General features: G+C 45.6%; 4 protein-coding genes across 4 annotated transcripts; 2 read left to right on the top strand and 2 right to left on the bottom strand.

The window, feature by feature from the left end:
* Positions 1 to 599: 599 nt before the first annotated feature.
* Positions 600 to 34,226, top strand: DYNC1LI1 (dynein cytoplasmic 1 light intermediate chain 1). Its single transcript, XM_045857230.1, has 13 exons — positions 600 to 874; positions 1,060 to 1,133; positions 20,833 to 20,949; positions 21,684 to 21,914; positions 23,783 to 23,952; positions 26,501 to 26,594; positions 29,312 to 29,447; positions 29,954 to 30,065; positions 31,607 to 31,666; positions 31,767 to 31,811; positions 32,485 to 32,605; positions 33,340 to 33,495; positions 33,993 to 34,226. The coding sequence occupies exons 1-13, from the start codon at positions 729 to 731 to the stop codon at positions 34,103 to 34,105; spliced, it is 1,575 nt and encodes a 524-aa protein (XP_045713186.1). The 5' UTR covers positions 600 to 728; the 3' UTR covers positions 34,106 to 34,226.
* A 14,156-nt stretch (positions 34,227 to 48,382) lies between these two features.
* CMTM6 (CKLF like MARVEL transmembrane domain containing 6) lies at positions 48,383 to 65,837 on the top strand. The gene is made up of 4 exons (XM_045857377.1): positions 48,383 to 48,609; positions 57,893 to 58,069; positions 60,477 to 60,575; positions 63,125 to 65,837. Exons 1-4 carry the CDS (start codon positions 48,472 to 48,474, stop codon positions 63,260 to 63,262), a joined length of 552 nt encoding a protein of 183 aa, XP_045713333.1. The 5' UTR covers positions 48,383 to 48,471; the 3' UTR covers positions 63,263 to 65,837.
* Positions 65,838 to 78,122: 12,285 nt separating this feature from the next.
* CMTM7 (CKLF like MARVEL transmembrane domain containing 7) lies at positions 78,123 to 123,361 on the bottom strand. The gene is made up of 5 exons (XM_045856994.1): positions 123,150 to 123,361; positions 88,903 to 89,076; positions 83,053 to 83,151; positions 80,337 to 80,418; positions 78,123 to 78,780 (listed from the first exon to the last, which is right to left on the bottom strand). Exons 1-5 carry the CDS (start codon positions 123,306 to 123,308, stop codon positions 78,767 to 78,769), a joined length of 528 nt encoding a protein of 175 aa, XP_045712950.1. The 5' UTR covers positions 123,309 to 123,361; the 3' UTR covers positions 78,123 to 78,766.
* An 11,668-nt stretch (positions 123,362 to 135,029) lies between these two features.
* On the bottom strand, positions 135,030 to 214,561 carry CMTM8 (CKLF like MARVEL transmembrane domain containing 8). Its single transcript, XM_045857388.1, has 4 exons — positions 213,674 to 214,561; positions 141,681 to 141,854; positions 138,435 to 138,551; positions 135,030 to 135,461 (listed from the first exon to the last, which is right to left on the bottom strand). Exons 1-4 carry the CDS (start codon positions 213,818 to 213,820, stop codon positions 135,378 to 135,380), a joined length of 522 nt encoding a protein of 173 aa, XP_045713344.1. The 5' UTR covers positions 213,821 to 214,561; the 3' UTR covers positions 135,030 to 135,377.
* Positions 214,562 to 235,815: the final 21,254 nt, after the last annotated feature.

A 235,815-nucleotide genomic window follows, 5' to 3' on the forward strand; every position in this document is an offset into this window, starting at 1 on the left:
GTGCCTATCATTTCAAGTGTTGAAGAAAGGGCTATTGACTGAACGACTCACCTAGTGGGGCTTTTCGAATCTCATACGGAGCTTCTCATATAAAAATCCTGACCGTTAAAACAAGCCCTGTCAACATTCTTTTGTCTCGCAGCTGCTTAGGAGCTGGGGAAACCTGCTTCTAATAGGGGACAAAGGTTTGAGGAACGTCGCCACAACGGCCTCTTTAGCAGCGGAGCGGCCCATTTCCATCTAGGCGCCGGTGAAGTACCGGAGGCGCGGGACCGGCGCTCAGCTTGAATGGTGGTGGAACGGCCAGGACAGCGCAGGAATTCCACGCACGCCGACTGCGGGATTTGTGGACCTGACCCAAGATTGGGAGGGGGCACCGTTCACCTAACACACCCCAATCCGCTCTGCTGCAGCCCTGGTTTACGGGTGGGGCGACAGGAGGCAGTTTAACGCGCTGAGCTCAGCTGAGCCGAGGTTGCAGATCAGCCTACCCAGCCCATCGCGCACGCGCATCCCCTAGTCGCCCGCCAGTCTGCAGCGCACGCGCAGTCCCTGCTCGCACGCTCCGTCAGTCCCCGCAGGGCCCGGGGCTCCGCCCCCACAGGCTCCGCCTCGCTCCCCGTGCGCGGAGAGCTCCATATCCGGGTTCCCGCCGCTGCTGCCGCCGCCGCCGCAGCCACCGCCTCGCTCATTCAGCTTTGCGGGGAGTGTTGTGATTCCCGACCAAAATGGCGGCTGTAGGACGAGTCAATTCCTACGGCTCTTCTCCGCCGGGATTAGCCTCGACTTACACTGGCGGCTCCTTGGCCAACGAGCTAACATCGGGCAACGGTGGCGCTGCAGCAGGCGACGACGAGGACGGGCAGAACCTTTGGTAACAACCCCACCCCTCCCTGGGTCCCCGCTAGCACTCCCGGCCCTGCGGCCGCCTCGGGATCTGTGCGCGCCGGAGCTCGGCACCGGGCCTCAGCCCCCGCCCAGGCGCGCCGAGGCCGTGCCCATCCCTCCGGCGCTGCGGCCCCGGCTCCCGGCCTCAGCGTGCGCCTTGCTCCCCGCTAGGTCCTGCATCCTCAGCGAGGTCTCCACCCGCTCGCGATCCAAGCTTCCCGCGGGGAAGAACGTACTGCTGCTGGGTAAGTGTGCCCCCATCTCGATGCACCCTGTCCCGCCCGGCCCCTACCCAGCCGGAGTCCGGTCCGCCAGGCGATCGCCCGCTCGCTTTGTGCGGACTGCGGACCCTGGCCCCGCCCCGCTCCGCGGCTCGACCTGTCGCTGACAGCTGGGGGAGAAGGGGAACCGGGACAGTTGCCCGGGGACCTGCTGGGACCTACCCTTTCCAGAGCTGTCCCTCCTCCCCTGGTTGTCGGGAGGCCCTGACAATCTCCCCTGGCAAGGACAAAATATGATAGCCCATCCGAGGGATTCCAGTGGCTTGGGGTTTACCTAGAAAATAAGGACGTTTTTTCTTTCATAACGAAAATTGGTAACAGGAGGCTCTTTCTCAAGAACTCCAGTGCAAATGGCATCCATTAATATTTAATAGCTTACTCTTCGTATAATTGACAAAGAAGCTAGAAATGAGACCTGGTAGTCGTGATAAATGTTCTTACTTGATTCAGCTTTTTTAATGTACAATGGACTTGTGCTGCAGCTGCCTTTTTAACTGTCACTTATAATCCTGAAATTTATAAAGGACAGTAGAACACCTTTCTAGTTCAGTCCTTTGGGCCAAATGGATGTAATAAGGAGAATGGTCTACTGTCTCTATTCTGGTGGTTCTATACATTTTCTGCTCTGGAAGTTTTGTATTGTTCTTTTACTGATTTTGAGGGTGGGGCAGAGGACAGCATGGGACAATTCACAGGTTCATATTTATGCAGACTTAGTTCCTGAGTCATTTACACGAGGTATTTCTTTCCTATTTAAATATGAGCTACTGCAGTTTGGCTTACAAGATAATGGTTGAAATATAAAATTTTAGTATTGATATCTCAAGACTTTTTGCTATGTGCATCTAAAAATAGAAAACAAGCCAAATCTATTTGACAGGATCTGCTTTTAATAGGCATGTTTAGAAAGAAACAAACGATGTGTTTTTCATAAACTGCCAAGCTAGAATGTGATTCTTGACATTATTAAAGATACATAGAGCTAGTTGAAAATTAGTGTTTACCTTTGTTTTTAATGTGATTGAAAGTGTCCTCTGCAAATTAATCTGGGTTCAGTCATGGCCCTATCACACACTAGCCTGGTGATCCTAAGCAAGTTCCTTTACATCTGTAAACCTCATTTTCTTCGTCTTTAAATTGGCTATTATAGAAATAATGCCCATCAACTAGAGTCCAGTGATAACAGCACAGTGACTTTTTATGGTGGATTTGACTTACCTGGATTAGAAAATACTTGATCAGCGCTTTCTTTTTAAAAATTGATTTAGTGCCTACATCAGTGATATTTATAGGCAAGGATAGATTAGTACCCAAAGGCAAAAAAATTCCAGAAAATGTTTGAAATTTATTAAACAAGTTACTATTGAGCAGTAAATTTGAGTGGACTTAAGACAAGGTGCCCTCATTGAAGTGTTTTATATTTTAATTAAGTTAAATAAGATTTCTTTTCAAATATTGCCATTGTAAAGATAAGATTTCTGAATTTTGTTTTCATTGTGTAAATTCCTTACAGTTACTCCTGTGTATCAGATATTACTTAGATGGTTCTGTTTGTAGTGAAACAAAAGTGACAGTTTTGTTCATTTCTTGATGTTTCTAATTTGCTGAAGTTGTACTGTTTTTTTTTTCTTCTTTTTCTTAAGCATACTTTTTTAAAAACCTGCTTTTGACTCTGGATCAGTGTATGTGACTGAGTGTACTTAGAGGCCTCAAACTCTTCCATTCCTTCATACTTAGGATAGATTAAATTTCTCTTCTTACGACCTTAATAGTTCATAAAGCTCCATTCAGTATCAAGTTATACAAGCTTGAAACTAAAATGTTTTATTTGATGACTATTGGGATGTTCATCAGTCCTTTTCAGCTTTGGAAGGAGCTAATAGCAGATTTTTATACTGATTATATAAATAGGATTAATTTTCTAAAATACCTCTAAAGATTTCTTAAAGACATTTTGCCATCACATGTTATGGCTGAATTCAGTCTATGCTGGTTGAGGGAATAAATACATAAATAGGGGTTGTGGTTTTCTTTGTTACGACTTTGAAGCTGCTAGGCAGGAGGATGGTTGGCCCTAGTATGCCTTGCATGGATTATGGTGATTTCTGGAGGCCAATATTACAAACCAAATCTGAGACTATAACAAGGTGTTACATTTCCAGAAACATTCCTAGAATAGGAATGATGATCAAAGCTTAATGTACCCCAGACATAAATTGTAGTTTAACCTTAGCTTGTTCTTTGGCCTCCTCTCCCATTGCCTATGGGAAGAAAGGGTCAGGACTAGCATTTTCATATAAATCTTAGTTATCTCCTCATCCTCCTTCCCCAACTCAAACCTGGGAAATAGATGTTAGCACCAGTTTTTGGATGAGGTAGTGAATTTTATAGACCTTTTAAGAGAGTTTTCCAAGGTCACATAGCTATAAAGATCCTGTGTTCTGTTAGTTCCTGAAAGGGAGAGTGCTATGTACTCTTCTGAATAACTTGTATTCTACTGAACAGCTTTTTAAAAGGGCTGTCTTTGAGTGAAATTGAAATCCACATATTTGTTGAAATTGTAGGATATAGCTTATAAGGGACCCCACTCTGGCCATGGCATTTGTGTTAACTACCTAGGCCTGACCTCTAGTGAAACCCCAAAACACTATGACATTAGTGTTTAATCATTGAGAATGAACTTCGGTAAAATGTGTTTTTAACATTAAAGGCAAAACTTTTCCTGCATGTTTTCTGTGTATGCATGCATGTATTTTAAGTAGAATTTAACTCATAAATTGTCCTTTTAGGAACTATTTTTCTGTCTTTACCCTTTATATTAAATCAGTTTTTACTACAGTGATTGTAATTTTATATATATATATATATATATATTTTTTTTAAAGATTTTCTTTATTTTTAGAGAGGGAGGAAGGGAGGGAGAAAGAGCAGGAGAAAGAAACATTGATTCGTTGCCTCTCATGAGCCCCCAACCATGGACCTGGACCACAATTGCCCTGACTGGGAATTGATCCCGTGACCTTTCGGTTCTGCAAGTCGACGTTCAACCCGCTGAGCCACACCAGTCATGGCATGTAATTATATTTTAATAGCTGCTTTTAAGGACACTTTCATCATATCTTGGTAACTTCCCTGTTTTGATAAGAAAGCCCCATATAAGAGAAATAATAATCATAACTAATATTCATTAGAACAATTACATCTACTAGCCATGTAAGATTGTTTACATACTCTGATTATTCCTGTAGTCATCAGGAAATGGACATAGAACTGTTAAGTAAATTGTGGTGGGGTTGCACAGCCAGAAAGAGATAACATAAGCATTCTAAATTGTAAGCCCTGGCTAGCGTAGCTCAGTGGATTGAGCATGGGCTGCAAACCAAAGTGTCACAGGTTCGATTCCCAGTCAGGGTACATGCCTGGGTTGCAGGCCATGACCCCCAGCAACTGCACATTGATGTTTCTCTCTCTCTCTCTCCCTCCCTTCCCTCTCTAAAAATAAATAAATAAAATCTTAAAAAAGAAAAAAAGAATTCTAAATTGTGCATACTAGACCCAGAGTCAGTATTCTTAACCTATATAGTGGGCTGTCTCCCTAGAGGGAAAGAGAGCTTTCTTTGTAGGAAACATAAGAAGGTGTTTAGCAGTTATTAAGGAATTTTATCTGATTCTTCTGATGTATCTGTTTCATTTCAAAAAAAACCTCATTGATTTAGATTGATTGAATTCATTGTCTGCTAGCATACTTATGGAGACTTGGGCCTCAGTACAGTGCCTGGCTTCTAGATAGGACACATCAGTATAATATCCGCTTTGAGGTCAACGTGAATTATGAAAACTAGTTGGTCCTTTTGTAAATCACATAAGTCTTATCTTTCTCATCTGTAAATTAAGATATTTAGATTTAGTGATTTCTAAAGTCTTGTCTGATCTGACAGTCTATAATTTTTTAAAAATTCTAAAGCTTCTGAGTTATTAAATTTTTTAAAGAAATGTTTTAAGACATAATTGGATTTAAGTTACTAAAGTATTTTCTTGTACATGTGGGTTGTTTGATTGCACCCAGGAAAGAAGTCTAGAACCTCTCTATTTTTCCCTGAAGGCACTGGATAGAATAATGTGCAGCCAAAAAAATAAAAAATAAAAAACATCCCCCATAATGCTGAGCATCATCAGGAAGTATGTTTGAAATGGTCTTTTTTCTTATTCAGGAATAAAACTAGCTTCTGGTTATGCCTGATTTATTTCAAGTAGGAAACCTCAACATATACACTGTAGAATTAGAGATCTGTTCAGAGAAAGAACTTGTTGAGGAAGTGGATGGTTTTGTATGTGAGGGCTGACTCTAAAGAAAATGGGATTGTTCAGTCTGAAACATAATCTTGTGAGAAGCTGGGATTAAAGACCATCAAGGTAGAGTGGAAATTCAGCTGCTGTGAAGTCCGCATATGAGAGAATGTCAGCAAAAACACTTGAAAATGCAAAACCGAGAAGAGCCGTGAGTTAGGAAAAAGAAAGGACCCATGGTTAGCATGGGACTCTGTCTGTTTTTAATGAGTGACCATGAGCTAACCTTTTGGGGCCTTATTTTACAAACAAAATCAGGGCAGTGGCTGTTAGAAAGACCTCACAGGTTACCTCTTTATTCATTTATTATTCATCAAACATCAGAACGTGCTGTGCATAAAATACTTCGCTGAGTCATGGGGAAAACAGGTCCATGACTCCGTCCCTGCCCTCCAGGAGCTTATGAACTCCTGTGGGAAAGGACTCAAAGTAGTAAAAATCAAATATGTCAGTATGAAATAATTGGTAAAAAGGTCACATAAGATTTTATTGAAAAGATTGTATCTGCCCTGGCTGGTGTGGTTTATTAGATTGAGTGCTGGCCTGCGAACCAAAGGGTCGCTGGTTCAGTTCCCAGTCAGGGCACATGCCTGGGTTGCAGGCTAGGTCCCTATTTGGGGGCGCATGAGAGGCAACCACACATTGATGTTTCTCTCCCTCTCTTTCTCCCTCCTCGTCCCTCGATCTAAATTAAATAAATAAAATCTTTAAAACAAAAAGAAAAAAGTTTGTATCTGAATAAAATTTTTCTAAATAGAGTGGGGAGGAGAGAACACTGTGGGCTACAGACAAAGGAACGTGATGCAGTAGTTAAAGCTTGGTGAAAAGGGCTATGGCCGCTCAGGTTTGGTGGAGTCCTTGCCTAGAGTTACCAGGTTCGGGAGTCAGCCTTTTCTCCCATTTGAATCTGAGGGATTGTGGGCAAACAGCAACCTCCTGACCTGCTAATGGAGATTATTGCATACTTCATGGGATTAAAAGACCTAAAGAAATTATGCCTAAAACATCTTCATCTCAAAATCAGGATTCATTATTTTAAATTATGAATGAATTACACATTTCTTGCCATAGAGAGAAAAAATGAAAATATATGATCCCACCATCTAGAGATAATCAGTGTTCATTTTTTCTATGCATATATTTGTATTTTAAACAAAATAGGCTCATACATTATATACTGCTTTGAAATCAGATTTTTTTTTTCACTTTTATGTATCAGAGGGGTTTTTTTATGGCAGGAGACACAGATTTCTCCCTTTTAGTGACTGAATAACATCAAAGGCTATATCATAAGTTTTTGATATCAATCAAAACTTTATCAATCAGTAGATTGCTTGGTAGATTATTATAAGTTGAATTGCTACATCAAAAGTATGTATCTTTTAAGCCTTTCTAGATACTATTCAACAGTCCTCTAAGAAAGTTGTACCATTTGCATCCCCACTGTCAGCACGTCAGAGGACTTGTTTGTCTAGCCCTATTGCCAGTACTGAGGATGTTCACTTTGATATGTGCCTGTCTGCCAGGTAGGTTAAAAATTACCATCTTAACTTAAAGGCAACTTAACTACAGAATATATACCATCTTTGTTGATTAGGAATGATTGCTTTAGTGTGACTTTGACCTTCTGGAGCGTAGGAACTGTTGATAACCATTTGGATTAGCATTTATTGGTCTTCATAAATGTTTATTGAATGAAACTCAGTTGTTTTCAGTTCATGTCTAGTCAGTCTCTGAGAGTGAGGGAGATGATAAGGGACAAGTGTTTATTTTTTTAAAGTAATGTGGATTGCTGAATGATGATATTAAAATACAAGTTTTTGACCAAGCAGTGGGATATGAACATGTATTATGCCTGTCAGTGGGTGTTCTGGTAGCTGTTTTATTATGTAGCATGTTCACTATTTTATAGAACAGCATTTTGAGTTCCAGACTACACAGCTGAGCTAGGATTCAAAGTTGGGTTTGTCTAACTTTACAATGCATAGGCACCCCTTAACATATTGGCAGGATGTAGTCTTCAGCAGCCATGCCTAAATGTTTATCTGCAACCACCGGGTGCACATGCTGCAGCTGGTTAACAACAGCCTCTCCCAGCCTGCCCAGCTGAGGCAAGGGGGGAGATGCTCCTGGTGAGATGGGGGGCAGACCAAAGCCCCCACCTTGCCTGGGTCATCCAGATAACCTCTGGGAGGCCATGCAGAAGGTCTGAGCTGAAAAGTAGTTCCAGGGAAGACCCCTTATGGCTCCTGTTACCAGAGCTTTCAGATAAAATAAAATGGTTTATTTTACGTTATGCAAGGCCAAATCAAGAGTGTCAACTTTACAATGTTGGTATCTCAGTTGGATAAAGAAGGAATATGGTAGGCTAGAATTCTCTCTGTTCTGATTATCATGATGCTGTGAATCGCGATGTATCCAGCAGAGGTGTGGAAATGTGAATCAAAGCTCTGGATAGAATGTAGGCATCAGGCACACAAACCTGTGCAAAGCAAGAAGAGTACAGTACTTTAGCCTTCCAGGACTACAGGAGAGGAGATTGGGAGAATAGGAAGGCAGAGTACTGCTTAACTTTACATTTTGTCATCCCCATTTATCTTGAGCCCACGAAGACCAGGAGCGGCTCCAGGAACAATGGCATTGTCTATAGTGTTTCGGAGCATTGCTGGATTCAGCTCATGTCCTTTCCTTAGCAAGTTGCTTAATCTTTCAGATAAGAATGTTTTCGTTTTAGGGTTATCATTAGGATTATATGAGATGTTTGTAAAACATTTCCAGTTGTGGCATACATTGAAGTGTTAAGGATAGCTATTAATGTATTGTGCTCTTAAGTATTTTGCTTTGACTGCTCATTTTCACGTGATGAATGTTTTTATGTCTTCTTTTTAAAACACTGTTGACTTCTTATAAAGAACTTTTATTTCTAGTGCATCACTGATCAAGAAAAAATAAATGGTAATAGTCATAGAACTTTATCTTTTTAAAGATTTTATTTATTTATTTTTAGACAGAGGGGAAGGGAGGGAAAGGGAGAGAAAATCAACATGTGGTTGCCTCTGGCACACCAACTATTGGGGATGTGGCTTGCAACCCAGGCATGTGCCCTGACTGGGAATCGAACCGGCAACCCTTTGGTTCACAGGCCAGAGCTCAATCCACTGAACCACACCAACCAGGGCATAGTCATGGAACTTTAAATCCATCAACATAGAGATTGTTTTATTGCCTCTGTTTAGAAGATGGAGGACAAATGGAAGTACTTTTTGTCCAGTTTTAATCAAATGATGGTGACAATGTTGCAGTTAGAAATTATATCTTCTAAATCTTCTCATTTTTAATCTGTTAATCAAATATCATTTTAAAGTTTATGGACATTACATCCTATTGTTGAACTAGAAATCTGTTGGGGAGATGAAGCAGTATTATGAGCACACCTTTACATCTACTCTGTTTTGGTGACTTCGTTTAAGGAGATTTCCTTCTGTAATCAATTTGGTTTCAAATTTGAGCTGAGAAGTGAGAATTGATGGCTGTTACTGCTTTATTGCAAAACTGCAGTTGAGTTCTTGGATCTTAGACTTGGCTCACAGAGAGTGACTTATTTGGACAAGGTTCAGACAAGTAATTTGGAATACAGATTTATTTGCTGTGGAGAATTCCACTGTAATCTGATTAACAAATCTCTCCTCCTTTGGTCCATCCACTGGGACAGCGTTTGGCTTGTGGACTGTTTTTGGGTGGCCAGCAGGCTAAGAATGGGGTTTGTTTATTCACATTTTTTAAGAGTTGGGAGAAAAACAAAACACAAAGATGAATGTGTGACAGATACCTTATGTGACTCGCAAAGCCTAAAACACCTACTACGTATGTAGTCCTGTACAAAAAAAGTTTCCCAACACCTGGATGAGGACATGAAAATGGCTTTATTGTGATAGTATTTGATCTAATGAAGTGTTTTGATTTATTTTAAAGATATACCCCCTTTAAGAAAATTTAATGTAAAAGTACAAATTTAGATAAAATATTTAGAGAGCAATTTTAACACCATCACCAAAGGGTTCTTTACGTTGTAGAAGGACTTTCACGTTAGTCTGTTGAAGCAGGAACTCTGTCTACGGGTGTAAGTGTATGTTCACAGATCACTAACTATTTGGCTGGCACTTGTAAAGCTGGTGTGTGTGTTTCACTGCCAGCTGAAGGCCAAGGAATGGAAGATAAACTTCCTTATAGTTTATAGATGATAGGTACGTGAATCCTTTTCTCATTGTTCGAAGCCACATAGACTCCATTGCCCATGGTTGTCCCTTTAGGTGTATTAATTACATCCAGTGTGGCACATACGTAGCATTTTAATTTTTTTATTTTACTCCTGAAACTATTAGGTGCTATGTGTTTTCCAAATATAACTTGGAATTTAGTGACTTTTGTTTCTTGAATGGTTTGGCCATTAAAAATGATTTTTAAATGTCTATCAACGCCAAATACCAGCATCCTGAATTTTAACATTTTTAAAATTCTTCTAATTGCATAACAGATTAGAGAGAGTTATTCATGGTGTGTTTCTTAATGTCTTCAAACGTCCTTCCTCTTGGCTGTGGCAAGGCAGCCAAGTACCAACAGCTCAGTCCAGTGACTAGAAACTTTTCCTAAATTTAGTGAAGGAGGTATATATTATGAGCTAACACTACTAATTGATCTGTTATTGATGAGAGGTAGCCACTTTAGTTTTATAAACATGAATGATGAACTGTTTTAACAGATTGTGGTAAATGACTGGGACAAGCAATTACAGATGAGGTCTAGGTATGAAAATAGTGACTGTGGTTGTGATTAAAGATGAAGAATTTGGTGAAGCATCTTCTGTGTATCCGCTAGGTGCTATAGAGTAAATGTGTACCCACCCCCACACACACACACCAGTTGTATGTTGAAATCCTAATTTTCAGTGTGATGGCATTAGGAGGTGGGGCCCTTGGCACATGAATAAGTCCTGGGCTGGAGCCCTCGTGAGCAGGGCTAGGTCCTTATAAAAGAGACACCAGAGAGCGCTCTTGCCGCTTCAGCCCTATGAGGGCATGGTGAGAAGACGGCTGGCCGTGAACTGGGAAGTCAGCCCTCCCTAGACACCGAATCTGCCAGCGCCTTGGTCTCGGACTTCCCAGACTCCAGAACTATGAGAACTAAAGGTCTGTCTTTTAAAAGGCACTGAGCCTATGGTACATGTTTTTGTCGTAGCAGCCCAAAGAGACTAAAACAACTTGGTTTCTGTGTTTGGAGAACAAGCAAGCACCATGTCTGTTAAGGATAGGATAACGTCTTCTCTGTAAGCACCTTAAAAGGTAGAACTTTTACAGTTAAGAGACCTTGCCCAAAGAATGTTGGTTGAGCCCTGGCTGGTATAGCACAGTGGATTGAGCGTGGGCTGTGAACAGAAGAGTCGCCAGTTCGATTCCCGGTTGGGGTGCATGCCTGGGTTGTGGGCCAGGTCCCTAGTGCGGGGTACACAAGAGGCAACCACATATTGATAGTTCTCCCCCTCTCATTCTCCTCCTCTTCCACTCTCTCTAAAAATGAATAAATAAAATCTTAAAACAACAACAACAACAACAGAAAAGTAGCTTTAAAAAAAAGATTGGTTGAACAGAGGGGACAGACTTGACACACGCAGTCTGCTGAAGGAAAGGCACAAGTACGCCGACACACAGACACAACACTGAAGTGTCTCAAGTGTGCAGTGTGTTGTTGGGAATCACTTAACCAGACTTGTGGAATCAAAGCTTCCTAGAGGAAATTAAATGAGACTGAAAGAATAAGGTAGGGTTCTCACATGTGGTGAGGAGAAAGGAAGAATATTCCAGAAAAAAGTGACAGCATGTGTGAAGAGTTAGAGTTGGGAGACTCGGCTGCACTGGAAGAAGCAGTGAATAGCGGGAGCCTAGCGTCCGGGCGGTGGGACATGGTGAGAGATGGGCAGGAAAGGCGAGGACCGTTGGCCTTCACAGTTTGTCCTTCAGTGCCAGAGCAGGACGAAGACCCTGAGGGGTTTTTTCTGACATCTTATGAAAATTCCAAATATAGAGAAAAGTTGAAGTTTCACAGTTAATATTTATACTCAAACTGAGATCATTCCATTAATATTTAACTATATTTTCATTATCACATGTCCCACTATGCAACCTTTTTTTTTTAAAGAATGCATTTCACAGTCAATTGCAGATATGAGTGTATTGTCCTCTAAATACTTCAGCGTGCATATTATTAACTAGAATCCCCTGAAGGGTCTTCAGAGGGAGAGGGGCCCGATGAGATTGTTTCAGGCAGATCACTCAGCTGCAGGATGGGGAGTGGATTGGAGTGTGGTGTGAACGTGGTGAATGCTCACTTTTGAGTGGCATGTTTATATCGTGAGGAGAAGAAAACTGGCAGGGGGCACAGGTTAAGTGCCTAAAGACATAAAAAGAGAAAATAACAGCCTAACAAATAATGTGAGTAGAAGATGTGTATAACCCTGCAGCAAGACTGTATCTTTGCAAATACCTCACTCAGATCAAGATTCCTGGGAATAGCAGGGGACACATGAGATTTTGTTTGTAGAATATGACTTCATTGGCCTTTGTAGGCCTTTTTTGAAATAGGTCTATTTTCAGAGGTCCATATTTGCCATCAAGACAAATCATGTCAGAGTTCATTTATGTGTAGAAAAAGTGACAGTTGCAGAAAATGGTTATTATAATGGAGCTTAAGACTTAAAGAAAAAAAAAGCACAAAACCCATTACCCAGAGAGACACACATTTCTGGGAGTGGGAGGGGCATGGAGACCTTCAGGTTGGGCCAGGAGACTCCAGAGCCAGCAAAGACTTACGAAACAAAGAAATAGGTGCTTAATATATGTAAAATATGAATGTTTAATTTTCAACCAACTATAACTTTCAAATGTTATTAAAGGCTAAGATGGGAGAAGACTGGTTGCTAGAAATTTGGTTCCCAAAAAGATTTTGTTTAAATAAGCACAGTGCCTCTCTAAGTAGCTTGAGAATCTTTGCTGTGCCAACCACTGTTAGGTAGTAGAATATTCTTAATAATAAGATATTCTTCTGTTTTCACCCCTCTTCTCATTTTCTCTGAGGATAAAGGGAAATGGCCCTTTTGAGAAGGTTGACTTGCGTTCTGTGGGGAGGCTTGGATTATGGCCCTGCTTCCACATTTCTTGTGGTTGTGGCCTGGCCTCAGTTTCTTCATCTGCAAGTAGAGGGAATTTCATTGGAGTTCCTTATAGTCTGTGTATATTTATGAAAAGTTCTTTGTTCTCAGTGTGAACACTCCTGATTTTTGCTGTAAGTGAGAAATTTCAAAATCACAGGGTGGGAGAAAAAAACTCACACCACCATATTCACCACATTACATATACTTGACAGAATGTTCTTTTTCAGATTTAATGTTGTAACGTTTATCTTACAGTGGATCTGGGAGGTGCTGAATGTTAACAGGCACAACTGTCTTCATCTAAAATTTCAGGAAATTACCAGTATAGAAAACAAACTGCATTCTCAGTTCTTAGAGGTAGAATCAGGAGGATAGGAACATAACCCCCTATCACTCAGAGGCAGCCCATAGAGGAAAACACATTAAATCATTTTCCTTTTTCTTCTGAATAGCAGTGATCCCCTGAAAGCAGAAATACTCTTTTCTTATGTGAATCATAATACAAAAATAATAGACAGTATTGTTTTGGTGGCTTTTAAAGATAGCAGCAGTGTTGTACATTGGAAAACATATGCTTTGGAGTTAAATTCATATGAATTCAGATCTGGGTCCTGTCAGTTTCTACGTATGAGACTTTGGATAAGATGCTTAACTTTAACAGTTTTAAGTCCCAATATCCTTATCTGCGAAGTGGGAAATAATTATTATCCCTCAGAGTTGTGGTCGTGTTAGAATTACTTTGAGGTGAATGCATGCAGTAGGCACTCAGCAAATGTTTGTGGCCACCACTGCTCCTACAGAGCTGGAAGTGGAAGGTACCGATGATTCTGTTTGACTAGGCTATGGGGAAAGGGAGGTGAATTCGGCCTCTTGTTTGTGGAAATACTTCCACAGATTTGAAATTTCATCCTTTTTAAATAAAATATTTTATTGATAGTGCTGTTACAGTTGTCCCAGTTTTCCCTCTTTACTCCCCCTCTTTCCTCAGGCAATCCCCCCGACCTTTGTTCATGCCCACGGGCCATGCATATAAGTTCTTTAGCTACTCCATTTCCTGTGCTGCACTTTACATCCCCATGGTTATTCAGTGACTACCAAATTATATGTCTTAATCTCCTCACCTCTTTACCCATTCTTCTAAACCCCCTCCCATTTGGTAACCATCAAAATGCTCTCTGTAGCCGTGATTCTGTCTCTGTCCTTGTTTGCTTAGTTTGTTTTTTAGATTCAGTTGTTAATAGGTATGTGTTTATTGCCATTTTATTCATAGTTTTGATCTTTTTCTTAATAAGTTCTTTTAACATTTCATGTAATAATGGTTTGGTGATGGTGAATACCTTCAGATTTTTCTTATCTGGGAAGTTCTTTATCTGCCCTTCAACTGTAAATGATACCTTTCTGGGTAGAACAATCTAGGCTGTAGGTCTCTGCTTTTCATGACTTTGGGTATTTCTTACCAATCCCTTCTAGCCTGTGAAGTTTCTTTTGAGAAATTGGCTGACAGCCTTATGGGGATTCCCCTGTAGGTAACTAACTGCTTTTCTCTTGCTGGTTCTAAGATTCTCTCTTGATCTTTAACCTTTGCATTTTAATTATGATGTGACTTGGTGTAGACTTATTTATGTTCATTTTGTTTGGAACTGTCTGTGCTTCCTGGTCTTACATGTCTATTTCCTTCACCAAATCAGGGAAGTTTTTTTTAAATTATTTTTTAAAATAGATTTCCAACTTCTTGCTTTTTCTCTTCTCCTTCTGGCACCCCTATGAGGTGAATGGTGGTTTGCTTGAAATTGTCCCAGAGGCTTCTTAAATAGCCTCTTTTTTTTTTTTACTTCTTGTTCTGCTAGGGTTTTTTGTTTGTTTGTTTGTTTCCTTATGTACCATTATCATTGATTTGATTCTCGACTTCATTCCACTGTACTCTTGGTTGCTTGTAAATTGTTCATTTCTGTGCCTGGCTCTGTTGAAGTACTCAGTTCCTTGAGCATCCTTATAACCAATGTTTTGAACTCTGCATCTGATAGATTACTTATCTCCATTTTGTTTAGTTGTTTTTCTGGAGTCTTGATCTGTTCTTTCATTTGGGCCATGTTTCTTTGTCTCCTCATTTTGGCAGCCTCCCTGTGTTTGTTTCTATGTCTTAGGTAGAGCTGCTATGACTCCCTGAGTTGGTAGCGTGGCCTGTAGGTTCCAGTATACAGCCTTCCTGATTACCCAGATTGGGTACTTGAGGTGCACCCTCTGTGAGCTGAGCACACCCTCCTCTTCTAGTTGAGACTTGATGGCTGTTGTCAGGTCTATGGGAGGGATTCACCCAGTCCGATCAGCTGTAAGGACTGGCTGTGGCCACTGACCACCAGCCTCCACCTTTCGTGGAGCATCAGCTGTGCTGGGGCAGGGTGGTGGTGCTCCAGCGTGGTCTGCAGCTGTCCATGGGCGCTCAGGCTCTGGGGTTTCCCAGCTAGTGCAGGCCAGGGTCAGGCATCACCTGTATTCCGCCTGGGGCCACCAGCATGAGCTACAAAGCAATCTGCAGGTGGCTGCAACTTGTGCTGGGCTTGGAGGTTCCCAGGTATAACCAAACTCATCCAAAGATGGCTGCAGCTAGTGCTGATCCTGGGGCCCCTTAGCCCGAGGTATGGGGGTGGGGACAGGCCTGTAAGTTGGGTGGAACAGAGCCTCAGTTACATGCCAGGGCAGGGCAAACAGTGTAAGCCAGGTTGATGGAGTCTCAGATATGGCTCCAGCCTGGCAGTTCCGTGGCTCTTGGGGGTAGGGAGGTTCAAAAAATGCACAATGTCTTTTTCCCGCCTTTCTGTCGGGGAGACAGCTGTCCCCTAGCTGTCACCCTGATACCAGACACTTCAGTTCCTCCCCATATGCCACCAGTGCCTTTCAGGCTGCCACGCTGGTGTTGCTGGAGCTCAGAGGGAGTATGTCTGAGTAAGGTCAACACGGACCCTTTAAGAGGAACTGCCAAGGAATCCAGTAGTTTCTTTTCATTGACTCTGATCCTGCTGGTTTTTACAGCCAGAAGTTATGGGGGCTTCTCTTCCTGGTACTGGTACCCTGGACTCTAGGGAGTCTGGTGTGGAATTGGGATCTCTTGCTCCCGAGATTGCCTTCTCGAAATTTTATTCACCACACTTGGGTGTGGGACCCTCCTGTTTGGTGTCTCCACGTCTCTGCTTCTCCACGTTCCCTTCCCCCCTGAATTGATGTGGTTTCTTTAGTTCTGTAGTTGTCAGATTTCCATTCAACTCAATCTCTGACAATTCTGAGTGATCTTTGGTCTGTAATTTAGTTGTAATTTTGATGTGGTTTTGTGAGGAGGCGGACTGTGTTTACCTATGCCTCCATCTCGACTGGAAGTCCCGGTCCTTTTTTTTAGGCTTTGTATTTCAAACCCATCAATACACAAAGTTTTAAAATACCCCCAAAGTGGGTAAGGGGACAAAATTTGTATTCTTCATTCAGGGATTTGTGAATCTCATGTTCATAATACTTTTGCACATTTTTTGTTAAGACAGGGTTGTTAGTGACTGCTCGTAGGAAGCTTGGGAACACACATTTCGCTCTGAAAGGAGCAGTCAGTCGGCACCTGGGTCACAGGCCCTCTCTGGGCACTGGGGCTGCAGCAGTCAACACAACACAGAAATGCCTTTTCCTCTGGAGCTGTTCAGGGAGGGAGTGACTAAGTAAAATTCATATTCTGATAGTAAGTTCAATGGAAAAAAAACAAAAACAAGAAGGAATAGGTTTGCTGGGAGGTTGTGATTTTAAATGAGGTGGTTAGGGACAGCCTGCCTGAGGAAGACATAGCTGGGGAAGAGGGGAAGAAGGTTAGGTGACATACACTGTAGATTTCTAAAGAGGGCATGTTCTACATGGAGGGAACAGTGGGTATGAAGGCCTTGAAGTTGGAGACTTACAGTAATAATTACATAAGTGAGTGTGTTGGGGAAAGGTGGCAAGATAATGACATTGCTTTTGTGTATGTTGAAAGTTGAGGTATTTATGGGACATCCAAGTAGAGATGACCAGTAAGCAGTTCAGGAGAGGCTGAGGCTCGAAGGAAGTCCGTAGGTCCCTGGAATGTAGGTGCTATCAAGGTCACATGTGGAGATTCTGCTGGAGTTCCATACGGAGTGAGAGGAGTAGGGGGCTGAAGAGGGAGCCGTGGGGAGCACGAGCATTGGGTGGGGATGCAAGAGCTGCCTGAGGGAAGGCTTAGGGTCAGCCCCCTGAGCAGTAGGAGAATAGGAGAGCAGTGTTACGGAAGCTGTAACAGGGGAGAGTCTTCTCTGACTTCTGTCTTGCTCATTTTCGCTACTTTCCAACCTTTGAGTATAGATGCCCCACCCCATGGCTAACACCTTAGCTCAGGCCTACTTCATTTCTTGCTGGGACTCCAATAATAGTCTATTATCTCGTCTGCTTACTCCTAAACAGCCCTTTAGTCCGTCTTGCACACTTTGCCCTAGCGGTTTTTCTGTAACACTGACACACTGCCAGTGGCTTTCCACCGTCTTCAGGATGAGGTCTGACTAACCATCTCAGCCCAGCGTAGCGTGCCCTTCATGATCTGACATGGCATTTGTTCTCACTTTTTGGCTCATTTTCCCTTTACATTCTAAATTTCATGCATTCAGATTATTTGTCCATTCTAAAAGGACTTCTTTGCCTCCAGGCCTCAGTATGCACTTTCCTTGCTTCCCAGAATGACGAACTCTCCATAGCTCATTAACACTACAAGATTTGGCTGATGTGATACCTTCTCTTCAAAGCCCTTTCTGAGCTCCAAGCAAAGCCAGAATTTTCCCTTAGGCCTGGGTTCCTAGTTTGTCACTTATTTCTAGTGTAGTGCTGATGATAATATCTTGAAATTGTCTTCTGTTTGTTTTCCCTTTCCAATTTACGAGCTCCCAGAGGACAGCAACTTTGACATACGGGTATTTGTATTCCTAGTGCTTGGCTCCGTGTAGTAAATGTCTAATGCACTCGTTTTCAGAGTGGTCCCAGGCCAACAGCATCAGCAACCCTGGGAAGTGGTTAGAAATACAGATTCTTGGGCCCTGCCCCAGGCCTACCGAATCAGGAACTCAGGAGGTGAGGCCCAGCAATGGGTGTTTCAACAAGGCCCCCATGTGATGCATATTTTGAGAACCATTACTCCAGTGAAATGAAGGATGGAAAACTTTCACTGGGAGGAATAACCTCTGACCTTGTGAAATGAAGGATGGAAAACATTCACTGGGAGGAATAACCTCTGGCCTTGTGAGCATCTCGTATTCAGCTCTAGAAAAAGGAAACACCTATGCTCTGGCAATGGCTGGGAGAGCTTAAAATAGTGAGCATGCGTGGTTAAGACTGACAGTGTTTTTGATGTCACGAATTTGGGCTCAGAATCTGTTCTGAGCCTATTAAACCTTTAAAATTGGGATTTGCTTAAACCAAAGGAAGGTGCAAAGTTGTTATTTTAAAGAACCACTCATAATGTCGTCATCAGAGATAACCAAATTATCAGTGGTTATTTCTAGCTGATGTTATGGTTTTTATTATTTTATGCTTAGGATTATCTACAAGTATGTATATTTTTTATTCAGAAAATTTTTTTATTTGAATCATTTGAAATATTGAAAGTAAGTTGAAATACACTGGTCTGAAATTTTTTTGCCCCTAAAGTATATATTTACTGTCTTTTTTGTGTGTGTATATTGAAGTACATTAGTTTCAGATGTACATGGTGATTCAACATTTGTATACGTCATGAAGTGATCACCATAATAAGTATAGTGACGATTTGTCACCGTACAAAGTTATTGCAATGTTATTGACCATATTCCGTATGCTGTACATTACGTCCTCAGAACTTATAACTGGAAGCTTGTATCTCTTAATCCCCTTCCCTTTTTCTGTCCACCCCTAATTACCCCCTTCATCTGAATTTTTTGACTCTTTTTAAGGTATCTTTTCATTTTCTAACATCTAAAGTGAGAAGTAAGGTAAATTTTGTGTCATATTAAATGAAGTTTTATGTGTTTACCGCCTATGTTTATGGATCTGTATATGCTTTAGAAAATTCTTACTGAACATAAGCCTCTGTCATAAGTCTGGGGACTGCGTTTTTGCTTATGATACATAACATTGTTTCTGTGGGGCGGTCACTGTTCATCTGGGTCATTTTTCCTTAGAGGACTTCTTTCAGGAAAGTAGTCAGCCAGAAAAGAAATCTCGGTTCTTTTTTTTCTAGTTCTAGAACAGGCTCAGAGACTTTCAAGTTCATAAACTTTATTTTTTAGAGCAGGTTTAGGTTCACAGCAAAATTCAGTGGGAAGTAGAGAGTTTCTGAATATTCCCTATCTCCACAGTTGCAAAACCTCCCCCACTGTCTATCAGTACCCCACCGGTGGCACGTTTATTTCAGTTATTACAGTGGACGAACCGACACGAACACGGTGTCACCTGAAGTCCACGAGGGTTCGTTCTTGGTGCTGCACATCATATGGGTTTCACAAATGTGTAAGGACGGGAGTCTAGCACTGTCGTACACAGAATGGTTTCCTTGCCATTGGAGCCCTCTACCCTGCTTATTCTGACTCTCTTTAACAGGTTTTCGTAGGTCTCCTTGCACAATGATTGAAGTTATTTTTATATCTCATGCTCATGCCTAGTGAGGTGACTAGATAGGAATTCTTGAAATTCTTTTTATATGCAGTTCTTGAGCAATTACAAAACCAAAACAAATGATAAACTAAATGCCATAACAACTACACAGCTGATAAAATTCACATTAGCACTCAATATAACAAACGATGTTTTACTGAATTAAATGCTATTTAGGTTTAATAGTAGATGTAAGTACTTATGCATTTTGTTTTTCACTGGTTAAACTTTATTTCCGCTTTAAGCATGGTGGAGTATCGTGACAGTCCTTGTCATTATCATACATATCACTGTTTCCAACCGAATCTGTTCTTTTGATGGATCATTTTAATAGTACACAGCAAAAATCATACTGAAAAATGCATACTCATTTAATGACAAGTTCTTTATTGCCTATTTAAGGCTACGCTTATTACTATGAAGTGTTGGGAAATCGTTCATAAAAAGAACCAGCCTGGCCAGTACGGTTCAATATAGAACTGACCGCTCTGTGATACCTTTTTTGAGTTTTGCGTGCTTGTTCTGTCTGCATCGCTTGGCCTCAGCCTGGCACCAGTGGGACTAGAAACACCAGTGCGGAGGTGGGTACTGCAGTCTTGTGGCTTTGATATAAAGATTCAGAAGACCGAAGACATATATAATTTCTTCAAAGCTTAACATGAAAATGAAAACAATTTTTAAATTCTCAGAGAACTCATGAATCTCTACGAGTAAGTCCTTAGATTTAAGAAATGACTATTAACATAGTATTGCTAATAATGAAATAAGTTTATGAAACAGTACCATGTAGTATTAAATACATTCATAATATTAAAAAATCCTCACCAAAACATTGAATAGCTAGCCTAGTTTTAAACTTTTTAAACTTGTGCTGAGTTTAAATCACATGATTTTTGCTGTTAATGTTTTTAAAGTCTGCATTTTATTTTTGTCTATTCTGCATTCCCTGTACCCTTTTTCTTACCCACTTTCCTACCCCCAGCCTCCACCCCTCTCCCTTGCTACACACTTCTTGTGGCTCCGTGGTTTCGGCGAGGCTGCCGTCGCCGTTCCCTGCCCCGGTCGGCTCTGACGTGCCACCCACCACCATGAGTAGCCACTTAAGAGTGTTCACTGCAGCTTCTTCAGACTGAAAGCTGAAAAAGAGTCTTTTGTTCCTTGTAGATTAAAACTGTGGTGCCAAAAGAGTTGAGCTTCCTGAAAAATACCCACAAAGGAAGCCATTTGTGACAGGATAGAACAGGAGACTTAACAAGAGGAAGAGACCCGAGGAGAGAAAATCCTGGAGGTGAAGTCTGCATCTTCAGCTCTACGGTTCCCTGGTTACTGCCGTCCGATGACCCTTCTGGTTGAAACTAGTTCTAGTTAGGTCTTCACTTGGCGCTAGAAAGCATCCACGTGTGTGTGTTCCATATTACCATTTAAAAGATTTGTCCTTTTTTACAGGTGAAGATGGAGCTGGGAAAACAAGCTTAATAAGAAAAATTCAGGGAATAGAGGAGTACAAAAAAGGAAGAGGATTGGAATATTTGTATTTAAATGTTCACGATGAAGACAGGGACGGTGAGTGTCGTCTGTTTGTAACCTGAGTTTCCTGAAGTCCTCCCACGGTGCACTGCTGCTCCTCTTAGTCTTCGGGTCATTTTCTCCTGGGAGTCCTGCCGTGTCATGCCAGTCAGTAAATAGTCACGCTAGGCATCCTTTTAGTGGTTTGGGATTGGGGTTCATGTAGTGATATTTTAAACATCTTAAGATATTTCGCTGTGTAGACTTCAGCTTTCTTGCTGATTGTCAGTTTTTGAAGAGTGTCGATTTTTCAGTTCATTTTCCCCTCAGTGAAATAATAATAGTATCCCATGATTGTTTACTGACTCCCTATTACCTTTTATCTGCTTCTCACTTTTTTGACATAAAAACTATCTCCCCAGCTTTTCTTATGTGATCAGCCATTTTTTCTTCTACAGACCACTTGCTTTCTCATTTGTATATATAATATCTTGAGTGTGCCTGTCTCTGTCTGCCGACGGTAAGGAAGGACGGCAACGTGTTCTTCAGGCTGTGGTCCGGGACTGAGAAGCATGAAGTAGAGCATGCTGGTGTCCCGTGTGGGCCGTTGAGTCATTTTCTTGAATGTGGGTTGGGCCCTTATTCAGTTGGTAGATGTGACATAAATAGTTGAACCTTGTCGAAAGAGGCATCTCCTGTGGAGATGGCCTAAAATACCAAGTGGTGCTGTTCTTTGAATGATGAAGTAACTTAATCCTGTTGCCTTGGTAACTTTCCTCTGTTTGTTGTAGATCAAACAAGATGCAATGTGTGGATTTTAGATGGAGATTTGTATCACAAAGGCCTCCTTAAGTTCTCACTGGATGCCCTCTCCCTGAAGGACACTCTAGTTATGCTGGTTGTTGATATGTCAAAGCCTTGGACTGCTTTGGATTCTTTACAGAAGTGGGCAAGTGTCATTAGAGAACATATCGACAAACTGAAAATTCCTCCCGAAGAAATGAAAGAAATGGAACAAAAGTGTGAGTAGTCTAGAAATATTAATAGGGATTTCAAATACAAATTTCCTAGCTGGCTATCATAATGGTTAGGAATTTTTGACTTTGAACAAGGTTTAATGAGGAGAACATCATGTGAGTACTGTTTTTGAAATTAAATTTAAATGATGTGCTAGGTTTTAATATGGCTTTAAATTGGAAACGTGTACATAATGGCAGACTCTGTCACGGAGGTGCCTTTACTCCTTTGCCAAAAGGCCATATGTGTTCATTTTGAAGAGTTGTTTTTCAAGATAAAAAAACATGAATCTTTCTTCAGCTGCTCATTTTCAGCAGTTCCATGTCTTGATAAGCAGATCAATCTTATCAACTTTGTCAAAATGAAACATGTCCAAAAAGATGGTAACAACATAAATACAACGACGTTAAACTGGTTTTATGATTCACAAAGTACATAATGTATTTTGTACATGCCCATGTAAGTTGGACATTTTCATGGAAATTATGAAAATGACATGGGTCATTTCTAACAGGTTGTAAGCCAGTTGTCACAGTTCTTAATTTCACGGAGAGTACTTCATTTGCCAATGTTGTACTGTGCTTAAGAAAATATACAGATGGAATGCTGCTTTTCCTTGTTTTGTTAGCTCATAACTTTTTGAGGAGAAGTGACAGCTTACTGGAATTTATGTGCAAGGAGACAGTAAAAACTTAAGAGAATATATGTACTAAATCATTGACAAAGGTGTCTAACTGCTCTTAATCTATACCTTTCGTTCCCTGTTAGCCATTGCCTCTGGAGTTCCCCTGCCCCCTCTAAATTTATACAGTAGCAGTGGTCCCGAGACTAGCAGCATCCCTAGCAGTACAGCTGGGAGCTGGTCAGAAATACCCATTCTCAGGCCCTGCCCCAGACTACTAAATCAGAAATTCAGGTGCATGCTAAAACCTGAGAACCACTGTTAGATTTCAGCCTCTGATTTGAAGGGTAGCAGCTACCAGAGCTGCTAAGGGTGTATGCATGCCCCTTTGTTCTTGGAGGAACTGTGCTCAGGTTTCATGATTTCCTCTTTCTTGACCCCCTGTAAGTTCAACACATTTTCCTCCTTCATGTTTCTGTATAATATTCCCTCATACTGTTTTAATCCTGTGCTGTGGTTAATGTGTTTTCAGATTTGTTTTGCTTTTAAACACGAAAAGCAGTCTTATACGGAAATCCCCGTGTGTGTACGCAATACTGGTTGTTTCTTTGAGAATTTCTCAGAGGAATTACTGAGTCAAAGGACACATTGTTAAGGTTCTTGATACATTCACTTTAAGTACTTTTAAGTGAGGGTTTTGACGGTCTTGCAAATGAGTTCTAAAAATTTATGAGTGTTGGTAATGTCTCTAATTCTCACCAGGGTTACAGAATTAATGTGGTCCAAGATTGCACCTGTGTACCAAGGAGACCCAAGCAAAGAGTTTAGAGAAAGGAAACTAATATTTAGAAAGTCATCTAGGACTGTCTTTAAGTTGTGGAAGTCCCCCTGCTTTCCCCCACACATTTTTCTTGTATCCTTTTTCAGTACCCTCTGTGAATTAGAGAAGATAGAGACAAAGCTAGGTTACGACTAGCCCAAAGGACTTGCACAGACTAAACCACACCTGTGTTGAACACCACTCTTTAGAGCCAATCAGTGTCGTACTCTGCCTCCTCACAGTTAACGTGGGTCCAGGGTTTCGGCACTGTCCTTGACATAGATTTCAAATATCCTTTTTGCTTCTTCTCTTACACAAGACAAAGTGTAAACTCTAGTAAAATATATATTGAGATTATGGCAGAAAAAGCTACCTGCTGACATAAAGCATTTTCTAAACTATGCATTAAATTATTTACTTTGATTTTTCAGTGATTAGAGACTTTCAAGAATATGTAGAGCCAGGAGAAGATTTCCCAGCTTCTCCTCAGAGAAGAAACACCATGTCACAGGAAGACAAAGGCGACAGTGTGGTTTTACCTCTGGGTGCGGACACACTGACACATAACTTGGGCATTCCAGTACTAGTAGTTTGCACAAAGGTTAGTTTGCGTCCAGAGATTCTGTTACTGGTGTTAACCAAGGATGAGCAACTGTTTTCTTTCCCAGACTCCTTTTGGAGCTGACACATTATTTTTCCTGGATAATTTTGCTTAACAAATAGAAACAATAGTTTAAAATATTGAATGATATTCACATGTTGGTTTTGTGTGTGATCTTAATCATAGTTTTTTTGAAAGAAATGTTGTTTCGGATATTCTGTTTGTGATTGAATATCATTTTCCAGATTCCAATTAGACTTCATTATACAGTCAGCTTAGCAGAAATAATTACAGGCAAGATAATTTAACTATTAATTTTTGTAATTTTTTCATATTAGATTTTGGTATGCTAATACCAAACAATTATGTATTTAAAATAGAATAGACTTTTACACACCTACTTTCAACACCTAAAATAAAAGACTTTTAAGCACTCATTATGTAAAGTTGATATGTGGTTATCTGGGGCTTTTTATCTATTAAAGAGATTCTGATAGGATTACTAAAATTAAAATTCTGTTCATTTAGTCTGTCACTATATACTCTTTGCAATCAAATCAAATTTCCTTTAAAAATAATTTATGCTTTGCCTTGACCTGCATGGCTCAGTTGGTTGGGCATCATCCTGCAAAGCAAGTGGTCACGAGTTTCATTCCTGGGCACGTGCCCAGGGTGCAGCCCGCGTGCAAGAGGCAGATGTTTCTCTTGCACATTGATGTTTCCCTGCCTCTCTTTGTCCCTCCTTTCCCCTCTCTCTAAAAATAAATAAATAAAATCTTTTTTTTTTTCCTTAAAAGATTTTATTTATTTATTTATTTTTTAGAGAGGGAAGGGAGGAAGAAAGGGAGAGAGAAACATCACTGTGCGGTTGCTGGGGGTTATGGCCTGCAACCCAGGCATGTACCATGGCTGGGAATCGAACCTGCGACACTTTGGATGGCAGCTCAGCCAGGGCCAAATCTTTTTTTTTTTAAGACATACTACTTAGGACCAAATGGGAAGAAGATAAACTTGAAACATAAATTATTTATATGTATATTTTTTAAAGATTTTATTTGTTTTTAGAGAGAAGGGAAGGGAGGGACAAAGAGAGGGAGAGAAACATCGATGTGCAAGAGAAAATTTGGTTGGCATGCTCCCCGCCAACCCGACACCTGACCTGCAACCCGGGCATGTGTCCTGACCCGGAATAGGGCTGGCGAACTTTCAGTGTGCAGTACAATGCCTAATCCACTGAGCTACACCAGTCAGAGCTGAGTGGTATGTCTTTATTGTTTGTTAAGTCATGGAGTAGGTAAGAAAATGACAGAACATATAAATCCTTTTGAGATCTAAAATTGTTAATACTTTTTGTAATATATAGTTTGCACATGTAATTAAAGGAGGGTATGGAATTTATTCATCTTTAGGATAAAATGATAAAAAACTTAAATCTAGCTTAATTATACTTTAAACACTACAAAATTTATCAATAACAATTAGGGAAGGGTAGCATTTAAGTCAAGTCTATTATCTGCTTTTCAAATGATGATTCTGGTTTAGTTCGTTGTTACATCTTTTCTTTAAAACTGTTTTTAAACTGTCACATTTTCTGTGTTTTGTTTTTGTTTTGTTCAGCAAAGAGCTGTTTATTGGCAGGTATTTTCCTGTTTCACACTACAACTTGCCTCACAAATTTTCAAAGGAAAAATACTAAGTCAACAGTATAATAAGTATCTTTGATAATTTATTTAAAATAAATGGACATGTTCTATGAGTGGGCAAATGTGCTACATCATTTTGGTACAAGGAGATTCTGTTCTAGGATGTATATGTGCATAATAAAAATTACATATGAAATTTGACGCCACACTAATATTAGGTGAATAATCTATATTATTAAGTGTTTATTTTTAGGTTTTATACCTTCGATTAAGAAAGGTTTTGTTGAAGTTATTTGGATATCATGATGTTTGAACATGCATTTTTACTGTAGCAAGTAGAATTCAGGTTTGTTTCATTGATTATACAGGTGACATTTTAAAAAATAGCCTGTAATTCCCCACCTTTTTTATTTTTATTTTTATTTTGCTATTGGTGAAATTGTAGTGAAAGGGAAAAAGCACCGGAAAAGAAATGAAGGTCAACAGAGTTGTCAGATAAACAGAGGAAAAAAGAAGAAATAGTGAGACTTTCAGACTGCTTGGATACACAAGAGCATTTTGTAGAACTAGAATAGATTTTAGATCTTAAAAGTTTTGTTCTAGGACATGAGTAGCTGAGTTACCAGTATTAAAAGCTTGTCCTGTTATTCTTCATTCCTTTCTGTACTAAAACTTCCCCTTTAGTGTTGTTATCACATTCAGTATAACTTAGAATTCAAAACTTTTTAAAGAAATGAAATTATTCAGTAGTCTTTAGATTCCAGCTGAATGTTTCTAGACAGGAGTAATTGATATTCTTGATCCTGCTGTTCATTCGCCCAAAATTGATCTGTTTAAATCATTGTATTTAATTTTGATTATTTAAAGTTAATATTGTATTTTTAAAAATTATTTTAACTCAACAGTGTGATGCCATTAGTGTATTGGAGAAAGAACATGATTACAAAGATGAACATTTTGATTTTATTCAGTCACACATCCGGAAGTTTTGTTTACAGTGTATCCTTTTAATACAGTGATTGGTGCAATGTACCTTACCTGTTCTTGTTTGTTTATTTGTTTTGTTTTGTGTTTTGAGGAAAGGAATTAAATCGATGGACTTCAGAAATCTCATAAGCTTTGTTCCTTCTACTTCTGGTTGGAAATTTTATATTCTCAAATCATTTATATCTGGGTATTTGAAGATATAAAAGCAAGTATTGAAGTATATAAATTTGATTCGCTGTGTTTAAAATATTTTGCTTGATGCAAAAAATTTTTAGTCTTATGTGAAAAATTCTAAAGAGTTGGCATTGTAAACATTCTGATCAAAAAGTGGTGTTCATATCACCAATGTTTATATCCTAAAATGCTGAGATGAAATTGTTGTCAAGCCAGCATGTATTGTTATCTTTTTTAAAAGGCCCAATTCTGAGTCATAAATAGAATAATTAATATTCTGAGAATAATTAATAATCGTGTAGCTGGTCAGTACACTATTGACACTCTGTTTTAGAGTCTGAATAAATGAAACCAGACCCCCGTCCCAAGAGTGGAGTTCATTGATTGGGTGGGCAGTGGGGCAAGATCAGCATTTAGGGTTGTGTGTTCTCATTTCCAACGCGTTTAGTGCGGTGTATTATCTCCACAGGCTAACACACTGGTTTCAAAATCTGTCTGTGCCCATTTAGGACTTAACTGAGTTGGAATAATCCAAGGTCAGCTAGAGAATCTATACTTTTGAAAAGTTTTCTGGCCTGATTTTAATGATCACAAGGTTAGAAAAGCTATCATAAGGACTCTTGTCCAGCCTAAGTTGCAAGGGTTCGATGAGCCAATGAATAACGTAGAAAACTAAAAGAAGGATAAAGTAAGTAAGGGCTAGGAGTGAAAGCTTTACCACGGCTTACGTGCGCTGGAGAGAGAACATGGATCAGATGATTTGCAGTTTCATTCTCCAACCAAAGCTTTTGGGTCTGAAAAGTGAAGAAATGATATTAGAAGTAGGTAAGAAGAGTAAGTAACATACACAATGCCTATAGTATCTATAGTTTTTCATTTTCATTAGTGGACATTTATTTGAAGGACCACTTAGTAGAAAGTGTGGCTGTATAATGAATAAGATCACTTGACACTGGTGGTTTTCCTTTCCTTTTTCCTTCAGTGCTTCGTCCTTTCCACGGCCCTTTCTCTTCTCTTGTCACATAATGGGTGAGTTAGGTTGAATTAAAGGGCATTGTCTACCTAAGAGTCTTCTAGAAGAAAACAAAAAGTGGAAGTAATTGAAGTAGTTTTGTATAGCCTTTTTTTTATCTTTGAAGGTTACCAAATTTGAGAAGTCTTTTTTTAACATAGAGTTAATGCAGTACTTGAAATGTCCATGCAGAAACATAATCAGGAAGGAGACTGCCTGCTGGAAATAATTACAGACCTTTAGTACAGCTAGTTGTCAGAATATGTGACAAGTCACTTCAAGATGGTGTGTATGTGTGTGTGCACGCGTGAGGGCAACAGTTCAAAATCATCTTTATTTTTTAATTGCCACATAAAGTTTTCAGCTGTAGAAATCTTTCCAATTACCATAAATTGGTTCTCACAAGAAAGATCATTAGTGTAAAATTTACACAATTAAGCTTTTACTTAAAATTATGCTAGTTGTTTCTACCAAGTTTTATGATATGTAGTATTTAGCAGTAGCACTTTTAGGTTCATGTCCTAGAAAATACAACTATTCCAGATCAGGGGTCAGACCATTCCCAGCATTTCTTTCTGGCCCAGGTTACCACCTCTCTTGGGACAACATGGCTAGTGCTGGGCAGTGGTCCTCACCAATGGTCGGAAAGTTTCTGCTGGCCACTCAGACCATGTCATCTGTCGGTAGTCACCTTGACCCTTCTCCACAGGCCTCTTTTGATCTATGATGTTGTTTGGATAAAAGTTAGGGTCTGCTTTAGTCAGTATAGCATCATGTGAGGTTGTCTTATCCCGAGTTTTGGTCATGAAGTCCACCTTGGATCATTTCTGAAAGCCTCCTGTTAATTTCTATCGGTTCATCTCTCTTTTGTGAGCCTCCCGAGCTTTGCCCCCGAAGTTCTCATTCCTGGAACTAGTAAAAACCATTAAGAGATACCAGTGCAAACCAGTTTTGTTGAAAAGGCAAACAAAACAGTTGCTGGTAAATAATGCCCCTCCCTGAAGTTGAAGAAGCTTAAAAACAAATTGCCTCTTCATGTGCTTTAAATATAGGTAGTAGTGGTGTCAGTTTTACTAAATCTGCCTTTTCGTCTTGGCTTAATGAAGCTTTCGGTTTTATTTTATTACCTATAGCTTATTATAAAATCTTTATTTGCGTTTTAACCTGTATGTGTTTTATACTTTGGATATTTTTTATTATAGTTGATATACCTTTAGAAATGACTTTTTTTTTAAAGATTTTTCTTATTTATTTATTTTTTAGAGAGGGGAAGGGAGGGAGAAAGAGAGAAACATCAATGTGTGGTTGCCTCTCACATGGCCCCCACTGGGGACCTGGCCTGCAACCCAGGCATGTGCCCTGACTGGGAATTGAACCTGCGATGCTTTGGTTCGCAGCCCGTGCTCAATCCACTGAGCTACACCAGCCAGGGCTAGAAATGACTTTTGAAACTAATCATGTAGCTGTGTTAGGCTGAGAACAAGAACTGAATGGTACCTGTTTATGGAATTTGTTCGGAAACTTCTTTAACAGTGTTATTCAGATGGTGCAGCACTTATTTACACTTCCGTAAAAGAAAACAAAAATATAGATTTAGTATATAAATACATCGTTCAGAAACTGTATGGATTTCCATATAAGAATCCTGCTGTTGTTGTGGAAAAAGATGCAGTATTTATGTAAGTATACACTTAAATATATTAGACTGTTTTATTTATAACCTGCCTTGCCCTATTTTTCGTTGTCTTTTAGATTTACTGTCGGCCTGAGCTCCTTTTGAAAGTCCTTGTTGTTATAGCTGTCTGTTGGGTGTGCATGTCAGTGTATCTACTTACTCTTTAACTGGTTGTGATAACATAAAGCCCCCAGTGTGTAATGACACATGCTTTTAAAAAGTTATCTGAATAAAATTGGGAAGTGGTAATCATTACCACCACCACACCCAAAAAAAGCTATAAAGGCTTTTTTTTTTAATCAGGAAGATTGATAATTATTTTTTTGATAATTATTTTAAGTAGAAATTAGTAAACCATAACTTGAGCACTATAAAAAAAGTTGATTAGTTTTTTTTTCATAATTGGTCAAATTTATTTTTATAAATGTGTTCCCTTTAATGGAATCCTGGTTTGAATAAAAGAATGACTATGTAAATGCTTGAAAATTTCTCGTGTGTCTTTCTTTCCAGTCCAGCAGGGTGGGATAATGATAAGAAAATAGGAATATTACATGAAAATTTTCAAACATTAAAAGCAGAAGATAACTTTGAAGACATTATAACTAAACCACCAGTTCGAAAGGTAACAATTTTAGGATATAGTTTTAATATTTAGGCTTTCAAACTGAGGGGGAAGTCCATAATTTTAAGATTGTAAGGTAGAAAGATAGAGGTGTTTTTTCCTATCAGAGGCATTTCCAAGTGTAAGTTGAGTGTTGCTAATATAGCACTCAAAATAAAGATCTTTTTTTATCAAAATATAGATCAGCTATTTAGTTACTGCGTCGTGACTTAGTCTTTGGCATATTTATATTAGAAAATATTAGTTCAGAGGCCCTGTTCTAAAGGAAATCATAGGCTAGTGTAAGGGAGTTTGTGGATCTTAAACAATTTGAACAGGTAGAAGCCGTGAACTTTCTAACCTAGAGCTCAGCCCAAGCCAAGAAAACCTGGCTACAGTCGTGTTAGCAGCATCTGTCTGTTGAGGCAGATCCTGGGTCTTCTCCACAGTCTGTCAGTTTCCCAGGCTATCCAGGAGCTCCCAGTTTCTTTTATTTGGACTTAGTCTTGATTGTTCCATGTCACTCTTATGCCTGTTAAATCCGGTTCCAGAAGGTACTTTTTCTTCATGTATCTTCATTGCCTGTTAAGCAGTACATACATGGTGTTCCATAGTTAGGTTTTATAGATGTTTCTGGAAAGGTGTATAAAAATGAGTGTTTGCATATAGTATTTCTCACTGGCCTTTAATTTGGACATGTTTCAAGAAAAAGTAATTTTGATTTAACATATAATAAGAGTCCCACTTAAGAATCCATTCATATTGAATATCTGTCTTCTGTTTCTGGGTAATCAGAAATATGGAAAGTAATGTCAAATGAAAAATCAGTTGGCATGGTATTGGGTGTGGATGTCTATTAAAAGCAATGCACACATCAAAAAAGCAGTGGTTTTCCCCAGTCTCTCTTTTTCCACAACTTTGCTTTGTTTTAGTTGTCCTTACTGAGCCATTGTCCAGGCGCTAGGTGCTAACTGGAAGGGTGTGAAACAACAGTAGTCAACATGTGGGCCACCTCCCAAGTGGTCAGAAGTGCTAGGGAAGTGAAGCAGAGAGGGCTGAGGACAGCAGGGAGGCGTGCTGTTGCTGGAATGGTTAGGGAATGTCTGCGGAAGAGGGGAGACTGCGAAGGTAGAGGGGACAGGAAGTGCATGTGCCCTGAGGCAGGAATGTGAGGAGGCCAGAGAGGCTGAAAAAGAGCCGTGGTGGGGTGGGGTGGGGTGGGGTAGGGGCAGAGCGGTAGGAGATGAAAGGTAGAATTCAAGTCTTGTGGGGCCTCACTCAGGCAGACGGCAGTCAGGACTTTGGATTTCATCCTGAGAGGGATGGAAAGTGCTTGGAGGGGGAGTTTCAGCAGGGGAGTGATGTAATTTGACCTAACCTTTTAAAAGGATCACTCTGGCTACTGGGTGGAAAATAGACTGGGAACTTGCTCCTGGTTTCCCTGAAATAAAAACGTAAGGGCTCTCCTATCTACTGAATACTTAGGAAAAATTAGTTGCAAATGCCCCACTTCTCCTGTTTCTAGACTTGCTCGTTAATGCATTGCTCATTGCTCATTTCAGTTTGTGCATGAGAAGGAAATTATGGCCGAAGACGACCAAGTGTTTCTTATGAAGCTACAGGTATGAAATTACATCAGAGCTGTTATTGTATATAATTTCTTTAAAACTACAGCAGTACCCGTTATGAATATCTAACCTTGGATTCTTTGGTGTTTTTCAGACCCTTTTAGCAAAGCAACCACCAACTGCAGCTGGAAGGCCTGTGGTTAGTATTACTAATTTTGACAAAAATTATTAAAATGGAGTGCATATTGCTTTAGTTCTTTATTTCTTAATCATATATGTGTCTCATATGGGTACACTTTCATGTAAACTTGAATTAAGAATTCTTCTGGAATTTGTGAGATTGTTAAAAGATAAACTTGACTCCTTTTAAGATGACTAAAATTGTAAAGATCTATTTTGCAGTGTTTGTCGTGCATCAGTTACTGTGCCAGACCACTTACATGCATTATTTTATAAATGCTCACAACAGCTTTGGGAGGCAGGAACTCCTATTAGCCCCATCTTGCAGTTGGGGAGGTGGAAACCTTGAAGGACACGGAGGCTTCCCTGCGGTTGCACGGCTGGTGGGTGGGGGTGCACGTGGGGACCCAGGTCTGGCTCTCCAGCTCCTGCTCTTCACCGCACCTCACTGTTCAACGCAGTCGTGTTCTTCCACTGAAGGGAGAGTTAGTGTTCCAACGTGCGATGGGTCTGGTGTTTTCTTACAACGAGGACACGCCTGCTAAGCATTTCCGTCAGTGGTTTGCAGTGTAAATGTCACAGTAGAACTGATGGGGTATGGTTGCCAAGTAATTTCTTTTTATAATAAACAATAACGTGTGAAGTTGGGAGTTTCCAGTTTTTATAATTATGGCTTTCTTGGTCTCACACAGGACTCCTCACCGAGAGTCCCAGGAGGCTCCCCTCGAACACCGAACAGATCAGTGTCATCCAATGTCGCCAGTGTGTCACCCATCCCTGCCGGGTCAAAAAAGATTGATCCGAACATGAAAGGTGCGTTTCTCTCCCTCTCAGAGAAAGCAGCGCATTTTACAATAGAAAGAACTCTCCCGAGACTCCCCTTGTACCATAGCTATTTTCATTTTTGCGCAGTAGCCTCTAGTTGTTGTCTCTGTGGTTATAATCTCATAGTTAATCAGCCTGAGAACCATTTTACAGTATCGTCTTAATATGTCACTTCTAGGGTGTAAACTTCATGAAAGCTTTGGGTTTATTTAGTGATTCTGCTGTGGTAGGTCATTGAAGAAATTCATATTTTTGTGATAATCGGTTACATGCAATTAACAAAGAAAAAATGATATGTAAAAAAAGAAAAAATGACATGTTGTGTAATCATAGAGGGGGATAAGTAACTTCGTAATACTTGAGGCACATGTTTTTCACGAACTCCTTTCAAAGCAGAGATATATCAGCATCCAGCATCTGTTTAAAACGCCTTTGCCTTCTTAAAAATAACATTCTGATTTTTAAATAATTATCTTACACTTTTAAAGGTTGCCTATATTTTGTTTTGTGTCTGAGTAGATTAGAGAAGTTACCCAGCCTTTAAAGATCAAACATACAGCTCTTGAATTTTTAGCTCTTAGATCTTTACATACAGCTCTTGAATTTGGAACGTACAGCTCTTACATTTTAAGTCTACTATTCTTCTGGGTGTGATGACTAAAATGATGATTTATAGAACAATCTAATGTTCTGATCGAAAGTTTTTGGTTTTTGTTCTACAGCTGGAGCTACAAGTGAAGGTGTGCTGGCAAATTTCTTCAATAGTTTGCTGAGCAAAAAGACCGGCTCTCCAGGAGGCCCGGGTGTCGGCGGGGGCAGCCCGGGAGCTGGGGCTGGAGGCGGAAGCAGTGGTTTACCGCCATCCGCCAAAAAGTCAGGTACAGTTACCTGGAGCTTTTTTTAAAAACACGGCTTTATTGAAATATGATTTACATACCATGGAGTCCACTTATTTAAAGTGTATAGTTCAGTAGTGTTAATATACTTAGAGTTATATAAACCATTACCATATTTAATTTTAGAATATTTTCATCTCTGCAAAAAGAAAACTTGAACCTATTAGCAGTTACTCTTTCCCTCCCCAGGAGCTGCCAGTCCTAGGGAACACTGATCTGCTTTTTGCTGTCTTTGCAAACAGTTGTTTGGGATACAGTGCTGCTGTAGGCTCCGTCCGAGGTTGTTTTGCCCTGTTTGAACATTCCAAAGGTTGGAGGCATCCTCCAGGATGGCAGTTCCAACTCCGTCTGTATTTTTTTTTTACATTAGTGTGCTAGATAGAGTTGATGAAACCATTGGCAATTTTTTAATGAAGAGATACTGGTATAAAAAATACTTTGACCTATACCTAAATCTTCCTTCTTTTCCTTCATTGTAGGCCAGAAGCCTGTCCTGTCAGATGTTCACGCGGAACTGGACAGAATTACACGGAAACCAGTTACGGTTTCTCCTACAACACCGACATCGCCTACGGAAGGAGAAGCTTCTTGAAGATACCAAATAAAGCCATTTCTTCAGTTTTCTGGGATAATGTAAACTTGCCTCTGCCTTTTCCTTCAAGAGTGGAATTAGGGAGCTGGAGTGCTTTTTCAGATGGACTAAATTTGTCTCTCTTTTTGGTGGTTGCCCATTTTTATAAAAGGGAGCAATACAGAAGAAAAATTGCTCTTCATTATGTAGGATTGCTGTTTGCATTGTCATTTTGCATAAGGAAGTAATTTTGGATTTTGAAAAACTCAAAATTTATAGATCTAAAATAAAGCCATGTGATCATATCCTAAAGGCTATTTAAAACATATTAGAAGGGTTTAGGGAAGGGCAGAAAATAATATGCTTTGGGCATTTGACAGACTTGGAAGTCCAAGCTATTTTAGTTGAGACTATTAAAATCATTTTTTAAAATTATGTTTTACTGGAAAAGAGAAGATGGTTATCAGATTTTTCACCTGGACATAAATATACCACCACACATGGAATATGCTGAGAAAAGGATCACATAGCATTTGATACACTAGTTAGTTTAAATTCATGATCCTGTAAGTTACCAAAATATGATTTCGAAATATTGGCAAAGATTTGTTTCTTTGACTGAGAAGAAAAGAAAGCACACTGCCTAAATATGTAAAAGAAAAATGCAGAGGTTATTAAAAAATGTAAAGCGGTAACAGTCTTTGGATTTGTCTATATATATATGTCATATATATGTATGTCATATATATATGTATATGGCTCTGCCTTAATATACCCCTTTTTGTTTGTGACTTTCAACTGTAATCAGTTAATAAAGTATTTATTCTCTGCATTCAGGTTCAAATAATGTGTTGCATTCTCTTATATTTAAATTTGTATTTATCAGATAATGAGTAAGATTTGTTAGTATTTTGAAATGTTTGACTTAATAGTAGTATTAAGCATTCTGATCTTCTTACTAAGAGATCGAGTACATCAGATTCACTATGCTGTAAGTTTCCTTAAATCGGGAGTTTACCTTGATCAGCACATCTTCCCCACATGTCTAGATCTGCAGAACCCTCCTAGTAGATAGAAATACAGCCTTTTATCATTTAATGGGCAGAAGCTATTTTTAAAAGCTTGGCAAATGCACTGACACGTAGCTACTCTCTCACAGGTAGGAATACCCGTTAGTAGTTCCACCTTTCCTATACCTAGTTTTCAGTGCTAGTTAGAATCTGCATCAGAACAATTTCATCATTCAGCTAAAAAACATACACATATCACTTGAGTCACTTCAGATCATTGGAAAATGTGGTTACACACTTTAAATTGGTCTTTGTTACTACTTTAAAATGCATATTCCAAAGATTTTTTAAGCAAAATGTTTGAAGACAATAAATACATCTATTATCTCACATAATACTTTTATTAGAACCTTAAGATGTTTAGTTTTCTCATAGTATTTGGCTCCTAATAGTTGAATATAAATGCTAAAAATATATAAGGGTAATAATTTGTTTCAATGTGGAAAAAACTTAGGGTGTTCACAGACATGGAAAAATTTGCAAAACCATTTTGTTTGATGAATATGAGATGAAAAATGCCATTGATAAACTCTTCTTCCAGAAAGGGTCCTCTACAATCATATTGTAAAGACCCAATTTTTCTAAACTAGGACTTGGTGAAAGTAACGAAGGAGAAAATTGTAGCCTGTTCATCACGCCATACTTTGCTGTATCTGCTGTGCATGCATGTTTACACCAATTCACTTTTCCCTGTGTGACCTTGGAGATGTATTAGAAAATTCTTGAAATTAATTGAGTTGTTACCTGAAATAACTGTAATAGTTCATTTTATATGGGATTCAGTTTTAACTAATCTCAAACCTTGTGTTTACCATGGTTAAGCCTAAAACCTATTTTTGCAAGGAAATTTGTTTTTAAACTTTTTTAAAGCACTTTTTATTGAAGTGTACGCTCCAGAGAAGTGTACCAGTTGCAGGTTTGAAACTGGCTGCAGTACCGCACAGCGACCACATACAACCAAGCATCGAGATCCAGAGAGACGACAGTACTGGCGCCCCTGTGTTTTTTGCGTGCCTCCTGGTCAGAACTTTCACACACCAACTAAGCACTGTCTTAATAACTTCCAAAGCTGTAGATAAGTTTTATTTTTAATCTTTATATGAATGGAACCTTAGAGTTTATATTCTTTTTTTGTGCCAGGCTTCTTTCAATATGACTTCTGTGGTTCTTGCATTTTGTTGCATGTAGCAATAACTGCCCATTCTCATCGCACCATTACGTTCCATTGTGCAAAATACAATCTATCCATTCTGTTATTGATGGGTATGTAGTAGTTTTGTTATTTTGTTTACTTTTTATTGAATTTATTGGGGTGACATTGGTTAATAAAATCACATAGGCTCCAGGTATAGAATTCTGCAACAAATCATCTGTATATTGCATTGTGTGTTCACCACCCCGTGTCGAGTATATTCGCATCCTATTGCTGCTGCATCAAATTACCAACATTCAGTGGCTTAAAACAATGCACATTTAGGACAGAAGTACAAAATCAGTCTCTAACTGGGCTAAAGTTAAGATGTCAGCAAGACTGGTTTCTTCTGGAGGCTCCAGGGAACATCTTTTCCTTTTCTTCCCAGCTTCTGGAGGCTGCCTGCACTCCTTGGTTCGTGGCCCCCTTTCCATCCTCAAAGCCAGCAGCATTGTATCTTCCACCGTCTGCTTCCATCGTGTTGCTTCTCACTCTGACTCCGCTGCCTCCCTAGTACTGGATCCATGTGACCCAATCGGGCCAACCCGAGTAACCCCATGCGCCGCTCCCCTTCCTTACTTGAGTCCTTGCTTGCCTGGCTCCTGGAGAGAAATCAGATGTAAAATTTATCTTTGTTTCCCCACAGGTGTTTCCCTCCACTCTGGCTTCTTTCAAGATTTTTTATCTTTAATGAAATTTGAGTATGATATGCCTGGGTGTCATGTTTTTATTATTATTATTTATTCTTAGTGTTCTTAGAACTTCTAGATCTATGGTTTAGTGTTGGACATTAACTTGGGGGAAATTCTCAGTCATTACTGCTTCAAATATTCCTTCTGGTCCTTTCTTCTGGTATTCCCATTATGTGTATGTTACATGTTTTGTAGTTGTCCCAGAGTGTCTGGATATTTGGTTCCTTTTTTCCTCCCTTTTTTTTTTTTAACTTTTGCCCTGCCTTTCCTCTTTGCTTTTTGGTTTTAGAAGTTTCTATTGATGTATCCTTCAGCTTAGAATTTCTTTCCTCAGCTATGTCCAGTCAACCAAATAACCTATGGAAAGCATTCTAAATTTCTGTTAGTTTTTTTTTAAATCTCTATTATTTCTCTTATTCTTCCTTAGACTTTATTTCTGTTTATACCATCCATCTGTTCTTACATGTTGTCTACTTCTTCTGTTAGAGCCTTTAGCATTTTAATCAGTTGTTTTAAATTCATGGTTTGGTAATTCTAACATTTGCCATATATAAATATGAATCTGATTCTGATGCTTCTGTGCTGTTGTTTTTCCCCCCTTTTGCTATGCCTTGCAATTTTCTCTTTTTAAATAGTTAATTTTTATTGTATCTTTTCCATTACTATTTGTCACCCTTGTACCCTCGTCCATCTCCACCCACTTCCCTCCTCCCCCTGTCATTTTCTTTTGATAGCTGGACATGATGTGGTGGGTGAAAAGAATTCTAGTGAATAGGCCTTTAGTTATGTGCTGGGGGCAGGGGAAGCATTCTGCAGTCCTATGATTAGGTTTCAGAGAGCCTGTGCCCCTGGGCTGTGAATTTATTAACAAGTGCTTCTCAGTCCCTCACCCTTTGGTGAGACAGGGTGGCTAGAGGGTTCAGAAGTTGGGCATTTTCTTCCTGGCAGATTGCTTAGACTGACAAAACCCCTGTAGGTTAGGCTTTGGTGAAATACTTTCTCTTGAGGGCAGGCCTTGTTAAGAACAAAGTAATCTGGCCTACTTGCATATTTCAAAATGGTCATTTTCCTCCTCCCCCTGCCAGAAGCTGCAGAGGATTTTTCTCTGGTCTTTCCTTGGAGAACCTGGTGGAGCTCCTAGAGATGAAAGAGTGTGGGGATCCCACTAAGAGTGGGGTTTTGTAACTCAGACTTGTCTGCTACTCTGAGTATCCAGTAACCTGTCAGTTACAGTTCAGTCACCTGTCAATTACAGTTCAGTCACCTACCCATGACTGGCTCCCTAAGAGGTTTCTGCTTCCATAAGTTGTGATTTCCAAGATCTGCCTGCTTTTCTCCAATTTTTGGAACAGTAGTTGGCCTTGTGAACTCAGTTTCCTGAGAGATTAAAGACGAGTTTTTGATTTTTCAGTTTATTTAGCTTTTTGCTTGTTAGACTGGAGAGATGACTTCCAACCCACTTGCTGGACTGGACACTGGAAGTCCTAAGTTTCCCCTCTGAAAATCCTGATCACACCTGCAAAGTCCCTTTGCCAGGTAAGTACAGTGACATTCAGAGGTTCCAAGGATTAGGACTTGGGGATCTTTGGGGGACCAGTACTCAGTACCACAGGTTCTTTGGGTGCTTTTCAGTTTTTCAGACGAGATCAGTCGCATTCAGGGTGGTATGGCCGCAGACAACTTTTCGGTTTTTCAATTGCTATTATGAATTGTGCTGTTATCAACACTCAGATGTGTCTTATAGAAGACATGTTCTCATTAATTTGGGGTATATTTGTAGACATGGATTGTGGAGTCCAAGGCTTTAGTAGATAATGACAAACAGTTTTTCCTAAGTAGTTGTAAGAGTTCTCATTCCTGGGAGAAAATGCAAACTATGTATCTCACAAGTAAAGGTTTAGTGTCCAGAGTGTTACTGAAAGGAGTCCTTGGGGTGACCCAGATACTGTGACCAAAACAAGCTCCCACCCCTGGGGTCTTTCTGTGCTATGGTTCTTCTGACTGCCCACCACTAGGTGTTAGGAACTGGCTCTCAATGCCCGAGTTTGGTTAAAAGGAAAGGAACTATTTATTCAAAAATTCTACAGGTCTAGAATAATGGCGAATGTCAACGTTGATATCCCAAAGTCCCTTTAAAACACCCACAAACACACACACAGTCCTGCCTCCCCTTGCTAAACCAGGCCAGTCAGGGGTACCGCATCTCAGGAAAAGAAATGGAAATTCATAGCTCGGCTAGACTCCCGATTCCTCCCAGTAATCCCTGGTCGGCTGGGCAGGTCTCCCGCCGTCCCCAGCACCATCAGCTGTGTTGCCAGGGTCTCCGGTTCTTAATCCAAAACCACGTGGCACCTCATGGCCCACCCTGGAGAGTCCTTCCACCCCTTTCCTTCCTGCATGGTCTCACGTTGTCCTCCCACATGGTCTCCTGGTTGTCTCTCCTAGTCCTGCACTGTCTCCATTGTCTCTCGTCCCACTTGGCGGTCCGTCTTTCGTTTAAATCCCAGCCTGGAATTTCTGTAACCCCATTTCCGACTCCTACCACAATGGGCTACACCTGCCAGCACTCCTGTATTTTCAGCCTTTCTTGGCTGCCACAGTAAGTCAGTGCAGGTGTGGCCCTGAGCTGGATGTGGAGTGAACCATCTCCAAGCTCTAGCGCAGGCGAGGGAAGGGGAGATGCCTGCCAGCAACATCACAGGTCAAAGTCACCCCCAATTCTCTAGTTGGCCTGCTGTTAACATGCAAAATAACCATTTTGGCACATGGGTATGAAGCTAGCCTGCTATTATTAATATGCAAATAACTCTCAGTGGCCCTGCTCCATGTCTCCTATCCCCCAGCCAGACTTGTGGGGGGGCAGGATACCCTATATTTCCAGACATCCCAAGTTCTGGACCCCGTTACAAATCCCCCCTTTGAGGGGCCCTGGGGCCTCCCAACCTACACCCCATTACAAGAATATATAAAGAACTCTTACAACTCAGCAGTAAGATGACTGAATGCTAAAACGGGCAAAGGATTTGAATAGACATTTCTCTGAAGAAGACATACAGATGACAAGCACATGAAAAGATGCTGCATTATTAGTAATTGGGAAGTGTAAGTCAAAACCACAGTGCGCTACCACTTCGCAGCAAGAGTGAAACATTTGTTAATGAAGAAGATACGGAGACCCTAGAACCCCCACACGTTGCTGATGGGAGTGTGAATCGGTGCGACCACTTTGGAACACAGGGTGGAAGTTCTCCATAAAGTTAAACGTGGCTACTACATGACGTACGAGTCGTCAGTCATGTCAGGGGATTCTGGCTAATACATGTTTTTCAAAATTCTCTTTTCCTGGAGAATTCAAATGTTATCAGTGCAACAGATATTTGCTGTCAGTTGCCTTCCTTGTACTGATGGGCTCACTTCATCCATTTTTTGAGAACATTCTTACCAAATACTAAGGTCTGAAAAACCAGTTGGTCTGTAAAGTAATTCAAGTAAACACAGAGAAAAAGGTGGTTAGTTCAGCTGTAACTCGACAGCACAGACGCTTTTCCTCAGAACACACACTGTACTTCATGTGCAGCAGGAGGGATACCTGTGTGCCTCTCAGTCCTTACTCAGAACTTTAGGAGGACTGGTACGGAATGGTTGCAACTTCATCAAATAATGGTGTCTACTTCTTCCTGAAGAGAAACCTTAAGTGAAAACAGCTTTCTTTTCTCCCACCTACTAGCGAAGAATACGATGACCACAAACTCAGCTGGGGTCCACCACCGCCATGCCAACAGTTTTACTCCACCAACCTGGTGGAGAAGGAGCAGGAGAACGGTTTGTACCTCCCAGAAGTCCTGCGAAGGGCTCAAGAACCCGGGGGCGGGGGGCCTCTGATGGCACGTTGAGGGCTCCTGTTGTGATCCAATAGCCAAGTTAGCTGTTTGACTTTGCCACATGTTGGCTCAGAATTCACAACGGGGCTTTGATTCAGAAATTGTGACTGACACACACACTGTGGGATGTGCCTCTTTTAAGTGTTTTCTACTTGGTTTCTGTCTGTTGCGTGCTCCAACTTTACCACGGCCAGCAGAGCAGTCTCGTATTATTCTGTGTTTTATTTGTGTCAGGCTGGTCTCTCCGAGTTCTGCTCAGAGGGGAAATACTATTTAAATAGTAGATGATGACCGCCTCTTTCGCTGGTCTCCTAAAGCCCAGTATAAACGGCTCAGTGGTATTTGAACCCTGTCAATGTTCAAGTAAAAGAGAATCACAATCCAGCCTGGCCTTGCAAGATTCTTGAGTGTCTTAGCCACATCCTTCTCCCTTAAAATAAAGCCATGAGACTCTTCATGTGCAAGATTTGCAGTGCCAAGATGCTATGGAAGAAGTCGAAAGAGCCAGAAGAGCTGGGCTGCTCTGCCTACTGATAGCCTGATTCTGGAAGAGTCACTCTTGCTCTGCAGCCTTAATCTCATCCTCTGTATAGTGGTGAGGGACCTGGTTAGGGGCAGAGTTATGCATGAGGATGAATGAGATTGAGGATGTGGGGATGCTTTCTAACCTGCAAAGTGTTACAGAAATGCAAGTTTTTATAGCCACCAGGGAAGGAATTCAATTTATATAATTGTCTTAAATACTAGTCCCATGAGTAAATAACTCATGCAAGCATATTTAGCTATATACGCTAAGTGATTAGTGTAACTGGACTACTTTTGAAAATCCTGCTGCCTTATTTCTACCAAAAAGTTTTATTTGTATATATATTAAATATATATAACAGTCTATATATGTTAAGTACATATAACAGTATATAATATATGACAGTTTTAACCAACAGCTGGCTATTTGAAAGATAAAATTAGATCCATACCTGACATCAGTCATAAAAATAAACTCCAAAGGCACCAGACCTAAATGTAAAATAGGAAACCTTACAAGTGCTAAAAGAAAATGTGGGTAACTTCTTATGTACATGAGTGGGGAAAGACTTCCTCATTTTAATTCAATCCATGCAATAAAGGAAAAAATTTAAATTCAACTACATAAAAATAATTTTTAAAAAATCCAGATACCAAAAAGCACCCTAAGCAAAGTAAAACAAGAAAAAGTTGAAAGAAGCCCTGACCAGTGTGGCTTAGTTGTTTGGGGATTGTCCCTCAGAACTCAAGGTCACCGCCCCGACTCCTGGTCAGGGCACTTGCCTGGGTTTCCGGGCACATGGGAAAGGCGACTGATCAGTATCTCCCTCTCTTTCTTCCTTCCCCTCTCTCTAAAAATAAACAAAGTTTTAAAAAGCTGAGAGAAAATATAACATATCACAGATAAAAGCCTAGTATTCTTAATATGTGAAGAACTCTTAAAATAGAGGCGGGGGCACCAAACTCCCTGTAGAATACAGATGATGAGGCAGCAGACACAGAGTCGCAAGTCGAAGGTAATGCAGAAGTGCCTTTGAACCCGCGATAACACGTCCACCTTTCCTCACAGAGGAAGGGCAAATTAAAAGGACCCTGAAACATTATATCTCCCTATTCTAATAAAAAATATTTCAAAAGCTTGACAACACACTCCCCTGGAGAGGTGATGGAGAAGTAGCTGCATTCATTCACTGCTCCTGGGAATGCACACCAGCACAACCTGTCTCGAGAAATTTGCAGTATTTAACAAAACTACACGTGCAGAATCAGTAATCACATGCCTAGGAACTTACCTTAAAGGTACATATCTGACAGTAAAAAAACAAACAAACAAACAAACCACAAATCACACAATTATTCATTGTGGCATTATTTGCAACAGCAAAATATTGGAAACCTAAATGGCTGTACATAGACAATAGTTGAATGAAGTGTGGTACAGCCACGCAATGGGGTACTATGCAATTGTTTTTAAGAAGAAACTGACTTCTATGATATGGAGCTACTCCCAAGATAGTTAACTGTCTCTTTTCACTAAAGGAAGGCAAGGAAAACAAACAAAATTCGTTAACCTGCCCAAGGAGGTTGAACAGGGGGGAGGCAAACTGAGTGACGTATCTCGAGGTGTTGCCTCTTTGTGTGTTTTCATGTGCTTCTGGAACCTTTGTTAAGGTTCAAAAAGGTTCACTTTCAAAAAAAAATAATGTTTAATCGACCATGAGGGAAGAAATTGAAGCCTTTTTTAAATATAATTTTTACTGACACTGGGCTTTGTGTCAAGGATGCCTGGTGATGGCAGGGTTCCCTGTTACCCAAATAGCAATCCGGGCCCCACCCAATCCTTCCCCAGGAAATCAGAAGGTTCCATCTGTCTTCATCACATCGCTCACGCCAGCAATCAAACTGTTGTGGACTAAAGGGCAGCCCTGGCATGTGGGACAACTGACTGATTGTAGAAGTAAGGAGGCTAAGTGATCCCTGGTCTTCACCCTCCTACCCCACTACCCTAAAGACCGCTTAGGAGTCAACTCCTCCCGCCAAGTGCAGAAGAAACCCTAGAACAAAAGGCATTAGTAGCATTCCTTTGCCGTTGCAGCCCTCTGCTGGTGCAAACGAAATGTGGAGATTGTCGATTTTATTTGCTTATCCTTAAGACTAGTTTAACTGGGGAGAGGAGCTTTGATAAGTTCTCATCCCTGGAAAAACTCCGATCCAAACTTCTCTTTGTTTATCTGGCACCCTCGTCCACTCTGAGGTGTTTGGAACTGCTGACAAGGAAAACTTAAGACTTTTCCTTCGCCTTCCATCACACTCTGTCCGTGTTCTCCTCCAGTCTCCGAAGTTACAAATGAGGATAATAAACAAGATCAAGAATGAGGGGGGTGTTCTCTAAACTGTAAAGTGTTACAAAAATGTAAGTTTTTAAAGCCACCAGGGAAGGAGTTTTAATTTTAACTGACATGCCGGTAATTTAACTACTAGTATTTAAATACTAGTCCCATGAGTAAATCACTCAGGCAAGCATACTGTCAATGTGAAAAACATCCAAGCCTGTAGGGAATATTTATGAGTTTATTTGAGCCAGGTAGGCTGGGGAGTGAGATCCCAAATGCTCCAAAGAATAACAATGTGGCAGCTTCTTTTATGCATTTGATATTGAGGAGGGGATGTAATGAAGATTACATGAAAGTGGAAGGAAGTAAGGTGGGGACTGCATTACGGAACAGTGAAGGTGATGTGCCCTCTTGAGGGAGGTCATTTCAAAGGTGTGTGAACTGAGACGTACAGTACAGAAACAATGGAGGGGCTTTGCATAAGGCAGTGATAAACCCTTTACTAAAAAGTTATAGGCCTGGGGCATGACTGCCCACCATGACCTGCCTGCCCAGTTAGGAATTTATGATCAGATCACCTGTGAGATTACTTTCCATAGAACCCCCTTTTTTGGGTCCACACCACTTAGCTGCCTACTCTGAATGTAGCAGTGTCATCAGGCCACTTGTGGAAAGCCTACTGCCTTGCGTGCCCGTTCTCAGCTCCCTCCACACTCTGCGTCACACTGGAGCCATGGTTCTCACACTGCGGTCCTGGACCGGCAGCAGCAGCGCCACTTGAAAACTTGTTAGGGATGCAAATTCTCAGGTTCCACCCGAGATCTACTGAATCAGAAAATTTGGGGCTGAGGCCCAGGAATCTCTAGTTTCACAAGCCCTCCGTGTGATTCTGATGATCACTCAACTCAGAACTGCTGTGCTAGAACAGGATCGGCAGACTGTGGCCGGTGGGCCAAGTCCAGCCCAACGCCTGTTTTCGTAGTTTCGTCAGAACGTGGCTGCATTGTGGCACTTATTTCTGTGTCATTTATGGTTGCTTTCTCTCTACAACCGCAGACTTGAGCTGAGTAGTTGTGACAGAGACTGCATGGTTCCCTGAGCCTAAAATATTTCCTATCTGGCCCTTTACAGAAAAAGTTTGCCCACCTCTGGACTTGAGCATCATTCACCAAACCCTCCTAAGGGTCACTTTTGGTCTAGGGAAAGGTAATTTTACATGACTTACTATTTTTCATCAAGTTGTGCTGAGTCTGTAAGTTAGGTGTCAGTTATGAGAGGTTGATAATTTACAAATTACTTTTGTCTGATAATGATTTTCCTCTGCTGGGATTCATCATGAAGGCAAAAATCTTATTGTCCTGTAGAATGTTAGCTAGTTTGGGATCTAACCTAGCAATTGTATACCTTTTGATCTTATTCTCTTGTTATCACACACACACACACACACACACACACACACACACACACACACACAGAGAAACCGTGGTCTCTTTCATCCTCCTCTGACCCAGTTTTACCCTCTTCTGGTTACTAGTAAGTTCAACAAATCTTTGAAACATGCTCTCTCTGTACTGGCCCGAGACTCATCTTTTGAACTTCTTGAAATGTATACTTTGATACTGATGACAGTTAATTCCTCCTATATTCCCCATCTCTGTCATTATCCTTCTTCCATCTCCTAGTTACCTGGGTGTGCAACTGTGCACCTCTTCTGATTCTTTGCTTATTCTTCAAACAAATCAGTCTCCAAATCTCACTGGTTTTATCTTGTTTCCACAACTAATGCCAGAGTTTAAGTCCCGACTCCCCCTTTTCTGAACTGTTACAACAGCACCTACCAGGCTCTTTGTAATCAATTGTCTACACAAGGCTGCTGGAAAAATATCCCCAGGGAAGACCTCAGGTCATTTCACTTCCCTGTACAAAACCCTTTTGTGGTTCCTCACTGTTCAGCAACAAGGGAAAGCCCCAGGTCCTTAGCCTGATTTTTCAGCCTTCCTGCATTTGACCCCAAGCTTATCTCCCCTATTTGTCCTTAATAATAACCTCCATCATCTGGGCCTATATGCACTCTCTCATTGCCTTCCTTCCTATTGCCCCTCTGCCTGTAATACCCTCTTTCCTGTTCCTGCATGTCCAAACTAAGTATTCTTCAACCCCCAGATTGAAGCTCCCCACCCCCCATGCTGATCCTTTCATCCTATGTCATTTCTCTCTGCTGTAAATTCCCAACTCATTTAATTTGTATCTCTCTTCTGGCACATATCACTTTCTATCTTGTGACATGGTCCTTTACGGACTTTTCTGTGTTCCCATTGTAAGACAGCCTCAGGATTCAACTTGTGTTCATACTGTTATCCATCTGTGCTAAGATTGGTAAGAGCCAGGGAAATTTTTGAGTAGGGGCTGCCAGAAAATGAAAATCTCAACTGAAAAAGTTGAGATTTTCAAACTTTTTCAAATTATTTCAAAGTATCAAATTATTTTTTGAATGTATAAAATCTCATCAAAGTGTATTTTCCTACACTATCTTTTCGTGACTATTTTCTTTCCCTCATTTGAAAATATTAACTATTTAATATTGAAGGAGGAAAATGAATATTCTTCAAAATTTAAACGATTCTTCCTTTTTTCTGTTTGGTGTATCTTTTCTCCATAAGCAAGATTTCACATTTGAATGTGGCAAGTCCCAGCATTTACTTATTCAGTGTTGTTTATGCATTAGTGAAGATGATAGTTTTCTGTGTGGACACATCATCAAAAGGGCTCCCTGATACAACTGTTTCCTTATGAAGTCCTAAAATCTTTATTTGGTCTTTTAATTTATTAAGAAAACATAAGCGACACATAACGTTTTTTTGAACTGGGAGGGATATTAGTGTCTAAATTTTGGGTACCCCAAATCAATCAAGGCGAAGCAAGTTATGGCACATCTGCTGCCTCCTATCCAATGGTGTTCATTCCCATCACATTATAATACAGTGTTTCTCCATATGAATGGATTTCTCGCCAGCATCATCTGGAGAGCTTGTTATAGAAGTATTTTCTGGAGCCCTACACAAACTCAGACTCTTTGGAGCTGGATTTCTAAGAATCTTTATTTTTTATTTAAACTCCCAGATGATTCTTATGCACCCTGGTTTGTGAGTCACAGGCTAAATTGTTACCCTCTTCTAAATTCAGACAAAAGCAGAAACCCCTATAGAATTGCCCAAATGCACCTAAAACAAACCAAGAGGTTTGAGAGATTTTGTTCATCTTCTCTCCTGTCTCAAAGTGTCCTTTTTCTTTATAACTTTACCTCATTGTTTTATTTTGAAAGTATTTGAACACACAGAAAAGTTGACATAATTGTACAGTGGACACTCAGATACATACCATTAACAGGTTAGTTGCTACAATTGCTTTACCACAAGTCTATCCTTCTATCCACCTCTCTATTCATCCACTCATCGCATTTCCTTTGGATGAATTCCTAAGTAAATTTCAGATATCAGTAGTATCTCATTTGGGATGGTGGTGACTTGAAGAACAACGGACAGTGAATTCCTTGCAGCCCTAGTGAAAATACAAGTGGCTTCATTTTATTGGACAGAGTTGGTGGCTGCTTGGCCTTGGCAGCACATTTAGAATGCATTTAATCAAAGACAGAAGGGTAGTTTTGGCTGGCTGTAGACAACGGGCTGATGTCTCAGGGACCAGCAAAGTCCTGCAAAGTAGTATCTAGTTGTCTCTATTCATTTGAATGAGAGCCTTTGTTTTGTTTCTGGAGGAAGAAAGGGAGGTTTGGGAGAGAAGATAAATATGGAAGCAGGTGGAAACAGTAACCCCTCCCCTCTTCCACAGGTTTCGAGTCCCTAATGGAGAGATGGGTTAGAAGCTAAGGTTTGCTGGTTTCACTGAACCAGCAAAAGATCTCAAGTCAGATTGTCTAGGCTTGCATTCCAGCTGCCTCTGGCTCTTTGACCTACGATATAACCCTCACCCTCTTGGCCTCAGTTTATTCATCTTAAAAATAATGCTAGTACCTAAATTGAATTATTGTGGAGAAAATATATGTGCCTGACATGTAATGCAATCAACTTCAGTTGCTAAAATATAATTATATTCCTTGATGAGATTCCACAAGTTCACACAAAATTAACATGCGACTGTAGCAGCTGAACAAGAGACAAGGAAACTAAATGAAGTTGATAAAACTGAGAGATGCAAAAGGCAGTAAACCTCAAAATCCTTGCAGACAACCCATTGCACTTAAAATGAAATTTAATTTCTTCCCTTGCCTTGTAAGGCCCCTACATTACCTGGCTTCTGCCGGCACCTCCAATCTCATCTCCTCTCCTCCCTTGCTTAGCCCTAGTTACACCAGTCTGGTTTCAGAATGAGCCAAGCTCATTTGATTCTCAGGACATGTGTACTTTCTGTTCCTTTACATGAAAGTATTTCCCCAGATATTTACAAGGCCTGTGATGTGGTGGGTAAGGGCTACCGGAGACAGGCGCCGGGGCGAGGAAGGGGCGGGACCAGGGCGGGGCGGGGGCTAGAGCGGAGGCGGGGCCAGGGAGGAGGCGGGGCAGGGCGGAGTCCGCCGGATGTCAAGGCGGAGGCCCAGGAAGTGACGGTCCGCGGACTTCTGGAGTGGGTGAGCGCCGCACTGCCACCGCCGTGGTCGCTGTGTTCCCGGGCCCTGGGAGATGGAGAACGGAGCCGTGTACAGCCCCACCACGGAGGAGGATCCGGGCCCTGCCAGGGGCGCTAGGAGCCGCCTCGCCGCCTACTTCAACCTGGGCCGGCTCAAGTTGCCTCAGCGCGTGCTAAAACTCTTGCAGCTGGTGAGTCCGTGGCCATGGCGGGCGAGCCGGGCCGGGGAGAGGGGTCTGGTCCCTGGGGCATCGGCCTGTGGGCTTGGGAGGCTGCCGAGCCGCCTCTCTTCAACGTGGTTGTTCAGGAAGCGGTCGTTTCCACACCCCCCAGTTCCTTCCCTCTTCGGCAAAGAAGGGGGCGTTACCCTCCGGCCCCCACCTCCTCCCTGCGGGCCGCCCCCCGTCCCTAGATCTCTTTCTGGCCCGCACCCGGATAGCGATGGAGGGCCACCGAGCCTGTTAGGTGGATTCCAGGAAATGCGTCGGAGCAGACCCAAGTGAGACACTTAGACTCATTCCATTTACTCCTCTGTAGCCACCTTCGTTTCTTCTCCCAGCTATTACTCTGCATTATCTCCCACAGTTCCCGAATTTAGACTACAAAGTGCTTTTTTGTTTATCTTTCCCTGGTTCCTGCGGTTTTCCTGGCGCGAGTCCTTGGGGGCAGTTTAATTTGGTGGACAAAGTCTTCCGATACCGCGCACTGGCATTGAGATGTGTACATTCAGTAAATTGTCTCCCAAGAGTTTTATGTTAATTGGAAAACAACTATTTCCGAGTGGGCAACATATATGTGCGAAGTGCAAAATCAAAAGGGCGTCTTTTTGTGTTTTGAGTGCTGGCGGCAAAACTAGGGCACGGTATTTTCAATTTCATTGAATTTTAGTTTACTGTAGGCAGTGAAGGTATCTTTCACCTGTTGGTGAAAATATCAGAACAGCTTTGAGATTGAAATTTTAGTTATCAAATTGTTTACACGCATATTGAGCTCTTATATTCTGTTTTAACCAATGATGAGCGACGTTTTCTGCAAGACGAAAAATAAGACTGCCTAGAGTAGGTTTATGGATTGGTTTGTTTCTTCAAACCATGCCAAGTGAAAATAACCAATTAGTTTCTTTGGGAGGAACTTAATAGAACTCAGATAACCAGAGCTTATGTTCTTAGAACTGAGATGACCTACTTTTATGAAAAAAAAAAAAAAAATAGCAGTCAGGAAACTGGCATTACTTTAAAGTCACCAAAATCACATCTGGGAATAATTGGGAAATCACTTGGAGGCAAGTGACATTATGGCCTGTGGAGCTCAAGAGAGTCTGGCTCTGTCTGTCTGTCCAGCCTTTTTTTTAGGTAGTTCCACATTTTCGTCTCTTGGCAGGAGGGGTTCCCCGTGTCTTTCTTTGCATCAGCTATTTCTTCTACCCTGGAGTGATTCCTTCTATGCTTCCCTTGTTAGCTCTCACGAGACTTGTAGATTTCAGCTGTTTCTCCACAGTAGAGCTAAAATGTTTCTACTTGAATTAAGAACTCTTTAGAACAGAAAAGAATATTAATCTAAAGCATTCTTACTGCTTAAAAAACATCATTAATATTCACCTCTTGCCCATTAAACCTATTTTCAGTTGCCTGTATTTTTCTTGCTAATTAGACACAGCAAAGCTAAAGTAAAATTTTTCTTTACCTTATTTATAGGTCAATAAACTATAGTAGTGTATCTTTAGAACAGAATACAACTAGAAATTTGGAAGTAGACTTTACTTAGGCTTACGGAAGAGGGGAAGGTGAATTTGCCTTGCAAAGATTGTTAGACTATTAGTCCTGCTTGTTCTCCATCATCCATAAGGAGACAGAGGGAAAGGATAAAAGCTGATGTCTCTTTTGAAATCTATGTATTTGTTTATGGGGAACTTCTAATGTTATAAGAATGCTTTCTTGAATGTATATTTTAAATTTTTTTCATAGTTAGTGCCTTTCATTTTGATGGTTGTCTTTTTGTTCCTGCTTTGTTTATTTTAATAATGTCTTACCTCTTCCCAACTGTATATTATGGGGGTTACCCAGAAAGTCCCAAGTAAATTAAAACTGTCATCCCACCTGGGGCAACAGGCAGTTTTCTTTGCTGTAACTCAAATTCTGCCTTTAGGTTGTTTTACTTTAGATGACTTATTTAAAAAAATTAAGTAGAATTTCAGAGCTCCAATAAGAAAACCATAATCAGAAGAGGAGGTACTTTAACAAGGGACCTGCAAGCCCTATGATGTTTTATTCAAAATGTAGTGTGTGTCTGTGTTTGGGTATGTTATTCTGAACCTACACATCTTTACAGATTCTCAAAGACCCCAAAGAGAAAGGAATCTTTTTCTAAAACTTAAAAGTCAGAGACTGTATGCTTAGGAAATCCTTAGATTAGAGTACTAGGAAGCTGAATTGGATTTCCTCTGAGAGTCTTTCCAAGATTTTTACTAGTCTCCGAGGTTCTGTGGCGTGTGTTGGTGCAGAACTGAACACCAAAAGGGCTAGAGACGAGCCTGCAAACATGGAAGGGGAGGTCAGAGCTAGAAGAGTGTAGCTGGCTGTTGAGTTCCATGTATGTAACTCTTGAGTTGGAGCTGTCTAGTTGTATCTACCGTGCAGGTGTGACCTTAGTTTTGTCAAAGGCTTGTTCAAAACCTAAGCGTCCTCTGACTACTACCTACCCTTCCAGAGCTGAAGAAGAGATAAAGGTTCAGCTAGGAATTCATGTAAGGAGTTTTTGCAGTCCTAAATTTGTGCATTCAGTCTATTATCAGCTTATTCTATCCTTAGATTGCTCTTTAGGCCCATGTATTTTTACTTTGTGAGGTTTTTTTGTTGTTGTCGTCGTCGTTATTTTTGAGGGAATTTGTTTTTGTATTAAGGGGTGAATTAGCATTTGGTAACCTGATTCTTTGCTAGAAAGCTGGTGCAGTGATCTAAGTATGAGTATGATTCTCTGCAACAAGCTGGCATTGTGTTTATGGTACCAGGTGAATGTCCCGATGGCTGCACAGTACTGTGATTATGATAACTCTTCAAGCAAGCAGTTTGATTTGGATTCACCAGTGATTTAAATTTATTAAATTATATATAATGTTACTCTGTAAGCGCCAAGAAACAAATCACTTAGAAGCAATTTATCTTATATTGGTGCTTCTTTCATTACTTAAATGTGAAAGTTGATATGTACTAAATTAAAATGCTCTGTTTTTACCTTGAGGAAGATCCATAATGTCAGCAAATTTTATCTTTGAACCTTTGTGAGTGTAAATGTTTGCTTAAGGCAAGGGAAACCTGGCTGGATGTCAGGCTGACAGATGTGTTTACTCGAACTGCATCTCACTACAAGTTCATTAATTCACAAATTCATATAATTTTGTAGATGGGGTTTTATAATGAATGGGAAACATTAGAAAGCTATTTTTATAAGAAATGTTTTCGTAATAGACTGTTAAAGACAAATGATGGGGAATTAGTATTTAATACAATGACTGTTAATTTTAAAGAAGACTTGAAGTTTCAGAAAAGGCAGTGAAATTGAAAGAGAGAGAGAAAGACACAGGGTAGTAATTATCTGAATGTTGAAATCATTAGGACTGTGAGTAAGACCGTCTTTTAGTCACTAAGACTTCCCAGATATGTTGACCCTAGCAAATTGCTTTTAATGTATGGTTTAACAGCAAAAGGGGAAATGCACAAAACTACAGTTGTAACCTCAAAAACCCAGTTCTACAGGGGAAACCTGCACGAATGTACAAAGTTGTAAAATAAACTTAATAAATAGTGTTTTCTGGGGGGAACAAGTACAGAGAAGGGAGTCAGGAGACCTGGGCTCTTGTATGTGCCTCACTAACTGCGGACTTGCCTGCCAGAGATTAAGTCCATTGTTTGTAAACACGAAGGTGGGAGACTGTGCCCTCCAAAGGCCTCCCAACTCTGAAAGTTTGGTAATTCCTTTAGTTACATTTGGGTAAAATTTTCTGTCATCAGAAGGAGCCGCACTGGTGTCCTGTCGTTAGGTAGTGAGCTTCATATTTAGTAAGCAGTCCTTCGTGTCACGTCTTCGTGCATTGGGAATAAATCTGTTCACCAGATGACAGTAACCGAGTCTTTTAACTTACGGGTTACCTTCACCATTATCTCCTTATTCGATTCAGTGGCCTTATCTCTTTTTCCTTTCCTTGGTATTTGGTGCTGGTGACTACTCATTTCTTGAAATTCTTCCTTCCCTTAACTTTTATATTTTTTCTTTTTTTAATAAAAAATTGCTTACAAAAAATCAACCAAAAATATGATTAAAGTAAAATAAGCCACACTATACCCTTCACACTCTTACATCCCCCAGCATCGCTGTTCAACAGTTGGAGTATGTTTACTTGCTTTTCAAAAGAATTTCCCTAAGAAGTGTTAAACTTGTGACTTGCTCGTCTGGTGTTCCTTATTCTTCCCCCTGTATTCTTGAGCTGTGATATTCCTTCGGGCCCCACCCAGTCCTTTGTTCCTTGTTTCTTCTATCCAAGTCAGCCAGGCAGGCCGTCCTGTTGTGTGCATCTGGAAGTCCAGACTCCCTGGCATGACCTTCACAGAACCACACCCAGCACCTTAACCATTTTCTCGGCGCTCCCCATCCAGTTCGGTCGGTTGCCTCGTTATCCCTTCGGGGCTTCCCATGCAAATGCTTGCCTTCGCCACCTGTTCTTGTTTGTCCCCCTGCTTGGCACGGCCTCTGCCCACCCAGACCCTGTGTGTCTCTTGGCTCTGGTCTGAGTCTCGCTTTTCCGCCCACCCTTCTCCAGCTGCTCTTCGTCCAGGTGGATCCGAACATTCTCCTGAGATTTCCTGAACTTAGACATAATGAATGCTCGACTGTGAGGTACAAAATAATTGTGTTCCTGCTGTTTTTTGTACACTGCTCTTACTGCTCTGCCATTACATGTTCCTGTGCGTATTATAATGCTGCATGCATAATACCCAGATACACTTCATTATTTTTTTTATCAAGGTATAATTGAATTGTAACATCACTTTCAAGTGTCCACCATAATGATTCATTATTTGAACATACTGTGACATGATCCCTTTATTTTGTACTACAGACTTTTTAGTGCTTATAAAGGAACTTAATAGCATCAGAGATGGCGAGTCAGAAGAACATTTCATACCACATATAGCTTTTATATAGTGCTGATTTCTTGGTCTCTAACTGGGAATAGGAAGTAGTAAATTCCCAAATTTGATATGATACCCCTTCAGTCTTTTAGGATGTCCACGCAGAAACCCGCCTTTTGATACTGCTCTGAGGCTTAAAGTTAGTAAGAATGCTTCCTGTTAATAAGTTTGGAGTGGGACTTTTAATGACTTAACATTGATTGCTTCTGGCCAAGCTGGATTCTGCCCTCTTCTTACTGAGAATTAGATAAACAGTCTGTATTTTTACTAGAGATAAGGTTTTTTTTTTTTGTTATATAGTCTACACAGATGAGTGTTCCTGATAATCTAATTAATGTAGTAAGAATGCTTCAGCTGTTCTCAACCCCATTAGAGTTTTAGGCTGATATCTTCTCATAGTTAATTGACTTTTATGCAACAGGTACATTTTGCAAACTTCTCATGGAAAAGCTCCTAAAACTCCTAAGATAGAGGCAACTAGAAGCAAGAATAAGGCAAATGGAATATTAGGCAGTACTTTACTATACTATATTCTTGTAAAGACTCACCCTGGAATAATTATAGGAGACTAAGGAAGGATCTTTACCCAGTGCCTTCGGGAATTTGTCTCGGTGTGTCATTTTATATCCCATGGTCTGTGATTGGGAATGCCTCACCTACCATCTGTCTGAAGGCGGTTGTTCAGAACATGCTGGACAGTTTTATACTTCATTAACAGGAACTCATAGCAGTAGGATCTATTTTCATTCTTACATACATTCTTTTCAGTTGTAGGGATATATGAACTTTGTATTGCTCAGTAACCTTAAAGGGGGATAACCTTAGAGGCTTAGATACCAATTTAGATTTTACCTTTTTTTGAAAACCTTTTATTCTGAAGTGATTGTAGATTCATAGGAGCTTGGGAAAAAATGTACAGGGAGGTCCTGTATGCACTCACATGCATGCACGTGTGTGGATGTGTGTTACTGCTCTGCAGTTTTATCACATGTGTAGTTTCCTAGAAGCACTGCCACAGTCAAGATTCAGGACTGTTCCATCACCACAGGCTTCCCTCCTGCTTCTGCTTTATAGCTGTTTTATAGCCACGCCGCTTCTCTCTCCCCCGGGCACCACTAATTTGTCCTCCACCTCTATAATGTTTGCTTTTTGAGGAATGCTGTATAAATAGAATTATGCAGTCTGTAACCTTTTGCAATTGGATGTTTTTCACTTTGTATAATTCTCTGGAGATTCATCCAGGTTGTTGCATATGTCAAGTTTGTTCGTTTTTGTTGCTAAGTAGTATTCTATGGTATAGTGTACCTACCACAGTTTGCTTGACCATTGAAGGACATCTGGATTGTTTCCAGTTTGGGGCTATTGTGAATGAAATTGTTATGAACATTCATGTACCGATTTTTGCATGAACTTCAGTTTTCATTTCTCTTGGTTGGATGTGGAATGCAGAAATACAGTTGCTGGGTTCATGGCAGTTGCATGCTTAGTTCTTAAGGAAACAGCTAAACTGGCCTTGGCTGCTGTGGCTGAGTGGATTGGGCATCATCCTGCAAACCGAAAGGTCACGGGTTCCATTCCCAGTCAGGGCACATGTCTGGGGTGTGGGTGTGTGAGAGGTAGCTGATCAATGTTTCTTTCACACATTGATGTTTCTCTCCCTCTCTTTTTCTCTCCCTTTCACTCTCTCTAAAAGTAAATAAGTAACATCTCAGGAAGGGAGGGAGGCAGGGAGGGAAGGAAGGAGGTGGGTAGGGAGAGAGAGGGGGGAGGGAGGGAGAAACTGCTAAACTGTTTTCAGAGTAACTGTACCATTGGCCATTTTGTGTGAAAATGTTTTGTAGGATAAGATTTTTATTGCATACTGGGAAGTGTATCTGTTGACTTTGGTAGCAATTTTGTTGCCCTTAATATATCTGGTTGCTTCTACTGGCCTGACTTGGGTGAAATGGCATTTCCCGATGTAGGCATCTACTTGGGTCATCAGTTATTTTGATTGTTTTAACACTCAGAAGGAAACTCCCTCAATTTCCACAAAACCCACACTAACTGCCCGAGTGAAACTCTTCACTTTCTTCCCTCCTGTTTCTAGAGAAGAGTTAGCCCCAAACCTGAGCTCCGAATCCCACCTTTAGAGAACCTCTTTTCTTCCTGTCCTTAGACCTGCCCATCTTCCTGGTTTCTACCTAAGCATTTAAACACGCCCAGTTCTTTCCCATCTAGAAATTCCCTTCCCTTGGACCTCCTCCACTTCTGCCCTAGCTGGCCACTGTTCTGAAACCACGCTTCTTGCCTATGCTGTCTCCATTCTACTGCTTTGTCTTCCCCTTACTTCCCAACATGCAGTGCTGTCATCTAAGCTTCCCTGTATGACTACCCTGACATCGTCTTGCTGATGTCATCAGCAGCCTTCCTGCAGCTTAGGCTAATGTAAGCGTTTCAGTTTTGTTCTTACCTGACTACTAAGTAGCATTCAGGACTCTGGATTCCTTCCTCTTTATAGAAATACTTTTTTCTTGGTCTACTGCCCCTCGGACTGTTGCTTCTGATTGTCCTTTGCAGGTGTCTGCCCCTCTGCATATCCCTTGGGTTCTTCAGAGTTCTGTGTGAGGCCACCTCTGCTCATTCTGGGTGGTCTCATGGCTGGCCCCCACATCTCTAGCTCCACCTCAGGCTGCCCGCCTGAGCTCCAGGCCTGTATATCCATTCGCCTCCTAGGCATCTCCACCTAACTTCCCCCAGCCCCCTCATACACAGCATAGTTAAAACTGAATTCATTCTCTTCCTAACACCCTTGCCTCTTAAAAAGAACAAAACAAAACTCTTATTTCTGCAGTGAAGCATCAGTATGTTAATGCAGTGGGAGCACTGTGAAAACCCACTTCCATTTCAGTTGCTGGATCCACCAGACCTAACCATCCTCTGTTCAGTGCAAAAAATCATTCTGACCTGAGCCTGCCCGTCACAGACAGCCATGGCCGGCCGGCCCCTCTGCAGACCTCTTCGCTCTCCACCTCCGCCATCGGTTGACTTGTGTTGGTCCCGTGCTGGTTTATATGAACGATGCTTTCTATGGCCAGGCATTTAATTAAATATTACGCGAACTAAAATTGAGTGTGAAAACGAATGGCTTCTATGAAAACTGAATCGAATGCTTCGGAAAGATGGAAAAATAAGTTACTAAAATACTTGCTGTGGAATTAAGTAAGAACAAGGCAACTGTGAAAGGCTGGTGAAACCAGTCCCACTCTAGAAGGATTCCGTACTCTGCTAATCAGCGTCCAAGACCTTGCCGCAGTTCCAGGAACCTCAGTGGGAAGTGGTAGTTGTAAGTGAGGGAGGTGGCTAATGCAGAAAACCTGGTGTGGAATTCCAGCGTTGTGGGCTCGCACCCACCTCCGATGAGTAGTGAGTGAACGCGCCATTTTGTGTTAGGTTAAAACGTTTCAGTACATGTGTATTACCTTGTTTCCTACTCTGTTGGTATTCATTTTTTCTAGTAAGGGCTTCTACTGCATTGTTTAGTAATTAGCCACTCTCTCTATTACCGTGGCTATCTGCCCTGGCCACTCTCTGTTCCCTGATTTCCTACGTCAGCTTCCCGTCTAGATGTCTGCTCCAAGTTTTGCCCTTCCTCCAGTCTCATCTGCATATTGTAGCTAGTGAGAGCTGCTAGAAGCATGAACTCGGCCATGCTACCCTTTGCTTTAAAAACCCTTAAAACCCAGAGTCCTTAAACTAGTTAAAGAGACATTTAGATCTGACCTCGGCTTACCTCTCTAGTCCCGCCGCATCGTTTTTGTGCTGCTGTCCCCTCCTTCACACTGGACACTTGAGCCACGGTGACAGCTGGTTCTCACAGCTCACTGGCGGGTGGTGGGATGTGCGTGTGCTCACCCGGGTAGGAGGGTGCTGGGCTCCCCACCGCTGGGTCTTCGTGTGCACCGCTTCTCTGCCTGGAACTTGGTTTGCTGACTTTAGCCCCCCAGACTGACTCTACTGCCCTCCAGGAAGCCTTTCCCGACACCCCAGGTTCAATGGCTCTTCAGTAAGCTTTCATAGCAACACCCAATATTTACCCTGTTCCACAGTACATGGCGGGTGACTGTGTACCTATCTTCCCCTCAAAGCACCCAGACGGTAAGTTCTTTGTAGATCAGCCGTTCGGTAAGTGTGTTTGCCATCGTCTTGTCTCCGCTTCATAAATATTTGAGTGAACAGATGGTGTTTTCTGAAAACTGTAGGTTTCTCCGGAAAATCACTGAAGTAAAATGCTTTGTTTGTTTTGCAGTTGCTGTCTCTGCTGGCCTTTATCTGTGAAGAAGTGGTCTCCCAGTGCACCTTGTGTGGGGCGCTGTACTTTTTTGAACTCGTCAGCAGCAGTGCCTTCCTTCTGAGTCTCCTTATCCTGATAGTGTACTGCACTCCGGTCTACGACAAAGTGGATGCTGGGAAAATCAAGTCATCGGTGAGCACGAAAAATATTGTCCTTATATTAGGAACATAGAGATTTTGGAATCTTGTAGTGTTTTGTTATTCAAAGTAGTAACGTTTTCAAAAAACTCAGTAACATGAGAAAAGTTGTTCCAGTTCTGCCTTTAAGCAACTCAATTTTCCCCGCCAAATGGCAGGATAGAAGGGGAAAGTGGAATTAGAATGAAAGTGACAACACTACCCATATTGCACAGCAACTGGTTGTTTAACCTAATTCACATTAGATATTTTTAAAAACTAAGAGTTTGTCACTTTCCATTTCTCACATTTTAGAGTGTCACTCATTGGTTCTACAGTTTTTCATTGTGTGCCTATTATATGTGAGGCATGATGTGAGACCCTAGAGATGGAGTAATGAACTAATGTGCTGTATTTCTGGAGCTTATAAATAAAATGGCACGTAATTCCACTTTGTTTTGATTTCATTATGAAAAAAAGTTGTCTGTAAGTGAATTAAGAAGGCATTTATTAAAAGACTTAGCCCGCTGAACCTGTGTTTTTATTTTAGTATAAGGATTCATTTATTCATTTATTTTTAGAGAGAGAGGAAGGGAGGAAGAAAGAGAGGGAGAGAAACATCAGTGTGTGGTTGCCTTTTGCATGCCCCCCACTGGGGACCTGGCCTACAACTCAGGCATGTGCCCTGACTGGGAATCAAACCAGCTATCCTTTGGTTCATAGGCCGGCACTCAGTCCATTGAGCCACAGCAGCCAGGGCTTAATTTTTTTTATCTTAAAACAGCTTTTGTAAATATTTTACTATATTTCTTTTGGGCCTTTGTTTCTCTTAATAGGTAATTTTAAAATTTAAAATAGTTGTAATCATAGAATATATATATTCTGCTTTGTACTTAACTATATAAGGATTTGTTTCAGTGGTTTAAAAATCACTTTTACTGTGTGCATAATTACTTAAATTTTAAATATATCTTCATGTAAGGGAGGTTTTCTGATTTAGATAAAAGGTTTTGAGTGTGTGGTGGCGGTGTCGAGGGTAGAAGGAGAATCTTTTACAAGAAAGCATCTTTTCTGTTCTGTGCCAGTGTGGGTTACATTCTATCCAGAATTACAATAGCCAATGTTTAGACATTTATTGTGTGCCTGGCACTGATCTAAGCACTTTCTATGGATTAACACTCATCTTTAGAATCATTTTATAAAGAGGATACTGTTATTATCTCCATTTGCAGATGAAGAGACAAAGGCACACAGATATTAAGTAACTAATTCAAAAGCCATAAAGCTGGGAAGTAGTGTAACTGGGTTTTGAACTCAGTCCGGCTCTAGAAGCCATGCTTATTGAATAGTACATTATTCTGTCTCAGAATGACTGTCTTGTTTACCTCCTTGAATGCAGTCCAAATATTAGTAGAATCTTATATGTGTGTGGAGCAGACTTGAAATAATATTTAAGGGAATAGGAAAAACAAAGTACTGTAGAAAAATGCCTCTTTTAGAAACAAAGACAAAACTCCTTAAATGTTTTAATAAATGTTAAGTGAACAGTTGACAATAGTATAGGAATTTTATGTTGGATAATTTTGTTTATATTAAGTTTAGTGGAGATTGCATTTCCAAAAACTCAAAGTGTCAGACTCTGGAGTGGCTATCAGTTACCGGGTTCTCTTCTGAATCGAGTATGTATGTCAAGCAGTTCTCAGTTGGCATGTGAGAGAGAGCGCCTTATGAGATAATGCCTGAGAGAGCTCTTGGAAACCCATGAAGAACTTCATCATTGTAAGCTGCATTATGATGAGATATGGAGGCTTTTCTGGTAGTAGGTAGCTCGTCATACAGGCCTATTTTGGATTACCCACATGGAACAACTAAAAGCAATACATTATTGCTGAAAGTTTAAGTGGCTAAAAAACATGCTACTAGCATACTCTTGTTTAGTTAATGGTGAATGGTTCTTCTGAGTCTCTTTTCCAAAGTGCTTTCAGAGCACCGAAGTGCTCTCAGACAGGCCGCCCTGGCACAGAGTGCACTGGAGGGAAGGAGATGTGCCTTTTTTTTTTTTTTTTTTTACCAGAAGAAAGATAGGATTCAATAAATCCTTTGGCTTTGATAACTTTAATATGTCCCAGAGAAATACACACACACACTCACACACATGACCTTTTGGAGAACTGTTTTATGACAAGATTGTTCTGTGATGTATTCTCGGAATATGTCCTGTCCAGTATGCCCTGCCCTCGTGCTCCTTCCCGGGGCGGCCCTCTCGTGCTCGGCTTATTGGAAAGATGGGAGTCCCAGTGTGCACGTTTGGGTTGTGTGAAGCAAAAAAATGTCATTGAAGTTTTTTAAAGTAAAAACTAAAATATTTGTTTCTGTCAACCTAACCATACTGCATTCCTTGTGTGTTTTGTACACGCGTGTAGGATTTTTACATCACTGGGGTGACAGGATTAGTGTTTCTGTTGGCGTCCATCCTTTTTGCTACCATGCACGACCACACCTCAGCTGAAATTGCTGCCATTGTAAGTACCTTGTGTTTTTGTCTTCGCTTATTTTTCTGTGTCATCGGGAATCTGAGAAGTAGTTGACAAGTTATACAATACGGGAGAGTAGTTTGTCTTTGAATTTATTTTTTTTTTGTAGTTTTGAATAGAAGACCTAAAAAGCAAACAATGATAGCTTTAAATATGATAGCATGAAAAACCTAGAACCTGTCTTTAGAATTTGAGTTTTGTTAACAAAAAAACACATTTACTCCACATATGAACATGTTATTGCTAATGGAAGTGGTAGAATTGACTTTATTATCTTATATTTCTCTACTTTTCAGTTCAACAAAACACATCTGTCTACATGGCAGGTGCTGTTCTAGGTGTAGAGACTACACGGGAGAAATGATCCAAAAGTTGAGCCTAATAAAAGATCAAAAGAAAACACTTGTATCTGAAATCCTTTGGTGGGAGGGCAGGGTTTTTTTAGAATGGAGAATATTTTGGATTTTGGAAAAGTGATGCTGTACATGAACTTTACTATACAATACCTTCAGGGGGCCTGGGCAGCCTCCTGTAAGCCGGCATGTGACTATTTCTGAAGCACAGGAATATTCACAGTAAAGGGGACAGGCAAAGATTTTAAATAGTTCTATTTCATGTTGACTTTGAGCCACGCAAATCATGAAAACTTTGAGCTTGTTTTGGATTTCAGAATCGCAAATCAAAGCCCACAGACCTGAACTGGTACCATTGTTCCAAATGTGAACATCTCGGAACTGGGTAACTAACCCTTCTACAAGTCAGCTGGTTTCCCGTTAATACTTTTGCTCATGACAGAATTGACATGTCAGCTAATAGATCATTAAAATGACTTTTTATGATAGAAAAACTTAAAAGGAGTTCAAGAATTACATGGCTGTATTTCCTTATTCATGGTTTCTTAGCACTCACATGTATAAAAACAAAACATGGAAGTAACATTAATGCTGAACTGTGACTCACTCTTAAGTAGTATTTATCCATGGGTCTGTGAACCTCTTGAAGAGAAAACTGAAAGTTTTAATAAAACCTTTTCAGTTTATATATATATATATACTTCCGAGGCGGTATTGCAGAAGAAGACTTACTGCAGAGGAAGAGGATAGGATTGTCAGGAAAATATTTTCAAGTATAGAAATACATTACTATAAAATCCTGTGGAAGAAGTGGAGGTTGAGGAAAAGTTGAGTTTAGGGCAAAAAAAAACATGGCATAAAATTCCCAGCTATTAAAAAAGACCTTGTTGAGGTGTTTTAATTAGATGGTATGTTAGATTATTGCAGTATTTAGATTTCATTGGATATATTTAAGAGTGACTGGCAGTTGAAAAACTCTGTAGTATGCTGGAAATTACCTTTTGCAGCTATTTAAATTAAGAAAACTTTTGGAGAATTAAATGAGTGAGGGAGTTTATTTAAAAAAAATTCATCAAGTGTGTGAGCCAATGAGCTGGCAGATCATCTGTCCGGATGATACGGCAGAGGAGGGCCTTGTGTGGACTGGGACTCTCCCGGGGGTGGGAGGTGGCTTCCCAGACTGGGGACGTCAGGTCTCCCTTTCAAGTGCTGAGTGAGCCAGCCAATCGGGGGAGAAGTGCCATCAGAGGGAAGAGAGTTGGGTTTTGGGTGGGGGGCTTGATCATTAACTTTAGGTTGGATGTGTCGGGGGGCGCCGAGGTGAATTAATTAATTTGGAACTCAGTTCGCTGTACAGTGACGTGAGGCAGAAGGCATGTTCTTGAGGCGGAAGGGTTGGGTTTTGGGGGGAAAAGAGACTGCGGCAAACGACAACAGAATGGGAGAAACCGTGGAAGGGACTTGCGCCGTTACCTGCTTCAGTTTTCTCTTCTCGTAGAGCACTCTGGCCCCCACTTCCTTAAAGGTGTTGGGAGTGGAGAAGCTGAATTTGAACCAAGGTCGTCTGTCTCTGGACAGAATTCTCAGAATGTTGATCCGGTCTTAGCAGAGCACAACAATGAGGAAGTGGTTGAAGGAAGGGGAAGTAAATCGTGGCATCATGTCACGTCATCAGAGTGTGACAATGAACTGGAAAATGTTTTTTTAGATAATTTAACCTAAAGGTATCTTCAAAATAGAACTTGCTTTTTTATATTAATAACTTTTCCTCTTTTCACACAGGCTCAGCTGCCCACTCACGTGTGCCCCTTATCTCATCCGAGGGGCAGTGTAACGTTGCTAATCATCCTGTTTGTGTCCTTCTCTAGGGTTTTGTTTTTCATCTGCTAACCTTAACTTCACAGATGGGCAGTCCACGTGAACACGCATTTGACGTGCATTTATGAGACCGGGCATTTGTTATTTGTGAGACTGTGACTAAACTATTATTCCCGAATTCTTTTTTTTTTTTTTTGTAACTTCTTTCCATTTTGTGGTGACTTTAAACATTTTTTTTACCACTAAATTTAAGAAAAAAACTATTGAATCATCTTGCTTGTATGAAACACTCTCAAAGCCAAGCAGGAAATGTGAGATTATATGATCAAATTCTTCATATAACCTTTGCCCCCTTTTCCTCCTCAGGCGTTTGGATTTCTCGCAAGTGTTATGTTCCTGGCTGATGGTGGCTTTATGTTCCATGAAAAACGACAGGCGTCCCAGCTGAGAAAACCTGAGACTGCCACCAGGGCAGAGGCCCTCACCGAACCACTGAATGCCTAAAGACTGCAGGGAGCCGGTGTTTCGCAAGGTGCCGACTGCGTGGCCCCAGAGCCCAGGCAGAAGCACTTGTACAGTCTGTGTAATGGCTAAACCACTTCTTTCGGAGAGCAAGGGGAAGGGCCTGAAGGCAGTTGTATCAATTCGGATAGTGTGCCCGTCACCACAGATTAGGTCAGCAGGGGTTTTTTTGTTTGTTTGTTTGTTTTTTTGTAGCATTTGAAATTTGTATCAACGAAGTTTATTTTTTATTTTTTGGAGGTGAAGGCAGTTGTTTCATTAAGGCACAGCTCAACTATTGATAAATTATTCTGTCATTGTCACTAGGGCTTAGCTTTCAAATTTTGCCTCATAGCTATATAAGCAACATGACTCAGTTCATCTGTTCAGAATTGTTTTCCCTTTTAAGTTAGTTTGCTTAACTATGAGTTTGTTTTTGGAGGATTACATAAAATTTAATGTGTATTTAAATGTTTGAATTCAATATTTAAAATGCTGGTTTAGGGTTTTTTTCTTAAAATATAATACCCAGGCTCTACTGCATCTCCCTCAGCCTTAAGATTACATTGTAACAATTTAAGATAATTGTTATTAACTCTTTTATAGCCTAATAGAAAATGTGTGGGAGGTGCTAGCATTTTATATGCATGAAATCAACATCCGCAACCCCGCATTTGTTCTGCACTTTGGTGGTTGTTGATAATAAGCAAATTTTTTGTGTGTAACACATGGAAAAATCTAAGAAACTACTATCTCACCTAAGGACCAAAGATAAAAAAGATATACTTTTTGTGCAATACAGTGAACTTATAAAAGCAGGCATGGACCACTGACCAAATATCCCAAGAGGCGAGGTTCGCACTGTGAGTGAGAAAACGGTTCGTTCTCCTGTTGGCACGTGATTACTTCTACTGAAACTGATAGAGCTCTGCAGGTCCTGTTCAGCGTTTTCTTTGGAGCCAGTCTTTTTAAAACCCCAGCCTTTGGATTTTTCATCTCTTGGAGATGCTTGCTTTTCTGTCTCCTTCCCAGAATGGTCCACACGCTGCTGCTTTGTCAGGCAGAGGTGCACTCCTGGCCCTGGCTCTTTCTTGTTGGCGGTAGTTTTAGGTGGTCCAGGGTCTCGGGCCCTTCTCATTGCCCACAGTGCTAGCAGGATCTTCGGGGCTTTTGTGCCCGCAGAGCAGTGCCTTTGGAGGAGACCGTCCTAAGGGAGTGAGTGTCTAGAGTCCTGCCCAGGTTAGTGCTGTTGACGGGGTCAGGAGTAGTCAGACTGTTCTCAAGGGACACTTCACAACCAGTTCTGATAATCTGGAAGAACTGTCTGCTGTTGGCAGGCTGTGGTTTACAGAATACACCCTTCTGGCCCTCCTCCTAGATTTCTGACTCAAAACTTGGATGCCCAGGTGACGAGCCCATGCGTCAGGTCCTTCGGGAGTTTGGGGGAGGTGTTCTGGGCTAGGCATGCTAGGTGGACTGTCTGAGAAAGTGGAATCATGTGTCTAGGGACCCCATCATTTTTTAACCTCTCACCTGCCTTTTATGTCTGGTAGATCGGTTTCAGCTGCATCCAGGTGGCTAATGTGACTCTCAAAACTTGGTCATTATGGCCAGACACAGCTGCTCTGTCTCCATGACTCAGGGCCTTATCCATTTGTATCACGGTCTGGATGCTAGTGTTAGTGACAATGTCATCATTACCAGCTTGGGAGATAATGAAACCAGTCGTGGATGCTGTTGTTACTGAGCGCGCCATCTAAGAGAGAAGTAGCTTGGGCCTTGGGTTCAAGAAGAGACTGGTTCAGAAGACTTGCCAGCTTATGGTAGGCGAGTTCTGGAACTTCACGTCAAAATACTGTACTGTTGCCATATTAAATATCATCTAGACCCAGCTGGGATTCACAGCAAACCATCTGGACTACCTCAGGGTCCCCACCCACGCGTTGGGTTTAGTTGGGTGTGCCGGCTGCGTCCTCAGCGGGCCTCACACGTGCAGCTGGCACTGAGCTCGGTTCTGGGTGTTCTGAGGTTTCCTTCCGTTTGTTCCCTTGGTGTAGGGCTGCTGAGCCTTGCCTTTTTGGAGAGATAATGCATTCGTTGGTATTTTGGTCACTCTAGAACTTTTTTTCACGTTGCTTTTTTATGGGACCCGTGACCAACTGGCCCCCCTCTTCTCTTGCAGAAGAGATTCCAAGTGGAAAGACCACTGCGGTAAATACAAAGTTCCAGGAGAACTTGGGACCAAAACCACTGTTAAGGACAGGAAAGGACAGACTTAGTAAACTCAAAGTTACATTAGTTTTTATTATCACATATTATAAATTTAATTTGCTGTATTTTATACAAATAAACTGGAATGGTTTTAAAAAATTATAAGGGAAATGCACTTACAATATAAAAATTTTATAATTGCTGTACTTAAATTATGTTCTGTTTGGGGACTGGGAAATGTATTTTTACATTGTTTATAGCCAATCATTTTTGTATTTATCAAATGAAATCCCATATGTCCTTTTTATCTTTCTCCATGTCAAATTTTGTAGTCTTCTTTTTAAATAAATCCATCCTGTTGTCCATACTTTTGTAGTTGTTTAATCATTAGGGAAGCACAGTATTTAGGAGAAAGCCTTCTCCAGAGTTTTAGGAGTTGGCCGTACAAGCGCGGTAAGTACCCACACAGAACACTGGACCGCGGATCTGCCCCGGCGTGGGGCACACGTAGAAGAGCACCAAACCCAGCTCCGAGCCACGGGCTTGTCCTCTTGTTGAGAAGTTGGGATATACATTCAAAGGAGAATTTGAAAGGAGCTATGGGTGAAGAGTTTGAAAGGAATGTTACAGACTAAATGCCTTTCAGTACCACCAAAACAGCAAATTTGGACTCTTCATCACATTTCTCAACGTGGCTAACAATGCTAAAAACAAAACAGGCACATTCTCTTTCGTCGGTTCAACGACTGGGCAAGTGTGAGGCGAAACTAGGGTGGTTTTGGAGAGCTCCAGCTATTTGTGTGGTTTGCAAAATTCCTGCCTCCAGCCTGTAAGAATAACAAGGTCTTCTTTATGGTCATTGAGAACTCACTGGAATTTGTGCATTCTTTGGAGTTTTGTGTTCTGTTTTGTTCAGGAGCACTATCAAGATGCAGTAAACTGCAAGGAGCGGAAAACCTGCTTAGGTGGGTCTTAAACATTAAGGAACATTTATTGCACAAGAAGTCTGGATAGGACAGTTCGGAGACTGGTAAATTCAGGGGCTTCAGCGGTGTCCTCAGGGACCCAGGTTCTTCTTGTCCATGTTCTCCTGCCCGTCCGCCTTCGGCTGTGAGCTTCAGTCCTCAGGACGGACCCTTGCCCGTGTAGCAAGACCGTGGCAGCCTCTGCAGGCCTCACCTGCGACTCAGCAATGCCCGAAGGCCAGAGAGATTGTTTCTTATTCTGTCTCTCTAAGGTGTTTTTTCTTTTCTTCCAGAAGTCCCTTGGTGGCCTTCATGTACTTGCTTACGACAAGACATTAAATGTCCATTGCTAAATCATTGGCACAGAGAATGGAATTACTGTAATTGTCTTAACATAATCAAGATTTCCCCTTAGGTTGTGAGTACCCTTTGAAGCTATTGCCTTCCGATCCCCGAACAAAGCGAGAGAAAGGGGCATTGGGTTGGGGATAAAGAATATCTGTTGCAGCAGGTTAAGGATTGTGCCCCAGCCAGGAGAAATACAATTCTCAGTTTAAGACTTTATGTGTGTGTGTGGGCCTGACTATCCCAAAATAATTTCATGTGGAAAAACTAGCAGTGTTCTTTTTTAGACTGAATTGTAATTCTACAAGTCATGTGTGTCATAGAAAATGGGTTCAAAGAAAGGTGGCAAGTATTGTTCTTTCCCTGATATCTTTGCATTTGGCTACTTTTATTTTTGATTTTTAAAATAGGCCAGACACTGGGGGTACAGAGGCTAACTCCTGTTGTGACATCACCCAGCTTCAGTGCATCGTAACGTTTTGCCATACTTGCTTTAAGGGTCCTTGGTTAAAAAAGAAAATGACGTGCCCTGGCCACATGGCACCTGGCTGGAGCGTTGTTCCATGCACCGGAAGGTTGCCGGTTCTATTCCCGGTCAGGGCATGTGCCTAGGTTGCGGGTTCGATCCCAAGTGGGGTGCATATGGGAGACAACTGATTGATATTTATCACATCGGTGTTTCTCTCCCCCGCCCCTGTGCGCTCTCTCTTTCTCCCCACTTCCCTCCCTCCTTTCTCTCTCTCAAAATCAGAGGAAACATGTCCTCAGGTGAGGGTTAAAGAACAAAATATTTCTTAAAAAGAATATGAAATTATAAAGTACCACCACCTCTAATCTTATTCTATTTAAATAGAATCATTAACATAGTAAACACTGTCTTGAATTTGGTGGTATCTTTCCTGTTTTTATTGTCTGTGTCATCTATATTCAAGTGTGTCCATAAACAAACTGCATGGTGTTTGTGCTATATGTATCCTTTTATAACTTGCTTTTTCAATTAGTATTTTGCAGTGTATCTGATACATGTAACGCTACTTCATTCCTTTCAGGTGTTACTTGGTATTTCATCATATGAATGTGCCACAATTTATTTCTCATCCCCCTGTTGATAGAAAAAATTTAATGTGGTTTTCTTTTTGACAATTTCCACCAATGTTACAGGGAACAAACACGCTTAAACTTCTCATGCACATGTGCAAGAGTTTATGTGTTGGGTGTGTACTTAGAAATAAAATGATCGGGTCCCAGGGCATGTGGAATTGTACTGTGGCTAAATAGTTCCAGATGGGTCTCCAAAGCAGCAGAACCAGCCCATGTTCTCATCGTCTGTGTGGGAGAGTGCTCATTTCCCCACCCCTTCTCGAACTGTTAGTCCAACCTGACGTTTCTGCCACCTGGGGGCCTAAAACAACCCTTCGCTTTATTCTACGTTTCCCGTGTTAGTGGTGAGGCCAATCATCTCGTCATCTGTGTGTCATCGACCTTTTAGGCTCCCACGCACCTGCGAGCTGCTGGTTTGTATCCTTGTCCTTTTTTTTTTTTTTTTATGTTGGGGTTTTCTTTAGTTGAGAGTTTGCAACATGGTATGGATACGACCCTTTGTTAGTCACATGCCTTGGAAATAATCTCGCAGCCTGTGATTTATATTTTCACGTTGCTTCACTGGTCCCCTCAAGGTCAGAGATGTTCTCCCGGACTTGCTGAAGTGTTGAAAGATTTGCATTTTATACCCAACACTTGATCCTACCTTCATTTTCATGGGTAAGCACCTCATGCTGCCTGATAGATTGCTTCAGCAAGTGACTTCTTGCTCCTCTGATGGACAGCGTTGCCTCTGCCATGTACCAAGTTTATGTGTGTGCATGGGTGTGGCTTTCTCGGGCTCCTTTTCTGTACTTTTGCTAATCCTAGAGTCTTTAGACAATTATTTACTTATTTTTAGAGGGAGAAAAAAAGGGAGAGAAACCTCAGTGTGTGGTTGCCTCACACACCCACATCGGGGACCTGGCCTGCAACCCGGGCATGTGCCCTGACCGGGAATCAAACCAGTGGCCTCCCGGGTTACAGGACGATGGTCAACCTGCTGAGTTATACCCATCAGGACAATCCTGCAGTCTTGATAAAATCTTAATATCTGATAGGGCAAGTTCAGAAGTGTTCTATTCCTGGCACTCAGTTTTTTTAAAGACCACTTTTTAGAGCAGTTTCATGTTTACAATAAGATGGAGAGAAAGGTGCTGAGGCACTATTGTAACTGCACCTTTTTAAGATGGGGTCGGTAAGTTCCATAAAACTCCCTTATTAGCATTTTTTTCTTGGAGACACACTGAATGTCTAGATTCATTTGCGGAAACGTGACTTATGACTGGACATTACTGTGATGAACGCAGGGTCTCCACTGACGCTGGCCTTTATTTCCAAGGCCGCCTTTGTACAGTTCTTGTACCTCACTTGTCCTGTGCGCCCCGGACACTATGACATTGTTACAGAATGTGTCAGAGACGCTGTGACAATGTGAATGAGCACAATGAGAAATCCTCTTTCCTCCAGTTTCCCATGACACGTTTTTTTTGTCCCTTGCTCTCTAGCAGCAGGATCTTAATTTTTATTTCTAACAAACTCGTTTATAATTATTTAGTTATTTTCTAAGATGAGATAATATGACTCTTTCATGCCCTGTGCTTCCTTCTGGGTCCTAAATAGAAGAGCTTTTTAAAAACCTGTATTTCTAGTAACAACCTGTTTGTGAAAATCAGGCCTGTCTGTGCCGGGAACCTCTCCTCGCACAGCTCCAAAGAAACTTCCAGATTACTGGGTGATTTTCCTGCAACAATCCACTGCTGGTACCAGAGACGGTCATTTTTCTCGCTAATAAGCATGGGGGATCCTTATTTAAAATGTTCATGTTCTGATGAGAATATGGAAATGGAAGGTGATGGGTTTGCGTGGACCGCGCCCTCGGCGTGCGCGCGCCGAGCAGTGCCGCCGCCACTGTGCGCCACCTCGTGGTTTGGCCACGGGTCCCCGCGGGGTAGCTCACCTTCCGGGCTTGTCTGCTGTGTCCTCGTGCTGTGTCATCTGTTCCTCTGTTCCCGCCACTCCCTCCGCACTGAGAGATAGCTCTAGCGGCTTACTTAAACTCATGTTAATCTTTTTCTTTTTCCAAGGTTTTCTTGTAGGCGATGCCGGGCATTGCACGCCTTTGTCCAGCAGCGCGTGCTCCCGAGGAGCGCTCCTCCGCTCCATCAGTGGGTCCGGGTGCTGAGGGCCAGCCCGACCCCTCCCGCGGTGGCCTTCCCCATGGACTTGCTGGCTGCAAGGTTCCGCCCACTGCTCTGCGTCTAAACCTGTCGTTGTATTAGAGAATAAAATAAACCTGTTTATTTTATTTTATTGCAGAGTGGTGACTTTATAATTCTGTAATTCCCGCCACCTTGGTTTAGCTGAAACTTTTCAGTGATACTCTGAACCTTTTTAGCCACGTGTTCTATTTAAACAACAACTACAACGCTAATCAGCACTGCCGCCCCTCTGCTGTGTTGGTGCCGCCCCGCCTTTCAGTTTGTCTTGTCCCCCCGCCCCCCCTCCCCCCTCCATTAGCTCTCACTGCTGGTGCGGTGCTGCTTTTTTAGATTTGCTAACATGTTTTAGTTTTCCACCCCCAAGGCTTCTTCGGTTTCTACTCCTTAGTTTTAGATTCTAGTTTTCTTCGGACTCAAGTGTTACTTGTCTTTTCAACAACAGTCTAACAATGTTTATTTTTGCCCTTGGTCTTCAAAACAGCTAAGCCAGATGTAGAATTTTAGATCGACTGTTATTTTTTTTATTACTTCAAACATATTCCATTGTCATCTGGCCTGTAACACTGCAAAAAAAATCCACTGTTAGCCTGCATTCATAGTACATAACTTTTGGTTCCTTTAAGATTTTATCTTTGTATTTGACATTGAGCTTTCCTGGAACATGTCTTTGAACTTGCCGTGGAGTCAAGGGCGTTCTGTAATGTGACTGCCATCTGTCCCACCAGCTGGATGCACGCCAGCACGGAGGGTGCTTTCTACAAGCCTTCCCTAGAGACTATCTGGCCGTAATGGGTGTTCGCCCTGGCATAAATCAGCACCCATCTCTTTTTTTAAAGATTTATTGTTTTTATTAGAGAGGGGGGAAGGGAAAGGGAAAGGAGGAGAGAAACATCGATATGAGAGAGAAACATCCATGGGTTGCCTCCTATGTGCCCTGACCGGGGACTGAACCCACAACCCAGGCATGTGCCCTGACTGGGAATCGATCCTGTGACCTTTCGCTTTGCAGGACGATGCCCAACTGGCTGAGCCCCACCGGCCAGGCTAGCACCCCTCTCTCGCCTCCTGCTTGGTGCCGGTTCCCAGAGCAGCTCGTTGTGATCTGGACGAGCGTGTGATCTCCCCTCTCGGATGATGGCCACACGTGTTCGTCGGCTTTTTCCCCGTTGGTTTGTCTAGACGAGACGCTTTTCTTCTAGATGTGCTTGCTTCATATAACTACATGTGTGTAATTAAATAGTTACATGTTTCCACGAGGGGGGGCACCACCCACTATTTGGTGAGTTAGTACTAGTCCAGTCCTGGGCAGCCCAAAGACCTGACCCCACAGGCAGGCCGTTCTTGACAGCCCGAGAGCCTATGCACAGATATCATTCAATGGGTCTTTGGGGCGCTACACTCTGTGGCTAGCAGCCCCACGTGTCAGCCCGTTGCATGGAGTGGCCGCTGCTGTGGGCCCTCAGCCGTCGGCCCTCCCTGGACGGCACTAGCATCTCGGAGGACAACTGCTCCCCTTGGGGGGCGGGGGGGGGGCTCTTCCATCAGCGATGCTTGTCAGCTGGGCTCCTTTGCAGGTGAGGCCTTCATTAAACCAGCAGTGCATTAGGGAAGACACTCACTCTGTCTAATGAGTGGGTAACCACCAGTGTGCACAGATGATTAAAGGCTCAGGGGCTGGTTTGGGTCCTTAATTTGAAGGTTCGTCTTCTCATGATAGGAGCCCCTAGAGATTGTCCCACCTGTGGGATGATTCAGACTCACACCACGAGAATGCCAAGTTGGAGACGGCCTCAGTGGCGCTCCAGCTGCCTCCCACAGCAGGAGGAAGTCTGCAGACACAAACACTCAGAGGCCCAGCAGAAGTGGGGGAGCCTGTTGCGAAAGGCCCCAGTCAAGTGCGCAGGCAGTTCCTTGAGATCGGTAGGGTAAGGCGTCTTGCCCGGCCGGAACTGTGTTGTCATCGGGGCCTCATTCAGATGTGGCCCCGTGTCTGCTGACATGGGGCGGAGGCTGTGGGAGGATTCCCAGGTTTCGGACGTACTGCCTCCAGTAGCCAGCACGCAAGGCAGCCGATTTGGGTGGGGGCCGCTACAGAGTTTGTCCTGAACTGATGGTGAGCTGTCTTTTCGAGCTGGGACACAGCTCCCAACGCGGTTACTAGGAAGGCAAGTCGCTTGGATTTCGTCCTCACTCAGGTCCCATCTGCTTTTCCTGCAGCAGTGCCTGGGGGCGCAGGCAGTTTCCCCCGTGGAGCCGTTGCGGAAATCCCTGCATGTCCACCAGCCATTCCCATCCTGTGTCCAAACCACGGATGCTGCATCACTGGGGAACGCAGGGCCGTGAATGGGTCCTGTGTCCTGTGTCCGGGGGAGGCCAATGGATTTCCCCCCGGGGATCTAAAATAAGGCGTTAGCAACCCCCTGCGTAGGCTGCAGGCCAAGGACCAGGGGGACAGCAGCAACACACGCAGTCACTCGGTGCTGTCGTGGAAATGAAGGTGGCCACGTTCTTGTTTATTTTTTTTTTAAGATTTTATTTATTTATTTTTAGAGAGGCGGAAAGGAGGGAGAGAAACATCAATGTGTTTGCCTCTCGCATGCTCCTCACTGGGAACCTGGCCTGCAGCCCAGGCATGTGCCCTGACTGGGAATTGAACTGGTGACCCTTTGGTTCACAGGCCCGGCACTCAATCCACTGCGCCACACCAGTCAGGGTTACGCTCTTGTTTAAGCTTCTACAGTACCCAGTGCAGCTCCCAGCTTCCTTTGGCCTGACAGCAGTGCTCGGCTTTCAGGAAACTTTGGAGCTCTGCCTAGCAGTCCTGGCCGCGCGAAACATTGTGAGAGAAGACCGTGTACTTTTCTTCTCCCAGGAAAAGGCATTGTTTCTGTTGCTCGGCTTGGCAAGCTTTATGGGTAAATGCCATCCTCAGTTTGGCCTGTGACTGACCCTCATGTGAGCCACGAACAGGGGTTGCAATGAATGTATCCCATGAGCAGGTTCTTGGAAAAGAGCAGCAAACACAGTCCAAGCCAAAATACAAACAACCTCTCTCTCTCACACACACAAAACCACAAAACTAGAGCCAGGATCTAGTAAGTGTAGGAATATCCAGGGCTTCCTGGGCGGGGCTGAACCTGGAGGCCAAACCCCATACCATATCCTGTCCCTTTTTCTCCCACTGCTGTACCTTGCCCGGTCTGAGTGGTATCAACTCAGACTTACGTCTTGGCTCCGCTGCAGCTGTGGAGTGCACTCCAGGCTTTTGCATCTGCTGCTCTGCAGCCTCAGCCCCCAGCTAGTCTGGTTCTGCTGTTCCTTTATTCTATCATCTCCCTGGCTTTTGATCCTAAATATCCGCCTCTGTGCTAGGATTTTTCCTGGGCTACCGTTTCCCCCTAGCATCCAGTAGATTGCCCAGGGTTTTAATTTTTGTCAGAAATGCACCTCATGTGAGAACTTCAGTGGCTTTCTGCTCCACCCGCCCCTGGGGAGCCTACAGGTCCTTTTCATTCCAGCCCCATCCATTCACCCCTCCCCCAAGGCTGTACTTTGGTCATGTATGAGGCATGTCCCCTCATGTCCAGCTGATGATCCCCCTACCTCGGGAGTGAAGCTGGGGAGGAAGGATGACTTCCTGGGTGATGGTGTGCTTGGTCCCTTGGAGAAGCTGTTTGACACCTGCCCTGGGACAGTCTGTCAGGGAGTGAGGGAGAACAAACGTGTCCACTGATTGCGGTGTTCCAGCGGCCACGTGCAGGTGGCACGTGTGTGGGTGCTGAGTGGGTCCCCCGGCAGTGGCCACGGGAAGGCACCGGTGACCAGCGATAAGCGAGAGCAAGAGGATGTAACCTGTTGCATAAAGGCGGCGGAGGGGCCCTCTGTTGCAGCAGCAATGTTCAACTAGGGTGCCACAAGAATTTTTAAAACATGCACTAACCTGACTATTTAGTCAGGCACACCGACCCCTTTAACCTTGGATTGTAAAATTAAAAAAAAATGACAACAGCCAACCCAACAATAGCTGTTTGGTATGAATGAATCAAAATTATACCTGGTTTTTTTTTGGTCAGATTGGCAAAAATATATTTTTTTGGTGTGCTACATAAGTTTAGTAATTAGCTTGTGTGTGCAATGAGATTTTAAAAAGGTTGAAAATTGCTGTGTTCAACAGTACAATGGCGAGTGAATAAAGTCCCAAAAGACTACGTACAGCGTGGCGTTATTTTCATTTAGTTATAGACAACTATCATGCATACAGAGTTGCACACTGCACTCTGAAGGCAATACGTGTAGCTACAATACAGCTCTGTAATAAGAGGCAAAGGTGTGGTGAATGGGAGGAGACTCGGGAGGTTATTTTTGGAGAGGAGAGAGGGGTGAAGGAGATGGGGGAGCTCATGGTTACAGTTACCTGGTGGTGATGTCATGGGTCTAGCTTCATACTGACTGCCTTATTAAAAATAGAAATGGAGGAAGGAGACCTTGCGTGGGCCGACGATTAGAGTGTGACAGTGTCATGAACCGAGAAGCATGATTCATCCGCGCACTTGAGGGTCCAAATACAATGTACAAGTTGGTGCATCAATTCTGAATCCTGGATTGGGCAAACTCCGTTTCGGAAGCCCGACCCTCCTCCAGGGACCAAAGACGGCGCTTCTCCCCTCTGGCCACAAGAGGGCGCGCGCCGCTAGGGAAGGGCACGCGGCGCGGGTCCACGGCCGCCACTGGTTTCGTTAAAGGAAAGCTGCGCCCAGCTAGGAGCTCCGGCAGCGCCCTGGCAGGCGCGGCCGCTGGCAGGGGATCCCGGGGACTCCCCAGGGAGGGCCCCCGTCCCGCACGCTGCCCGGGGGATTCAGGAGGAAGCAGCTGCCAGCCCAGCGAAGCCGCTACGCGCTCCTCGCCTTGGCTTTGACTTCCTGCTGCCCAACCCCCACCTCCCCCGAGGCCGGGTGGAGTCGCAAACCGAGGGCCCACTGGTTGCATCTATTCCCCGCAGAGGTTTGGTTTGGCCTGGAGTGTACCTTGAAAAGGTTTATTTGGCAACCTTTAAAAATCAGTCCCTGTTTAGCCTAAAAATCCAGATTTCCACTTCTCATGGTCACCTGGGGACAGCGGGGGACAGCGGGCAACACCGGGCCGCTGTCCGCACCACAGGCGCCCCTGCCTGGGTGGGAGGGTTTTGACAGGGGTGGTCAGCCAGTACCCCGCGTGCCCACTGTTCTGGTTCTTGTCATTATCCGGAACCGGACTAAAGGGCACCCTTCACACCACACCATCTCCTTTTTTCTCAACTACACCAAGTTAATCATGGTCTTCTAAAAATTTCGCATCATTTTCCATGTACACGGAACATTACAATAAAACCCAGGTGATACGCAAGTCGCTTCAATCTCCTTACAAGGTGCGGGGGCTCCCAGTGGTCTCGCCGTGGTCTTCATGAGGAAGGCCTTTTGGGCATCTGCTCCGGCCGGGCGGGTCGCCTCTCCGTCCACCAGGTGCGCATGTGCACAACCAGCAGGCGGCCTGGCAGCTCCTTTCACCTAAGTCAGGGGCTCCTAGCTTTTTGTTGTTATTATTTTTTTTCAGCAGGAAAAATTCAATCTAAACCATATGTAAAACTCCGTGACATAAAACAGGAAATAGGATATTAATAGGAATCGTCAATTTCCAACATTTATTGTAAACTCAGTTCCTAAGTGGGATCAGTCTGAAAAGTGCAGTTTGCAGTAAGTAGGTAGACAACTGGGCTGTAGGCTCTTCCTCGGATTCGCCCGCTGCTTTGTCTCTCAGTCTGTGGGACCGAGAGGTCCCCGCTCGCCCAGGAGGGGTGGCAGGTGTCTCAGCAGCTGGCCTCACACGCTTGTCTCTGTCAACGAGAGGCCACGGGCAGCGTTTGCTGAGGGCCGCCCCTGGGGAGGGAGACTGTGCAGGTTCCCTGTGTCGGGGTTGGCTGTGGATGACAGCAGTGTGTGCCTTTTAGGTGGTTTTAGGTGCTAACGGATGTTTTGCCCCTAAAATCAGGTACCCGTGAGCCCCCCAAACCCCTGCATTCACAACAGGCAGTTCAGACACCGCCACACAGGGGGAAGTGGTTGCTGGGGGCTGCCAAAGACCTGCTGTTTCCGTGGCAACACATGTTTGTTTTTCATGTTAGGGAAGAGGCTGGGAGGCGGCACCCAGGGAGGGGATGGGCCAGCTCTGGGCCGCTTTAGCCTCCTGGCTGGAGGCCCGGGCTGAGGGCTGAGCAGGTAGACACGTCTGGGAAGGAAGCCTCCAGCACTCGGCTGCAGCACGAGGAGCACATCAGGCCAGGGCCCTCAGGAACACGCCCATGTTTCCTTCTGGGCCTGTCTGCAGACACCACAGCCAACTGCCCACAAGGCAGCCAGTCACTTCCGGCCCTGCCTGAACATCCCAGTGGCCCGGGGTGGGGGGGTGTCCCAGTCTGGGGGCCAGAAGACACCAGAGCTGGACTCAAATCCCAGCTCGGTCACTTACCTCACGTGCACTCAGCTTTCTCCACGAGCCTTCGGCTCCAGTGCCAGCATGTTCAGGGCAGGGGCCTTCCTTCCCCACGCAAGGAGGGGCGGGCAGTCCCGCCGGCGCACGCACCCTGCTGCAGAGAGAGGACCACACCAAAGCCATGCTCGAGAGCCTCTCTGAGCAGCAGCCCTCCTTGTGGGTGGTGAGACAACACCCGTGGCAGAGGCTTGCCTGGAGGAGCGGGGGAGAGCACTGGCCCCCACCTTCCCCCCTTCCTTTCCAGCAGCTAGGCCAGGCCGGGGGAGGCTCTGCCGGCCAGGGGCCTGGCCTCTAGCGGTAGAGGATGCAGGCAGACCCGCTTTGTCCTCAGGTGACACAACATTCTCCTGGGTCCTTGGGTTGCCACACTGAGCCAGGGCTGCCTCTTGGTCCTCAGGGCAGACCCTGACCCCCTGCCCTCCCTCCATGGGCCCAACCTTCCCTCCTCCCACATCTGTGCTGGTCCTGCCTGGGGGGGATTGCTGGGTGGGCCCCCTCCCTGGGCGGGGAGCTGGGGTGGGGTGGAGAGTTTGGGTTACACGCAGGCGCGGCCCCGGGGCTGGGCAGCCCCAGGGGGAGCCTGGTTTGGACAAGGCAAGAGCGTCACACAGCTCCACTCTCCGGGGCCTGCCAGGCGTCGTGGTTGGACGGTGGTGCTGGCCGCCGTGTAACTGGGTCTCTGTCTTCCCCCATTCAGTGACTCCAATGCCTAGACAGAGGTCCTGTATCGCTTTTTTAAAAAATTGGGGTAAAATTACACATAACAGGAAACTTGCCACGCTAACAGTTTTTAGGTGCACAGCGCGGTGGCATTAATGTCATTTACACTGATGTGTGGCCGCCACCGCTGGCCACCTCCAGGAGGGTTCACCTTCCTGATGGAAAGTGTCCCCGTTAAACCCCCTTCTGTCCCTCTGACACCTCTGGGCCCCTCGTGTAAGGGGAATCACACAGCATTTGTTGCTTTGTGTCTGCGTTCATTCATTGAACAGTGTCTTACGAGTTCATGCATGTGGCAGCATGTGGCAGCATTTCCTTTTTTAAAAAAAGACCTTATTAATTTGAGAGAGGGAAAGCAGGGGAGAAAGAGAGGGAAACACCAATGTGAGAGGGAAACATCTGTCAGTTGCCTCACGGACACGCCCTGACCTGGGGCCAAACCCGCAACCCGGGCGTGGGCCCTGACCGGGAATCGGACCAGCAGCCCGCGGCGTTGCAGGAGATGCCCAACCAACCGACCTAGCCGAGCTGCATGAATCAGGGCTTGAATTTCATTTTTTTAAAGGCTGCCTGAGTTGCTTTGAGTCCTGCTGTGTGTCTTGCATGAATGTTACTGGCTCCCACCCTTGAAATCAGTTTACTTTGAAAATATGCAAATCTTGAGAGGCTGCTGTCTTCAGGATCCTTTACTCGGCTCACCTCCCGCGGGTGGGTGGCCCCAGCGAGCCTCCTGGGCCCCTCCACTTGGCTCCTGGTTTTACAGCCTTCCTCTGGTTTAATAAGAAATCCTTCTGCCATTGGTCAATCAATATTTTATTTAAAACACACACGTACACGCTCGCGCACACACACAGACACACACACACACACGGGTTATGAAGGCAGAGTCGGGAAAGGAGGCCGAGATCTCATCTTTGGGGACAGGCTGACCGCAGCGCCTGTACAGGCTCGCCTGGCTGTGAGAACGAGGGCATCGGGGCGTCGTCAAGACCGGGTTCCCAAGCCAGATAAATTAGGAAAGGGCTTCGTTCCTCCAAAGAGGCTTAAGGCAGCTTCACCCCCCCAGGGACGAGGGGCGGGAGTGATGCAGGGTTCAGAAACCCCCGCTGTGTGGGGTGCGTGAGGCACTGTTCCTGAGGCAGTTTCAGAAGCAGGAGGGGGATGAGAGGCCGGGTTTCCCTGGAGGCTGCTTCTCCTTCCCCGGGGGGCGGGGCGGGGCGGGGAGGGAGACTCTTCAGGCTGCGGAGAGAGGCTGGGGGCAGCTCAGGAGCCCAGGAGAACGGTGAAGGCCTCCTCCTGTGCCCCCCAGCCCCGGGCGGCACTTTGGCACAGGACACAGGTTCAGAAGTCTTTCCTACGGGCGCCGGCGCATGGATCCTCCCGTCTGCGGGGCTGCACGTCCCGCGGGGCCTCCTGCAGACCCGGAGCCTGTGGTGTCCTCAGACGGCTGCATCTTGGGAAGGAGAAGGCAGAGTGAGGACCGCCCCTGGAGCCACACACCAGCGGCTGACCCACGCGAGGCCTGGTGCCCTGCCTTCCTCCACCCACACCCACTGTCGCTGGGATTATTTTATTCTTTTTAAAATACATTTCTAAAAAGGCAAAAAATGAAATAGTGTGGAGGGGATTTCCATCCCTATGTGGTGCCCACGCCCACCCCTACCCCCCTGCAAGGCTTTCTCCCCAGAGCTACCTGAGCTCCATTTCTGCTCCTCCAAGAGTTTAAGTCACATGTTTACACCAGTATCTACAGACTGACCACCTCTGGACATGACCTGTTAGCGTTTTTTTTTTTTTTTTACGTTCTGTTTTTATCATTCATTTTTTCTTAAGCAGCTTTACTGGCATATAATTCACACACTACCGAATTCACCCATGGCTTTTACCACACTCGCTCCATTCACAGAACTGTGCAGCCCTCTCGGAACACTCCCACGGCTTCGGAAGGAAGCCCCACACCCGTGAGCCGGCAGCCCCGCAGCCCCCCCGCCCCCCTCCCCAGGCAAGCGCTCATCTATCTCCTTTCCGCCCCGCAGACGTGTCTCTTCTGCACGGGTCTTGCAAATGGAGCCCCACCCCCCGAGGTCTTTCGTGACTGGTGCCTGTCCTGTTCACCTTTGCTCTGCTGTGACAACCTTTCTGCAGGGCAACTCACGCAGCATGGTGTAAATGCTGCGATATTTGTGTGCGTGTGTGTGTGTTTAAGAAAAAGAACAAAGGGAGGAAGTGCGAGATCAAAGAATAAAGCAGATTATTCAAAATAGCTGGTTCGAGCTTTCAGCAAAAGTCTAAAGAAAAAATACCAGGTACAGGTATTATGAGGATGTTCATCCCAGCACTTTTTAGTAGCAAAGAATTAAAACAACAGCAAGAGACAGTGCCGCCCCCCCCCCACAGGAGACAAGTGCACGGTGGCACAGACACACCATGGACTCGATGTGACATCGCGGAGCCGTCAAGGACGACAGAAAAGAGCACCTGCAGAGCGGGGGACGATGTCTGAGAGATGGCGAAGCAGAAGAAAAAGGTCGGGTCACAAAGTAACAGGCATTTCGGATCGTTTTCATCAAAGCAGCGTCTCTCTCCCCTCCCCCCTCCCGCCCCCATCTGTCTGTACATTCCAAGAGGAAATCCTGGAAGGAAAGACACCCAGCAGGTTTTATTTCTGGGTAGTGTGATGACAGATGGTTTTTATTAAACTATTTTTTTTCTTATTTGCATTTTCTAAGTGTTCTATATTTTATTTTTGTCATTAGGAAACATTTAAAGAAAATGCTTCCCCATCAGAAACGTTAGGGCTTTTCGGGGCGGGGGCGGGGACCAGGACGGGGGAGGGGAGGAGAGGGCAGAGGGCCCTGCGTCCCCTCCGTCCCCCTGGGCGGCTGCGCACCCTCGGCCTCCTCCACAGCAGACTCCTCTCCACTGCGAAGCTCCAGAGCAGGCTGCCCTGCTGTCCCTGAGCACAGGGACCTGTCAGAGACCATCTGTGTTCAGACGACCAGGACTCACCTGCTGACTGGGTCACACAAGAGATCTTGTAGGACAGCCACACGCTCGCCAGGCAGAGGAAGGTGGCCACGAAACCAAAGATCTGCATGGGGGGGAAAGAGAGGGAGTTCCCAGACCCAGGGCCAACAGCTGGGGCAGTCTGCCTCTCGTCTCTGTGCCAGCTCCCTGCCTTGACTGTGGCCGGCGGGGAGCTTGCTTTCGGAATCGCCCGACCCAAACTCTGCGCCCTCTCTCAGGTGTGGAGATGAGGCCCTGGCCCCAGGTCCCCGGGCTGGGACCCAGGTCGGGCCTGGCAGCCAGGCCTCCAGGTCTCCACCCCTCGGCTCTTCCCGCTCTGGGCAACTTCAGTGCCCATGTTCAAGTTCATGTTTCAACTGAGCTGGGGCCAAGCCACTGTACTTTCCTTATCCTGGGCTAATGAAACAGAAGGAGGAGTTGTACATTTTCATCTGAGTTTTAAACTTTTAATGTTCAGTTGGGTTTAATCGGTGTGGTAGCACTGTTTGCATTGCATGCATTATGGTTCTGGTCTAGCTTTATAGCTGTGTCAGAGCCAGGCGTGGAGGCCTTGCCCTCTAGCCTTACATTTGCACATAGTTAAATAATATGAGACTAAAACAAGTTCAGGCAGCGCCCCTTTCCTTCCTGGGGGGCCCACCCAGTGCTCAGGTGTGAGGACCTCGCCCTGTCCAACTTCCTTGTCTGTGGGTGGGGAACAGGGCGTCCCGAGAAGAAGAGGCCCTCGCTCTGGTGTCCTGGGTGGAACTTCAAAGTCTGGAGTCATTTTCCTGACTAGTGAACAAATCTGGCAGCTGTGTAGCTAAAATTTATTGAGCACTTACTATGTACCCACCAGTCTTCTAAGCCCTCAGGTGTGTTAATTTCTTTAACCCTCACAGTGCTGCCAGGTGGACCCCGGTATTACCCTCCCAGCCCCTCATTTTACAGCTGAAGAAACGGGGGGACAGGAGGTCAAGGGTTCTGCCCAGGGCCACAGAGACAGCAAGGCCAGCCCTGGGAGTGGAGCCCAGGGAGCGTGGCTCTGGAGCGCACACTCTGCCCCACGTGTTGCCCAGGTGTTCTGAGCCTTGCGAAAAGCCTCAGGGTCGCTGTGCTGCCCCTGAGTGCCCAGCCGAAACCACTGGTGACATCCAGGAAGAATGGCCCAGGACGAAGGGCAGGATTTTCAAGGTTCGGTTTTCTTTGCAAGCCTGCCTGCTGGTTTGCAGTGAGTGGCTGCCCCCACAGGCCCTCGCCTACCTCCCCTTCCCGAGGTCCTTTGCCTGGCTCCTTTTGTACTGATTGTCTGCACCACATAATTAGCCTATTAAAGCCTGTTCGGGCCTCTCATTGTCTGTTCTGCACAATTAGCACATTATATACCATCCTGGTCTCCAACTGTCTGCACTGCATAATTGAACAGTTTATTACGCTGCTACAGAATGCTATTCTGGACGACAATGCCTTGTCTGCTAATTGTTTCACGTGCCTCGCCTTGACTCCTGAGTTGGATCACCACTTTCTCATAAGCAAAGGACCCTATTGTTTTATTTCTCTGGCTTCCCCAGGGACCCCGATGGTGCACGGTAAATGGGGTTTTTGGGATTCCAGGGCCAACACCATTATATGCAGCTGGAATCATAAAACCCAGTGGGAACCCCCCAATGTGGTCTTGAAACAGTGGGCACAGGTCTTCCTCTTCATTCCCCCCCACCCCCACCAGCCGTCCACAGCCAGGCAGGTGGTAACCTGTGGCTGGTAACCGCATCTCTCCTTGGAGACTGGACGAAGTGGGGATTTGCAGGGGTGCAAGGTGGTGGGTGGATGGGTGGGTTGTGGGAGGCACTTAAAGGGCAGTTAGAGGAGTGACCTCTGCCCCACGCTGACCGGTAGAGGGCAGACTCCCCTCGGTGGAATTCCAGGCATAGCCCCACTCTGAGCCAAGGGCCTGGAGAGCTGGTGCGTGAAAGAGTGACCGGCACACAGACAGCTTCTCTTAAGCACATGGAAATATCCTGCCTGCTTCTTAATGAGGCAAATCAGAGCTGTCCTTCAAGCCACCAACCCGTAAACAATTCGCTAATCAGATGACAGGCATCTATAAATCTTTTAAAAACAATGGTGTACACGTGTTTGTATATGTGTGATACATTAAAAAAGCTCCCACAGCACCGTGGTTTTGCACATTTCCATGCTTCTTCTACTCAGGCTATCGGAGGGGTCAATTTCCCCCTGTGAAAGGTAGAGGAGGGTTACTTCCTGGCCTGACTACCGCTAAGACTGAGGTTTGGCAAAGTTAGGACTAATGGCTGATATCACTAACTGATCCCCGCACTGTTCCCCTGAGCCCAAAGGAGGCTCCAGAATCTTTCTGTGTATGGGGCCGAGGCAGCCATGAGCACATGGCCACAACGGGCATGTGATGTAACACCTCCTCGCCACGTGACTTAAGTAGTGGCTGCAAGAGAGAGGCCGGGGCCGCTGGGGCCCTTTTGTTTGCCAACAGCCCTGATGATTCACCTCCTGAGACCCTCCTCTGGGGGCCCAAGTTTAAGGCTCTTTGGAGACTGAGCTGGCTGGATCAAGGTGGATACCAATTCTGTAGAAGAAAGGCCCCAGAAAACAATCGCTTGGCTGCCCCCATCAGGAAGAAAATGATCGTTCAAAACATGAATTCATTGCTGAAGGCTCCCCAACTCCCCAACAAGGTCCTCACCGCTGCGGCTATCAGCTCGCTCTGGTTGTAACTCTTGGAGGCCGCCACGATGGACGCGATGAGGAGGAGCAGGGTACCGATTAAATAGTGCAGAAGTTCCTGGGGGCAGAAACAGAGCAGAGCGGTGGGTCGGGAGGTCCACTCCTGGTTCTGAGGGGCAACCGGTTGTCGGGAGAGAGGAACAGAAGCGGGGGGCGTGTAACAGCCCCCAGGAGCAGTGCGGCTCACAGGCGATGAATGCGTAAGGCTGGCCAGGATGAGGTCAAGGCCAAGCAAGAGAGAAAAGATGCCAGGCAGTCAGGGAGGAAGGGGACAAAAGGACAGGGTGGCATCTCGTGTGAGCAGACGTATCCACGAAGGGCTGCTGCATTCCTGAGATGGGTTTGTAGACACCACCTTGATCTCTGGCCAAAGCTGCCCAAAGCAAACAAGCTTCTCCCAACTCCTGGCTGGAGAATTTACACAAAGCTCCAGCCCTCAGGAGCCAAGTTCCCTGAAGAGATGGGTGGGTGCCTTTTACCTCTGCTCCAGAGAATGTTTCCTGCGTGGCTGTGTGCCGGGAGCTGGCTCTCTCTCTCTGGAAAGGTGCCTCAGGCCAAGCTCTGCTGCTGAGTCTACAGGCAGGATGGACTCTGCCTTTGCTCCTCCCCTTGGCCCACCATCTGCATCCACCCCATGCACTCTCCGGGATTAGGATGCCCTTCAGCGACATGGAAATACTTGCACCTCATCCTTCTTCCTCCCCAGGGAATACCAGATCAGAGCAGAATGGGGTTTAGGGCCATTCACAGCATTCACTCTGAATCCCGAGTGTATCCATTTTCAGTCTTTGATGAGAGTGCAGAAATCACGCCTGCGTGAAGTTCTGCCCATTGGGGCAGGTGGCTGTTAAACGTGGGACAGCGTCCCACTTTCAAGCTGCAGGCCTTGCCAGAGCTGTGCAGTCAAAGACCCTGATTTCTCCCTTAGCCGCTAGACAAGGACATCGCAAGGCAGCCCACAGACACTCGGACGAAGAGGAGGTCGGTGACTGGACGCTCCCCACCTCCAAGGTCCCCACACGCCAGGGCAGAGGACTATGACCCGGGACAGGGACGACGACTCGAGAGAGTCCTGAATGGAAGGAGCCTAAACTGTGCTCGGCTGAAAAATGTGTGGCTGAATTTACCCTTCCAACATTTATTCCCCCTTCAGCCCACCCTCGTTCTGGCCCCTGGCTTTTACTCTCTCCTTCGCTTGTTCACTGTCAGCATCAGGGAAGCCCAGAGGAGCTTGTCCTCCAAAGAAGCAAAAAGTTGTCAGAACTATGAAAGGGGACTTACAACTTAGGAAGCCAAAAGAAATTTCTCTTAAAATAAGATAGTGGGTCATAGCGGTAAATGTGAATGATTCGACAATTCAGTCACGAAGCCGAGGTTGTCAGACTAGGTTTTGAAAAGAGATCCAACTATTTGTTTTCTGTAGGAGACACACTTTATATTGAAGCATATAAGTAGATTGAAAGTAGAAGGATGAAAAAGATATGGCATTCAAATAGCAACCAAGAGAAAGGGAGAACGGCTAAGTTGTACCAGACAAAATAGATTTGAAAACAAAAAAATATTACCAGAGATAAAAAAGACATTTTATAATGATGAAAATGTCCATACACCAGGAAACTATAACAATTATACACATATATGCACCTAATAATAGAGCAACAAAAGCAGGAAGCAAAAACTCAAAGAAATGAAGGGAGAAATAGATAATTCAAAAATAATAGTTGGAGGCTTCAATGGCCCCCTTTCAACAGTGTTTAGAACAACTTGGGAGAAGACCAACAAGGAAATGGAAGACTCAAACAATACCATAAAACAACTAGACGCAACAGATATCTATGAAACATTCTATCCAACAAAAGGAGAATATACATTCTTCTCCAACTCACATAAAACATTCACCAGCACAGACCGTATGCCAAACCATAAACCAACCCTCAATAAATGCAGAAGGATTTAAATAATTTGAAGTATGTTCTCCAACTATAATGGAATAAATTAGAAATCAATAGCAGATAGAAATTTGTGAAACTCACAAATCTGTAGAAATTAAGCAACACCTTCCTAACTAATTAATGGGTCAAAGAGGAAATCACAAGGGAAATTAGAAAAAACCTGGGGATGAATGAAAAGGAACATACAACATACCAAAATTACGGAAGCAACCGAAGCAGTGCTCAGAGAGATAGTTATAGCTGTAAATGCACATATTACAAAAGAAGAAAGGTTTCAAATCAGCAACCTAACCTTCACCTTAAGACACTGGAAAAGAAGAGCGAACCAACCCTAAAGCAAGTAGAAAGAAGGAAACAAAGACTGGAGCAGCAACGAACCAGACAGAGAACAGAAAAACAATAGAGAAAGTCAATGAAACCAACAGCTGGTGTCTTTGAAGAGATCAACAGAAGACAAACCTTTGGCTAGATTGAGCAAGAAAAAAATTAAACACTCAAAAAAGAGAGAAAAGACTCAGATAACCAACACTGGAAATGAAAGAGGGGACATTACTACTCATCTTACAGAAATAAAAAGGATTTTAAAGGAATACTGTCAACAACCGCAAGCCAAAATTAGGTAACTCAGCGGAGACGAACATAGTCCAGGGAAGTGACTACTGAAAGTGACTCGAGCACAAGCAGACAATCCGAATGAGTCTACAGGGCCCGGCAGAAGTAACGCCTGCCTGAGTGTGGTTGGTGGGCTAATAGAATGGGTGTAATAATTTATAGTTTTAATTTGAACATTTCACCTAAAATGGCATACGGTGTGCTTGAGTGTGATACTGTTATGTTACAGAATGACATGCTTATGATTTTGTAATAAAAAGGGATGTTATTTGTGCCTGGCCGTGCATAAACAAGTAGAATTTGAGTTAATAATGAAAAAAAAATCATCCACAAGAAAAGTCCAAGTCCACATGGCTTACCGACTCTTCACAAACTCTTCTAAAAGTAAGAAGATGAGGGACTACTTCCCAAATCACTCTATGAGGCTAGTATTACCCTGATAACAAAATGAGACACGGACGTCAGGAGAGAACAATCTCTCTTATGAGTGCAAATGTGAAAATCCTGAGCAAAATACTAGCAGACCAAATCCAGCTACATGGAAACTGACTTTTACACTACGATCAAACAGTTTATCTCAGGAGTGCATGCTTGGTTCCACACATTAAAATCAATGTAATACAACATTGTAATAGACTATAAAGGGGGGAAAACTCATATGATTATCTCAACAGATGAAGAAAAAGCATTGGACAACCTGTAACACCCTTTCATGATAAAAAAACTCTCCACAAAGTAGGACTGGAAGGTAATTTCTTCGTTCTGATAAACAGCGTCTACAAAAAGCCACAGCTAACATCATATTTCACAATGGAAGATGGACTGCTTTCCTTCTAAAATCAGAAAAAATGATAACGATGTCAACTCTTGCCACTTTCATTCCTCATTCAACTAATTTCTTGCAATAAGGCAAGAAAATAAGATAAAAGACATCCAGGTCGGAAGGGACTGTAAAATGTCTCTCTTCACAGGGGGCACAATCTCGCATACAGCAGATCTCAAGGAATCCACTAACAATCTATTAGATTAATAAATGAGCTCAGCAAAGTTGAGGACATCAGATCTACATAGAAAAATTAATGGTATTTCTATCCATTTGCAAAAAAACAATCCAAAAAAGAAATTAAGAAAATAATTACATTGGAAATAGCATCAAAAACTAAGGTGCTTATACTCTGAAAACTCTAAAACATTGTTAAAGGAAGTATTAAAAGATCTAAATAAATTGAAAACCTCCCATTACAAATGAATCACAAGATTTATTATTGTGAAGGTGGTAACCCTCTCTGAATTGATTCACTGTAATTCCTATTAGAACCTCAGCTGACTTCATTGTAGAAACTGAAAAGCTGATTCTAAAATTCATGTAAAGTTGCCAAAATCCAATACAATCCTGATAAAGAACAAACAGAAACAGTCACACTTCTTAATTTTAAAACTTACTACAAGTTTTACAGTAATCTAGATAGTGTAGTAACATCAGCACCATGGAATTGAGTCCAGAAATAAATCCATGTGTTTATGGCCGAGTAATTTTCAACAAGGGGGCCAAGGCATTCAATGGGGGAAGGATAGTCTTCCCAACAGATAGTGATGGGCCAACTGGATATTCAGATGCCAAAAATGAAGCTGAATCCTCACCTCACACTATATGCAAAAATCGACTCAAAATAGATCAAACATCTAAATGTAAGAGCTAAAACAATGAAACTTGAGAATAAAATTTAGAGGTAAATCTTCACAGTCTTGAATTTGGCAATGGCTTTTAGATATACCCAAAACACAAGCAACAAAAGAAAAACATGTAATATAGATTTAATCCAAATTTAAAACTTGTGCTTTAACAAACACTATCAAGAAAGTGAAAAACAACCAGCAGAATGGGAGAAAATATCAGCAAATCATAATTCTGACAGGGGACTTTTAACTAGACTATACCAAAACTCTTACTACTCAATAATAAAAAGACAACCTGATCAAAGAATGGGAAAAGGCTCTGATAGATATTTCTCCAAAGAAAATACACAAATGGACAAAAAAAAAAAAACCACATGAAAGAGGATTGGCCTTATTAATCACCAGAGAGAAACACACATCAAAACCACAAGATACCACTTTACACTCACTGGCATGACTATAATCTGAAAGGTGGAAAGTAAAAAGTGCTGACAAGGATGCAGGAAAACTGCAACCTGAGCACGCTGCTTACGGAGCGTGACCTGATGCACCGCTTTGTCAAGCAGTCCGGCAGGTCCTCAAATGAGCAAACACGGTCACCACGTGACCCAGCAATTCCACACTTAGGTGTCTTCCCAAGCGAAATGGGATCACGTCTATATGAAAAGCGTGCACCTGTGTGTTCACAACAGCGCTATTCATAAGGCGGAAACAACCCAAATGTCCATAAATGGCGAATAAATACACAAAGTGCGGTACAAATAGCGTTCAATGGACTATTACTTGGCCGTGAAAAGGACTGAAGTGCCGACATGTGCGACAACAAAGATAAACCACGGAAAACTCTGCTGAGTGAAAGACGCCAGTCACAGGAGACCATGCATGTGGCTCCCTTTAAGCAGAATGTCCGGAATGGGAAACCTCACAGAGACAGAGCGTAGAGTAGTGGCCAGTCAGGGCTGGAGGGGACGAAGGGTAGAAGGTGACAGAGAAAGCATGTGGAGTCTCTTTCCGAGGTGACGGACTGTTCTGAAATTGACTGCGGTGATGGATGCACAGCTCTGGGGATATGCTAAAATCCAGTGTGTTCTACACTCTCAGTGGGTAATTGTAGGGCATGTGAATGAATGATAGCTATTTTTACAAAATAATCAAGTGGGAACAAAAAACCCTGGCAACTTTGACATCTTTCCTCAGACTCTGCCAGTCCATTTTAGCTGCCACATCTTGTCATTCAACACTCACGACGGTAAAAATACCCTTCACCCACGTCACCTTCTTCCTTCCACGTTCCTCCTCCCAGCACACACACACAGCCCACTGTCTGTCACCGGAGAAAACAAACACGGGGGTGAGAGGCAGAGCGCTCTCGTAGCTGGAAGGTGAGTTTCAGAAAGCAGTGGGACGCCAGGCAGAGCAGTGCCCCAAACAGCAGGAAATTCAGGGCTGGAGCAGCTAAGGACGGTGGGAGAGGTGGGGTGGGCAGACCAGAAGGACACCACGGGGTCTCCGTGCCCGGCGAGCATCCTGACTCAAGCAAGGAGAACAGGGCCAGGCCACTCCCTTACCGACAGGGGCCAGCTGATGCAGGTGAGCGTGCGGTAGAGGCGGAAGAGATGGACCAGGTAAAAGGCGAGGATCATGATGAAGTTGCAAATGGTGACCACTTCGAAGTATCTGAAGGCACTGTAGTAGGTCCACGGAGAGCTGCTCACGCAGATGAAGGCAATCAGCAGCGTGACCTGAGACACAAATACAGACCCGTCAGAGAAAGGCACCTCCAGGGGTCAAACGGCAACAAAACCACAGCAACGCAAACGACAATGGAAAACGGAGGAACTGCTGCCGTTCAGGTTATTTCCTCACAAACTGGCTGGAAGTATACAATTTTCTGTACTACAGAAAAAGCTTTTAAAACACATCCTGGTTGAGAATGTTCAGAATGGCCATGAGTGGCTTTGTCCTGAAAATAGACGACCAGAACCCTTCCATTTATTTGCTGGACTCCACAGCGCACAGATACAGTCCTGCGATGCTGCATCTTGGGTTTGCATATGCGGCTGAACATCAGGAAGCTGCCGATATCTGACTGTTTTGGACCCACAAAGATGGCGACTCATACGTTACACCCGACCTGTTGGCAGACGATGTTACTATTTACTGACACCTGATGTACATGACCTCATGGAGGCCTCACAGAACTCTGCTGGGTAGAGGAAGTCACCCCCCTGTTCATACAGGGGTACTGAGGCACACAGGTTCAATAATTAGCCCAAGGCTACCCAGCTTGTGAGCAGCAGAAGTGGGATTTGAACCTAAGTCTGTCTGGCTCCAGAGACCAGGCTCCTTTGTGTCAGATGCAGTTTTGCCTTCTTTTTTTGTTTTAAGACTTTATTTATTTATTTTTAGAGAGGGAAGGGAGGGAGAAAGAGAGAGCGAGAGAAACACCAATGTGCGGTTGCTGGGAGCTGTGGCCTGCAACCCAGGCATGTGCCCTGACTGGGAATCGAACCTACAATGCTTTGGTTTGCAGCCCGTGCTCAATCCACTGAGCTACGCCAGCCAGGGCTTCAGTTTTGACTTCTTGAAATGGGAGCCCTTGTCCCAAACAAGCTGAGGAAGGTGGATGTGATACCAGATGTGTAAGGATCCTGGTGACAAGGTGGTGCTTGGTGACCACTGGGCGTGTGGCGAGGACTCACTCGCTAAGTCTCTTGTTGCACGAAGGAGCGAATGAGTGAATGAATGAGAAAAATACATTAATAATCTATTATTGAATTAACAGGTCAGGGAAATGATTAGCAACATATGAACACGAGGGGAGAGCAGCGTGGAAGAGGGTAGAGAGATTCTCAGTTCCGGTGAAGGGCACTCAAAGAGACAAATTCCTATTCACTCACAGGTGTTCAAAGTGTATTAAATGTATGTAAAAATCTTAGGACCTATTTTAAAAGCACAACTAATTTAGGACAAAAATTAATTTTTTGTTTTAATTATATTTTATTTTTGATTATGCTATTACAGTATTACAGTTGTCTTGTTTTTTTTCCCGCTGTGCCCCCTTCCATCCAGCACCCCCTACTCCCTCAGGCATCTCCCCACCATTGTTCATGTCCATGGGTCATGCATATAAGTTCTTAGGACAAATGTTATTTTATGCTGCCTCTCTCCTATAGAATAGAAAGTGTGTGTGTGTGCACGCATGCAATTTTGTGTCCTTTGGCGACGTCTGGAGACATTTTGGGTTGTCACACGGTGGTGGGGGAGTGCTGTTGGTACCCACAGTTGGAGAGGCCAGGGGTGCTGCTAAACACCCCACTGAGGGCGGTCCCTGCAAAGAGAGCCATCTGGTCTCCGGCGTGTCCCGAACTGTCACGCTGTTGTGCAGAGGCCCTCTGTAGAAAGTGAGCCCGTAAAGAGGAGGAAATCGCAAAGTGGGCCTAACGCTGGTTAAAGTCGTCAGTGCCAAAAAAAATTGCTCTGTTTTCTAAAGCCCCTCATTTCTAATTTCTAGTGTACCACCGAGCTCCTCAGTGATAAGTCAACAGCTAGAAATTAATTTTCTCTCGGCATGAAGCTTAAAGCAGATATGAGGAATGCTCTGCTTCACAGACCAAAGCAGCAGAGTGTGGCTCTGACAAGAAGGGACTCTCAACTTCGTTGTATTTCCCTTTGCTAATGAGCAACATATTTTCATTTTCTCGGTTCCTCTCCAGCCAGTCAGCCATGGTGATAGAATGACTCATGCCTTGAGGTCATTTTAAAGCCAAGGGGAGGCTTTGCTTCTGTCTGGAGTGGGGTGCTGGCCGTGGGCCCCTACTCCCAGGTCTCATCTGTCTGGGGAGTCTCTGGGTCTCTCAGTCCTGAAGACCCCTCATACTCGGCAGGGGGTGGGGGGGGGCATTTTTATTCAAGGCCTGCCTGAACACGCACGTAATCCAGGAGTAGGCGGTGCGATTCCTGGGTGAAGAAGCAATGCTGCACCTAATTTCATGCAAAGCTTAGGATAATTTTTACAGCCCTTCATCTGTGACAGAGTAGCTCTTACTCCTGGTGACACAGAGATGTGGGATTTCCCAGCGCCCCAAAGGGGCCCGGGCAGGCCTCCCCCTCTGAGCTCCCGGGCTGAGTGCTGTGCAGCAGGAACACGTTACTGCTCTACCGCAAGCCACCTCAGACCTCTCTGGGAAACTTGTTTGCAACACCAGCCTTCTCGAATCCTGTCCATTTGGCCTGAGTCTGCCTACCATGTGCTCTTCTTTGGGAAAGCCCAATTTTGGAAAATCTCTTTTAGACAGTAGAGGGTGTATACTTATGCATGTTGCTCAAGGATTCCGAGGATTCTTTTTTTTTTTAAAAGATTTTATTTATTTATTTTTTAGAGAGGGAAGGGAGGGAGAAAGAGAGAGAGAAACATCAATGTGCGGTTGCTGGGGGTCATGGCCTGCAACCCAGGCATGTGCCTTGACTGGGAATGGAACCTGTGACACTTTGGTTTGCAGCCTGCGCTCAGTCCACCGAGCTACGCCAGCCAGGGCTGGATTCCAAGGATTCTTGCATTCCTAGTTTAGATAGCCAACATCTTAGCTAGTGTACTTGGAAAAAAAACCAAAACCCCAACAACAAAGAACAGATTTGATTGGCACCAAACTTTTCAGGAACTCTTCTAAGGCTAGTAGGTGACCTGTGCGAACACAGGAGACCCCCGAATCATTCAAGTCCGTGCTCAGGGGCCTCCAGAAAGTTGAAGCACAAGGAACATGTCCATGGCAGAGAAAAAGGTTCCAGGGTTTTGGCTCCCCACCCCCAGCCGGCCCTCTCGGGACATTGCTGGTTGCCTGTTACAAAAGCAGATCCACAAACACCCTGACTTCGGAGGTGACCCAGTGGGAGTTCTGAACTCAGGGTTGAGTGGGGGGCTCTGGGAAGACAGAGGGGTTTCTGTTCAGAGTAAATGAAGTGTGATACCATCCAAAGGAGTGACTTGATTCTCGGGGTGCCTGCTAGCCCCTCTCAAGGTTTGTTCTTTTACATGGAGCTGCCGTGAGTGTTGAAAATAAAAGACTGAACGTGGATGTCCATTAAAAGTCATGTCGCAAGAACCCTCGGCTCAAAGCTGGTCTCACAGACCAGCCCAAGGGACTGTTCAGAGTCACTAGAGTCACCTCAGATTAGAAACCAGCCCCCGTCTCCAACCCGTGTCCCTTCTGACTCCACACTGTCAGAATTCTTCCCAGAAAGGAGGGGCGGCTTTTGTGAGAGGAGCAGCGGGGGTCAACTTCACAGGAGGTGAAGCCAGCTGACGTTGCCTGCGAGAAGCGGCTGTCCCCTGAGAACTTTGGAACTAAAACACGCTGGTCCACACGCCACAGCCGGGCACCAGGCAGCTTGGCCAGGCTCTCAGCCGGGTGGTAGCCCTTGTTAGGGCCCAAGACGGGCCACCCCCAAATGTCCCACAATGCCATATTGGTTACTTTCAATGAAGGTTACTTGATAACCAGCGGGTGCCAGAAGGCCACCTTGACCCTCCCTTGTCTCCTTGCTTGCAGGAAATCAGTCTCCCAAGTGACAGGTGTCCTCGCTGCTCCAAGAGGCCTGAGAGAGACACGCTTACACTGACGCTCAGAGATCCAGAGTCAAGGAGTTTACAGCGACGCTTCAGCACAAAAAGGCGGCCAGTTCGAGCACTGAGCCTCATTGTATGAGCCGAGCATCACATTGTGGTTTTCCCGTGCACAGTCTTAAATTTTCTCTTCCCGTTAATCTAATCTTGTGTCAATTTTATTATTTCATTATTAGTCAAGCGGTAAGCACCAAATAAGGGTAAGGGGGGGGGCAAGAATTCTCCCCTTTCCTGACATCTTGAGGGAGAAGGGGAATTGTGACGCCTCAGACGGACACTCGCTGGAGGAGACTCAGGAGGCCGTGTTTGGGAGACGCCTTCCCCTGGGCTGAACCACAGAGGCCGGCGGAGGGCAGGGGCCCTGCCGCTTGCTGCCTGCAGCCCATGCGCTCGGCAGGCCTGGCGCTCTGTGCTCCGGCCAAGTCCGGTCTGTGAAGCGTTCCTGTTTCTGGCTGCAGGTGGCAGCAGACACCTTTAGTTTTAAGAGCCCTGGGCTGGCTGGACGCTGGCTAAGGCCAGCCTCTCGCAAGGGTTTTTATTCTGACCTTGGAGTGAGGTGTCTGTGAGAGAGACAGGCAGGAGGAGGGCAGGTAACTGACGAAGATGGCATCAAAAAGTCTCAGGCCCAATTCGAAGAGGATTTTCTGGAAAAGCGCAGGAGAGGAAAGCCAGGCTTATTCAAAAAGTCAGAGATGCGAGTCGTGACTTAGTGGTTGGAAACTGCAGAGACAGACGAAAAGGCCCATACATGACTCTGCCTGACAGCTGGCAGGCGGGAAGAGGAATTTGCAATGTGCCCAGCGTTGGCTGAATTCTGCCCCCAGGGTGAAGGCAAATTTACCCTGCCCTCTGTGAAAGCCCCCACGAGTCACCACCAGGAAACCACCCCAGTGCGATCTCACGAACACCCATGGGGAGAGAGAACGCTCGCCCTGGCTTCCTTCCTCTGCCCTCCCGCCCCCCCACTGCAGCATCAGGCTTCTGCTGCAAGCTTCTTCCCACCCCCTCACCCCAGCACACAGTTTGTTCTGTATTCAAACATACAAATGCCAAAGGAAAAACATGGGAGGGGGAATCATCTAGAAAACATTGTGTCAGGTGGCCTCGCGTCCAGGCCTGGAGCAGCCAGGTAACGGATGCCCTGGTTTCTGCATCAAATCACGAACCACGCAGCACGGTCACCTGCAGTACACCAACCACCAGCGCCCAGGCTTGTCCGCGCTGGGAATAGCGCTGGAAGGCCAATTGTAAGAAGCTGTGAACAGTGGTTGTGCCTGGGAGGAGAGGGAATTATTTAGTGGTTTAAAAAATGCGCATCGAGATCACACAGTGAGTTGTAAAATAATTTTTTTATGACGTGTCTCAGAGATCTTCAATGGCATATCTACAGATCTACCCTTTCCCTTGTCACTGGCTGAGGCTTTATGTGACAAGCTGCTTCTCGGCCTCAGCACTGCTGCTGGATGGGGCTGTCTTGGGGGGCCGTCCTGGGGGATGTTTGGCAGCCAGGAGCGACCACCAAAAATGTCTCCAGGTGTTGTCAAAGGTCCTCTGGGGGCAGGACTGTCTCTGGTGGAGACCCCTGCTTTAAATGGTCTGTTATCAATGGACGTTTATCACATCTCTAGTTTTTTACAAGTGCAGACAATTTGGCAAAAGTATTCTGGGATGTACTTCTTTGTGTGTGTGTATATATACGAACATTTCTAGAGGATTCTTGGGAGTAGAATTACTGGATGAAAGTGTATTTACATTTGAGACTTTGATGTTTGCTGCCAAAATGCTATCCCCAAAAGATATGAGTTTCCTTGCATAGGGAATTTTGCAACCCAGGTTATTATAGTATTTAAAAAGAATGAAAACAATATCTTCTTATTCAATCTTCATTTCCCTAATGACTAGTTGGTTGAATATCTTTTATGTTCATTGGTCATTCATTGCCTGTTCATATTCTTGGCCTATTTCACTGTCATTTGTTTTTATTACGGACTGAAGAACTCTTTATACTCCAAATATTAACCTATTACATGTCATACATATTACAAGTAATTCTCTCAATTCCTCATTTGCCATTATTTTCATTTTCTTTGAATTTACCAAAGTTTAACTTTTTTATGCAGTTAAATCTATGCATCACTTTTTATAGCTTCTGGGTTTTGTGTCTTATTCTCCACTCCAAGATAAAACATTCTACATAAAAAGAGGGGTTTATTTCCTTTTTTACATATAAAACTTTGACCTCTTTTGTTTTAAATCCTCACACAAAGATATACTTACTCCTTATATTTTACTTTTATATTTTAGAAAGAGAGAAAGAGGGAGAGAGAGGAAGGGGGAGGGAGGGCGGGAGGAGAGGAGAGGGGAGGGAGAAACACACACACAGATCAGTTGCTTCCTATATCTGCCCCGACTGGGGATTGAACCCGCAACCTGTTGGTGTATGGGGCATTGCTTCAACCGACTGAGCCATCCAGCCAAAGCAAAACTTTCATCCCTTTAAGGGTGTGGGATTTACTTTTGTAGATGGCATGAGCTAGGGCACACGGCAGAGTTCTAACTTAACCGAGCCGTCAGTGGAATGTACTGACCGTATTCATTGAATAGCACTGCCTTTCCCACCGGTTTGAAAGGTGGACTTTTATGCCAGCTTCTACCTGCTCATTTCCAATCCACTGTCCACAGTGCAATCATCAAGTTGCAAAAGTTTCAAACTCCTTAAAGCCTTGAAACTTAAAACCCTTCAGTAGTTTCCCACTCTTGAATCAGGTAAAAGTCATTTAATGAGGCCCAAAGGGGCTGCAGGCTCTGTTTCCGCTGCCTCTGATTCTCCGGGTGCGCTCTGCCCTGCAGGAGGGTCCCCAGTATTCTCCCTGATGGGGCCTTGGCAACCGGCGGTGCTTAGCTATGTGTTGGTTAAATATCTCTGTGTGTGCTGGTTACCTTGTTCACTACCCTTCTCCCCAGCTCAAAGGCAAGCTCCGCAAGTACAGGGAAACCAAGGGTTTCACTCTTTCTGCTCCCAGCAGTGCGCCCTGCACATAGTGGGTACTCGATTCAACACTGGGTGAATGAATCGTTCTTGGGGCTATCCTGCCATCCTCGGCCACAGCTCCATGACGTTCTAATACATCAAACACACACACACACACACACACACACATCTTCTCCCTTACTGGCCTCAAGTCCTTTGGGAAGGGGATCGTGCTTCATGGCGACACCGCTGAGGGGCCTAGCACAGTGCCTGGCCTGTAGGAGATGAAGAACTTTTGCAGGTTACCCTTTCAAAGTCGGCCAAACGCCTGTCCGGCATTGAGGCTCTCCAGAGTACGTGGGGGTGGGTGGAATGTAAGAAGAGCTTCTAGAGTCTTAGTTCATGATGGAGCCAGAACACTTTCTGCTGGTCACTCGGGCCACTTGTCCCCCAAGGCATTTTTCACAACAGACGCAGCCTGGATGGGCTGCCTGTGCAACAACCCTGTCACCCACATTGTCACTGCTCCTCACAGGCAAAGGTCGTCAGATCACACTTAGGATGCCTGGGCGGGAAGCCACAACCTATCACACTACATTCATGCCAACTTGGCGGTTTGGTGCTTCTACTGAACAAAACTGAAATCGTAAATTTGTGTTAAACAGGTTCTCCACCTTGTGTGTCTCTCCGCATCTGGCTCGACCGCCTGGGCTCTGCAGTGGCTGACTGCGTGTTACGAACACGAAAGCAGCAGCCTCTGCCTCTCAAGCAGCCATCCATGGGAGACGACACATTTCTTTGCGCATGTGTGGAAGTGAGGAGACAGACTGCAGGCGGCAGCCTCCCCAGGAGGCCCCTGGAGGGCACAGAGGACCAAGGGTGCTGAGACAGTGTGGAGACAACACAGGGAACCCCAAAGAGGAGAAGCCACCGGCAACGTGCGTGAGTGCTCACTGCGCGTCAAGCTCCAAGTGTTTTACGTGTGCACCTGCCCGTTCTATCCTCATAGGAACCTACGCTGCAGGTGCTGTTATTCTCCTCACATCACAGACAGGGAGCGGAGGGACAGAAACTTGAGCGATCTGCACCAGTCATCCGAGCGGGGAGTCTGGAGCTGAGGGGTGGACCTAGCCAGGCAGCCTGCTGGGGGCAGCCTCTCGTTGCTATGGCAATGGTGGCCCTCACCAAGCAGCCTGTGTCTCCAAAGGGCACCCCAGCTCCACACTGGTCACTGGATGTGTGTCAGCAAAAGCGAACAGGATGGAGAGGAATGAGAGGGGCAGGTGTCCTGAGGCCAGTGCCACAGAAACCCCCGAGGGTGCAGAAAGCCCCAGACAGGGCAGGGCAGGAGGTGTGCAAGCTCAGGGAGTGAATGGGAGCCACAAGAGGTCAGCAGGAAAAACCCCTGCTGAACACTACACTAGCCCGTCTCATCCTCACAGCAGCCCCACCCTGGCCAGGGGGTGCCGCACCCAGTTCTCAGATCTGACAAAGGACCCGGGTGGGCCGCTTGCCCAAGGCAGGCCACACAGATGGCTGGTGGGGGAACCAAGAAGCAAATCCAGGTCTATCTGACTCCCATGACTCAGTGAGGAGTGAGTGTGTCGCACAGGAGTGAGCTCACACCCAAGCCATAAGCTTACATGTATTGTTTTCCCTTTTCAAATACTGGGTCACACTGTGTGATTCAGTGGGTGGGGATAGACTGCTACAAGGATTGGGAAAGTGGATGAGGGGCACATGAGGGTTCACTGTGCCCAATGAGCTCAGAGAAACAACTAAACTGCCGCAAAGAAAGGAGAGCAGAGGAAGAACAAATTGAGCTTTGCAGTCATGACTCCCACCATAAAGGCGCAAGTGGAAGTTAGGCAATTACTTTTACTTTTAGAATTATGAAGCAGTAGTTGCATTTCATGAGCAACTCAGGTAGTGTAATGCCATGAGGCTCCCCCCGAGGGCAGACGATGATGTTCGGTTCCTTCCGATAACCTGAAGGAAAGCGCAAGAGTTCCCACTCCGACCACGGCCAGGCCAAGCAAGGAGGTTCTAGTCACACAAGTCACCAGCGCAGAGCTTGGGGACAGTGTGTCTGGTGTCGTCAAGCACACCCGTGTCTGAGAGGGACCACAGGTGGAGAGGTAGTGCCTGCAACTTTCCACACTAACGGTGCGCAGTGGGCTGAACACAACTTGTCTGACTCTGCAGAGAACAGAAGGAACATTCCGGAGCCACGTTTTCCCGGGATTGACTGGAAAAACGCCCAAGCTGCTTTGATCAACGAGGGAGGGGTATGAGGAGCAGATACAAGGTCCTGAAATGTCTGGACACGCATGGTATAATTTTAAAAGCCAAACAAAGATCCCACGTGAGCAGAAAAGGGGAGAAAAGTCTTACCCTGAGGTGAGACTGATTCCTTCCAGCCAACCCCAAGTCAGCCTAACCCCAGGTTAGCTGCCCACCACACCTCAGCTGAATTCCTCGCTAATCTTTTCCTCTGCCTGAATCTCACGGACACCCTTACCTTCCTGCCCTCCAGAGGCTAAGCAGCCACTTAAATACCCTTCTAACCGACAGTTCACCCAAATGCATGTTTATTCATGCACTTTGCTTCTCCTCTCTGAGAGCACCTGGTTGGCACTGAGATGGGGAAATGGAAGGAAGCTCAAACAAGGCAGCTGCTCCAGTTCATTCAGTTCATTCTAGGCTCTGAGGCTCCAGGCAGCAGGCCACCCATGCAGGTCCTCTTGTAAGGAGCACGGGGGCACCTGTCTGGCCGTTGAGGGAGGGCTGGTGGGCACGCCATCTCTCCAGTCGCTGCCACTTGTTCTGGGACTGAGCCCCCTCATGCTACCCTCTCCACAGGGCGCACCCTTATGGTTTCCCCAAATGGCCAGAGCAACATTTTTAGTCTCGCATGCTCTTCCAGAACCTGGCTGCTCCTTGGCAAGAAGCAGACTCTATTTCCCCTCCCCTTGAACCAGGGCAGCCTTGGTGGCTGCCTAGAACACGGTGTAAGTGGCATTGCATGACACCTATGGCTAGGTCACAGAAGACCTCAACATAGCTTCCTCTTGCCCTTTGTCTTGGGTGCTCACCCTGAGAACCCTCCCACCACGTTACGAAGAAGCACAGCACTCAGAGGGGCCACCTGTAGGCGTCCCGCCCACAGCCCCAGCTTTCAAGTCTTCCCAGCTGAGACCCTGTCACCGGTGGGGCAAAGACAAGCCCTCCTAGCTGCGCCTTGCCCAAACGCCTGACCCACAGAATCTGTGAGTGTAGTAAGTGGTCGCTTTACATAATTTTGTGGTGATTTGGTCTATAACCATAGCAGCTGGAGCAAACACTTAAACAAACAAACAAAAAAAGGGTCCTGCTTGGTCTGTTTTGAAAGTAGCACATGAATTGTTCTGGGTTTCATGCTTTGATTCTTTGCATAGAGAAGCTGAGTTCTGTCCAGAGATCAGGGATGAGCCCGGGCGAGAGCCGACATCTGTGACCTGCACCTGGGACTGTGTCTGAAACATGTCCCCTCGGCAGAGCTGTTCTTGGGGCAGGCCCAGCTGGAAGGCAGCTGTCGCCTCAGAGAACACTGTCACTGAACACTATACAATGAAACCCGCTGTGGGGGAGAAGACTTGAGAAGCCCCACCCCCAACCTGTATCACAGAGTGGATGCTCATGCTGACTCCCCAGCAAACGAGGGGGCCTGACAGAGCTAAAACCGCCGAGCCGGAGGGCTCCGCGCTTGCTCTGGGCAAGTGAAAATTCCCATGACTGCCAGGAACGTCTGAGAGCTCTTGGTGTGGGCTTCTCAGTGGCCATGGGATCCAAGATGGGGCAGGAGCACAGGAGCAGCTGCCTGCGCATCCTGTCGGCTCCACCTCGGAGCAGCTCAGCTTGGGGAAATCGTTCCCTGATGCTTCCTGGTAAGATTTCACTGGAAAAGAAGATCCTACCACCACCTGTATCTACATTTCCATTTGCTTTACATTAAACGTGGCAACTCTCTCCATAGTGCTGCAGCACAGGCAGGCTCTTTGCAGTTTGGTGAGCTCGCAGCACCTAATGTATGCTTTGTGGCAACGTCATCTTCTCGCCACTTTTCTTGACTCAAGTCACTAGCCTGTGGATCCCAAAAGGAGGAAAGACACACGGACAGTGCTGAGTCAGTTCCCCCAGCTGATCCCAGCCCAGATCAGATGACAGGAGCCAACCCCCAGACATGGAAGCAAGCCCAGTTCACCATCACCAGAGCCTGCCTACCCCAGATGACTTTAGTCACGTGAACAATGGACGCTTATTGTTGTATGCCTACTTGTCACGCAGCAAAAGCTAACTGATACCTTGGTTTTCAGAATTTCCCTGGAAATTGGAAAGTGGAAAGAAGAACAAAGTTATTTATTCAATGACTATTTCTTGAGTAGAGACCACATTCCTAGCCCTGTACTTAGGAGTAGCACAAGGCGATACTGCTCTCCATTTTGCCAAAGGCAACCCTAAGGAAACCCCGATGCACAAGGAATAATGGTGCTGCTCAGTACATCAGCCACTGTCCCAGGGAAATACACATAAGGAGAGGCTGTAGGGCCGGTCTCAGCAGGAAGCCTGGCAACCAGCCCTGGGCACTTGCCAGAAGTCAGCGCCTGTTGACTTTAAGAATGTGGGTAAGGGATGCCTTGATTAAAACCCAAGCAGCATAATGCCAAGCCAGTGCTGGCCTGGGGAAGAAGAAATTAGTCTGGAATAAAAAATGACAAAGCAAGTACACAGGAACCATTAAGGGCTGGTAAGCATGTGTCACTGATGGAAAACCACGGCGGTGCAGGGGATGCGTGCTTGCCACAGGGCGCCCGGTGAGGGGCAGAGCGGGAAGTCTGACTGTTGGCCAGAGGCTGGCCTCCCATCAGGGTGGGGAAGGCTGAACGGAGCACAAGGCACAGCTCTCAACCCCTGTTGGTTACACAGTCATTTCACAAACACAGTGACAAGTGGGCCAGTGAACCTCCCTGGGCCTCCGTGTCCTCACCTTTAAAATGGGGATAATAACAAAACCCACCACAGAGTGGATACCAGGATTAAATGAACTGACTTGGGCAAAACATGGAGAACGGCCTGGCACTGCTTTAGTAAATGCTCAACAAACGTTAGGTATTAAAACTCCTTTCGGAGGTGTGCCAGGGAGAGGGGTGTGGGGTGATGTCTGTGCAGCTCTGCGCCCAGGGCAGCACTTAAAACAGTGACTCTTCCTCTCAGTGCACTGAGTTGTCGCCAGGAGGTGAGCACAGTATAAGGACGGCTTAGACGCAGGCCCTGTCCTAAAGGGTAACGAGTGGGCAGAGGAGCGGGGTGTGGGGGAAGACGGCAGCAGGTGGCATGGGTGTCCCAGGGTAGCCTCCGGGAGGAATCCAGGCTGCTGGGTGATGTGGGGAGCAGACCCTTCCCCCACCCAACAAGGTCCCCGCAGCAGCTGGTGGGACCAACAGGACACTCCCCCTGCTCAGCAGGGAGGTAACTGCCTCCCATTCCTCAGACTGCTGACAGCTTGCTCAACATGAGCTGGCAATTCCACGTGTCCAGACATTTCCACACACAAAACCACCAACAGAAAAATGCACCGGGCCGCGCCCCTGTCGCAGGCCATTCGGGGTCCCCCTCTCCTGCTCTCTGACCCAGTTCTGGAGAACAGCTCCCAGACGGGACCCAGGCCACCGCAGGTCTGGCGGCCTCGCTGCTGGGGAGCAGAGAGCCAGCCAGGCAGAACCACTCCCTTCACACAGATAAGAACGAGTTCTCCCTCCCTCCTCCCTCCTCCGGCTACCTGGTCCTCAGTTCAAAGGTGCCAGGGATCACTGTAACCTGACTCCCGCCCCCAGGTCGGGGTTGGGGGGAGTCATTCCACAGGTGGGCCCAGCGCGGGCCCTTCTCCGAGGCCAAGTTCTCCCTTTGCCCTCGCACTTCTGAGTCACCCGAGAGAGTGCCAATAAAAACAAAGACCTCCCTTCAGAAAGTTCCCCACTCCCTTGGCCTTTGCTTATTAAAAATAACCCGGTAAGGCTGGAGCCCGGGCGCTCCCTGCACTTCCCCTCACCCGACCTGCAGGGTCACCCTGGGGCCTCCTTGCTGCCTGCTGGGAAGACAAAGAGGGCCTTTCAGGCCCCAGGAAGCTGCCCTGCTTCTGCCCTGGCCTGGATGCCTGTGGAGGAGGCTGGGAAGACCTGCACAAAGGTTCACCCTAAACAAAGCCTCTTCTCTCGCACCTGCTCCCGGGGAACTGGACCCCTCCGATAAATCGGATAGGAACTCACTGTCCTCCTAGAGGCACGGGCAGGACTCAGTAAGGTGGGAGGAATCAACCTGCGTCTATCTCCTGTTCCTGTCCCGAGTTTCCTAACTTTATGGTTTTCTAACATGTGAGAAGTGAGAAACAGGTAAAGCCAAAAAGAACAGCCACTCTGGGAAGAGGAAAGAGAGAGAAGGATTCAGAATAATCCACACTAGACTCTTTTGTGAATGCCTCAAAGGGAAGGACGGGAAGTGGGCTGGGTCCTTGGCTAGCCAATGGATAAACTCTTTTCAGACTATCAAAAATGCTCAACAAAATATTAGCATATTGAATCCGACAATATATACAAGAATATAAGTGTACAACAAGTAAATAAAATTTATTCCAGGAACACATGGCTGGTTCAACATTTGAAAGTCAATGTAGCTCTGGCTGGTGTGGCTCAGTTGGTTGGAGCATTGTCCCGTAACTGAAAGGCTGCAGGTTCGATTCCCAGTCTGGGTACATAAGGGAGGCAACCAATTGATGCTTCTCTCTCACATTGATGTTTCTCACCCTCTCTCCCTTCCTCTCTCTCTAAAAGCAATGAAAACAAGTCCTTGGGTGAGGATGAAAAAAAGAAAAAAAAGAAAAAGAAAATCAATGTATGCACCATATTAACACATCAAAGAAGTAAAATCAAATATTCATATCAACTGATGCAGAAAAAGCACTGGGCAAAATTCAATACCCGTTTATGATAAAAACTTTCACTAAACTAGGGTAGAAAGAAACATCCGTAACTTGATAAAGGATATCTGCAGAAAAGTCTCCAGCTAGTACCACACAGTGATGAGACTGCAAGCTTTCCCCCCAAGTCAGGGAACAAAGAAAGGACATCCTGCCCTGGCTGGCGTAGCTCAGTGGATTGAGCTCGGGCTGCGAACCCAAGTGTTGCAGGTTCGATTCCCAGTCAGGGTACATGCCTGGGTTGTAAGCCATGACCCCCAGCAACCGCACATTGATGACTCTCTCTCTCTCTCTCTCTTTCTCCCTCCCTTCCCTCTCTAAAAACAAATAAATAAATAAATAAATGTAAAAAAAAAAAAAAAAAAAAGGACGTCTTCTTTCACCACTCTCATTCAACTTACTTCCAGAAGTTGCAATAAGGTAAGAAAAAGAAATAAGGCATACAGATCAAAACCTTCTTTTATTTGTAGACAGCATGACTACCTATGAATAAAATCCCAAAGATGCTATAGAAAAAGAATCCAAGGACTAATAAATGAGTTCAATAAATGCAAGATTAATATACAAAAATCAACTGTATTTCCATATATTAGTACTAAACTGAAATTAAATATTAGAAATAGATAGGACTATTTATAGTAGCAGCCAAGAAGGGGGGACATACCTTTTAGGTTTAAACTGAATTTCGTAGTATGCTGAAAACTACAAAATACCGATGAAAGAAATCAAAGATTTCAATAAAAAGGAGAAGTATAACATGGTCATGGATTGAAAGATACAATATTGTTAATATGTCAATTCTCCCCAAATTTATATACAGATTCAGCATAATCCCAATCAAATCCCAGCAGGCTTTTTGGGTAGATACTGACAAGCTGACTCTAAAATTCATGTGGAAAGGCAAAGGGGTTACGAGGTGGGGACAGGGGTTGACTACAAAGCGACAGCACTGGGGAATTCTGGAGGTGACGAGGCCGTGTGAGGGACACGTGATTCTACGCATTTGCCCTCATGCACGGAGCTGTTCTAGAAGTTGTGACCTCGACCGCGGTGATGGGGTGTGCATGCCGTGCATGTGCTCTGAAGCGCTGAGCTGTATGTACTGTAAATGAATGAACCGTGTGGTATGTGACTTAGTTACAACAAAGCTGTTACCAAGAAAAACCTTTTTTAAAAAAACCCCAAAAAGCTAGAAAAGAAAATCTTAAAAAAAAAAAAAAAAGAAGAGGACATCTGCGCAGAGATGGTGAGACGATACTGTCAAACCGCAGAGCAAGAGGTCATGGAGGTGAGATGAAATTAAGACGTCTTGGCCCTCACTGCACCATGTAAAAACCTCACTGCGGCATCTCCACAGGGGTTTTCAGAGCTGTAACTTTCTCTGCCCTGACGTTTCTTGATACCAACAGAGAAACCTTCTGGAAAAGCCCCTGTTGTAGGAACGGCACAGCCCCCAAAACTCACAGTGGATCCACCCCAGCATCCAAGCTTTCTCGAACTTGCCGAGCCATTCCTATCTGACCCTGCCCATTCTCGCACACACGGGGTGGGGCAAAGTAGCTTTACAGTTGTGAGTATGTGAAACAGTTTATTCTTGCATTATGATTTATTAATCATTGTATTATTCTCCATACGAACAAATGGAAATAGACTTTTGCTTCACCTTGTATATATAAAATGACCAGAACAGTGATCTTGACAGTTTCCCTCCTACTTTCCTGGAGATAAATTTGAGACCAAGAAAAGGGGTATGCTTTATCTGGGGTTACTCAGCTTATGGGTAGCAGACGCAAGAGCCAACTGGATGCGCTTTGCCCATCACCTCGATGCTTCTCTGCTTGGTCAAAACCACCAGCCTGGCACATACCATGTGCTCTACACTTGACAACTAAATGCAAAGTAAAGCGCCTGCGATACGTGAATGAAGGCGGGCTCTCTCCTCATTCAGACACTGACCTGTCCCAACCCAACATTCCCATCAAAAAGACCAGAGCCGACGCACAGGAACAAGATGGTCGGGACATGCAGAGGGGAAAAGAGGATGGAGACCTTGTAGGCAATAGAACTACAATGAATATTAAGGAGAAGACCAGTTGATTTCGGAGAAAAATATTAAAGATGAAAGCTTTCACGAGAGCACTGACAAGAGGTAAGAGAAATAACTAACGTTTTCTCAGAGCTAAAACGCTTCACATAGGATCGGCATGGTAACCCTCGGGACCAGGTAGTATCATCACCCCCATTTCACAGATGAGGAAACCGAGGCACAGAGAGATCAGGTGACTTAACCTCACTGCCTCTTACTAGCTATGTGACCTGGAGAAGCTATATAGCCTCCCAGAGTCTCGGTTTTCCCACCTGGAAAGTGGAGATGACAAACCGCACCCCACTTAGAGGGCTCTCTCACCTGAGGTAAAACCTGAAAAGCACTAAGCACAGCACCTGTGTCGCATTACACGTTCTATCATGTATTAAGTGCAAAACAAAACCCTCATCGGATTCACGGAACAATGTTATTATGGCAAGCAATCTGCAGGCCCCATGAAATAACATTCCTGGGTTACCATTTCCTCTTCCTTACCAGAATTGTCTAGAAGGAGTCTTTCTGTGCCTTGAATGAGAAACTAAGTAGAAGCTACCACTTCATCAGCCTTCCTTTCCTTCCCAGTGGAGAGGGCCCGCCCTTCGTTGCTTGGCCTTTATTTTTGTTCATGTTTCCCTTGGCCCCAAATTGGAGAGATTGATAGTTCCTTAAAGTGGACATCTGTTTGGGGGCAGATGGTCTGGGCCACTTGAATATTTATTATTCTAGTAATCTGTATTTGAACGCTCCCTAAAGTAAGAAGGCAACACAAGGAGCCTTAGTAGAAAACGGCAAAGACGAAGGGAAGAGCAGATTTGCACCAAATGGGAACTAGGGATGCAGTGCTGAGTCGTCGTTATGAAGAGCCACAAAGAAGGTGCAGACTTTCAAAGTCAAAGCCAAGTTAAGAACAAAAATTGAACCAAAGCTTAGGTAGGTCACTAGGAATGAGGTGGGGCGGGGGGTCCCTAGAAAGAGATTCTGAAACATATTCCCAGGCCCCATGACAGTTTAGAGGCAGACATTAAGTGAGAAAAGAAGCAAATCACCTGAAGTAGGGAACCCCATGGTATAGCTTCAAATATATACTGTTAAGTGAAAATAGCAACGTGAAAACCGTGAAAAAAGCCAGGTGCCCACTGTATAATGGAGGGATCGGGCTGACAACACTCGAGCCCACGGATCAGTCCTGACACCATGAAAATAAAGACTGCCAGGCACCGTGTATTGCCCGCTGGAAATACACAGCGCCACCCATCCAGGAAGAGGTCCCACGACCAATAAAGCTGAACCTGATGAATCTGTAGATCTAACTGCCAACCTGTAGGGAACACGGGGGACTGAAGAATTTGTTGGTGCCACCACAGGGGTGCACTCAGACGCACCTACTCCATCAGAAGGCCCCACAGGAGTAAATGACCACATTTACTCAGGACATGAATTGTGAAGAAAAAGGAGGGAAAGAAACCCACAGATTAAAAGAGATTTGAGAAACACATGAATGAAATACAATTAAGAACTGTGAGAAATGCTCTGAATGACAAGAACTGGTGCTTCAAGGGGGGTCAGTTATAAGAAAAATGCAAATCAGAAAACTGAGTAAAACCAAACTTGCTTTATAAGAGTTTCTAATTATTATAATCTTATAATGGTCAACCAATTGGTTCATTCATTTGTTCTCGTTATGTCACGGTCTATATGGACCATATTCATGCTGTAAATTAGAAATTATTTTGAAATCAAGATTTATATCCTATAAGTGAATAATTCCATCCTTCAGAATTTCTCTTTAGGAAAATTAGTCTGAAGAAAGTTCTATAATAAGATTTGCATTGGGGGTGGGGTGGGACAAAGAACCAGAGAGTAAATGTTTTAGAGTTTTGGACCAGACAATAGCTATTTGCAACTACTCAGCTCTGCCATGTAGTGCAAAAGTAACCATAAGCATTCATAAATGAATGGGTTTGGCTGTGTACCAATAAAGTTTAATTAAAAAAAAAAAAGCAGCTGGCAGGCCAAATTTGGACAGCAGGCTATAGTTTGCTGACCCCTGCAAATGCTCAGTGTAATATCATTTCCAGTAGCTAAAAGCTTCAAAATGACCTCCATGTTCAACAGGGAATAGTTATTAAAGAATATACACTTAGATGATTGCATGTATTATGCATAATTATGAAGATTTTTATAGCAACAGAGACATGTTACTAAATATTCAATTTTATAATTAAAAAACTAAGAAGGAAGCAGAATCCCTCTTGTTTGTAATCAGTAGGATTATGGCCCTGCAAACTTCTATACACGTACACAACTAAAATGTTTGTGGGGCCTGGCCAGGTAGCTCGGTTGGTTGGAGCATTGTCCCATGCATCAGGGTTCCCAGTGGGATCCCCAGTCAGGGCACACACAAGAATTAACCAATGAATGTATGAAAAGTGGGACAACAAATCCATGTTTCTCTCTCATGTCCTTTCTCTAAAAATTCATTAAAAAAACCAAACACGTGTGGAATTTATGCAATGGTGGAGTGTGGGTGAAGTTTGTCTTTTAATACTTCTGGATCTAATTATGTTAACATGGCTCTAATCATATTGGTGCAATAATATAAAATCTCAGAAATCAATGCTAACCCTATAGACTCCCTTTGGTGGAAAATGCAGGTAAGTTAACACGCTCACTGCACCATTCATTCCCCCAGCAGCTCCTATGAGCCACTCGACGACGATGGAGCAGCTGTCAAACCCTGACAGAACCACCACTGACTTCGGTCACTACTTCTGTGGCTCACGGCTCTCCCACACTCCATCACTACTAAAGACCACCTTTGGTGGGCTCACCAAGACATTCCCAGCTCCCTACCTTCTCTCCAGCTCTGAGCCTTTGCATAGGCTGTTCCCTCCTCCAGAACACTCTTCCAACCTTTTCCTCCTGCCCTGCGCCTTTACACGCTCAGGTCTCCGCCTGAAGTTCCCTTCCCCAGGAAGGTCTGACCACAGCCTGCGGAGGACTCCTGTTATCGGTGCTCACAGCATCCTCGCCTTCCTCAGTGGTGCTCAGCCCTGCCACACGAACCACGTGTCACTGATTCAAAGATGTTCATTCTTGCACATCTTCACTTCCCTCAGGGCCGCGGTGGGTCCTACGGCAGCGGCCAGCGAGACCCAACAGCAGTTGTAGACCAGTTACTACTGCCTGCCATGTGCCAGCATTGGAACTTGCAGAATGGGTGTCGGCAGTAGCGGGGGGAATCCTAGAGCATGAGAGGAGCACTCTGCAAAGCCCCGGGATCCAGATGAGGCGGCGGGATGGTGAATCAGGCATATTGAGCATCATTCCCAAAACGGGAGACAAGGGCAGCTCATGTTCCCAGCCCCAGCGGCTTTTAGCTCTTTTATGGATTCTTGTAAGGAACGCTGCCCTGCTCACATGCCTGGTGGCACGGAGGATGGCGGTGTGCCAAAGTACATTTTTTTTAATATTATTTTTATGCAGTTTCAGTTTAATTTTTTTTTAAGATTTTATTTATTTATTTTTAGAGAGGGAAGGGAGGGAGATAGAGAGAGAGAGAGAGAGAGAAACATCAATGTGTGGTTGCTGGGGGCTGTGGCCTGCAACCCAGGAATGTACCCTGGCTGGGAATCGAACTTGGGACACTTTGGTTCCCAGCCCGCGCTCAATCCACTGAGCTATGCCAGCCAGGGCTCCAAACTACATTTTTACAAAAAGGAATTTAGGAGGGCTCTGAGTGTAAAAAGTTTTAAGGATATCTTTACCCATTTACTTTCCTTCACCAGTTTTCCTGGGGTGTCCAATCTGCAGCCCACGGGCTGCATGTGGCCCAACACAAAATCATAAATTTACTTGAAACATTATGAGATTTTTTGTGTGATTATGTGTCACAATGTATTTAATGTATGGCCCAGAACAACTCTTCTTCCAGCGTGGCCCAGAGATGCCAAAAGGTTGGACAGCCCCGGATGAATTCACAAGAATATGTAAAAATCTCCATGTAATCGAGTCTGAAAGACCTCGTTCAATAATCATAACATAAAAATTCTAAATGACAAAATGGATTTGTGTCATCGTATAATTAAAAACATTTCCTTCCTTCCTTCCCTCCCTCCTTTCTTTCTTAGCAGTGCCTAAAACAATGGTGCCGTACATGTGAGGAAACACCACACCTGCTCAGCTGAGATGAGACTTCCAGCCCCTGGGGGAGGGTGTGGACCCGCCTTGTTCAAGCTGAACCCGCAGTAGCTGGCACAGACCTGGGGTAGCAGAGGCACCAAATAACTGTGTGATGGAGTGACCTGAAGTGGCTGTGGCCAGGCAAAGAGACATGGCTAGGACCACACCAAAGGGTCAGCTCCTGAGCCAGACGTGGAAATCCAGGAGGGAGCTGGCCACATCTGGCACTCCATTCTATTGGTCTTTAATCCGATACAGTAATGTCATTATTCAGTGTTTCCGGGTGTTGTTTTAAATTAGGAACCTGTCCTGACAGCTCGACAAACTGGCAGACGCTCCTCTCCCCCCTCAGCCTGTCTCTGTTTACCTTGGCGCAGGAACCCGCTGTTTTGATGGTGTGAGTCAGTGGAAACCTGTCAACTCCACTGAATCAGAGAGAAAGGTGTTGTCATGCCGGCAGCCAGTGCAGAAACAGCATCTTTATCAGAACTCTGGTGGGGCATCCCGCCCTCTCCTCACTGGGGTCCCCACCTGCATCTTCCCCCCACCTCTTCCCAGAGACTGCCTGCTGCCCAGCCCACAGGCCTGACATGATGTGCCCCAGGCCCCGTAGCACATTCGGGACCTGGCGGAGGGGCCCTTCCCCAGCGGGGCCTCCACCCCACCGCTTCGCCGGCTCCTCCCAACACGTCATTGTGTCTTCTAAGGAAGGACCAAGTCAGTCAAGCACCTCACCCGGGTTGACCTTTTTTAAAGGAGTGCGAATTGCATGCCGCACGAAATTACAAAGGCTGCCCTCTGCGGCTCAGTTGGTGGGGCAACTCCTGCACAAAGGTCGCTGGCTGGATTCCCGGCCTGGGAACATGCCTGGGTTGTGGGCCTGGTCCCTTGTGGCGGCACATGCGAGAGGCAACGGATCCATGGTTCTCTCTCACATCGAAGTTTCTCTCCCTCCCTTCTCCTCTCTCTAAAAATAAATAAATAAAATCTTAAAAAAAATACCAAGGCTGTAAGAACTGTCTGGCTGCACAGTGGTCAACCAGAAACAGCCCACACGGTGAAAGAGGAAGCATGCACTTTGGGGGAAGAGCTAAATATAACTACCGCCAAGTTGGCCTCGTGCAGCAAGACCTGACTGCACAATAACCATGAATTCTGATGCTTGGCAAAAAAAAAAAAAAAAGAAAGAAAAATAGTAGTACCTACATGATAGGGCTGCTGTGAGCATTCAATGAGGTAATTCATGTCAAGTTCTTAGAACAGGACTTGGTAGGGGGTAAGACCTCGATAACTTTGAGCCATTGTCTCAACTTGAACTGATAGCTAACTTCAGATGGGAAGGCAGCAAAAGGGACTTTTGTGAAAACAAAACGCACTCAAACTGAGATGAGGGGAGCCGTGACCCAAACGTGTTCCCTTTTGCTTTTGCCCCCATCATCCCTATAATACGCGGGCATCAGAAGGGCCCTCCAAACCAACTTCAACATCCAGTGCTGGGGCTGCTCGGTCCCGGACTCTTCGCCAAGGTCAAGGCCATGAAAGACAAGAAAGACAGAGAAGCTGTTCCAGATTGAAAGAGGTCACAGAGACACGACAACTGATTGTGTGACCTGGGATGGGATCCTAGGCCAGAAAAAGGACACGAGGGGGTCCACTGGTGGCATCTGAATACTTCCGGTCGGTCAGATACTAAATAGCCCTGGTGTCGTGAATTTCCTGGCTTGGGAACTGCACTGCGGACAGGTCAGAGAACTCCTTCTTCCTAGGAAGTGCACACCGAAGTGTTTCAGAGGAAAAAGAATACACTTAGAAAGGAGGAGGATTAAACAAATGCAGTGTTTACAAATAGAGAACCTGGGGGAAAGGCACAGGGGAAGTTCTTCGTATGGTCCCTGCAACATTTCTATAAATCTAGAACGATTTATAAATAAAAAGCCACAAAAGTATGTATATAAAGTTTTAAATCATCGGGCACTGCTACAAACATTTTAAAAATAGCAACTATATTTAATAAGCAGTACATTAAGCAGGACTAACTTGACCACCTTAATACACATTTCTTGAGCTGCAATATCTTACCCTTAAAGATTCTTACCCCTACAGCTAGGATGCTGTAAGATTTGGCAATCTACAGGTAGATTTGGCAATCTACTGGGGAGACTTCATGTGATGCCTGCAGAAGGCCAGAAGCACGCTTCTTTGCAATGCACTTTCTATCTTTTGCCTCTGCCCTGTCTTCTATGTTCTCCTTGTAATTTTTGTATTTCTCTGTCTTTATATTTCTGCTTTTTTTCCACTGGAAATTCCAGTGTTGCTTTCTCTTTGAATAAGCTATTAAGGGAAACGATGTGCTGAAATCAGGAAGTTTGAGATGTAATTGCTGACCACAATGGCAGAGGGTGGCCATTACCTCTCCGAAACTTCTCTGCTGGAAATGAATAAGCCCTCCTAACAGGAGAAAACACTCAACGTCTGTTGTCCACTATGCTGAAGATTTTTAGAATCTGACCACCATGCAAAGTCCTTACTTGGCTGGATTGGTTTTCTCTGGCGGCTGTAACCAATTATCACAAACTTGGAGGCTTGGGAAAATAAAAAATGTATTCTTTCACCGTCATGGAGGCCAGAAGTTCGAAACCAGTAGCCCTGGCTCCAACCAAGGTGTCAGCAGGACGGCACTCTCTCTGGAGACTCTACGGAGAATCCAGACCTTGCTTCTGACAGCTTCCGGCGGCGGCCCTGGCATCCTGGGCCCACCGCCGTGCCACTGCAGTCTCTGCCACACCTGCACATCCCCATCGCCTTCTCTGCCTCCGTGTGTCACTTACAGAAACTGTTGTCATTGGATGTAAGGCCCATCCAGATAATCCAGACAACTAGATGTTGAAGTAACAATCACATCTATGCATACAGGCTCGATGTCACCACGACCTGTGACAGCAGACTTACTGTCGGCAAGGAGACACCCATCAGGCCAGGGGATGCAGGTCATGCTGCAGAGTGTTTCTTCTGCCCAGAGTGGCAGCCAGGAAGCAGGACACACTGCTCAGACACAGTGACACTCGAGGAACCCTTGTCAGACCATCAACACAAGAGCCAGACGTGTCTCTTTTACCAAGTGACACTCACAACAGCATGTGTCAATAAGGCCCCCGCCTCTGAAATCAAACACCTGTGCTCCAGGAAACTTTCCCCTGGTCATGGTGTCAGGGCTTTCCAAGAAGTTAAAACAGATGCGGTCAAATTTAGACTGCAAGCCACTGCTTGTAATTCTCCCACGAAAGGTTACAGGAATAACTTTTCTCCCTCTTGCTTTTGTTTTTCACTCCGTAAACACTGATTTGTTTTCTTCTCCCCTCGTTTCAAATAGGAGTTGAAAAAAATAACAACGCTTTAAGTGGACAGCAAACAGTAACATCAGAAGTCCTGTGTGGCCATGGCCGGTGTGGCTCAGTTGGTGACAGCATCATCCTTTACACCGAAAGGTTGGAGGTTCCAATCCTGGTCAGGGCACCTACATAGGTTGTGGGTTTGATCCCCAGTCAGGGTGGGTGTGGGAGGCAACCAATTGATGCTTCTCTCGTACATTAATGTTTTTCTCCCTCTCTGTCTCTCTCTCCCCCTTCCACTTGCTCTCTAAAAGCAATAAACATATTAAACAAAACCACTCCTGTGTGGTCTGTCAGGCAGCTGCCTGCCATGGCAGGCCCACAGGGGTCTTGGGCAAAAATTCCAATAAACCGGTTTTGCAGGTGGGAGGAGGCTGTAGTCAGGTGTGTCCCCAGAGTGGATCGGTTTAGAGCCTCAGCAGAGATCAGGCAGATGAGAAGCAATTCGGATGGCTCCTGGGGAACACGAGCAGGCATTCCATCCACTGCTGCCTGCTCAGTGGGCTCCCTTCGGCCAGGCCAGTGCACCCCTCCCCCAGCTGGGGCAGGGGGCACCTGCCGCCGACTCCTCCCACCTGCAGCCTTCTAATGATTTCCCTTGGACAGCTGCAGCCGTCTGGCCCGGAAGTCCGAGACTATAGCCCATAAAGGGTACAAAAGCAACTCCACTGTCTCAAAGCACGAGAATATCTGTGGTGTACCTCACCCGCACCTCCCTTTCCAGGGCTCCCCGGAAAATCAGGGTGAGGCTGGACTTCTGAAATCCATCTTTGTCTGGCTCCTGCCCCTGCCCTTGCCTGCTTCCCTCCCTCGCTCAACAAAACAGTCGCACAAGGATTCCCATCTCTAGCTCTGCCCCCAGGGAAGCTGTCTTCAAGCCTCCCTGTGATAGACGTTGGGAAATCCCAAGAACAATGCTAGTCCTGCAGGTCTTCTTGTTCCCAAGACTTTGCAGGCTCTTAACACCTCAAAGTTAAGTGGGACCCCGACCACTGTGTGACCACTAAGCAGAGTCTCTCTCAATGCCAGCGGTTGCCTGACCCCCTCTGGGAAAGGGTCACGGGTGCCATTTGAGAATCCGAGTTACTGGACAGATGGAAAAATTACCAAGAACAGACAACATCTGGCCGAGGAAATCTCCTTTTAAGAATTTCTCCCTCTGTTCCTCTTGTACACACAAAACTATGTACGATATGTACAAGGGTATCCTCGACAACAAGAGAACAAACAAACAAAAAAAAGAGAGAGAGAAATAACCAAGATGCCTGCCGACAGGGGGTTGGGCAAATGCATTTACTGTAGTAAATCCATTTTCTAAAATACAAGGCTAAAGTTCTAAAATTCAAGTAGATGAGGAGAATGAGAACATTCTAGTGGCTACGGAATTATCTCCAAGATGGAAAGGCAGGCAATAAAAATAAAGAACAGTGGGTACAGTAGTGAGTTCTTGCACCAGAGATGGTGAGAGAACACACACACACACACACACACACACACACACACACAACAACAACAACGACAACTCCTGAAGAGTCTAAAAGTGATGGTATCACTGGTGGCCTCCAGACAGGAAGAGTGGGAGTTGGGGGACTTTTTGAAATCTCGATCATCTGAATATTAGTTATTCAAAACAGCAAGTAAAATGTTAACAACTGTACAACCCTCGTTACTATTTAAACCCAGGTTTTCATTTTTTAGAAGCGTTCTGGGAAGAGACCATGGAAGAGGGAGGGGCAGCTGGGAGGTGAAGGCAGTTCTTCAAGCCTCGTGGCTGCAGGGAAGGCCCCGCACAGTCTGCCCGTCTGTGAGGTGGGAATACCCGCACCTCCCAGGGGCGCTGCAGTGATGCATGAGTTCTGGCATGGAAAGCACTCAACACAACGCCCAGAGCAAGAACTCAACCAACAGATGTACTCCGCAGGAATTCAGTGATTATGACCATAGCCCACATTTCAATTTTATTATTTTTATTATTATTATTAAAATGGCCACTGCACCCTCTGCTTCCTGACTGAGGGGCAGCCATGGCGGTGCAGACCCGATGCAGGACACACAGGCTTGTACGGGCAGACGGAGCACCTCCTGCTAAGTCACTGAAACAGCACACATTTATCATCTCCCAGTTCCCTTCGGTTAGGGGCCCGGGCAGGAGTCCTCCGCTCAGGGCCTCACGGGCTGCAGACCTGCGGATTGGGGCCCTCTCCACAGCTCATGGGGTTGTGGTGGAATTCAGTTCCTTGTAGCTGTAGGACTGAGGTCCACTAGTGTCTTACTGGCTGCCAGCTGGGGCTGCTGTCAGCCTCTAGACACCACCCTTAGATACTTGCCTGTGGCCCTCTGCCAGGCTCTATCCCAGCCAGGCAGAGAATCTCTCCATTTGGGATGGACCCAGTCCGTCTTTTAAGGCCTGGAGATGATCTCCTTTTGATGAACTCAGAACCAACTGATTTGGTTCTTGGGATCTTAATTGCATCTGCAACATCCCCTCACCTTGGCATAGGACATGAGCACGAGAATGACATCCCATCACCTTTGTCATACTCTGTAGGTTAGAAGCAAGTCCCAGGCCCTACCTGCACTCAAGAGGATGGAATTACACACGGTTGGGACTCAGTGGGAGTCACCCCGGGTGTGTCTGCCGCAGCGGGCTCGCCCTTCTGGAGAGAGGGCACACCCCAGTGCGAAGAGGCTAGGCCTTGGCCACACTGGGGTTCAGGTGCTGGCTCCAGAACTTAAGGGATATTTTGAACCTTGGGCAAGTCGTAAAACCTCTCAGCCTCTGTTCAATCACAAGAAAGGGGAACAACACACAGAGTCTCTAGGAGGGTTCAACAAAGGGACACTGCGTGGGAAATCGCCTGACAGCAGAGCAGATACTCAAACCTTGGTTCTCCTATCTGGAGGAGCGCGTGACTTAAAACCAGGGATAGTAATACAGGGGCGGGCAGAAGTTAAGTTTACAGCTATGTGTGAAACAGTTCATTCTTGTATTATTATTATTTATTCATGACTGTATTATTTTCCACATGAACAACTAACTGTAAACCCACTTTTGCCCACCCCTGTATCAATGGCTTTTTCTGAAATCTTCCAGCAGCCCTGAGGGTTTGTAAACCACTGCACATGCTGTCTGTTCAACACCCCAGTGAGGGGTTTTCCCCGCTCCAGCCGAGCTCACCTCTGGGGGAAACTGTCACCAGCCCCTGAAACTGTCACGCCTCACAGCCCCTCCTTTTAGATCTGCTACCACGTGCCCACCAACAAGGAGCCAAACTGGGTCAATTATGGTACAACCAAATAATGGACTTCTTTGCCGTTATCACAACATCACTGTCAAACAAGGTTTAACGACATGGGAAAAGATGCAGGACCCAAGCTGTCCTTCGATGAGCTCAAGATCTGGACTCAACCTTCCTGATCTAAAAATCTGGCCTCACTATTATTTTTGTCTCTGGACAAGTTACCTAGCCCTTCTGCACCTCAGTAACCTGCGGATGATGACAGATCTACCTGTCATGAGGATAAAATGAGGGGATACACCTAGCCGAGTGGCTGTCACCTAGCTCAATCATAGATGCTATTATATTAAAGTACCACTTTTGTAACTGGAGAGGTACAGTAAAAAGGAAAAAAAACTACTTCTTCATAAACAGTATTAGCATTGCTGCTGCCTTCTGAGGGCAATAAAGAAAACCTAAGAGGAAGAAGTGAGTAAAAATACACCGAAGTCATAGTATACTTCACAATTCCCTCTGCTTCCAATGTACTCTGTACCCAAAAGCATTTATTTCTCCTTTCTCCCCCTTGCCATCCCCTTCTGAAGGAACTTTATTTTCTCCATCTTTAAAAATGAGGATGATGCTCTCGAGTTTCACAGCGATCCTTTCTGTGGGCTATATACAGGGTCCGGCAGAAGTAACGCCTGCTTGAATGTGATTGGTAGGGTAAGACTATGGATGTAACGATTCATAGTTTTAATTTGAATATTTCACCTAAAAAGTCATATGATGTGCCCAAGAGTGATATTGTTATGTTACAGAATGACATGCATATGATTTTGTGATAAAAAAAGAGGCATTTTTGGGGGGGCCGGGCCCTGTATATAAACCACTCCAAAGGTGACTTCACTTTCTTTCTCTATCAATCTGTCCTTCTATCTATCTAAAGTTAAAAAAAAAAAAAATGAGTGTGGCTGCCCAGGGAAAGGAAGAGTCATGTCACTGCCACTTCTATTTAACACAAACTAAGGGGTGGGGGGTGCGGGGCGGGGCGGGGCGGAGGACCGCTTTCTCTGCGGGAGGCTGAGCAGCGTCTCAGTGAACGGTTTCTGCCTGCGGGAGTGGTTGGGGCCAGGTGGCCAGAGATTCCGTCCCATTCATCCTCCTTTCCCTCAGGAAGACCCAAGCCCTCCGAGCAGCCAGCGGCCAGCGCTAGGCCCTGAGCCAGGCCTCCGGTGCCAGGGGTTGCTAAAGACCCCAGTGAGGAATGCCAGGGAGTGAGCAGCGGGCGAGGGAACCACTGAGCCAAATTGGTGACAAAGAAAGCATGTGGCGGGCGGCAGGTCAGAGCGAGGCTGTCACGGGCTGGGCTGGCGGCGTGCCTGGGCCGGCCCAGCCAGGCAGATGGCAGGGGGAGGAAACAGATGGAGGTCCAGCGGCGCTGAGCAGGAAGCGCAGCGCCACCAGCCAGGGACCAGAGGCTGGGAGAATGGAGCCGAGAGGCGGTGTCCCTGACCCGGGAATTTAAATAAATACACTGACCCACACGGCGAGTCCCCCCAGGTGAGATTTAGGGTGGCCCTGGAGGGTCTCCAGGACCCATGCTAATGCCAGACAAACCCGTGGGCCTCTCTCCACATACACGGGACCACTGACACACCTACACGCCGCCCTCCCTGGGGCAGCCTGGTGGACCCTTCAGCTGGTGTTTTCTTCAGGGCCATCTCCTCGGGGCAGTGGTCCCCAACTTGGGGCAGGTGGTTATCTGGAGTACACTGGAGAGGAATTCCTGCCAGGATTTGAGAGATCCACATGCTCTGCAGCTTGAATAAATAAGGTCTTGCACCTGCGTGGTATAAATACATTCTTCCAATGCAGGCAGACGCTGTTGCCATGTCTTAAAAACACGTGCATTTAAAAGCACAGTGTGATTTTCTAGCCTACCCATGTCATTGTCTTTTCCAAATCATCAGACACCAAAAATACCAGGACAGCTTAAAGTATGATTGCTGTCCCATTCGGCTCCTTGAAATTTCTGGATGATAAAGGGACACCCGTTAACTTCTGGATGTTAAAACGTCTAGACGGTGGTTTAATGCCACCTGCTCAGAAGGGCAAGAAGCACTTCATTTCTCTCTCTGTGAAAGGTCGCTGCCATTTATTCCGAGGACGTGCTTGTGGATTTGCACACTAGGAACTTCTCTGCAAGAAAGTTCACCACAGCCTTGTTTGTGCCTCGGCAGAACTGGAAACTTCTTGAGCCACAATAAATAAGGGGAGGGGGCTGGGCACATCGACCATGCTACATCCATGACTGGCTACGACACTGTTAAAAACCAAACTGTGGCCCTGGCCAGTCTGGCTCAGCGGATTGAACACCGGCCTACAGATCAAAAGGTTGCGGGCCAGGTCCCCAGTTGGGGGCGTGAGAGAGACAGCTGATTGCTGTTTCTCTCCCTCTCTTTCTCCCTCCTTTCCCCTCTCTCTAAAAATATATAAATAAAATCTTTAAAAAAATCAACCAAACTGCAGGCAAATATTAAGTGACATGAGAAAATATTCATCACATATTAAGAAAAAAAAAGCATTTTATAAAATATATATAGTATCCCAATTCTATAGGGAAAAAACCCAAAGATCAAAAAACACCCAAATTACATATAGTATATTTATGAAATATATATACACACTATATATAGTGTGTGTGTATATATGCCCACTATGAAAGAGTATACAATTTTACTTTAATATTAATCTCAGTGGAGACGGAGTCTACTTCCTTCTTCTTTGTGTCCCAAAGTTTCTACAACGAACAGGTTGTTACTTTCGTTATTAGGAATAAAGTCTGGAACTTACTTTGTTTTAGTATTTTTATTTGTTTGACCAGTGATGGAAAGTATTCCCTTGTTCTTGGGTCAGGACTGGGTTGGAGTCAAAGAACCTTGGCGGTGGGGCTGCTGCCCTTAGCTCTCCAGCTGCCAGGAAATGGGACAGGGGCGTGCAGACTGCCTTTGGGAACCACACTGGTGCTCCCTTGCTCCACAGACCCAGACAGCGGAGAAGGGCGGACTGTTCTGGGTTATGCCGGGTTGTCTCCACCCACAGGTCCATTTACCGCTAGCCCAGAGGCTGACATCACCCACAGTCTAATTGCGTCTGGGAACGGGCCTCCTCCCCAGGCTCACACACCCCTCAGGTTCCACCCAGCCTAGCTGCACTCCTTCAGTATGATTTCAGACAAAACAGCGCTCAGACATTCAGCATTTGCTGTGGCCTCATTACTATCCTGAAATGAATTAAATGGATACCTAACATGATCCTAATCCCCAAACAGATTTCAACAAAGTTCCAAAATGACCCCCATTTCAGTGGTGGGTAAATATTGACATAATGCTTCCCTGATGTTTTTAGAATAGGGATCACACCCTCACCATGGTCTGGCAGACCAGGGGTGGTCTGGTGCCTGCCAGTCTCTCCAGGCCCACGCAGCCTCTCCCGCCCTTGTTCCCTCCACTCCGAACACAGCAGCCATTCATCCTCCAGACTCGGAGCTAATGTCTGCGCTCTTCCCTCTCCTACTAATGCTGTTCCCTCGCCCTTCAAATATCTCTTCCTCCGAGAAGTCCTTCCTGATCCCCCAGACAGGTCAGGCCCCCTAGCTACTTCTCCATGGCACTGAGCGGCTCTCGCTCATAGCCTTTATCCCAATTTGTAATTATATATTTATAATTAGTTGATTAATGTTTACCCTATTAAAGCGGAGGAGGGCAGGGGCTGACCTGTCTTGTTTACTGTTCTATCCACAGTGTCCTAGCAGGCAGTAAGTGCTCAAATATTTGTTGAATAAATAAATGAACCTTCTGGAAGACACTCAGGTTTCCATCTTCGCTGCCTGTGGAACTAGACATTCCCAACCTCCTTGCATACTGTGTTTCTGCAAATGTCACAGTTTTTTCCTGCACAGGCCGAAAGGGACTGTCTTGGTCACTGCCATATTCTGCATGCCTCACACCAAGTTAAGAAGATAGTGGACATTCCATAAGTGAGATAAAGTCTCTTTCTAAGTGTTAGGGGTGGGAAGGTTAAGAGTTGCTCAAATATTGGCTCAGGTCTTGCTATATCTTTTTCATTTTCACCTACCCCCTCCCCAACATATCACTTTTCTCCAACTGAACCATACCGAACAAAAGCACTTGAGAAATAAATGAGGCACCCCCAACCTGACCAACTCATACTCAGAGTTTTTGAGAGCAAGGGCTTTGCCACAGCCACCTATTTCTGCAGAAATGGAAGTGAACGTGGCGCTCATAAATGTATGCTGGATAACGGAACCGACTGGTGGGAAGAGCTGGTACGGACACAAGCAAGGGCCTCCAGACCCCTCCAGACCCCGCGGCCTTCCATCAGTCTCAGGCCCCTCAGGCACCCAGGCGATGTCAGGACACCAGGCACTTCTGCTGGGACTCTCTGAGGTTCCAGGAGGACATTCCTTCCTCTACTAGCGGGCACGGTGGGGCACCAAGGGGGGTTCCTGAAGTGTAGCACCGTACCTGATGCTTCACGCAGGGTATCCCTTCCCCAGCCCCAAACTCTTCCCTAGATCCATCTCTTTGTAACAGCTTTATTGGGATCCAGTCCACACACTTAGAGTGTGTAGTTCAGAGGTTTTTAGTATATTCACAGAGTTGTGCAACCACCAACCCCAATCAATTTAGAACATTTTCATCACCCCAGAAAGAAACCCCCTACCTACTCCCCATTACTCCCAAGCCCTCCAGCCTGCAGCAACCACGGACTCCCTTTCTGTCTCTACAGATCTGCCTACTCTGGGATCACACAGCATGCGGCCCTTTGTGCCTGGCTTCTTTCATTTAGCGTCATGTCTTCCAGATTCACGCGGGCTGTGGCGTGTGTCAGTAGTTCATTCCATGCTCTCCTGAGTAATATTCCATTGTACGGATATACCACGTTTTATTTATCCACCCATCAGTTTATAGACATTTGGGTTGTTTCTACCTTTTGGCTATTATGAATAACGCTGCTGTGAACCTTCATGTACAAGTGTTTGTGTGGACATGTTTTCATTTCTCTTGAGTATACAGCTAGGAGCAGAATTGTCGGGTCACACGGCAACTCTATATTTCAGTCTGAGGAACGAACTGCCAGACTGTTTGCCAAATTGGCTGTATCCACTAGATATTCCCAAAGCAAAAAGAGGAAGCTGCTCTCCAAAGGAAGAGCCTTTCCAATGATGTCATAAGGCCATATATCGATAGGTCCATTGATCAGACCATGATGAAAACACTGTAGAGGAAGTCTAGGACAGAGGGTCGTACAGGTGAGACATCAGTGGTCAAAACGAGAGACCCACAGAGTGCCCAAAGGGTTGTGCTGGCTGCCTCTGCCCTCCCCCAGTGCTAGAAGGTGGCTATGAGTTTTCCCACAAAGAAGACAAGTGAACATCCAACACCCAGCTGGTGGCCCACAAAAGAGGAGAAAATGGGGAGGAGTCAGACAAGAGGTCCAAGCAGACAGTCCTAAATAGTCTCTCTGTTGTAATAGGACCACACTGCAAGGGCCATTTCACTCCCAGGGGCATCTGTTCAAATCAGCCTGTGGGCACAGGGAGTTCCCCAGGGAGGGAAGGAAGGAGGTGTGACCATCCCCTGGGCATGGTTTTGTGAGGGGCACACAGAGGAGCAATTCTCCAAGTCCTATTCTCTTCTTTGGCACAGGCTCCACCAGTGTCACTGGCAACCCAGCACAACGGCCACAGGCTGGAGCTAATTGAGGAGCTTAAAATGAAATGGAGGTTTCTCTCCTCCAGTTTTTGTCCACCACACACATAGACCAACACGGAGCCTTCTCATCCCACTGCCTTTGTCCATCAAACTCACAGACCAAGACAGAGGCTTCTGATCACCATCTTTGTCCACCATCATCCGGCCCAGGTACGTCTTCCAGTGCTCAGGTACAACTGTACCACCCCACCCATCTTTCAAGGATGGGAGGTCAACTGGTCCCCTCTTTTTGGCTGATCAGATCTCTCTTAATCGGAACAAAAAAAATGCCTTGCTCAAAATCAACATTGCTCAGTACAATTTCTCTTTCTTTCAGCAGTAACTAACATTCCTATACTTACTAATTTTTGGTCCATCTAGACGCCATTCTTTGAGAAAAGGGCACTCAGTCCCCTTCCTTCAGATCTGGCCCAAGCAGGAAATGAGAGCCCCCTCCCCTCTACACACACCGGAATGATGGTGTTAAGCATGCGTGGGCAGCTCCCACCTTGTGCCCAGCCCCCTGGGGCTGGTCCCCCTCGGCAGGCCCAGCTTCTGGGGCTGTGACCTTGTTCCTACCCCCACATTCTTTTCTCCACATCCCGCTTCAAAACGGTCACTTCCCCCTTCGCCATTCTCACTGCAAGCATCACAATGAGTGGAGAGCCACCAACAGTCCAACCCAGCTTCAAAACACAGCCAACGGGAAAGGTGTTTAAGATGAAAAACTTTTTAAAGAAAAATATGGAAGGGAGAAAAGAGTGGGGAACAAGAGAACAGGCCGGGGAACATCTGCCCTCGTGGAAGACCCCCTGCGCTGTCCCACTCAGCCCAGACCTGCATATCCTGCTCGGCTCCACAGGTGACCCCCATTCGGGCGACTCCACCTTCCCCCCAAAAGTACGGATTCCCCAAAACAGGCTTTCCTCACTGATCCTCTGCCTTCCACGGTCCCCTGAGACCTGGGCACCCCTTTGAACTTGAGAGGGCGGGGACCCAGGACGGCTGCCCCGGGGTCCCAGTTCTTATCCCCTACTCTGGAACGAGACCTCTGCACTCCCTTCCAGGGACGCAAGTGCGCGCAGAGCCGGGAGCCCTGCGCGCTGGGTTCGGAGGAAAGAGGAGGCCGGGCAGGGGAGGAGGTCGGGTTTCGCTGCCTCAGCGCCGCGGCCTGGGCGACTCTTCCGCCCCTGCCGCTCGGGTTCGAAGTGGCGAGGCCCAGAGAAGAGGAAGACCTAAAGGAACTTCTGCCCGCGGTTTCTATCCGGAGACGGGCGAGGCTACGCAGAAGGGTGGCTGGAAGAGCTTGGGACCGCGGAGATGGGTCCTCCGGGGCAAGGGCCTGGGAGAGCGGCTGAGTTCCGAGTCGGCGGGGGCTGCACAGCCAACTTTCGGGGAAGAAAACTTCCTCCAACTTAACTTTGGCGCCGCCGAACCCCGTCCGCGGCGCGATGCTCCGGCGGGTTCCGCCTGGCGCGCCCCCTCCCGGGCCCGGATCCCTTCCTTCCTGGGCCACTCTGTGTGACCCCGGCCTTGCGGCCCCGCCTCTCTTACCATCTGCGCCACTTTCAGCAGGGCCCCATGGGTGCGGGGGTAGACTGGGTCCAGCAGACCCTCCGAAGGGCTCGCGCCCTGCTGTCCCCCGCCAGCCCTGGGTCCGAACGTGCTGCCGCTGCTGCACGTGGTGCGGACGAGCCCAGCGCCGTGCGACATCGCGCGGCCCTGCCAGCCGGCCGCCTCCCCGGCCCGGGGACCGAGGGGCCAGATAAGGCGGGGCGGAGGCGGGGCGGGGCCGGGGGCGGGGCCTGCGCGCGAGTGAGCGGTCCGGGGGCGGTGTGGAGGGCGGGGCTCACACGTCCCCTGCCCAGGCGGGAAACGCCCATCCAGCTGTGCGGAACCTGCTGGGAGGGGCAGGCCAAGCGCTTTCCGGAAAGGTACTGCAGGGAGTGGGCTGAAGGCAAAGTGGGCAAGGCGGTGGCCACAGCTGGGTATGAGCCTCCTGGGGAGGTGTGTGGGTGCGGCTGTGTGTTCAGAGCACCTACTTTAAGTATCGCTTGCATACACTAAAATTTCCAAAGCTCCGGTGTTCAACAACCTTAATTTTTCTGTGTGTCTACCCCTGTGTAGCCACCATCCAGATCAACAAATAGAACATGCCAATATCCCCACAAGTTCCTTCCTACTCCTTCTCAGTCTGCCTTTCCTCACTGCACCCCCTTTTCTGCCATGCTTCAGGTATCAACACAGTCTGCTTTTATCACCATGGTTCTGCCAATTCATCACCAACAGGACCCAATTTGGAGTGCAGTGAAGAAGGAAACTTTGTTCAGTGCTGTGGAACATCACGGCTGTGGAACAGCTCAATGGTGTTACAGCTCAATCATGAAGCAGCAAGGCTGTGAACAGCATAGCTGTTAGGATGCACTAGGCAAGACCACTCTTAAGCTCTCTGCTCTGCTCCACGCCTGTCTCCTCTGGGGTGCTCTGTTCTCCTCTGCCCTCCTGCCCTGTCCTCACTGCTCTTCTCCACTCCGGCCCTGGCAGGTGTATTTAGTGTTTCATCTTTATTTCAGTTCTAGCCAGGGAACCTCAGTCTTCAGTAGAAAGGGAGAGTGTACTCTCAGAGCCAGAAGGGAGCGAGCTGACTTACAGAGACAGAAATCCCTGACCCTGGTCCCTGATTGGTCCATCCTCATGCAAATGAGGACTTCAAATCCTCATAGTTTGGTCCAAAAGACACTGTCCTGATTGGTCAGAATAGTGCCACTCTGATTGGTTGGTGAAGATGGCAATGGGGTAAGCCTCATTCCTATTAGTTGAAAAATAATTCCAGGAACTCTATTATAAGAGCTGGCTCACATGGCAGGAATACAGTGCAGGAAAATAATTCAGGGCAGAAGGCAGGCAACTGAGTGCGGGCTTCTCCTTGAAATACAGTTTGTGTGATAGGTCCCTGTGTAGAAAAGGCTGGTGAGCTCTGTTTTTTTGTTTTTGTTCTTTTTTTAAAAATTTTGAGTCCAATTAGCCCCCAGGGGCCCTTTCTCAGGGTCCACAATATACTTGAAATAATACACAATAATCTTATTTATATCTGACTTTTTTCACTCAGCACAGTGCATTTGAGATTCATTCTGTTGTACCCAATAACGCTGTAATGAACATTCTGGTAAGATTTTTTTTGATAGGCATAAACTCTCATTTCTTTGGGGTAAATACCAATGAGTGGATTTGCTGGGTCACACGGTGAGCATGTTTACTTCCATTAGAAGCTGCCAACAGTTATTCAAGGAATATACTAGGTTGCATTCTGTCTGGGTTATTTTTAAATGAACAAGCCCAAACAGGACTACCCCAGTGAGATATGTTTATCAGTGTTTCTTTTGAGCAGAGCATCCCTGTGGCCAAGCTGAAACTGGAAAAGCTGGCATCTGTGCTGCCTCTCACTACCAGACCCAGTAAGTAGAGACAAGGACTGAATCTTTATGGGCAGTGTATTCAGATGCCAGCAATCTGAGATGGCAGGTTAGGTACCCTTAAAAAAAACACCCCAGAACAACCCAAGTCTTAACATCTCATTTCAAGCTGACATTTTTATAGAGAGAAGGAAAGGGTAGGTAAGGGGTTTGGATAAAGGTTAATCAGATAAGCTTTGCAGTTGGACTGCGGTTTTCCTAGTACTTGTTTATCGGCTGATTAACAACTCCTTTATCTCCACCGCAGAAGTTCCCTCCCTGGGACACAGCGGCTCAGATACCACCTCCATCAGCTGCTTGCAGACACCCTCCAGCACAAAGGTCAAATTGCTGGTGACCTCCTGGAGTCACAGGTCCTACATTCCAGTTCCTGAAATAACAGCTTCCAGCAGGCATTAATCACTTAAGCCTATCAACTATAACTAAGGCTAAAATCTTTTTTTTTCCTTTAATCTTTAACTCTTGAGTTCTCCTATCAAAACTTGTATCTTCATTTGGAGTTAACATTAAAAAGATCTCCTTTATGAGATTATTGGATGTCAGGGCTGTCCTGTCATCAGAAGATTGTCATCAATGGGGCAGTCTTTATAATTCTAGAAGGTGGAGATATTCATGCAATCTCTGTTTTGACAAAGTCTCCCAAGTGGTTCTGGTGAACACGAGATTGAGAACCAGTCATTGCCAAAGTTAAGACATTGTCAATTTTCATGACCCCCCACCCCCGTAAATTGCCTCCAATATTTGTCTTTTCTTTAGATAGTTAGCAGTCACCTGGACCATCCATTTATTTCTTTAAAAAACAATGATAATTGGCTGCTGTGACAATGCAATAGACATGCAGAAATTCTCTAACATTTCCAGCTCTGCACCCCCGGGCATGAAGTTGGCCTTGTGGGTTATTTTCCATGTAGCTTTACATTTTCACTCCTGTCCCTGTCCCAGGCTTCAAAAACCCCATGGTGGAAATGGCAGGGAGTCTTTGCTGAAGTGAAGGTTCAGGGAAGCGGGAAAAACCAAGCGCTGGATAATTTCTCCTCCACCGAGTGGCCTTCATCCCATTCTCCAGCAATCTTCTAAATCAGTGATTTTCAGCGTATACTCCCCAGACCAGAGCAGCACCTGGGGACTTGTGGGAAATGCAAATTCTTGGGCCCCACCCGGAATTGCTGAATCAGAAACTCGGGGGCGGGGGGTGGGGGGTGGGGGTGAGACTCAGCAATCTATGTTTTGGTAAGCCACCTTCCCCTCCTCCCACAAGATTCAGATGCATGCTGGAATATGAGGCTACTGTCATTTCCTGAGCTCACTGGAGTTGAAACTTTGTTGGGTTTCTGTGACGGCTCTTGGCTAATGTGTTACCAACGCAGATAGGAAATAGCAACTGGTAGTGGTCACTATGTGTTAATTGCTTCATCATGACCATGTAAGAACTTGAGCAAGATGTTCGGCAGCACAAGAGCCATGTGCTGGTCTGATGTTCAAGAAGAGGCTCCCCAGATCAGAGATGCTGCCAAGTTTGCTGGGATGTCTACACTGGTGTGATGCTTTTTCGGTGTGAGGGGCTGCCTCCTGGGGGAGCAAGAGCTTAGGCAAAGAACTCCATATCCCCATTTAAAGATTTCATACTCAAGGAGAGGAAAAGCCAGATAGGTAGCTGGTGAGAATTCAAGAATTTCCAAGTTCTTCTCCATCCACCTAACCTGAGGAGGTGCAGTGTCTAAGGCTTTGATTAGAGTTACGGTCTGACCACAATTCATTTATACCAGTGTGATTAGGATGACATATCTGGTTAGATATAATGACGAGAGTTGACTCTGTGTTAGTTGGTGCAAGCGACAGAAACTAAACTCTGTTTTGCTTGCAAGTGACAGAAACTAAACTCAAGCAAAAAGAATTCATCGACTTGTGTAACTATGGAACGCAGAGAGGAAACCTATTTCAGACACAGTTGGATGCAGGCACTCAGATCAGGCAGCCGGGACCTGTGCCTCAGGGTTTCAGACCCTGCAGGGTTTGCTCCTCTCCCAGGCAGGCTCTCTCCTGACGTCTGGCAGCATGTGGTTCCCCCGGGCTAACGACCCCATCTCTGTATAAGGGAACCCGGTTCCCTGAGGTTGTGGCACAGTGTTCACCTGCTTAAGATGCTGCAACTAGATATCAGTGTGGGAGGTGCAAACAACAGATTTATTTTCTCAGTTTTGGAGGCTAGACGTCCAAGATCAAGGTGGCATTGGGGTTGATTTCTGGTGAGGCCTCTCTTCCTGGTTTGTAGACAGCCACTTTCTCACTGTGTCCTCCTACAGCCCTTCTTCTCTGAGTGAAAAAGAGAGAGAGAGAGAGAGAGAGAGAGAGAGAGAGAGAGAGAGAAATATGGTGTCTCTTCCTCTTGGATTAGAACCCCATCTCCAAATAGTTACATTGGGGGTTAGGCTTTCAACACATGAACTTTGTGGGGGAGAGGGATGCAATTTAGTCCATCACAGGCCTTCTCATTGGTCCAAATAATGGGTCATGGCCCCACCTTTCAACCAATCACTATAACCAGAGAGGTGGACCACTTCTACTGGACAGGCCAAGGTCCATTTGGTCATGGAGCTGGGGGTGAGTAGTTCTCCAGAACCACAGGAACTGACTGGGGGAGGGGTCGTTCCCCCAGGAAAAATGAGGGTGCAGATCCCAGAAAGAGGAACGAATATTTGGCAGTGTTATGTACCCCCACCCCGATCCCAATGTTGAGGTCCTAACCTCCAGTGTATTGTTTTGGAGATGGAGCCTAAGGTTGGGTAAGGTCATGAGGGTGGAGTCTTCATCATGGCTTTAGTGCCCTTATAAGAAACACCTGAGCTCTCTCCCTCGCCCTCTCCCCCTCCTACAGCAAAGGTGGCTTATCTGCAAGCCAGGAAGACCCCCCTCACCAGAGCCTGAAATGGCTGCGCCCTGACCATGCAAGGCCCAGGCTCAGGACTGTGTGAAAATAAATTTGTCACTGAAGGCACACCCAGCATACAACATGTAGTGTGTTACCACAGCCCAAGCTAAGACAGAAAGGCAAAAGCAGCAGGTCTCCACGACACTTCCCAGGGAGCTGCTTTTTAAATCCGTTTCCAGTGATTTTTTTAAGTTTATTAACCTCCGTGTTCCTATTTGTGAAATGGGCTGATACCACTTGTCTTTGAAGTCCAAACAGAAGTGTATTTGGACATGTTAAGAAAGGTAATAAAACAACATACAAATGTAGGGAATAATTACCTTCTGGTGCTAATGTTTTCTACCACGATTGGTATTTCTTCTATGAAGTTCTCAGGAGGAGGGAGGGGAGGGGGGAGGGCAAGAGAGAAGAGGCTCTCTTTCCTACTTCACCCATGAAATCTTTCACACATGAGATAAATGACGGCCAAAGATGTCAACACGGCCCTTTGAGAGGAGACAAAGGCAATGCAGAGAGTCCCCTGGATGGTTTTCAAGCAATTGCTCTGGCCACTCGTCCACCTTTTCCCACTAACAGTGAGGATCCTGGTTTTTCCAACCTGCTGACACCACTGCCTTCCCTTGTCTTTTATTTTAAAATAGGTGTCATTTCCTGGTCATGAATCTACTTCCTCCTGCTCATAGGAGAAAACTGGGGGAGGCTCAGAAAAACAAAGAAAGCAGAAACCACCCCATGATCCCACCACTCTGTACAACTGGGTTCGCTCTGCCTTTTGGAAACCTCCCGTTACACCACAAACATTTCCAATGAAAAATTCCTCAGAAATGGTGTTTGGCGGCAGCATCGATTTTTGTGTGCGTGTACAACTTCCTTTTCTCCATTATGTATTTTTAGAAAGACAGCACTTGAACAACCAGTCTTCCATTTAATCACCACTCTTGCAAATGTGGTGCAGCACAACTTGAGAAGTGTTCAATTCAGAAGAGAAAGTTAAATCGTGAATGATGGTGCTAACCAATTCTGATTCTGGGTATATTTGGGGGTGGGCTGTAGTGTGTTAATTTCTATAGGCTTGTTCAGTGGGTTTGTTTAAACATTCTCCTGCTGTGAGGAGTTTAGGTTTGATCCTGTTGGTTTTTCTTTTCACCTGTTATACATAAGACCAGGATTAACACCATTGTGCATGAATCTTAGACTCCTAAAAGAGATTCCTGAGTCCAAGAGAATGAGCTTTTTTTTTCAGGCTCGTCATATGTATTGCCAAACAGATTTGCGGAAGGGTACTTCATCCCCACAGCCTGTATGTATGGTTTTCACCTGGTTCCTTTCTTCACAGCACTGATGAGCTGGGGCCAGGAGTGAGAAGACCTCCATGTCAGCCCAGCCGTGTGACCTTGGACGAGTCGCTGTCCACTTAGTGGAGACTCAGCGGTCCTCATCAGGTAAACGGGGCTGTGGACCCCTGTGTTATCTAAGGCAAAGATGTTCTGAGGATCAACTGACATCACGTTTGAAAACCGACTAGTCAGGTATAAAAGGGTAGGTTCAGTCATATGAAATTGCCATTTTTGTAGGTCAAACAGGCAAATATCGGCTATTTCACTTCAACCTAATACTGTACCATGAAATGGTTGGAGGTTGTCAGGCTATTGGTCATGCATATGTTCCAGAAACCAATCAGCAGTTGTGGTTTTCCCAGGTACCCAGCTCACTAACCACCTGGTAGGTCTTTTATGAAGCACTTTTCTGACAATCTACAATCTATTTCCAAGCACCATAAATGGATCCACAGATGATTCGGCTCTTGGCCCGCAGGCCCCTCTGTAATACCCGGAACCCTCCCTTGGCTAGATCCCACCCCACCCCCAGCCACCCGCCTGTTGCGTCTCCTGGGCGAGCTCATATTCCCACAGCTCCGGTTTCAGCCACACTCAGGCTCGCCCTCTCTATAGGTTTTATCTCATCTTTGTCCTCCAACTGGCTAATCCTTCGGTCTCCTGGGACCATTCACCAACTTCCCCGTATCTTCACCGCAGCAGCAGAATATTGAACACATACTCTGTTCCACGCAGTGTGCTGAGCTCCAGGGGGGAGCTGGGAATGAGAACCCACCACCCCGACTCTCCAGAATGTCACACACCAGATGGGAGACCAGCGGCAATAACCACTCTGACAGCACAGCGGGTGGGAGAAGGGCTGTCGTGAACATTAAAAAATACAATGCCTTTTTTTTTTCTTTTAAAAATCAACTTTATCAAGGTGTAGTGTCCATAACATAAAATGCACCCACTTTAAGTAAAACAGTGTGTGAATTCTGACGAAGGTACAGGCACACGCAAGCCCCACCACAGTCGAGACGTAGAGCGTTTCTTCCACTGCAGGACGCTCTCCATGCCCCTCCTGAACCAGTCCCTTCCACTCCAACCCCAGGCCACCACCGGTCGGTTTCCCAGCACTGCAGATTGGTCTTCCCTTTCCGTGGATGTCACATAAACAGAACCAGACATATATTCTGGTCTGGCCTGTTTCACTCAATACACTATTTTGGTGACTCCTCCACACTGGTGCAGGCACCTGTGGTTTGTTCGCTCCTTTTTATTGTCAGTAGTGTTTCCTTGTGCAAATACACTGCCGCGTGTCTGTTCACCGCTGGGAGTCATTTGGATTGTATTTAGCTTGGGCCCATTATGAATAGAGCTACTGTGCATACTCCTGCATGAGTCTTTTTGTGGACATGTTTGTCTTGAGTAAATACCTATGAATGGAATTGCTGGGTCAGACTCTAAATGTACATTTAACTTTATTAAACATGGAGCTGTGGATGTAAACTGTCAGTCCCAGCAGCAACGCCCAAGAATTCCAATGGTCCACAGCCTCACGAACACTTGGTATCGCAGCCTTTTCAATTTCAGCCATTCTAGAGGGTGTGGCACAGCATCTCATTATAGTTTTAATTTGAAAAAAAAAAAAGCACCACCTTTGATTTATTTCTAAGCTCCTTTTTTCTGTTAGGAGTTTAGGGTTAACCCTCACCCCGATAGGGTCAGCGTTCTATGGCACTTAATGGCCGACCTCCTGCCAGAGAGGGAAGCGGCTTTTCAGGAGGGACTGTCTGTCTCCGAGGCACAAGGTGGAGTTCTCTTTAAGTTAAAGTGGCTGGAGGCCAGATTGTTCCGTGTTTCTTTCTTCACACTGAGCTTTTGCATTGCAACGACCAGGCAGGTCACGGAAACTCCTCCAAGAACCCATCATTCCCGCTGCCGCTCTTTCTAGGATCTTCTGTGCTATCACCACGCTTAAACAATAGCCTCAGGAAGGTTTGAATCACTCTCTCAAGTGGATTTTTTTTTTGGGGGGGGGAGGGAGGGAGAAAGAGAGGGAGAGAAACATTGATTGGTTGCCTCTCGCCCGCAACTCAACTGTGGACCAAATCCACAACACAGGCATGTGCACTGACCGGGAATCAAACCAGTGACCTTTGGCTTTGTGGGATGATGCCCAACCTACTGAGTCATGCCAGGCATGGCAGTGGACGCTTAAATTTCCCATTTTAAAAAACCTTGCTTTTGATAATGAGTTCTGGTGCTAAAGTGGATTTATCCCACCATCACTGGCATCTAGCGAAGACCCTGTGGTGGCTTACTATTTGAAAGTAAATCAGAACCAATATTTTATGCCATTGCTTGAAAGCCATTTGCCAGGATGTCCCGTGTTTTGGTTAGGATGGATACTGTTGCAGGTAACAGAAGTTAGCTGAAGCAAAGTGGGTGTGGGTGCTCAGGTGGATGCAAAGCCCAGAGTGTGCCAGCCTGTGGGGCTGGATGAATGCAGTGGCGCAGTGAAGCGATCAGGATGAAGTTTCTTTTCTGTTCCTTCTCGTTACTGTCATCCCATGGCTGGCTCCCTCTTGTGGTCACAATATACTGCCAACAACTTCCTGCATCCCTCTGTCCTAAGAACTTCTTTTCCAGAACGTCTGAGCAAGCCTTGGGTCGCACACCCACCCCTGGACCAATCAGCGGGGCGAGGGGATAGAATTACTTCGAGCCACGTGCTCCATCCCGAGAGTCCCCGCGGAGCTGGCTTCCCGGAAGTAGCTGGCGCCTAAGTGGCTGGTGGAGATACTGAGTAAAAACCACAGCGGTTAGATCACAGGAGGATGGAAAAGCTGAGTGGCGGAGGCAGCGACAAGGTCTGCTCCATTCTAGATTCGGTTACTCTATTATTTGAAAAACCTGCCCTTGACATGGCCGTTTCTCAAAAAATACCTGCCTAATGAATGAAGCCTTCCCGCAGCCAACGTCTTTCTCGCCCCTCGCCGCTCCTAAGTGTCCGCAAGGTCATCGCCTCTGCGTGGCCAAGCCCGTTCCCTGGAGCCCCATCTTCTTCTACATATGCACCGCACGCCTCCATTTACTGACTCTCCAGCTCATCGCAATCTGCAGTCGAATCTCCCCGATTGTCCTAAGTCAGCGACACTGGCGCCTTTACCCCACCTTCCCTCCCAGCTGGCGGCTTCCGGTTCGCATCCGGCAGAACCCTGGCAGGGGACCCTTCTCGTGAGGTCAAGTGCACAAACGCTTCTTGGGTCACCACCTCCTTTTCCAGTGGGTCTGTGCACACCTAGCCTGATATGCCCGGATTATTATTTTTTTCTGTGAAAATTCATCTTTCAGCTAAAATAATAATTGTCTAGGCGACAGAAATAGAAACTCTAAAACTGACTTTCTTCTACCCAGGGCTGCATCTTCAGTTAGTGTTTTTAATGGCCTGTGCTCTACGCAGAGATATTTTATGTCTTTAAAATCTTTGGTGTGCTGAGACCCTGAAGGGATTTTCCTAGGAAGGATGCAGTTTAAAAATGTACAAAAATAATTGATATTGAACATTCTTATCTCCTGCTTTTCTTGTAGGTTTTTTCAAATATTGGCTAAATATTTACCTGGGGCGGGGGGGCTCTGAGTTGGAAATGCAGCAATGGAGAGGGATGGCTTGCTTAAAGCGTTTCATTGATTGGCCACGAGCGGGCCAATCCATCAAACTGAAGACCCACCCACATCCGTCAGGGAACCTGCTGGTTTTGGAAGGGCTACGAGGTGAATGCACACGGTGCTGGCAGATGGCAGAGGAGAGTTTAAGTGCACACAGACCACCTCTGTTCCAACCTTTTCCAGAAACCTGTTCTTCTGGTTACGTCGGCTGTGCTGCAGGTGGCCTTGTGTGTTCCTTCTTTCTTAAGAGAAAAGTGAATGCAAACCCAGGTCAAAACTTATTGCTTCATCTGTACAACGGAGACTCATTTTGTTGTCTAAAAATCCACACTTAGACATCTTTCTTGAACAAAGTCTCTTGGTAGTCAAAAGAGGAAATAATAATTTCCTTTCTGTTAAAAATACATGCTGGGTTGTTTTGCTTGTTTGTTTTGTGTTGTGTTGTGTTTTGGTGACCACTCAGAGCACCACACAGGGTCATGGTCCTGAAAAACCACAGGTAGAGACGGGACAGCAAGTGACCCTGCAAGGACACAGTCAAGTCACTGTTCTCTCGAAATAGGTCTGTTTGGTGCTGCCGGCTCCAGAAAGACCTACATTTGTCATCTATTTAGAATGCATCTCCAAGTGGTTTATGGAACATTTTACCCCAGAAGTTGCTTCCTTGAATGCAGGCATGATTATAGAAATCACACACACACACGTGGGGAGACAGAGAGAAGAGAGACATAAAAGCAGGCTTCTTTCTGGATGACTGTTTCCAGAAACAGATCTTTGTAGGTTACAGTTTTTCTGCCTTTTATTGAGACTTGATTGCAACATGAAGTGCTTACAGAAAGCACGGAGTACATGGAAGATTAATATGCCTGTGTGTGAGTGGTGAACAGAGCAGAGCATGCAAACTCTAATGAGTTGTCTCTGCTTTTCTTGCAAAATGAGCAAGTCACAGGCTGTCCCGCTGATGACCGGGAATACCGCTGCAAAGAGATCGCAGTGCCGATCACCTGCAGGTCTGCGTGGCTAATGCTCAACCTTCATGGCCAGCTACACATTGGACTCAGAGCGGCTGCCTGTGCCCCCAGCACCCACCCTTCCCCACATATCTGTACCCCTCACCGCCTCTCATTTGTGGTGCCCCCTGCTCACTACCTCTTTGGACCCACAACTCAAGGACATTCTTCACTGTTTCCTTCCAAGGTCTGGGGTGGGTGCTGTTAGACACTGAAGAAATGCCACCTCTCCTGGACAGGGGTAAACAGAACTTGGATAAGGAGTCAGAATCCCATAAATTGGAAGATAACACAAACAGCAGAAAAAACAGCTCTGTCAAACCAGGGCAGAGGTCTCGGGGGCGTGTCCGCAGAGCGAGTCCGAGGCTGAAACTCTCTTTGCCGCCATCAGCTATACTAACGTTTCTGTGGTTTTTTGTTTTTCAAAAAGAAGCTCGTGTTGAAAAATCACCCAAGATACACTGCTGTTGGAAGAACGGTCCTGCCTAAAAACACTTCCTCTAAGCGCCCATCTGCCTTGCTGACGGGGTCCTTCCCACCATCTGACAACATCTGACAATGTCACCAAGTATCTGTGCTGGACACTGGAGCTCTGAGAACTTTTGGTCCGGCATTTCCCACAGAATATGGTACACGTGCCACTGTGGTCTTCCAGATCATTTTAAGGTACACACAAGTATTTATCCTCTTAATAATTATGCACTCATTTTAATATTAGGAAAAAAAAATACCACGGCCCCAGCAATCACTGGACTCAGCAGCACCACTTAAGGAGAGAGCTCACTACCGAGCTCCAAGGCCAATGTCTCATCAGATGCTCCCCGGGTCTACTGGTTGGCATGTGAGAATCATGGACACCAATGATCCCCGAGTTGGGGAGCTGGCTCTCTCCTACCACCCTGGCTTAGCAGCCACGGACAAGTGTCTCCTAGCAACACCGTACCTGCACAGCCCTGAGAGAATGAAGCATAGCATCCCCGCCCCCTCGGGCTTCAGCTACAGGCCTCCTTTCTCAAATCAATATAATGTTATTCAAGATTTTAAAACATTTAATCAAAAAAAAATCTGGCATTTTAAAAGTTAGGTTTACAAACTTGACACTTTCTTCACATTAGCATTTTATCCATTTATACATTGTCTAAGAAAATAGTAATAAGGTGCATGAAGACACCAGCAAGATCTTTAAGAGGTCATTATAACCTACAGCACTTTGCAAACAAATATCCAGTTTAATTGTAACAAACCATGGAGCGAAATTTAACTAAGTATATAAAAACATTAGTTAAATATAATTCTCTGGAAATATACATTATACCTACAGCTGTTTTTACAGTGAGATTCTTCCTTTTCTCCCCCCTCTTCATTCTCAGAATGGCAAATCACTGTAGGGTCCTGGATCTCCAAGCTATAAAACTGAAATACGTGTTTCCAGCGTAGCAGATGGTGACCAGGAAGGCGAAAAACTGGAGGGAAAAAAAAAGCGTAATAGAAAAGGGGTTTAGGGCACATTCGAATTGGCAAAAGTTATCATTCCCCTCCACCGACGCACGCACTCCACACCCCTCGACTCCGGGCCTTCTGATCGGAAACTGCTTTACCGGTTCGATTACTTCCCTCTGAAACAATTTCGGGCTATCTTGTTTTCTTTTTTGGAACCTATCTGGAAAGCCTACAGCTTTGCTCCAATAACCCTGGGGAAGTCACTCGGGGGTGAATGTGGGGGCATGCATCTGAGAAGAGCACGTGCATTTCTAGTTTAGTACATCAGCCCCCCTTATCCACAGGAGACACATTCCACGACCCCCAGTGGACGCCTGGAACCATGGATAGCACCAAACCCTGTATATGCTGTTTCTTCCCTGTACACACATACCTATGGTAAAGTTTAATTTATAAATTAGGCACAGTAAGAGATTAACAATAATAACTAATACCAAAATAGAATGATTGTAACTATATACTGTAATACAACTTACGTGCATGTGTTCTCTCTCTGATAACCTATCTAAGTAACCAAGGGGCAGGGAGCCTATCCCGTGTGGACATGGGGGACAAAGGGATGAGTCATGTCCTGGGCAGGACAGAGTGGGATGGTGCGAGACTTCATCATGGCACTCAGGTTGGTGTGCAATTTAAAACTTACGAATTGTTTATTTCTGGAATTTTTCCATTTCATGTTTTTGGACTGCGGCTGACTGCGGGTAAGAAACCAAACAAAGAAAACCCCGGATAACGGGGGACCACTGTACAGGCAATGTCAGACCAGGGCGTGGCCCAGACGGCCACGGGGTCAGGTACCCGCACTGAACAGAGCTGGCAGGAAGAAGGGAGGGGCCCACACGGGGTGTGCGGGGAGGGTGGTGAGCTGGAAAACGCAGGCCCCTCTGGCGGGGCAACATCCACCCAGTTCCAGAGGATTCTTGCTACGTGTTAACTGGAGCCCAGGGCTGCCAAAGCTTGTGATTTTTAATCTCATGTGCCCTCGTGCCTGCCACCTTTAAACAGTAATTCTGAAATATAAGTAAAAACTATAAAGAATACCCATGTATCGTCAATCAGCTTTACCATCACTTCAGCAACCCTATCTAACTGTTCCCTCCTACCCACCCCCCCCAACACTTCTTTTGTGGATGGAATATTGTAAGGCCAATATTAAACAAACCTTTAAAATCAGTTCTTTTTTAATTTTTTAAGATTTTATTTATTTATGTATTTATTTATTTAGAGAGGGAAGGGAGGGAAAAAGAGAGAGAGAGAGAAACATCAATGTGTGAACCCAGGCACGTGCCGTGACTGGGAATCGAACCTTCGATGCTTTGGTTCGCAGCCCGCGCTCAATCCACTGAGCTACGCCAGCCAGGTAAAATCAGTTTTTTAAATTAGAAAAACAATACACACTCATGGTTTAAAAATGCAAACAGTACAGAAACACATTAATTATTGGGTTGGCCAAAGAGTTGGTTTAGTTTTTCCTGTGCGATGGCTCTAGCAGTGTTTAGTTGTGTTTAACTTCATTTGAAACAATTTTGTTAGACTGTATTGTGACAGCTGTCATATCAGCGTGCATTAAAAAAACTTATCAAAATTGGTGAATTTTTGTGCAGCCACTTTAATATTAAAGATGGAAGAAGATCTGAAACATTTTCAGTATGTTATGCTTTATTATTTCAAGAAAGGTAAAAATGCAACTGAGCCCTGGCTGGCGTAGCTCAGTGGATGGAGCGCGGGCTGCGAACCAAAGTGTCGCAGGTTCGATTCCCAGTCAGGGCACATACCTGGGTTGCAGGCCACGGCCCCCAGCAACCGCACATTGGTGTTTCTCTCTCTCTCTCTTTTTTCCCTCCCTTCCCTTTTTAAAGAATAAATAAATAAAATCTTTAAAAAAATGTAACTGAAACACACACAAAAAGATTTGTACAATGTATGGAGAAGGTACCATGACTGATGGAATGTGTTAAAAGTGGTCTGTGAAGTTTCTTGGTACTATTGACATTTTGGCCAAATAATTCTTTGCTGTGGGGCTGTCTCATGCATTGGAGGATGTTTAGCAGCAACCCTGGCCTCTACCCACCTGAAGCCAATAGTGGGAGATAGCCAACATACTCAGAATATCCAAATTAACAAAATTATTGGTGAAAATGAAACATACGTTTTTTATTTTACAGAAAAAAAACTAAACAGACTTTTTGGCCAACCTAATAAAAAGCAGAAGCCCCTCATTCCACACTCATCATCCAATCACAGTCCTTGGAAGGAACTTCTCTGTTGGTGTATCTTTTTCTAAGCATTCTCAATGAATAATCAAACATTTCTATTTAAAAAAACAGAACAGAACAAGCAGCCCTGGCTGGTGCAGCTCAGTGGACTGAGCACTGGCCTGCGAACCAAGGGTCAGTTGTTCAATTCCAGGTCAGGGCACATGCCTGGGTTGCGGGGCCAGGTCCCCGGTAGGGGGTGCGTGAGGGGCAACCACACACTGATGTATCTCTCCCTCTCTTTCTCCCTCCCTTTCCCTCCCTGAAAATAAATGAAATCTTAACCAAAAAAAACAAAAAACACACACAACAACCCAGCAAGCAAATAGCATCATAGTGTGCTCATTTTCTGCAAGACTCTCCCCACTTAAACTGCAGTCAGTATGGTTATTCTTAGAATGCCTCAAATGTTGTTTTTTTCTCCCTCAAATACTTGTTTTGTTCCAGCCATTTGGCTCTCACTCAGGCAGAGTATTTCAGCCTCTTTGCACTTCAGGCCACTGGGGCTACTAGGGCCGCCAATTTACGAAGCTTTCCAACCCACCAGCTCATCATCACCCATGTGTCGCACTGCAGGTGGTGCTTTTTCCGGGGGATGACTCTGTCCCCTCCTCCTGATCCCCAGAGGGCCTCAGGGAGGAAGGAGGTGACCATGGGGGGCGGGTGAGAGGGCTCACTCACCGAGGAGGCAGCCCAGCTGTTGAAGTTGTGGCTGTCCCTCTCCGGGGCGACGGAGGACGCATCCACGATAGCGGCCGAGAGGTACAAGACGAAGGCGCTGCCGTTGAAGCACAGGCCCTGGGGGCGACAGAGGGGTGCAGGGTTTAGGGAGCGTGGGGAGGTCCGGGCACCTCTGAACCTCAGGCGTGGCCAGGACCGCACCTTGGATGTGGTCAGGAGCTCATCTGGGTACCCAGGAGAAGGCAGGGGACATGGGCTGCGAGAAGGCAGCTCATCTGTGTTTTGGGGAGGAGAGGATTTTACACCACCTCACTCACAGCACACCCAGACACCCCATCTTCTCCCCCAGCACACCCAGGCTGCCCGCTGCCCCCTCAAGGCCTTCTCTCTCTCTCTCAATTTGCTCTTGACCCTCATTTCTTCCAATGTCAGCCACGGTGACACACTGGCTGAGGAAGGAAGATGGCAGAAGGTGCCACCACTGAGATGCGCCTCAGCCATGGTCCCTGGCAGGAGCCGCACCCTTCAGCACTTGCCCTGGCAGAGGGGAGCTTTCCCCAAAGCAGACCCAACTGATTTTCTGATCCCTTGCTCTAGGCAGGGAGGGGCATTTAAGTGAGCTCCTCAAGGTGCTGCGAGTTCTTAAACATGAAAAGGAGATTACACACATTAATAGAGCCCTTTGGGAACTGATCTCACCCAAGGCTTTATTTTTTCCTCTTCTTAGAGAAGGGAGATATGTAACTCCAAGTAGGTATTTGGTTTTCAGTTGTATGTAAACTCTAGGAAACCAGACTCTGAAAAGGTTTAAAGCTTGTTCTTATCTGAACAAGGAGGAGGGGTGTGGAAAAATCAATGCTTCACACAGAGGAGAAGAGGGGTGACTCTCAAGGAATAGGGCCCCTAAGGTCTAACACCTGTCCCTCTGTAGCTCAGAGACACAGAGATGGGGAGGGAAAGGGGGAGGAGGCGGTATCTTTTGGTTCTCAGAGAAAACGAAGGCACATAGAGTTTTCCAGATTCAGGCTCCAGCACTGAGAAACAGGTAATATACCCCTGTTACCACCTCTACACTTGCTCAGATTGTTCCTGGGTTAGGGCGACTCACCTGTAAGAGAAGGGTCAGCCCCAGGGTTCTGTTCGGGCCACCCAGGGTGCTCATCTACCATTAGAAAAGTGTCCCCAAGGAACAAGTATAAAGGACACATGGATAAAAACTGGGGGAGGGTGGAAATGGGAGGGAGGAGGGGAGGGCTGGGAGTAAAAAATAGAAAATTGTACTGCAACAACAATTAAAATAAATTTTAAAAACCGAAAGAAAAAAGAAAGAAAAAAAAGAAAAGTATCCCCAGAAAGCCCTGACTTCTCTGGATGACTCAGTATGCTGGTTGGTGGTGGTTTGTTTTTTTTGGGGGGGAGGGGGCAGGAACATGAGTGCATTTTTAAAACCTTTACTTGTTTAAGTAAAAAATTGCACATTACTTCTTGAGCTTTGCACATTTGCTATTTGCCAAGTTAAGGACCCCCCCCCCCCACCATTTTTAAAGTGCAGAAACAGTTAAACATAGTTACCTCTGGGAGTAGAAAACCGTAGTTTTCATTGTGCATCCTTTTATAGGTGGGGGTTAAACTTACTTTTTTCTTTAGTAAACTAGCCATGTATTACTTTTGAAACATTAAAATGCTTTTTTAAAAAAAAGGTAATGCATGTTCATCATACCCAAACAAAATCCAGTCAGACACAACAGTCTGGAGTAAAGGCCAGTACCTCCCCTTCCACGCCGACCCCTGCCTCTGGGGCACAGGCAAACACTCTCTCTCACACCAGTGGAGCCACGTGGTTGGTACTAACACGTCACGGTCTAACTTTTCCCCCATGGAAAGGCATTTGGACGTTCCTAGTGTTTCCAGGATTATAGACACTGCTGTAATGACCATGTCTGAGTGTGTATTCTGGGGCACCCATGCGTGCCCAGTCCCCATACAGGGGATCACGAAGAACGAGAGAACATTCAGAGAGAGCTCACCTGGCCACAACGCCATGACGCACTGAGACTGCTCCCGGGCCTTGCCCGCATAGCTGGTGTGGGTGAGGGGGCCAGAGGGGAAATGGGGAGAAGACTCCCCGGCTGTATGACCTGTGAACTTCCTGAGTATACGACCCTGTCCCTTATTAACTGTGGCCCGATCCATTTTTCTAAGGAAATGAACTCCTATTTCCCTTGGAGTGAAGCGGGAATGGCAGGGGTGGAGCAGAGGTAGGTAGGAGGCGTTCTTTCCCCAAACACCTCCCCACGGGGGGCCCTGCCGGTTCATCTCATCCAGTCAGTTGAAGGCCTGAATAGAACAAAAAGGCAGACACTCCTGTGAGTCGAGAGGGAACTGCACCTGGCCGACTGCTCTGAGCTGGAACATCGATCTTTTTTCCTGATTTTGAACTTGACTTTCCTGACTTTGGAAGGAAACACTGGGTCTTCTTAGACCTTGAGCCTTCCAGCTTTTGGACCAGAGTGTACTTATACCATCGGCCATCCTGGGTCTCCAGCTTGCTGACTGCAGATCACGGGACTTCTCAGGCTCCACAGTCACGTGAACCAACTCCTTATAATAAAGCTCCTTATACACTTTTACATGCACACCCTATTGCTTTGACTCCTTTGGAGAACCCTGACCACTACAGAGTTTGGTAGTAAGAGTGAGGCAGACAGATTTTAGAACCAGGAGTGGAGGGCTCCTGTGATAAATACCAAAACTTCTAGAAAGGCTCTGGGGCTGGACAATGAGGAGAGGTGCATGCTGGGAACATGAATGTTAGCAGAACGTTAGCAGAGATTCTAGTGAGGGCTCAGAAAGAAAAGAGAAAAACTGGAGAGAAAGCTTCTGCCTCCTTAGAAAGTACATAAATAATCATAAACAGGATATTGATAAAAAATATGGGTGTTAAAAGCAATTCTGCTGAGGTCTCAGGTGAAAATGAGGAACACATCACTGAAAACTGGAGGAAAGGTGATCCTTGTTATGAAGTGGCAGAGAATTTGGCCAGACTGTGTTCTGGTGTTTTGCAGAAGGGAGAATTTGCAAGCTATGGAGTTGGATATTGAGCAGAGGAAATTTTTAAGTACAGTATTGAAAGAGCAGCTTGGTTCCTTCTGACCGCTTATAGTGAAATGCAAAACTGACCCGGGGAGGATGACACTCCGTCCTCCCTGGTGGGCAGCGGACAAGCGCAGGGCCCGGCTTCCTTACCACGGTAGTCCAGGGCACCTGGGGGATCCTGGTGTAGGTCATCGTTATGTAGATGACGAGGAAGAAGATGGTGAGGACCCAGTAAAATACCGCTACAAACATGACCCAGCCAAATGCAGGGACCCGAAAGTACTCAGTTCCAGCGATAAGTGTCCATACCAGCAGTCCCAGAATCTGTAAAATGACACAGGCGGTGGAAAAGGGAGGGGAAAGGAGACAGTAAAAAAAAAAAAAGAGAAGAGGAGAGAGAAAAAAATCATTAGAGAGTGTTGATTACAACTTTCATACGCACATACACATGACTTACAAATATAATAGGGGTCACACACTTACATGCCAACAGAGCCCCGGAAGCTAAAACAAATAAACATAGGAGGCTGGCCAGAGATCATGGCAAAAAGAAAACCATGTCTTGTTTTAAGGGGCAGTCTCTACTCAGCTCCAGCCAGTTGCTGTGGGCTGATTTTGCTTTATTTTTTTTTTCTCTCTCTCAGGAGAACACAGAAACTCAAATTTCTACATGATGATCTTGATTTTTATTTATTTATATATTTTTAAAAGATTTTATCTTATTTTTTAGAGAGGAGAAGGGAAGTTGAGAGGGAGAGAAAAAAATCTGTGTGGTTGCCTCTCGCACGCCCCCTACTGGGGACCTGACCCACAACCCAGGCATGTGCCCTGACTGGGAATCGAACCAGCGATGTTTTGGTTTGTAGTCCGGCACTCAATCCACTGAGCCACACCACCCAGGACTCTAATCTTGATTTTTAAATGCTGGCACTAACAAGAGTTTTAAAACATGAGGGAAGAAGACTGCAGGTCCGCTTGAGGTGGTCCGTGGACTGATCTCCTCTTGGGGGATGAACCTCTGAGGATTCTGCACCTGCCACAGCTGCCCTCCTTGCAGGGGGCCAATAAGCCGTGGCCGGGGAAAGCTTTCAGAAGGGAGGGTGGGAAAGGGCCCAGTCCAGATACGGCATTCTGCATCCTAACCCAAGCCGCACCTTTACTCGGCGACAGTCCTCTCTACTCTTCACCACGGCTGAAGGGCAAGGCAAGGCCAAACCCAAAGCCCATCAGTGTCACCCTGGGCTAAAGGAGGACTTCATCAAAGGAAAAGAAACTGCTCTAAATTCTGGGCATGTTTAGTCCTGAACAAAGGAAGGCCCAAGTGAAGCACGCATCTCACACTCCAGCACCGTTCAGGAACCAGGTCCCTAAGCCATGAAAAAGTTAGCATCCAGCAAAATAAAAGACAAAACATACAAAACCAAAGAAAAATAATAATATAAAAAAAAACAGAAAAAATGCTAGTGTCTAAACCATCCCCCCAGGAGACAGCACCAGGCTCTGGCCTGCTGCTGCTATGTGACTCAGGACAAACTGCAGTTAAACCCCGGTGCCCAAATGACTGCCATCCGGAACAATCTGGTTCTCAGATAGCCTTGTGGATGAATTAAGTTTGAGAACCGAGGTTCCACTGTATTTCGTTTCTCTTTTATTTATTTATTTTTAAAAGATTTTATTTATTTATTTCTAGAGAGAGGGGAAAGGAGGGAGAAAGAGAGGGAGAGAAACATCAACGTGTGGTTGCCTCTCTTACGCCCCCTACTGGGGACCTGGCCCACAACCCCGGCACATGCCCTGACTGAGAATTGAACTAGGGCCCCTTTGGTTCTCAGGTCAGCACTCAATCCACTGAGCCACACCAGCCAGGGCTCATTTCTGTTTTAGCTTTTTTCACGGTATGTGGAACAAAATACTAGAGCAATTTTAACCACAGAGCTAGGACAGAAGCTTTCAGTCATTTGTTTAGCAATTAAGGACACCTAACATATGCCAGGCTGCCCACTACCAGGCCCCAAGGCCAGAGTGGGCACACCCACAACTAAAGGTTTGGTGGGGGCACGTATCTGAACACACTTCAGAACTTCAGGTGACTTCTGAAGAGTCACCTGAAGTCCGAGGGAAGGCGACACTCTAGGCAGAGGTGAAGTGCTTTCTGCCTTCTGGAACCTGCAAGAAAGTGTAATAAGAACATCGGTGCAAAGTGCTAGAAATGTTGAGAAGGGTCAGATAATGTGGACTCAGGATGCTTAAGGGTTTTGTGCTTTATCCCAAGGGTGGCATCAAGGTTTTGAGCAAGGCAAAGACACGATCAAGCTCAGTTTTCCTAAGACCACCCTGAACCCATCTGTATCCATGGTTCCGCTTCTGTGGATTCAATTGACCAGGGATTGAAAATATTCAGAAAACAAAAAAGTTATCTTGTTGCTGATGAGCACTGTGTAGCTAGGCCTATGATGGTGTCTGTGTACTGAACACCTTGGCATTATTCCCTACGCAGTGCAGTATAATAACTATTAGCAGATCATTTACATTGTATTAGATAGTATAAGCAATCTAGAGATGATTTAAAGTATATGGGAAGACATATGTAGGTTATATGCAAATACTGCACAATTTTATATAAGAGACTTGGGCATCCTTGAATTTTGGTATCTTTGAGGGTTCTGGGACCAACCCCCTGCAGGGATCAAAGGATGACTGTACCCAAGACCAATGCAATATGCAGTGAATAATTGAGGAGTGAGTGAATTCCAGACAAACTTCAGAAGCAGACAGGACTGTATAACAGAGTTAGTAGATTAGATTAGGATAAAGGGGAATGACCCCCAGGTCTCTGGAAAGATTTAAAAAGTGGATTAGCATGTCATCTCCTCAACAGAAGAATGAAACAGGAACAGGCTAAGGGGTTGATCTGAACAACAGTTCCTGAACTCTGTTTTTAGCACCCCCCTCCCCAACAGGATGAGGTAGCGGGGGCCCTGCAGAGAGGGATGAGGAGAAGAGGGGGATGTTGCAGGGATGTTAGCTCAGTCCCCTGTTTAAGGAGGAAGACTTACTGAGAAGATCATTAAGCCCCCAGACATGTTTCCCAGGGACACTGGAAACTGTTCGATGGGAGAAGCCCACCTCCCTGTCACAGTTTGGACGTCTGAGCTGGACAGCAGGGAATAGACTCTGAATGTTGCTGTGTGTCCTCTGTAGAGTTGAAATTTGACATTCTTTTATCTGCTTGGTACTGTGAATAAATTCCAAAGCAACACTTAATGAAGATGTGTTTTTGTGCTTGCATCTGTAGCAACAGAATTTATGAAAAGTGAAGATGCACAAAATGAAACAGAATTCTATAGAGTGCCAAGCCTCATGCTAATGGGGCTCTGGGGCCGAATTCACTGTAACTGACAGGTAATCTATTCACGTACATTTAACATTCCACTGGATCAGTAAGACTGGCAACAGACATAATCCAACATGGCAGGGTCTGAAACAACATTGCGAGCTGCTTGATTCAAAGTGAAAGGGTCAGGGCTGGCCCTTTGCCGATGATCCACACAGGAAACATAAGCATTCACGAAGACGCATTGCAAATGGGGTCGGGGTGTCTCTCCAGGGGAGTGAGTGTTTAAGAATTTTCAGCACAAGCTTGTGTCCGGCTCAGCAGGCTTAGCTACAAACTCTTGGCTCCCAGTGCAAAAATGTTTTTCATTATTAAAGCAAGCTGAGTCCACTGTCTAGAGATGCTTTGTCTAATATGCTAGCGGGGGTCATCTGTCACACACAGGGACAATATCGTTAACTGAACCACCTCTCAAAGAGCAGGAACACGAGACCCACGACCTCACCAGCAAACAGTACAAAGAATGCCCCTTAAGAAAAGAATTGTTCTACCCAAGTGAATTTCCTGGGTAACCAAAATAGTTCTAGAAATAAACCTTTTGTCTCTCTCTGTAACCAATACTGATGAAAATCAGTCTACAAAAATGTTATTCACCTCCTGCTTTGTGTGTGTGTTTAAGACAAACTCAAGATCTTTATTTGCCTACATTATAAAATTACTGTTTGTTTTCCCACCAGTAAGCCTTTCCTTAGGCTAACATGTTTTGGAGTGGCAAGGCTCAGACTTAAAAAAAAATTCAAAAGTGATAAATGCAGGTGAAAAGAAACACAAGAGAATATCACATACATGTAAAGTAAGCAAAGGAATGGCAGCCCCCATCCACCAGCTGCAAATTCGCAAGAGAAACCAATATACGAATTTTATATCTACCCTTCTCTCCCTCGCTTTTATAACCACCATCTGCACACCCTCTTCTTTCTCCCTTAAATATATGGGTCGCTCTCTGTACCCAGTGTTGCAGTCAGCGATGCCGTGGGGGGCTTCCTTCCACGCCGCCACATACAGATTGACGCCCGTTTTAACAAGTGTCCGTAATTGATTGGTTTTCTGTAACTCACATGACTACTTCCCTGTGGAGAAAAATTTAGTTGTCTCCTTTACGATTGCATAAAAATGCCCAGGGAACGTTCTTATACTATCTACCTCTGCATAGCTGAAACCCAGGAGAGGCTCCTGGAAGTGGAATTTCTAGGATATTTTAAGCTTGAGAGGCACTGCCAAATAGCTCTTCAAAAGCCCTGTACTAATTTACTCTCTCGTCAAGTGTAACCATGCTCTTCCCTTCCACCCTCCCTAAATTCCTGTGTTTGAAATGATTAAAAACCCAATTAAGAAAAAAGAGAGTTCATGTTTTGTTTTTTTAAAAACAGATTATATTTATTTATTTTTAGAGAGAATGGATGGGGGGAGAAAGACAGGGAGACATCTGTGTGTGAGAGATACATGGATCAGTTGTCTCTTGCACACCCCACTACTGGGGACCTGGCCTGCAACCCAGGCATATGCCCTGACTGGGAATTGAACAGGCCACCTTTCGGTTCACAGGCCAGCACTTGATCCACTGAGCCACACCAACCAGGGCTCATGTTTTGTCTTTTACTGCTACTGAAATACAGCATAGAAAAAAAGTCTATGAGTCCCAAGTGAAAAAGAGCTTAATGACTTCCCCTGAGCTGAACACACCTGTGTAACCACAGCCAGAAACAGAAAATGACCAGCTCTGGGGAGCTTTATCCTCACTTCCGGCTGCTCCTTCGCTCCTCCAGGGGTAACAACTCCCCCGATTTCTATCATCCTCGAGTAGTGTTGCCTGTTTGTGAACTTCACATAAATGGAATCCTATAATATGTACTCTCATATTTGGGTTCTTTCACTCAACCCTGAGAAATTCATCCAGGATACTGAATGCCATTCAGTCACTCTCTTGGCCACGCAGCCGTGATGATCAAAGGGAGCGAGTGCCAGAACCACCTGGAGGGCTTGGTAAACCGCAGGGTTGGTGGTTCAGTAGGTCTAGGGTGGGATCTGAGAATTTACGTTTCTAACAAGTTCCCAGGTGACATGCTTGTGGGTCCAGGGGCCACCGATTAAGAATCACGGACACAGTACTCACTCTTCTCGTTTGAGTGTGCATCGCCCTGATTCGTGGGAAGAATGGTAGAGCATCTTTTCAAAAGCTTACTGGCCACTTCTAATTCTTTCCTAATTTATTAATACGTTTTCTAAAAAATCACTTTTTTCTGATTTGAAGAAATCAAAGAGGGATGATAACTAACTATATAACAGCAGTATTTTCCTCATTCCACTTTGTTTTTTTACTTCTCAGTCTTGGTTGCTTTTTTTTTTCTTTTAAGATTTTATTTATTTATTTTTAGAGAGGGGAAGGGAGGGAGAAAGAGAGAGAGAGAAACATTAATGTGTGGTTGCCTCTCACGTGGCCCCCACTGGGGACCTGGCCCGCAACCCAGGCATGTGCCCTGACTGGGAATTGAACTTGAGATGCTTTGGTTCGCAGCCTGCGCTCAATCCACTGAGCTACACCAGCCAGGGCCTCAGTTGCTCTTTAAGCCTTCTTCTATTTCCATCTACTTGGAAAGGTCTTCCTCATCACAAGCTTAGAAAAACATTTTCCCATGTTTTCTTAAAGGTTTGTATACATGTTTAGATCTTTACTCCAACCCAAATTGAGTTCTATACATCTGGGGTGAGAAAAGGCTAATTTTATTTATTTTTCTAGCAGATGGTCAATTGATCCTTGATCAATTACTAGTGACTTCTCATCTACTGGGCCAGTTTCTGGACTCTCGACTCTATTCCACTTGTCCGGGTTGGCGGCTGGGCCTCTGCTACCTAACGTTGCTTCAGCATCTATTTTAGGTTTCTGGGTGCAGATGTCAACTGAACAGACACACCTAGCTTTGCACCTTCCCAGACCTTTCTAAAGTCACCATGAGAAAGGGATGAATAGGAAAGGAGACAAAAGGGACACATTTTTGGAAGCTCAGAACACAAACAGATGAGGGATGACTGACTTCGCCACCCTGACAAAGCAGACCTCTAACTCGGCTGGTTGACAGGGAGAGTAAAGAACCAAACGAAGTCTGAAAAGACCCAGGTGCCTCTGGGGCTGGGCCTGAAGGTGGAGGGGATGGCTGAAGTGAGGAGGACTCACGGGAAGCTGCTTGAAAGTGGCTACACCCTTACCTTCCGCCCTCTCTCAAGTGGCTGGGTGACTCCCCCACCTCAGTCTTAGTCTGAAAGTGTATTCTCTAGGCCAGGATTCCTCAGCCTCAGCCCTAGTGACGCTTGGGCCAATAATTCTTCTGAGGAGGGCAGTCCTGTGCATTGCAGGCTGCCTAGCAGCACCCTGGTCGCTACCCACTGGACGCCCACAGCAAACCTCCCCCTCTTCCTGTTAATGACAATCAGGAAGACAAAAGGTCTCCAGAAATTGCCAAGTGTTTCCCAGGAGGCAAAATCACCCCTGGTTGAGAAGCATTCTACAAAAGGTAAAACCAAATAGAGGGTCTCTGGGTTGAGGGGCACAGTTCAAGGTTTGAGTATCACACTGAAAACGAAAGGCTTAAATGACTATTCAATGTGAAAGCCCCCACATTCTGATCTCTGACCTTTCCCCTCTACTGGGTTCCTGGAATACTGGCGGCCAGGCCGTCACTAGCACAAGAGAGAAGGTCCACAGACACGGACTTTGGGGGTTCCCCACCACACAGCCCAGCCCAGTCAATCTGCAATGAAGTTCCAAGTTGATAAGCTCTGCCTTTTTGCTCAGAGCATCTGAATAGCTTTGCGCTCTTAAAACATAGCCAGACAACCAAGATTACCAGATCGATGATGAAAGCAAAACCTGTACAACAGGACAGAAAGCTGAGACCAAAACACAAACTAGAAGAAAGTCCCTTTGAAGGAGGAAAAAAAAAATTACAAAAAAATCAGTATCCGCAGGGAGAAAAGATATTACAATAGTGAAACGGAAACAGGAGGTTTTGAGGAGGACACAAATAGTCCTTCAAAAACAAAATTCGCTTTTGAAATGAGAAATAGGATGGCAGACGTTAAAAAATGCAATAGAAGTGTCACATGATAAGATGGAGGAAACCTTCTAGGAAAGACAGCAGAAAGACAAAAAGATGATAAATACGGGAGAGATAAGGTAAGAAAGTTGTGTGACCAGCTCTGTGACAGTACAGGCTCAGGAGGTCAAACACTTGGTTAAATAGTTTCAGGAGGAGAGACTGGAGTTTCTCGCTCTCTCTCTCTCTCTCTCCCCCCCCCCACCACACACACACACAACATGTACCAGGAGGAGTCACGTGAGCACATGGCAAGAAGACAGCTGTCTGCAACCCAAGGAAGAAGGCCTCACCAGACACCAACCCTGCTGGCTGGCACCTTGGCCTTGGACTTCCAGCCCCCAGAACTGTGACAGATCAATTCCTGTTAGGTAAGCCACCCAGTCCACCGTATCCTGTTAGGTCAACCCAAGCTAAGACAGATGGTAACAGGAAGTTACTAGTTAGCATGTATAAAATCGAATCAGAGGATGGCAGTGCACATATTATTTATAACTATGAAAGTGAATAAAGCAGGAGGTGCCCAAGTGGCTATCTCTGGGGACAGACACCTCTGGAGGGAGGAGGTTTTTGGGGGTGAGAGCTGCTGTTGGCTACAAGACTTTTAGTTCTACGGGTGTCTGATCGCCCTAGTGATCTCTCTTGATTCCCTAGAATCTGAGGCACCTGTAGTAATGGTACTTCTGATGCTTTCCAATATTTATACCACTTGTTTCTTTTCTTGTATTATTGCATTATCTACACTTTCTGGAACCATCTTCCAGAACACAAGTGACAGTGACCATCCTTATTTTACTCTACTGTATAGTTCACTCGGACATTTTACATTTGCATGGTGATTGTTTTGGATAGGTGGTGGAGACTCTTCATCGAGCTAAAGATTTCTGTGTTTCAGTGAACTGCAAGGTTTCTCCCCTGACCTCCTTCCTGAACAATAGGATAATGAGCTCAGCTGAATGCATTTTCTGTTTCTCCCTTTTCCAGTTAACCCTTCTGGGGACCCAGGCTCCTCGAAAACAGAACATTTCAATGACAGCCGTGTGCTGTGAAATGACATTGCTTGCCCCACCTCTGAATGGCAGCCGGCATCTGTGTTTTTCTAAGAAAAAAAAATTTTTTTTAATTGAAAATCGTCCACGGTCACTTCCTGAGGCTCTCAGGGAGCCGATCCCATCGGGTTTCCCCTGCACTTCGCGTGCGCGTGCCCATGAACATCCTCTTTCCTCTAGAGCCCTGCAGACTGAGAACACAGACGTCTCAGATTTTAAAAAAGATTTTATTTACTTATTTTTAGAAAGGGAAGGGAGGGCGAGAGAGAGAGAGAGAGAGAGAGAGAGAGAGAGAGAGAGAGAGAGAGAGAGAGAAACATCAATGTGCGGATGCTGGGGGCCGTGGCCTGCAACCCAGGCATGTGCCCTGACTGGGAATCGAACCTGCGACACTTCAGATTTCTAAAAATCATACCGAAAGACACAGCCAGTTTTTGTGAAGACTCTCCTGTAGAGTGAAGCCCATGCAGCCTCGGAGCTTTGTGGCAGCTATTCTGCCACAAGAGGAATCACCCGATGGAGGTGCGGAAGGGTCCCCTTTATTCAAATACCTACTGAGCACCGATGACGAGCCGGCGGTTTTCCCAGGCACCAGCTGTAAGCAGGGGGGCAGGGGTGCTACGCTGCTAGAGCGCATAGGTGGGCTGATTAATTTGACTTCAGCCTAGATTGGCATGAGCACCATGACTGCATCTGTATTTTGGTCTTGAAAACACACAGGTGATTTCGACGACTGCCTAGGCTCCCCTTCGGAGCACTGTACCAGCTGTTCCCAGCTGGCTTTGCCCAGAGCGGCTACGTTGTTGCAGATGCGAGCTCAGCACACCTCTGAAACACCTCGCTGGGCTTTAAATCACTCACCGCGCTAATTCCTTGCAGTCGGGTGGCGCTGGGAATCAGCTATTGTAGATTCACTCTCCTGCACCCCATGACGAGGGAGCCGAACAGCATTACCCTGCCTGGGGGCTCTTCTCCAGACGTGTGTTTAACACAGCGCACACGGCAAAACAGTCCTTCCTTCAAAACCTCACTGAGCTCTCACTGGTGGTGCAGCAATGGGGGGAAACAGGTGTGATCTCTGCCCCTGGAGAAGGCCCGGCCATGGCTATGTAACTACAGTGTGGTGAGTCCTATGGAAGGACCCTGGGCTGATAGGAGAATGCAGAGCACACGGACCCAACCACGCCTGGAAGGTGTCACAGGAGATCGAGGTGTGAACAGGCGACTGGGAGCTAGCCAGGCAACACCTGCGTGGGGAAGGGAATGCTGAGACTCTGGGACACAAACACCCTTTGGTAACGTGAGTCGACCAGAGTTAAACACTTAAATGGTATAATGCAAAGCCTGCCTGGCTTGGGAGAAAGATTCAAGCTTTGAATTCTCACCAGCTGTGTGACTGGGCAAATAACTTTCATTTATTTAACCAATATTTATCAAGCACCCACTCCACGTTCAAGCCCCAGGTAATAGTAGTGGCATAATAGCTATTACAGAGTAAGGAATGCTTTCCATGCCTTACCTCCCTTAACCCCACAGCTGCCCTCTGACATGACTTTCATCATGACCATTTTACAGGGAAACCAAGGCACAGCTGGTTAAATAACGTAGCTCAAGCTTTTAACTGTACTATGCTACACAACGTCATATCATGCCCCAAATCGTTTAAGTTTCCCGTGCCTTCGTTTCTTTAGGACAGGGATAATATGCGCTTTCTAGGATCGACGTGTGGCGACAACGTGCTCCATCCTGCTGTGACTGGTGATGGCAGGAGCAGAGCGGTGTGGCAGACCCCAAACCCGCCCCGGAGGAACAGCCAGGTGCAGTGCTGAAGAGGTGGGCATCGTTGGAATTGGAGAAGCTGCCTCCTGCTGTTTTGTTGATATGTTGGTGATGGGGCATTACCTAGGGCGCTCCAGCCAGCCCCTCCCAAGCGCAAGTCTCTGGGAAGAAGTAGCTTCCGATAAAATTAGTAGATGCCTCAGTGCAAAGTCATGCCCAGTTCTGTACAACTCGACTATCACTAGGGACAGCCACCCTTAGGGGAGCATGGGGCTGATCATCACAAGGCCTTTGTATCTCTCTGTCTCTCACTTGACACTTGGGTTTGTTTTAACTGGGGACAAACAGAAAATAAACAAAGTTGGCAGCAAAGCCTGTTTGTGCTGATGGTTTAAACGTCCACTTCAGAGAGTGTGCTGCTTTGAACAGATCACATCCAAGAAATCCTGGAAGAACGTCGAGGTATCACAGAGGTTGGCATACAATCCATCTCAGAGCAGCAAACACGCTCTGAGCATCTATTACATGCCAGACACGGTGCTGGGCGCTCAGGATTCAAGGGCAAGCAAGGCACAGAGTCCTGACCCTGAGGGATTTAGCATCCAGTGTAAGAGACAGACACTATTCAGTTCATTCTCCTTTACCAGGCGGTCGACAGTTAACAGCCTGTGGCCACATGTGGCCTGCTGCTTGTTACTTACAGCCATGAACACAGCCGTGCTCGCTCACTTACGTATTACCTATGGCTGCTCTCGCGCTACAGCGGCCATCGGGGACACGGGCTTCGGCTGCAAAGCCTAGAATATTTACCGTCTGGCCCTTTACAGAAAAAAAAAAATGTAGCCAACCCTGTCAATCACCACACATGCTCTCTGCACCAGGGAATGCACACACACGCACCTGTTTCTGTACTCACATTTTTGTTTCCTGCATCTTTTCAAATAAACCAGATTATGAACACATCGAACCAGAGGAGATGACAGGACAAAAGTGTATATCCCTGCCCCGCACCGTCAGGGAACTACAGCATCCTCACGCCGACCGCTCCCTACACCTGCCCAGTGTTTTCCTTCTAGTGTCAAGGAGAATCTTCAAGCCCGTCATCTCCACACCCACTCTGTTCAGACGCACGGCAACCTTCTCCATACATCCACTAGAGGGTGGCCAAGCACTGTCAATGAAAGAATTGAGGCGCCCCAGTCCCAGTTCAAGGGAGAGAAATCAGTTTCCCATCCACCGGGATGCATTCCTACCCTGAAAGCACATTCCGCAGAGGTGGCAAGCCGAGGGAGAATACGCTAAGTCTGGTGCTCGCCCAGTAGGACCAGGCGTTGCCGGGAGACAGATCTGACGAGAAATGTTATCGGCTAGTTGAACTAAGGATTCATTAATACAAAGACTTGGAAGGGCAAATTTAATCCACAAGTTTGTGGCCTCCATGTGGCCCTACAAAGTTTTGAGTGAAATGTGCTCAATACTCTGCAGGAGGGACCGTGGGGGGCGGGTATCAACCAAGGTAGCTAAGGGACCTCGGGCTCTGCTGCTTTCTCCAATAAGGAACTTTGAGTCTCTTCCCAACCTGAGAACTGGGGAGAATGGGGTTAGAAAAACAGTCCTCAAATAGGAGTGGGGCCAGCACCGGGGGTTGGGGGGGTGGGCATACCTGAATCACCTGGGAGATTTCAAACCACTTGGTCTTCTTCCCACTTCTACACAGGCCACGAGGTAGGTATCTATCTCCCTCTGGCCCTCCCTGAGGTCTCAGTAGGTGGTAGGAGCCCCTTGGGTGCTCCAGAGCAGAACAAAGCTTGAAACCTGAAGATGCTAGTAATTTATGACTTAACCTTGTTCTTGCTTAGGACGTCTGTCTGACATTCTATGACCAACTAGACCTGCAATGAGGACAACAGCACAGGACCCCAATATTCCCAGCAGGCAATGCAGTGGAAATCTGTGTCCTGAGCTGATTTTAAAACACGTCTACAGCTCTTCGACACACCACTTGAATGCAGGCTCCTCTTGCATGTAGGCACTTGGGTGTGATAAGCAGAGTTGGTGGAAATGATGCATGTGACTTGGGAGGCTAGGTCATATTATAAAAAGGACGTGGCTTTTCCTTAGCGATCTCGATCGTTGATCACATGCTCTGGGGAAGTGAGCGATCATGCTGTTGCGAGGACATGCGGGCAGTCTGCCGGGGAGGCCCGCATGCAAGGGAGCAGAGGCCTCCCACCGACAGCCGGCACCGACTTGCCGGGCAGGTGAGTGATCATCTTGGAGGGGGGACCCTCCAGTCCCGGAGGACACCTGACTGATGACCAGGAAAACAGCTGAGGCAGAACTGCCCAGCCAGGTTGGCTGTGAATTCCTGACCCACAGAAATTGTGATGATAAATATTTACTGTTGTTTTAAGCTTAGTTGTGGAGTATTTGTCACACAGTGACAGACGACTAATACACCAAGTTCTATCCCATCTGGGCTCATCTACAAAGGGGACTGTGGTAGGCAAAAAGGACAAAAGACCTGGGTTTGTCACTGACTTGCTGTGTGAGCACAGGTGAAGCCATTTCGCCTCTGGGCCTCTGTGTGTTCCTCCGTAAGATGGGTACAGCACCATCTAGGTGGCTGCAGGGTCTCAGAGGTGATTTGTGATCTGCAAAGAACTAGCTGAACAGCAGTGACTACTCGTCTCATGTTTTTTTTTTTCTTCTTCTAGGAAAGGTGATTTACTGCCAAGACGTCAGGCTAGCTGGTGTCTTGGCAGTAAGGGTCCTAGAGCACTTAGCCAGTGAGAGAGAGGTGGGGTCTGTGCTCATAATTGGAACCACTGGGCTGGGGGGACTGAGGAATTACTAGAGCAGAGTTGGCACACTCTGTCTGTGAAGGGCCAACTAGCAAATATTTTCAGCTTTGAGGGCCATATGGTCTCTGTCACAACTACTCAATTCTGCCATTGCAGCATGAAAGCAGACATAGACGATAGGCAGACAGGCGGGAGCAACTGCTCCACTGAAAAACCATGCTTACAAACACGGGTGGCAGGCTGGATGCGCCAACCTCTGCCCTGGAGCCCTGCTTCTCTAAGTGTGTAGTCCCCAGGGCGGCAGGATGAGCATGCCCAGGTGCCTGCTACAAGTGCGGACTCTCAGGCCCACCCAGCCCTGCTGAGCCAGCCTCCCTGGGGAATGGGGCTCAGCACCGTGTTTTCACAAGCCCCCCTGCAGCACAAGTTAGAGAAGCCATACCTCCTAACCCTCTCTGCCACCCAGACCCCCTGTGCACCAGGGACTTAAGAGGGTTCTTAGCCCTGGTTGGTGTGGCTCAGTGGACTGAGTGCTGGCCTGCAAACCAAAGGGTCCCCAGTTTGATTCCCAGTCAGAGCATGTGCCGGGGTTGCGGGCCAGGTCCCCAGTAGGGGGCATGTGAGTGGCAACCACACACTGATGTTTCTCTCCCTTTCTCCCTTCCTTCCCCTCTCTAAAAATTAATAAAAATCTTAAAAAAAAAAGAGGGATCTTAGATGACAGTGACCTGAGCAAAGATCTTCTCAGGCCTTGCAAAGAACACACACACCTCTCATTATTCTCCATGAATCAGTGAAAAACGGAAAAGCGAAGGAGCACCCAGTCCTAGATAAACCGCTTAGTCGTCGAGAAACGTGAACCCACTGTGTGGTGACGCCACTCCCAGAGAGGAGAGACTGGATGCAGAGGCAGCTCCCCACAGCCTCTGCAGGGAGCCCTTCGTGGTCAGGTGCCAGCCCGGCTCCCAGCCCTATTTGCTTCTTGAAGCAAATTTATTTGAACGTTGGTTTCCTTCTGTGTTGGTGAAGGGTGGGGATATAAAGGGCAAAGAAGGGAAGGAAAAAGGATATCGTTTAAAGCAGCGGTCCCCAATCTTTTGGGCACCACGGGCCAGTCTCGAGGGGCTGGGGAGTGGGAGGAGCAGGAGGCAGAGCTTGGGTGAGCTTTGTTTGCGGTGGGTTCCTCACAGGCCAGGGATGGGTACTGGTGGGGGGACCAGGGGATGGGGAGCCCTGGTTTAAAGAACAAAAGAGGGATGAAAGGCTTCCGGGAAAGAATCATAGGAAGGCCGGGAAAGGAATGGCAGGGAGGCGAGAGTCACTAGAAAAGTGTCTTCCCGTCTACCTGGGAGAGACACTTGTCCCTATAGTGACCACAGCCGCCTTGCCTGTGAGCACCACCGTCAGTGTTTGCCTGCGGTGTGACCTGTCACATCCCTCCCACCTCACGTGGCCCCAGGACAGCCGAACCATGCAGACGCCCCCACCCCCATGAGGCAGACGAAGGCAGGCTCGGAGCAGACAAAGGCCGTGTCCAAAGCCACGTTCGACGGAGCTGGTGGAGCCACAGCTCACAGCCAGGCCTGGGGACTTGTCTGCTGCAGAGCCTCCCAGCACTGCCCACGGGGGCACAGCTCCCTCCGAGGTCAGGAAAACTCTTAACCTGCCGACTCCACTTGATCGCAGGTCGCCTGCGGGACCGCTCACGGGTGAACCTGCTTCCTTCTACCTGGGACAGCTCCACCCCTGTCCTCCCATGAGGTTTGTGGTCAACAATGCAACATCCAAAGTCACAAACCACTCTTTAATGTCAACCTCAAGAGAGCCAAAGGGAAAATCAAACAAGGAGGATTATGAAATGCTTTCCTGTGCCCAAGACGCCGAATGCTTGTCCCACCACAGCCAGGTGTGAAGAGCCAAGCCCCTCAGGTGGAGAATCATTATCTCCAGGTGGGAGGCTCCCCAGCTCTCCGTCTGGGCTGCTGTGTTCTGGAGTCTGTCCTTCCTGGGTGTTTAACCACCTCCGGGTGCAGGAAATAAGACTGTGATTCATCTTCAAGTGAGAGTCCCGATCTCACGGCGTGCAGGCCTCCTCGCTTCCACAGAACAGCGAGGGCCCTGGCAGGCAGGCTCGCCTCGCAGCCATCTACACTCCTTTGCCGCATCCGTTCTTAATTCCGTTTCCCGGGTTACCAGGTCTTTTTGTCACAAACAGAAGGAAATTTAGAAGGAGGGCATAACTCATAACAGCCATCCAGGAAACACCTGGGAACAGGTGACCTTCCACACATCTGTCCCACCCAATTAGCATTTGCCCTGATGGCACCAGCTGGACCAGGCTCAGTGGGGTCCAGCGGCCACGGGCAGTGAAGTCACAGCTGCAGGCATGGAGAACGGTAACCATCTGGCCCCTAGAAAGCAGCTCAGGAGTCTCAGAAGCCTTCTAGTAAGGTGAGCCTGACCTCTGTGTTTCCAAGCAGACTAATCCCTGGGCAAGCCGGTCTGCTTCCGACGGGAGCTGAACCTCACCGAAGAGTCCTGCCGCTCGTTGGCTAGGACGCCTGACCCCAGATAACAGAACGGTCCTAACGACAAGCGATGTCGAGCATCTTTTCATATGCTCTCTGGCCATAAGTGTTATCTTCCTTGGAGAAATGTCTGTTGAAGTACTTTGCCCATTTTTAAACTGGATTTTGTTGTTGTTGAGTTGTCAGAGTCCTTTATGTCATCTGGGTATTAACCCCTTCATAGATACTTGATTTGTAAGTACTTTCTCATGTTCCCTAAGTTGCCTTTCCACTCTGCTCATTTGTTTCCTTTGCTGTGAAGAAGTTCTCACGTTTGACATAGTCCCCCTTTGTCTGTGCTGGCCTTTGCTGCCTTTGCTGTGGGCAATGTGTCCCAGAAATCATCGGTGAACACCATGACACGCCCAGAGCCTGCAGAGGTGGGGGATGGTGTGATGCGTGACGGAGACACGACAGCCCCGGACCGAGGCCGAGGTTCGCTAGAGCCCGAACCCCGGGAGCCCTTCTCGTGTGCTTCGCATCCCAACCCGCACTCGGGAGCTCGGCCCGGCTGGGCTCTGCCCAGAGAAGCCCGTGGAGTGCATGACGCGCGGACGGCCTCGGTGGCAGCGGAGTCGCTTGGCTACACTGCGGTCCTGACGACACACTGGCTTGGCTTCTCTCGGCTGTGTCTGTGACTCCGAGTGAGCCCCGGTGACGTCGTCAGGGCAGCGCTCCGTCAGACGCAGCACGTGCCTTCCCACACCTTACAGAAGTTTGCTGACTCTGTTTACAGAAGCAGCAGATTTGTGACAGAAAGCTGGGAAGGTGCAGACCAGCATTAAGAAAACAACTCATTCATGCTCTCTTAGAACTCGGAGGATACCGCTACTAACACTTTAGTAAAAGTGCCTCAAACGTTTAAGAACTGTCCCAGTAAAAACCTTATGAAAGTAGTACTTCCAACGCTAGTGGCATTACGAGAATTAAGGGTTGGCATCTGTTAGGCCCCTGGAACTCTGCCTGACTTAGTACGCACCGTGCACGCTTCCTGGGGGTGGGGGGTTGCCTTGGCCGCTTGTCAGGAATACCGGTCCCTGGCCTCGGCCCCCCACTCCTGGGACTATCTTTCTGAGGAGGGCCTGGGCATCTGTATTTTCAGAAACTCCTCTCATGAGCCTTCTATTAAGTAAGTTGAAGTATCTGCACTCAGGTTTCTATGGGAAGCTATTATTGACAGCTTCCTAACAGGTCTTTTATCTGAAAAAAGACCGATTTTGCCTTTAAACTTAACTGACAATCAGGCTGGGTGTAGATTTTTTTTTTAAATAATAGCTTTGGGCTATAATTCACGTACCATAGAATTCACTTAAAGTGCACAATGCAATGGACTTTAGTGCCTTCAGAGTTGTGCCGCCACAAGCACAGTCAATTTTAGAACGTTTTCATCATCCTGAAAAGAAATCCTGCACCCACAGCAGTCACTTCCCATTTCCTCTCCCATCCCCTGCCCTGCCCAGCCAGTGCCGGGCAACCGTTAATCTCCTGTCTGTCTCCAAAGGCGTGCCTGTTCGGGACTTCCACATGGATGGAATCATACAACGTGTGGTCTTTCGTGACTGGCTCCCTTCACTTAGCATGTTTTCAAGGTTCATTAGTACTTCATTTGTTTTTTTATTCATGAGTCATATTCCATTGTATGGACATGCCACATATCATTTATCCATTTAGCAGCGGACAGACATTTGGCTATTGTGAATAATGCTGCTATGAGTATTTGTACACACATAGTATGTGGACCTATCTTTTCAATTCGCTCAGGTGTATGCCTAGGAGTGTCATATGGTACCTCCAAGTTTAGCCTTAAGAGCTAATGTAAGACTGTTTCCCAAAGTGGCTGCAACATTTTACATGCCTACTAGTAATATGTGAGCGTTCCTGTACATTATCGCTACATTATCTTGTAATTTAAAAAGATATTTTTAAAATTTATTTTTAGGGAGGAGAAGGGAGGGTGACAGAGAGGGAGAGAAACATCAGTGTGTGGTTGCCTCTCAAGCGCCCCCTACTGGGGACCTGGCCTGCAACCCAGGCATGTGCCCTGACTGGGAATCAAACTGGGGACCCTTTGGTTCACAGGCCGGCACTCAGTCCACTGAGCCATACATTATCTATTTGATTCTAGACATCTTAGAGGGTGTGAAGCGGTGTCTCACTACAGTTTTGATTTGCACTTCTCTGATGGCTAAATATACTGAGCATCTTTTCGTGTGCCTACTGGCCTCTTGTATATCTTTGGAGAAGTGTCAATACAGATCCCTTGACCATTTTTTAAGTCGGGTAGTCTTTCTACTATTGCATTGGAAGAGTCTGTTTTATTTTTAAATGTAACAGGCATCAATATTTTCCTTCTACTATCTTTTAAAAATGCATCGACAGCTATGTTTCCAAATATAGATGAGCCCCAACGTTTTAAGAGCTCTTTTTTTCCTAAAAGATGTTATTAAGTTGCTATAAATCAAAATGTACTTTAAAAGCCTTAGAAAAGTACTATTTACAAGAGGATGCATAAAACTCTGGGAGAATAATCTCTCTCTAATTGTTTCCATGTAAGCTCACATTTTCCTGGATTGCATTTACTTATTGCATATCTGTGCAAAGCTCCATTTTTTTTTCATTCTTCCATCAGCTGAGCGAGGGCCCCTCAGGTCTCCAGGCACCAGGACAAGCAAACAGATAGGCCTTGCACAAGGCCAGTGCACACAAGAAAGATGACACAGCTCCTTCCCTGGAAGAATGCTCCGTGTGGCCAGGGAGATAAACACACACGGAAAACAACGCTGTAGCACAGCCAGCGACGAGGACCAAGAAAACACGACCATTCCAAGAAATGCTGAGTTTCATTCATGAGGAACGACAAAAGACTCTCGGTGCTCAGCCAGGACAAATGGCCTCAGGAAGACCAAGGCTGCAACGTGAGTAGTCGCACTCCAAGCAGAGGTGACCTTGAGACCCGACACCTACCTGCTTTAAGGCAGAGGTGACCCTGAGACCTGACACCTACCTGCTTTAAGGCAGAGGTGACCTTCAGACCCGACACCTACCTGCTTTAAGGATAAAGGATGTGGGCAAAAGCCCAGGAGGGCGGGAACACTTGGGATGGCAGTGAGAACATGGGGGGAGAGGGCAGTTGGGGCCACACGGTGGGGAGCTTGAAATGGCAGGTTAAGGAGTTCAGATTTTGATTTTAGCCACTGGGCAGTGTGACAGGAGCAGAGGCACCTTTTGAAACAGGCATTTCTAGCATCAGTGCTTCAGAGCGGGCCCATCTTTAACACCTCCTTTGGCAGCGGCTGCGTGGGGAGAACCAGAGGTGTCACTGAGGGCTGGTCATCGGGAAGAGCTGTTTCTATGTACTGTTGCCTAGAAGGCCGGTGGGCGGGTGCAGTAAAGGTCAGGGGCCCCGCAAGGCTGGCCTTTACACCTCTCCCGGCTGCCTCTGCGTCTTGGGAGCTGACCCCCCTTCCTGAGAGAAGGTTCTAAGCCCCAGGACCCCAGCTGGCTTGTTTCTCAGGTCCTGTGAAGTGCCTCCATCCTGGCTGATGCCATTAACTGCTCCTGGGAGTCACGTCCCTCTGCTTAGTGGATCTGAATGCTCAGTCCAGAATTCGAGCCTGCCACTGGTCCCTTGGGACTTCCTTTGTGACTATCGATGGATGGGAACAAATACTGTATAGAGTATGACTGGTCCTGGGGAGGACTTAGTAGCAAGCTGGGGTATGGGAAGCCATATTATCTTAGCATCGATTTCACGGAAAGATTTGGGGGTGAGATAAGGAGGAAGTACTATGGCAGATAAAGAAAGTACCTGCTATACACTGAATGTTTGTGTCCCTCCAAAATTCCTATGCTGAAACCTAATCCCAATGTGATGGTATTTGGAGGTGGTCTCTGGGAGGAGACTAGGGAATGAGGGTGGGGCCCTCACAAATGGGATTAGTGCCCTTATGAAAGAGGCCCCAGGAAGTCCCCTCCCCCCTTTTACCAGGTGAGGACACAGGGACAAGTGTCAATGAACCAGAAAGCAGGCCCTCACTAGACATCGAATCTGCTGGCACCTTAATCTTGGAAGTCCCAGCTTCAGAACTGTGAGAAACAGGTATCTGCTCTTTATAAGCCACCCACGGGATGGTACTCAGTTACAGTAGCAGGAGCACATGAAGACAGTATCTTTTCATTGATAAGCAAACCCAAAAATATTTAGAGGAGAAAACAGCTCATCGGAATTTAAAAAATAAAATGTGAAATTCTGCCCCCACTCTGCCCCCGCCCTCCCAAAATTTCCCCTGGGCAGGTTTGGGCTTCATCCTCAGATCCCTAAGTAAGTTCCCTCTCAGAAGTCTGGGATGTTTTGGCTGAAAAACGGAATAAGCCCAGGCTTACCACGGCAACAAGACTCATTAATTTAGACACCTGCTGTGATATTTCCCTTCCACTGTCCAAAAAAAGATAAGTCCCCTCCCCGGCTCCGGGAGCAATCACAATACTGGTGGCTCAGTGCGGCCTTTTCTCTGAAGAACAGACCACGGTGGAAGCCTTCTTCAGCCTGCCAAGAACAATGTGTCTCTATAACTGGAACTTTCGTCCCTGTAACTCAGTGACACCAGAGCACCCCTTGGTGGTCTGTGTCACAATTTAAACAGGCATCGTCGTGACGATCCACTGGGGACAGCCATCGTTCAGGGCACCCAGTGACACTGGAACAGGACGCTGCTGCCCAAGGAGCTGAGACTTTGAACAGTTCACCAAGTCCCTTCCTGGGGAAGAGGAGATTCCGGGAGATTCCAGCCTCTTTTTTCCTTAGATGAGATTAACAGCAATAATTTCCTAAATGAGGAAAATGAGACTGTCTGCCTTCTTCGGCATGCATGACACCCCACGACAACGAGCCTACAAGCCGGAGAGGATTACAGTGCCCCCTTTATCGGTTGGGCATATGTTTCGAGACGCCCAGTGGATCCCGAAAAGCATGCACAGTACCGAACCCTAGGTACTCGATGTATCTTTTCCTACACATACAAAGCCATGGTAAAGTTTGATTTATAAAGTAGGCTCAGTAAGAGATGAACAACAACAACTAATAATAATAAAATAGAACAATCATAATAATATACTATAATAAAAGTTATGTGAATGGATTTGAGGCTGTTATTAAGTAAAGTGAGGGTTACTTGACACAGCACGATGATAACACAACAGTCGATCTGAAAACCAACACAGCTCTGAGTGACTGACAGGCTAGACAAAGGGATGATTCGAGACCCAGGAAGGACAGAGCCGGATGCCGTGAGACTTCATCACGCTACGCGGACGGTGCACAATTTAAAACTTAGGAATTGTTTATTTCTGGAATTGACCGCTTAATGATTGCAGGCCCCCCGACCACAGGTAACTGAAGTGGTAGAAGGCAAGACCTCAGATAAGGGGGGGTGGCTGTAATTGGTGGCTTGCCCACTGGAGGCGGAGATGTTTAGCAAATAGGTATATACAAATTTTTATAACAAGTCCATATTCTCTTTTGGAAAGAGAGGTCCCAGAGAACCTTTTTTTTTGCAAGGGATAACATGAAAGCATTTGTGGATGAAAGCAGGTTTTCAGAACTCACCAGGCAAGGTTCCCAGACTGAAAAAACTTGTTACATTATAAGCAAATGGCTTTAGAACCGGACACCCAACGCCACATTTTATTGTTCTTACGTAAATGGCGCAACAGGTCATGCTGCAAACTACTGGTGAAATTAGAAGTCTGATCTTCGTGAACTCTATAAAAATGAAGGCAAGAGTGCCCATGGAGAGTTAAGCTCAGCCAACTTGGTTAATCGTATAAACAGAAGCTGGCACATCAGTGTTTTCAAAACCGCCCACTGCTGCTTCCGCCCAAACTTTTGCGGGGCTGTTAGCGACGAGCAGAACTGATCGGCCGTGGCCTTGGCCTGCATCACTTTATAGGGGAGCAAAAAAGAAATGGCTAGCATTTCTTGTACCCTAGCGTATCTTGAAGGTTTCCTAAGTATCCCCACCAGTCTCCGTGAGAACTTGACAATGTTGGCAATTTTGTCCACATTTAAAAAGTGGAAAACTGAGGCCAAGCTGGCGATTTGCCCAAAGCCAGCAACAGGCGGAGCCAGGTGTGCACCTGGTTTTCTGACCACTCGCAGGGGTTGTCAACGCGCAGCCCAGGGTGGCTGTGAACGCAGCCCAACCCAAAATCGTAAATTTACTTAAAACCTTTTTTTTTTTTGCTCATCAGTTTTTGTTAGTGTTTGTGTATTTAACTTGTGGCCCAAGACAACTCTTCTTCTTCCAGTGTGGCCCAGAGACGCCAAACAGTTGGACACCCTGGAGGCTCGGGTCCAAGGTCTTCGGTCACTGCTTTTGAGTTTTGTTTAGAGAGACGGGAAGGGACGTCACACCTCAGACACTCTGGGAGACAGACACCACCCTGGGCAAGCTCGAGCAGGGGGCTCTGTCACGGAGCTCTCGGGAGTCCTCCGAGGAAAGGCTGATGACGACTCGGTCTCTTGTGCAGGAATAACAGGGAACATTTATGTGGCATAATCATCAGGGGGAAAAGCTACGTTTTGGTAAAAGTTGCCAAGTTTGGAGTCAGAGTCTGCCATGCTGTTGGTAAGTTAAAAATACACTTTTTATACACAGAGGAAGTAAGACAAGCAGCCGTCCAGCAAACAAATGGGCATGGTTGTGTTTGAGCGAGGATTTCCGAAGAAAACAGGCAGCGCCCCGGACCTGCCCCGCTGGCTGTAGTTTGCTAACTCCCGATGCGGCAGATTACAGCCACAGTCTCGCCTCCGACGGACTGGGGTCTGGGGCAATGGGGGTGGGGGCACCCACCTCCTCACCACCACGTTTTATGGAGGAAGCCCCGACTTGACCTGCGGCTCCTGCTTCCGCCCCAGGTCCCAGGGAGAGAGCCCTGTGGAGTCGGTCCACACACTCTCACTCACACTGCACGTGCACTTGGCCAGCGGTGAGTTCTTCCATCTCCCCATTATGGTTTTCCATTTTCAGCAGCTTTGTAGGTGAATAAGCTGGCATAGGACCCAAGCCTCCTCTGGGTCCCTGACATTGTTTAAGTAGTGCCTCGTGTCCCTGGGACACGACGCTCGTATGGCTCTTTCACGATCAGGAAATCACGCCGCTGACATGGATTTAAACCCTGTTTTCTTGCTGGGTCATATAAGTAAAAGGGCCTTAGGGGGGGAAATTTAGTTTAATTCAAAAATTTCTATTTTAAAATATAATTTTTTCATTGATTTTAGAGAGAGAAGAGGGGAGAGAGAAAGGGGGAGAGAGAGAAAAACATCGACATAAGAGAGAAGCACTGGTTGGTGGCTTCCCATGTATGTACACGGACGAGGGATGGAACCCACAACCTAGGCATGTGCCCTGACTGGGAATTGAACCTGAAACCTTTTGGTTGCAGAACAATGCTCCAACCAACTGAGCCACACCGGCCAGGGCTAAAATATAATGTTTTTGAAAATTCCCATGTTTTAGAGCTATGTACTAAAATATTTATAAATGAAATGACATGTCACCTAGGATTTCCTTCTAAATCTCCCTGGAGGAAGAACAGGTAGAACGTAGATGAAATAATACTGACCACAGATGAATAATCACTGATGCGGGGTGGTGGGAAGATGGGAGTTCACCGTGTTGTCTGAAATTTCCCGTGATATAATGAAAACCACACATCCCTGATACTTAAACGCAGACAAAGGCCCTGGGTCTCAGCACTGTCGACAGGGCAACAGCTCCTGGCAGACACCTTCCCCGAAGGAGGAAGGCTGGCGCTGAACTACCTTCGGATTATTTTAACTCTCCTAACAGATGATGTGTCCTGACAGGGCTCGAAAATCGAGAGGTGCAAGGAGTTACAGAGTAGCAGTCTCTTTGTCGCCGGGATCCCCCTCTGGGATCTCCCTCCCCACGGCTTTCTCTCCCCATCCCCTACAGGTAAATACTGTTACTAGTTTCCTGGGTATCTTTCCCAAATTATACTTAGCTCCCCACTGCCTGCTCCTGACTTAATGCGTTTTGGAGATCTCTTCTAAGTGCTTAGAGAGCACCCTTACTTCCTGTTAAACTGCTAGTGTTCTCGACTATACACTGTTTCTGCTAGCTCCCTGTAGGGGAACATTTTTGGTTGTTTCCAGTCATCTGCTGCTATTGTGAACAAGAATTGCCTTGTACAAACACTGTGTTGTATGTGATCAGGTTCGCCATAGGGTAAATTCATGCAGAAGTATAATGACTGGGTCTGAGAATCTCTGCACTGGTCATTACGATGGGCTGCTGTTCAACTGCCCTGTGTAAGGGTTAGCCCTCTGTTTATTGCTGCTTTCCCACCAACAGGACGCAAATTCCAAAATAAAACCCGGACAAAGTCACGACCATCTCCTACCTCCTTCCCTCCAGCAGTAAGTCTTTCGTCCGGTATTAATGGTTATTTTCCTACTAAATGTCATGTTGAGTAAGATGGAATAAGTCAGACATGGAGAATTTACTTTAGGAAAGTAATCACCATTATTGCTTAATCTATATTTTAAGTACTTACATAAAAAATAAACTAACATTTACTGAGCCACCCCGAAGGGCCAAGCCGCACCCTGAGGCCGCTCTGTGTGACAACACGTTTGACCCTCACACAGCCCCGAGGTCAGTTCTATTACCAACGTGAATTCAGATGGGAAGAGGCGGGGCATGAGTCGCTGTCCCAGTCCCACAGCTCGTGAGTGACAAGCAGGTGATACGCCCCGCCCTCTCCTTCTACTGCTGTTTGTACACTGCCCCCCTCCCCCTGCCGCCTGGTGGGTAGAGAATGTACACATGTAGAACCCAGGCCACTTCCCAATATTCGGGTCTCTTAGAGTAACATCTAAGCCTGGTATTCCATTTTCAAACACTGGCACGTCCTGCATTTTTGGAAATAAATTATACACAAAATGCCTTTTCTTACCATAGGAAAATATCTACCATAGTGGCAAACAGACGTTCAAATCTGGGTTCACAATTGGTCAGGAATTTGATCTGAGTGTTGAGCCCTGAAATATTTATAAATGAAGAATGTTTCACATTAAAAAAAAATAAAATCACAATGGTCAATATATTCCATAACTTAGGAAAAAAGGACTGAAACTTAGCCCTGAGGAGTTCTCTTGCCACATAAACAACTGGTTTAAAATCTTCACCAAAATTGGAGCTTTCAAATCAAGTCATTCAGTGCGCCTTCCCTCCTCATCCCCAAGCACCATTTCCCCTCGAATACGATTTGAGTCTCAATGGAAATTGCTGCTGTCTTGGGAAATAAACGACCCCCAAACGACAAGCAGGCATTTCTACATTCAACTTTCATTGCATATTCAGGGGCTGCAGAGCTCACAAATGACTGACTGGACATCTCCTAAGGCCCTCCACATGGGGCCCTCCACGTTTAGCCACAAACTTTCTAAGAATAGAGGTCACATTCTTGTCATGCCTCCTGTCAACCATCTTCTAAGCTGCTATAAAAAAGTGGCCCATCTGTCAGGATTCAAGACCCAGCGAGTAAACACTGGGCATCTGGAAAAGGCCGAGTTAATCTCAGAGGAGTTTTTTTTTGATGGGCAAAACTTCATCAAATCTGCTTAACCTATGGATGGATGTGAGCGAGTAAAAGGTGAAATCAAACACAGTGGTGAGTAAAATTTTGTATTTGGGTGATATCCTTTGTAAATTACGGGAGGATGCCTAGTCGTTTCAAGGAATGTCAAATGTTTTTCAAAATAGAGATAGTTCATTCAAAAAAAAATAGTGGGAAGTATTTGGCTTTCTTTTTCTTTAAGATTTTATTTATTTATTTTTAGAAAGGGAAGGGAGGGGGAGAGAGAGAGAGAGAGAAACATCAATGTGTGGTTGCTGGGGGCCGTGGCCTGCAACCCAGGCATGTGCCCTGACTGGGAATCGAACCTGCAATACTTTGGTTCGCAGCCCGTGCTCAATCCACTGAGCTATGCCAGCCAGGGCTGGCTTTCTTAAAGGAAGTAAAGTATAGGTCGTCAGATCCAGTTAATTTAGGATTTAATTTCTAACCCCACAAGCTAGCAAAAAGAATGATACCTTGTCCATAAATCATATTTTTAAAAAGATTTTATTTATTAATTTTTAGAGAGAGGAGAAGGGAAGGGAAAAGAGAGGGAGAGAAACATCAATGTGTGGCTGCCTCTCAGGCACCCCCTACTGGGGACCTGGCCCATAACCCAGACATGTGCCCTGATTGGGAATCGAACAAGTGACCCTTTAGTTCACAGGACCGTGCTCAGTTCACTGACCTACATCAGTCAGGGCCATAAATCATATTTTTTAAAATTTATTTTTCATTTATAGCTTACCGTAAGTCACATTTTTCAAAGTAGGTTCTCAGAGGTACTCCATGCAAACAGGGTTTATGGTCTTATCAGTCTGGGAAAGGCAGGACTCTAGCCATTTCCTGAAATGTAGCATCTTAAAGACTTTGAAGAGCCTCAGTAAATTAACCTTGTCTAACTCGGCCTTTTCCAAACTTGTTTGGCCTTGGAACCCCTTTCACTTTAAACAGTGTCCCAGGGGTCCCACTATGGGAGCCTCTTGGGGCACCTGGCCAGTGATACCTCTGTTCTAGCACTTTCTCCACCTCACCTTGTGCTTCATGGTCAGTGTCCACGCCAACTCTTCCCTGAACTGTAAAGTTCTGAAACCGCTAACTGTGGTTTATCTGCATTTGTTCCCCACACAGCACTGAGCACACCTACTGAACACATGACCAGAGGCCCCCACTGCGGCCCTCCAAAGTCGGGGAGTGTGAACAAGACACCAGAGAACTGTGATGGAAACTGTCGACACTCAGCTAACACGTCAAGCAACACTCACTAGAACACATAATTCGAGATCTGTGTAAAAGGCTGTCACTATCTCCATCAGCAAGGCCTTGATTGGACTCCCAAAGCCTCCCCCCACTCAAAGTCTCCCTCCTTACTGAGAATGGAAAGAAAGAAAAACGCTGTATTAAGAGTAAGTTCCTGTCTCACTCTCCTTACCCATGCTCTCCCTGAGCGGGACCTGACTTTACACCAAGGGGTCCTTGAAGCACTGGCTCTTCCTGGACTCATTCCAACTCACCCTCAACTTCGCAGAGTGACCGAGGGGTCAGGAGCTCCCACACTCAGCCACCTCACCACCCCTGCTTCCCCCACAGTCACCAAGGCTTAACCGCAGTATAACAAGGCTGCCCTGTTCTCGACCTGAGTCACACTGCTCCGGGGCCACTGGCTGAGCAGGAGGAAGCAGCGATGCTCTGCTTCTGTGCGGTGTGGCTGCGCCTGCAGCAGCACCAGCCTCCAAGCTGGGAAATGCGTCCCATAGAACCCTGCGCAGGAATTAGCCTTGGTAACACCTCTGAGACCGGGTTCTCTTCCTGTAAAAGGAAGCAAACCTTAGACTATCAGCAGCCAAATCTCTGGGGGGCTTTGGTGAAAATGCAGATTCCTGAGCCCCGTCCTGCATCTACTGGGTCAGAACCTCTGGGTGGGTGGGTGGTCCTCAGGAAAATACATTTAACAATTTATGTGTGAACGAAGCATCGTACTTTGAGAACCGCTGCTTTAAAAGACCAGGGGGCCTGGCTGGCATAGATCAGTGGATTGAGCACAAGCTGCGAACCAAAGCATCACAGGTTCGATTCCCAGTCAGGGCACATGCCTGGGTTGCAGGCCATGACCCCCAGCAACCGCACATTGATGTCTCTCTCTCTCTCTTTCTCCCTCCCTCCCTTCCCTCTCTAAAAATAAATAAATAAAATCTTTTAAAAAATTAAAAAAAAAAAAAAGACCGGTGGAAGAGGGAAAAGTGGGGAAAGGATGACTCACTGTGGTAGAAAGAATAATACATCCCCCAAGGACACCCACATCTAGTCCCCAGAACCTGTGAATGCTATTGTACACAGCAACAGCAACTTCACAGATGTGATTAAATTAAGGATCTTGACATGGGGGATTATCCTGGATTATAACACGGCCCAACGGTCCACAAGGGTCCTTAAAAGCGAAACACGGAGGCAAGGGGGTCAGAGTCAGAGAGAGATTTGAAGATGACTTTGAAAATGGCAGAAGGAGCCACGAGCCAAAAGGAATATGGCTCGAAAAGGCAAGGAAACAGATTCTCCCCCAGAGCCATCAGAAGGAACACGGCCCCGTCAACACCTTGACTTCTAGCCCAGTGAGACTGATTTTGGACTTGACCTCTAAAACTATAAGAGAATACACCTGTGTTGTTTGAAGCCACTCAATTTATCCTGATTTGTAACTGACATCAATAGGAAACTCACACACTCAAAAACAACGAGGAGCCTGGAAAACAATAATAAACAGCACGGTAGTAAGCCTGCAGCCCAGATGTTCAATCCACCTCCTTTCTACGCGGTGTTGTACGTGCAAGACGCCAGCCAGACAGAGAACAGAAACGCCTTTGGCCCTAAAGACAGAAGGCGGAGGCAGGAAGAGCTGTGGAACACAGGGACGACAGCAGAGTCGGTGACAGCGAGCATCACTGAGTCCTCACTGGGTGCCAGGCTCCGCCCTGAGCTCTCATGTGTAGGAAATCACTCCATCACAACCATTCTGCGAGGCAGAAAACACTCCCATCACCCCCACGCGTCCCCTGTGCTCTTTTGCAATCCACCTCTCCTCGCCTGCCCCTCCCGGAGGCCACTGACCTGCTGTCTGTCCTGTGGATTAACTTGCATTTCCTAGAAGTTCACACGAATACAGTCATACAGTTCAGGGGCCAGCACATCTTTGCCATAAAGGGCCCGTTGGTAACTATTTTAGGGTTTGAGGCCACAGAGGCCCTGTCACAACCCCCCAGCCCTGCCCGAGGAGCACCGGGACAGCAACCGATGGCACACAGACGAGCGAGCGTGTCTGTGATCTAGCGAAACTCCATCTGTGGGCGCAACTTGGCGTTTCATGTCGTTTTCACATGTTGCAGATGAGTACACTTATTTTGATTTTTTTCCTCAACCATTTAAACAAGTCAAGTTATTCTTAGTTTGTGGGTCATACACACACAGGCAGTGGGCTGGGGCTGGTCTGTAGACTGGTTGGCTGACGCCTGAGACAGCACAGACCGTTTTGGGTCTGGCTTCTCGTGTCCAACATCACACCTGGCATCCGTCCGTACCGCGGTGCCTGTCACTAATCCATACTGCGGTGCGGCGTCCCTCGGTGTGGCCGTGCCACTGCTGGGTATTCCTTCAGCTGTTGATGGGCAGCCCTGCTGTTTCCCTTTCCTCCACCACAACCTTTGTGAGCTGTTCAAACAGCAAGTCTATGCTCTGCAAAATGTCCAGTGTGAAAAGCAGCAATCACTGTTAACCAGCACAGATATTTAAAAATTTTTTTTTAATTTCTGAATTTCCAAATTTCTGTAATTTTTTCTAAAATTTTATAATCCTTTATATTTCTATAACATAAGCATGCAGAACCATGCTCTAAAATAAGTCAGAGTGTTTCCCAAATAGCGTATGTTTCCTAAATAGGAGTTCCGGGCACACCTGCAACCTGGCACCTCAGGAAGCCCGTGCCCGTGGCCGAAGATCAGAGACTTCCAACAGATGATCTTGGCCGTGAAATTCTCAGGTTCCTGGGAGGAAATGCTCTCACAATTCCAGTTGCCCCTGACAGTATGAATTCTTCCTCATGTGGCAAGAAATTAACCCCAGAAAAAGGTGGTAAAGGGCTACTTTTAAGTCCAACCTCCTTTCATTGGACTCATTTCCTCCCGCGGCACCCTGCATTGGCAAGGGGCAACCTCCGATTGAGATGTTATTTACCGGATGGGAGACTTCTGAAGCGCCTGCAGACAGTGTATCCACAAGCTGGGCATGGTTTTTCTGGGAGGAAAAACACGGCTGGACTGTCAATTCCAGCTGCAGACTATCAGTGCCAGCAAAACCCTCCTGCTCGCCACCGCCACCGCCACGGCAGGGGGCCGGCGGGCCTTCCTTCCAGTGAAGCTGCCTCCCAAACCTGCCCCACAGACGCGTCCAGATGTGGCTTCTTCAAAGCCATGCACGAGCCTTGACATATTTGAGTTATTAGAAAAAAGCCCACAAAATTAAGAAAAAATCTTTATAACGCCATCACTCCTTTTTACACATGTAACTTATATGATGAATATTCGAGTGGACAGATGCCCACCTGTGTTCCCTTGGTCCCATTTTGAAATGCCCTTCGCTCGCTTCCTCTTTTCTAAAGACTGAGCTAGGAAAATAAAGACCGGCTGTGAGAATCTTCAATGACCCTGCAGAAAGCAGGGCCAACCAAGCAGGGTCAAGGGTGGGTGACCACAGCCATCAGACTCCCAGGAGAGCGAACAAACTCTCCCGTCACAGACGCCGAGGGGCCCACAGTATGCGGGTGCCGCCCATGAAGCTCCCGTGCCCTGTTGTGCCTTGAGAAATTACAAAGCCTAGAGAACACATAGATAAGGCTGGTGTGGGATGTCAGCGCCTTCTCTGGCCTTCCTGACGGGTCAAAGGCTCAGCTGCATTCATGAAAATCCAGCTGGGCTCTCACTGGGCTGGCCTGGGAGGAAAAATGAGTCACCAAGATGCTCTAAGTTTGGCACATCCTGTGGGCAGATGAGTCCAGCTTGCAGCAGAAGAGGAAGCTGGTTTGCAGCTCAGGCATGTGTGAGTCCTTCCAAGCTCACACTCGAATAGGCGGGTCTTCCTGCAGCACCAGGAGAAGTGGAGGGAGGCCCAGGCAATGCTCTGCACCACTCGACACTTCTGTGGGCCAGGAGTGGGTTAAGGATGTTTGTTGAGAGATAAGCAATGCAGTGCATGCGACCAAGACACAAGCAATCCCCAGGACACCCAGCTGGGTTTTTTTTTTTTACCTAAGAAACAGGCATTCCTATGAATCCTCACACCCCTTAGTACCATGACCCCAGAGGCAGGGGCTGTCCCCAGATGGTGCCGTTCACCTCTAGTCATTGTTGAGTAAGGACCTGTGATGGCAACTTTCCAGCAGACAGCACCTGGAACAAGGAGCATCTCTAATTGGTGAAACAGTTTTGATTCCTAAAGGTGCTACCACCTTATTTCATAAAAGGGTTCTACCTTGCAATCTAACAGACAATATATTAAAATTAACCAAGCTCTGCTGTCTTTATCTACCCATATTAAAAAATAATCCTGCATTACACTTATTTTGAGCACGTACTAGGTGCCTGGCAGTGTTCTAAGGACTTTATACATATTCTCATTTATTCTCCATCATGATTCTGGGGAAGAACCGTAGGGTAGAGGTGCCTACTTGTGTGCTGAAGAGCTACATTGAAATTGTTTTCTTTCAAGTGTATACACACACAGATGGAGTTCATACATTTGTTTTTCCCAATATAGAAAACCCAATACATTCCTCTGCAGCTTGATATTTTTTCTTTACAATATATCAGTAACATCCCTGACAACCTATAGACATGAAGCTGCTTCTGTGGCTCCCGAGGCTGCTGAAAGCAGGACCACTCACCTGGAAGCTCTCCTCCTGCCCACGCCAGAGCAGAGACAAGCAGTGGGTAGAGTCTGAAGGAGCCACGACTGTTTATCTGTCTCTTTATCCTAAAGGGATGCTTAAGTCTCTTCTGTACTAAAATAATGTTAATAGTAATAATAACAATAATAATAATGTGGCAAGGAAAATGTGCTTCTCGCTGTATATCCCTCTCTTTTCTTCTTTTTTTCTGAATTGTGACAACGCCCTTCCTTCTTAAAACATGGTTGTCTTCTAAGGGCTTTCACCCTCTCAGACTCCGTTTCTGCTTCACATCCCTTGGTCCAGTCCTTGCACAACACGGGTCTCCAGGGTCTTCTCCGTGTGCACTCCTGCCCTGCACTGGTGGTTCCCACACGGTGGTCCCCTGACCAGCAGTATCAGTATCACTTGGCTGCTTGTCAGCAAGGCAAATTTCCTGGCTCCACGGCAGACCCACTGAATCAGAAACTCTGGGGATGAGATCTGGTGATCTGTGACTTAACGATCATCCAGGCGATTCTGGCGGTTGCCTAAGTTTGAGAACCACTGCCCTAGACGAACCTGTGCCTAGCACTCCCCATCTCCCGTTGTCTGGCAGTTCCTTTATCTTCATCTTGAAGCCGTACATCACACAGGCAGGGGTGCTCTCTAAACATCTCTACCTTGTCACTCCACGGGGTTCTCTAAACTTAGCCCTACCCAAAAAGGATTACTCTTCTCCCCCAGGGTCTGTGCCTCTGCCCATATTCCCCAACAGCTCATGGCAACGCCACCACCCCACCCACCCAAGACAGAAACCACTAAGTAATCCCAGACTCCGGCTTTCCCCTGCCTCCCTCATCCACTCAGCTTCCAGGTGAGGTCAACTCCACCTCTTCCCTCCACTTCTATGGCCTGACCATTTCTCAGCTTCCAGGGAGGCATCCGAGCACCTAATAAAACAATATCTGTCCCTTCCGATCCTTCACGCTGCTGTCAAGAGAATTCCTCTAAAACACAAACCTAAGTGCAAAAAACCAAGGTTGCCCGCTACCCTCAGCACCAACTTCCCAACAGGGAGTCCTGCTTCAGTCCCCTGTCTCATCTCCTGGTGTTCCTGCAGCCACCCCAGACAGATGGGACCATCTGCCCCATGCCACTTCCCCCTTTCCTGTCTTTGCCCAGGAGGCTGACGGGCATATGAAGAGACGTCCAGACTCAGTAATCAGAGGGATGCAAAACAAATCGTGGCAATAAGATACCCCCACCCATACTGCACCAGTCAACATGGAAAACTTGGACAACGTTGTGAGTTGGCCGTGGGAGCACAGGCAGCCTGAGCTCTTCTGGTGGGAGTGAGCATGACAGCAGGCGTCCTGGGCAATGTCTACGTGCGGTCGCACTGAGCACAGGCCTGTGCTGTGCCTCAGCAATCTCACTCCTGGGACTACATCTTCAAAATTCTCAGGTCCAAAAGAGGACACATACAAGGATGTTTAGCACAGCACCCAGGTTGGAAGCAACTCGGACCGGTGTCACTGGGAGACTGTAGGTAAAAGGTGATGGGTAAATGCACCCTCTGGTTGGCACCAGTGGTCCCCAAACCTCCTATAACCACACTCTTTGCTGTGTGTTTTCAGCTTTCCCTTTAAGAGGAGGAGTCTCTTTCCCCACACGTTGAATCTGGGTTGGGCTTGTGGCTCTTACCCAACAGAATATGGTGGAAATGTCGAAGCTCCAAGTCGAGGCCTTGAGTGTTCTCCCCTCACTTGGGACTCCTGCCCTGCCACCACGTGGCCAAGCTCGAGCTGGCCTGACAGAAAATGACAATAATGTGCCAAAGCCCTCTTCAATTATCCAGCCCCCAGCAGGCCTCAGATGAATGAGTGACACCAACTAACATAAGCAAAGCCAGACACATCAGCCAAACCACTCAGCCAATCCCAGAGGCTCATGAAAAATGAGCCATTATGTTTGAGGTGGTTTATCGCAAAGCATAACTAATTGATGCACATCCCAAGGAATACTTAGCAGCAAAAAAAAAAAAAGAAAGAAAGAAAGAAAAAGCAACAGAATAGATGGGCCCATAGCAACCAGAACTGATTTTACCAGCATAGAGCCCATTGGAAAAGACACTGAATGAGATCTTTTATGCAATGCCACTGTGTTAAGATACCCACAAGTCAATAATACACATTTTATTTTAAAAAATGAAAAATCAAAGATTTATATTTACTCATAAATGCGGTTGCCAATGACATGGAGGGAAAGGAGGGGTCCGTGGGGAAACAGTCAGAGACCTTGAATGCGCCAATGATAATGCTGTGTGAACTGGGGAAGGTGATTTCTCAACCCTCCACACCCCACAATGCCCACTTATCCTGGAAGCTGCAGCCCAAATGAAGCTTGTTTATGGCCTACTGAGCCACCTTCTCTCAAACAGTCAATGTTCTGTGTAAAAGAATGAGAAAGCCCACTCACAATAGTTTTGTGATTGCAAACAGGGCTGTCTGCTTTCCTAACAAGATGATAAGCTTTGAGTGCAGCCTTGTTTTCTTGAAACACCCAGTGCTTCATACACTGCAAACATCTATCAATAAAAGAACGTTGACTATCCTGTAAAAAACAAAAAAGAGTCTTCAACCTTGGCACCACTGGCCTTGGGGACCTGGCATGCCTTTGCTGTTGGCAGTGGTGTGGAGCAGCGGGCACTGGGCAGGAGATGCTGCCCTTGCCCTGGAGGATGTTTAGCAGCATCCCTGGCTTCTGCTTACTAGATGCCAAGGCCAAGGTCCCAGTTGTGGCGATCAAAAACACTGCCGCATGTTTTCTGCGGGCCAGAATCACTCCCTGGTGGTGAAGTTCTGCCTTAAAGGGCCAGGCTACCCAATGCGGCAGTTCTGCAACGGCACCGCAGAAACCCTTAACCTGCTTGACAAAAACAGTGTCTGAGCTGACTAAATCACATTACGCTCTGTATAATCCTTCTCAAGGAGGATTAGATTGCCAACGTTTTTCCTTGTTAGATGGCTCTCACCTACTGGCCCAAAACTAATGTTTCAGTTCACTACACTACGCGGAAAGATGAAATGCAAAATTCACTTGAATTTCCGCAGCCATGCAGAAATATCTCTCCTCATGAGTTTGAGTCAAACCTTTTATTTAGAAAGTTTAAATCTGTCTCCTTAAGTCAACAGTTCACGCTGTTGATTTTTCGCTATTACGCTGCAGAGGCTGTTTATTTAGCGGGGGCTGCTGTAGACGCTCCTGCCCTGTGCTGTTAACTAAAACATGAACCGCCACGGCGTAACCAGGCTGAAGAATTCCGCCTCGTTTGTCTTGTGTGTGCCACCAGGGCAAACACCAGGCATTTTAATAACCTCATCCAGACCTTCCGTAATCACTGTAGGCTACTGACTCCAGACAAATATTTGCCTTGCAGGTCTCTTTGTGGAGAGACAGAGGGGAACTAAGCTGCTTTTGTTCATACAGATGGACTGTGACAATCGGGAAGATAGACAGTGCTCACACCATTCATTTCTTGCAATCATATACATAAAGGAGCAACAGGGATGGCTCCCCACAGATCCCGCTGAGTACCCTTTCTTTATATTTTATCTTTCTCCCTACGCCACCTCCAACATTGAAATAAAGCTAAGAAGAACATCAGTGGGTGCTGGTATCAGTGGGTGAAAGGCTTTTGGGAAAAAGTACATTCGCATGATCTCAAAATAGGCTCCCATAGCCACGTTATGAGGGAAAAGGGTTCCTTTTCTCGGATTGGGCAGATAACCTTGTAACCTAGGGCACGAACTTGTCAACACTAAGGTGGGAACCACCTGCTTTCACGTGCCTCCTGATGTAGTAAGTTCAGATGCTACAGCACCACCTCGGCGTCTCCCTGCCCCAGTTGTTTAACCTGAACCTCGCCAGGAGGAAACAGACAACCCTGGCTGTGGAGCATTCCAGAAGAAAATGGCCTGGACTCTCCTAAAACGTCCAAGTCATAAGACAATAAACGGCTGGGGAATTTCTAGATTACAGGTGTCTAAAGACATGGCAACCAAATGTCATTTGTTGATCCTGATTGGATCCTTGAACAAAAGGTGGAGGTAAGGGCATTAGACATTTTGGGAAATCTAAATGTGGGCATCATACAGTACTGAAACGAGGCTAAATTCCTTCAGGGTGCTGAAGGTACTGCAATTATGTAAGAGAATTTCTTTGTTCTTGGGAGATACATACTGACTTATTTAGGAAGTAAGAGTCATGTCCACAACTTACAGTACTTCATCGTGATGAAGAACAACAAAATTAATTAATTAAAATAATAATATATACACATACACACATCGGGATAAAGCAAATATGGCAAAATGTTAGCTGGCAATTTCAATGAAGGGGGTCTACAAAATTTAAGAGGAAGAATTATTCAGTTTTTTCTGTTTTCCTGTAGATTTAAAACTTTTCAAAATTCAAGTTGGAGGGGAAAAGAATGCTGTATATAAATCTGTTGCTATTAATATGTAATCAAGCCAGGGTGCTCCAAAATTGCATCACACGGGGGGGAAAAGTATTAAGAACTAAATATTACTTTCTGCCTCAAATATGAAGATAAGCAACTGGAGTGTTAGTGTTTGGAAGTATAAGATCAAAAAATTACAAAAGAAATCTCTGAATCCAATCGAAATGTTTTGACTCTGTCACCAATTAAGAATGAGCAGAAATCGAAAGTTTTGATGCATCAGAGCTCTCCAAATTCTAGAACTTTCTCATCAATATGATAATGAGCCAGAAGATTTATGCATGCACTAAGTGGATTCCAAGCAAAGATTAAAGTAATCTTTGTAACTTGTTAACACAAGCACTCTCAAGAGAATTTAGGGGAAATCTTGCCAGAAAAGGCCCCCACTTTCCAGCAAGCAGTGACTATGAGCAACATAGAATAAGAACACAGAGATTTTCTTTAGAAAAAACCTGACTCATTTACAGCCTAAATGTATTTATTTTGGATTCTGGACTTGTGCAATTTGGACATTCAGTTTCGAGTTCATGTAACAGTGATCAAGGACAGTCTGCTGGGAAAAGGAGAGCTGCACAGTCAGGCACGTGGTGGGCTGTGAGGGCTGGAGGCTAGAGAGACAGCGTTAGTTTAGTAGTTTAACAGGGCCACTTGGGCGTTAAAAGTTGAGACCAGGTCCTTCTTCAAAGACAAGCTGCTACACCAAATGTCCTGGTTCCTTTGTTCAGACTCACTGAGTCAATTTCTTGGTGTCTGGGATCTCAAAGATCCTGAAATTATAGGCAAAACTGTGTGTGTGTGTGTGTGTGTGTGTGTGTGTGTGTGTGTGTGTGGAGAGACCTTAGCTTCCCTCAGTTCTCAGCGGATTCCTGACCTCCTAAAACAGGTGAAGGGCCAATGGCTTTTGAAATTTGCTATCATTTCCTCTCTGGGCTTGAAACATCCAAGGAACTTGAAGCACCCACACGTGCACTTTTAAATTCAAAAGGGCCTCTGATTGTGCCTGTCTTTTCCACCTCTCACCAGTGCTCTGGTCTGTCAGGGGGCCCCCTACCATTCTGGGGCCTTGCTTCATATTACCCTCCCTTAACCAGGGAAATCTTTGCTCTCAGACTGAAAACTAACTTGGAACAGTGGAGGGACCCTAAGGCGTAGGGAACAGAAAGATCCCGTCGATGGCACTGGGCACCACACCCTGAACGGCAAATAAAGGCAGACGATCCCATTTTGTACTTTTCTACTACTCGTCTCTCCAAGCAGGAAATTAACTTGAAAGTGTTATTTCTATTTTTTATATATGATTATTTTATCTTTTATATATGATTATTTTGTCTTTTATATAAGAAGTCAAACCTGGATATCTAGACTCTGAACACAGGCTATGCTCTGCTTATTTAGGAAAAAAAAAAAAAGTTAGCAATGAGTGACCACTCAATTCCACCAAAAGGGATTTGAGTCTATTTTTGTTACAAAATGTTCAGCCTCAGAAGGAATACCAATGACTACGGAGCACAAGCTTTCCATCTTACATATGCAGAAACAACCACTGCTGTGACACCCAGTGTCGCAGAGTTGGTCGCAGACTCAAAACTAGGATCCTCTTGACATCCGGTCCAGTGTTCTCTGGGACACCACCTGGCTTCTCCACATGAATGCCTTCTGAAAAACTTCTTTTTTCTCTTCTTAAAAGTGTCATCAATGATGAAAACCTCTGACTAGAAACCACAAACTCGTTCTTGGGAAGTTGCATGAGATGTCAAGAATCCCTGGGGCATCGCCATTGTTTATAATGAGAATGGTTTGCACAAATTCGATGTGACCTGACAGCCAGGGAGAGTGGACTGGCGTGCACATGTGTGAACAGTGTCGACTCCACTGTACTAGTCAGTGGGGGTGGTAGGTAGATGCCTTAAGTGAGCATGTGCACTGTGTGGCCGTCATATTCAAAATGACTGAGAGGGTAGAGCAAAGAATCTTCATCAAATTTTGTGTTAAGCTTGAACATTCCTCCTTAGAAACTATTTAGGTGGTTCAGAAGGCTGCAGCTGTGGGCAACTGGTGACTGGCAGCTTCATCATGTCTTGTACACAGTTTTTGATGAAACATCAAATCACCCAGGTGACTCAGCCCTCTAGAGCCCAGACTTGGTGCCCTGTGACTTCTGGCTTGTCCCAAAACTAAAATCACCTTTGGAAGGGAAGAGATTTCAGACCATTGATGAGTTTCAGGAAAATAGGACAGGGCAGCTGATGGTGACTGGGAGAACTGTGTGAGGTCCCAAGGTGCCTAGTCTGAAGAGGACTGAGATGTCATTGTCCTATGTACAGTGTTTCTTGTATCTTGTATCTTCTTCAATAAATGTCTCTATTTTCCATAGCACATGGCTGGGTACCTTCTGGACAGACCTCATATGTCTAGGTCCATGAACTCTTCTTTTTTTCTTTTTAATTTGTTTAAATTTATTTTTAGAGAGAGGGGAAGGGAAGGAGAAAGAAAGGAAGAGAAACAGCATGTGTGGTTGCCTCTCACATGGCCCCCACTAGGGACCTGGTCTGCAACCCAGGCATGTGCCCTGGCTGGGAATCGAACTGCTGACCCTTTGGTTCACAGGCCAGCACTCAATCCACTGAGCTACACCAGCCAAGGCCATGAACTGTTCTTGATGGAAGCATTCAACATTAGGACCCTTTAAGGTGTGAACCCCAGGCAAATTTACACCACTAATTGGATGAGGAGCTGCGTGAGCAGAGAGCAAATGAAATATGAAATCAGGATTGTTTTAATTTAATAAGCAGAGGCTGGGTGTGAGAAAAATTCCTAGCTAGGGTCTCCCTGGAAACAGACCAAGTTCTTATTTCAAAAATATTTTAAAGAAAGTATTTCAAAAAGCAAAATGTTGCCTGTCTATTGCATGTCTCTTATTTTAGACATTCCAGCAGTCACAGAAAGGCAGGAGACTGTAGAGACTTTGTTGGAATACGACGAGCAACAAACACTGCGAGTGGCCCCGAAACCTGCTGGAGAACGCGGACCAGACCTCTTCCCCTCTGCCCTTGAGTTTCCCATCATCTTTAGCTTTTAAAATGGCTTTCTTGTCCAGGGCTCCCTTGTAAACAAACAGTCCCCAAGTCCCTAAGTCGTACCCAAACTATTTCTCCAACTCCTTCCCACATATGGATCATACTTTCCTACCCTGCTCAGGCCTTTCTTTTAAACTGCCAAATCGCCTCAGTTTAAGAAGTTTATTTTTCCTTAACTATCATGAGCTGGCGGTTAAATGTTCCTCCGGACACAGCTGGTGAACAAAAGAAGAAACTGTCTTCTCCCACCGCCATTTAGCACCAGATGCTGTAATGACACTACTGGGATTTCGGATGGACAGGTGGCCTGGACGGACCACCCCAGCAGCAGACAGAGCTGATGCTAAGCTGCGTCATTCTGTGTGGGGCCACCAGTTATTCCATAAGGTGGGCTTTAGTCACAAATGTCGGCTCATAGAAGAGAACAGCCTAGTTAAAATGTAGGTGCAGATTGTGTCCATCAAAATGGGGAGATGGTGTGACCCCTCTTCAAAAGTAGAAAGTGATTTTCCCAAAACCATCTTTTTCCACGAACACATACCAAGGAAACTTAGTCTCTGTGTGCAGCGGCTGCACCCCATTATCTTCCAGGAAAACAACTGTCTTTTGGGAGCAAACACATGGGGCGTGAGTTGAAAATGTATCCTCTAGACGTTTTATTAAAGTCATTAAAATGTGGACAACATGGAGGGCTGCTCTGCTGCCCTCTCCTGGCGAGGCCAGGGATCAACAATACACAAAGGCACCCGTAAGTGTGCACACGCCCCCATTGTTCCTCTGTGGTTGAATTAGGCAGTTCTCTTACAGAGAAAAACCTGGGTGAGGAAGGCAGGGGGCCCAACCTATGAAACCGCAGATCTGGTAGGAACATCTGGAGCAACAGAGTACACGATGCGACCCTAAGCATCGTGTTCTTACAGGACACAAAGTCAACAGAGCCCTCAGAGTCGAGCGACCCTGTGGCCCCAGCAGGTCACTTAATAAATGCTCCCGAAGGGTAAGTGATCTTTCCAGTCATCTGGCCAGTAACGGGGCCAGGAGCAGAACACGCTGCATTTTCAAGGGAGTGGCAAAGGAAAACCAGAGTCCTGCAAAGGAAAACAGGTTCCAACTGGGCTGGCTTCAATAAAGACAAGTCAGCACGTGTATCCAACGACACATTCTATGCTTCCACCATCCACCCGTCCACCCATCACTCACTGTACCGGGCACTCATTACAGATGCACTACTAGATGAGAGATATGTCCCCTTTTCCCGGTGGGGTGTGTGTGCGTCCACGCTGAACAATTAGGGAGATCACAGACTCAGACAAGTAAATCAGACTGATGATATAAGGCTGTGGGAGTCTGAAGAGAAGGAAGTCCTGATTGTTACTGAGTACAGAGGGAGGCGCGGGACCCAGACTGGGGGGTGAGGAAATCAAGGACGGCTTCCTGAAGGAAGTGACATCTGACAGAGCCCAAAGGAACACTAGCTAGGTGAGGTAGGCAAGGAACTAAATCCTGGCAGATAGAACAGCATGTGCAAAAAAAAAAAGCAGAGCTGAGACAGCATGGGCATTCTAGGACCTGGAGGTCCAGTGGAGCTGGGGTATACGTAGGAGTCAGGGGTAGGCAACCCACCAGACAACGGATGAGGCTGCAAGGGAAGGCAGGCCCCAGGCCACACTGGGCCTCGCAGGCCACAGAGGAGGTCTGGACCGCACCCGGAGGCCATGAGGAACTGCGGAGAAGTTTAAGCAATGAGTAGACATTAGCGAATCTGGGTTTGGGTCTGCTCCATCACGGTGGGCCCCAAGGAAGTGCATTCAAGAGCACTCGCCATTTCTGCCCTCCACGAACTTGCAGTGTATGTGCCTATCTGCCGCTGCACACTTCACTCAGGGTGTCTCGTTACTCTTCCCTACAGTCTCACGATGGGAGCACCGTTCCCATACCACAGGGGAGAAAGCAGAGGCACAGAGAAGAAATCTGACCAAAGACCTGCAGACGGTGAGTGGCGAAGCTGGGATTCAAAACCCGACTTGCCTGACTCTGGACTCCCACGTGCCCCTGGGCAAACGTGACAACAATGTGACTGGTGATGGCACAAAGCAGCTACAGTACGGCCGAGGAAATGTGGAGAAGGAAGTGACTGGTCAGCAGGGGCGTGCAGCAGAATCGGGAAGCTTCTCCACAGAGATGGCATTAGGAAGCCTCTGAGGACGGTGAAAGTGTTGCAAGTGGGGAGGAGGAAGAGCATTCCTGGCGCAGGGCACAGTGAGAGCAAAGGCCTGGGGGACAGACCGGCAGAGCACACTTGCATTCGGGGGGGGGGGGGGCAGGAAAGGCAGGTTTCACTGAGCTCCTTGTCCAAGATGATTCAGACTATTAAAATAAATGCGATGCTATCTATCAGGAAAATGAGGCATTCCTCACCTACGGAGCTGGCATGAATTCCAGAGGTTTCACAACACAGTTGGTGAGGCCGAGAGAAACAGGCCACTCAGTCATTGCAGATGGGAGTGCCACATGGCATGGCCCGCGCCAAGGGCAGATCTGGCCACCAGCACCAAAAGGAGAAGTATTCACCCTTGATCCAGCCCTCCCCCTCTGAGGGATCTGTGCCACAGATACAGCTGCACAAGAGAGACGGACACCTGAATAAGCGTTCTGGCCGAGCACTGCTTAGCAGACTGGAAACAAGTGCCCGCGAGAGGGGATTGGCTGAGTCAGCTACGGCATCTCCACACCTTGGGATGTTGTGCCGCTGCCGAAGTGAGGACCACCTCGGTGCATGGAGGTGGGCATGGGAAAGTACAAAACACACAGAGTGGGGCCAGAGTAGGTTCCCAGCCTGAGTGTGTGAAACACAGAATTTACTCTAGTATTATGATGTATCAATTATTGGATTATTTAATATTTGTATTACAACTATAAGCCTGCTATTGCCCCATCCCGTATATATAATCAGGAATTATACACATAAAATCCGGAGGAAGAGTTGTGTATATAGACTGCAACTTTTTAAGGTTTTATTTATTTATTTTTAGAGAGAGGAAAAGGGAGGGAGAAAGAAAGGGAGAGAAACATCAGTGTGTGGTTGCTTCTTGCAAGCCCCCTACTGGGGACTTGGCCTGCAACCCAGGCATGTGCCCTGACTGGGGATTGAACTGGTGACCCTTTGGTTTGCAGGCCAGCACTCAATCCATTGAGCCACACAAGCCAGGGCTAGATTGCAACTTTGTTTTTTAATAAGAATTCTTTTTATTATTAATTTTTAAAACAATTTTATTTATTTATTTAGAGAGGGAAAGAAGGGAGAGAGAGAGAGAGAGAGAGAGAGGGAGGGAGAGAGAGAGAGAGAAAGAGACAGAGACATCAATGTGCGGTTGGTGGGGGCCGTGGCCTGCAACCCAGGCATGTGCCCTGGACTGGGAATCAAACCTGCGATGCTTTTGTTCGCAGCCCGCGCTCAATCCACTGAGCTACTCCAGCCAGAGGTAGATTGCAACTTTTAAGTAAAATAAAAAGGTGGGAAATAAAGACACATAGTCACATTTGCTTCTATTTGCCTAAGGCTGGCGGTTCTCAACCAAGGACAATTTCTCCCTACCCTCCCCGCCCCCACCCCCACCCCCACCCCAGACGTTTTTTGATGGTCCTCACTGGGAGGGGGGTTGCTGCTGGTGTGTGAGGCGAGGAAGTCAGGAATGCTGATGAGCGCCCACCCAGCACAGGACAGTCTCCACAACAAAGAACCACCCAGCCCCCAATGTCAACAGTGCCCGAGGTTGAGAAACCCCAGCCTAAAGGAGTAACAGAAGGATAAACAAGAAACCTGTGTAAGAGATAGGGGTAATGGCTGGGGCGAGACAAGGAGAGGTGGAGTAGCAAGATTTCTGTGCACAGCCTTTTAATAATTTTGCCTGTTGAACCACGTAGACACAGTAACTGGTATATACCTGTTTAGCAATTAAGTTTAATTAAGAAAAGAGAAACAGCAGGTTGTGGCGTGTGGGCAACAGGAGGGGCTCTAGGCTGGGACTTGGGAGCCTGGGTTGTGGACCCCTCTCTCAAAAACTCACAGCGTGTCCCCACCTCCAGGCCCGGACCTTCTTCTCTGTGACACGAGGCGTCACTGTGAGAGGGAGCTCAGGGCCGCTTCGAAACCTCCAGCTGCCAACTGCCCTGCCCGGCGAGGAGGCCACAACCCCAGGTGACGTGGGTCGAATGAGGCAGGCAGGCAGGCATTTCCACCGCACACAAACTAATTCTCCAGAGGGCTCAGGTTTTTCTATTTTCTCCAATAATCACCTCGAAAGACATGAAACATTCTGTTTCCAGACCGTGGTCATTAAAAATCAAACCATAAGGGGAATCTAGAGATACGATAATGACAGCAAGATGCCTGGAGCTACCTGAGGACAATGCAGGCCAGGCTGACTTGGGCCACAGGGGCGGCCTTCCTGCCAGCCCAGAGAGGAGCCACTACACAGACCCCCTTTTGTGGGAGAGCACCCACGCTGCCACCAAAGGATCGACTTTCCCCACCTTGTATGCGCCTGTGGCCAGCCATCAGGAGAATGAACTTGCCCACGATGGCAGTACCTACCGAGGACCGAGGGCCAAATCTAGCCCGCTGCCTGTTTTTGTACGGCCTATAAGCTGAGACTTTTATATTTTTATATTTTTGAATGGTTGGGGGAAAAACAACAGCAAAAGAACCCTTTGTGCTGCGAAAACAGGATGAAATTCAACTTTCAGTGTTCACAGATAAAATTGCATTGGGATGTAGCTACACTCACCTATTACATATTGCCTATGATTGATTGCTTTTGTGCTACAGCGGCAGAGGTGAGCAGTTGCAAGAGACACTGCACTGCTTGCAAACTCTAACACCGGTACAGTCTGGTCCGCCACAGAAAGAGGATGCCAGCCCTCCGTAACAGCGTTAGCTCTCTCAGGGACCTAAAGCTCCACCCTCACCACATACATTTGATTCTTTCAGTGTCCCGAGGAGGTGGCATTGTTCTCACTGCGGCAAGAACAGAACAACCTCAGAGGACTTCAATCACCTGTGCTAACTTCATTCAAAACATTTGAGCACCCTGCGAACCAAAGCATCGCAGGTTCAATTCCCAGTCAGGGCACATGCCTGGGTTGCAGGCCATGGACCCCAGCAACCGCACATTGATGTTTCTCTCTCTCTCTCTTTCTCCCTCCTTTCCCTCTCTAAAAATAAATAAATAAAATCTTAAAAAAAAATTGAGCACCAAAAAATGGGTCCCAGTGCCGAGCTAGGTGCTGGGGAATTTAGCAGTAAACAAAATGGATACAGCTGCTGCTTTCAAGGGTTTCTATCCCCACGGGGAGAAAGGCTGACAGCAAACACACAGATGCCTGCTAAGAGAAAAGAGTCACCACTCAGCACAGGGCAGTGTGGGATTAAAGCCAGCTCTGTTGCCACTGTGCCTGCTTTAAAAAATATATATACTTTTTAAAATTTTGAATTACAAACTCATAAGAGGTTGCAAAAATAATGGAGAGGTTTTTTGTATCCATCCCTCAACTTTTGTCAATAGTAGTGACTTACATAAAGAGAGCACTTAATAGTAAACCTCGCACATTGATATGGGCACAGCACATTGAGCTGGTCCACAGTGTTTGCGTGGATTTCTCCCGTTTTTGAAGGTACACAAGGTCTGTCTGGAAAAAGTCTGGCCATTGTTAATATGATGAGAATGGTCTGAGTAAATTCGATGTGACCTGGCAGCCAAGGAGAGTGGACTGGAATGCACACATGTGAACAGTGATGGCTTCATGGTACTAGTCAGAGGGGCAGTGGATGCTGTGAGTGAGCATGTGTACTGTGTGCATTCAAAATGACTGAGAGAGTAGAGCAATGAATCTGCATCAAAGTGTGCATTAAGCTCGAGCATTCCTCCTTCGGATGATTCAGAAGGCTGCAGCTATGGGCAACTGGTGACTGGCAGCTTCATCACGACAACACACCTGCTCATGCATCACGTCTCGTGCAGAGTTTTTTAGTGAAACATCAAATCACCCAGGTAACTCAGTCCCCCTACAGCCCAGATTTGGTGCCCTGCGACTTCTGGCTTTTCTCCAAACTAAAATCACCTTTGAAAGGTGATTTCAGACCATCAGTGAGATTCAGGAAAATATGACAGGGTAGCTGATGTCTATTGATAGAACTATGTAAGGTCCTGAGGTGCCTACTCTGAAGGGGACTGAGGCGTCATTGTCCTATGTACAATGTTTCTTGTATCATCTTCAATGAATACGGCTGGGTACCTTTTCAGACAGGCCTCCTAATATTTATGTATAATTCTGTGCAAGGCCTCTGCCTTCTACGTCTATGTTACAGAACTTCAGAATGAACCAGCTCCAGTAGGTACTCACTGCTGCCCTGGAAGCTGTAATGTCTGGGGCCCATTCCCCACCCTCCCTAGGGTTCTCAGCTTTATTCTTGCATCAGGTCAGCTGATCAGAAGGTACACATCTAGACCGTGTTACCTGGCGTCTTTGAGACTCTCTTCTGTTCAACTGCCCTTCAGGGCCAGGCCTTCAACTTGCTCTCAACGAGGAAAGGCCAGCTGCACCTGGTATCTGAAGTTTCTCGGGGACAGGCTCTAGGATATTACGCCACCTCTCTAACACAACCACCCGCGTGCGAGAACTCTCCAGACCAAGCCAGGAAAAAAACAAAATAAAAAACGAAACACAAGAAAGCCCCTCTCCCTCAAACAATTGATCGGCTTCTTTCTTCCCTTCCAGTAAGGGGAACCATAACACCATTCATTTATTCATTCATTTTTTTCAATAAAATACTAATTGATCTTCTCCTGTCTTCCAGTACTGGAGCATGGAGATGAACAGACACAGTTCACGGCCTCCATGTGCTGTGATCGAGGGCCAGTGGTGGAGACAGACACGAGTCATCTCGAGTGTCTACTGAAAGTCCTCTATCTGCTTTCAAAACGATGCTGTAGAGTCAGTTACTTAGATGTTTCCATAAAAACCACAGTGTGACGGCTATGGGAGAGGCTCTAGGAGTGACATGGAAGGTGCCGCAGCTGCAGGGGGCAGAGTCCCCAGCCCGTTTCCCTGGGCACTCGGCTGGCACGATGCACAGGGCTGCACGGGACCCTCCACCACACGCCTGTCTTAGTCCTCGGGGATCACTTCCTCCCTTCCTCCTGTTCTCTCAGCCTAGCTTCTTCTCCCCCTGCCCTTTCTATTTGTTCAATCTGATTGGGGGGTTATATACACCAATAAAGCTACTTCAATCCCTTTTTAGGAAGAAATGGCTTATCAATAAAACACCCAGTGAATATTTACCAATGGAGTTTCAGAAAAGACACCAAAGGCACCTCAACCGACCTCCAGCATCATGTTTGGGCCCTAAACTGAGGGTGTCTTCGAGTCTCTGCATGGAGTGCCTTCATTTCTTCGATGTTCCTCCTCAGGGCCCCTCCGAAACCTCCGTCCTCAAAGTGGGGTGTGTGTGGACACGTGAGAAACAGGTTGAAGACGTTTCTGGTGTCCAGATCAATACCGGAAGCCAGAGATGGGAAATACCCTGCTATGGGGGGGGGGGGGGCAGTCCACACAGTGGTCACCTGCCCAGCTTGAAATGCCAAGTGCCCTGAGGACAGTGATGCCGAGGTAAACTCCCCCAAAACCACTCCACGGGAGCCAGTGGGAGCACCAGGAAGAAAGCTAACTCCCCTACCATGTGCCAGTCACTGCCCTCCACCCAGTAGGGCGGGAGCCGCATCTCTGCAGGTCTCTGCATCTTCCAGAGGGCACAGCAAGCCAATGGCAGCTGCAGTCCCCACCACAACCAGTAGCGTGTCAGCCATGCAGGAAGAGCTCAAGAGATCGTGGCTCAGCTGGAAAAGAAGAAATTCTAATGGCCTTTCCCCACTTAAGGCTACTTCGCAAGTTGGTCTGTGTGCCATGCAGATGTCACAGAAAAAACACAGACTGTCCCACGATGGGAAAAGAGGAACATGCAGTGGTAGCAAGAGTCAGCGCAGGCCCGCGATGACCATGTGCTGCCCCACAGCTTGGGGCCAGGGCCTGTTTCTCAGCCTTTTCCATTGTTGCCTCCCACGCCCGAAGAAACTTTGTAAAACATTTTTTCTCAATGCCACCTCCCCACCCCACTGCTCCCTCCATGAAACAAACATTTTTTTGGACAAACATTGATTTAGTGCCTATTACATATAAGGAGCTATTTTAGTCCTGAGGATAGAGTAAGGAACAATACAGTCTCTATTCTCACACAGCTCACATTCTAGTGGGAGTATCAAAGCAAACTAACAACAACAAAAAAATACATATGTCAGACTGTCAGAGGGAGAGGAATGCTATGGACAAAAGTAAGGCAGGCCCAAGGAAGCGGGAGTGGCTGGAGCGGCCGGCCCAGGAGCGGGGCAGAACACGGGTTCCGTGGATCGCTCAGCCTCTGGCTCTTACTCCGAATGAGATGGCCAGTGACACATCTGAGCAGGACCTTCAGCTGCTCTGTTGAGAACAAACTTGGGGGATGGGGGAGTGGGAGCAGGAGCAGGGAGATCGGTTGTGAGGATGCTACTTTGGCTGCAGGTGGTGAAAATAACATTCTGGATAGAATTTTTTGAACTTTGTCCTAATAGAGCCAAATCACCATAATCACAGCTAAAAAATGAATAGTAATCACTTCACATCAATACTTAGTCAACACTCAAATATCCCGGATTGTCTTACAATTTTTCAACATTTATTTAAAATCAGCACCCAAAAACCAAAATAAATAAAATAAAATAAAATAAAATAAAATAAAATAAAATAAAATAAAATAAAATAATCAGCACCCAAATAAGGCCCATATATAGAAAGGGACAAACACAGGTTTACAGTTGTAAGTACATGAAACACAGACTTTATTCTTGTGTTATTATTTATCAATTATTGTATTATTTTCCATATGAACAACTGTAAACCTACATTTGCCCCACCTTGCACTGCAATTGATTGGCATTTATCTTTTAAGTCTCTTTTAATCTATACGTTTCTCCTGTTACTCTCTTCTTTTTCCTTTAAAACCTTTTTTTTATTTTTCCAGAAACTGGGACATTTGTCTTATACACACAGTCTGTGTTTTGCTGACTACATTCTCATGGATTCTTTTAACATGTTTCTCTGTCCCATTCCCCCCCCCCCCCAAATTGGTACTTAGTCCTGAGTCGCCTATGAGACATACAAGGAGAAATGGTGTGTCAGCCTATCAAATCTGGGATTCAGGGGAGAAGTCTCAGCTGAAGAAACTGGTAGTCACAGAGAGAGAGAGAGTTTAAAGCCATGGTGCTGGATGGCTAAGGGAAGGAGGTCAGACAGATGAGAGAAACATTTGATGGCTGAGTCCTGGCACCCCACGTTTAGAGCTGGGAGACGAGGAGGTACCAGGAAAAGAGATGAGGAGTCCACCCACAGAGGTAAGAGAGGACAGATTTATGACGGCGGCTCCAAAGTCAATAAAAGAAGGTATTTAAAGGAGAGAGAGGTCATCTATGCCAATGTTGACCACAGGCTCCGTAAGATGAGGACTGAAAGTTTACTACTGGATTTGGCAAGGTGGACACCACTTATTTTCTTAACGTGGGTGGGGTGGCGTGGGGTTGGGTGGGGTGGGGGGAGTGACAGGCTGATTGGAGTAAGTTCAAGAATAAATGGGCCCTGACTGGTGAGGCTCGGTTGGACATCATCCCGCAAAGCATAAGGTCACTGGTTCGATTCCCAGTCAGGGCACATCCCTGGGTTGCAGGTTGTTTCTCTCTCACACTGATGTTTCTCTCCCTCTCTTTCTCCCTTCCTCCCCCTCTCTCAAATACCTAAATACATAAATAAATATTTTTTTAAAAAGAATAAATGGGATGAGAAGAATGAGCCAGGAAATAAAATGACAAGTTTTTCAAGATATTTTGCTGCAAAGGGAAACAGCAAAAAGAGGTATGTGATCTTGGAGGACATTTGTTTTTGCTTTCAAGAGAGCATCCACTATATGGCATATTCTCCTCGTGCAATTTTACCACCACAGATAAACTGTACATCTACTTATGTACTACATGAGTGTGTATATATCTATATCTATATCTAATCTATATCTATATAAATAGATATATAGAGAGATAGATGTATATAATTGGCCCAAAAGTTCAGTTTTTTTCTGTAGGATGGCTGTAGTAGCGCTTCATTGTCTTTAACTTCATTCAGAACAATTTTGTGGGACTGTATTGTGGCAGCTGTCATATCAGCATGCATTAAAAAAAAACAGCAACATTGATGAATTTTTGTGTAGCCATTTTAATGTTGAAGGTGGAAGAAAATATGCAACATTTTTGGTACATTATTTTTTTTACTTCAAGAAAGGTGAAAATCTAACTGAAAGGCAAAAAAACGATTTGTGCAGTGTATGGAGAAGGTGCTATGACTGATTGAATGTGTCAAAAGTGGTTTGCAAAGTTTAATGCTAGAGATTTCCCTCTGAACAATGCTCCATGGGGGTAGACCAGTTGAAGTTGGTGGTGATCACATCGAGACATTAATTGAGAAGAATCAACATTATACCACACGGGAGATAGCTGACATCCTCAAAATATCCAAATCAATCAAGTTATTGATGAAAATGAAAAAATGTGTCTTGTTTTATAGAAAAAAACTAAACAGACTTTTTGGCCAACCCACTATGTATTTAACACATGAAAAGAGTAAGTTTTTCTGCCCCCGCCCCAGTTTTGTTCCCTTGCAGGCAAGATCATCTCTGTTGAGATTCCATGTACTAAAGTAACCCAAACACTGCGAGAAGAGAGGAAAATCCAGCTACCCGACTCTCCCTACTGTTGTTAGTGGGAAAAGAGTTCTTCCGTCGGCCACGGGAAGAGTTTTCAGGTACAGGCACTGGGGGTGTCCCGGGGAAAACAGCGAGCTGATAGCTGAATTTGTACTTCTACACAAAACCCTGCCACGGTGGGGCAACAAGGTACTTCCACATTCTGATTCTGACTGCCACCACAGAAGCGCCAAACCTCAGAGTTTTCCACATGCACAGACAGGGGTTCCAGGACCAGTCACTCCAGAAACAGCTGAGGGCAATGAATTAAAAAGCCTACCACTTGAGGTCAGAAAGACTCAGTTTGATCCTACCTCTGGTGGTGATGTGAGGTCACCAACCTCTTTTAGCCTCAGTCACCTTCTCTGTTAAATTGGATAGGGGTAGGTCTAAATATAGTAGGCACGTGTTTGTACCTGTTTTATCTCACCTTGGAGACCTATTTGTTCTGCAATGTAATTTGAGTAGAGTTGACTCCAACCCTTGGTACCAGAAGAAGACAGGTGACAGAAGTGTGGCCAGTGTACTCCATCTCCCTGGCCTTAGTGACTGCACCAGGAATGGCCAAATGACCCAAGCCAGGCGAGTGAAGGATCTCTTTCAGCATTTCATTACCACTATGAAGAAATAGATCCGTGTCCTTTTCTTTACCCCTGGAATCATTAGACTATAAAGACAATACAGAACTGTGTATGAGTGGCATCTTTCTTATGCACAGAAAACCTTCCTGAGAATGAAGTGTACAAAGAAGAAAGCGTGGGCAAGAGATGAAGAGAGACTAACCCTCACAGCATTTGAGCTCCTGGTTCCAGCCATACCTGAAGCTAGAACCACAGCTCCACTTCTCAGATACATGAATCAATAAGTGCTCCTCCTTTCTGATGTTGCTCAAGTCAGTTTAGGCCAAGTTTACATCACCTAAAAGGCTGTAACTAGCCTTGGCCCGTGTGGCTGGGTTGAAGCATCATCCGTGCATTGAAAGGTTGTGGGTTTGATTTCCGGTCGGGGCTTTAGGTTGCGGGTTTGACCCCTGGTTGAGGAGCCTATGAGAGGCAGCCAATCACTGTATTTCTCTCACATCTCTATTTCTTTCTCTCTCACCCCTCCCTCACTCTTCCTCTCTCTCTAAAAGCAGTGAAAAAATGTCCTTGGGTGAGGATAAAATAAATAAATAAAAAGCACATGACTAATACACAAGTTCACTGTGGGGTAGTAAAAATACTGTTCATAAAAGATCTAGAAAACGTCTTTCTCCGAACAAACACTCAGTAAATGGTACTGATCATTTAGTCTGTTATGGCCCAAGTGCTTTGCCAAGCATTACGTATATAAAGGTAAGTAAACAAAAAGGTATTACGTAAAACTACCAGTTTATGTACTAGGATGAGGCAAAGAAGAAAGAAGTCAATTTGGGAAAGGAAGGAGGGGGCTGAGTTATCCTAGAAAGGAGTTTGCCAGGCCTGAGAGGGAGGGAAGGGAATTCTAAACAGGGGCAACAGAAAGAATAAAGGCACGCAGTATGCTGAAAGAGATTAGGAGGACATAGCAGAGAATGCCACTCTAAATGTCTACAGGAAACAGGCAGGTAATATAAATGAAGGAAACACATCAGACACAATGCAGTGAATGGCAACGACTCTTGGCCTCAGTCGTGAGAAGACAAGAGTCCAGGATTGCAGCAAACAGCTGAGTGCAAGGCCACTTAGAATACTAGTGATCCACACTACCCACTCTCACCTTCTGTCTTTAGTAGGAACTGGATTTTAGCTATTCACATGGCCATCCAGATGGAGACCATGCATGCCCAGCCTTATCTGCAGCCAAATGTGGCCACACCAGTAGGTTCTGGCCAATAGGATGTGAGATGAAATGATACATATAACTTCCAGGCTGGGTCTCGATGGAGTACATTCTCCCCTTCCCCTTCCTATTACAGACTGGAGCAGATGTGATGGTAGGAGACAAAGCAGCATCTGGGACCACAAGACGGAACCCACTGCAGAGGCAGGAGAAGACAAGACGGAAGCAGCTGGATCTCTGGCACTACGGAGCCATCACAGCTGTCCTGGGCAACGATGGCTTTGACTGTCAAATGAGAGAAAAAATAGGTTTGCCTGGTTTAAAGCCACTTATTTTGGTCTCTGTCACAAGAGTTGAACATGCATCTTGACCAACACTCCGACATGCATATGGCAGCTATTTCTCGGCTCCAGAGGATTACTGCTACGAGGGATTGTGGGCCCAGCGTTGTGCATTTGCCCAATTCTCCAACAGAATGCGGAAACCTGGAGTTTCTCATACTATCGGACTTCTACATATTGACAACTGATTCTGATTTTCAGCGCCATATAGGCCCACAAAACCGGTCTGGGGGCCAGTCGCATTTCTATTCCATGGGCTTCTCTGAAACCAAAACTTTTCCCTAGGACAACTGAAATAATTTAGGGTGGTAACAGGGATGAGATATTCAGAGTCCTACAAGTTTGCGCAACTCAAGACAGTCCCCCAAACTCTCATCACCCTCAAATACGGTGTCCAGGGCAGCTCTGCTCCCCCAGAGGACTGCCTGCCAGCACAAGAGTCGGCAGCTGCAACCACCATGGGGTCTGACCTTGCCAGCTGCCTCAGTGCGTGAGGCTCCCTGGGTGCCAATGGCCTTTACCAGGGAGAACACTGACCCTTTCTTTCTTCCCTTCCCCCTCCTTTATTAGATCAAACAATTTCTCATGAGACAGGATGGACAAGAGTATCATGGAAGAGTCACCCATTTAGGCAAAAAACAATCAAAGGTGAAAAAGGCATCCCTTAGTTTCGTAAGTCTGGTAGCCTCACCAAACCCGTTCACCCAGACAAACAGCTCCTTGGAGGAGCTGGAGGAGTGGGAGGTGGCCTAAGATACAGGGGATGCAACATCTAATGCTCATTTCATGGGACCCACTGATGCGACAGGTGACAGAAAAACAGCCTAAGTGGCATCGGCACTGCGCAGAGCCCTAGTTTAAACTCGCTTCTAAACAGCAAGAACCTGTGGGACGCGACCTCAGCAAAGCCCATTTTTCACCCCTGGAATTCAGGAGAAAGGTCTGTACAAAAGTCCATGGTTAGGCAATGTCCTCAGGCAATATCCTCATTGCTAGCAGGGCAGCAACTCCAGCAAGGTGTTGGCTCACACAGGTTCGAACCACGTGCTCTCATCACAAGACGATGTAAAGATAGGAGAAATGCCACGGCATGACTGTTGCACAAGCAGCACAGTGAGCAGAATAAACACAATCACGCTGGAGAAAAAGGCGTTCCTATCTTCCACATCATCTGCCGTCTGAGGGGTTGGTCCTTCGTTCCGCATGGAGCCTCGGTTCTGTGGGACCCTCCCTGGGTTAAGATACCCAGGTTTGAAGGTAGGAGCTGCAGAGAGTTTCTCTCCGCACAGAGGGAGAAGGACATGGGGGTGAAGAGCATGAGTCATCCAAGAGGGAAGGTGACAAAGCAAACCAAGGTGGGGAGGAGGACGGTGTGGGAGGTCTGCTTGCACTCACCAGGAACCTCTGCCCCCATCACTGGTTGGTACCTAAAACCAACCCAACACTTGGGCAGGTTGGCTTATTATGGGCACTGGAGATGGGCAGGAGCAAATGGTAGAGGCGATGGGTGAGAAGACCAAGACTGCTGGCTCTCTGCAAACTAATGGAGATAAATGGGAGGCCTTTCGGCTCCTCAAACAGAGATGCTGATATGCTAAGGGATATGGCTAATACCCTCAAGGGGCAGGGAGGCCCCTAGGACAACTGGATAAGACCACCTTCCCCCAAACAAGAGTTAGGGCTTCTTACCGTGCCACTGTGGTAAACGATTTACATGAATTTGTATTTAATTTTTCAATAGCCTCAAGATGTGGTATTATTGGATATATTTTACAGACAGCTTTAAAAGGTTAAATGTTGTTTGCCATCAGAAAGCTAACAGTAGCCAGGGCAACACCTGTTTGACTACAAACTCTGTCATTTCAGCTCAGAAGTGTGCTCATATTTAGCTTTCAGAAAAGGGACTGAGGTTAGATTCACAAAGCACGAGCCACGCCAACACCCCGTGCCCCCGGATACGCCACACTGATAAGGCCCTCGCTTCAGCAGTATTCCTGACAACGGCAAAACTGAATCTACTCAGGAGGGAACATCGGGCAAGCCCAATTTGTGCAGCATCCCGCAAAACACCTCCCCCAGATTCTTCAAAACTGTCAGGGTCCTGAGAGACAAAGGAAGACCGAGGAGCTATTCCAGGTTAAAGGACATGAAAGAGACATGACAACTAGACACAATGTGTGACCCTGGGACTACATCTCAGACAGGGAAAAAAATGAATATAAAGGGCGGCATTGGGATTATTGGTAAAATTTGAGTAAGAACTGTATTAGTATCCAGGGTAAATTTCTTGAACTTGATGACTATACTGTAGTTACATAGAATATTCTTGTCCTTGGGAGATGCATGCTAAAATACCTGGGGTATTTGGGGTTAGGATGTTTGTAACATATTCTTGAACGATCCCACAAAAATATTAAGGGAGACAGCAAGGATGAAGCAGGATATTTACATTTGAGAAATTGCAGTGAATGAAGAGGAAGTTCATGACACCATTCTTAAAATTTTCCTTATCAACCTGAGTGTTTAATTAAAAAATTTTAAAAGGATTCTGCCTTCAATTTCTGGTGCTATGACAGGCTGGGTATGCTCCCAAATGAAACAAATATGGATAAAATAGAAAACGTTTTAAAGTATGTTGCTGAGTTGGCGTGAAAAGAAGGAATCATAAGAGGCCCAAAAGGAAATGAAATGGGAATCCTGGGGGGCAGCTGAATGCCAAAGCCAGTTTTCGTGCTGAGAGTTTGTGAAACTCTTGAGGACATTGAGCGCCATCATTTTTTTAAAAGGCTTTTTTTGAGATCTAATTCATATGTTATAAAATGTATCCTTTTAAAGTGCGCAATTTCGTGGCGTTTAGTGTATTCACAGAGCTGTGCAGCCATTACCACAATCTGATTTCAGAACATTTCATCAGCTCCCAAAGAGCCCCCCTGTGCCCATCAGCAGTCACCGCTATTCCTCTCTCCCCCCCACCCCCAGCTCCATGACAACCACTAATCTACCTTCTGTTTCTGCAGAGTTACCTATTCTGGGCACTTCATACAAATGGAATCCTGTAACACGTGGTCTTTTGTGATTGGCTACTTTCACTTAGCATAATGTTTTCAATCGTCATCTACGCTATAGCACGTATCAGTACTTTATCCCTTTTCATGGCCAAATAATAATTTATTGTATGGGTATATCATGTTTCATCTACCCATTCATCAGCTGATGGGCATTTGAGTTGTTTTCACCTTTTGGATATTATGAATAATGCTGTTATAAAGATTCACGTACAGTGTGTGTGTGTGTGTGTTCAGAAACATGTTTCATTAAATTTTGGGGGGTATATATACCTAGGAAGGGAATTGTTGGGTCATATACTAACTTTGTTTTCCCTTTTGAGGAATTGCCCAATTGCTTTCTGAAGTAGCTGCACCATTTTACAATCCGAACATTAATACATGAGGGTTCTAATGTCTCCACATCCTCACCAAGACCTGTCACTGTCTATCACTGTAATTATAGCTGCCCTACTCTACTGGCTGTGAAGTGGTATGTCATTGTGCTTTTGATTTGCATTTCCCAAAAGACAATGACATAGAGCATCTCTTCATGTCCTTATTGGTTATTCATGTGTTTTCTTAGAGAAACTGCTACTCGAATTCCTTGCCAAGCTTCTGTTCTGGTGCTGGATGGCAGAAGACAATTAAAGCCGAGGGCCCACCCCAAGGTGAAAGGTCTAACAGAAACCACACCCCCTCCCCCATGCAAAGCTGGGATCTTAAAAGGCCATCCCTTTAAAGTGAAGGTAGATACGAAATTAACTCACTGTCCAGAGGAAGGAGCAAGACAACAGCGATCTCAATCTTGGCAACAAACAAAGAGGAAAAAACATCCCTTTCAATTTAGAGCCACACCCATACTCAGTCTGACATTTGGGTTGGGTCCGAGTGTATGTAGGCTATGAAGAGCTCAGTAGAGCTGACAAAGTTAAAGAATTTCTAAAATTGTAAGAGAATTTAAGTTAAAAATTGAAGGTCTGGATTACTAATGGAAGAGTTACTAAAATGAAAAGTGTAGTAGTAATAAATAAATAACATTATAATTATCAATGTAAAAGACACGGAAGATGAAGTCTAAGTATCTAATACATAGTGGGAGTTTCAGAACAAGATGAAATAAAATGACGATATCTCCAACGTTCCCGGAGACAATGTCTGAGAATTTTCTAATCTTGCTCAAAGATCAACAATTGCACCCAAGAATCCCAACCAAACACAAGGATAGACAAAAAGAAATCCTCAGACACATCATACTGAGACTGCTATATACAAAGACAATTTAAACAGCAAAAGCAAGTTGAATGCAAAAGGAATGGCAAACTGCAATTTCACTGCCAACTTCCACAGCAACCAGAGAAACCAGTAAGACAAAAGAATGACACTTTCAATGAATGGGGACAAAAATAACTGTCAACTTAGAATTCTATAGCCTGTGTAATTACCTTTCAAGAATGAGGAAGAAAAAGATCTCCCCCCAAAAAAACCCCCGAAAAACAGATGGTGGTTCTGAGAAATCAGAAGGAACAACGAGCAAAGCTATCAGGCAACTATGTGGGTTGTAGATAAAACTAAATTGTTGACTCTGTGCAACAATTATAATGCCTAGCTTGTCGGAGGAAAAGAGGATAGAACTAAACAACTAGAAAATATTGAAAATTGTGAGGGACGTCACCAAACTCAGAGTTCTAAGGTCTTTGTTTTGTTTCACAGCCAAATAAAAATACTGATGAATTTTAACTTGTATCAACAGAGTAAGTATGCATGTTAAGTGAAGATAGCCAGGGCATCCACTCAAAGTGCAGACAGAGCCTAACCTCTAAACCAACAGGACAGAGAAAACGGATGAGAAATACAAAAAGGAACACTTAACCATTCTAAAACATGGAAATGCAGGGCGCCATCCACCTAGCACGGACAAAGGATGGTACATTCATACAATGGAATACAACACAACTTTAAATGTTGATAAGCAGCTCTACTCATCCACATGGAAAACACTCGGTGATGAGCAAAAGTAGCAAGTCACAGAAGGAAATGTGTGATTCTATATTCTGTGAAGTTCAAAATGAGTCAACACAAAACAATGGCCAGGACGGCACCTACCTCTGCGAAACCAGGCGAGACACCCGAGAGGACTCTGAGATGTGGTAGAGTTCTAGTTATCAAACTGGGTGCTGGGCACGGGGTTCCTTGTTTTATCATTCGTTAACTTGTACACAGGTTTCAGTGCTGTATGATATTTGATGCACAAAAACGTTTTAAGGGACCTCAGTTCTGGGGGCACGGCACAAGTCCGCTGACGACATCTCCCTCCTCCACAATTATGCGAGTCAGCAACTGAGCGACTGGGGACCAACCTTTTCAAGCACCTCAAGAGACAGGAAACACAAGTGCCAGCTCCCATCTATCTGAGCTTCCTTTCCACAGGCAAGTAGCTAAGCCAACCTGGTATTAACCGGTGATGTCATTAGCTGAGTTTGGTCTTCCACTAAATCATCCTAATCACATAAAGGTAAGTTTAAAAATCCAACATAAGCTTCCCAGGGCAGTGTGAACATAAGCTCGCGATGTGAAGTGTGAATGAACAGGAAGACCACTCAAGATTCTCGTCACAGTCCAAGGAACCACAGACACGCTTTCCGAAGTATGAGCTAGTAGAATATTAAATACAGCCACTATAGATCTCCTCGGCTCCAATTCTAAGGAAATTTCTGGACCCGTGAAACCAAAAGAGGACCAGAGCCTCAAAGCACACAGACCGCTCCCCACCACACCCCCTAAAGTAAACCTAAAGCTGAAGGGCAATTAGCTGACAAGTCCCCAATACTGTCTCCTGTTAACTGCCCTGCACAGGACCAGGCAGTCCAACCACTTTCTGTCTCTAAACAATCTCATTCAAGATGCCCCTTCAAATGTGCTCACGGTCTAGTGGTTCGGATCAAGTTTTCCTTTTCTAAAGTGATCTTTGATGCCTGTCAATCCTTGATTAATATAGATTTCTTGTTGCACTCTTCAAAACCGCAATTTAAAGATTTCTGTCCTGCCTCAAGTCTGTTCTGGGAATAAGGCAGGTTATAAATCAACAATAAAGACATCTTTCAGCTCTGAATTATTTTCCCCCAGCAAGTGGCACCTCTTATAATTAGATTTTGGACAGACGAAGGAAAGGGTAAGGCAAGATAAGAAGCAAGGTCAGAGCTTTGTACGTTTTCCAAAACAGGCCATTAAACTCAGACCTCTGGAAAACTGACCCACCCCTGGGCTTTTTAGACCTTCTTTGAATAAAGTCTACCCAGGAACAGAAATTGGTGAAATCTTTTCACTGGACCTGCAAAGCTGACATCAAATTGTGCTAGGATCATTCTACTAATCTTTTACAGTCTAAATGAACTAATTATGTTAAAAGTTAAAATAAGCAGGTGTTTGTTGAAAGCTAAAGCTTTCTTTAACTTTTCTTTAAGCTTTCTTTAGTTAAAAAGATGATCCTAATCCCAACCCCAGTACATAAAACAGAGGCTAAATTCTCTGTTCACACTCAGTGCTGGGTATGTAAAAATTCACTAGAAGCTAAGATATGGCCATCCACTCTAAAAGCAGCCCTAAGTGGGATTAGTTGACAAAATCTGGACCTATTTAGGAAAGAAATAAACTAATATTTACCCCTGGGACAGGGTTTACGTGTATCTTAGCTCATGTTATCTTCTTCCAACCTGTGAGGTCATCATCACCCTTCTCATCATTGCCATTGGGGGAGTTCAGGAAATAGAAGGTCCGCTGTGCAAGGCCACACAGCTAGAATCCAATGCATGTCTAGACTTAGAAGGCCACAGAAGTATGACGAATCAAAGGAGGTCTTCCACTTCCAACACGGTGATCCTAGTGGAATGTAATGAAGGTTGCTGTAGTGGATGCCCCCCGACCCCCTCCCACACACATACCAACTCCACTCTGTTTCCCTTGCAGGCTGCCTTACTGCGCACTAGAGGCTGGAAGCCAGACTACAGCTCAGGGGCCACCCATGATGTAGCTTTGGCAGAAAAAACCATCCAAGTCTTAGAAGGCAAAAGACAACATCATGGGCTATGAGACAGGCTCAGGCTGCTTCTGCATCTCCCCTGCAGACTCAGCCAAGAAGTCATTGTGAGTGAGTGTGTGTGTAAGGCAGCTGTAACTGAAATCCCTGTGTCCCATCCCCAGCTTCATAGTGTTGAGAGGTAAGTCAGGGGGCAGGCAACTGGAGCCATGTGTCACACAATGGAAGTGATGGAGGTCCAGAACCCAGCAGTTGTGAGAGTAAATCTTGTGTCCTTGCTTTCCTGCCTGTGAGAGGCCAGTTCCGTGGGGTGATTCTGGGAGGTTTTGCTAGAAGCTCACCCTAGAGCCTGCTCCTCCAGCCCTACCAACATTTTTGGAAGCCATCTAATGAAGTACAATGTCTATTGCTGATTAAATTAGCTAAAGTGGATGTTGCCATCTGCATCTGAACCTTGACTAAGACAATGGATATACTGCTTTCCCACAGGAGAGAGATTCTACTGGGCTGGTTACCATGAGTCTTGTGCGTGGGTATGGAACAGGGAGAAGCAATCAGATGGGTTTTTCTTTCACCTTGCATTCCACCAGGGTGTGCCGGACTCATTCATATATAATTTAGGGACTGTATCCTGAAATCATGGCACAAGGAGAAATGCAAATGAGAGAAGGGATTTCCCAAACCTGGGGCTGGCTTAATGTCAAGTAAGATAATAAATCAAAATTCATTTAGTTTTAAATTAAAGTTAGTGGTAACATGCTCATCTAAAGAGAAAAGTACTGCCACCTCCATGGGAATAGCTCTAGTTATAAATATGAAGAGGAAGGAGAAGAAGGAGAGGAGGAGGAGGAAGCAGCAGCAGGAACAGCAGTATCATCTGGATACACTAAGGCTGTGGGTTCGATTCTAGGTCAGGGCACATACAAGAGTCAACTAATGATTGCATCAATAAAAGGAACAACAAATTGATGTCTCTCTCTCTCTGTCCCCTTTCCTCTCTAAAATCAATAAATATATTTTAAAAATTTAAAAAAGAGGTTTCTAGATATACAAGGATTCAAAAAGTTTACCACCTTTCTAGAAGAATTATTCAAGAAGGTACCTTGAAACTGAAAAGTAAATCAAGAAGCAAGACAAATACTAGTGTAAAAAGTTAGGCCTGTAGTTAAGTCTAAATAGTTGTTCAGTAACATGGGTGGGAAGTTTAGGACAATCGGCAAGAAAAGATTCCTATGCAATCATCTTTTAAAAAGTAGTCCAGGGGCTATAAAATGGTCCACCCACTGTAGAAAACAGTCTGGCCATTTCTCAAATGGTTAAATGTAAGGTTACAATGTGATCCGGAAATTCCACTCTGAAGAATACGTCCAAGAGAAATGAAAATTTACGTCCACTCAAAAACCTTGCACATGAATGTTCTTAGCAGCATTATTAACAGTAGCTAAAAGGTGGGAATAACCCAAATGTCCATCAACACATGAATGGATAAATAAAATGTGGCATGAGCACATTATTATTATTATTATTATTATTATTATTTTACTGTCATAAGTTATTTGGCAATAAAAACGTACTGATACATACTATAAAATGGATGAACCTTGAAAAGATTATGTAAGAAAAAGATGCCAGTTACAAAAGACCACATATTACAGGATTGCCTTTACAGGAAATGCCCCATAGGCAATTTTATAGAGACACAATGTAAACTAGTTGTTGCCTAAGGCTAGAGGGGAGAGGGTGTGGGGAAATGAAGAATGACTGCTAACTGGTATGAGAGTTTCTTTCGGGGATGATGAAATGTTCTAATATTGATAATGGTGATGGTTGCACAACTCAGTAAATATTCTCAAAGTCACTGAGTTGTACACTTTATATGGGTGAGCTACATAGTATGTGAGTTACATCTCAATAAAGGTGTTATGTAGACAACAGAAAACATTGTCTAACAGAGTACATACTGAGGAACAGGTAAGAAAGACAGTGCTGGCTCTTGAATGCAATTATGTGGTTAAATATCTTAATCCTCAGAGTATTTAAAGATGTTTAAATATTGGTTAAAATTCTAAAAGTAACTACAATCAAAATAAAAGTAGAATTTATCATTTCAACCATTACTAGAAAAAAAAGTACTGTAAATAAGTCATTACGACATGAGGTCTTTCTGGAAAAAGTCCAACCATTGTTAATACGATGAGAACAGTTTGCATGAGACATTGATGTAACCTGGCAACCAAGGAGGATGGACTGGAATGTGCATGTGTGAACAATGATGACCTCACTGTACCAGTCAGCGGGGGCGATAGACACCATACCATTCAGTAGCTCACTTAAAAACAGTAAATTTTATGTTACAAATCTTGCTTCAATTAAAAAATAATGAAACTAACCCTGGCTGGTGTAGCTCAGTGGATTGAGCGCAGGCTGTGAACCAAAGCATTGCAGGTTCGATTCCCAGTCAGGGCACATACCTGGGTTCCAGGCCACTGCCCCCAGCAACTGCACAGTGATGTTTCTCTCTCTCTCTCTTTCTCCCTCCCTTCCCTTTCTAAAAAAATAAATAAATAAAATTTTAAAATAATAATTAAAACATGCTTTCAATATATTAAATACAAGTATTTTTTAAAAATAAAAATAAAGAAACTAGAACATATCAGATGACTGCTAGCCAAAAAAGCTGGTATGGCAACATTCAAACCGGACAAATAGATCACAGCAAAGGAATCTAAAAGGCTAGTCTTACACATGAGCATAGAAACAGCCCCCCCAATATGATATTAATGAATCAAATTCAAGGGTAAAAAAAACAAAGGTTTTAAAGTCCAATAGTAAGTCAGAAAAATACACTTCAGCAAAGTAGAGATTATCCCGAGAGTACGTGAATGATTCAACATTAGTTTGCTGATATAATTCACTCTGTTGGCAAGTTGAAGGAGACAAAGTCCGCTGTGATCATCTGAATAAACACCCTCCCGACATACACCGAGTCCTGTCTCCCAAATTCAACACTTATTCCCGATTAAAATGAGTACAAATTAAAATTTCCCTTTCTTAACTCAATAAAGAATATCTACCAGAGCCTACAGGTAAACCTGTACCAACTATCATTAAAACATCAAAAAATCCCAATTAAAGTTATGAGCCAGCCAAAGATATTCATATAGCCCCAATCATTCGACATTATACTGGCAGTCCTAATCTACAAATAATGAAAAAAAGAAACATATATGAAAAATCCTTATTCACAGATATTACCATAAATTACTTTTTAAATAATGAAACCATTAAAATAATTCAAATGGTTACACATTAGATCAAAATAACAAAATCAACAGCTTTCTTATAAACAAGTAATAAGAAATTGATAAAACCAATTTATTTATCAAAAATTAAGAATACTTAAATCTAGTAAGAAATACATAAGACTCATCAGGAAAAAAACTTAGGGCTTCAAAGGCATATAATGCCCTAAATAGAAAGATAAAATACATATTCCTAGGTGATAAGATTTAATATCATAAGGACATCTTTTCAAATTAATTTATAAATTTAATGCAATCTCAATCAAAGTTGTTATGGGGTTTAAGGAACAATGATTTTGAAAACCACCTGTGTTAGTGTAGGTATACAATAGCAAAGAAATACAAATATTAGTATGACTTACCCTACTGAATGTTAAAATGTACGATAAAGCAATAGCAATTAAAAGGATTTGGAATTGACTCAGGAATAGAACAGAATAAGGTCAAGAAAGAGTTACACATATATGCAAATATGATATGATTATATTAATGGTGAGACTACTACATATCCATTTGGGAAAAAAGTGAAATTATATTCTTACCTTATACACACAAAAAGAATGTATGACAGTAAATAGTCTTAACACTAAAAACATTATCCTACATTTTCTTCAAATATTTGTATAATCCTGACATTGGGGAAGCGATGTTTAAGCAAAGTAAACCCCAGAAGGGTAACAGTTTAGATTTCATGCAAATCAGAAACCTATTTTAATGAAATAAAATGTCATGAATGATGCTAATAAAAAGTGACAGGCAAGAAAATGAATTCCTGTAATTTATAGGAAACATGTACATCAAACATATCAAGATATTTTTAAGTGAAAAAAAGTTGCAGAATATGCTCATTCATGTATGTGGGTGTCTTATACTATGTGCCTACTTGCACATGTACAGAAAACAGTCTGGGAGAAATGTGAATGGTAAGCACATAAGGGCAGATGGGTAGATGAGGACTAAAGTAAAGGCTGTGGGTTTGCAGAGACTTTCAATTTTCACTGCAGTTATTTTTTTTCTTTTTTCAATGTATTGATTTGAGAGAGAGAGAAAGGTAGAGAGAGAGATTGAGAAACATCAATTTGTTGTTCCACTTATTTATGCATTCACTGGTTGATTCTTGTATGTGCCTGACTGGGGATCGAACCTGTAACCTTAGCGTGTCGGGATGTCACTCTAACCAATTGAGCTACTTGGTCAGGGCCTGTATTTGAAATTTATTTTTACAATGCAAACATTATTCTGCTGTAAGCTTCTTTAGTTATATCAATGCATAAATATATTCTCATTAGAAAAAAACTTAAACCATATACAAATATAAGGAGTTAAAACAAGAATATCGCTATTCAAACACATGCCCAAAACCAATTTTACTTCCTTTCTGGGAGGTAATTCTCTTTAAAGTTTTCTCTCCCTTTATATCTTTAAAATACTTTTTAAAGAAAGAAAGAGCCCCATTTTTCAAACAGGTAGAGGGGGGAGGAAAAAGGCAGTTATCCAAAAAAGAAATAAATGACTAGTGAGCATATTTAAAATATTCAACTTTGAAAATCACAGAACGGCAAACAAAAACAACATGTTCTTTACCACATGTCCAGGGCTCCCCTGAATATTAGCTGATGTTCTTTCTTCATAATGGGTGCCTATGCCAACCTGGTTTTTATTATTTTGAATATCTCCCACTGCAATAAAATTGGCAAATACTAAAAGAAAGTCTGTCTATGTGCAGAAACAAACCCTGTCACACACTGACACACCACTAGAGGGAATGCAAGTTGGCATAAACCTTTCTGAACAACTTGGCAGTAATATCGAAAGCCTTAAAAAAACACATACGCCCCCCCCCCACACACACAAACTGTAAGAAATAATAAATGAGGTCAGCAAAGTTACAAGCTATAAGGTCAAGAATACTGAACTCAACTGGATTTCTATGATCTAGCAATGAACAACCAAAAAATAAAAGTTAAGAAAATGATTCCATTTGCAATAGCATCAAAAAGAATAAAACACCTAGGGATAAAATTAAGAACACAAATGTAAGACATGCACGCTGAGAACTATGATATGTTGAAAGAAATTAGAGAAGACCTAAATAAATGTAAAGACATCCATGTTCATGAATTGGAAAATTTAATTTTGTTAAGGTGGCAATCCCCAAATTGATCTACAGATTCAACACAATCCATATTGAAATCCCAGCTGCCCTTTTTGGTTAAAATAGACAGACTGGTAATAAAATTCAGATGGAAATACGAGGGATTCCAAATAGCCAAAACAAAATCTTTTTAAAGAACAAATTTGGTGAACTCACACTTCTGATTTCAAAACTTTCCGCAAAGCTATACTAATCAATACAGTATAGATATATAAATCAATGTAATAGAACTTGAGAATCCAGAATTAAAACCTTACATTTCAGGCTATTCGATTTTTGACAAGGGTGCCAGGATAATTCAATGGGAGAAAAATAATCTTTTGAACAAATAGTGCTGGGACAGTTAGATATTCATATGGGAAAGAAGGAATTAGACCCCTACCTCATACTATATACAAAAATTAACTCAAAATAAAACAGATCTAAATGTATGACATAAAACTATACAACTTTTAGGAGAAAACACAGGAGTAAATCATTGTGACCTTGGATTAGGCAAAAGCTTCTTAGATTTATCAAAAAACAAGGAACGGTAGAAAAGATAAGTAAATAGGATTTTATAAAATTAAGAGCCTTTGTTCTCAAGGGACTCCACCCACAGAATGGAAGAAAAATATTTTCAAATCACACATCTGATAAAAGACTTGTATCCAGACTACCTAAAAGAACTCTTACAACTCAACAATAAAAGAAATTAATGTAATTTTTTTCGTATCTTTTTTTTAATTTTTAGATTTTATTTATTTAAGAGAGGGGAAGGGAAGGAGAAAGAGAGAGAGAGAAACATCAATGTGTGGTTGCCTCTCACGTGGCCCCCACTGGGGATGTGGCCTGCAACCCATGCATGTGCTCTGACTGGGAATCGAACCTGCAATGCTTTGGTTCACAGCCCGTGCTCAATCCACAGAGCTACGCCAGCCAGGGCCAAATTAATGTAATTTTTAAGTGGCAAAGGATCTGAATAGACAGTTCTCCAAAGAAAATATACAAATGACCAAAAGCATATGACCATCATTAATCGTGACCGAAACACACAAAAGCCACAATGAGAAACCACTTCACACCCTGTACGATGGCCGGCATCGAAAAGACACAAAATAACAAATCTTAGAGAGGACCTGGAAAACTTGGAACCCTCGTGTTGCTGGTGAAGTTATAATATAGTACAGCCACTTGGAAACAGTCTATCAGTGCCTCAAAATATCAAACAAGGAATTACCATAGGACCCTGCCATTTCATTCCCACGTAAGTGCCCAAGAGAAATGAAAACATACGTCCACACAAAAATTTGTACATGAAGGTTCCCAGCATCATTATTCATAATAGTCACGATGTAGAAACAACCCAAATATGTCCCTCAGGTGATTAATGGATAAACACAATGTTGTGTATGTCATACAATGGAATATTTGGTAATAAAATGAAGTACTGATACATACTCTATAGCATGCATGACCCTTGAAAACATCATGCTCATTGAATGAAGTCAGACGGTAAGGGCCATCCATATGTGGGAGGACCCCATTAATGTGCAATGTCCAGAAGAGACAATTCCAGGGAGAGAAACAATAGAGTGGCAGTTACCAAGGGCTGAGGGAAGGAAAGAATGGAAAGAGACTGCTAAGAGGTATAGGGTTTCTTTTTCAGGTGACAAAAATGTTGTAAACTTAGCTAATGGGGTAGTTGTACAACTGGAAGAATATCCTAAAAATCCCTGCGCTGTACACTTAAAAAAAAAAAAGGTCAGTTTTAGCCCTGGCTGGTGTGGCTCAGCTGGCTGGAGCGTCGTCTGCATCCAAAAGGCTGCGGGCTTGATTCCGGTCAGGACACAAGCCTTGGTTGTGGGTTTGATCCCCAGCGGGTGGGAGGAAAGGAGGCAACCAATTGATGTTTCTCTCTCTCCCTTCCTCTCTCTCTAAAAGCAATGAAAAGATGTCCTTGGGTGAGGATTAAAAAAAGTAAATAAAAAGATCAATTTTATTAAATGAATGACATCTCAATAAAGCTGTTTTTTTAAAAAATGCATGTGCCAAAACTCAGAACTTGCTACTAAAAAGAAGGAATTTTAGAGCACACCTCAACACACTTACTTGACTTTAAAATGCTCACATGCCTTTTATTCAATTCTAAGTACTCAACCTTACAAAACATCAAAGAACATCCCGGAAGATTTGGTTTGAAGGATATTTATTACGGCATTGTTAAAGGAAAGAAAGAAACACAATGTGAACAGTAGGAGCCTGGATATTTATGGGATTCTACGTATGGCTATTAAGTACATTATAAGAAATTAATCATTGACAAGGAAATGCAATTTATCAGGTCTCAGCAGGAAACTGGGCACACTCAGACTGGGTAATTTGAGCGGAGTTTAATAAAGGTGCTACTTATAAAGCAGGGTGCTGGAAAACTACAAGTGATAGTGCAGCACCTGGCAATAGTAAGCACGTGGGAATGCACAGTTATCAGAGTCTAGAGAAGAGCCGCCAGACAGCCAGCCTTCCAGAGCGGGACACAACCCGCCTGCTGAGATTCAGCAAGAAGGAATCCTGGGTAATGAATACCCAGAACCTGCCCTCCCCTCACCCTATAGCCTCCTGCAGGTGCCACCCTTGGAGGAATCCAGGTGGGACATGAGAGGGAAGCCCTTGAGATAGGACATGCTTGTGTGCCTTCAGGGTGGGGAGCAGGGTGAAGCAGGCAGGGTGGAAGGTGGACTGAGGGACAAGTGGAAGATATCCAGCACAGATGGCCGCAGCGCTAAACAAAAAGTAGCTGGCAAGTGAATGCATTCAAAAAATTAGAGATAAATAGTATAACCACTTGGGAAATTCCGGGATGGTTTACTCCAAGAAGTAAACAGTGGGTTCATTCAGAGTTCCTTAACTATTGTTTGCAGTTTGGTGAAGCAATTCTTCATTGTTGGGGACTGTCCCAGGTACCTGGGGACATTTAGCATACCTGGTCCCCAGGGCACTTAACACCAATAGAAACTCCAGGCATTACAATAACCATGAAACAAACAAACAAACAAACAAACAAACAAAAAAACCCCAAAACCACCCACTCCCAGATGTGGGGTTGCACCAGGCCTGTTAGGGACCACTGTGAAAGCAAGAATTACAATTTTTTCTTTATCAATACTTTTTAAATTTTTCTGCAAAGATTAGGTATTGTTTTTTGTGAAATGGAAACAATGTTCCCCATGTTTTACAAAAGGAACTCAATGGGATAGAGTACTTTATTTAGATTCCAGCTCTTGGTAAACCCTACTCTTGTCCTTCCCCAACCAAGTTTGCTCATGATAACGAGTAAATGAAAGGTGACCTAACACTATCACACGGATGCTGTAGTTCATTTTGAAGTCACCAGGAACAGGAAGGGTGCAACTCACTCAGTTTCTGACAAATCACTTTTGTTCTCCAGGTACTTATGATCGCTCTGAGATCACAGTATCCTGCAAATCACAGGTCAAGTGCTGCATTGCTATTAGTTCGTTATACAATTTTAAAAAGGAAACAAGTACCATTTGGTTTCAACACCGTGTTCTTCTGGCACGGCCTGGAGCGTTTTAGTAGGTTAGCTACTACCACCCACCCCTGCGAGAAAGCCAGAGCAAGGGATTTCTGACCACAGATCCGGGGAAATGTTTTGTTCTCTGTTATTTCATTTCCCCTGGGTTCAAGCAGGAAGTCGGGTTCCTAGTAATTCCATGTCTCAGTATTTTGTTTTTGTCAAGGCAGAAAAGTAACATTCTTCTGGAGGTGGGTCTATATTAATCCCAGGGCTGGGATGGCAATGGTTTGACACCTGTGCCCTTTCCCCCACCCACATGAAGAAAGATTTAGTGGTAGAGTATTTTCATTACATCCAGGAAGCCATCCATTGTAAGCTGCATCCTGACTCAGATATTAAAATCTGAACAAAAAGTACCTTGGCATTAATTAAACTGTATATCATTTAAGGTGGTCCTTAACATTTTAAATTTTGATTTCTAATTTTTTAAAAAAGTGTTTTCAGTTTAATAGCCTCACACTACTGATGACAGTTTAAACTAGTACAACTTTAGAGAAAGGTAATTTCAGAATATGTAACAAAACACTTCAATTTGCATACCCTTTGACACAACCATTCAACTGTAAGGAACTTTCTGGACAAATGTGGAAAGAGGGACAAACAAGGAAGATTGCTATAGCACTGGCTATATACTAGTAACACCCAGAAACATGCTAGTTTTAAAATGGAAGCCCTGGCTGGTGTAGCTCAGTGGATTGAGTGCAGGCTGCAAACCAAAGCATCGCAGGTTCAATTCCCAGTCAGGGCACATGCCAGTCAGGTTGCAGGCCCGGTCCCCAGTGGGGGCCACATGAGAGGCAACAACACATTGATGTTTCTCTCTCTCTCTTTCTCCCTCCCTTCCCATCTCTAAAAATAAATAAAAATAAAGAAAAAATAAAATGGAAAACTGAGGAAATCAAACGGTGCTTCCTGATGACAGAACACTGTGATAATAATGCAAGAGATCCCAGGCCCTGGAAATGCTCCCCGTGTGGGAAGTGAACACAGCAGGTCTTTCATCCATGAAAACAATGATGAGGAAATAGATGCACAGAAAAAAAAAGTATAAAAGGAGTTTCAGAAAAAAACTGAGAAAATGCAAAGATAAGAATCAAAATTCTAAAAATCTCCTTAAAGAGATGTCAGTTTTTCCGATTGAGAGAACATACCAGGTCCCCAGTAGAACGGAAGAAAATGAACTCGTATGAAGGTACATGTGGTCAAACAAACTCATAAAAAAATTTAAAGAAGAATTGAGACAAACATTTTTTTTTAATCCTCATGCAAGGATATTTTTTCATCCCTTTTTAGAGAGAGAGGAAGGGAGAGAAACGTTGATCGGAGAGAGAAACACCCATTGGTTGTCCCCTGTACACACTCGGACTGGGATGGGCTAGGGATGTGCTGTAACCAGGAACGGAACCCGCAGCCTTGCTATAGGATGATACCCCAGCCAAATGAGCAACACCAGCCAGGTCTGAAATAAATACTTTTTAAAAAAGAAACAGAAAAACTAGAAGACAGTAAAGGAATACTTAAAAAATTCTTAAGAAAAACAATTGCCAATCTAACATTCTTTACCCAAATTATTAATTATGCGTTAATAGTCAAATCAAGACATTTTGAAAGATGCAAAGCTCAATCTATACGTGTATCCTTAGGAAACTATTAGAGGCTGTGCTTCCGCGCCCCCCCCCCCCCCACCCAACACACCCCTCACAGAGGAAGGCAAGACAAGGAGGACACTGCTCATGGGAAGCGGGGAATCCAACCCAGGACAGGGAGAGAATCTCCAGGTGATGGTGCAGGAGAACCCAGGCCATCAGCTGTTCCAGGGGAGCAGGCCAGGTAGGGGAGCAGGTCAGAGGCTCCTGTGGAGGGTTCGGTTGTGAGGATGACTCTGACAGAATACCTCTCCATTGTCTCAACATCTCTCAGTTTTCCTAAGAGGAGATTTAGACAACGAAGGTAAAATGAGTGACTTAATATCTAGAGGACTAAAACATGGGAGAAAACGGATTACGAACTCCAGGGAGAACAAAAAATCGGGCAAGAATGGAAAAGTGCCCACAGGCCTCCGCGTCTGTGGTCAGCACCTATTACTGATCCAACCCAAAACGTGGTGGGAGTCAGGAGGGTACATGAATAATGGGGTGGTGAGGAGGGCATCCAGGACAGGTACAACCTCATCTTTCAGGGTGGGTGACTGACGGATAACACCTACAATTGGAAAAACACGTATCACATTATTTAGAGCTCTAAGAGGTTTGAATCTGAGTGCCTCTAGGAATAGCAGCAGTGGTGGGGGAAACATTTGTGCCTACAGGACTGTTTGCCTCTATAAACATGAGTGCATACAGCTCTGTCAAAAATAAAAACTCAATTAGAGTACTAATAAGGGTCATTTTTCTTACATGTTTTTCTGCCTTTTTCTTTTTTTTTTAAGATTTTTTATTTATTCACTTTTAGAGAGCGAAGGGAGGGAGACAGACAGAGAAACATCAATGTGCGGTTGCTGGGGGTTATGGCCTGCAACCCAGGCATGTGCCCTGACTGGGAATCGAACCTGCGACACTTTGGTTCGCAGCCCGTGCTCAATCCACTGAGCTACGCCAGCCAGGGCGTTTTTCTGCCTTTTTCAAAAAAAATGTATTGAAATCTAAAAGGATGCATGCCAATATACCAACAGTGGTTATTTCTAGCAATGGGATTGCGGGCCATTTACAATTTTTCTTCCTTCACTTTTTTATTTTCTGAAATAGTGTGGAACATTGAACCTATTGACCGTAAATCAGAAAACAAGAGGCAATTCACTTCATGCCTGGTAGAAACCCACCCCAGGGTAGAAGCCCCATCTCTGTCACTCTAGCTTCTGTCTGCTCCAACAGAGCGAGGGAACCTGCCAGCTCCTCCCTTCACACAGCAAATATTTGCTGAATTCCTATAAGCCAGCCCCTGCAAGGTGATTCCAATCCCTCAGCCTTTTATTGGGTCTTCTAAAGTCCTTCAAAACCAGCGGAGGGAAGGAGCGGGGGATGGGCTAAACCAACACTTCTCAAACCTGCAGCGCCCTGGAACTACCTGGGATTGATTCATTGGGTCTGGGGTGGGGTCTGAGACAATGGAGGCGCGAGTAAGCTACTCGACAAACACGGGGCTTCTCACACTTGCGCACCCTCAAGGCTCCCATTCTCTACCCCCATATAGGCTTGCTTTTCCCTCCTCAGATGTTTAAAGGAAAAGTACGCGGTGAACGGAGGTCCCGCCCCAGTTAGGCAGCTGGGTGTCACGCCCGCCCGTCAGCAGCTAAGAGCAGGCCCCTGACCACAGGCAGCCTGGGGTCTGATTTCCCGCTCCTCCACCTCCAGGTGTGACTCACTGCCCCTCTCTGTGCCTCAGTTTCTTCACATGTAAAATGGGATAATAACCGAAGCCACCTTCACAGGGTAGGGTAGGGTTGTTGTGTGGATCACATGAGGGCAGAAGGTACCTAAGGAGACTCTGGCACATGCTGAAGACTCTGAACGGTGGCCACCACTAGCGGCTGGTTAACAGGGCACCAGTCCTTCTGCCATGAAGGGCTGGCTGGGACTTCTTAGGAAATCACTTGACCTCTGGGCCTCCATGTCCTCCTATGAAGAGGACAATGCACGCGCCCGGCCTCCTCCCCAGGAATGTTCTAAGCCTAAACCAGGATGTGCCCCAGCACCAAGCAGGAGCCCCTTCGGTCCTCGGAGGTTGAGGCCCTCAGATTTTATTCGGTGAACACTTCTTGACTCACCTCAATTTTATTACCAGGGAGATAATTAGAAAAATGAAAGAATCCTCTCCTGTCCACTGATCTTTGCAAAGCTGTGCTTTAGGGAGGAGACCACCCACGTGGAGATCAGGTAAGGGCCACACTAGGTGTTCGTGACACTTATTAACATAAACTCCTTGCCTGCTCCCAAGATACGCCACGACCACCGACCCACCGACGGGTCCCAGCAAATTGGGTTTCTCCCCCATCAGACATACTGAGGGTCCTGAGCCAAGGTAACTGGACCTGGTTTTGAGCGGTGGTCTCTGAGTCTGGCCCTTTGGGAAGGAGGCGAGGCCGAGCGAAAAGGGCTCATTCGAAGCCCGTCGGCGGACTCCGCGGAGTGCGCGCAGGTCCGCCTGGCCCCCGCCTCCCCGCCCCCAGGCACTCACGATCTCCGCCACGATGAGGAGCCCGGGCACTGTGCGAAGGAATTCCCGGTCGTAGGCGAAGCTGCTGCTGGTGGTGGAGAAGTTCTCCGCGAAAGAGCTGGCGGTGGTGGTGACGGTGTGCGGGCGGGCACGCTGCGGGTCCTCCATCGTCGCGCCTTGGCCGGGCTGGCCCCTCCTCTGGGACCCCCCTGCGCGTCGGAGGCTGGACGCGCGGCCCGGAGCCCCGGGACCCCGGCGAGGGGGAGGGGAGCACGCGGGGGTGCCAGCCGCGGCCGGTCCAGCAGCGGCGCGAGTCCTGCGAGTGCGTGGCGCCCCCGCTCCTCGGCGTGCGGGCTCTCAGGCGGCGATGGGGCCCGAGAGCAGGAGTCCGAGCCAGAGGAGGCCGCCGGGCGGCCGAAGCGAGCGGCGGTGGCCGGGGGGGAGGGTAGGGGGCGTGGAGAGGGGCGGGCGCGAGGCGCGCAGCGGAGGGACCGCCCCGCGGGGGCACAGCCGCCGGCCGCCTCTTCACCTGTTGCCGGGGACGGTGCGGCGGAGGGGGCGCGGAGTCGCGCCCAGGGTCGCAAGGCTGCGGCGCGGAGGAGGAGGGGACGCGGGGTCCCGGCCGCCCGCTGCCCCCTGCCCGGCCCGGGCCTCGGACAGGCCCCGCCTCCCTCGGGCGGGCAGCCACCGATGACCTGTCTCCTCGCACCTGACCACGGCGTAGGCTGCAGGGCCCCTCGGGGACACCGAGGCCTCCGCTAATGAGTTCCCGGAGCGGCGACGGGGCCAGGGGGTGGGGTGGCGACTCGCAGGCGAGGAAGAGCCGCGGGAACTCTGACCCGGCCGGACCTTAGACCCGAGATCGATGCGAGGCCGCCAGGACTGCCCAGGAGACGGCCCGAGGTTCTCCCCCGCCCGCTGCGGCCGCCACCGCAGCCCGGCGTTATTTCCTGCCCCTCCTGTCGGGAACAATGTGAGGAACCAACTTAATCTCTGGGCTTTGAGGGCGAGACGCCTGCAGGCGCACGCAGTGGCTGGGTCTCGAGGAGCCGTGGAGCCGTGGTGACGGCTCCAGGTCCGGAGATGGGGTGGGGGGTGGGGGTGGAGGTGAAGTATTTGGGTCCCCGGTCAAGGTGGATCGGCGTGACTCTGTTCAGTCACCCTTGGAAGGAAATGTTTGGGGAAAAGCTGGAAAGTGTGCGTGTGCAAAGTGAAGTTGGTGACATAGGGGCTGTGCTTTTCGTAATCAGTATTAGAATTTGTACCCCTGCACGCCAAAATGCAACGGGCAAAGGCATTTCATTCAACCAATCAAGCAGCGTCTGTCCTCCTCACCGAGAGACTGTGCTGTGGGGTAAATGCACTACAGCATCCGGGGTTTCAGGAAGCACTTAGTGGCTCTGTCGTGGGGGTCCTGGAGCCGAGGCGCCAGCCCCCGACCTGAAGATAACAGAGTCCTATTTATTCAGTACCTTGTTTTAGGGCCAAATTCCACCTGAGCCCCAATACCAGGGCACTGACATTTATCAGCTCTATGACCATGAGCACGTGGTTCCACCTCCCTGGGCCTCACTGATACCATCCCTAAAACACAGGCTTTGATAGGTGGACCTCTCACCAAAAACAGCATGTTCTGGGTGGTTGTGGGTGGAAATAATCATTGGTCACACCCTGGGAATTGCTTTGCGGTCACAGTGAAGACATTTCCTCTGCTCTCTTCCAAGAGAGGTTTAAAAAGAGGTCAGAAGGGACATTTCACCCACGAGGTCCTATCAGCTGAACTGAGAAGAAAGCAAAAACTACCATGGAGTTAGTAATAAAACAAGGAGTTAGTTTCTTGTCGGTCAAGGGCCAAGCCCAGACAACCTCAGGAGTAAAAGTTAAGGCTTCACAAGCATTACAAAGATAAAGATTTGGGAAAATTCTATCCGTGAGCGTTTGCTAAGCACCTTGCACTGGTGGGCAAATACAACCAAAATGAAAATGGCACTCGCCCCTGGAGGAGTGGTTCTCAAAGTGTGGTCCCTAGGAAATTTTCAGAAATGCAAGTTCTCAAGCCCCTCTTCCGATCCACTGAGTCAGAAACTGTGAGAGCAGAGCCCAGGAAGCTGTGTTTGAACAAGCTCTCGGAGAGACTGATACATGCACAGTTCGAGAGGTACTGGTGTAGAGAAACCAGTAATGTAACTGGGGAGATAAGAGGTACACATACGAAATGGCTGGAGGAGTCTGTGGAATCATTCATGATATTTAGGGAATGCAGGAAGACAGGAAGGAACTCCAGGCAACTCTATTTCTGTAATACAAAGGACAGTTTCTTCTCAAAAAACCCTTGCAGCCAGATGGATTTTAAAATTCAGATTTATTTTAGAAAGGTAAAATGTGCATATACCATGCACTACATAACACCCTTGGGAAAGTCTGGAGTGGCCCTTTAATTAAATACACTGATTTTCCTGCAATGAAAAATATATGAATGGTCCTTAAGAGTGTGAGTGACCTGTTGCAATGTAATAAATGCTCCTCAAACATTAGTGGTGTAAAATGACAACCATCTTATCTGTTGGTGAGTCTGTGGCTCAGGAATTTGGGCAGGGTTTGGCTAGCAGCTCTTCTGTTCCACGTGGTGTTGGTTGTAGTCATTCACTCAGCTGCTTTCAAATGGGCAGGCCTGGAAAATTCAAAAGGGCATCCCTCACATTCTGATCACGCACATTGTGGCACGTCAGTGCTCCTCCACCTAGCCTTTCTCCATCCACGAAGCTTGGGCTTCCTCACAGCATGATGGGCTTACTGTAGTTGTACTTCTACATGGTAACTGGCTCCCAAAAGGGAACATTCCAAGAGGGGCAGAAGCAGAAGCTGCAGCTCTCCTGAGATCCAGTCTTGAAAGATACACAGCATCATTTCTGCCATATTCTGTTGGTCGAAGCCAGGGACGAGGGCAGCCTAGGTTCAAACAAGGGGGATAGACAGCACCACCAGATGGGAGGAGCAGAGAAGAATTGTGGCCACCTTTTCATTCATGAAGTGGGCTAAATAAAGACAACAAACAGCTTCATATCGGTTCAAGTCAGGGTTTTCTACCAAATAAATTGTCTGCAATTGCCCTGGCTGGTGTAGCTCAGTAGACTGAGTGCTGGCCTGTGACCAAGGGGTTGCCAGTTCAATTCCCAGTCAGGGCACATGCCTAGGTTACAGGCCAGGTCCCCAGTGGGGGGGGGGGGGGCGCATGAGAGGCAACCACACATTGATGTTTCTCTCTCTCTCTCCCTCTAAAAACATATAAATAAAAACCTTTTTAAAAAATTGTCTGCAATTTATCTATTTATTCTGAAATCCAAAAAGCTTTCCAGCTTTTTGGATTTCAGAATTACAGAGAAGCTGCAGCACACCGGTTGTCGACAAGTTGTCTGCTCCTTCCCAACTACGGCCTAAACTCAGGTGCTCTCCTTCTGCCTGGAACATTTGGTGTCCATTCCTTCAACAACATATTTATCCAGTCTACCCACCTTGTTCCTGCAAGGATTATTGTCCTGAAGCCCCAGGACATGAGCTAGCATCCCACTCCACACAATGTCAAAGCCTCTATGAAATGGTTGAGTCTCCTCTCAGCCCTTTACCCAATCCATCTAGAATGCTTCCCAGGCCCACCCCAAATACATCGTCCCTTGTCTCTGTAGGTATGACCACTTTACAACCAACTTTTCTCAATCTAGAAAAACCTCCTATCTTCACCTACAGCTCAAAACTGCCTCCTTCAAGGCCCATTTCAAAAGGCACTTTTTTGCTGTGATTTCCCCTGGATTTCCATAAAGCTCATTCTTTTCTTCAGAATTCATTCATTTCGTGCACCTCCCTTCATTATTTCTTGGGAAACTATGTTCTTTGAAACCCACCACCACCATCAGGGAGTGCTGAGACCCAAGCTTCATTGTTAAGTGCAGAAAAGTATCAAAGGAAGAAAAGACAGACTCTACCCTCCCATAAAAGTCGTCATGCAGAACAGAGATTTGAGCTGAACCTCGTGGGAAGTATCTAACCTGTGAAGATGGATGGACAAGGAGTGGCAGGTGGGACAGAGCCACACCTTCCAGGAGCAGCCCAGGTGACACCACAGGTGCCAGGATGAGCAGGCCGTGTACACGTGGGTACAGAGGAATCTCAGATCTGTTTGCGTGGAATGAGGGGGACGTGTGGCGTGAAGGCTTGAGGGTTTGTATAGAGTCCGAAAGATGGTTTCTACAAGGCCACAGCACCCAGTGAGCAGAAGTTACAACAAATAGTACTCTCAGGGGCTCGTGGACCCCAGGTTGTTCAGAGGGGGTCCAGGGCTCATGAATAATTCAGTGAAACAAATGGGGAATTCCACCTGCTATCTGAAAAAAGAGAAGATTAAGGGATATTCTCACTTATGAAGTATTGGTCATAAATTAGCCTATGACCAACCATTTCTCTTTATTATTATTCTAATTTAAAATGAATTATGGTTGTTTCAGGCAAGAATCATCAGTGGATGTTAGAATTAGTGGGTGAAAGCATGGTGAGAAAAGGGGTGTTTATCTCATCTCAAAGTGTTTCCCCAGAAGACACTGTTTTCCCTTCCTAATTCATAAGTAACTTCTCAGTGGAGAAACTCGTGAGCTACCAGGCATCAAAGTCAATAACATGTACCTCCTGCTACGATACACTGAGAAAGACAGAGCATCACTTCTGTGGTGTTCGTACCCAAATGGATAACCTGAATCTAATCATGAGGAAAGAACAGACCGATCAAAGTTAAGGGACATTTTATTAAGAGCTGTTAAAAAGAAACAGCAGAGCCAACATGGAATCGGTTTCGCTAAGCCCCACCAAGGCTTAATTCCTAACTTAAGTGCTTTTGGAGTCTCTCCCCAGAGTGGAATTCTAAACCAATCAGTCTGGAATTTCCTGGTCAGCCCTGGAGAGATAATCTGCCTGATAAAACCTCCCGCCTTCTCCTAAAGGAAGGTGGCTGCGCCCACAAGGACCCACTCTTCTCACTCTCTCGTCCCCCTCTCTTCCTGCCCAGAAGAACCTTCCGTGGTGCGCAGCTCCTGTAAGCATCCTTCTTGTTTCGAGACGAGAATGATGCCCAGTTCATTAACGCTTCCTAAACCCAATTAGATCTCCAAATGTACGAAGTTGTATTTTTCTTTTTCTGTATTATTTTGTACTAGTTTAGAGGTGTACAGCACAGTGGTTAGACTGTCACATGCTTCACAATGTGTCTCCCCCAATATTTCCAGTATCCACCTGGCACCCCACACGTAGTCATTACAATATTATTGACTATCTCCCCTATGCTATACATCCTTGTGGCTATTTTGTAACTACCCATCTGTACTTCTTTTTTTCAAGATTTTATTTATTTATTTTTAGAGAGGGAAGGGAGGGAGAAAGAGATCAATGTGCAGTTGCTGGGGGTCATGGCCTGCAACCCAGGCATGTACCCTGACTGGGAATCGAACCTGCGACACTTTGGTTCACAGCCCGTGCTCAATCCATTTTGCTATGCCAGCCAGGGCCTCCATTTGTACTTCTTAGTCCCTTCACCTTTTATACCCAGTCTCCCAGCTCCCCTATCGTCTGACAATCATCAGTCTGCCCTCTGTGTCTGTGAGCCTGTTTCAACTTTGTTCTTTAGATTCCACATATAAGCGGAATCATATGGTATTTGTCATCCTCTGACTGACTTACTTTACTTAGCATAGCCCCTCTATAGCACAGCACCCCCTAAATTCACCCATGCTGTTGCAAGTAGTAAGGTTTCATTCCTTTTTATGGCCAAGTGATACTCCTTTGTATATATGTACCACAACTTTTTATCCACTCGTCTATTTTATTTATTTACTTACTTACTTTTTAGAGTGAGGGGAAGGGAGGAAGGGAGAAACAGAGGGAGAGAAACATCAGTTGGTTGCCTCTCCCATGTGCCCCAACCCGAAACCCAGGCATATGCCCTGACTGGGAATTGAACCTGCAAACCTTTGATTTGCGGGACGACGCCCATCCAACTGGGCCACAATGGTCTATTGATGCACATTTGGGTCATTTTCACATACTGGCCATTGTAAATAATGCTGCAGTGAACACCGGGATGCATATATTCTTTCGAATTAGTGTTCTGGGTCTCTTGGGTCTAGATATACACTTAGAACTGGAATCACTGAGCAACGAGGCAGTTTCATCTTTAATTTTTTGAGGACCGTCCATACTGTTTTCCATAGTGGCTGCAGAATCTGTTACTCAGTTGGATTTTGTTCTTTAACAGAGTCAAGGTCACAAAAGAGAAAGAAACATTTGAGGACCTGTCCACACTGAAAGAGATGAAGGAGACCTGATGGTTAAATGCAATGTGAAATCCTCGATCAGATCCTGGGTCAGAAAAAGAACAATGGTGAGTAATTGGTGAAATCAGAATGAATTTTGTAGATGAGGTAACAGCCTTGTCTCAGTGCTAACTCTATGATTTGAATCCTCATACTCTTATTATGAAAAATATTATTTAACATTTGGGGAATCTGGTGAAAGTTTGCTGGAAAATCTTTATGGATTTATTTGCAACATTTTTGTTAGTCTGAAATTATTTCAAAACATTAAGAAGATCGTCCTGACTGGTGAGGCTCAGGTGGTTGAGCGTCATCCCTCAAAGCAAAAGGTCACCGGTTTGATTCCCGGTCAGGGCACATGCCTGGGCTGTGAGTTCAGTCCCTGGTCGGGGCACGTAGGAGAGGCAACCAATAGATGCTTCTCTCTTACATCGATGTTTCTCTTCCTCTCTCTCTCCCTCCCTTCCCCTCTCTCTAAAAATAAATAAAATCTTTTTAAAAAGTTAAGGAAATACAAAAAATTATTTGTGGTTGATTAAAAATAAAATTCTCAAGTTCCAATTACAGTTCAAATTCTCTAGGTCCATCTGATTTTGTGGTTTATGCTCCCCCAAATGTCCTGCCACCCCTCTTCCTATTACTAATGTGTCCTGTAGAGAAAGCAGAGGCTTGGCTGAGAAGTAAGGGTGTTCTTTCCACTCCAGGGCCAAAAGCTACCAGTCAGCCTGGTCTGTCTTCAATTTGGAAATAGGTGGAGATGGGGCCCAGATTCGTCCTTCAATGTCACCTCTGGGTTTGGGTTCCAGGAGGCTCTGTCAATGTGGCCAGAGGTCTTAAATTCTCCAGGGTTAGGCCGATAAAGTAAGACAAGTAAGGGGGTCAGGTTAGATTTGTTTCAGAATGTCATCTTCGGTTGTGTTCTTCTAAACCAGACACGCATGTGCTTAAACATTACTTCATAGAAAGGTCTGAACTCACGTAAAAAGGTATATCTACTCTCATTTTTCTTGAAATATATGACCTCCTAGATAGTACTTTCATTTGCTGTTTTAGTTTGAGACAGAAGGACTAGAACTATTTCACTTTCCTTTTACCATAAACCAGCACCTGAGAATCTGTGAATGTTATGAAACCAGCCCCAAACATTCAATTCATTTGTGGAGGGTGTAACAGGGAGTGGTGGGGTCTGTGGCAAACGAGAGCACTAATGCTCTAAAGGGGCTGGCTGGTTTCTGCACCACCTGGTTGTTACTATGTAAGAATCAACTAACGCCCATCCTTTTAAAACACTGTGCCACCTTCGTGGGCTGAACAAAACATATCTGATCATCATCGGTTGGCACCCTCAGAGTCAGGCAAAGGGAAAGGCCCTCTTCTCCCTCTCGGCCTCTCAGCCTCCCCCCTCGAGGGCCCCCTAGCTGCCTGCGTGGAGAGGTGACTTCAAGAGCAGAGGAGCTGGAGGAAACACAGAGGAGAGCGGTGGCTAAAACGTGAAATAAATGATATGGTACTGAGGGCAGAAGAGGGTTTTCTGAAGCCAAGGAAGGTGAAGGCTGAGAAAATATAGAGTCAGCTTATTTAGACTTCGGGCTTCTTGGAAGATACAATAACAATCATAACAACAACAACTAAATAGTACTTTATTATTGGCCTTATTTTGTGTCAAGCACTGCCTTAATTCTAAATAATTCCATTAAGTCACTGTTTTAAAAAAAAAAATCTCAGGAATCTCAATGAGAAAGATTGACTCCTCAAAGTTCTTAGCTGTGTTCATTTGCTCAGGAAACATTTAATACCCGCAATGGGCCATGCACTACGGCAGTGCTCAGCTCAGTGAGATACCATCCCTTCCCTCGATGGCTACGTCATCAATAGTGTGGTGTGAGGCCAGCAGATCAATGATGGGTGGGATCCCCGCCAGGCCAGGGATGGTACCCATATGGGGTGAGGGTGGTAAGGAGGCCCAGGGGCAGTCTCCACTAGGGGAAGACATTTAACGTGTTTTCAAGGGCCGTTCAAGGTTAACTAAGCGAAGACGTAGAGGATGAAATTTCAGGAGGAGGGACACAACCCTCCTCTCCATCAGGAACCACTGGACCTCGTGTTTGCTGAGAGATGTGGCTGGAGGGAATTCCAGCCTTCCTTGCCTTCCAGCAATGAAAACAATGGGCCCACAGCGCTCCTTCTCCGCTAGGTTAATAAACGCGTATTGCCCTGTGCTTGACAAAGGGGAAGACGGGGAGAAATTTCATCCATGCGCATTTATGAAGCTTGAGGTTACTCCACACCTCCCCCTGTCTGAGACCTGGGGAGGAGCAGGTGTGTGTGTGTGTGTGTGTTTACATGTGCATTTTCTCGGGGGCAAATGGGTTCAAGGTCAGAGACACGAAGCTCTCTTGGTCTTATCCATTTTACTTTTTTCAGCAATTACTTTTACAAGGCAGTAGAAAATTAAATGAATGATACATACGATATTGTACAAAACCAGAGATCAGGAAGAGGACCGGGAGGTGAGGGAGGCACCCATGAACTTTCTCCCATCAGGTGGCTTAGAGGACCCCCACGCCAGGTTGCAGAGTGGATAATAACAGGTTCGTTGAGGGGCGGGCATGTTTCCCTGCACCAAGTCTTGCAGGGACCCACTCACCACATTCAAACAAGGAAGCAGTTGAGATAGATTACAAGCAGACGGAAACCCATGAATGGGCTGTATCTTAGGACGAGGCCCAAGCGCCATGGACACTGGTGTCAGAGAGGAGATCACAGAGTTTGTGGGAGTCCCCCTGGCAGATGTGCAGTGTAGCGGGACATCGGAAGGCACTGCTGCTAAAAATACCTCCTGCTTGTTAATGGTGCCTCGTGGAGGTCGTGAGCCAAAACAACAGGCTTCATTTGTAGGACTGAAAACATTCTAGGGCCTCATAACAATTTGAAACAGAGGTGAATGTGGAGGCCCCAATGCCAACTTTTGCTCATTAGTGTTAATTGGGCACCCACTTGTGAATTCCTCTGCTCAAGGTACTGGATGAGCTTCCAAGTACTTTCCAAGGCTGACTGCACCCAAAGAAGAGCCAAGAATTTCCCCAAATGAGATCAGAGGCACACACAGAAAAACAGGCAGCAGAGACGAAGAGCAGAGTGGTAATGCCCATCATGTGTCTTACCAGAAGATTATCTGAGAGGAACATATTAAGCAAAATTTAAGGAGTGGGTATTTGCTTACTGGGTACTTTTGCTTTGGAAAGAATCTGGTGGAGGGATTGTTTACAGATGAGTCTGACTGAGGAGAGATGATGGAGCTGAGAAATTTAAAGATATTAGGATCTTTAAAAAAAACTTCTGGTTCTCTAATCTTGTTTGGGTTTTTTTTTAAGATTTTTTAAAATTTTTATTTATTTTTAGAGAGGGAAGGGATGAAGAAAGAGAGAGAGAGAGAAACATCAATGTGTGGTTGCTGGGGGCTGTGGCCTGCAACCCAGGCATGTGCCCTGACTGGGAATTGAACCTGCAACACTTTGGCTCACAGCCCATGCTCAATCCACTGAGCTACGCCAGCCAGGGCTGGTATTAGGATCTTTATCCAAAGAGTCATCTCCAAGAAACACAAATAAAACACCAAATTGGTACAAAAGGATACATTTCAGTATGCATTCTTGAAGAGTTGCTGGCAAACAATCAAAGGTAAAATATAATATGGCTTGCTCAAGAAATTCTATTGCCTGATTATTTATAAGGCCCCAAATTCACCACCGCATTCATTTATTTGTTTCTTAATTCCCCTGTTCAGCTCCACTTCGCTCAAAGGTAAGTACCTGTGTCTTTGGTTGCAGCATGTGCTTGCTTCCGGTGTCTGGGGGCAGGCTCTGAGCCTTCATAGTGCAGACTCCTTTGCATAAGCTGAAGACATATTAGCATCTGGTTTGGTGTCCGATGACAGATTCCACTCCAGGTCCTGTCCCTTCCTTGGATAGGGTGAATCTGTAACCAGGAAAGCCAGTTGGGTCTCCTGGGGCACTCAGAGGTGGAGGCTGATGGAGAAGGAGCAGGCGCACTGCCTTAATAGGATCCATGCTTTTCGGAGCCAGGAATCCTGGTGCCATGCCTGCGAGAGCCTCATGGGTTGTGTCATAAACTTGAGAGAACTGTGGCACTGCCAGCAGGGATGGGATTCACCACAGACACCTAGCCTGGCAGGTGAAAAGCACTCAACAAAATCTGGGGAGAGAAAGGGATAAAAAGCAATGGTACTTTTCATAAAACCAGAATATTGTGGGACCTCGAAACAGGTCACGTGGACAATCGAGACAGAGCATGGTTCAGAGTTTCACACATTATTGTTTTTATTACTGTCTCCATCTCTAGGAATGGATTGCATCCACTCCATCACACAAGGAGGACTTTACATGTTTTTTTTAGACCCAAATTAGAGATTGAAATCCTCTCCAGCAGTTCTTTTAGTTTATTTTAGCAGGTCTTACATGACAGAGACTTGATTTTGAATATCCCCTGTTCCCTCCTTCCTTTAACAGTACAACTCTAAACTTTTAGTGGACACATCTGGTTAAGGACTTTTCCCAGCCTCCCTTGCAGTTAAGTGGGGCCATTGGCTAGACAAATAAAAATAATAATATCTCTCACTCGTATGTGCCAGATAACTATTCTAAGTTCTTTGGGTGTATTAATCCATTTAATTTTCTCAGTCACTTCAGGAAGTATTAAGAAACAGAGACACAGCCCTGGCCGGGTGGCTCAATTGCTTGGAGCATCACCCCGTACACCAAAAGGTTGTGGGTTCAATCCCTGGTTGGGCTGCCTACGAGAGGCAACTGATGGATGTTTCTCTCTCTCCCCCCTCCTCTCTCTCAAAAATCAGTAAATATGTACTTGGTTGAAGATTAAAAAGAAAAGAAAAGAAAGGAAGGGAAAAGAAAAGAGAAAAGAAAAGAAAAAAGGAAAGAGAAGAGAAAAGAAAAGGAAAAGAAAAGAAAAAAAAGGAAAAAGAAACAGGCACAAAGACATTAAGTGACTTGGCCAAGACCACAGAGAAAGAAGGTGTCAGCCCCAGAAGTGGGGCCCGGGAGTTGCATCCCAGCTCACATTCAGCCAAGTGGAATACAAACAGAACTTCCAGATCACGCCCTCAAATGGGAGAAGCTTGCTTTCTGTTCCCCTCTCTCCTTCCTAGAAATCACCGTCTTGAACTATAAGGTAGAAGCCGCATGTTGAGGATGTCAGGGCAATACAGGAGGAGCTGAATGTGCAACACCATAGAACTATCCTATTGGCCCGGACTCCTCACACTCAGCTTGTTACACACTAGAGAAGGAAACCTTCATCTGATTTTAACCTTCTTATTTGGGGAGGGAAAGAGAGTCACATCCTAACTAACCTGCCTCCGGTAAAGAGTGAGGTCACTGAGGGAAGGCGCACAGCGTCTCTGAGCAGCTACCATATACAGGCATACCTCAGAGACACTGCGGCTCAGTTCCAGACCACCACAATAAAATGAGCATTGCAACACAGCGAGCTGTAATCTTTTCACTGGTCTTGCCTTCAGTTTGCAAACAACTCAGCCTCTGTGGAGTGAAGTTCCATAAACCAGGCATGCCTGCTTTCAGTGTCTTCACCCATTATCTCATTCACTTCCCATAGAAGCTCTACAAATGAGCATCATTAGCCAGTGCCTGCAATGAGGAACCTGAGGCTCTGAGTGGTTCAGTAACTTGCCTGAGACCCCATAGTTTTGGTGGTCAGGCTAAAATGTCAATAAACCTTCTCCAAAGGCCTCTCTCTCACTATGCCACAGTGACTCACGCATAAGGAGGCATTTCTACATCTGTGTCATGATTCATAGCCCTTTTACAGTGCACTCCTCAAAGCAATCTGATCATATTGGTGATCTTAGTTTCATTCTGTAGATGGGAAAACAAGACAAGCCATTACAACCCCACATTCAGCAGAGAGTGTGGGTTTAAAAGCCACAGCTGCAGAAATTCCAGGCTGGTGATTTCTCTACAAACAGAACCAATGTGAGAACCCAGAAGTCCTCGTTCTTGAATGTGTGAAGTGTTTTCTCATTGTTATGAGTTCAACGGTGGAGGGTGGCCGTGGAGGCAGATCCGTTGCTGGTGACACAGAAGTGCTGTGTTTCACCTTAATTTTAGAGGTTTTTCCTAAAAGGTTTGACTGTATTCAAGGTTTATGGGTCACATGAGACCTTCCAGGTTGCAGGGGACAGTTGCATACAGTCCCAACCTGGACGCTGACCTTCTTCCAAGAGACAAAGGCCATGGTCACCAGGGCGCTCCCTCATTCTGCCCATGTACAGCCTCAGGATGGAAGACTGGGAGCCCCAAGCCCCAGGGACTGCAGTGCCTCTCTTCCTTCCTGCAGGGGACCAGCCTTCTCTGTTCCTGGTCTACCTGGGGGAAATGCTGGCCAAAGGTCCCCCACCCCACCCCCGCCGCTACTTGTCTCCTAGGCAACAAGGGCAGCCAGACTGAGATGGAACTTGCAACTACCACCCAAATTTCTGGGCACAGGGCCCAGTAGTGCAGCTTAAGCCCATTGCCTGCCCCCTCTCCCCACTGACAATGGCAGGTGCACTACAACCATGTGGAATTGGGGAGGGTCACTCCCGTAGAAACAGGAGGGGTCAGATGACCTCATCATACAGGGGTCCTCAACTCTGGCTGCCCATTAAGATCACCTGGGGAGCTTAAAAACTACCCAAGTCCAAGCCCCACCCCTGCAGACTGACTTTATTGGTCTGGAGGGGGATGGGATCCTGGCATCGGTGCTCTGGAGAAAGTTCTCCGGTGATTCTTTGAAAGGCTTTTTGCAATGTTTCTCAGCAAAGAACCCTTTCAAAACTAGGGGAGTCCGTGCTAAAAATCCCATCTCTGTTAGGATGGTGAATTCCAAGAAAGTCGTTAACTTATTTGGGCTGTTTGATGTAGGCTTAGGGATGGCAAATAGCTCCAGGCCAGAAGGCAGCCCCAGCGGTTCCACCTGAACCTTTGCAAGAATTTATTCTGAAACCATTTGCCTGTCACTCTCTATCCCTTGCCTGTCCAGAGCCGCACCCCTAGGTGTCAGCCTGGAGCTCTCTCTCTCCAGGCTGCCTGTTGAAGGAAGGCAGGGAAGGTGGAATAAACATTAGGTCTCCTGATCTTCGCCCCTGGTGTTTGCAGCACAGAATGCCATTTTTTTCTTCATTTGATGTCTCAACCCGGAGAAATTTTCCATTTTGCTTAAGATCTCACCCTTCTGGACTGATCAGAGCGGCTGAACTGAAAAGTATTCCAGAGCCCATCACGCGGGCTCATGTTTCTTTCAGCCAGATAGCATCAGAGGGAAATCTTTGAAAGCTGCTGCGGAACAATTGTCCTTTTATACAAAGCGACCTTCACTGGGGGAGGGGACCCCTTTGCTTTATCATCCTCCCAATTAGCCTCACAGGGAAGGATCTGTGCTCTCCCCCCACAAACCCATCATCACCCCAATCCGGGGCTTTTCATGGTCACCTGCCAATCTCCCTGACTCCCTCCTTCTTCCGCTTCTTGGGAAAGAGTCAGGTTACCTAAAGTGGGTTGAGGCAGATGTTGAAACTCAAAACCAGAGAACTGAAATCCGTGGGAGGTAGGCAGCCTCCAGCGATCAGCAACCGGTGAAATACGGCAGAGTAGAGCTAGCAGACTGGATGAACCAGGAGCTTCGTCATCTCCTCCGATGCGGCTTAGATGGGCAACCAGGTGAAACTATGAAAATATGCCACGGTTCCTCAGATCTTCCCGAACCAGGGCTTGAAGCTGAAGGATGAATTTGTGTGACAGGATGGGTGTGCAGGACATTGAGGCTGCCTCCCCCACGTCTGTCATACGCCTCCATCATTGTGGGGTGGCGATGGAGGGAGAATGAGCTCTACCCCACCCCCAGCCCCGTCCTGCCTCCCTTTGCCATCCTGATTGGTCTGAAGGGAAGCTGGACTGAGGACCAGCTCTGTATACATGTGGGAGGGAGACTGAGCTGAAAAGCGGATGCAGCCCTCCACGAAGGCTCTGAGGGGTCAGCGTATGTGCACCCCGGCTTCCGGACCCCTGGGGTGGGAGGTTTCTGAGGTGTGTGTTCCACACCATTTCTCAGAGTTTCCCTCGGGGACCCAGGGACCCAGAGTCTAGAACTTTATTTATTAGCTACCTTTGCTCCCCTTTATCACTTCCCAATTCTCTTCTTCCCTTTGGATCCCAGAATAAACTGCTTATGCTAAAGCCTTGCCTCGGGTCTGCTTCTGGGGGAATTTAAACTAAGATGGTTTCATTGAAGTCAGATTTTTAACCAAATGTGTAGCTTTCTCTCTGTAGATGCTCTGGTGCTCGTTGGCCCTCTGCCTGGGTCGCCCTTTCTCTCTGGTCCCTGCTAGACAACCCTCTTCATGCTTCCAGATCCAGTTCAGACCTTTTGGTGTGAGCTCTTCCTAGCCTCACTAGGGAGTTAATCATGGCCTCTCTCCTGCCATCACCGTACCACGTGCAACACTCTGTTGTTGGAATGCCTGGCAGTCTTTCGTCTGCACTGCGTGTCTTCAGGACAGGCACATCGATCCCCCGAGGAGCTAGCACAGAACTTTACGCACAGCTGGCACTCCATAAATACTGGTCGAGTCAACGTATGAACGATCTAACTACTGACAGAGTCTAATCGGAGTCTCACCAGAGATAGACATCCAGTTCCCTAGGAGTTGAAGGTTACAGTTCCTGGTTTAAATAACTGTCACTCTGAGGCAGAGGTTCTTAACCTGCATGGATTCTGGGGGCCTGGGAACTCCCCTCCCCTCAAAATTGTCTGCAAAACTGTTCGTGTCTGGGCATTTATCTGAGGAGACGATCTCTGCTGTCATCAGATGTTCAAGAGTCTGTGACTCAGTTCATCCAACGTTTGATGATTATCGTGTGCTGATTACACAAACCCTGAGCTAGGTGTGAGAACAAAGCAGCGAACAAAACACACAATCTCTGCCCTCGTAGAACTTCCATACCAGAGGGGAAGACAGGAAACAGGTGGAAAATGGGGATAAGGGCCACGTAAAAAGGTAAAGGAGAAGGAGGGGAGGAGGTGGGTGCTGGTTATCCAGGGTAGCCAGGGAAGGCCTCTCAGGAATAGTGGCACCTGTCCGGAAGACCCAAGGGGAACGATGGAGCTCGTTCCCATGGGAAGGTCTGGGAGAGAACCTTCTAGGCAGAGGGGACAGTGAGAGAGCAAGGGACTCGCGGGAGAGGCATCGCTGGACCAGAAGGGATGCTGCTGTGGTCGAAGGGGAGTGAACGGGAGGGGGCACAGTGGGGGTCAGGTCAGAGAGATTTGGGGACAGACCCTGTAGGGTCTTCTACATTGTGGAGGACCTTGGAATTCCTTCTCTTCTGAGTAGGGGAAGGAAGCCGTCGGAGGCTGTCAGGCAGGGGAGGGGCACGCGCAGACGTGGGTTTTACAAGGGTCGCTCGTGACGGTGAGGAGCAGAGACTGCAGGCAGGCCGCTGAGGAGATGGCTGCCAAAATCCAGATATGCAGCAACAGCGGCTCGGTCCTGCCAGTCACGGGGGAGACGGCGGGAAGTGGTTGGAGTATGGAAGGATTTTCAACATAGAGCCAACAGGATTTTCCGAGGGACTGGCTGGAGCTGGCAATGACTGTGAGGAAGGATGGAACAGCCATTAGCCGAGATGGGAAGTCAGCCCAGGGGAGGGCAGAAAAGGGGACTTCATTCACCAGAGTGACATCGCACCAGGTGACAGTAAACCTCTTGCTCTCTCCAGCTGCTTCCTGTCCTTCCTGACGCCGAGAGAGGCATAAATAACAAACAAGCAAGAGGTATAAATAACCAATAAACAAGAAAGGTCTACGTCTCCAAGACCTTTCTGAGGCTGAAGACATAGTGAGGACTGCCACAGGCTAGCCCTGGAAACTTGGGGACAGGTATTGGTTTGTATAATTAATAATCTTGGAACAAGCCTGACCTGGACAAAAGCAGGAGGGAGGCATCCCAGAGCATCTGCAGCATTCCACAATCTTTTATCCAAGTTTTTTTCTCACCCTGTAGAAGCAGTCTGAGACAGTAGAAGGAGCAAAGATCGCTTGCTCAGAAAGACCTGGGTCATAGCCCCAGCTGTTAGCTAGGCAGTGCCCGTGAAGTTATTTAACGTCTCCCCTGGTTTCCTAATCTGGAAACAATAGTGGCTGCCATAAGGGGTACATGAACTAAAGGCATGTGCTCCAGTTACTATTGCTGCGTAACAAACTACCTCAATATTTAGTCACTTAAAACAATCATCATATTATTGTATTTCACAGATTCCGTGGGTCAGGAATTTGAGCAAGGCTTGGCTGGGTGACGGTTTCGATCTGTGTGGTGTCAGTTACCATCGTTCTGCTGGTGGACGGACTGGTCTGGAGCATCCAAGATGGTGTCACTCACGTCTGGCATCCTGGCTGGGGCCGAATCTGCGTTCCACTGTGGCGGTGGTTTTAAAACGCAGCTGCAAGTTCTTCGATACTCCTCCCGTCAAGGTGTCAGACCTGTGTTCCTTCCTCTACGTCTCACTTTTGCGTGGGGGTGGAAGTGACATTATGTGACCTCTCAAGCTAGGTCACAAAAGGCTATGCAGCTGCTGCCTCAGTTCTTGGAATACTCGTTTGAAGCCCTGAACTGCCAAATTCCCTTTCTCCCTCGTTCTCACCGTGTCCGAGCTACTAAAAGATCTGCAGTAGTCAGGGATCCTGCCGGAAATGGATGGCACACTCAGCTGGAGTTAATTCTAAAAGAGTTTTGGAAGTTGTGAGAAAGGTGGGAGACTACACGGGAAGGTGCAGTACCCCACGGTGCCTACCAGGTGGGGGCCGTTCCTGCTCCCAGGCCCTGGGGAAGGTGGTGGCAGTGGTGGTGCCAGGAGGGGCTGTCTTCCCAAAGCCAAAGCAGCTAGTCTGTGTCGACCTTATAAGGAGGAAGTTGGGAGAACAAACACCCTGACCTTATCGCCTCCACACCCGCCTTCTGTCTCCCGCTGAGGCTCCACATTGATGAAAGAGGGCAGCCCGGACCACAGCAGGATGAAAAAGGGTAGAGAGGAGGTTACAGGAGCAAACAGAAGTCATCCAGTCCAGAGTCATTGTTCTGATTTAATTTTCAGTGGGAACACCGTAAAGGCTCAAAAAAAGATTAAATAACTTTCCCAAAGACACAAAGAAATGAATGACACTCCCGGGGGGGTGGCTCTGTCATTCCCCTTACAAATGGTTTTGCATCCAAATTCCTTGATGTTACCAGAGCAAGATTTTTCTATTTTTTATTCTTTGGTGGTGGTGGTAGAAGCAGTGGGACACAACCTAAGTATATTTGAATCTTCTATTAAACTATATTTAGGTCAAGTAGCCACATTGGGAGAAAGGGCCTCTCCTTATACCGGGACTGGGGCTGCGCTGACCGCGGGGGCTGGTGAGGGGAGCCAGCGATTAAGGTGACTCCCCTGAGCTCTGGAAATGACCGTCTTTTAAATGAAACGATGCCCAACATTTTTCTTTTCTTTCTCAGATTGGTTTACTGTGTAGCCTCAGCTTTTCTTTTCTTTTCTTTTCTTTTTTAAGATTATTTATTTATTTATTTATTAGGGAGGGAGAGAGAGAGAGAGAAACATCAATGTGCGGTTGCTGGGGGTCATGGCCTGCAACCCAGGCATGCACCCTGACTGGGAATTGAACCTGCGACACTTTGGTTCGCAGCCCATGCTCAATCCACTGAGCTACACCAGCCAGGGCTTATGCTTTCTTTTCTCTTATGTTTCAACTACGTCTGGGTTCTAAGAAAGACCAAGCTGAGACGCGTTTGCTAGTGAGTAGTCAATATTTGCAGTATTTCAGGATCGTACACCACAGGTACATGCAAGAGGCTCGGGCCGACTTCAGGCATGAACTAAAGCTGACCTCCTTTACCTATTGCTGGTCACTGGCTCACTCTAATCCTTGTTCAGGGGGCAGGAGTGTAGCCGGAAGCACAGAGTCTGAAGCCAGAATAACTGCCTGTGAAAACCAGCTCTGCCATCTCTAGCTGTGTGATCCTTGGCAACTGACTCAACCTCTCCCTGCCTTAGCTTTTTCATCTGTAAACCAGGGATCTTAAGAAGAGTGCCCGCCTTCTAGTGCTGTTGTCAGAATTCCGTGAACCAATACTATAAAGCACTGACAACAGCTACTACCTGCTAGCACATGACAAGAACTGTTGGCAATTACGATCTCGTCGTGACGTTGTAAGTTTCTAGGGCGGTCACACATGTGAAGTGCTCAGCATAGTTTCTGACCGTGGCAATGTTGGGTATCATTTTCACCCTTTAAGTATGACAACAAGTATGTAGTGATCAGCTACTGTGTGCCAAGCCCTGGTCTGGGAATGGGAGGGAACAGCAGTAAAGAAAATAGACTCAAGTCCCGCCCTTTTGGAACTTGCACTCTGATGCTATTAGTAGGTGTCAGGGGTAGACTTACCATGAAGAGCATGGAGCTTAAGCTATAAGCTCCTTGGTTGTGGGGGTCCTTCCATAGGCTCTACGCAGGCCCCTAACCAATGTTTTTGCATTTCTTGACTGATTTTGTATTCATAATTGTATATTCTCTTTCTTGAGTGGGTCCTCAAACCTGCAAAAGCTTCTGACCCCACACAACCTGGGTCTGCCTCCAAGTTTACTCGTAGTGGTGATAATGATTGTTTGGGTAACAATAGCATTACCATTGCTTGGGAAATGAGGCGATGCTTCAGGTGACTTCCAAGGGCTTGCCTTGTGTTAGGTATCGCTTTTACCCTGTGTTCATTTGTGCAACAAGTAGTAAGTGAATCCTGATGTTTTCAAGTTTCCCACAGCAGGCCAACTCTGGTGGACTTACGGGCTGGGGGGCAGAGCCTCATGTACCCAAATTGGGGTCACCTTCCTCCTTTGTCACCTTCCTTGGCCCTTGTGGCACATTGCACCATCTAGTTAAGCCTGGAAACTCTTCTGGAAAGAAAACTGCTCTCGATGACACGTGTCTGGAGGCTGTGGGCTGGGCTAGGATTCCTTTGGTGTGAAGGGGGCTCAGAGACCATAGAGCTCCAAACCCTTCATTCACAGATACAGAGGCAACATGGATGGGGTGGAGGGGGTGCTCAAAGCTAGGATATGAACTCTATACTCTTCCCCTCGGCAGCCTGGATCCAGCACCCAGTCAGGGACACCCCACATCTGTCAAAATGGCATGCAATGTGTGTCCAGGTATTTTTTTCACAACGCACTTACTGTTCAGGCACCAGCACACATGCAAATACTGTTTTTGACCTGCGTGACGGAGCGGCCTGTTTGGATGGCAAACAAGACTTCACTCCCTCTGTACACAGAGTACGGACAGCCCACCTTGCCCCGTGCAGCTGACTTGGGAAAACAAACACATTTGTTGATATGCACAGCCATTAGCGATGTATGCAGAAAGTTGAGTTCACAGGGTTCTGAGTCCCTTTGGGGGGGAGAAAAAAACTTAGCATTTTGGATTGGAAACATCTAAGTAAGTACATTTTAAGTAGTCAGTATTTTGTGCTAGTTTTTGCCATTCTGAAAAAAAAGTGTAAAATTGAATTGCCTGTCATATAGATCTTTGGGGGAAATTACATGTAAATTAATTTACTCCTTAAGTCAGACAAGCATATATAATTGTCTGCTGTAGCCAAGGCTGCAGTTTTAAAGACTGCGGGGAATAGCAGTGGATGAAAAAAGAAAGATTTGAATGGGGGCTTTCAAATAATTACTCCATTAGAGCTGGTTTATTAACTTTTGGCGTTAGATGAATGCATTTATGGCACACTTATTCAAGGAATAAATTATCTTCAACCTTCTCCACGTACCCAAACGCTCACACAACTTTCAAAAATTATAGCAGGCAACCTTGCTTTTAAAAGTGCCTTTCATACCATGGTTGTTTGAATAAAGGTTCTTTACAAGTTAAATAACTTAATTGCACATGATGTTTCAGAACATAGCTTTAAAGTACCAGGGGACTGAAAATTGTGATTTTTATTTTAGCGGTTTTATTTTTGCAGCCAATTCTTCCCTTTTTGTTCCCATAGCATGTTGTATAAACTTTCATTAGAGCGAGGAACAGTCTTATTTTACATGCCATGTCTAGGTGTCATATTAATAGCACCCTCTTTGACTCCCCAAACTGCCCCACCTTGAGGGTAAATCACCCGGTCACCCTAATTAGAGTGCAGGTCGCACTGGGCTCTGGTGTCTCCCCCTGGAGACTCTGGGTTCCTTGGGGAGGGACCCCTGTCCTTTTCCCTTTTGTCCTCGTGTCCTCAGTGCCTAGAATAGGATCTGACACATGATAGCTACCCAGGTGTTGATTGAAGATTAACAGCCAGTCAGTCATCCAAGGACTGACTGATATTTCCCACTGAGATATATTGATTAAGTGTAGTCTTAATTATTTCATCTATTTACTGAATTGGGCTTGAGTCTAGCTAGCTAATCAGCAGTTGACTATTAGTGTAGTATAAAAAGGAAAAGTGAATGATACATTTGCAAGATACCACCAGGCAGAGGAAGGTGAACTTGACCAAAAACTAGGGAGGGTTCCAAATACAGAAATGACCCCAGAGACTTTTTATGGAATAGAGTTTGCTAGTGCAAAACCCAAGTTTGGAAAATGCAACCTACCCTGCAGTCAAAAATTATAAAAGATCTTTCAATGTTTACAGTAATATCACATGCTGAATTGATACCATTATTTATAGTACACGACTTGCCTGTAGCTGTAGAATGATATATTTTGATCTCCAAAGCATAAAAATGGTACTTAACAGAATGAATTATAATAATTATCTGGTCTCTTATGAAAAGATCCAGAACCCTTGGGGAACCGCATGCTGAGATTCAGTTTTAATATCATGTAGCTTACTTTTCTTTAGCAGAATAGTAGAAAGAGTAACGTTGATGTACACATTTATTCTCATGTTGAAATTATTCCCACTCTGAGGGCTTTTGGAGGTGGGCTGGGTCATGAGGGTGGAACCCTCATGAACGGGATGGAACCCTCATGAACGGGATCAGCGGCTTTACTACAAGAAGAGGCCAGAAAGCTAACTTGCTTTCTTTCTGCCACATGAGGATACAGCCCAGAGAATGGTTCTCACCAGAACCCAATACCGGAACCCTGATCTCAGGTTTCCAGCTTCTAGAACTGTGAGAAATAAATCTCTGCGGTTTATCAGTTGCCTGGTCGATGGTACTTTGTCATAGCAGCCTAAACTAAGGCAAGTCAAAAAGAAGTTGCAAAAATAGTGCAGAGAGGCTCCAGGTACCCTTCACCCAGCTTCCCCTAATGGTTACATCTGAACAGTAAACTTTCCAAACAAGGAAATTGACAAGATCATCTCTTTTTGAAATACCAAGTACTGGGGGGAATATCCTGATGTAAATATGACAAGAGGCCCATTAGATTCTTTATATCCAAATTAAATTATTCTACAAAGTATCTATATAGTAGCAGGACTGAGGAATAACTTCTCTTATTATGTGTTACCTGATATCAAGTCACAGACCTGGACAGATGTCAAAATCCATAAGACTCACAGAACAATTAATGGACTATATATTGGTTTAAATCGGTGCCATCTTCCTTTAAATAAGCTGAATTTAGAGTAACTAATGATACTGATGGACCAAACTCGTTTCTACTTATTGGTAATGAGATTGAGAATAAATTTTTCTTTCAAGTACTATTTAAATGCATGATGTG

The sequence above is a fragment of the Phyllostomus hastatus genome, unplaced genomic scaffold (assembly GCF_019186645.2).
Source record: "Phyllostomus hastatus isolate PE091 unplaced genomic scaffold, TTU_PhHast_1.1 phas_scaffold_129, whole genome shotgun sequence".
In the NCBI taxonomy this organism is placed as follows: domain Eukaryota; kingdom Metazoa; phylum Chordata; class Mammalia; order Chiroptera; family Phyllostomidae; genus Phyllostomus; species Phyllostomus hastatus.

Bases quoted from the DNA above. Each gene is read 5' to 3' on its own strand.
- CMTM7 (XM_045856994.1), bottom strand. From the start codon at position 123,308: ATGTCGCACGGCGCTGGGCTCGTCCGCACCACGTGCAGCAGCGGCAGC. The intron at 89,077-123,149 runs GTAAGAGAGGCG...TTTGTGTCTCAG, and splicing joins TGCTGAAAGTGGCGCAGATG to GTCACGCTGCTGATTGCCTT. The intron at 80,419-83,052 runs GTGAGGACCTTG...CCCCCCATGCAG, and splicing joins GCGAGCTGATAGCCGCAGCG to ATCTTTGGTTTCGTGGCCAC.
- CMTM8 (XM_045857388.1), bottom strand. From the start codon at position 213,820: ATGGAGGACCCGCAGCGTGCCCGCCCGCACACCGTCACCACCACCGCC. The intron at 141,855-213,673 runs GTGAGTGCCTGG...GTCATTTTACAG, and splicing joins TCCTCATCGTGGCGGAGATC to ATTCTGGGACTGCTGGTATG. The intron at 138,552-141,680 runs GTAAGGAAGCCG...TGTCGCCCCCAG, and splicing joins AGGTGCCCTGGACTACCGTG to GGCCTGTGCTTCAACGGCAG.
- DYNC1LI1 (XM_045857230.1), top strand. From the start codon at position 729: ATGGCGGCTGTAGGACGAGTCAATTCCTACGGCTCTTCTCCGCCGGGA. The intron at 31,667-31,766 runs GTATGAAATTAC...GGTGTTTTTCAG, and splicing joins TGTTTCTTATGAAGCTACAG to ACCCTTTTAGCAAAGCAACC. The intron at 32,606-33,339 runs GTGCGTTTCTCT...TTTGTTCTACAG, and splicing joins GATTGATCCGAACATGAAAG to CTGGAGCTACAAGTGAAGGT.
- CMTM6 (XM_045857377.1), top strand. From the start codon at position 48,472: ATGGAGAACGGAGCCGTGTACAGCCCCACCACGGAGGAGGATCCGGGC. The intron at 58,070-60,476 runs GTGAGCACGAAA...ACACGCGTGTAG, and splicing joins CTGGGAAAATCAAGTCATCG to GATTTTTACATCACTGGGGT. The intron at 60,576-63,124 runs GTAAGTACCTTG...TTTCCTCCTCAG, and splicing joins CAGCTGAAATTGCTGCCATT to GCGTTTGGATTTCTCGCAAG.